This window comes from Euleptes europaea, chromosome 2, assembly GCF_029931775.1.
Source record: "Euleptes europaea isolate rEulEur1 chromosome 2, rEulEur1.hap1, whole genome shotgun sequence".
NCBI classification, from domain to species: Eukaryota; Metazoa; Chordata; class Lepidosauria; order Squamata; family Sphaerodactylidae; genus Euleptes; species Euleptes europaea.
Genome location: NC_079313.1, coordinates 53,010,768 through 53,299,125, shown reverse-complemented (window position 1 = coordinate 53,299,125; position 288,358 = coordinate 53,010,768). Strand labels below are relative to the sequence as shown.

At 42.8% G+C, this 288,358-nt stretch overlaps 4 protein-coding genes across 8 annotated transcripts; 3 read left to right on the top strand and 1 right to left on the bottom strand.

Moving 5' to 3' along the window:
- Positions 1-23,731: 23,731 nt before the first annotated feature.
- Positions 23,732-79,465, bottom strand: TTLL7 (tubulin tyrosine ligase like 7). Of its 3 annotated transcripts, none has more exons than XM_056844565.1 (20): positions 79,366-79,465; positions 78,742-78,873; positions 76,287-76,469; positions 74,762-74,829; positions 68,920-69,078; positions 65,757-65,973; positions 62,812-62,976; positions 61,975-62,133; positions 58,185-58,279; positions 57,035-57,182; positions 56,864-56,937; positions 55,362-55,497; positions 54,365-54,451; positions 51,144-51,324; positions 47,753-48,024; positions 42,039-42,173; positions 36,456-36,536; positions 34,077-34,237; positions 30,765-30,938; positions 23,732-23,878 (listed from the first exon to the last, which is right to left on the bottom strand). In XM_056844565.1, the coding sequence occupies exons 2-20, from the start codon at positions 78,784-78,786 to the stop codon at positions 23,764-23,766; spliced, it is 2,655 nt and encodes an 884-aa protein (XP_056700543.1). In that variant the 5' UTR covers positions 78,787-78,873; positions 79,366-79,465; the 3' UTR covers positions 23,732-23,763. The 3 variants fall into 3 exon arrangements, with proteins under 3 accessions (XP_056700543.1, XP_056700541.1, XP_056700544.1); XM_056844563.1 differs by having other exon boundaries at positions 76,287-76,408; XM_056844566.1 differs by having other exon boundaries at positions 47,840-48,024; positions 76,287-76,408.
- Positions 79,466-118,655: 39,190 nt separating this feature from the next.
- Positions 118,656-213,935, top strand: PRKACB (protein kinase cAMP-activated catalytic subunit beta). 3 transcript variants are annotated; one of them, XM_056867433.1, is made up of 10 exons: positions 118,656-118,760; positions 181,379-181,440; positions 187,977-188,105; positions 192,675-192,773; positions 195,260-195,342; positions 195,752-195,878; positions 196,618-196,713; positions 197,388-197,510; positions 207,495-207,659; positions 212,864-213,935. In XM_056867433.1, the coding sequence occupies exons 1-10, from the start codon at positions 118,715-118,717 to the stop codon at positions 212,987-212,989; spliced, it is 1,056 nt and encodes a 351-aa protein (XP_056723411.1). In that variant the 5' UTR covers positions 118,656-118,714; the 3' UTR covers positions 212,990-213,935. The 3 variants fall into 3 exon arrangements, with proteins under 3 accessions (XP_056723411.1, XP_056723410.1, XP_056723412.1); XM_056867432.1 differs by lacking the exon at positions 118,656-118,760 and adding an exon at positions 144,888-145,074; XM_056867434.1 differs by lacking the exon at positions 118,656-118,760 and adding an exon at positions 164,752-165,070.
- A 13,093-nt stretch (positions 213,936-227,028) lies between these two features.
- On the top strand, positions 227,029-282,554 carry SAMD13 (sterile alpha motif domain containing 13). The gene is made up of 4 exons (XM_056845118.1): positions 227,029-227,086; positions 241,760-241,844; positions 267,778-267,889; positions 282,396-282,554. Exons 1-4 carry the CDS (start codon positions 227,062-227,064, stop codon positions 282,537-282,539), a joined length of 366 nt encoding a protein of 121 aa, XP_056701096.1. The 5' UTR covers positions 227,029-227,061; the 3' UTR covers positions 282,540-282,554.
- Positions 276,372-277,067, top strand: LOC130473566 (dnaJ homolog subfamily B member 6-like). The gene has a single exon (XM_056845117.1). It carries the CDS (start codon positions 276,372-276,374, stop codon positions 277,065-277,067), a length of 696 nt encoding a protein of 231 aa, XP_056701095.1.
- Positions 282,555-288,358: the final 5,804 nt, after the last annotated feature.

Sequence of the window (288,358 nt, the reverse complement as noted above, 5' to 3'; positions counted from 1 at the left end):
CTCAACCCAAATGTTAATCGCAAAATATGCAGTTTTTATACGTGTCTAATAAACTGCCTGCTGCTTGTTTCGTACAATTAAAAATGGTTTATACAGGCCTTTCAAGGCCGCTCATTTTTGTGATGAGAAATGCCAGGCTGCAACCCAAGGAATGAGTAAACACCTTGAAAAGAACCACAACTGTTTCTCCCCATTTCCTTCCCTCTGCCTGACCTCCTGATCCACCTACAGTAGCATTTGTTCCACTGCAGGGGCAGACTGGAAAAGAAATGGGCAGGATCCCATTCAGATACTTCATCTCTCCCATGGCTGCTGTGTTTACAGTTAAATGTTCTTTCTCCAGGCTACCAACTGGCAGCCTTAATGTGTTCCACTTGTGTTCATCCCTATCATGCTATGGGAACAGAACAGAAGAACCGTTAAAAATGTCTGGGTCCTTCATAAAAAGCTATTTAGAAAATCCAAGACAAAGCCTGGAATGGCACAATTAAGTAACAAAATGCCTTATTTGTAGCATGTCTTTAGGGCTAATTCACTCCCAAGCCCCTCAGATGATAATATTAACTGGCTATTACCTGCAAGCAATACATATATTGCTTAATCACCATACTGCAAAACTACTATAAAACTGTTTGAAATGCTTAGGGCGGACACAAAGAATTCTGCCATAAAACACATTGCTGGGGGTGGGGGGAAATGCAATCTCTTATAATGTGGAGCATCTCTTACAATCAGTTCCTCCCCTACCTTGTTTAATATTGCAGTCTATCCTTTATAAGGAACAGAGAATCTTGTTGCCATTTCCATAAGCCATTACACAAGCAATATGCATAAGATTCACAAATATTTCCAATATGGCTTAATTTGAAAGTTTACATTTAATTTCTTACACACACACATCTCAGTGTTAAGTTAAATTACATTAACATTTGCTCATATATCTATCTTTATTTTTAGAGGGGTTGCCACGTTTGTTGCAGAAACGCATGAGAGAGTCACACGGCACCATGAAGACTAACAGATTTATAGTGGAATAACCTTTTGTGTGGTCAAGTACTGTCCGGGGGTGACTCCTCCAGCCCCATACTTACCCCAGGGGACTGTAAACCCCACCAAAAACATGCTGAGCCAGCAAGCCCCACAGCTAGGGAAGGTACATGTCAGGTTTCAGCAAGGCCTGGCCTTGACAGAGCCTACTCAGGAGTTGGACGGCTTGAAGGAGGCCAGCCACCTCTCAGCAGCAGGCTCAGCTGCACTGACCTTCCTAGAGGAGGCTGAGCAGGGCAGCCAGCAGAGCAGCAAGAGGCTGATCAAGCCAGGCCTCACAGGAGCCGGCAGAGCACAGATTCAGCCCCTAGCTGGGGGAATAGTGGGGGAGTAGGGTTGCCAGGTCCCTCTTCGCCACTGGTGGGAGGTGTTTGGGGCGGAGCCTGAGTGGCCAGGGTTTGGGGAGGGGAGGAACTTCAATGCCATAGAGTCCAATTGCCATGGCAGCCATTTTCTCCAGGTGAACAGATCTCTATTGGTTGGAGATCAGTTGTAATAGCAGGAGACTTCCAGCTAGTACCTGGAGGTTGGCAACCCTAGGGGGGAGAGACCTGCAAAGCCGGAGTTAACTGATCGGGGTCAGCTGGAGGCAGCCCAGCCCAGGCTTGGCAGGAGAGGGAGTGAGGATGGGAAAACCTATGGGGAAACTGGTTAGAGCCCTACCAAGGGGAAAGGAAGGTGAGACAAGGGCAGGAAGAAGGAAATAAAAGGGAACCCAAAATGGGCCGATGAGGAGGACTGCTTCCAGACATGGGGCTGCAAAGTCTGGTGAAGCACAGGGAACCAAGTAATAAGGTGGTGCAGCCCCCTTTGCCTGCCAATCAGAGGTCTTCAGGGACAACACTGTTACCGTACCTCCCGGACTGGTTATGGCAACCCCAAATGCACATGTGCCGCCGCAACCTCCGATGTGCGCCCAGCTCCAAAACACTACGGGGAAGGCTCACACGCCTGCCAGTGAAACTGACATGACGGATCCTATGCATCCCGCGAGACAGGCAGACGAGGAACCGAGGCCAGGTCAACCCCTCCAGTGAACTAAAGGGACTCCATTTCCTGAATGCATCGTTCCAGCAGACGCCATCTCGTAGAAAGCGGCCACGCACGTAGCATCCACCAACACCCCCCTCCCCACTTCATCAACATGATTAAGATCCCATCAGAAGAAGTCGAGATAGCACCAGAGAACCGCTTCCCTTCAGCCATGCAAAGTGACTCGCCCTGGAGACAGATATGCGTGTCATTACAAAGGATCGTTAATCCAATCTTCGAGAGATTCCTGGCCATCTCAGAGTTGCACAATTCCATGGAAATAGTATAGTATTACGAAATTGCCCATCGCCTCACCCCGGTAGTCGACCATTAGTCTTTTTGTCACCTTTTGTCACACGGGAACCACGAAGGGGTAATCCAATCACCCCTCCCCCAGAGAACAGTATATCTGGGGTCCCCACAGTCCATAATGTTACCTTAGGTCTTCCCTTGGCACACTAGCCATCACTCTGTTGGTTTGGGTTTTGCACAGCCTGACCACACTCCCCTCCCGCCTCGCTGGCCGAGCCCCCGGGAACCCCTCCTCCTTGCCCCTCTCTCCCAGTACCTTAGCCTACAGACTCAGGACATCTCCTCTACAGGAAAGGTGCAGTATTACCCCTCGTCTGTACGTGCCACATGGGCAGACGTCTCTCTTCTCCTCCCTTTTGATTCCTAGATTCTCTGTGTATGTTTGTGTTGCCACATTGAATGCTTGAACTACATAAACTCTCTTAATTGGAAACCCCTTGCCTCTGTCATTATTCTAAACGTCACTGATACGGACTTTGGTATACATTGGCTGCAACCACCTATATAAATATTATAAGTTGCCACCTGCGCGCTAATTCCCCTTACTAAGAGCATTTCGGCTAACAGCACAGTGCTGGTCCCCACGGCAGGCACTCACCCAGATAAGGGAACAATGGCAGGGCTTCACCAGTCCACTATATCAGACCCACAACCAGATTTCATGTATCTGATGAAGTGGACTGTAGGCCCTGAATGCCGTAACAAAATCTGTACGTTTTTAAGTGTCTCTTAATCACATTTTCACATTTCTATGCTATGCATACCACAAGATCTCTCTCAGTAGTCTGTAGCGTTAAGAACTAGATAGATTCCAATCCCACTACCCTTTCAGCATGCAAGAAATCTACACCTTATTCTAAACCATGATGTCAACTGAGTTTATTGTGTACTGGAAACTTTCAGACAACCACAAAAAGGATCACAGAATGGAAAATACAGAGAAAACAATGGAAAACCATCTTTCACATCCCACAGCTGGCTAATCAAAGATGCCTAGAGAAATAAAAAAAGTGTGGGAAAACAGTCTGCTCCATTTGGAACGCAGATCTAGGAACCCTAGACTTTTCATGAGAATTACAACGTCAACATCACATTACTGTCTGCACCTATCTGGGCCGAAGCTTGATTCCCTTCTGAATTATTTTCTTTGTAAAATTACTGGTGCTCCTAACTGTATTGCTGGGGTAGCACTGTGTGCTGAACTGGGCCTTAGCTCCCTTGAAACTCGGATTTGGGCTGCGATCTTTAGATTCTGGGTTAAGATTTATTCTTCTACTGAGCTGAGTGGATATTTACATCTCCTTCAAGCTGATTCCTATCAAACACCTGGAGTAACCTGGTTGAATGTCGCATCCAGTCTTTAGGAATCTCTCTTTCTGACCTAAAAGAGCACGGGTCATTGGCAGCTCTTTCTTCCATCTTGAGCTGCTTGCAAAAACTGGATTCTGGAAGTACTACAATAAGAGCACGTAGGGTGTGCTCACCTCTATACCTAGGTCTAAACTTGCCGCAATCCCTCCCAATGTACTTTGATTTTCTGATAATCCCGCGATACAGACAATTATTTATGTTGGCTAGACTGAATGCCATCCCATCAGGGGAGTTAATCGGTCGTTTAAATAGTGTACCATACTGTAAGAGAGTATGTCAATGTGGTTCTGGCCAAATAGACACTCTTCAGCATTTCTTGTTTAGCTGTGAGTTGCCCAATGAGGCTAGAGACAGATGGATGAAGCCTTTTATTCAGGAATCTGTCTCTGAACTGGATAATCTGAGGGTTCTTTTAGCAGGAGTGGGTTTTAATACTACATTGGCAGTCGGCAAATTTATTTCCCAGTCAATTAAGATTAAAAAATACTAATTTCCTTATGGGTTATTTAGATAGTTCCTTTTTTTTCCTTTTTATTTTGGTCTCAGTGGGACCTTGTTCAGGGCCAAATTGGCCATATGAACAGTATCATTAAAGTACAAGTACATTACTGTCTGATATCATCTGTCAACCTGCTTCTGTTAGAAGTCCGATAGCTTTGGAAGCCGCTTACTCTTCCAAGATGTATAGACCTGGTCCTGAAGTATGTTACACTTTTCAACATTTCCATCTTTATGCCCCATTTTACACAATATCAAATCCATCATTTAGCATAACTTTTGCACTCCCTTCCCTCAGGATCAGATCTGGGGAGCAAAGAAGGGGGTACCTGCCCTGGGCAGCATGTAGAGGGGAGCAGTAGCAGCAGCATTGTGTAAAGAAAAAATATTTATATCATATATAGGGGCGTATTTTTGCCCCCCTTCCAAAAAATGTAAATCCGTTCCTGCCTTCCCTGGTATAGTGGACACTTTTACACCCCCTATTAATAAACACTACTGTAAGTTTCCCAGAGCCACTTTTGGTTTTGCATTCTGTGTTAGTCTTTTTACAAGTCAGAAACTGCACACTCCAGGAGCCAGTTGCATGCAAAGATTAGGGGAAAGGCCTTTGACATCTGCTAAGTGCTTTTGTTCATTTTTCAGGTCACCTGTTTCAATAGCCTGTCATCCTTGGGCAGCAGTCATAAGGAGGTGAGGGGATGGGCACTCGCCCTTGCTTTTTAAAAAATGCCCTGTTAAAGCAGCAGATGGGATCACTATTCCTCTGCTCGGAGCTTGACTTTGCTCCCAATGTCAAGAAGGGCACTGTTAGCATTTCCACGGCTACCAAAGTGCATACAAAATGCATTTTCTTTCCGCCTTTGACCCTTTTAAAGCCACTTTATCCTAGTGTTACCAACTGTTCAGGCTTAGCATTATTGCAGCTCAGCAGAGCCTGACTAGACTTGATTCAAGGCATATGTTTCTCCGGCATCCATCATGACAGCTTTCATCACAACCTGCTTGCCTCAGACTGAAGCCTTAAACCCATTCACACCTTCTGCTGAAATTGGGTCTTTTTCAACAGCTTAGCTACCTATATTTTTCACAGCCTCACCAAAGCCATTCAGAGTGACATCACACAGTGACAGCTTTAGAAGGGATTGTATTGCTTTGAGCTAGAGGAGGTAGATTGACACTCATCCCATAAAGGTGTGCTTCAGTAGGAGATACCTCTTCAGGAAATGGCAAGTTCTACAACAGCAACCACCGAAGATTTACCTACAAAGCTGTTAGGTCTTCCCAAACTTGTCTTGTTGTATCCTGATATTTTTTCCTAACAGACATTTCTTGAGACTATATTGTTCATGGTGAGTGGCTCCAATAAAACTGGTAAATAATTAAATTTTCTTTGGCTGGACAACATGTACCCATAAGATCACCTTTCTACTGTTCAGCAAATTGCATCAGTATGGATGGGGGGGGGTGTTCCTACACCCTCCCAGAATAATCCCAGTGACAGTTACTGAACAACATACATTTTCAGGACCACAATAATCATTTCTCCCCAGTCTATTGACAAAAGCAGCCTAGGCTATTACCTGGCTCCTAGGAAAGGAGATGCAGGGCACTCATCTCAGCATATCAATGTGACTAAATGCTGCTATCAGTCAAATGTGGAAACAACACCTCTGCTTAGCTATAGCAGGTACTGACTTCATTCTAGAAGACTGCACCCTTCCTCTTTGCCAGAGAGTTGAGATGCTGCCAGACTAGGAAGGTCCAGGATGCTGAAGTTCACAGGTAAGATGCTTGAAGTAAATACCTCAAAACACATGGAACCATTGTCTGAAATGTTTCAAATGTCCATAGCTCAGATAACATAATTCCACTGAAATGGGAATTAGAGTACAAGCAGCAGAATAGAATACATTCAAGCACATTAGTGGTGCTATGAAATTCTCTATCAAAGAACTAAAACAAGTAGTTACAAAAAGCTCAAAGATTCTTGCATATCACATTCTTGTTTTCCTCCAGTAGTTGGAGGCCAGACTACCAACCAACTCATTGCTGGTTGGAAAGAGACATTGCAACAGGATGCTGCCAAAGTACTTTCCATATCTCATTCTCCCCTGGAACTTCTACTCAACATGTCAAGTGAGGTAATTGTACCCTAAGTTTCCACAGCTATTTCAGTGATAGCATCAGCTACAAAACCTGGCAGTGAGATGATGGTGCCAGGACACACATTAAATATCTCTAGCAACTACAGGGGACATAGATGTTGAGCTGCTGGTTTGGGTAGCAGCTCCATATTTGCCATGATGTCTCATTCAAGGCTTACTTCAAGGAAATCTGGGTTTTTCTCATGGGTCAGCTAGAAGAGACATCCTTGGATGAGAAAGAGTTAGAGGAAGAAAGAGGGATGGGAATGGAGGAGCAAGCAGAAGGACAGCCGCAAGCAGAAGGACAGCCGCAAGCAGAAGAACAGCCGCAAGAACAGCTTCCTGGCTCAGGGGACTCAGCTGCGCCCAAGGCCCAGGCACAGCCAGCACCACCACTGGACAGATCAAACGGGTTACCAAAGCCTCTGGAGCAAAAGCAGCAAAGATTTAGACTGGCTATGCAAGACTGGAAACTAAGCAAGAGGTTAATGAGCCAGTGTAGAACACTAGCCATCAGTGATAACAAAGATTGATGTGCTCCACTGGGCTTGCTTAATGAGCAACAGCTGGCCTGCTACCTGAACAGAATTTAAGCTGGCAATGGAAGGAACTCTGTGCGGGAGCAACTTGTTTGCTACCACACCTTGTATCGAATGCTTCATTGACCCCCTGAACCTTGCTGGACTGCCATTACCCTGACCTCAGAACTGGACGTGACCCTGAGTTTGAATTGCCCCTCTGATACCGATGCATTGAAAAAACTTGGTGTCTGACTGGTTCTTGTAGGTTATCCGGGCTGTGTAACCGTGGTCTTGGTATTTTCTTTCCTGACGTTTCGCCCGCAGCTGTGGCAGGCATCTTCAGAGGAATAACACTAAAGGACAGAGGAGTAACACTGAAGGATGAAGGATCTTCAGAGGAGTAACTGAAGGATCTTCAGAGGAGTAACACTGATGGATGGTGTCTGACCTTGGACTGGCTTTCTGATTACACTATCTGCCTCTGGCCCTTGTAGGAGCCGGCACCCCGGACAGGTTTTTTTTTTTTTTGTAAAACATGTATTGAATGTTTTAATGCACATGTAGATTTCAAATCTTTGACAAGTGGGTTGATCCAGTGCATATCAGAGTCCAGACTTTTCACAAGACCATCTCAGTGTAAGCACATCCTTCAGCACACTCCGGTTGACTTTAACCTGAAAGTGTTCACGCTACTCTTCTTCTCTAACCAACCCCTAAGCTGTAGCCTGGGTAGTTTATATACTATCAGATGAGGCGCATATTGTATGTACCTCAGGTATTTTTATGCCAATAGAAAAGTAAATTACTTTAACTCTTGGACAAAAGGCCTGTGTTATCAACATAAATTAAACGACTGGGTGCTGACAGAACGCAAAATGAGAAATATACCATTGGCCATTTAAAACAGGCTATATTGTAGTCAACACAAAAATATCTACCCAATTTTGTGGAGTTGAACAACGTTCATAACTAACCCCACCACGCTGTCTCAGGGTCTCGCAGGCTGTGAAATATCTTACATCTGCCTAGATGTTTAATTAGCAGGCAAGCGTTTTCACTACTAAGAGCAACACAATGGTTTGTAAAACACAAGGCGGCTGTGGTACATTATTTTTCTCTAACTGTATTTTATTATTTCATGCATATCTGAATAATTGAAATAAGCTCTCTTTATAAATCTGTCACATGCAAGAGCCTGTCAGAAACTGTGTTAATTACATATGAGGCTGACATTTCAAGCATACTCATAACAACAACATTTGCATTCTAATAGGAAGCAGGAAGCCCATGCAAATAGGAAATAAATTGGCATTAACTGTATCCTCAGTCTCTGACTCCACAATAGACCACTTCTTGGGAGGTATAAATAGTTGTTCCATAGACTGGTTTACTTCAGAGGCCTTGTAACATTTGCTTTCCAAGAAGAAAATTACATCCAGTAAGGGCCTCTGCTGATACGACTTCAATGTGGGAGCCATTGGATTACAGGTTGGATCTGAAGGTTTTGTTCCACTAACAATGGAGCCTTCCACTGGTGCAAGGAGTATTCTACTATTGCAAGTAGACTTCCACTAATGGAACACACCATTTCCACAACGGCAAGGCTCCTTGCTCCCTGCTCCAGCAGAAGTCTCTTTGCACTGGAGGAAGGCCCCATATTAGTGAAACAGAAAACATGGTTACACTAACCTGTAACTACTGTTCATCTAATGGTCACCTGTGCGGTCCCATATGGGTTCTGCAAATGCACAGGCCAGCTGCAACAGTTTTAGAAAGCCCCTAGAGAACAGAGGGGACCCCTCTGCCCCTCCCTCACACACCTGTTTCCCACCTTTTTGACATGAAAGGAGGAGGAAGGAGCGCCCTTCCCTCAGTCCTCAAGGCTACCACTAGAGAGAGTTTGCCAGAATGTATAAGAATAAAAAAGTTCACAGCAGGGCTGAGGTAGGGAAGTGTGACTATGCTTGAAGGGCTGTCATATAGAGGAGGGTGCCGAGTTGTTTTCTGTTGCCCCAGAAGGTCGGACCAGAACCAACGGGCTGAAATTAAATCAAAAGAGTTTCCGTCTAGACATTAGGAAGAATTTTCTAACAGTTACAGCAGTTCCTCAGTGGAACAGGCTTCCTTGGGAGGTGGAAAGCTCTCCTTCCCTGGAGGTTTTTAAGCAGAGGCTAGATGGCCATCTGCCCGCAATGTTGATTCTATGACCTTAGGCAGATCATGAGAGGGAGGGCATCTTGGCCATCTTCCTGGCATGGGGTAGGGGTCAATGGGGTGTGTGGGGTGTGGGGGAGGTAGTTGTGAATTTCCTACATTGAGCAGGGGGTTGGACTAGATGACCCTGGTGGTCCCTTCCATCTCTATGATTCTATGCAGGTGATCACTTGATGAACAAGAGTTACAAGTAAGTGCAACCATGTTTTCATCACTGTGGTACCTGTGCAGTCCCACATGGGAAAATAGTAAACTGGCTTACCAGATAAAGGAAGGTGGATGTGAGCTCGAGTTGAATAAAGATTGGAGCACCGCTGTTCCAATGGCAGCATCTTGCAAAGCATCAAGATCCACTGAATGTTTCGCAAAAGTGCAAGATGATGTTGCAGCTTTACAGACCACATCAATAGAGAGCCCACAGCAGAAGGCAATAGAGGCTGCATGAATTGGGTTTGAGCACCAGCTGACAGTCAACTCCCGCCAGTTGGTAGCAGAGATGAATGCAGGAGATAATCCATCTGGAAATAGACTGGGAGGAAAGTTCTTGGTCTGTTTGTTTAGGACATAAAAAGGTTAGGATCTTTCGTCAGAGATTTGATCCTGTGCGGGTAGAACAGCATGGACCTGTATACATAAAGGATATGGATGACACATTCTTTTTCACCCTGTGGATGGGGAAAAATACTGGCAATGCAGTGTCCTGATTGACATGTACAGGAGATACAATCTTAGTAAAAAAAAATAAAGCATCCAAGAACCAGCCTAGAGACAAAAATTTTAAAAAGTCTAGGAAAGATGGGTCATGACAGAAAGCTTGTAACTCACTGACTTGATGAGCAGAAGTTATTGCCACTAAGAAAATTGTTCTCATGGTGAGCAAATTGAAAGGACAGGGGGCTAAAGCTTCAAAGGTTTACCCATCAATTTGGCCAATACTATAGAGAGGCTCCATTGGGGACCCAGGGGGCATATGGGAGGCAACTGGTTAAGGAGACCTTTCAGAAAACATTTGGGTTCTCTTTGGGCAAAAACTGTCTTGCCTCTGATGTGTATGCGAAAAGAGACTATGCTTGCTAAGTGGGCCCTAATAGAGGAGGAGAGACTTCAGTGTACTGACTATAATAGGTAATAGGGTTGTACATATCGATATACACAATCCAAAAATAAACCCGAAATTAGCTGTTTCAGGTCAGGTTTCGGGTCGACCGAATACCAAAATCTGGGAATCTGTCTGAAGCTTAATAGGCAATTCCCGAAAAAGCCGAATAGGTATTTAGCTTTTTTGGGTTTCAGCTATTTGCCTTTGCTCAAGTGCACAGCTCTGTGCTTTCTCCAATTTGTATATCTTTGACTGGTTTTGTTGGGGCCCTTTTGAGGTAGGGGTCGTGTAACCAGAGCCAGCTTGGACAGACCAAACTAGTCTGGAAGGGACATTTTAAAAGACAGCCCTCCAACTAAAAAACACCAGCTTCTTATTGGGCTTTTGAAGAAGACTCCTCACCAGCACAGATGAGCAATATCCTTCACAAGAGGTGCCTTGGTAATTACTTCAGCTGGCTCTGATATCACTACCACTGAAAACCTGCTCTCAAACTGAAGGTCGCTTTCAGTAGAGGCTTTGTTTCCCCACACCTTGACCATCTCTTGCAATCAGATTTTTGATGACTATAATAAAGTACTGTTCACAGGATGTCATTTGCCACCAAAAGAAATGTTTTCCATGCCTTATTTTTCTTGCATTTAAGCTGTTTTCTTCACTTTGGAAGCTAATTTGCATGGACATCATGCTATCCACCTCAGATACGAAGAAAGCCCCCAGAATTTGAGGTGCCAGCCTGCCAATCGGGTCTTTCCACCAGTCGTCGGCAATGCTGAACTACTGAAACTGAATACCGATGGGCAGCTCGGTTTGCAAATGCCTGGAGGATAGGGGTGACCCCTTTGCAGGTCCATAAAATTAGACCCCTGTTCCAACATTCACCAAACTTCATTGTCCATCTAAGGAGAGTCCCTTGCAGCTATGCTGCAAATTTGGTGACTCTACCTCCAAAACTGCCCCCACAGGAGCTTTAAAATCCCCATAGACTATAATGGACTATTATTTCAGTAAACCCGGAAATAAAGCCAAAATACCCTTTTACTGCTATGAGTATTCAGCTTATTCCAGGTTTACTGAAAAAAATGTGCCCAATAAACCCAAACCTGAAATGTTCTGAATATTTTTTTTTGCACAACCCTAACAGATAATCAAAAATATATCTAAACAGACCAGATACAGAATGAATATTACTCTGTGTAGCCCAAGCTAAACTGACCTTTTCCACTTGAAAGGAATAGGAATGCCAGGGTACATCCCTCCCCCCCCCCCGCAGCAGTTTTGGCACTTGAAAAGGTGATGGGGGGACAAAAGCACCTGGTCCCACTTCACTATAGTCCCAATCAGGATTGGGTCCTTGCAGCATTTGTTAAAGGGCTTGTGTTCAGCTCTCAAATGGTGGTGATGTCCCCATATTGTTCCCAGGGACACTGTAACTTCTACTCGTGCCCTCAGATTTCTAGCATTAACTGGAGTGGGGATTGAGATGACACATTAGTGAGGTACCTTTGGAAAGGGTCCTAACAGGATTTAATTTTCCTTTTGGCAAACAATTACTGGAACTATAGGTACAAATGGACACTTCATGGGCATCTATGTGACAATCTTGCCTAACTGTATGGAGAGTTGGTTGGCCATAGGATGCAGCCTTCTGGGGATCTCAGCATTATCTTTCATTTCCATTTGATTATTGGAAGGTGGAAAACACTCACCTCATCACATACCTGAAGCCTACAAACTGGACCCCTAATACAGCTGAATCCACTACAACAGCTGTTTTAAAATAGCAATCGCACTGTGAAAAGATGCAGTTATATGGTGTACCCAAACCAGCAGTATAAAACAATACATTTGATTAAAACACTATACAAAATATTACTCTCTTTAAAAACTGGTCAACAATATAAATTTAAACTATCAGTCCCCTCTACAACTTTTCATTTCTATTTAGATTTCCTGTAGTTAAATACTATTCTACAAAACTTAGCCACTAACTTTGTTATCTGAGAAAATTAATCCTTCAGAAGGATGTTAACTGTAACAGATTCAGGATAACCAGTGCTCTTTCTTAAAAGAGGGCCAAGAATCTTCTCCCTGTCCTCCTTACAGTACCTACCCCTGAGAAGGACATGTTCCAGTGTTTCTGGTTCACCACTGTTGCAGGGACAGAGCCTTTGTGAGAGGGGAATCTTTTTAAATTTTCCTTCTAATACTGCAGAGGGCAGAGCCAAACATCGAGCTATAGTAAATGCTCTCCTAATAGTATTTCCTTCTAATATTGAAAGGTATGTCGCCGGGCAAGGGGTGTACTTGGTTTTGACAGATGCCCTTAAAAAGGCGCTCTAGCTAGATCAAATCAGTTTGAGTTAAGAACAGTTGCAGAGCCTGAAGGGTACCCCTACTGGAACCCTAATTTCATGCTGCTCAGATAGACAACTTCTGCTTGAAACTAGGGGGAAAACCCTGCTGGTTGCCGCCATCCATTGTCAAGGGTCTAGCCATACTCAAAGATTGAAGATGCTTTATTGTTTGGCCACAGGCACAGTAGCAATGTGAAGCTGTACACTTGTAATCTTGGGTTGGGTCCTGAAGAACCATCTCACTGAGGGTGGCACTTTCCTCTGGACAAAGTCCCACCACTTGTGGAACAGCCTTTTTCCTTCCCCTGTACGGGAATACTTTTGTTTACAGTGAAATTCTATTTCTGCATAGAGGGCCAAGACGAAAGTGCAGCAACCGAACCCAAAATGTGCTTGAGGGCAATGTGAAGCTCTTTCAGAGACTTAGGGGAATGTTTTCCAAAGGTATCAACCTATGCATTTTGTACATTACCTTAGCACCTCGGTACTGGCATGAGTGTAGTTCCTAATAAAACAAAGACATGTCACTCAAAAATCTAAGTTGTGAAATAACAATTCAAGCAGAAATAACATCTAAGCAGCAAGATAAAGGCCAATATTTTTCTTGACAAGTGACAAATTGGTACTGCTTGTTCAAAGTGTGAAAATAAACATGAAGGGCAGATAAGAACCAAACAGACCCTTTAATAAAGCAACTGCCGAGGGACACTGGCAGTTTAGTATCTAAACTAAAAGACTTAAAGCTATTGTGAAAGACCATTTGGGATAGACATAAGAAACATATTTAAACCTACTAACAAAGAAGATGCAGTGACCTGGATGGCCCAGGCTAGCCTGATTTCTTCAGATCTCAGAAGCTAAACAGAGTTGGCCCTGATTCATACTTGGATGGGAGACCACCAAGGACATCCAGGGTTGCCACACAGAGGCAATGGCAGACCACCTCTGTTCATCTGTTTCCTTGAAAGCCCTACAGGTGTAACGGTCTCTGACATAATTATGGTATTTTGTGTACATGTGCAGAATTAATTCCATGTAGAGCTTGAACACAACATACAAACTGAACCACAAACTGCAGAGGTTTGTGTAATGAAAAGCCTGGCAACCGCTTGCAAAATGAAAATGTCCTTAGAACAGGCTGACTGAATTCTCTCAAGGTCTGAATTCTTTCAAGAGCTAACTAACTTACCCTGGTCTTGTCCTTGAAGGGAGAAGAACAGAGTCATTCTTCACTATCTGCCAGAAAGGTGTATCTGAAATTACCCTTCCTGATTCAGCTGCCAGCTGTCAGCTGCTCATATCTCAAGAGCAGAAAAGTCCTGCTATCCTCAAACCTTGAGAAGGTCTACTCAAAGACCTCAAGTATATAAGTGCAGTAAGCTTCTTGCTTTCTATAACCTTGCTGAAGGCTATGTTTCCTACTGACCAGATGGTTACATGTTACAATGTGAGCAATAATTGTGTTTTATGATTTAGATAGTTATATATTGTATTGTAGATTTCTAAATAGTCTCATTTAATGTGTATTGTACTGAAGATGAGAATGGTATGAAAATTGAGTATATGGAGTGATCATGGAGCTCAGAAATGATTGTTTATACTTTAAGCAAAATAGACTGAAAGGAAAGGAAGCCCATATTTGGTCATGGGGAGAAGCTAATAACCTGAACAGCTGCAACTGTACATTATTGCACTGCTCATGTTATCTGAAAGTAGGGAGGAAGATATCCCTCCTGATGGTAAAATCAACACTCTTAATGAGTCTGAAACAGTATAAATACAGCCACAGTAAGCCCTGAGAATCATAACCTTCCAAAGGCTCTCAAGAAAAGGCTGACTGGTATGTATAGCTTAAATACATTACTCTAGACTTTATGAATTAGATACTTTGAACTGAATCAGAATAATTTGACTGTTATATTTTAGAAGTTGGATTTTGAAACTGAATGGTATGTAAGACTTGCTTGCTTTTACTTCATACATTGTAAATACATAAATTGTACTTTGACAAGAGTTTTTATAGAAGTGTTAAAGACTTGATAATCTGCATTTACACATATTTTACTAGAAGTATATCAATAAAAAGACTTGCTTTTTAAAAGTAGGTAAAGTTGTTGAGTCCTGCTTACTCGATGACTGGCTGAATAAGATAACTTCACTTCTCAGTAAGTGATACATTCTAAGAGCCTGTCATCTGAACAGCATGACCCGCTTCACAGGTTTGTCATAAATCGGCTGAACTTGAGGCACTTTCTACCAAGAACAACAAAGATGTGCACATGTTCATCCCATGTTAAGTGAAGCGTCATGTGATTATCTGTGTGACTGACTCATCACCAACTGATCATTGTGAACAAAGCTTTCACATCACAGAGTGTCATTTCAAACATGAGTGAAGAAACAAATAATGATGGTGCATATACTGCTCAACTCTCATATTTATCTTCGAAGTTTCCAAATTGTTTTAAAGTACCAGAACTCTGGTACTCTGACCACTTAAGAAAGAAGGCAAAGAGAAATTCTTGTCCTAGTTAAGAAATGTGAACTCCTTACTCAATAATTAGTTATGGTAATTAGATAGAATTGAAGCAAGAGATGATGCTATGTGTTTAATAAAAAGTGGAAGCTAAACAGAGAGAAACAGCTGGCTAAAACTGAATAAAATATTTGGAAATTTTGAGCAGGACCCAAATCATTGCAGTTTTAAGGCTGCCCTATGCCTTTTCTACTCCCCAGACTAGAGAAAGCTCACTTCAGACAGCAACATCCAACTCAAAAGTGAGAGAAGGAGAAGAAACCTTTATGTAATATCCCGCCTTCAAGAAGAGGGATTGTACAAGAGGAGGCCACTTCAGCCTGAATGATCTCTCTATGCAATCCTTCTCAATTGATGGAGATCTCAGAACAGGAGATGGACGGGCTTCCCATGTTACACATATATCTAGCAAAGATCTAGGTCAACTTTCCACTTCGAGAGAATTTGCAAGAAAAAAAAATGAAAAAGTGTACAATTCACATAAAACTATCTAGTCTCAGAGGAAACAAGCCTCTTTCCCAATTTTAATCCAATTAAACAGACTTCTGGACAAGAAAGGTTGTTAATTTACAGGGTGCCTTAAGGAATGCTGCTAATCCTATCTCCAAGAAGAGTTCAGTCATTTGGGCAGAATCTTAGAGCTTGGGAAAGTAGATATGGATATTGGCAGCCACTTCAGATGCCCTAGACCTACACAAGGTGGGGCTTTACAGGTCAGCACCGAAACCTTGGAATTAAACAACTTGACAGGCTGATGCCAGTGCAATTAAGACAGCACTGGTTTTATATGGTCATTGTGGTGCCTCCCTATAAAGACACTTGCAGCTGCATTATGCACCAATTGAAGTTTCTGGACCATCTTCAGGGGCAGTCCCATATAGAACATGTTACAGTAATACAGTCTGGATGTTACCAAGGTATGTGGAGCCATGGCCAGATTTCTCCATAACAGCCACAGCTGGCAAATTTACCTTAGCCAGTAAAAAGTACTCCAGGCAATTTCGGATGCCAGTATGGCTAACGGCAGTGTGGAGCCTCAAAGCAGCCCAAGTGGCAAACCTAGCTTTTCAGGGAGAGTTGTAATCCCTATTCACCTATTCCCAGTCCTAATCCCTAATCTGGTTCTTTATTTCCTCCAGACCAGTTAACCACTCATACCACTTTCCTGGGTTTAGATGGAAGGGGGAGAGAGAGTGCTGTGTATCATCAGTATATTGGCGGCACATTGTCTCATCTCTGTGTGTGATCAAAGAGGCTTCATGCTGATGTTAACAGCAGGACCCAGATCATTGCAGTTTTAAGGCTGCCCCACAGGGAAATAACAAAGCGGCTGAACAGAAGTCCCCTAGCACCACCTTCTGGTTCCTGCCTTCAAGGAAGCAGTGAAGCCAACTCAACACTATTGCTCTTCCTGGGCCTATCTTGGCCAAGCAGTCACAAAAGACACCATGGCTGATAACACAAAAGGCCATAGAAGTCCAGGAAAATCAGCAGCAGGCATACATTCCCCATCAGTCAATTAACACAATTCATTTAATAGGGTAATCTAGGCAACTTCCACATTTTGACCAGAGCAATTTTATCCTTTGCTTTCAGCAAAATGGTTATAAGGAGCTGTTAAGAATTCAGGGGTTTTTTGCTCCTGGAAGCCAAGGTATGACAGGCTTCATAAGACCCTAAAGCAGTACCACTGGACCACTCTGTGGAGACGTAATAATGGCAGAGAAGTAAAGCTTTAACCCATGTTCAGCTGGAGTCAGCCAATTCCCCCCCCCATCTCTGTAATAGCCATCCCTGGGTTTTTAATTCTCCCAGTTCAAACAAGAACCAGAAGGCAAAATAAGGCCCAGTGTAATGGAGAAAGCACTCTTGGGGGCAATTGTGTCAATAGATTCCAAAGGTCCACCAATTCTTTGGCATGGCTGCCAGCCGTGTCAGTCAGAAAATCCCCCAGAGGACTCAGCACACCCTTTAGGTCCATCATTCTCCCATATCTCAAAAACAGATACTGCTCTTGAAATTCCAGCAGTAGATTCTCCTAATCTGAAAAAGGAGTATGGTCAAACATTCCACAATATTAACACTAGGGTTGCTATGTCCCCCCAGTGAGTGTTGGGGGGGGGGGGATTGCCAGCTCCCGGTTGGGAAGATCCTGGAGATTTGGGTATGGAGCCTGGGGAGGACATGGACCTCCATGGGTTACAATGCCATAGAGGCCACCCTCCAAAGCAGCCATTTTCTCCAGGGGAACGGATCTCTGTAGTCTGGAGATGAGCTGTATTTCCAGAGGATCCCCAGGTCCCACCTGAAGGCTGGCATCCCTAAAATAGCGACAAACATCGCCCAGCTCCTTCCCGTGCAGTATTCCTTTTGGGTCAAAAGCCAGCCATGGTACATGGGTCTTCATTGCAACAAGAATTTCTTTCCAATGGGCCCATAAAAATGTGGCAAAGTACAAGAGGCTTTAAAAGGCAATGACATGTTTTTTGTTTCTCTCTTTGTATTTGAAGAGGCAAGCTGCTTGCTAACTATTGTGGAAGGAGTTTTGTACTGTCCTGTAGCTCTGAGTATCCTGGAATTCTTTTTCTCAGTCCAGAGTTCTTATGTAGCACATACAGCCTTATAATAGAAATGCCAGGAGCTTTTCCATGGAGGAAAGTGTCCCCCGCTTTGCTCAGACCACTCAAGGAAATTCTGATCAGCTCAGAGTGCAGCTTTAGCATCTGCTAAAGTAAGAGCAGGAGCGAGTAGGTTAGTTTCCAGTGATCTTTTGTGGAGGTTGAATAGCCATTTGCCACAACAAACCAAGTGTGAAACCAGGTTTTAATCGTGATGCTGATAAATCTTGGCATGGAAAATTCATTTTTGGCCTTCTAGCATATTATTGTCATCAGGCCATCTGATGATCCAGCATAAAGGGCCACAGATGTTGTTCCTATTGTGTGCAGATGATTCAGTAAAAAATAAGGCATGATAATTCATAAGGCTGGAAACTGAATGGCTTTACCTGCCAGAAAGGAATTAACCCCTCTCTCTTTTTAAGAGTATTAGGGAACTGAAAACAAAAAGTTAAGATAAACATACCTTGAAAATGGTACAGAAAAATCACTGGGTCTTTAGACTCATCTTGTGCTATATTTATGTTCTGTTTTCTAGCTGGATCAGTCCACACATGTATGACAGAAGGGGAGAACTGAACAGTCAGGAAGGGTGAAGACTCCTTTTTCCCTTGCAAAAAATGGTATGGGAGTCAGACTAACCCCCCTCCCTTCCCAGATCCAGTGGGCCCACAAGCAACTGGACTATTACACTGGCACAAGAATCAAGCCATGCTGCAAACCCTGGTGCAGTTTCGTACACACACCCCCATAGTCATCCCAGCAACCATTGCTGACATTACCGCACATATGGAAGAAACAAGAATGTCTAAACATAGAATACAAATTGAGCATTAAAAGGGCACCAGAGTGAAATGAGTGTTGAACATTTCATATTTCCAGGACATTGTTGCTGAACTCAAGGTCTTTACATTCAAGCATTAAAAAAACAACCAAGCAGACAGAAAAAGAACCAGGTGAACTGAAGTGAATTAATAGTTTTGACACAATTTCTGTTGGCCTCTAGCTCTCTCATGGTGTCATCCAAACTTAGTTTTATTCCTTAATGTCTGGGTCAGCCCCAGGTCTTGAGTACATCGGTTAGTTTTGCAGCCCCTTGTGATTCAATCTTGTGTGTACCAATTGGTTAGCGAGGTGAAATAAAAAAATGAACATACCAAAAGCAGAAATAAAATACAGAAGTCAAACCAAATAGAATGTGCGCGCACAGAGAAACTCTGTTCACATTACCACGAATGCAAGAACAACTTGCATCTGTTTGTAAGAAAGAGCCAAAGTGTGTCTACTTATGAAACCGGGTATTAGTACCTGGTTAAATGCAGTGTTTGAAAAGTGCACGTTTAGCAGTACATGTTGATTGTAACATGAAAAATAAACTCATTTATAGAGAAAAATCAAGCGTATAGTGTACACGAATGTATGTGCATTTGCTGTAACTTGGGAACAGGGCTTCAGTGAACACATGCATATATAAAGCTGCAGTTGGTGCAGCATGCTACAGCCAGAGTGTTGACTGGAGCAGGTCGTAGACACCATAACACTCCAGTCTTATTCTGTCTGCACTGGCTTCTGGTGTGGTGTAGTGGTTAAGTGTTGGTCTAATATCTGGGAGACCCAGGTTCGATTCCCCATTCATGCAATGGAAGCTCGCTGGGTGACCTTGGGCCAGTCACACACACTCAGCCTAACCTACCTCACAGGATTATTGTGAGAATAAAATGTAGGAGAGCAGAATGATGTAGGCCACTTTGGGGGCACCATTGGGGGGAAAGGCGGGATCTAATGAATTAAATAAATAACATTTGCTTCCGGGCTCAATTCAAGGGGCTGGTATTGACTTTTAAAGCCCTGTATAGCCCGGGACCACCATACCTTAACAACCACCTTCTCCCATATGAACTTACCTGCTCACTCCGGTCATCCTTGGAGGCCTTGCTTCAGTTGCCCCCTCCATCTGAGGTTCCACCTTCTAGGATGACGATCTGAGAAAGGGCTTTCTCAGTCATGGTACCAAAATTCTGGAACTTCTCCCCCAGGGAGATTCGTCTTTTTCCTTCCATCTGTGTCTTTTGCCAGCAGGTGCAGACTTTTTGTTTCGTTTGGCATACCCCCAATAACAATCCTCTCTGGCTCTGGTATTGTTTTTAATGTATTTTTATTGAATTGTTTTATAATTTGAATTTTGTTTTTAATTGTTGTAATGTTTTATGTGCACTGCCCTGGGGACCTGATTGGGTGGGAAAGCGCATAAAAATGTTTTAACTAAAATAAATATCTAATTGTTGTCCTCTTAATGCGCCTGATGATATTGTCTATAAATGTTCATGAGGACACAATACAATGTTGCTTTAGAAATTATTGATTTTGCTACAATACACTAGTTCCTGATTTATACAAGAAGCATAGACATACTGTTGAGGTAGCTACCATTTATGAATGCTCTCTTGTGTACAATTCCCCATGAAACTTAAAAAATTAATTGATAAGAGAAAGAAAGCCTGTGTCTTGCAATGCTACTTTTTACATTTATAGTTGTTGTTGTTTTAAAATAGAGGGCATTAAAAGTTGCACCAGCAGTCTGTGGTCTACTGTTGCATATTTTAATACTTTTTCACTTCCTCCCATTCCAAAGGCTTCCTCCCACATCCCATTCTTTTTCTAAACGTGACACTTTCTAAGCGCGCGCACACACACAATAACAGCCCCTTAGGGGTAGATTAAACACCAGCGAAACCTTCTCTTTGTCTCAAGTCTTACCTTTCCTCAATGTTCTTGCACAGTACTATCTCCATATATCTTCTACATGTCACAAGTCTAATATTCTTTAGTCATTTAGTTTTATAGTCTGAATAAAAGTTTGATTCTTCCATAATCCATGCTATCAGCAGACCAATGGTAACTTCCTGTGTACATGCAATGCATGCTTGGGAGGGCCCTCCCATCTATGCTTCTGAATTTCACCAGCTTGACAATCCATGTGAAATGTTTCTTTGAACACTTAATGTTTGCAACCCACCATTTGGGAAACCGTGTATTCAGTCACCAAACTAATTTGATGTTGAACAAACACAGTAGGGGGCTTAACGCACGGCCAATTTGTCTCGCTTTTGTGCCTTAATAGTAGCGAATCTCTGTGGTCCACACGCACGACCGTCCAAGTGCTGCGCATCGGACCCACCTTAGTCGCGAATTAAGGCAAAAAAAACCGGGTTAAGCAATCCCTGTTTTCTAGCGATCTTTTCAGTGCTAAACCGCTACTTTTTAAAATTTCGCTACATTACTGGAACGCCGGCGTGCGTGTAATCACATGACTAGCCCGCTACTAACCTCCTTTCGTTCAAGGACACGCCCCTTACTGGTCTCCCTCACATAGGCGTAAACTTGGGGGGGGCTCAAGCCCTCGAGCCCCCCCGAACTTGCGAGGGGGGACTGAGCCCCCACCCAAGGCAAATGGCAGCTGAAGCACAGTCCTGTCCTACCTTCCTTTTGTATAGGCTGACCCGTTTTTTGTCACATTTCCTGGCCGTCCCGTCTTTTTAATTAAAATGCCCATTTTGTCCTGTTTTGAATAAGCCCAGCCAGTTTTGTTGCCTCGCCCTCACAACACAGCTTTATTTACACTCGGAAGGAAAAGGCACAACTTTCCAGCTTTGGGTGGAAGCAAAACGTGGTCCGTCAATCTGATCAACGCGTTCCCATCCGCTGTGCTGTTGCGAGCCTCTGAAGTGGCACGCTGAAAAATGTACAAGGCTTTCCTTCCCCTCTCCTCTGGGCTGGCCACGAAGCAAAGAGGTGAAGTCGGGATGCACTAAAATGAATGACAGGCTAGCCGATTAGAAACAATGGGAGAGGATGCATAGCCTATTGAAGGAGCCTGGATTGCCAATTGCCTTGCATGAGCTCCATTGAAATACATTACAGCACAAACAGAGTTGCAAAGAAAATGTGGAATGGATTTTCCAGTAAGATCTCTAAACCCAGAGCTCTGGGACTGGAATGACAGCCCATGGGACTAGCACAATCCATCTTGTCATCCACACCAGCTTCTACTAGTGAGTTCGTTTGCAATGCCTGTAAACTTCTGAGGTATGCTAGCTTCACCAGATTGCCAGTTTTCTAACATCTCAGCAAAAAAATACCCACATCTTTTTTTCAGTAGCACCAACGCACCTCCCTCACTCTAGTATGCATTCCACTGCCCCACTCCAAAAAGCCATTTTATGCCTGAGAAGATCAATGCTTAACAGGTTGAGACAATGGTATACCGGAACGCTGGTGTTCCAAGAAAAAAAGGGGGAGAATCGCCCTTTGATTGGATAACCCCTCAGCCAATCCTTGGGCGATGTCACTCCCCTGCTATCCCGCACTGCGAACTATCCCACATTATATGGTTGGTTCAAACGCACGGGGAGCCTCCAGCAGCTACTTGTTTCAGACTTAATGTGGGATAGGCTGGCGTCATGAGTTTGATTATCCAGACTTAAATATTGTGGGATTAAAATATTGTGGGATAACAGAGGAGCGAACCAGGAACATTCTGCCCATGCGTTAATGCCCTAGGAGAGCCAATACTGCAGTATCATTGGCCCCACACTAGAAACTCATTGCTTTAGCCACAAGAAAGCTCCTGAAAGGTTCTCCAACCACACACCTTGCTGCAACATTGGAAAAGGTTTGCTGTGACATTGTGACTCTTTGCACACCAGTTTCATGTTCGGCTTGGTTCTGGTTCCAGAGATTCTCTGAATGATGGCCATCTCTGCACAGTAAGCTATTCTAAATATGCACAGAAGACGACTGAGTACAGTGATCCCATTTTAGTAACACTGCCACAGACAACGTAATATGTGCCCTGATTCTGTTATAAATAAGGCTGTTTTAAATAATTAGAACTAACATTTGACTTTGCTGACAAAGGCAAAAAATGGGAGAGGTTTGATAGAACTACCACTGATGATATCCATGCTACTTCCTTTGTGCTTTCACAGACATCTAATAGCTATGTCACATTCTTGCCAGATTCCTGGTCTGGAAAACCAATTCTTCCCAACAAAAAAAAGCCACTAGATAATTACATTTCTGAACCCATTTTTCATAGTTCCTGAAAGAAAATGCTACATATCAGAGGATTCCCCTTGCAATACAATGAAGCTTACCTTATTGCACAAATACTATTTCATAAGATCTGGAGAGGATATCATAGCATCACAGTACTTCAGAAAGAGGCCTGCTTTGTCCATTAAATAGCAGAAAACATGCACAGCTCCTACAAAGTTATAAATAAGTGTGTAGTCCCAGAAGGAACCCAAAGTCTCAAGACACAAGAAGGACAGAGGAAGAACCAATGTTAACCATTGCCGTCTGTTTTATTACAAGGCTCCAACTAGAAACTGTATCTGATAGTTTTGAATAATTTACCCAGTGGATTGTCTTCACTTAAACTTCAGCATGCCCTTACTGAAAAATAAAAATTACACATTTCTCATAATTTTCTTAATATCAAAAAAAGATGCCAGAAGGTACTTAGAATTTGGTTTTTACAGGTTGCTCTTTAGATGTGCTATAGAAATCATCTCATCATACTTAGTAGTTAATTATTACTTTATTCAGTCTTTATCATCTATTCTGATGACACATCAGTACCTATGACAGGATAACAGTAGGCTTTGCATAAATATTTCAAGTCCAAAGGTATTGTGCCTATAAAATAAGTTAGCACTGTAATAGAATCCCCAAGATTAATTCTATTTTAGTGATTCTGCAGCAAAAATAATATTTTTAGTAGGAAGGAATTACTTAAAAACCTAGCAAGATCGGGACATTCACATATCTCTGTAAACATTTTAATAGGATTTATTACATTTCCAGGAAGGTTAGGAAGTTTACAGCAGGTTTTTGAGCTACATTTTACATACTGTAATAAATATATGACAGCGTCTATGTTCAGTTCCATCGTACATTGAGGGGAAAATAAAAGAAATTGACCATTATAGATAATATTCCCATTTGCTTCAAGAATGGTCATATCTAGGTGTAAACAAAATAGAACGAGGCATTCCAGACGAGCTACACCCAAAACCGATGGAAGGTTTCATGATGAACTGCAAAGGTCCTGGCAGTGAATGTCTAAAAATTTTGTAGGAAGGGGAGAAAAGGAAGGCACAATTTTAAACATAAGGCAAATATTCATTAAAACTAAAATTAGTATGTTGCCATCTTTGGACACAATAACTCAACAGGGGGAGGCGGGAGACCAGGTAGCCCTGTTGGTCCAATAGAACAAACATCTACTTTACTGGCTGGTCCTCCTCATAAAGGTATTATTTTATTGCATTTTTTAATCCAGAGAAAGTTAGGTGTGTCTCAGCAGTGAACTGCAGCTTCCAAATGCAAGTAAAATAGATATTTAAATGATCATTACATATATATGGCCACCCTTTGGGTTGCAGAGATATACATTTTTGAGACTGAATTGGTTTTTCTCGTCTTCATGGAGATCCCTTCTTCATAGGATCTATGATACTTGTACCTCATTCTCCACTGTGGCATCACGTTCCACTCACATTCTCTATCTGTACTAGCACATTAAATGTTGAGCAGAATGCTTCTCCCATCCCAATTAAAAATGGAACTTTGAATATCTACAAGATATCACTTGCTGTTCTTGTCTTACCTTTCATTGTTCACGTGGAAGAGGGCTTTTTCTCTCTGAATTATCACAGGATGCATATGCTTTCATTATTTTTTTTACCAATTTAAAGCAATAATCTAAAGTACCAACAAATCAATGAAAATACCTAACAAATCTCCCCCAACACAAACCACCAAAAGGAGGTTGATAACTACATATATGCATACATGCATGGTTGCTCATACAAAGTAACATAAATTATACAGTGATATCTAAAGGCTATCTAATTCTCTGGACCATTTCTTGTATGTGCATAACCTTTTGCATGGGAGGCTGGCAAAGGAATATGTGCCAGGGGCCATTCACTACTGCCCTGGGATTAATGGATCATGATTAGATGGAATGTTTTTGATACTGGCCACCTTCTTGCTCCTACATCACATCACAGATGTATAATAATAAGCAGCAAGCTCCAGAATCTTGGCTTGTTTCCACATGACCACACAATGACCACTAAAAGCTCACACAAATGCTGAAAACAAAATGTTTGAAACTGGTGCCTCATAACCCAAGGGAGCAAAGGAACAAAACATGGAGGACATGGAGTTGGGGAATGGACCTTGGAGAAGATGCCTAAGTCGACTGGTAATAAGGAAGAAGGGATGGAAACTGCAGCTTGTGACATTCCCCAGGTAGACGAAGAATCTCATAGCCTATTGTGAAACCACAGTTGACTCAGGTTCAGGAAAAACAGCCTGAAAAAACAGCTACTATAAATGAGTGAGCTAATGTAAAAGTGGCAGTCTTAGCCACGGAGCATCCAAGGCAACAGCCCCGTCACCCCAAAGAGGGGAAAAGAAGATGAAGACCCTATGGCTATGCAGCCTCCTTGCCCCTTCTAGGATTGGGACAGAGGCCGGTTGGTTCATCAGTCACCTCATACACACACATACACACACACACCACCTCTGGGGCTTATGCAGCAGCCGGCTTGGTGGCTGGCACCCTTTTCTTAAGCCTGGGGTGGCCATTCACACCATAACCACTGCATGTAGAATAGTAGATTTATGTGCTCCCTTTCTCCCACTACAAATATGTCAACAGGATTTAAGGGCACAGTTGAATGCTTACATTCCATTGATTGCAATAGACCTCTGATATGTCTAACTTTCTCTGGAATGCCTCCAGCTCTGCATCTGATGTCCCTTCTTCACACTTCTGAGGAAATCATTGAGGAGATGAGCAGAGCCAAGTAATCTTAGCAAAATTGCAGATGTAAGGAATTTAACACATTTCACGTTTATTGAAGATTGGTTTAAGTTCACTCAGTCGGCATTTGAAAGCCACAGAAGAGTTTGCCATTTGGATTCCTTTTATTATTTGCAACTGCAAGGCTACTTATATTGTCTGTGTAAACTGCACTTGGGTTACATTTGAGCTGCACTGTTGTATCAATATCGGCCAATGTGTCTAACCTAGCCTTCTTGCTGCCATGCTAATTTTCTCCATACAGACTATTTTCAGCAAGACAGAACTCTCCAACAGACAAACCAGCCATCGGAAACCATACACTCCCCAAAGTGTTATACCACAAGTGGTGCGATCCCATTACTTCCGGTTTACTTCCGGAAGTGCCTCAGCACAACAGGATGATTTACCACTCAAACCCCCATTTAGAGTGGTAAATCATCCCATCGTTTCCAGAAGTAAACCGGAGGTGACGGGATAGCGCTGCTTGTGGCCACGCATGTGATCCTTGCTATCAGCCAGCTGATGGATTGGCGGGCATTTGCACGCCATTCCAAGCCACCTGGCAACCCTACTGCTTAGGTTATCTACCTAAGGCCTCAGACTTCCTTTGGAGGAGGAGGGAGGGAAGATGAGATATAGCCAGGATGGAATATGAGGAGAATTTTTCTTTAAAGATGTGTTAAACATATTTGGTGAATAAATACAGCATTCGCCTAGTTCCATCACTTGACTGTCATTTTGCCAACTGTTATTTATTTACTTCATTTATACACCACTTGTCTCCCCAACTGGGACCTAAAGGTTTACAGCTTTCTCCTTTCTTCCATTCGATGTTCACAATAAACTGGTGAGGCAGGTCAGACTGAGAGTGCCATGGAAGCTTGCTGGAGCTGGCCACACAGAATGGGGATTTGAACTTGGGTCTCCCAGATCCTAGTCTGATACCTAATCACTACACCACAATGGCTATTTGTAAGTGCTGGCTGAGTACATGCAAGAAGAAAATACATCTGTAGCCATTCCACTTTAGGTCAGGCCATACCTGTTTAGTTTTTGGGAAGAGTCAGTGTCAACAAGCACACAAAGATGAATTCCTTCAGATATGTAACTATTCAGGCTTATACAGTAAAACTTGCCTATCTGAAATGGTTTTACCTAAACCCTTCCTTATTCTAGAAATGCTTGTAAAATGCTTCATTTTTTTTTTCATTTTCAAAACTAAAGGCTGGTAATGACTAGGGTTGCCAGGTCTCTCTTTGCCACCCGTGGGAGGTTTTTGGGGTGGAGCCTGAGGAGGGCGGGGTTTGGGGAGCGGAGGGACTTTGAGTCCAATTGCCAAAGCAGCCATTTTCCCCAGGCGAACTGATCTCTATCGGCTAGAGATCAGTTGTAATAGCAGAGGAATAATGACGCCTTTGGGAATTCACCACATACTACTGACATTTTTATTGTTGGTGTTGCAGTGAATACAGCAGCATTTTCTCCAGGTGACCCCAATGCTGTAGGGAAATCATCTTCTCCCCAGCACTCAAACAACAAACCGTGGGTTTGTTAAAGAAAATACCCATTTTCTCCTTCCTGACAAGTATACTCAATGCTATTGTGACTGAGGGGCACATTGTGGCAATGAAACTTCCACAATGTTTAGACCATCATTATAAGCAACACACCTGCCGCCATTCCCACTTCATCCCTGCATCATTAGGCTGCTGCTTCTCAAAGGTGAGCATCTTTTTAAAAAAATCTATGCAGTGACCCCATTAAGAAGAAAAGGGAAAGAGACACACTTTTCAAGCCACAATAGCCTTGTAATTAAAAAGCCCACCCCCTCCCCAATACCAATGTGCACATCCCTCTTGTTCTTTTTAAAGGGCAAACAGGCTACCAGCCCCTTACTTCTGCATGGCGAGCTCCTACCGCTACAGAATCAGGCCCAATGGGAAGGTGCAGCTCTAAAGTTCCCACTGATTAAAAAAACTGCCTGAACACAAGCTAAGACATTAACAAAATATTGGTAGTTAAGACTACACTAGACTGTTGTTTAATGAAGCTGTGACATCACCACCACTTCATTATCATGGTTTTAGCAAACTGCTCATTCACCATTTATCAATGACACTCTGATTTATTTGCTTAAAAAGCAGGCAATGAGCAGAAGCAGAACTTGAATGAAATCCCACAAACAATAATTTATCATGAATCATCTAATAATCACCCTTTAATCTCTCCCCCATTACTGATGCAGTATAATTACTTGCTGTTATTAGATAAATGCTCTAAAAAGTACATAGAAACACCACCTACACTAAATGGAAATGATGAAACAAGCAATGCATAATGCTGGAATTGATTATAGTTACTGAACATAATAGAGTGCCCTGTTTAAAAAGCATTACATCATTGTATGGAACTACATTGATTAATGAAGATAGAACACACCCTGAAAAAGCCATTATGATTAGTCCTACAAAATTACTAGGCAATGCCTTGACAGCATGGCAGTGCCAATGCCTAAGGGTGAATTTAAATGTCATGAAATAACAAAACAGTCAATGGAAAGATCCTATTAATTTCAGCATCGCTGGTAACAGGTGAAAATCTGAGTTGTACCAAAAGGAAAAGATCCCTCCAATATTATTTTTTAAGTGTTTTAAGAAATCTATTGCATTTGTTGTCATAAGGAGCCATTTTATAGGGTTTAACTGGGCAGAAATTAACAGACCTGTTTGGGGTGGGAGAAAAAGACTGGAACACACAGAGTTTCATTTTCTACTCGAGACTATTTTTCACATGGAAAATTAGAAATTTTTCCAAAAATTGGGAAAAGATCCCCACCTCTCATGAAATATTTCTCTTGGGATGATGAGTGAAATTCTTTTTATGTCAAGATTTCATGTATTTTCAGCTTCCCTTTACATCTTCAAAAGCCTTTCCGTTAACCTGTAACTATGTAAGGGAAAGCTGTGACATTACGCAATTACAATTCCTATATACTGTAAACATATATAGCTCAGATGCTCTTGCCTTCTTAGGACCCTGCAACCCATGGAAAAAACTAGGCTATGTGCAGATATAGACACACCAGGAGAAAAGGGCCAACATGTGAAAGAGGAGATAGCAAGAACATCCTGTCAATTTAATCTTAGTTAATAATCAGAAAAGATCATCTTTCCACTTTCATATATTAATAGTTCACAAGGCTCTTTTGCAGTGCAGTTACCTTGGCTCCACCAATTAACTTGGTTTTTCTACCAGCTGGTGTTAATTTGCATAGTGAAATCCATTTGTAAACCCTTTATATACAAGGGACTGGTCCACCACCAATTATGTACAAATTCTAAAATATTTGGTCTAGTTGAACGTTTTTGGACTCCTGTTTGCATTCCTGTTGAGCCAATAGATGTAATCTGTCAAAACGGAAGGAATGGCAATGGTTACCTAGGGGAATTGAAACTGCAGTCTGTTGGGGCCTTTGGGTCAAACAGCCAGGGCAGGAGAAAGGCAAAATAAGATTTAATTCTCCATTCCAGCACATACCATGGTTCCTCTGCCCTTTCAGATGCCATAGGCTGTGCTGCCCTTTATATCAGTAGCACTTCTGTGACTTTATTTTACTCCCTTCCACAGCCGCAACTTCAGATGTAATAGCTGAAAAGTGCTGCTGAAGCTCAAACCAGCTGTTGACTGGGTGGGAATACTTTTTTTTGGGGGGGGGGGAAGAGAGAAACTCTGCATATACTAAAAAAAAAAGTTGCCATTTTATTCCATTCGTCCACCGTTCTTTAACAAAAGAACTTCAGGGGAAAGCCCCTGCACGAGACTTGCAGCATTAGACTTTACCAGTGTTTGAGTCTGTCTAGCCTCAGTCAAGAAAATGGGTTCTTCTCAAAGCTACTGGTTTTAAACCACCATAGTGAGACTAAGAAGACTCTTGTTGGATTCAGCAGAGTTGTCAGTGGAAGGAGCATCAGTTTTCTTCTCCCCCTTCTTCACTGAATCCCCTCCAACCTAGATGGCTGTGGGTACATGTGGGTCCCATGACCCCAGCAATCAGTCAGGAAGGGGAATACAACAAAACTCCACATCTGCCAGCTGATCACTGGATCCCACTGTGCAAAAATCACCAATCACTGCTGTTATGTATATGTTAAGCACTATATGGAAATGTCACAGACTGTGCCTCTTGCTTTTCATGGCCCCTTGGCCTCATTGCTTACAGGGTTTTTTCTTGTGTGCATATACATTTCAATCACACATGTATACAAACTTCCCCTTGAATGTACACTGTTGACAACCCAGGATTGCATCTGTTTAGTGTGTAAATGGCCCTTAGATAAACTGGAGGTTTTGCAGGGAGGGAGCTTTCTAGAAAGCAAGCACTCATGGAGAGGGGACCTCAAGAATCAGTTCCAGAACATATTAAATTTTTCATTAGACCTGGAAGCAAGAATATTCATATGCTCCATAAATGGCACTAAGTTAAGAAGTGGCTTAAAGGAAAACAAATGGAAATGCATTATGAAACTATGGATAATAAGTTAGAAGACACTAGCAAAGTTTTGTCTACTCAGTAGGGTGGAGCAGTTGTCTGAATTTTAGTTTGACTTAGTCATAATACTAGTGAACCTAAGTGAATGCTTTTACAAAATGACTCTGACTCTACCTTAAGTGAAGGGGTAAGGGGATGCCTCCCATTTACACTCTCGTAAGTTCTCAAAATGGCAACCGTTATAGCTATAAAGATTTTGTCCTGCTTGTCATGCAGCCTATGAAAATATCCACTTTCAGAGATTAATGTTAAGTGTTTAGATGCACATACTGGTGGTTGTGTGCGTGGACTTCGCCCTTTGTTTACATGGGCCTGATCTACATGTGCAGTTTTGCGTGGATGCAGATGGGGTGCTCTCACTAACGTGAGTGGCAAGCTTATAGAAGCAGCGTGCTTGTAAAAAACTGTGGGATTGGGACAAAATATCTCTTGCTTTTTAATGTTAAAAACATTTTGGTGTGTTTTGCAACTTGAGCCCCCAAAAACAAAACACCCACATACAGTGGTACAACCAAATCCTTGCAATTCTGCATTTCTCTTAATGATAGAATAAGGGAAGTTGGAATGGACGCAATATATACCTGGTATCATCCCAGTCAGGGTTAATTCCAGTGAGGGATCCTCTAGAATCTGTGGAGTATTTGTAAACCACTAGCAGGCACTGTTTACAAAGCTCTACTATTCGTTGGCAGCACTGGAGTTGATCAGCAGTCACTGCTTCTGTGCTTTTACTGAATATTGTCTCCCAGGAGCTCCTGTTGGCATGGAAACAGACATGACCTCATGTTTTCTGTCACAAATGGCAATCTGAAAGCTTTACTGCTCTACATGAGAGACTTTGCCATGGAGAAATAAGAGAAATAAGGCACAACCTTGCCCATTTACAGAAAAATGCCTACCCTATTTCACCAGCTGCTGGTGAGAAATATAAAGACACAAATTAAGACGTTTAATCTTCATATTTGAAGAGGCCTGTAAACAGTTATTCAGAGTACCTAAGTGTCTCTATGGCACAATTGTTTAGGTTTAGCCCTCCCCCAAAAGGCCGTACGGACATCATTTCAAAGGGAGTATAATACAAAATAGGCAGACACTGACCTAGGCTCAAGCAACTCACAGAAACTGTAGTGTCAAAAAAAACCAACTAAATGAAGGCATTCCCAGAATATAGGTTTTCATATTGAATAACTTACGTCAATCATGAACAAAATAAAATAAAATGTGTTATCAGAACATAAAAGCCCCAAAGTCATGTGTGTGGCAGATAACTGCTGTAAGTTCAGTTCCCAATAATTAGTATCCAACAAATTATATCTATAGATAAATATTTCTCACTAGAAACACTTCAGAAAGCAAAAGAAAATGCTAAATAATAATAAGACGACTGTGGTGAACTCATCTGTTTTTTGCTATTTTTTTAAGCTTGAATTCTGCTTTATCAACAGAATTCCAGTGTGCTGATCTAGTAAATGGTGTAACTGTGTCTGCTTTGTTTCTTCCATAGAAAATGCAATGCCCTCTTTCCCCGTATTTCAAATAGGCCATGTTGTACAATGTAGTAAAACAACACTTTCTAAACTCAGTGGGAGGGCTGCTGGGTGGCCATGAAACTGTGTTGGAGAGGCTCCATGGATGAGTTTTAGTCATGCTCATGATTTGGCTGATCATCATATCTGGAGCCAAAAATAGAATTTCTTCCCAGGACATATTTCAAGGTTTCCTATCTTCTCTTATAGTGTGCATATTCTCAAGGGACTTGCTTGCTTTGTTCGGATCTGTACATTGCGGTATGTTACAATGGACTTGGAAGGGGCAGGAGATTGACCTGGAAAGGATGGGGGAAATTATAACTAAACTGGTTTGTTCTGTCATGCTGATTTCAATTTTGTTTCATTTAACTCGCTACAATGAAGCCAAAAATCTACCAGCATCAAAAACAAAAGCATGAGATACACCAGACGATATCACACCAGACAATATCAAACAAAAACTTGAACACTGAGGGAGGTGTTCAACATATCAAACTACAGAGGAAAAAGCCAAAGTATCGTTTCAAGGTTCTTGTTTCCCTAAGGTTTTTTTAGAGGTAGAATCATCACAGCACCAAAAATCTTTTTTGTCTTTGCCAAAGGATTGACGAAGAGCTCTGTTGCTATGATGGGAGCCATCTCCTTCAAGCAGTGTTTATTAGTGAGTGGATGAGCCAAGAGGCAGAGCCAATCCACCTGTCTAAATGGATCTAAAGACGTTGTCACCAATGACTCTAAAAACAGCGTTTGCATTCCCTGCATCTGTAAATTAGACCAAAAGTGATAACGATCAGAACAGGAATTCAATCGGGAGGTAGGGGTGAGAGAATGGCTCTTTTCTTCTCTGCCAAAACACACTAAAAACATTCAGAAGTGAAAAGGATGAAGGAATTCTTAGCACCACTTGCGAAAGTGTCCTAGGGCTCAAAGTTCCACGTTACATGGCTTGCCTGGATCAGGTGGCCACTTGCTATGCCAGTATCAAGTCCATGTCATAGTACATGTCATTCCACAATGATTTTCACATTTTTCCATCTTTCACAGAATGCAGCTTCTGAAGCTGCAACTTAAAGAGAGGTGGGAGAGGATCTTTTTAACCCTTTCCCCTTGAGCTCATTTCCCAGTGGGAAAAAGTCTGCCTCCCTCCAGCTGTTTTTACCCACACTGGGGAAAGCTTACAAGTACTCTGTGTCTTTTCCCAGATAGGGGCTTGTGGGGAGAGATCTTCAGCACTAAACTAACACAAGTGTTAAAATTTCCTCTTCCCCCAACATTGTTCTACCCTCTTGAAACTGGGGTCTCAGCAGTTGTCTTCTGTAAAAGCAAACAAAAAGGGGGGGAGTGAAGAACAAAATCTTGTGAAAACAAATGGTAGAACTACACACAAGGAGGCACAAAGTGTTGAAGGAGGTACAGGGCTGGTGCATGAGCTACCCATATGCTCTAGCTAATTGTCATGATATGGAACTTGTTCACATAACCGAGATAATGTGGAAATCAATAACTGGAGAGCAGCCATGCCACAAAGGTAATGAATAGATTAGGCCTTGCCATCACAGAAACATAGAAGGCTTACAAAAATTTACAGTTCTCCAAAAATTAAAAAGAAGCATCACAATCACATGTTTATCCCAACTGTCCTCCAAAGAGGTCAGGGTAGCATATATGGGGTTACTGCACTGTGTCCTAACAACTACCTTAGGAGGTGGGGTAAAGTAAGTTGTAATGGATTTGCCAATGTCATCCAGTGAACTTCATGGTAGAGAAGGGTTTTGAACCTGGGTTTCTGTGTGTCAAACCGAATGCTACTATCCACTACTAGTAAAACCACGGCCATGTGTTGTCAGTGGTATAGACAGAACAGTAGAAGTTAAAGTATCTTTGACTAAAATATCAGAAAGCTTTCAAAACATACAGGGCATTGCACAGAAAAGTTGCAGAAGTAAGACAGCAGAGTGGCAGGGAACGCCAGTTCTTCTAACCTTGCTTTCAAAACTTTGACAGCACAAAAGGACGATGCTGACAGATTTCAGTAAAATAGCCTGAAAGACACTGAATCTACCACTACCCCAGCTAGATTTGAGTCCAGTAGTACCTTAGAGACCAACTAGTCTCTGACTTCTAGGTCTCTAAGGTGCTAGTGGACACCAATCTAGCTGTTCTATTGCAGACCAACACGGCTACCCTCTGAAACCATCGTTATCCCAGCACTGAGAATATGGAGGGAAATAGTCTGAGAAACCACTGATTTTAAGTGGAGTTACCAGTACTAAGTATGCAGGAAAAATAACTCCACAGCATGACAAAAACATGTGTTTTCAGTCAAGGTAAAACCACATGAGTTATTATATATGTAAGTCTTACCCTGAATTACAGAAACAATTCCACAGGCCCTGTCCATGGCTCCACAGAAGGCGATTAAACACACGGTTAAAAAGTCTGTATAAATGTAAACATTCAACATCTGAAACTCTCCAGATTCGCTGCAGAACGGAACGAATGCTTGCCTTCACAATTTCTAAAACCTAGGAAAGTATTTTATCAGGTGAAAAGGGAGAAAATGAGGGAAACACTGACAAAGTCATCAAGGAAAACAATGCATAATTTTATTAAGAAGCTTAGGAAGCAATACTTAAAGCAGGTTTTTGAATTTGGCACATTGCTGCATGTTACATATAGTATGTCTTTGATAGAAGGTTTCTTTTATAGAACAATGAGGACAAAATTTTTATTCTGAATATGGGATTTTCTCTGGAAGCTTCTCAGTTTTCAGTTTTTCCCCTTAGGGAGCTCTGAGATGTACATAATTTGATAAGCCCCCTGCAGAAGACCACTTTCTAAACCAAAACACATAATTTCCTCTAAGGATCAATCCCTAAGGAAGCCCTGCCCTTGTCTGCAGCCCAAACCAGTTGAGTGCAGTACTGATTGGACAACGCCCTGTGAAGTAGCACAAGCCTACTTTGCCTCCCACCCTCCCTACAGCAGTTTTTCAACTACCAATAAAAAAGTATTGTTGTGGTGGTAGTGGTGATTTTTTTAATAAAGGGAAAAAGGAATTGAATTAGTGCAAATGTTGAACTAAAAAAAAAGGCAGGCAGGCATGAAACATGAGAGACAACAGTGGAATGCATCAGTGTTTGATTTACTGGTCGATATGTCTGTCATTGACATTTCAGTCACAAGTGGAAGTCAGACTCTCGCTGTTGATATAGATATATACTCCCATACCCCATCCATATGCACATTTACTCAGAAGTATTTAATGAGGCTTACTCCCATGTAATCGTGGATAGTTTTGCTGATTTAATTACCTGTTACAGAGCCGCTGCCTACTTATTTTCAGATCTCCTGAACTGCCTTGCCGTCTAAAACAGTGCCCACAGTAGATTAACAGATCAGAACTATTGACTAATGTTGACAAATATTGACTGCCCACAGCTCGCACTGACTTCCCAACCCCCTTACAAATGCAGCATCTCTGATCTTTGAGAGAGACTTCTTCAGTTTGATTACACAGGAAGGAAAGTAGGACGAACAGTTGTCCAATCCTTATACTTTTTAATGCCTCCACTGGGCTTCTACTGTATTTGCAACTGCACTGGTCAGGTGAAAGGTGAGAGAAGAACAGTGCATAAAAGTCACCACAATAGGTCTTAATGAAGACCCCCATTTGATTTCCCAAGTGGTGCTTTTAACAGAATTTTGTAACTTGCTCAAACAAAAATGTACCTTGCAAAATGTTTTATGGGAGGCATTTGCAATGCAATATAACGTCTGTGGTTTCTATAATCAAGTGGCCAATTTAAAGAACCAGGTGGTGATTTGGTCATAGAACTCAGTTGTGGATACCTATAAGAAAATTAAACTTCTACAAACATGAAATCCATTCTATCTGCTTTAGGACAGTAGCTGCTTTATTTCAATTCATTTCAGTGTTGACTACAAGTCACTGGTGCAATTTCTTGCTGCAATTAACTTATCAATTCCAATCTTGTATAAGAGGTTCATAGGCTAAATGGTGGACCAAGAGCTTCCAGTCGACATAAAAATGTGAAACTGTACGCATAAGATGATTGCTGAGACCATTTCGTGGCTTCAAGGCTAATTGTATACAAATTAAGCTATGGACTGATTTCCAGAGGAACTTATTTAGGAAGACATACAGCAACATGGGGCATTATACAATTTTCTTATATACACCAGTGCAAAAGGATGCAAGATACCTGGATGCACACCATACTAGACACCATAATGCATAAGATTTATACCCATGAGGGCAAAAGACATTTTATGACTTTTACAATAATGTTTTCAATTGCGATCCCTGTATTCTCTCATAGACTACACAATAAAAATTGCCCCCCAAAGTGGAAGATCAACCAAAACAGTATGAAGGAGTGCAATGCAGAAACATTGCTGAGCCTAAGCAGGTCTGGCCATACCCAGTAATCACATGGCAGATCACTTGAGAAACCCATGGACATTATGCCTTGAGTTCCAAGGAACAAAGGTGGGATATCTGTGGGATATCTGTGTCATAAATAAAATAAGCAACATGCATATGTACTTCATCAGTCTAATCTGTTGGGGACCATTTAAAAAAAAAAACACTGAAGATCTACTGAAAGGCTCAAAATAGGAAGATGTTAATGACTGCTACACTGAAGAGTTCAGTGAAAAATATTGTTTCCAATGGCTAAAACACAGTAAAAAAAAACCAAAAAACAAAAAACCACTCACCTTTCGCTGTTTTACAGAATCTAGTTTTATCAACCAGTATGAGGCCACTTTTGATTTGTGGTACTTCCAATTATCCATCATCTATATAGAAACACAAAAACATGAAATAAGGATGATGGAACTGAGAAAATTATATTACTGACAAATGACCCAAAACAATGGTTGCAGAGGTTAAAAGCAAACTTGTTTGTTTGTAAAAAGAATGAGCCTGATTTTTAATTGGGTTTACGTGCCACTCCCTCCCCTCTTGTATATTGCAACAATTGAAAACTTCTTCCTCTGGGGAAAAAACAGTTTGTTGAGACAACTGGATTAGGATACTTCAACAAATTGTGGGTTTTTCCTTGCCCATAAACCAAAATTATAAAGAGTTTGTAGCCAAGAACTGCAATTTGTTAAAGCATTCCAACATGGATGCAACAACAAATAGCAGTTCCTAAACCATGGACATTTTCAATGTTGGCTCTGAATGGAAGGTGATGTGGGAGGGACTGTACAAGTATGAAAATTAAATTATGTTTGTTCTCATCACAAATGAAGAGTTTATGATGTGTGAACATACTCAGTTGGGCCTGTTTCTATGAGTCAATCTCCTATAATGAGAATGAAACCAACCCCTTTTCAGGAGCAATGAACCCTTGACTCCAGTACGATGCTTAGGTATCCATCACAGTAGGCTGTAGATTTCATTGCCAGCTCCTCACCCCAATCCTACAGTAGCAATGTAAGAAGTTTCCCTTAGCTAAAAATCCTGAGATAATACCTCCATAAGGAAGGAATTCTGAGGGGTTTAGCCTCAACACTAATTTGACTACCATGGGTAAATCATGGATCAATGTGGAATTCAAAGCTCTACTCCGAGAAACCAGTCCTGCTGCTGTCTAGTGTCTACTTTATCTCATGATGAAACAAGTTGCTCTCATCATCACTTTCAACTCAATACAGTCCTGGGATTTCCTAGATGGCATAAACAGGCCCAAAGCTCAACCACGTAACCACAATTAACGTGGCCAAATCTGTGGATACTTAAACCTGGAGACATGGACAGACAAGACAGATCTTTCTTCAAGCCTGAGGAGGCCTCAGAAAAACCTGAAAAAATACATGGGGGAGGGTGGTGGGAAAAAAACCCCAAATGATAAAAGGAATGCCTGAAGCTTTAAGAAACAAACGCCCTCGGTGGTGACAGGAAAGGGCCCCTTCCAGGGCTATTTTGACCTTTGAGGGAGGACTCACTGGCGCAAGGACCGGTGGCAGACATCAGGCAACTTACTACCATGTGATTTGCATGACTTCCCCAGGCCTGGCTACTTGCTACTGTTCAGCAGCAGCTGCCCCACAAAAGCCAATGTAGTGGTTAGAATTTCAGACTAAGATCTGAGAGACCCAGGTTCCACTTTGCTGTGGAAGCTCACTTTGGGACAGTTACAAACTCTAAGCCTAACAAACATCACAGGGCTGTCATGAGGATAAAAGGGAGTCGAGGAGAATTATATAAGCTGCTTTGGGTCCCTGTTGTGAAGAAAAGCAGAATATAAATGAAGTACATGAATAATAAATATAGCTGAAGACAGGGGACAGAGAAAAGTAGGTTGGTGGGTGGGTGGAAAGGGCAGAAGGAAGCACGGAAAAGTGAGGAAATTAGGTTTTCCAGGAGGAAAAGAAAGAGGAAATAATGTGGGGAAGGGACACAAAGGAAAGTGAGGTGACCACAGCATGCAGAGAAGTCCAAGCTATTTAGAGTTTTTTGGGGTCAAACCACCAACTTCTTAATCATGCCCAAATTCTATTAGGGACATACTATGTGTTTTACTATGCTAGATCATTTGTTTACCCAACTAATTTGGCTTTGATGGTCAGCAATTTTTGAGGCCCCACACAGAAGACTCTTTCAGTACTGCTACCTGTGATCCTTTAAAGGGAAATGCTGGGACTGAACCTGAGGACTTGCTCTTTACCACTTGTCAGGCAGACACTGTGGAGTCCTCCAGGCAAAACATTCTCATCAGATGTTTACTTCCTGTTGCTTTCCATTTTTAAATGACTATGTCTGCTAGTGCACAATTTTGTTCATTCTAGGGTTTTAGTTTACATAGAACATAATTTGGCAGCAGAAAAGCGCAATAAAAATTGGCAATTGTACTAGATGCTCTTTCCTGCTGAGCCACCAGATGGCGCAGGAAATGGTAAAGCAGCATGAAGTCTAGCTAGGTGAGTGATGGAAAGAGAAATGGTCTTTTTTAAATCTTCCAGTTCCCAGTTAAAGTACAGAGGGTTTCATATTACTTCCCTCTCATAAGGATCGTCACATTCTAAACAACTCGGACAAGACTCAGATAGTTGACATGCAACACCAAAATACCTTTGCAAACAATAAGGGAACATAAAATGTAAAATTGCTTCAGGATTAAATAATTCAACACTGACATGCTTGTCTGTCAATGCTACCCCTTGGCAACAACAACAAAAATTAATAGCCACTGTGTTAGACTGAGAATAAGCCGGTAAGGAGAGGTTCAAATCCCTAATAACATCTGAAAAATGACCCCAAAGCACAACAGCATTAGTGCACCGGAGGAACTGGAGCACTTGAAAGACTAGCAAATGTTACCACAGCTGAAGAATTTTGCAGTCTGGAGTTTGTTTTGTTATCTGGAAATTGCATACACTTAACCTTGGGATATTGTTTTGTACTTCAGGGTTTACACATGTTTACACAGGGTTTACACATTTATCCAACATGTGAAGAGCCACAAGCCTCTGTGGACATGTGCACACACCCACAATATTGTGGGGAAGGTGGCAAAAAAGAGGTCATGCGTGATCACAGCAGAGGAAAAGAAGCATTCAGGAAACAGTTGGGAGCATGGAAAAACCATTGCCAAGCGAATCAGTCAGTTGCTACAAACAGGTTCATCATGTGATCCTGGGCATCCACCAGACCAGGGAAGAATACAGGTGCTGTTGCTGTGTGGTGGAAACTGACCGCATGACCCGACCCTTAGATCTTCTGTGCATAGTTAACTGTATACACACGTTGCAATATTATATCACACCACTAGGTAGAACAATTATTAAAAAGATAAAAGTATATTCTTAATAAGGGGAATTCCAAATATTGAGGCAAGCTCTTCCAAATTCAATTCAGAAAGGGTCCAGTAATTTATAAAGAACTGCTGAGAACTCTTGGGGAGGAAGAGCCTTTTTTCAGACATTTCACCAACAGTTCACAATTCTAAGCCCTCACCACAAGTTCCCCCAACTGCCTCCCAGACCACCACACTAGCCTCCTCCCCAACTTCCCCCTATCCTTCTGGCAGCCATCAGCCAGAAGGAAGATCCCTTCCCCCTTCCTGCCTGCCTCTACTTCCTTCTCTCACTCCCATCCCTGGAGCTCAGATGCCAACTGGGCTTTGTCCACTGCATCAAGGCGGGCTCTGGCAAATGCAGTCCCCTAGGGTGCCATGGCTGCAGTATGCATAAGGTAGCTAAGGCTGGGAGGTAGAGAAGGGAAGAAGAATTAGTTTTTATATGCTGACTTTCTCTACCACTTAAGGCAGAATCAAACGCCTTACAATCACTTGCCCTTCCCCTCCCCACAACAGACACGCGATGAGATAGGTGGGGTTGAGAGAGCTCTAAGAGAGCTGTGACTAGCCCAAGGTCACCTAGCTGGCTTCATGTGTAGGAGTGGGGAAACCAACCCAGTTCACCAGATTAGCGTCCGCTGCTCATGTGGAGGAGTGGGGAACTTGGTTCTCCAGATTAGAGACCACCGCTCTTAACCACTACACCACACTGGGATATACAATACAAGCTGGAGAGGATCGCAAGGCAGTAATGGTTGCCTTATTATTGACGGAAAGAAGTTTGAGCTGCTGCTACTGTAATTCACAGCCCAGGAAATACAAGCTTCTACATCATCCCTAAGCAGAGGAAAACTCCAATAGGGTACTATGAATCATTTGCTCTGGGGAAAGCATGCGTGTAGTGGTCCAACATGATTATCATTACTATTCCTCAAAGCAAACTGCTCACAGTACAAAACTATGGGCACAAGCTAAGTTGCTTCAGCTTTCCTCTGCACTCAAACACAGTCATGGGTTCACCATAATTCAAACAGACGAGAATTACCTTTAGAACGCTTTGCGTGTGGGAAACTAATCCTCAGAGCACAACGGTGAGTTACAAAACCGTGTGAAGAGAACACGGGGGTGATGTCACTGTGTTTTAAGCTTCTCTGTTCCCAGATCACTTGTTTGGCAGGGGCAATGCAGTGAGGCGAGGCCTCGTTTTGCCGCAGTTCCCACAGGGGAAGGAAGGACAGAGATGCCCGGCTGCCACATTTGGCAGCAGCCATGGATTAATCATTAAGGGTTATCCTGAGACATTATTACTGAGCACTGAACATTAAAATTCTATTCATACTCAATCTCATGACAGAGTGACTAGACAGGGTGGAGTATGAGGCAGACAGGCCTGCAAAAGGGCCTGGGCAGCTTTCCTCCTGCTCATCTACAGAATGACTGTTCAACCAATACCGAGTTTCCACAAAGCACCAAAAAAAAAAAACCAATCAATGTTAACATGAGTCTCTTTTCCTACAGTCATTTTTAAATTTCAAAATGGCAGTAAGCTCTCATACGTGATAATATAAATAGGGTGTTTGAGCCTCTCACTGTCTCATGACTTGTCAATACTACTAATGCAGGTTAAAATGCAAGAAAAACCATTGGATGTGCAGGGCAACCACTGTAGGTTTTATAGTCACACAATGAAAAGTACAAACTAAGTTTAACCATGTACAGGGAAGTGGCTCTTAACACACCCATACACTCAGAAATTCCTCTCAATGGGAAGAACATATTTCTAAGCATGAACATTTATGCAGTATACGTATGAGCAGCCAAATTAAATGCCTCAGTGAAGGGAATCTCTCTCTGCCAAAGAGTATTAATCTTGAGGAAATTAAATGTATTTCAGTTTTAACGTTATGTTCTAAAATCGGATTTTGCATGCTCAAAGGTTGAACAACATCCTTTCTATGTTTAGCAGAAAGAAAGTTGTCCTTCTCCAATACACTTCAGTACTTTCTTTAGTTAAAAAAGACACTGGGTGGGGCTATGGTAAACACTTATGAAAGTATGAATAGTGTATAGAAAAGGTCAAGAGAGGTGGTTTCCTATCACTAGAACTTCAGGCTACCCAATGAAACTGATTGATAGCAACTTCAGAAAATAAAAGTATAAAATAAAATACAACTTGTATGGAATTTGCTGCTACAAAAAATGCAGTGATGGCTACTAATTTAGATAGCTTTAAAGGGGTTTTCAAGACATTAGGGGAAGGGGGGTAGGTCCAGCAATGGCTGTTGGCTGTGAAGACTAAAATAGAAGCCCACGATCAAAGGTGGTGTGTCAGTGGACACCATTTGCCCAGGGGCAAGAGCAGGAGTGGGCTATTGCCTTCTTGCCCAACTTGTGGGAGAAGGAGAGAACAGAGAATGTGGTTGACCACCACTGGAGACAGGATACTGGGTTTAGCTGGACCCAGTAGGGCTCTTCTTGTGGCCTTAATACTTACATCTTCAAGTATTAATTCAGCTTCTTCATTTGTTTTCCCTGGGAACCTGATCTTCATGTCATTTAAAATGGCCAGGGTCTCCCTGGTTAGTGCTTCCTCTTGCTCTTTTGTCTTCTGGTACAGCAGAGTTTCACCCTGGAGGTCACAAAATGGAACAAGATCCATCTTAGTGAGCAGAGGCCCATTACAAGATTTCAGAGGCCTGACACTCAGAGGCAAAAGTTGTGTAAGTTCCTTACAAACACTTTTATTAATACAAACAAAGGGGAGCAGTAGGTTTATTCAAGTACAACACACATGGCCAAACCCTGACATTAGGAGCTTGGTATTGAATTCAAAAGATCTAGAATTTTAGTGTGTGCCCATGATCCAGGGCAGGGGACTGTATGCCTGGTTGTTCAGTTCGTGGCTAGAGCTGTGGAAAGAGCACCACTGAGGATGGCATTTAAAAATTATCTTAACTAGAATTAACACAGGCATTCTGTGAGAACAAGCAAGCTTAAAACAAAGGCAAATGCGTACAGATCAAAGACTTCTCCCATATTAGCACATTAATAATAAAATCAATAACATAAAGACATCCTTATGCAGTTAAAGGGGGCTTTTCATGCCATCAATGAAAATGGCTAAGAAAGCAAGAACTGAAAGTTTAGGGTGCATGTTTAAAATGAGTAATGCAGAAACATGCTGAAACAAGGAGCTGTTATGAAGTAATATGTCACCTTGGACTTAATTAACATATTTGTGACACCACGTGTTAATTTTGCTTTGCAATTATATGAATTTATTACAGACAACTGTATCTGCTTTGCTTATGTTGCTCTGTCTCTAACTTAACAGCTCTGGAGAGCTGATTACGCCATCTATATTTACACCACTGTCCTAACTCCTTTTTTGCTGAGAGGTAAATCCAGTTGGTCCCACCAAAACTTACTTCTGAGCAAGCATGCTTACAATCACAGCCTCCGTTTCTGCTGATTTGTGGAACTAATTCTTAATCCAACAATGACTCACTAACTCTATTCTCTCACAACTCAATAACACAAGCACCTCATCTTTCCCCAAATAATTACTTTTTCAGCATACTAAGGAATTATTGATTTCCTTTTTTTTTACAGTTGGCCAGATGTAGTGCATTATTTGTGGTTACATAAGCAATAATGCAATGCTGCGCACATGAAACATACTCCATACACTTGCCATTAGTTTCTAGCCCTTCTCTGCAGATAATTTTACGTACATTATTTAAAGAAACAGAACTCCAATTCTAACAAAAACACATGGTCTAAAGCATGATCTCTCTTGCAAAACATGAAGCATTCCCCACAGAAAAGTCATGTTGTGTGCCAAACATTCTTTATGTGGGACACTCCATTTCCAAAAATATTTCAACAGTCACAGACGGAGTTTACATATATAACAGATACTTTTAAAGCCTTGTTCTAGCGTCACCGAGAAATCCTAAGTGTGCTGTATTTCCTATGTCAGTAGGCTTGAGAACAATGGTGGATGACTTCACATTTAAATTGGACTGTGATATTATTTTATCTTTGCTTTTAGTCATTTGCAGTTTTATGAGGCTGGGTCCTGATGTTTTTATCCTGATTTGTAAACCACTCATGGCTTGACAGGGTCATTTTGGTAAGATTAAAATCTCAAGACATGAATCAATATACACACACCTAGCTCATGAACCCTGCCAAGCAACTGCATCCAACCCAGTTAAGTAATGATTTGAAGTGTTTGTCAAGACTGGTGGAACATTAACATCACTGCTAACCAGTTAATATACTTCAGTCATGACACAGGAACAATTTCCCTATGGCCCCTTCTATAATATGTGACTGAAGGAAGTGCTTGGGCAGGGCCAATGACAGAACTCCAAAGAGAGGATACAAGTGTGGGCCCACCTGGAGGCCTACAACATTTATGTGGGAAGAAGCCATGCCCATACATTATTTTTAAGCAGCATGGGAAGACGTTACAGCCACCTGACTCCCTTGCTGCAAAAATAAGGTAAATAGAGCCTTGGCTACTTACCGTGAAGGCTTCTGCTCAGAGGGATGAAGGGCATCTTCAAGATGGGTGTTTCCTTTTCCTCTTAGCTCGGGAGGCAGGATTAAATATTTAAATTTTTCCTTGGCTTCTGAGGATAAACGCCCCCTATAGCCAGTTTAAAACTTTCCAAGCCTTATAAGATTAGTGGAAAAAATTGTTAACAAACAGAATATATGTCATTGTACTTTCACCAGTATCCCTCTGGTCTTTTTAAGTAGTAAGAAGTAGAAGAAAAAAACTATTCTTTTAATGAACTGCAAGTCTTAAGTAGATAACCTTGAACTGTACTCAAACTGTTAAACTAGATACAACTTGTGATGGACGTCTGGGAGGGCAGGATGCCCTTCGTCCCTCTGAGCAGAAGAAGCCTTCACGGTAAGTAGCCAAGGCTCTATCTCGGCTCAGAGGGACAAAGGGCATCTTCAAGATGGGACATACTAGAGCAGTCCCCGCCCAGGGAGGGTTAGATGTCCTTTAATATGCTTTGCAGTACTCGTCTGCCGAATGCGGCATCTGCGGATGAGTAAAGGTTTAATTTGTAGTGTCTTACAAAGGTAGACACGGACGATCATGTGGCCGCCTTGCAAATCTCCTCTAAAGGGGCCTGTCTATCAAAGGCTGTGGAGGTGGCCATGCTTCTAACTGAATGGGCAGTTATGCCTCCAGGTACTGGTAGTTTGTTTTCCTTATAAGCCGTCTTTATACATAAGGAAATGGTGCGGCTGATGGACGCCTTTGACATGGGTTTTCCCTGTTTTGGTTGAGAAATATTAATAAATAGTGACTCAGATGTTCTGATACTTTCTGTTCTAGACATGTATACATGAAGTGCTCTACGTAGATCTAGTGAGTGCCATGTCCTCTCCATAGGTGTCTTTGGATTGAGGCAGAATGATGGTAGGACGATGTCCTGTTCTCTATGAAATTTTGTGTTGCACTTTGGTATGAAGGAATGGTCATGTCTGAGAACCACCTTGTCCATGTGGAATATGATGAAACCTGGGCGAGTTGATAGTGCCCCTATCTCTGAAACTCTGCATGCTGATGTTATAGCTGTTAGAAAGAGGACTTTCATTCTCAACCATTTTAAGCCAACCTTCGTAAGTGGTTCGAGCTGCCTATGGACGAAGCTTCATGAGGCAAGAGTGAGCCGCCAGCCTCCTGTTTTTGTTCCCGGAGTATCTGCGCGGAAGGAGCGGCCGGTGCCGCTGCAATCTCCGCGCCTCTAGCCGGAGCGTCATGGGCTAATGGCGAGCCACCAGCCTCCTTGTTCTGCCCCTGAAAACGCTTCACGGAGGGAGCGACTAGCGCAGCTGAATTCCCCGAGCTGCCTGCCGCTGCGTACTTTCGTCCGCTTCGCTGCGGCGTGGCTGTAGATCAGGCAGCGTCAACAAGGCATTTTGCGCATTTATTACCGGCCGAGATGGCCCTTTTGCGCTTGCCTCCGCTGACGTGCCTTTCCTTTTAGTTTTGACCCTCGAGTCAACTTGGTGACTGGTAGAGGGCTCGATTGCCTCGGATGGATGAGGCATAGCCATTAGCAGGCTCGGGTCCAAATCAGCTGAGGTAATATAATTGTCCTCCTGCCGATCCACCATTTTGTTTTGGTGGGGAGGATCCCCTCTTTTATTAAAACTATCTCCCCATCTTCAATAGGACAGAATAGAAGAAAAAACAGTAGTAGATAAGAATAGGTAAGAAAGATAAGTAAGTTAGATAAGAATAGTAAGTAAGGCTAGAGATTTCTATTCCTTGTAGCTGAGAGCTGCGAAAGGCTGCTCTCCGGATCAAGGCAGGAAATAGAACTGGCTATAGGGGGTGTTTACCCTCAGAAGCCAAGGAAAAATTTAAATATTTAATCCTGCCTCCCAAGCTAAGAGGAAAAGGAAACACCCATCTTGAAGATGCCCTTTGTCCCTCTGAGCCGAGAATAACCTAACCATACCACCACAACATTTCTCATGCTTCAGTCTATACAGTGGCAATGGAAAACCAAGGCCAGCAGTAGCTAGTGTAACAGAACAAAAACGGGCAACTACCAAACCAATTTAAACATATTCCGTAACACATCATTCTCACAAACCCTAGATCAAGTTAAGAAGTGGGTCAAATTTCTCCACCTGGAATGTGTGTGTAAGTCAAGACTTTCCTTTTGTTAGAAGCTTGTTCGCAGTCTTAAGAATTGGAAATTTTCCTTTGTCTATTACTTGGCAAAACTTGCCAATGCCTTTCTCTGATATACAAATAGCACATAAGTGTTAAGGTTTGCTGTGGGAATCTTCCCTTTCTGAAAATCTCTTCTTGTTCAAAGATTTTGCTAATTGTGCTTTCAGTCCATCCATGGGTAATACCATCTTGATCAGACATTTTCATTAGGTTCCAGAACTCAATCAGAATTCCGCGGGATATTGGCTGTCTTAACACCTTAGTTCCCTTAGTTGATATTATATACACCCCACACAAAAACATCTGCATTTAAAAAATCATCATTTTTAAGCCAGTAATACGTATATGTTCATTCACCTTTTGTAATTAATCTTCTTTAAAACTTAGTGTTATAAATATCCTAAGCACAGTTTTATAAGCCAAAGTTACCACTGTTAATATTCAAGTCATGAGACAAGGTTGCTATACTGTTAATAGTGGGGCTTCTTTTGCTCCTTATCTAGTAAAATAAAGTGGTGACTGGTCCCCTGAGGAATCATATTAGGGGTGTACACATTAAAAAAATGAATTTCATTTTAGTATTTCAGAAGCTTGTTTGCAGTGCCAACATCCCAAAATTTTGGAAGTACTGATACCATTTTGTGAATCCATTCTGGTGATTTTTTCATGTTTAGGAATATGGGATATTGATATTCAATGGGCAATAAACATGGCACCCAGACTCCACAGGGCAGATCTACCCATTAAAAACAGTGACTAGGTCCACCATCATTATTCCAGTGGAAGGAGAAATAACCTCGGGGGGGCGTCCTGAATTATTGGGATATAAATAACGGTAATCCCAGTATTTTGGCAGTGAGTTTTGCCATTTCAAATATGCCCAAGCCAAAATGAAACAGCAAATTTCGTGTATAATTTTGGCTTGGAAATATATGAATGCACACCTCTAAACCATATAAAATTAAAATTTCAGATGATGGAAGTACCAAAATAAGGTGTTTTTTTAAATAAGGTTTGTATCCTTGATTGCCTTTTTGGAATGACAAGAAGGTTGCAGGAATTCTCTGTTAAAAACTTCTACCCAACCCAAGAGGCGCCTTCCCCATAATCACAACCTAGTTTACTTGAATAAATATTTTACTTGAGGGGAAATATTCAAGTGTAATAAAAGCCTACGCCCATTAACTAAACCTAGGCTAGCTGTTATTTTGGATTAAACATACCTTCTGTACCTCTTCTGTTTTTTGAAAATATATAATGCTATACTTGAACATCTTAGATTGTATAAAGCTTAAACCTATAAACTGTATTTCAATAGATTTAGTTACCTTTGAATTACTGTTTAGATTCAGTAGTTGCAGAACTGGAAATTTAAGGCTTGGATAATTAGGGAATAACATAGTGGAGCCCAAGTATTCATCTCAATTTTTTTTTTCATTCAGAACATATTGTTTAAAAAATTGACACCATCATGTTATTTACTAACTTACCACAGAAGAATGTATAGTACCCAGGTTGGCAGTGTGTGACATTTTGACTGCAGATGAACCTCTGTTTAAAGAGTGTGACCTACTCACAGAAGAAGGACGAGAGGTCTGTACCATCGGCTTGGCAGAGAATGGACGGTTTTCAGCAGCTTGCATTTGCATAGACAAGGCTGAAATGGATCGAGGGCAGCTTACAGAACGTCTTATAGGTGCTGATGATGCAGTAGACATGCAAGAAGGAGTTTTTTTTAAGGGCCGTTTCCAGTGCATTCTGCCTGCAAACAAATACAGAATGGTTAACTATCAATTCCCATACTTTCATAGCACTTTCCTCAGAAATTCCCCAGATTTTTTTCCCTCCATATATATAATTCTCTTAAAAGATAATTCTCCAAACTTCCATGCTCTTTCACTTGCACCCATCTTGCTTATAAATAGGGTTGGCAGGTCCCCCCCTCTCCATTGGTGGGAGGTTTGGGGGGATGGAGCTGGGGTGAGCGCACTCACAACGCGATTATGTCACTTCTGGGTTTATCTCCAGACGTGCCGCATTGCTGTAGCGGTGCTAAAGGGGCTGGAGTGATGCAGTGCTCCAGGGGTAAACCTGGAAGTGACGTCATCATATTGCACGCAGCTGCATGCGCAATCACTGCTCCAGAGCAGCCGGGTGGATTGGCGGGCAATCGCTCACCGAAACCACCCACTAGGCAACCCTACTTATAAAGTAGGCCTGTTCATGGAGAATTCTAGCTATTTTGTACGCTGTCGCGTAGTGGTTAGTATCAGACTGGGATCTAGGGTTGTCATCTTCCAGGTGGTGGCTGGAGATCTCCTGGGATTACAACTAATCTCCAGGAATCAGAGGTCGGTTCACCTGGAGAAAATGGCCGCTTTGGAAAGTGGACTGTATGGCATTATTCCTTAATGATGTCCCTCCCCAAACCCTGCCCTCTTCAGGCTCCACTCCCAAAATCGCCAGCTTTTCCCCACCCAGAGCTGGCAACCCTACTAGGATCTAGGAGACCGAAGTTTGAATCTGCACTCTGGCCCAAGGTCACCCAACAAGATTCCACAGCAGTCACACACACTCAGCCTAACCTACCTCACAGGGTTGTTGTGAAGATAAAACAGAGAGGAGAATTATGTCAACTGCATTGGGTCCATTGGAGAGAAAGATGGGGTATAAATGAAGTAAGTAAATAAAATAAATAGTTGTGGGAAGAATTCTTGCTCATGTAGCAGAACATTAACCCCCAACTTCTTTTTAAAACTTAAAATCCCACATCGATATCCCAGTAGCAATTAGTTCTTCAAAAACTGGGGTAAAATCATTAAAGAATTTATGGCAGTAATAGCCACACCAACTACTTAATAAATCAAAGCAACATTTCTATGCTAAATATCCTATTGACAAGGCTGTGTTATGCTGATCCCATACACATACACACAAAATAAGCTTAATGGCAATACCTGGAGATTTCTCAGAATCTGAAAGAGTTGCTGAATAAGGTTTCTAGTAATTAAGTGCTGGGCTTTCAATGCTCTGGATACTTCCTTACTCAGAGATATGAGGCAGAACATTTTCTGGTGCTTTATTTTTCATTATTTCAGGAAATCACAACAATAAATGGATGTCATTGCCAGCACAAGTATTCAGCGTGCCTGGCAATTTCAGAGTTATAATTACAAGTTTTGGGGGGTTATTATCCCTAGAATTTGTACAGAAGTATACTGGCAAAATTTAATCAAATTTAATTTGCTGAACTAATACTGGTTGCAGAACTCCACATTCAACAAAGTTACTGTTTTGTTGGTTCTTGTGGGTTATCCAGGCTGTGTAACCGTGGTCTTGGTATTTTCTTTCCTGACGTTTCGCCAGCAGCTGAGGCAGGCATCTTCAGAGGAGTAACACTGAAGGACAGTGTCTCTCAGTGTCAAGAGTGTAGGAAGAGTAATATATAGTCAGAAAGGGGTTGGGTTGAGCTGAATCATTGTCCTGCAAAAAGTATCAAAGGTAATGTGCTAATCATTGTCCTGTAAGTATCCAGATAATGTGCTAATGAGGGTGTGGTATGTTAATATGGAACCATTGTATCCTGAAGTGATCTGTTAATGTGTGAACATTAACAGATCACTTCAGGATACAATTTAAATTTTTTGGGGGGGGCCCAAGAGAGTGGGGCCCTAAGCTATAGCTTGTTTAGCTTATACGTAAATCCGGCACTGACTCTAGCTCCTCCTTCTACCTACATAACGATTCGATTCAGATCTCCAGTCTTCCAACACTGCTTTGCCAGCTCAAATGCCTTCAGCAACATTCAAGACGGCAAAATTGATGACAAAGAGCCAGTCAGTTCAAGAATTATTCCCTTATATCTGTCTCCACTTACTGTCAGGCTGCTTCTAATACTAACCTGACAAGCTTCTAAGACTGTGTCTAAGACAACTGTGTCCAAGACACAGTCAGCAAACTTCTTGAGGGAGAGGGGGGGAAACCAAGAAACTGAGGTCTACAGCTGGTTTATTTTAAGCCAAATAGTTTTTAGAACTTGGTTTCAAACTGACTAAATTTTTCAGAGTAGCTGCAACTCACTCTTCACTCTTACAATAAATAGTAAAGTGCAACACTGGAGGACAAAAAAGATAGAAGCAAAATTATCCATCTTCTTCACACGGGATGCCTTAGCCTGTAGACTGAGGAGGTCATACAACGAAATGGATATCTTAATACAGAGAACAAACACGGTGTACCCTTCACCTAGCAGGGATGCTGTAATGGACAGAATGATTCCCCACCAGCAATTTCCCATCTCTACAATGGGCATTTTACTAGTTCTAAATAAAGAGCAGAAATATACTCCTCAGTGAGCTGCCTAATTCAAATATTTAGGGAAGACACAAGGGACCCTACCACCTAAGAATGTATGTGAGAGATTGTTGGGACTTGTTTCCCAGGTATAATTTCCCTACATGTTCAAATGAGAACATCATGGGGTGTTAGGCTCTTCCACATCAAGGTGATGTGGGACAGAGAAAAAGGGAGGAGGAGGAAAGAATAGCAGGTGCATTTCATGAGGAAAAAGTGTAAGTGCTGAACTCTTTGTGGTGCCCCATCCCTTCATCTACCATATTACCATGGATTATATGTAAAGAATATCCTGTGGATACTTTGATATTTATTACATGATTGGCGTATATTTCAGTTACAGGAGAACTGGGAAAGCATCCAGAAAAATGGAGGGCAAATGAGAACACCTTTTCGTACACCTCAGTTCCACTTCTGAATAGAAAACAATCCACAGTTAAGAGCAGCTTTTTGGAATTCAGCAGTCAGAGGCACAGTGGTAAAACATTTTTATTTACATTTCATTAACATGGTATTTATTCAACTTACTGGATCGCTCTATTAATTTCCTCTCTTCGAGATCGTATGTGACTTTTTTCTCTCTCTTCTCATTCTGATCTTTTTCACCTTCTTCTTCCCATTCGGAAACATCACTACTGCTTTCACAGCTACCGCCACTGCTGTCATCCTTCTTTAAAAACTGTGCACTCTCCGGCATCGAATAGAGGGGCTAGGGCAAAAAAAAAGTATTATTCTAAGTATTAAGTATCTTGTTTCCCTTTCATCTTAATCTATTTCATTCTGATGATTTCATTCTGATGATTCTAGCACAGAATGTTTTGCTGATGTCTGCGTGATAAGTTGATTGTTAGTGCAAGTGGTTTTTAGGTGCATCTCGCTACCATCTTTATTAATGTTATTGGGTTAGATCCCATGTTTCAGTCCTGCCAGTGGTAAGGCCTGTCTCCAACACAAGGAGTGTTCTGCTGGTGAAAGCTGTCAGGGTATGGTTCTTTGTGCCAGCAGAACAATCCTTGTGCTGACAGAACACTCCACTTACTGCAGAACTGAAGTGTTGGATCCAGCGCAGTTCGGTATATGTGAATATAGCCAATACTGATGACGCTGCTTGCATCAACCATCTTGAATTCTGGAGAGCTAAATTGTACACGCTGAGTAGTAACTACAGAGAATTGGCAGGAACCAAAACATGTGGTCACTAGGGACATGGACTTGGATGAAAGCATATGAGGGTCAAGTTACTCATTCCTTCTCTCTCTCCCACCTCTAAAATATGAGTGGACATACTCATGGTGGGGGGAAAATAGTGAATGTCCTTCCCAACTATCTTGAAATAAACTTATTGCTTACATATGTATATTTCTTTTTTATTTATATAAATAAATTATATATTTATATATATTTATATTTTCTCTCTGATTGGGGGCTCAAAGCAGCTTTTCACATAGTCCCCCCCTCCTCCACAATGCTCACAACAACAACCTTGTGAGGGTAGTTTATGCTGAGAGATTGTGGCTGTCCCAAGGTCACCTGGCAGGCTTCCACAATTGAGCGATGGATTCAAACCAGGTCCTAATCCAACACTCTAACCACTATACAAGACTATGCACTTTAAAAAATCACCACACATCTTTTAATGGTTTCATCCATATTCTGCTCATTAAAATTATATTCTGAAATAGGCATAGCACAAAATATTACAATGCCGCTTTAGAAAGATCTAAAACATACAGACATAGGGATTAAGCCCTACGCAACAGAAACAGGACTTGGCCTGCTCTGTTTTATTCTAATCCCATAGGTATGTGGGACATTATACAGAGTAGCGGTCATTTATCTTTCATAATACAAGGGAAGGAAAAATAAGAGACTGAGACAAAAAACAGCCACAGGAACAATAGACAAGGTCAGATAACTGTCCTTCCTCTCTCCATAAAGCAGACACAAAGCAGAACATCAGTGTGAACAATTCTCTTGAAACATACCATTTATTGAAAGACTATAGCCACCCCTGCCCTCCCCTGGCAAGACTGTTAATCTTTTTACCAATGATTCCTAAGTGGAAAGTACGTTGCTCAACATATAGTGGCTGGTTTGTCTCCCTAACGCTGAGGATATAATGCAGCAATGAACAGGACCAGAACACTTCATGAATTGCTGGTGAAACATGTGCTCCAAGTGGTACAGGGCAAGTGCTCGGGAAGCGTAAAAGAGTTAATTGATGCCTGAATAAATTATGACTTTCACAAAGCGCCCAGGATGACTCAGGAGTTCTTCATACTAGGCAAGCAAGAGATCACAGAGGCCCCTAAATTTCAGTCCCTGTGGTTTCAATTTAGATTGAGGCCTAGCAGGAAAAGGAAGTTTAATCCCGCACCAGCCGGTTCACTAATCAATACTGCTCTCTCCAGCTTCACACTACTAGACCCTTTATAGGAAAGAAGATGGGCACCTCTCTCTTTAAAAAGCTAATAACAGTGCAAGGGGGAGCATTCCAATCTCTTGACATCTACCTGAGCCACCTAACACCTGTGCAGTATTGACAGCTGCTTTTGCATTAATGCAAGAGCATCAGCCATGTCCCTGTTCCTGTCCTGGTCCCCTCATTGCCCAATCATTTGAACTTTGCTTTACAGTCACACACAGAATTGAAGAAGACTAAAGTATCCAGAAGAAAAAAGACAAACCTGCCCTTTCAGAACTTGTCCAAATGTTATTTCTCACCTTGTCCCATGTTTTTACATATTCATCATGAACAAGAAATATGTTCTTCGTTGCTTGACGTAATTATTTGCTTTTCCAACCCCAGAAATATTTCCACATTATTGTCTTTAAAAAATCACCACTTGGGCAGGGTATGTATGTGTATACACACACACAAATGTGCACCTATGCACTTTATTTTCTATGAACATTCAGTACCTAGAAGCACAATATAGTGAGTATAGTTTAACTATGTTAAGTGCAACATGCCACCTAGAGGTCATAACTGGTCAGTTCAGAACTTCCAAAAAATCCAAACTATAATAGGCAGCTAGCAGTCTTTAGGTTTAGTCTCCAGGAATCTCCAATGCAAAAAGAGCACCTGTATGCAAATGAGCATTTAGGTGGAACTTGATAATAATTTCTGGCATATCTTCAAAGCAGCCATTAAATAATAAACTACAGATAGAGTAACAGTCTTACCTTTACCAGACAAAAGATAGATTAAATGGTAGTCATGAGAACATGCAGGAAAGTGTGAAATCAATGGAGTAATAAAATAAGATCTTAAAGAAGAATATAAAACACAACTGAATAAAAAAATGGGTAAGTGTTTCTGTCTTTGTCTTTCCAGACGGGCAGACTCTGTATGGGGCATTTAAGAATTTGCCAAATAATTTATTGAGGGGTAAGGCATTATGTCTGACCAAAAAGCAAAGAATTTGAAAGGTTGGAATGGTTAAGAATTCAAGATCATCTCGAAGCACTGGAAAAGATGGGGTGCTCTGTCCCCAAAGGGAGGGTGTGCATTTCCTTGTGGCATCACCATGTAGTTCAAGATGGTCCCTTCGTTTAGGTTTAGTGGAAGACAGATGAAATAACACTGTTTCATTAACCAGGGCACTGCATTCTCCTCCTGGTCCTATCAAAAGCCACACCTTGTCACCTTCAGCTCTACACAGCAGTCCTGTTGTACTCAAATTCTACTTGTACCCAGTTTAAACCGTTTTTAGAGAAAAGAGGAACCAAATCAGTCTGTGAAATACCTTTGGTCCACGTGTTCTAGGAGATTTTCCCATTAGCTTTTCATCATCCATTTCACACTGTTCCAGAAGATCCAAGATGTCTTCTTCCTGAAAAGATAAGTCAGACGCATCAGCATGAAGGCAGAATCATGGGAAAACTATAGTAATATAAACACAGCATTTTGCTTCTCAGCAGGTACTAAGCATCTGTGCTAATCTTCAAGAGCCTAATTAGAGTAAACCTAAACCTTACTGGAAGTAAATGCTTTCTCCTCTATGTGAGACATTCCCTACCAACCACCCTTAATCCTAAACTTTGATTAGCCTAACGTTGCCTGCAAGGTACCATTACTACATCGGACTTCTGTGCAAATGAGAGAGAAGAGAAAAACATTTAATAAGCTTTTCTGTAAAAGTCCTATTTACAAAAATGCTACTTTTAAAATGTTTTTCTCATCACCTGGTAGCTTAGTCTACTGGAACTCGAGTCTGTATCTTAACACAGAGACACAGGAGCCATTTGCAAACTTGGTAGTGATGCAACAAGATGAGATGCAAGAAGATAGCCTCTGCCCTTATGCCATCATCACGGCCAACTTATGGTGACCCCATAGGCTTTTCAAGGCAAGAGAGGTTCAGAGGTGGTTCCCCATTTCCTTCCACTATGGAACAACCCCAGTCTTCCTTAGTGGCCTCCCTTCCAAGTACTAACCAGGGCTGGCCCTGCTTAGCTTCTGACAAAATCAGGCTAGCCTGGGTTATCCAGATCAGGGCGAGATAGCCCCTAACCAATAGAATTCCCAGTTTAGGTACATAAGGGTCAAACCGGAGCAAAGGCAGACTGAATGCAAACAAACTTGAATGCACCTTCGCTCACACCATAGCCTTTTAACACTGCAAGGTGAATCATGAAAAATTCCACAATGATCTTATTAGATGATGTTTATTACAAGACTCCATAATGTCACAGAACCAAGGAAACAACAAATTTAATATCAATACTTTGCTCTGCTAGTACCTTCATCTTTTTCAGAGGGTTGTTCATTTCCCGCTGAAGCGAGGCTGCTCTTCCAGCAAGGAATGTCTGAAAGGCAGTGGCTAACAAACCTTCATATTTTTCAAGTAGCATCTTGTCATCAGGAGGATAAATTCGTCTACAATTTTTTTTAAAAAAAGGCAGAAGAAAGCCATGAAATATAAGCATGGGTTACAAATCCAACCAAGGGCATCACCTGAGCACATTATGACGCTGAAATGAACTGGAGTCATACAGGAGCAGAGCTGACCACCATTACTGCTTCTCTTCATTTGAATGGGACGCTCACATAAGATTTTCCCTGAAGTCTATGTTCATTATCAAGTGCAACTCTGTGTTAACTTGCCAAGTCAGGAACACATCAGGGAAAAAAACCCAAGCAGGTAGCAGAAATTTTTCATCCATCATGTGTGTAACGTATACTACAAACATACTCATTCTAGTTTAAAGAAATATGTGTTTGTGTGCGTGAACATGTGTGCTTTTTAATTGGGGCAAGTGTGGAAGAGTGCCGACTATAAAAACAAAATAGGGACTCTACTACTCCTTCTATGGAAATAAGATTTAGTCTTTGAATACTCACTGAAATGCCAACTTCAGGTGTGCGTGAGGCATGAAACATTAACAAAATACTATATTCATAATGCAGAAGTATAGAATTGGTTTTAAGCAATGGGGAACATAAATCCCCTAGCTGCCCCACTACTTTCTTCTTAAAGCAGCTGTCAGTCCAGAACATTTTCTAAGCCCAACTGAGCTGAAGCAAATTGTGATAGATCACCTGCACTCATGTCAATTTGTTTTTTGCGGTCTCCAGTCCAAATGACTGGAACAGTCTGTGTACTGCTGGAGAAGCCAGAGCAATAGATTTCAAACTCTAGAGTGGGGATCAGCCTTTCTGTTGTTTACAAAACTTAGTATGTATAATGATGATTATAAATAAGAAAATAAATAACTATTAATACTCATCTGCTAAGGAACTCCTGTGGATCTATCACAGAAACCTGGTACTGCAAAGGTTTCTGAACATGTTTGAGGGTACACTGCCAACTCACACAGAGTGATGACTTTGCTAGCTGGGAATTTCAGTATCCTAGCTGAACTGACAAGGTACCTCAGAAAGATCCAACACTCCACTGTAGTGATGCATCACAGGGTATGATCAACAGTGGCAGGCAGGATATCTTTTAAGAAAGTCTGCCTGCCATTACTTAACATCTGACTGAGGAATTTCCAAGCAACTGTGGAGCAAAACCAAGGTTCCCTGAAAAAAAGTCTGAAACCAGGTCAGAAAAAGCTGCCTCATAACATTCAGGCTAAAACCTGTGCAAACTGATTCCTAAATCAGCTGGAACCACTTCTATGTTATACTAATCAATGTCGTCATCCATCACCAGTCTTTAAGTACAGTCAATGTCATTATTGCTTGCAGTGAAGGGGCATCTGTGGCCTATTTTGGGCAGAAAAGGCAGAATCATAGTTACCTGTAATTTCCCATGTGTTTATTTTCATGTTGTTCTTTGGAGATCTGCCTGCGCACTTGTGCAAGTCTCTCTTTCTAAAAATCAAGAACATTTAAGAAGCAATAGACACATTTCTTGTGCAAGGACAGACATTGAGTTTTCCCTATTTTTTTGTTTATTTGTTTTAATTACCAGTTCCTCTTTCCTCCTTTCCAGTGAGCGGCGCTGTTTCTCCCAGTCAGATGACACTGGTGACAGCCTTTTCACGGAGCCTTGACCATACAGTCTCTTCTGAGCTTCTGCTTTTTGCCGGGCTAAATTTTTTCTTTTGTCACTTGTCCTAAAGTGCATATTATAGGCAAGTAGACATGATTAAAGTACAGAAGACAGTAATGCATCCATACGTCACATAATCACTTATATCATGTCAATGCACTGTTCAATAATCCCATGATAACGTTTCTAGAGATGCTAAACTGAGAAAGTGGCAATCACTTATGGGCCCTCCAACCAAATAATATATATTATCTTCAAGTATTGCCATAAAGGCTACGTTTGGTTCGCCCTACTCTTCCCCTTCCATTTTGATGTGGCAGAGGCCTCTTTATGCTAGCCCTAGACAGGCCAAGTAAAAAAAAGGTTTCTGGACATTATCCCACAAAATGATCAAGAGCTAGCAGAAGGAGTAGGAGCACACCTAATATTACATTAAGAATTCACACACTACAAAGTACCCAAGTTGGGTATGGGGTCCCCACCCTTTTTGAAGTCAGATGTGAGTTGTGGGTCCCCCTCAAGTGACACATGTGTGGTACCCACAGCAAGCATGGAGAAGGAAAGGGCTTCCTCCCATTCCATCTTCCTGATTTAAAACTGTCCTGAAGGGTGCTATCTGACCCACTGGAGAAACCTACATCTTCCCTGGAATACATGGAGGTTTCCCTAACAGGGAAAAAGAAAAAGAAAGTCTTGTAAAACAATCAGAAAATGAAACTGTAATGTATAGTTCTACCGTAAGAATCAAGAGATTAGCAGCAAGACTGACAAGACTGGAACATGCCGCTTGATGAGACTGTTCTAGAGTAAGGCTGGCCTTGGGCTGTCTAGAGCTCCAAGGATTTAACCAAATCTGGACTTATCCTGCTCTCTAATGTGTTCTCTGACAAGGTAATGACATTAGGTTCAGCTCAAATCTTTACACTACAAAGCTGTTAAACAATCAAAAGAGTTTAGCGCAAATGTTGTTTTCCGCAAAGCATTTTCCATTACTTTGGAATATTAAAACATAGTTTTTTTCCCTATTCATAACTAAAGAAATAAAAAATCAGTCATATAAATTTACCTTATATTGAGCAGCTTTAATGCATTCAGCAGAACACCTTTTTTCACATCATAGTCAATTTTTTGGTCTGTACCAAAGCTTGGGGCTCGATTAATCTGAAGAAATCCAGAAGACAGGGAAAAAAGCAGGGAAACAATCTGTCTCTATCTCACACATACACACAATATTTGGGCCAGATTTCAGAAACAAAAGTGGCAACCGTATCCCCCCATATGTGCACATACTGCCATGTGCTAATTCTAACCATTTGTGCTTTGCCGACTGATCATATGTAAAATCCCCCCCAAAAGTGGCATTATCAAATAAATTCACATTACATCTGTTTTCTTCTATAATTAGAACATTAATATAGTATCTCAGCAAGAGAACTTGTGGGGTAATCCAGTGAGAGTGGATTCTCCTATCTAAATGCACATTACAACAATCCAAAACATGATTACACTCTGAACGTACTGAAGCATGAACCAAACAAGAACATTCAAGTAAAATACTATTATGCTACTGTGCTTCTGATGTACGTAAAAAAAATTGTTTTGCTAACCGCCAGAAAAAAAGTCACTGTAACTGAACATTTTGTTTTAAGGGGTCTTTTCTTCCTCCACAGAGTAAAATTTGTTGTATTACAAAACAGAACTAAAAGGAAGACCCATGTGCTATCCATGCACTCTGTGAAAGCCACCCTTTATACTTCCCAGCATCCTCATTTAATAGCTACAGTTTATAAAAACCAACCACAAATAAAACTTTGCATTAGGCGCAAAGTGAGTATTCAACAACTTCTGTGGAGTTCATGCTGGAGCCTAGATTAAGCTAATTGAACCCATGGAGTCTGATTCAGATCCACAGAAAGATTCAAACACCAGTGAGGATAACCACTATTCATGGGCCATAAAATTGTGAGACACTTATATAGCCAACGGAGCTGGTTTCCACTGGATCCCAGCACAGGCTTGAAATATCAGTTTTTTTTTATTAGTGCCAGTGGCATATCATTCAGCAACACTAAGAAATATATGTTGTGTGTGTGAGAAGTGCCGTCAAATCGCAGCCGACGTATGGCGATCCCTTTTGGGTTGTTCATGGCAAGAGACTAACAGAGGTGGTTTGCCAGTGCCATCCTCTGCACAGCAACCCTGGACTTCCTTGGTGGTCTCCCATCCAAATACTAACCAGGGCTGACCCTGCTTAGCTTCTGAGATCTGACGAGATCAGGCTAACCTGAACCATCCAGGTCAGGGCAAGAAATATATGTTAAGAGGTACACAAAAAAAAGATCTATAGTTTCTGATGTTGCTTCAGTAACAGAATCCTATTCTCTTAGGATGTCTAGGTTCATAGAATCATAGAGTTGAAAGGTACCACCAGGGTCATCTAGTCCAACCCCCTGCACAATGCAGGAAACTCACAACTGTTATCCCAGTTCCCTGAGCCCTAGTTCAAACCAGAAAGGAATCAAGAGATCCATGATTGGATCCCCCACACTTTTCAAAAATGGATGACAGTGGTCTTGCGGCACATGATACAGCGACTGTGCTGAGGCTAAGCGGGTGTGGGTCTGGGTGGTACCCGGATGGAAGATCACCCAGGAATGCTATGGACACTGCCTTGAGTTCCATGACAGAAGAAAGGCAGGGTATAATAAATCATTATGGGAAGGAAGAGAAGTTGGATCGATGCCATGGCATTGGAGAAGGGAAGAGTTTAGCACTTTCTGCTGCCCCAGTACAAAGGGTGCAAGGGGGGAAAAAACCCTGTCCATCAAGCACTGCAATCAGATTTCCTGATATTCACAGTTGTTAAAAAACAGAGGAAACTGAAAGAATCTGTGATCCAATTAAACATAGTTTGGCCCTCTGTCAGAAAGCAATAGATCACTTTTGTACACTCCATTCTGCCGTCTAACCTACAGGGACCAGAGTGTGAACTCAGAGTACCCAGCCTTCCGGGCAGTTTCTTTTTCCTGGGAACTATACTGCTACAAGGGCTAAGCCACTCCACTTAGGCAACTGGCTAAGATTCATTGACTTCCGAGTCTCTTGCTGCCTTTTCAGGACAAGGTGCACTGCTCCTTAAATTACTGGTGTTTCCTCAGCCCAAGATGGGACACTGACTGTGCTAAATTGCCCTTGTTCTTCTCACATTTCCAGTCTGTTGTTTCTATCTTTCATTCAGCTTCCTCTGTGGTTTCTTTCCCTTTTTCCTTCTCCGGCCTGCCTCTCCAGGACATCCCATGGACTCCCCCTCCCTACTGACAACCTCCTGTCCAGACTCATCATTAGTTCTCGCTTCCTCCAGTTTTTCACCCGCACTTGGATTCTGAACCAACTCATTCTCCAGCCCAGTCCCACACTGACCATTCTTGACTTGCTTTATTGCTTGCTTTACCGCTTCTCTCATGAATTTATACTTCATGAAGCTACTTCTACCATCTTGACATAAAATTCAGTATCATCAAAGTCCCTTTAAAACTGCTTGGAATTTGGCAGCAACTGGTAGTAGCTGCCTGTCTGGAAAAGGCACTGAGTGCCATGCAGATATGCGTTCAAGATCTATTCAACAGATACCCACAGAAACTGTACATCTCTGGGTACCAATTTACCTATTAACATACTCAATAGAAAGTGATGATTTTATCATCTGAAAACTACGCAGGAGAAACATGTTTGACCAGAACTGATTTCTCAGTTTGAAATGGGAATTTTCAACTTCCTCCCACTAGATGGTGCAAGATAGGCAGGTATTGAACTTTAAAACAGCCCATTAGAAATTTGAGGGCTCTTTGTGCTTGTAGCTTCAGAACCAAACTATCATACAAGTACCAATCAGGAGAAGAGGGTGCCATTTCTGCTTTACGTTATGCAACACTAAAATGGCAGAGAACTATTATTTTGCACCATGGAACATTTTTCACACCCTGTAAGAGAGAGAGACAACTATTTGCTATTTCCCTGCAAGCAAGCACAGGATTGCACTCACAGAGAACTACAGTCCCCCCCACACCTAATTCCAAGCCACTTTAGAAATGACCCTGAGCTCCAGACTAATCTGGCAGCATCACCCCATTAATGCCCAGAAGTTATGGTCCAAAACCTGGAGATGGGTTTAAATCCCTAATATATCAGGTGCCTTTGAGGAAGCCACTACCTCTTAATCTGTCCTGCCTCAAAGGACAGCCTACTCTGATCTCTTCTGAGAGAGAAGATACCACCAATGACATAAATAAAATAGAAATATGCCAAGTTAGGACAATGCTTGGAATTGTGGGAAAGCCTCTGAGAATGACACAATTCAAAATCCCCTTTTGCTTTGACATAGGCTAATAATCAAGCATCATAGAGAACACCACCACTCACTGGTGGATGACATGGTCCTTTCACATTTTGATCTATCAAATGTTGTCATTTAAGTTTGGCTGTTTATGAGCATTATAGAAGCTGAACATGGAGCTCCTGGTTCAAATCATCAACTCACAAGATAAACCCATGGCAAGCCCATCTTTCAGGGTGGAACTGTGTGCTACCTTGGCAAATATGTGCTGCTGAGGGGCTGCAAATGCAGACTGATTTTGTTTTGGGGAGGGGGGAAACCCCAACAAGGCAAAAGTGCAACAGGACCCCCCCCCACAGCTGCCAGGGCACAGAGAGACTTCAGAAGTACACTGCCTCTGAAAATGGAGGTCCTATCTAGCATCCTCTCAGCTTTTGTATAACACATGAACTGTAGTCGGGACCCAAATATTATCAAGTTCTGTACAAGTTGACTTTTACCCTTCATTTTTAAAATGACTTACCTCTAAGAGCCATGGCTTGAGTTTCCTATCCAACAGAATATCAAACCCCAGAACCTCAAAGCAAACACTGTCACTTCCTGGAGACTGTCCTGGTCTACACATTCGGTAGGCATGAAGGACATGTGGCTCTGCTACTATGAGTGTCTTCACCACTAATTCCTGGGGGGGGGGGCAGAACAGCAAGGATAACAGAATTAACTTTCGGTGATCTAAAAAAAAGTGTAACATTCAAATATAGAAACCAGATTGATCCAACTGAATTTAGAAAATCTAACCAACAGCTGATTCCACTCTAAATCACACCTTTGTGGAAAAATTAATGTAGGCATTTAATAGGAACTGCCAATGTGTTATTTTTCTCAGTCCAATGCTTGGTCCATTTTCCACCTTCAAGGCATGAAATAATTATTTCCCTCAAAGCAGGATAGAACTTTCTGTGTTCATGACAAAATACCAATGTGGTGTAGTAGTTTCAGATTAGGATCTGGGAGACCCAGGTTTGAATCCCCATTCTGCCATGGAAGCTTGTTGGGTGACCTTGGGCCAGTCACACACACACAGCCTAAGCGACCTCACAGGTTGTCATGAGGAAGGGAAGGTGTAAGCTGCTTTGGCTCCCCATTGGGGGGAAAGGTGGGGTATAAATGAAGTATATAAATAAATGAAAATATAAAGCAACATGAGGTTTGCCCTCTATAAAGTCTGGCAAATTTAAAAGCTCACATGCTTATGCATCAAAAACTGGATTAGATTCCAGACCAAGTTGAGAGGGCAAGGATACTTTTAATATGCTAACATACAAATAAACACAGCTATTGCATATTCGTTGTCTCTTACAGAAATATCATTCCAGAATTTGGAAACATCAAGGCGATTTGTTTGTAGAAACTCAGCAAACCACTTTATAGAGCGCTTACTGCCTTTGTCTTCGGTTTCATCCCGATCAAAACGTTCATTATGCTTATTTACAGAATAATTGGTCAAGTGCATATACAGCTGGCTCTAAATGCAAGAAACAGAAAAGAGGCCCTGATCAATGGAAAATGGAAAGTTTGTAGGTGACATTCTAAAATTGGAGGTGGGTGTATGTTTGAGCACCACCAAGAAACTGGACTAGAGCTCTACAGTTCATCATTTATACTCAATGGCTACTAAACAGTGATTTATTTAACAGTCCATTATCAAGGATATCTAAAGTAAGAAACCTATGGGTAGCATGAACATCATATTCCAAAATGTCAGAGTTACTTGATGAGAAGAGAATTACACATGCAGCATTCTTACCTAATCCAGCAAAAGATTAATATACTGGAAGACAAATGCACATCACATCACAAATTCACATCACATCACAAATTCACAGGTGAGCCCAACTGTCTATTTAAAGTAAAATAAATATCTTGCTGGATTAGGTTATATATGCCTCATTGTAGCACAGACTGCAGAAAAGATGTGTGCACACAGCAAACAAAACAGAGTTGTTATATTCCATGATTACAGACGTTTTTATGCCCATACTCTGTCTCTTTCTTCTTTTACCCCCAAAATAAAAATCTGGGAAATTCTAACAACTTGTATCTGTTGCTAATTTGCAGCTATCAAAATCTCATCTCCATAGTGCATGGGAAAGCCACTACTTAACTGCCTAAATTCTTTATTTTAAAAAAACAACCAGGGATTATAATAATCTATATGCTTGTTTTGCAGGTGCATGAGCTGGGCATTATAATTACAACTATGCAAATTATAATTGTTAGAATTAAGAAAACATGCCATTTTTGTATTCTACAACTATCAAAACTGCCTGTCCTGGCTCTACCTAGTCCAGCACTCATTCTGTCCAACAACATCTTATCCAGATGGCCTCAAATCAGAGCAAGATACATACAGCTGTCCCTTGTAGATTACCAGATGTTGGCATCAAACAAGAAGTATGTGTTTTATTCATGCTAGTCTCTGGCCAAAACAGTCAGGATTATTCTCCTCATATCTACTATTCTAGTTTATTTTGTGATCTCTAAGGGAGGGGGGAATTATAATTAGAGATTATAACAAATAGAGAATTAATGACTAAGAATCAATTCACAGACTATAAAATTCACATGACCCCCATGAGGACTTTTGATAGGTATGTTCTGGGAGTTACCCACAGCGAACTTAATTCCCAGGCATGCCCAAGCCTGATTCAGATCAGGAGCACAGAGTGTGAGGAGAAGGGGCTTAAACTTAACTTCCCCAATCTGGAACAATCTCAGGGAGCTCCTATTGGCCAGGAGGAGAAACATACATATATACTTAAGGCTATATGTACAGTTTTTCAACAGGGCAAGTAGCAGCTCCTTGAGGTGATTTCAGGTCAAGAAAATGGTGTAGAGCACTGGTTCCCAACCAGGGGTCCGTGGACCCCCAGGGGTCCGCGAGAACTAAATTAAGGTCCGCAAAACAAAGTTATAAACCCATAATAAAATAATATTTTCAATTAAAAGTTCTCTATTATAAAAATATATATTCAAATATTATTCTAAGTTTAATGTTTAACTAACAGTTATGATTAAAGTTTACTTTCAAATTCTCTGAATTTTTATTTTGAACCTTGGGGTCCCGGCACCGAACAAAAAAGTCCTAGTGGTCCCTGGTCAAAAAAAGGTTGGGAACCACTGGTGTAGAGGGAGATGCTTAAGCCCTTTCTACTCACACACCATGGTCCTTATCACAACTGGGTTTCTGTGGTGCTTGGGGGAAAAGTTCCCAGCATGAGCCTTCCAGCATATGCCTCATCAGAAGTCTACATAGCAGCAACAAGGACTTTAAGGTGTCAATCAGTCCTAAATTATGAAAAACATTTTTGGAATTAAATATCTGACATGGAGAAGTTCCATCGCACAAGTTTCATATCCTTCATTAAAATATTTGTGGTTGGAACAACTTAGTTTCATTCATTTATTCATCTGTCATGGTTCCATGTATTAAGCTTACAAAATAGAAATAGATCTATGTACCATTTACTCTGTTTGGTGGGATGCTGGGAAGCAGCTAGGCTTACCAGGTCCTTCTTCGGCGGGAGGTTTTTGGACTGGAGGTGGGGGGGGGTCACACGCTCCCGGAAGTGCTGCATTGCTAAGGGCCGGTTTCCACTCAAACTCCCAGTTTGAGTGGTAAAGGCCTGTTGTGATGCGGTACTTTTGGGTGTAAAACGCACCACAAGGGGCCGTTTTCCACTCACATGGACTAGAGCCACATCGCAACAGGCCTTTACCACTGGAAACCAGCCCTTTGCAATGCAGCACTTCTGTATGTGAACAGGAAGTGACCTGTCCCTGCTTGCACAGATTGCCCGCCGACCCTCAGCTGGTCAGCGGGCGGCCAGGTGGATTGGCGGGGGTTTGCCCGCCACCACCTGGCACTTGGCAACCCTAGAAGCAGCTGACTTGCACATGTAGGCCATCTTTAAGAATGAGCTTTTTAAAAATTACTAATCTGAACCACATCAAGAGATGGCTATAGTTGCTGACATGCATCAAAAGTTCCAATACAAGGCCAAGGAAAAAATAGAATAAAACTAGACCTGGAGAAAACGAGAACTACAATTGCTTACAATTATTTTTACACAAAGTTTCATACCTTACCCCTGTGCAATAGTAATCAAAGGTAGATGGTAGCAAAGCAATTTACCTTGTGAGAGAGGCTCACTTTACTTTCCTACCAACAGAAAGACTCACTAGTCACTAAGAAGTTCAATGCTATGCCATGAGGCATTTTGTTTGAACCTAACATTCACTTACCAGATTTGAGTCACTGGGAGTATGATACTTCTCTGTACCCATTCTCACTAGTCCATCATGATATAAAAATATTTTTAATGGATCACAGGAAGTTACCAGAGTGTACACTCTTAAATCAAACTTGTAACCTTCAATAAGAAAGGGCTTCTCAAGGTACTCCTGGACTATCAGGTGTTCTTGAGAATGCAGCTTTTCTCCATTTCTTATGAGAGAGATCCTGGTTTGAAAGGGGAGGGGGAAAAAGACACACCACCACAAAAAGTAAATTAAAACTGAAAGTTGAGCTAACCCTTTGGAAATATATTTTCAGTTACAGCTAGCCATTTCACCAGGATCATGACCTTCTCAATAAAGGTATTTACATTTGCAATTTGTTTCAAGACCAAACTATGTATTACTTCCTGCATGAGTTCTCTATGGGGACTTGCAGCCATATTACTTTACTTTACTAACAAAGCTCCTTTGACCACAGATCCTGAGCTGTACAATAAGATTAAAATTAATTAATTATAAAATACACAGTCATAGTACAGCTGCAAGTTCCTGGAAGCAGCTCCACTAAGAAGCAGCATAGGGAGCTGTTTTGGATAGGGAGTATGGTACGAGGCGAGGGTTTCCTCCTCCCCGCACACTGTTTTTGCAAATAGACCTGGAGACTGTTACTTGCCCTGTTGGGGGTTTGCCTACAGGACTGCATGTAATATATTAACGATGTGTTAATATATTACCAAATGCTTTACCAAATACCCCTGTTTTTGTTAGCTCAACCCACAACAATTTGGTGTAAAATCACTTCTACTACATTGAAAACCAAAGGCCTTTCATGAACCCTGCGCTTTACAGTTGAACTACACTTTAGGGTTGCCAGCTCCAGGCTGGGAAATACCTGGCAATTTTGGGGGTGGATCCTGAGGAGGGCAGGGTTTGGGGAGGGGAGGGACTTCAATGGAGTATAATGCCATATAATCCATCTTCCAAAACAGCCGTTTTCTCCAGGGGAACTGATCTGTCACCTGGAGAGCAGCTGTAATCCCAGGAGATCTGACACCACCTGGAAGTTGGCAACTGTAACTTTCCCCAAGGTGAACCCTTGAAAACCCTTTTTAGCTTACACAGTTTTCTCTAATATATCCAGCTGCTCTTTTGCAAAACCCATTAATTATGTTTTCATATTACGCAAAACAATACTGACTATGCACACTATTAAAACTTTCCTCAATGAATACGGACAATGACTTCATCTACCATTCCATTTCAGAAAAAATTAACATTTTATTGTTGATAATTTTTTTGTAAATTATATTAATGATGTTATATGCTCAAATAAGATAGGGCCAGCATTCTACAGCCCAAGTGCGATGTAATAGGGAGGGTCATTTAACTGCTCCTTTTCCCATTGTCTGGGGGGTTAGACAGGGATGCCTTTTAGCGCCATCCCTTTTTAATTTGTACCTGTCTGATTTGCCAGTCCTTTTTATTGACCCTTCTTTCCATGTGCTTAAATTACTGGATACTTTAGTCCCTCTTTTACTTTATGCTGACGACTCAGTTTTATTCTCGTGAACTCGGATTGGTCTTTTTCAGGCTCTGAAAAGGTTCCATAGTTATTGTTTGCATGAGGAATTATCTATAAATTTTTACTAAAACTAAAATTATTAAGTTTGCTTCTCACTCTTCCACCAAAAGAGAAAATGGGCAGAAGATTTCCCAGGTTTCCTCGTTTAGGTATTTGGGTGTCCTATTTCATTCCACCTTGTACTGGAGATGTCATAAACAACTGGCCGCTCAGAAGTCCACGGCTACTGTGAAGGCAATTTTGTGATTTTTTTTCTCTAATGGGGCACATTATAGCCCAGCCGCTATTAGAGTCTTTAACTCAATAGTGATGTCACAACTTTTGTACAGTGCCCCTATATGGATTTCTGCTGTAGATAGAGTGCAGTCCTCATTCCTTCAAGCAATTGGAGGGCTCCCCGGGTGCATTTCATCATCAGCCCTTAGTTATGACTTTGGTCTTAGTTCAATAGAAGCTTTTGCCTGGGTGCGCGCCTTTAATTATTGGTTTCATCTATTTTTTGAGGCTCTGGAGGATAGCCTGGTAAGCTTAACCCTCAAGGACTCTTATAAGGCTCCCTGGTAGAAGACCTTTATTCTTCTGTAGATCAATGTAAAAAACCTATGGCCAAATTGATCTATGCTAGAGATAAGAGTTACACTCAGTTTGATGTTCGGAGGACATGTTCTCCACTTGCCCTGGGCCTGTTATCTAAGGGTAATCTTCCTTCCTATATGGATTCTCTGGTTAGTCCAAAGTTATGCAGAATCTTTATGCATTCAAGAATTGCCCCTTTTCAATGGTTTTGCTGGGTCGTATGCTAAAGATTTTTTTTTTTTCAGCCCAGCTGTGTCCCTGCCCTCTTCAGTCAGTGGACTCCTTGGTACATATCCATTTGCATTTTCCTTACATATACCAATTCAGGCTAAAATGGATTATACCATGTTTTAACAAATGGTCCACAACTTCTCGAGCAACCTTGAAGCAAAAGGTTCAGTTCCTCTTAGAGGACTCTGACCTTCAGCGTACTTATTTTGTTGCTCATTTTTTGAAGGCTGAAGAGAAGAGCCGAAGGGAGGTGTTTTTACAGATGGGTCTTATTTAAGTTTTATTGTTCAAGGAAAGGAAGATAGGGCCAGTGTGGTGTAGTGGTAAAGAGTGTCAGACTAGGATGTGGGAAACCTAGGTTCAAATCCCACTCTGCCATAGAAGCCTGCTGGGTGACCTTGGCCAGCCACATACTCTTGGTCTAACCTAAGGCATAGGGTTGTTGTGAGGATAAAGTGTAGAAGGGGAGAATGTTCTGAGCTACTTTGGGTCCCTACTGGGGAGAAAAGTGAGGTGTAAATGAAGTAAATAAGATAAAACTTTAATAAACGAACAGGATCCAAGATACAATGTTATTAAGCTGGAGAGTAAACCAAACCAGCCCATTATTTGGAAGTGAACTTTTGCTAAGCATTTTACCATAACAGCATATGGTACTGTGTTGGTTGCCTTACAACAGAAAAATACTGTACTCATGGTGACAGTTAAAAAAAAGAAAATAAAAACGTAAACTCGACATTAATTAACACATAAGGAATCATTATTCAATATTGCACATACCCATGTCCCATGGCACCATTTGCTGGTTTGACTATAAAGGTTTTCTGTCTGCGCTTTCTCTTGAGTTCTTTTACATAGTTTTGGAATTGCGTATATTCTGCTGGGAAGATCCATGTCCGGGGAATAAAGCTATATTCCTGAGGCTGAGATTTGATCATTCTGAAAAACAAGAGAAGCATTAGTATAATACTTTTCATTCTTTGAGATTAAATCCTGCTCTGTTTCAATGTTGGACAGTATCAGACTGATCCTCTTAATGCTCCATTGGAGCCAGTGGAATTACCTTGAACAGGGTGTACACCAAAGTCATTAGAAGGTACACCTTTATTGTACCTTTAATCACAAACAGTTAATGGACACAAACAGAACATGTCTCAAACAATAACAGAAGTACCACAAAGCAAGAGGAAAACTTGGATAAATGTTTTGTATTAATGCCTGCATGCACAGACACACCCAAATCTTCAATACAATGTGTTTAATTTAAATACTTCCTTCGCATGTAGGATTGCCAACCTCTAGGTGGCATCTGGAGATCTCCCACTATTACAGTTGATCTCCAGATGACCAATATCAGTTCTTCTGGAGAAAATGGCTGCTTTGAAGGGTGGGCATTATGGCATTATACCCTGAGGTCCTTCCCCTTCCCTTCTGAAACTCCACTCTCCCCAATCTCTATCTCCAAAATCTCCAGGTTGTTCCTATACCAGAGATGTCAACCCTATTTGTACAAGAACCTAAAGGAACAGAATTTTACTCACGTCCTCAGTTTTTTTTTTATCCTTTCATGGTGGGAGGGGGACAGATCCTACACATATGTTTATTATTCATTCCATTAATTGAAACTGTCAGATGTAATCTAGCTTCCTAATTTGCTCAGTGTTTGGCATTAAAAGAATTCCTCACATAGAGAAACGTTATTAACTACAGTGATATGTAGACCTCCTACTGCTTCTGAATGTTCATTTTGGTTACAGAAGTTGCATCTGTGAAGGCAGGATTGGTGCCAAGAACATCATGATCTTAGTACAATAGATAGCCTGTTACAAAACTCACTTACTATTTAACAAAACCTTCAGAAAGTACAATAGTCTTTGTAGTTTATTAATATGCTCAAGATTCCTGTAGCCCAAAAATATCTACACGGCATTCAGTATATTGGAATTAAGGCACTACACATACACAGTTTATACACACGCAAAACTCATAACATGAACCATCCTGGGACACTCTTAGGCTCATGTACCTAAGTCATCAACATGCTTACAAGGTCAAAGACTCAACTTTGTAAGCTCCAAAGTACGCAAAGAGATTATACCATACTCACGCTTGTTTCACATTTCAGAGAAGCTGACTCTCACCGACAATTGTTAAGAGAGTGCTTTTATAAAGAGAATTGTGTTGTAGTTTTGTCTGTATATATACTATATTTATTTCATTGTTCTTTATCGTGTAATCTAGTTTCATCATATTGTTTATTGTAGCCAATACTGCATACAGTACACCAGCATGGTCTAGTGGTTAAAGCGTTGGACTAGGATCTGGGAGACCCAGGTTCGAATGTCCGCTCTACCAAGGAAGCTTGCTGGGCAACCTTGAATCAGTCATACACTCTCAGACTAACCTCCCTCACAGGATTATTGTGAGTCTCAAATAAAAAGGGGGAGAACAAGAGGAGTATAAATGAAGTACAAAAGCAGAATTTGGCTGGGGAAAATGTGCATCTAGAAAGTGGAAAATCCAAAGCAAAACTTCCCGTGCATAAATAGCCAACGAGAAACAATGGGAGGTTTTGCCTTGGATTTGCCACTCTCTAGATGCACATTAAGGATTGCCTGCTCCCATTCAGGGATGGATGCGGGGACCCCTTCCAGACCCCATAACTCGGGACCCCCTGACCCAATCTTCACCAAACTTGGGGGGTTCTTGCAAGTCGGGTCCCTCCAAGCTACCCTGAAAGTTTGGGACCTCTACCTCCAAAAATGCCTTCCCCAGAGCCGCAGAAAGGCACAAATGTGTTTTTAATGGCTTTAAATGGCCGAATTTATTCATGAATGCCGAATTTCAAGCCGAATTCCCTGAATCCGAATAGGGGAAGTTCGGAATTCGGCACTTCCCGAATAAAAATGGGCCGAATTCAGCCGAATCCCTGCCTACTTCTTTTAAGTTTCCTTATCATATGTTTCCAAATGAGATGCCCTAACTCTCACCTAAGACATGACTTTATGCTACTAAAGATTCCTAGGATGCTTAAACAGCACCCAGGTGCAACATATGGATAAAGGAGCTGCTAAATCTTCATTATGGTCTATTAAAAAATTTTTAAGTATAGGGTTATACAGTGGGTATTTGTAAAAGAAGGGGTAATCATAGTTGCACAGTTAGTACAATTTATATTGATATTATTCCAAATTATGAAATCTGTCCAAAACCTTTTCGGCTTCTCTTTGGAGCCAAGCTAGATGAGATAGCAGCAACTCATCTTTTAAATGGTGATCTACCTCAATCATGTAAATATCTGGGATAGAAGTTCCAACTTTATTTTATTTATAACATTTGTACATCATCTTTCCACCCAACTGAGGGTCCCCAAAGTAGCAAACAATCACAACATAAAAACAAACTTTAAAATAAATAGAATATATATTTTTAAAAACTTTAAGGACAGAAGGTCAGGGCAGAAGAGTCAAGTGAAGGGTGCGGAACCATCCTGCCCGCACCAGCAACTAACCTTCCTGCACTGTCTCCCACTACAATCACTTTCTCTCTCAGCATAAAGGCTTACCTGTAGCAGGGGCCCTCACCAGCAACATAATGATGTCACTGGCTCAATGTTGAAGTTACTTCCTGTGTGCCTGAAAGTGATGTCAGTACATCACCAGGAGACCATAGAGTTTTGTTCAAATGCAAAGCATCCCTGCCGTCCCCTAGTGATGAACTGACATCCCCACTGGCCACCTGAGCAGTGGTGGGGAAGCACACACTGGTGGCAGGGAGACCCCCGCTCCCAGCAAAGGAATGGCACCCCTATCTCTCTCACACATTCACTGAGTGAGACCACTAGTATATCTAGATCAGTACTGTCAAGCCTGGGAGCAGCTCTCGAAGGTCTCAGTCAGAGGTCTTTCACATCACCAGTTGTGGATGCTTTTTACCTGGAGATGCCAGAAATTGAATTTGGGACCTTCTGCATACTGAGCCACTGAAATACAGCCCCTTCTTCTCAGCTTCCAACATAGGAAGCAAAGACAGCTTGGAGGATCAGACTCCTATCTGACAGTTTGGCTCTCACCAATTGCATATTTTCTCCAGTACCTTTAATCTCAACAGGATGCAAGAGATACATTTCCCAAAATGAATTCACAAGTTAGGCATAGTTCACACATACAAAAGAATGAGATGAGAATGGACTCTACCATTTCACAGTGCAGGTGGTGACACTTCAGATTGTTTCTTTGCATTAAAAAGCTCCATGCAAATGTTTTTTTAAAAAACTACAGCAGGAAAAAATGTCCTACCCCCCTCCATTTGCTTGCTGCACTGGTTTTGTTTTTGTAGGGTTGTTTTAAAAAAAGGGAAAACATATGGAAAAATGACATTCCATGGCATGCAGTATGAAGCGGTACAGTATTCTATCACCACAATCCTCTGTATGTACAAACTAGGCCTTAAAGAGCTGTAGAACAAGGGAATGAAAACAAGTGAAGAAATAACCCATTTAGTGATCTAGGTCATTGATGAAACAAACAACCATTGTGTGAAGCAAGAACACAAAATAAAGACACTTTATTCTGTGGAGGTGTAGAAAGGGAAACAAGAAACTAAATACAGTTAAAACTCAGGATGAATTAATTTTGTATATACACATATTAGAAAGGAAAAAATCAGAAAGATACAAAGTCATATTTTGGTTTGCAGGCCAGCTTTAGCCATAATGCCACAAAATATTTAGGGACATTCTATTTGTCAACCAATTTTTCCATGACAATTTATACTGTTTGTACCCAAAGCAACTTCAGTCGGACTGAGAAAAACCTCTCATGGGCCTTGGGCACAACCGAAGCTGGGTGTGATGGCTGAGGAGGATAGCAACAGCTGGACACTGACTAGGAAGGGGATTAAAAGCTTGGAAGTGAACAAGGATGTAGTGAAGCTAAAGTATCAGGATCCCAAAAGCAGGGTAGGGTAGGCTTAGGGTTGCCAGCTCTGGGTGGGGAAATACCTGAAGATCTTAGGGGTGGAGCCTGAGGAGGGCAAAGTTTGGGGAGGGGAGGAACCTCAGTAGGGTATAATGCTACAGAGTCTACCCTCCAAAGCAGCCATTTTCTCCAGGGGAACTGATCTTGGTCATCTGGAGATCAATTGTAATAGCAGGAGATCTCCAGGCAGCAGCTGCAGGTTGGCAACCCTAAATAGGCATCAAACTGAGAATTGGCAGCCAGACGAACATATGGGTAGAGCAGGAGAATAGCAGAAAAGACAGAAGATGAAGAAAGGGGAACAATAAGAAACGAACAGTTAAAAACCTCACACAAAGCCTAGGGACTAGAGCCGTGTTGGCGAACCTATGGCACGGGTGCCACTTCCGGCACGCGTAGCCCTTTCTGCCGGCACGCACTGTTCCTCCAAGCCGCTGGCCTTTCCGGCTCTGCCCCACCCCGGATGGGGGAGGCTGTAGCCCAGGGGTGGGGAACCTCCGACATCATTGGCTGTGGCCCCCGGACTCTCCCACAGAAGCTGCCGCCATTGCCGCCGCTGGAGCGTGCGCGGCCAGCCAGGCGGGTGGGAGAGCGGGGAACAGAAGCCGAGCGCTCACACTCGGCATGGCCGGCGGCTTCTCCGGCGCCCTCTGGGCCTGTGCGGGCGGAGGGGCATGGCTGGTCGGTGGGTGCGAAGGAGGCGCCCTCTGCCCCACCCTGCTCGCCTCTCACAAGCCTGCCGCCGAGCCCTACCGAGTGGCAAATCCAAGGCAAAACCTCCCATGCATAAATGGCCTCTTTCTTTTTCTGTCTCCCTCTGTCCTTTTCTTTCTCTCCCTTGCTCCATTTCTTTCTCCCTTTCTCTCTCTTTTTCTTTCTTTCTCTCCCTCCCTTCCTTCCCTTTCCCCCTCCCTTCCCTTCCTTCCTTCCTTCCTTCCTTCTTTCCCTCCAGCGGCTTCTCCAGCACCCTCTGGGTCTGTGCGGGCGGAGGGGCGTGTAGTCCTATTCCACCTTTGAAGTGCCCACAAGCTATCCTCCAAACACCTTTCCATTTGTCTTGATATGTAGAGAGAAAACACTAAGGAACTAGTTACCAATCTCCAGGTACTAGCTGGAGATCTGCTGTTACAGGTGATCTCCAACCAATAGAGATCAGTTCCCCTGGAAAAAATTGCCACTTTGGCAATTGGACTCTATGGCACTGAAGTCCTTCCCCAAACCCCGCCCTCCTCAGGCGCCACCCCAAAAACCTCCCACTCATGGCGAAGAGGAACTTGGCAACCCTAGCCTCTCCCTCTGGGCCCCCTCTGGGGGTGGTATTCAGGTTAAATTGCCGCATTGGCACTCGGCGATAAATAAGTGGGTTTTTGGTTGCAGTTTGGGCACTCGGTCTCTAAAAGGTTCGCCATCACTGGACTAGAGTCTAGCGGTTGTTGGTAGGGGACACGATGCAGACAGACATGCAGAAGAGAAATATGAAATGGAAAATCTAGGTAGCAAAACACAGGGGAACTGAAGAGGCAGCGAGCTTGAAAACAGGCTGAGTTGAAGACTTGATGGAAAGAGGGGCAGAAGACACATGGCGCTGAAAGAATAATACAAAATATGAAGATGGGGCTAGGGACATGGAAGAAATTAATTACTTGGTCATGTTTCTTGCTAAAAAATCCTTCCTACAGATCTCTCCCATTCCTGGAAAATGGTTGATTCTCTGGAGGGAAAAAAAGAATACATATGTAAGGCAGGAGGTCATATTTATGGCACAAAATATACAAACATTTTAAAGATGCAAGAAACCACAAGTTAAAAGTGCAAAAGCATGCCATGATTAAATGTTCTATATTTCATTTTAGTATTGTTTTAATCTCATACAAGCCACCTTGGAGACCACTGGTATGGGTATGAAATCTATTGTGAAAATAAATCAAATTACCCTAGGAAGATTCCCCATACATGTGGGCCTGGTTTAGCCTTCATTCTATTACAGTAATTGATAGACTTTCCCATTTTAAAACAAAAGATCTCACAATGAAAGTGGTTCTTTTGCAGAGAACCACCTGAGACTGTGAGGAGGTCGTGGGGTTATTCCACATGCTAGACTTACTCCTGATTTTCTTGGCAGTTGATCTGCAAGCATTTAAATCAGCTTGGGGAAATTGTTCCATGCTCATGCTCTTTCCTCTGAATCCCTTTTGCTGTGGAGTTGGTGTATTCCTTCCACACATGGCCAAAGAAACAGGAATATCGAGCAAGGGTGCTGGGCATCACTGATAGCATCACCGGTGGTGTCACAGCAACACCAACCCCCTTTTTTTTGCACATGGAGTCCAGCGCTACTGCGCAGAAATGCTAGAGACATTTTCTCCCATAGCAAAATTGTTGTCACTGGCAATTCTGTTTACTAATTGTACAATCGGCGCACTTGTGGAAGGGTCGGAGGACACTCAACAAAATGGCTCCCTGCATTAACTGGAGCCATTTTAAATAACATATGAGGCAAAATTCTTGCAACAAGTAGTACGGTAGCAATTAACAGAAGCAGTCCCTACAGACTGCAAGCAGCTCCCACCCACTATTTTTTTAAGTACAAGTTTAGCAGTAGAACATTGAGGGAAGGCAAATGCATATGTGGAAGAGTCAGGGAACAAAATGCTAAAGAAAATGGCTCCTGAGCCAGCGTTGACTGGTGCCATTTTTAATAGTATGTGAAGGATCACAGTCTCCTTCCTTCCCCACCCTGAAGACGAGTGATTTTTTTCTCCTTTAAAAAAATAGTAATAAAATATTGCTAGATCATTAAAGCATTAGTCTTAGTAGGGTCTCTGAATTCCCAGCTTTCATTTTTTTTAAAGTCTCTAGCCCCTCACAGAGATATGCCTTTTTCCTTATTTCTCCACAAGGGAAAGAACTAGAGACTCACTTTTTTTTTTTTAATGAAAGCTGAGAATTCAGAGAACTTGCTAAGATCAAACCAAATGTAAACCCTGCTTGTAGGAGCACAATCTAAATTATTCATCAATGGTGGACAGAAGACCCAAGAACAGAACATATTTCTCAAGCAATGCATACAAAGAAGCTACATTTTAATACACAAGGTACCAGAGAATCCTCATCTCATTTATCCCTCTGAAGAATTAGGGTAGGCTAAAATCAGCCTATGTTTCTTACCTGATAATTTCGGAGTTCTGCAATCTTTTCCTGCTGCACAGCAGAATCACTCCAGATGAGGTTTGCAGACTCATCGTCGTCACGAGTTTTCACATACCCCATCTCTTCTATTACTACACGAACTAGAAATATACATATATATATGTATGTAGATATCACAAGAACTATAGAGTTCAGGACTCTCTAAAGAAAACATAATTTTAATGTTTTGTCATATAGCAATACTCACATAAAGAGTATTAAGCATTATTAACTTAACACAGTGAATCACTAAAACTTGCATATCTAAAACTCCCTATTGCATAGCTGTAATTATCATATCAATTAAGCTGGAAGCGAAATGGAACTTGCTATGGAAATTAAAAAGAGATTGTCATTTGATTAAAAATGCTTCCAAAACAATATGTTTTAGATCTAAACTGGATCTCTGAAACAAGTCAACTACAGAAATCTATCAGGAATGACAAGGTTTACTACAAGCGAGAAGTGTTTCCTTGGGTGTTTCAGGGATCACACCTTCTCCACCCCACAGACACAGAAAAATAGTCATCTCTGGGTTTCCAATAAACCATACTTCAGTGTTATGTCTGAACTGATAAATTATGGTTGGCATTAGCCTTGTAAATCAGGTTTCCAAGTAGTGAGCGTTACCAGTGTGAAATTTTAGTTTGCAGGGCTGGCACAAACTAACTTGCCAGTTTCCCAGGGGGGAAACCAACCGATTGGACTCAGCAGTGGGGTGGGAGAAAGCAGGCATTTTTGAAGGGTTTGGGAGAGAGTAGGGAACTGGGTGACCAAACAGGTTGTGGATGGAGGAAAACAAGCCTTCTGGAGGGTTTGAAAGGGAGGAAGAAACTGTACAATTGGCTGGGGAGGGAAGGGAGATGAGGCAGAGCAAGAGAACAGGAAGTGGAGGCTATCAGAGGGAATGGGAGTGCCACTCTCCTCCTGTGGATTCCCTGCTTGTACCCTTTAATAGTCAAGAGCTTTGTATCTGTGCCAATTGGGAAAGCAGCACAAAGAGGTCAGCCACAAAAGGAAGAAAAGGGAAGCTGTTAAGTGTGCAGGAAAATGCCAAGAAACGCTCTGGACACTTCAGAGAGGGAAGCACTAGCAAGCTGTTGGCTTCCTTTTGGGTTCACAGCCACCAGGCACAGTCTGGTGTTGCACAAGTGCTGGGCCTTCCTTTTTCCAGGGTTTTGTGGCAGTGTGAAGGCAGCTCACCTGCAGAGTCCTGCTCTCCCTCTTTCTGCAAGAGTGGAGTGTGTTCTCTCCTTTAGAAAGAACTGAGGGGAAAATGTATTTCTGCCCAAGGACAAGCACTGAGCAATCCCCCTCACAGCACCGAGCCTCAAAGGGCTCCCTTCTCTTTCACTCTCTGTAAAGTCTTCACTCCCCACCCCCCAACAAAATTACTATGGGAAAATTGACACATGACACTGTCAAAGTCAGGACTGGGCAGTTGGAGGCTCCAAGTCCCAACTGAAAAGTCTGAAAAGCTTACAAAAATTCCCATAAGCAAGATGCTGACCTCCCAAACACTCCCCACTCCCAACAAAAGAGCCAAGTTTCAGCACCAACAAGCAAACGCTCCTTAATACTACTGAGGTTCATATGGGGCTTTGTCAGGCATTCTGGGAATTTAAGAACATTTTGATGGAAGTCCCACTTGTGATGAAATTAAGTGAAGCTGGAAGTCCCTGTGTCAGTTCACTTCATGTTAAGAACCTAGTGATTATGGGAAGAATATTCTAATGGCAACATAGGCTGTAGCTCCCTTATAATATGCCCCTGAATGTCAGAACACATTTCCTGCAACTACCGGTAACTCTAAAGGCAAAATGACTTTCTCCTGCTTGGCAAGACTTACAGTGCATTCCTAAGGAGAGTTACTCCCGTCTAAGCCCATTCATTTCATTAGGCTTAGACAGGAGTATCTCTCCTTGGGAATGAACTGTTAGGCTCATTGCTTTTTTGTAAGTCATGTTTCAAACCAAGGTGAAATGAATGGATTTTAAAAATACACTGAGCTTTGTGCACTGTGAGTAGTCTTGTTAAACGTTAGACGCTATAACGATTTAACAGAGGCCACTTAAAAACACACATTTCAACAAATGTGTAAGCTTTTGCAACAAGGGCTGGAAAAGATTTTCAGTGGCTAGTGTCTCTCTTGTGACTTTTAATCCCAGTCTAAGAGTTCAGGGTCCTAAGAACTGGCTTCTAAGCCTGAATACATTAAACACTCAAATCACATGGAAGCACTACAGCAATTCTGAACAAAAGGGGACATGGACTATGTGGCTGTTCCAAACATTTAAAAAGGTGCAAGTATTAATGTCTTGTTGTATAATAGTTTGACCTGATGGCTTTTGCAGCTAAATAATTTTACTTTCTTTGTTCTCATGACAAAATATTAACATAAGTAGAATATTAAGTAGAATATGCAGCTTGCTACCGATCTCGTATTTTGTGCCAGCGACATTTGCAGTGATGACTCCATGTTTTTTCTTCTCTCTGACTTTTCTCTTTATTGTGCTTTCAAAAGACAGTTCTGAGTTTAGAGTCAGAGAAGAGGTCCCTTGATTATCTGTAAAAGAAATACGTAAGTGCTTATACTAAACCACCACTACAACGTACTCACAAGTAAAGTGTACACAGTACCCCAGACTAAAAACAAACAATTCCAGTCTTCCTATAAAGACTGATCACACAACTTTGATAGTCTGTTTGGTTTAGGATGAGAAGCACGGTACTAACAACAAACCCACAGTTTCAGTCTTGGTAGCACATCGCCAACAACGGGGCACATACTACTCTGCCATTGTACATACCAAAAAAATGATCTTATAGTATGTGTATCAGCATGCAAGTAAGCTCTGTTCTTCCCCTTCCCTTACCCCTCTTCGCCTCCTTTTTGAGGTGCTAGCATTGCAGGAATAGGAGGATTGCCTCAATTTGCATGAGGTGCCTGCGTGAGCACGCCTACTGCCTTGTCCAGTGCCTGGCACTGCCAGGGTTTGAAGCAAAATCATTACTGAATCAAAAGACAGACACAAGCTTCTGTAATAAGGCAGCCTACCTCCCTCATTGGGCAAGGATGGCATTATCACTGGAAAGATGCAATAGCTGAGTCCAAATGCTGTTGTGTACACTCTGGAAACTTAAGAGGCCTTCCAAGCCAATCCTCTGACAGCTCTTGTCATAACATGTCAGCTCAAGACTGTAGTGATACTCAGTTACAAAAAACTAAAAGGTACCTATATTTAAAGAGAAATATGTACGAATTACAAAGAATTACTAGCAGCGTAAAAAACAAACAAACAGTGGGCCAGGAAAGGTTATTATACTTGCTCTTTTGAACGGGAACAAAACAATATGACATTAAAAGAAGATATGTCAATTTCAAACTGGAAATAAGTTGCACATTACTAAAGCGTCAATTGGTGCTTAAAATTGTATTACATTTTTACTAGTTAGGTTTGGTTTTTTAAAGACATTCTGAATAATTATTTGGTTATAGATTCTCCAGTTATATTAGCCCTGCACTCCAGGTTCCCATCCCAAAGTAATTTAAGAGGGCAAATACATTACTGTTGTGCTTCCAGGTCTCACAGAGTGACCACCTATGCCTTCACTAACTGTCAGCTAAAAGCCCACAAAGGCCATAGAAAAACAAATCATGAATATTAAATTGCAGTTCTCCAGTGAGCTCCTGAACTTTCCACTAAAAGGAGATAGGCAACAAATGTATGCCTTTCGACTGAGAAATTTCTGCATAGTACAATCATGTTTCCCTCCCTAGGGTGATAAAAGCAGCATCCTGAGCATGTTCATGCACCCCCCCCCCCCAATTGACTCATAACTGCTCTCAATAGTCTAAAGATAATGTATGCTTATTTCTCAATAGGATATTTGGAAGGGTGTCTTTTAAAAAATAAAAATAAAATTCTACTTTTTCTACATGTTTGGGAGCTTTCTCCCTCCCTCAGTATGTTGAAACATCTACCTTATCTATTGATGGCCCCAAATAACGGCCTTACTTACAGGCAGCTGATCATCAAGTTTGCTCAGTTGCTAATAGACAAGAGGTGAGGAGGTAATCAACCATTTTGAAACGTCCATATGCACAAATCTCACCCTCAAGAATTCTGTAGGTTCTCATGGCCTTAAGCAGGCCAAGTTCCCACTCCGCCCACTCCCACTTTAACGGACTCTCAACTGCTCTGAGAATGCCATGCAACAATCTCCTGAAGCATGTTCAATTCTTATCTAGGTTTTTTGAGGAGCAGGAAGAAGAGGTCCTCTTGGTTAATTTGTAGTCATAATTTTGTGCATAACTGAGGCGTCCCCCAGAATACAGAGAAACCCATATCTTGCCTTTAGGTGGTCTTGTTTGGCTCTTTTATGACTGGCAAATCCTGTTTAATGATAATAATAATAATAACAATAATAATGCTCTATTTTAGGAATGTGCTTTATTTTATGTGCGTACAGTGTCAATGAGGGCATCTTGGCAATCTTGTACCACCATCCCAGAGGGCAAGAGACATAATGCATTGCAAATGGTGTTCTTGCACAATAAAAGGAAGAGACCTACCTCGACAGCAGAGCAATTTTTATTATTTTATTTACTTCATTTCTAGCCTGCCTTTCTCACTGAGACTCAAGGTGACGCTTGTTTTGGCACTTGAAAAGGTGTGGGGGAGGGGGACAAAAGCTTCTGGCCCCACCGCACTCTCATAGCATGGTTTAATTGGCTTGAGCTCAGCTCTAAAATGGTGGTGGTGTCCTCAAGTCAAACCCATGGACACCATAACATCTAGCTTGTCCCTCAAACTAGACAATACTGAGCTAGATGGCTCTGATCCCATCAGGAGTAGTCTCTGTCTATCCCATCTCTTCTCCATCCTGTTACTTGTTTCTTGGTGACTGAAGTCTCTGACTCTATGGGACATGACTGCCAAAGGCTAAAGCTACAAAGTACTTAGTGACCCAGACCTTGGTAGGCAGTCCTGCCTCTTGCTCTCAGCCTGAGTAGTCTGCTAAGGGAAGACTGGTAAGAGAAGCTTAGGTTACTGTGCTGTTGGTTGGTTCATTGGTATTTAACCCAGCACTATTACAGAAGTGGGGGAAGACTGAGAATGCATGCTGCTCTTGAGGAACAGGTTGATGTTGTGGCAGAGCACCGGCTGCCAGGGCTATCTGGCAACTGCACTTGTGTGTATAAAAACTCTAAATCTTGCTACGTATCATTCATGGAAGCACGCTTATGCTCATTTTCTTTACCACATACTTATCTCCAGCGTTGTACAAAATGAAACTGCAATATAAAGATTAGTATTGTTCACATTCAAACAACCATTTAATCTCAAGTAAGAGACTTTCATAGCCATCAGAAAACAAAGACACTTTCACCAATAGATTACATTATTCAACAGTGCTCCTGACTAATGCATAATATATGAAAATTTTAACAGTGAGGAGGGCAAAATCCATCTCTTCAGAAGTACAATTAAAGCAATAGGCACTGAGATAAATGACTCCCTATTTCCATTTCACAGGTTCAGTGCATTACCATATCTGGTACAGCACTCTTGTGACAACTCATGGACCGGAGAAGCATGCACACTTGTAGGCCTACCACTTCCCAGCAGTTTCCCAGGAAATAAACTAAGACATTTGAGGATGACAAAGAAAAGCTCCTTGAGGAAACACCCCAAAACAGATTTAAATTACTGACAACAAAAAGCTAGCCTCCTGTTTATCACAATGGCAAAGAATCTGAGTAATTTATTACATTCTATTACAGCAACAACTAAAAAATAACAACTGGTAGGAAAATAGATTCAATCCCCCCCACCCAATAGGCTAGAGACAAGACTATAGTTTTTTCAGAGTTGATAGCGATCTGAAACCAGGGTTACTCTGATGAATTTACTCGTCCACTTTCACCTGTGGCAAAGAAGTTCTGCAGATTTTGTATTCTTTCAAAAGCATGAAAAACCTGAAATACAAGCATGTGTACAAACCACTTTCAGCTCTTAAAATCTATTGTCCCTCTATCCTTAATGGCTTTTCCCATCATTCTCTCTGCAGAAGAATGGGAAGCAACAACATCAAATGTCAACAGAAATTTCCACTGTCAGAATGTTTATTCATTCAAAAGGTTTCCACCCCATCTTTCAATTAAAATTACCAAGGTAGAAATCACAAAAGCTAACATAAAAAGCAATAAAACAACAACATTAACACCAGAAGCAGTCTTAAAACACATGGAAGTCTGAACGGAAGGCAAACCACAGTTGGCCTCTATGGAACCAAGATCTGAAAAACCTTGGTCTCATGTACTCATCCCCACTTACACTCCTTCCTCCCCTTGTGTGTGACTTAGGACTAATTGCCCCCAGCCCTGATCTGTGGCTTAAAACCAATTGCCTCTACATTAACAAATTTTGCATTACAAACTCCCTTTTTTGCTCCCTTGTAATCCAGAATTTCAAACCAGGATTCACAAATTGTGATTTCAATGGAATGACAACTGTGGTTTGTTACATATGCAAAAGTAATAAATTTATAAGCAATATGTGAGGGAAGTAGGGAGAAAGGAGCCTGGGAGCCCAAGGATTTCCAAGGGGCATACCCATAACAGTGTTTAAGCATTTCAAGCAATCTCACAAATTCAGGAGAAAAGTTGAGAAAAGACAACATTGAGCTCTAAAGAAATTCACAGATACAAGTGGGGTAAACTTCCTTTATCTCGATTCCCACAGTGAAAATGATTTATATTTATTTAAAGTATGTCATACAGTCACTGCACTTCACATGCGTTGTCCTGGCAATCTTTAAGTGGCTCTTCCAGCAAAGAAAGGCTCCTTAGGCTGGAGAAAGGCTCGTTCAGTGAATTGGCAGGGTACACTCCATCATATTCAAATGCTGCAATCTTAATGCAAGCTACAAAACATTGCTTTTATTAGCAGCCTGGTTAAGTAACACAAATGAAGAACCTGTGTATTCCGACGTTAGCTAGAATCCACCCAACAAAGATGAAGTATGCCCTGTTAGCTGAGCTTAGCTATGGGAACCCACCAACAATTAAATGAAATGCATCCGAGTGCCACATTCTAGGCCTTCAGGGAATGCACATAAGAAAGGCACAGGCAGAGTGCAACTATTCAAACATTCAGTATTTTCCTGAAAGCAGAGGCTCAGAATGAATGTGCCTTCTCAACCATAACTCAGTCACCACAAGCGAAGTCCTGCAATATCCAGTTCAATTTGCAGTCTAACTATATGCTGCCTCCAAGCTACAGGCCTGACGACACTGCCAAGGTTCACTGGCTCTCTAATTGCAAGCAACTGCTAACGGTGACCTCAGCCTGCCCATTCTTCTTGCCCTGAAATCCCAGTGCCAGAGCTCAGCCCCACTAAGAGCTAACAAAGAGATTTGTCCTTTCCCTGTTTACTAAAAATCAACTTTGTGACATCTGCAATACAAAGACAGACTTACTAAAATACGTTTACTCAATTTCCAGTGAATTTTACAAGTCAGACACAGCACATATTGTGTGATAATTTGCACAGCATGTCAGCCTCGGACCCTACCCACATTCATAATACAGCAACACTAATACCTGCATCTTACACGATTGTAAAAAGGATTTGCTGGTTTTTTTGTTTTTTTGTTGCAATCAAGCTACAGACTTGTGGCTACCCCATAAGGTTTTCATGACAAGACAAATTCAGAGGTAGTTTGCAATTGCCTGCCTCTGTGTTGTGCAGTAACCCTAGACTTCCTTGGTGGTCTCCCATCCAAGTGCTAACCAGGGCTGCCCCTGCTTAGCTTCCAGGATCTGATATCAGGCGAGCCTGGGCTACCCTGGTCAGGGCTTTGAGGACAACTCTACAACAGAGGGGAGGGACTTCAATGCCATAGAGTCCAATGGCCAAAGTGGCCATTTTCTCCAGGTGAACTGATCTCTATCGGCTGGAGATCAGTTGTAATAGCAGGAGATCTCCAGCTATTACCTGGAGGTTGGCAACCCTAACCACATGAGGTATACCTGAGCTTAAACAGAAGCAAAGGTTATTAGCAAAGATTTATAACCAGAGGAAGTACTGTGTGTGTGTGTGTTAAGTGCCGTCAAGTCGCTTCCGACTCATGGCGACCCTATGAATGAAAGTCCTCCAAAATGTCCTATCTTTGACAGCCTTGCTCATATCTTGCAAATTGAAGGCTGTGGCTTCCTTTATTGAGTCAATCCATCTCTTGTTGGGTCTTCCTCTTTTCCTGCTGCCCTCAACTTTTCCTATCATGACGGTCTTTTCCAGTGACTCTTGTTGTCTCATGACGTGACCAAAATACGACAGCCTCAGTTTAGTCATTTTAGCTTCTAGGGTCAGTTCAGGCTTGATTTGATCTATAACCCACTGATCTGTTTTTTTGGCAGTCCACAGAATCCGCAACACTTTCCTCCAACACCACATTTCAAAGGAATCTATTTTCTTCCTATCAGCTTTCTTCATTGTCCAGCTTTCACACCCATACATAGTAATAGGGAATATGATGGCATGAATTAATCTAGTCTTGGTGGCCAGAGTCACATCCTTACACTTCAAAATCTTTTCTAGCTCCTTCATGGCTGCCCTTCCCAGTCTCAATCTCCTTCTAATTTCTTGGCTGCAGTCTCCCTTTTGGTTGATGGTGGAGCCAAGGAATAGAAAGTCTTGAACAATTTCAATTTCCTCACTGTCAACCTTAAAGTTGTGTAATTCTCCTGTAGTCATTACTTTTGTTTTCTTGATGTTCAGCTGCAGTCCTGCTTTGGCACTTTCTCTTTTAACTTTCAGCAGTAGTTGTTTCAAATCTTCACTATTTTCTGCCAATAATGTAGTGTCATCAGCATATCTCAAATTATTAATGTTCCTCCCTCCAATTTTCACTCCACCTTCATCTAAATCTAATCCTGCATTCCTAATTAGAGGAAGTACTAACTGACATTAAATGGCTTCCAATGTTGCCCCAGATATTCTGTTCTTTGAATACTACTAGCGGACTGGTTCAGAGTACAATTGGCAAGAACTGCACATATTTTAATTTAAAATTATGTTAAAGAGATAAAAGCATATAGTCTCTCCCTTCCTATGACTGCCTCATACCCATCCACACACAAGAGCTTCTTCATGAATCCCACATACAGACTGTCACAAGTAACAATTCTGCTTTATATATCATTCATTATATGCACACCATAAAGGGTCTGGGACCATAGTATCTACGAGACCGCTTCTCATCTAGTGAGACCCAGGCCCTGGGGATTTGGCACAGTTCCTCAAGGCTTGTTAAACTGAGATGTTCTGCCAGGCCTATGGTTGAGGGCAGCAACGGTTTCTATCACAGCTGGACTCCCTTAACCTACCCTACATGGTATCACGTATTAAACTGGGTGTTCCTGACTACCTCTCCTCCAAGCAGGCTGCTAGCCCTTGTGCCAATGTATGGGTGCCTTGGAGCTGAAGTTAGTTTTAGAATTTTTTAATTGCATTTAGAATTTTTTAATTGCATTTAGAATTTTTTAATTGCATTTAATTGCATTTTAGTGAACTATATTGTAACAAGATTTTATGATGTAAGCTGCTCTGAGACTGGGTCCAGCTGTGACAGAGTGGAATATATGGCCAATAAATAAATAAGCTATCATGGGAACCAGTTTTAATTTTGAACAAAGAGTAAGATACTAGAACTGTGCTGGCATAATATAAGGCCAATCTCATCCTTCCCTTTCCTCAATCATTCTTTCTTTCTAGTATGAAATGTGAGTTCTTTTGGGACAAGGATCCATTTGTATATGAACAATTTCCCATCCCATTCTCAGCCCTTCAGACAAATGGAGCATATACATATTAACCTATTTACTTGCTTCCCTCACCAAGAGGGAAAAGAAACATTAAACAGGAAATACCACATTTATTCAAACAGAAGATCTCTTTGAGTGACAGGATCCCTCAAATCAGTTGCAGGGCTGGAGCAGAGGAGGGGATTTGTGCACTGGGGCCCATTCCTGATCTTACCCTAAATTTGTACCTCATGGAAAAGCAATGGAGCAAAGTGGAATCCAAGAGTTCCTTTTGATGAACCAGAATGAGATATGATTTCTTCCCAACAACCTTAAGCCTTCAAAAAACAACTAAGGATAGATAGTCTTGAGAGACAAATGACAAGAATTGGTCATTACAGCAACCCAAGGAGAAATCCTAGAAAATTCTAAACATTCAAACTCAGGGAACATAGTGAGACTTACTTCCATGCACAGGATTGTGCTGAAAGTCCTTAAGTGCTTCTAAGACAAATCCAAGAATTGCAGATGGTGACTTCAAACATGGTGAAAAGAGATTGTGTCAATAGGCACTATTTCTGTAGTCATTTAATGTCTGTATGACAATTGCAGAAGATTGTGTGAGCCCAAGATTAGCTCTCATTCTACTATGTGCACAACCCAGAGATGTGTCTACACAAGCCCTTGAGCTTGGGCAATAAGACAATACAGACCAAATAAAAAGGATGGGCGGAAACATGCAGAGGCTGTGGCTCAGTGGACAAGCCTCTGCTTTGCATACAGAAGGTCCCAGCTTCAGTCCTTGGCATTGCCACATAGAAGGACTGGGCACAAGGTGATAAAAGACATCCACCTGAAACCCTGGAGAGCTGCTGCCCATTGGAGTAGACAATGCTGAACTTGATCAACTGACAGTCTGATTCAGCATAAGGCAGCTTCAAGCGTGCACACATGTGTACAATGTCACTTTAAAAAGCTCCCAGGAAATCAGCCAGTTTGGGAAAAACCAGGGGGAAAGCAAGGCAACCCAACAACATTTCAAAGCCAGTCAAACAGCTGCCAAAACAGCACTGGTTAGAAAGAGAAGGATGAATGAACAGTAGAGCCACAAAGAAACAAAGCATTGAGAAGTTACAAAGAAAATGTCACATCTACTTAGAACTGGAGTAATCCCTTAGGGAGGCTTATTTCACATACTGGAAGCCAGACAAGTTACACAGCTACACTCCTTGCTGAAACTAAGCAAGCATACGGCTGAAGATGTACTACTAGTGGGTCACTGTGGAGAACTAGGTAATGTCATACTGTTGTTAGGATGGCACAAAAATATTGGGGAAGGAAGAGAGAAATAACAGAATAGGTGGGTCAGGAATGCAGAAAGGCAATTTGCTTGTTTGCTCCTGTGTCAACAATGGTACTCTGCGAGTAACAAAAGACAAATATTCAGAGGAGCTGCTTAGCCAGCCTTGCTCCTAGTAACAGCGAGAACTACAAAGAGGAAGGATGGCCGTATAACTCAATGTTGTAGCATTCTCCCAAGCACTTCTGTACAGAATATTCATAGAGGTATAGAAAAGCAGCTAAATGTGTGCTTCCCCAGGAGAACAGCCAATGTGCACTTGAAATATTATTTTAGTATTTGGCTCTAAGATACAGCCATCAAATCAGTATATTTTTTAACTTTACAAAGGCGTGACACAAATTTTCATTGTAGCATGCACAATAATGAGATTTGCATAAAAACGTCTTGTTATATGGGCCCCAAAAATCCAGAACAAGACCAACAAAAGATAAGGGGGTAAAAACCCTCCTGATTTGCATTCTGCTTTTCTGCAGCTTATCCAAAAATGCATGCTGGGATACCAGATAAGTATGAAAACAATAATTTGGCTTTTATTATTGATGTTGTTTATTGAGCAGGTAGTTTCCCCTCTCCTTGTGCAAGGTATGCATATCATTTATTTTCATCGTAATCCTAACCAGTTGTACCGTATAAATCCACTGAAGAAGAAGAGTTGGTTTTTATACCTCGCTTCAAAGGCCTTAAAAGGGTGCAATTCATATGATGGCACCATAAGTCAGCAGAGTCACTTGTGACTTTTAGAACATTAACCTTCACTTGATGGGTTGTGGTAGAAGTGAAGAAATGATAAGTGCTTAAAATAAACAGATCACATTACGCGGAAATAAAGAGAAGCCCTAACCCAAATTCAGAATTCAGTGGGATTTATTTGCAAGTAAACATGCACACCCTGACCTGGACAACCCAGGCTAGCCCGATCTCATCAGATCTTGGAAGCTAAGCATGTGGCCCTGGTTAGTACATGGATGGGAGACCACCAACGAAGTCCAGGGTCTTCATACAGAAGCAGGAAATGGCAAACCACCTCTGAATGTCTCTTGCCTTGAAAACCCTATGGGGTCGCCATAAGTTGGCTGCAACTTGACGGCACTTTCCACCAGCCAACATTCATAGGATCAAGCTGTATCTGAAGCTACAGCACTGCAGAAGATTTCAGGCCAATACTTAACATGTCACACAGAAGGGTTTTAAACTTCCATTTCTTTCCTGCAAAAGCATTTACTATTTATAGGAAGAAACTAGAAAGTTGCACTGCTGGCTGCAAGCATCACATGCAAAGCAGCTGACTTTACTGCTTTCACAGTTCTAGGTGTTTATTGAAAAGTGAAAATTCCCGTTCTCAGTTAAGAAAATGAGTGCAAAGCAAAAAAAAAAAAACCTTTAAATGACAATTATAGTATGTTTCAAATACAAAATATGACATTGTGCTTCATTTATTATTAAGTCTATGAAGATTAGGTATGGATGACAATGTATGGGACATGGGCTGTTATGTGTGCTGAGATCACTGACCCAGAAAAGCTACCTTCTTTCCCACACCCACACCATCAAAAGATGCTTCCAGATAATTCAATGGGGAATGGATGAACGATGTGGGGGCAAACATAAGTGTATAGTCAGATGGCCATCTGTGCAAGCAATGTGCATTGACTCGTTCCTCAAATAAATGTCCCTTGTGAGATCAGGGCAAATTAAAACAAATTAAAAATGCAAGTAAAAAGTGTTGATGACGTTTTTTTTACTGCCCAGTCCTTAAAACTGAACAAAAATCCAGATGTCCAATGAGCAACATAATCTGTGACAAAGCTGCTCACTGGACATCTGGATTCAAAAATGAAAACAAAATCTAGAAGTGAAAAATTTTTTACAGGCCCATCTGATTAATGTTTTTGCTAAAGCCCTACAATACATTGTGGCTCTTAGTGCAAATACCCTAGTACTGGATCAAGTGTGCATTGCACTAGTGTATATCATTATCCTTATTTTTCCCCACACCTGTATCTGATGCACAACTCGTGTCTTTTGCACTCTAGACTTCACACACGTACAGAATTCAGTAGTTTTTTTAAGAACAAGAAACAAGCATGTGACTGGCACATTCTAATGATAATTTGTGCCCAAAAAAGTGTGACAAGTCAGCCATGACACAGCCAAAACTAGTTTAAAGACAAATGTAGGACATATGCTGACTGCCCTGAAACCTGTTTCCATAGCCCCAGGCAAATTACAGAACTATTACAGCTGTGCTGCTGAAATCTGGAAAGAATTTACAGAGGCAAGCAAAGAAAGAACGAATCCCTAACAAAGTTAAACTACAGCTATTAAAAAAAACATGATGCAGATCTAGAGGCCTTAACCCCATGTCCAGGAAGATGTTCTCCCTTGGAATTCCGCCACTAAGAATGTGCATTCAGATATATCGAAGCTGAAAAAATACCTTACTAGTATTTTCGGGAAATTTTCAACAGAATACCCATTCGAGAATCTCCAATGCTAGAGGGTTATCCTGATTTCCTCCCCCCCCCAAAAAAAAATTGGCTTATTCGGGAATGCCAAATAGCAATAGTTAAAGGGCTCCAAAGCTGCCCTATGCCCTTTTCCCACTTTTGGACTGGTTTCCAGGGCACCAAGAGGGAGGGGAATAAGGCATTTCTCACAAGCAAATAGGAGAGCACATTAGGGGGAGATGTACTGTTTGCCCAATCACAGTAGTTGTTTTGCAGGGTTGTTTGGATTCAAATGCAGAGGCCAACAACCTTGTTTCTCCTCCTCCCCTATTATGGGGTTTCCCACGGAACAGGAACAAAGGGTGAAGGAGGCAGTAACAGGATTGCACATTAGGGGGAAGAGTGTTCCTTGCCCAGTCACAGGAGGTGTTTCATAAACTGGTTTTCTTTCAAATTCTTCCGTGCATGGATAAAGAGCATAAAAGCAGGCCCTGGCTGCAGCTAAACTCCATTACAGAGGTTTCTGGAGTGTGCACTGCTGAGCTTCAGCTGCTGCTCTGAGCGTCTGGGGGTCTGCTGCAGCTCTCGGAGTCTACAGTTGGAGCTGCATTGGAAGCTGCCTGTCTGGAGAAGATAATCGATCACTGACTGGTTTAAACAAATGGGCTTATTTTTAAATTATTTAACGTTTTCTCTTTATGTTTGTTCTTTGGGCCTGGTGGTTGATTATTGGGGGGAGGGGAGACCAAAGGGCCTAATAGCCTTTTGTTTCCTTCTGTTTGGTTTGTGCATGGGGGGAGCTCTGCTTGAGTTTTTCAAAAGCTATTTTACTTTGTTTTTGCTTTTTTCTTACCATTCCTATCCTTTGCTGGGTTTACTTCCTTTTCTTTTTTGGGTCTGGTGAGTGAGGCTTTGTTGCTTAGCTTACACTTCTAGCTTCAGTTTCTGCTGGTCTTATTTGTTGAAAGACTTCTGCTTTTGAGTTGTGTAGGGGAATTGGGGTCGTTGCTCCCCCCCCTCCCAATTTCTGGAAGGTTAATTTGGGGGGAGTTGTTCTTTTCCTCTTGGAAGTTTAGTGTTGCTGTGTTCTTCAGGGTTGGTGGAGTTGCTATGTTGTTGTGTTGTGCTTCTGTTGGTTTGAATTGGGCCACTTAATTGTTGAGATTGTGGTAATATTTTTGAAAGATTACTTTTAATAAGGGTGTGCTGTGTGTATAAAGTGCCATCAAGTCACAGCTGACTTAACGGTGCCCACAGCAAGTGGCTTTCAAGGCAAGGGAGAAGCAGAGGTGGTTTGCCATTGCCTTCCTCCTCCACAGAGTCTTCCTTGGTGGTCTCCCAAGTTATCAACCATGCTTAGCTTCTGAGATCTGACAAGATTGGGCTATACCAGTGGTTCCCAACTTTTTTGGTATGTTGATCCACAAGTCCAAATGTACTTTGCACCATGACCCATCCAGGGTTGGCTCAACGTTTTTTGGTGCCCTAGACAAAATACGACTTTGGCATGCATCTATTCCAGAATCTCATTTTCTAAAGTGTCCAACCAAATGTTTTTGAGAAACCCACAAACATCATACATAGGGTGCATTTACCCCCACTGTGAACCCTAAGCATGGGGGGGAGTTCATTTCCTCATCCTCCTCTGCCAGCTGGACCAGAGCCAGAGTTTGAGGAGGTGCGCTTGGGGGAGGGGGCACTGGAGATATGCACAGACGGCAGATGGCAGTGAGACGGTTGGCAGCAAGGGGCTCAGTGCAATACATCTCTCCCAGGAGAGAACAGTGGAGAAGTGCAGGGGGCAGGGCAAGAGGTTGGGCTGCTGAAGGAGCAGCATCAAGACAGCCCATGCCTCTTTCTGCCCTCCTCTGGGGTTTCTATGGCATGATGAACAGCTCCCACCTCCTCTCTGACCTTCCCCCCTTTCTTTCAGCAACTACCCTGAAATTACTAGTTGTCGGACAGCTTTTCCCCCTCATTCTTGTAACAAAGCCGGAGGGGGAGATGAGAAGTTGGCAAGGAGAAAAGAAAGAGAAGGATGAAAAGGGTGGGAGTGGCCATTAGGAAAGGCTGGCCTGCAACCCACTTTCAGAGGCTTCGTAACCCACTTTTGGGTCCCAACACACAGGCGGGGAAACACTGGGCTATACTATGCCACCTTCCCTCCCCACCTCTCCTTTAATATCCAACATTATTAAGAGTTCTGGAGAACCAGAATGCTTCCACAATATGTTGCATTGCATAGATTGGTCTTGATAAAAAGTATTACATGGCTTTTGGTTTTCAAAGCTGCTGTGGATATTCTCTGTAGTTATCCAGTAGCATACCCCCAGGTTCTCCATTTAAATGTCATAAACTATACCTGTTAGATTTTATGGCATTTTAACCCCATTGATCACTATTTTTTCCCATAGATACCTGCAGATTTAGGATTACTTCATGAAGAAGAAGGAAGAGGGGGAAGAAGGAGGAGGAAGATAAGTTGGTTCTTATACCCCTCTTTTCTCTACCTCTAAGGAGTCTCAAAGTGGTTTACAATCACCTTCCCTACCCCAAAACAGACACCTTGTGAAGTAGGTGGGGCTGAGAGAGTTCAGAGAGAACTGTGACTAGCCCAAGGTCATCCAGCAGGCTTCATGTGGAGGAGTGGCGAATCAAACCCAATTCTCCAGATTAGAGTCCGATACTCTTTAACCACTACACCACGAAGCAGAAAGTAGTTCACAAAAGCTTATGCCACAGTTAATCTATTACCCTTTGAAGTTCCACAAAATGACTTATCGTTTTTTGGCAGCATACTAATCTAGCTACCTCTCTGGAACCATAAGGACAATATAGTAGCAACAATCTGGCCATTCAGTAATCAATTATCAATCATGCTAAATTCCAGAATTTAGGGATCTTTCAACAGATAAGAACCATGTGCTTGTGCTGCCAAAAAAAGAAAATTACATTATCGAATAGATAGAAATCATGCATCTAGGATTACTGTACAGAGAGCAGCTGCCTCTTCCACAGATATTAAAATATATTTGTGTTTGGACATCCAACCACAATGAAGAAATCAACTAGTAACTGAGAAAGTAGGAAAACAGCCGTGTATTTATTTTCTAATCGAAGGCTCCTATCCTAGGAAACCAGTGAACCAGCAGAAGGCTGCAGCAGCTATCACTGAATGTATGGAGTTCAATCACAAAATGTCATCACAACCACTGAGGAGAATGAGTGGAGACCAGAACAGCTTGGAGAAAGCATCTTATTCTCAGTCACAGTAACTGATCAGACTAGGCTGAAGACAATTCTCCTTCCACTAGCTACTTCTATACAGAAACCGGTTTTTGAGAGTTTGGTAACCCTAAAATGGAAACATGGAAACTGGAGAATAATTTTCCTCAACTGCAGGTGAAGCACAGGAGGGAAGAGTATGAGCCCATGCAACACAAGCACCACAGCTCATAACAGAGATAATAAAACGACCAATTAAAATCACTTTCCACACGTATTTGCACTAAAGCACACAAAGCACTGTAATGTACGAAGCCCTATGGGATACAATGTAAAGGAGTCTTTTATAAGAAAAGGGTTATGAGCAAGCCAAAAAGTAGAGTCAATAGAGTCAACGGGAAAGTTATCCATGTACTTGGAAAACCTGGCTTCAGGTTCTACCTGTACTGTGGGTTCAACATCATTAACAGTGCCACTCTAAACAGACTTAAACCCTTCTCAGTTAATTGAAGTCAATGGGCTTAGAAGGGTATAACTTTTGTTAGGGCTGAACCGGAAATCTACATGTTATTTCTTTGGCTGTTTAAATGGGCCTAATGGCAACCTATTTGACACAGATGTTATGAGAGTTGAATGCTATAAAAACGCTTTGCAAATTAACATGCCATATATAAAACAATAATAATGGACTGTATTGTAATTGTACAAATCAAGTATGGGGGTATTCCCAGGGCCAGTGCTACCATTAGGTGAACTAGGTGGTCGCTTAGGGCGCAGATCTCAGAGGGGTGCAGTTCTAAACAGATCCACTTCTTGAAAAAATGCAAGTGACAATTTATATTTTTTATTTTAAGATAAGTACCACAACAGTGCTATGGAATATAATTACTTATAATGTCATAAAAAGTTTTGTAGGAATGCATCAGGCTTTTGTTTTTTCTACAAGATATCTGTTTTTGAAAATTGGTTAGCTATGGGGGGGCACAGCCCTGGCCTGGATGGCCCAGGCTAGCCTGATCTTGTCAGATCTCAGAAGCTAAGCAGGGTCAGCCCTGGTTAGTATTTGGATGGGAGACCGCCAAGGAATACCAGGGTTGCTGTGCAGAGGAAGGCACTGGCAAACCACCTCTCTTAGTCTCTTGCCATGAAAACCCCCAAAAGGGGTCCCCATAAGTCGGCTGCGACTTGAAGGCACTTTACACACACACACATGGGGGGGTACAAGTAGTTAGCCTTGCCTAGGGTGCAAAAAAGTCTGGCACCAGCCCTGGATATTCCCTCCCCTCATTTTACAGCCAAGTAGTTCTTCTCATGTCATCAGACCACATCAGCACTTGAGCTCAGCATTTTACCAAACTGAATATAAGAAACCAATACCCACACCCCTTTCTTGCCTACAAGGCTGAACGCTCGCGCCAAAGCTCTGCTCAGAGCCCCTTTCAAATAGGAACCACAGCTCCTCAGCAAATGTTACAAATGCATCCCTTCTTTTAAAAACCCATTTCCCCCTGCCTGAAACCGCCCTGCCAAGCATCCTGGATAAAATGCTATTTCTCTAACATTCTGAAACATCGCATCAGTGCCCTGAAATTTCCACCTCTTAAAATAATCCCATCACACACTGCTGTGTAACCAGCGTGACAGGATGCTTGTTCACGAAACAGAAGTCATTTGCTGAGTAACAAACTCGTTTGTCCTCTGAAGGGTGATTTGACTTCGGCACACTAAACAGGGACACAGAGATGGATGCCATTTTAACCCCTTTTTCCCTGCGCCACAATATTTCTAGTAACAGTACTCCATCCATATGTTTTAGAAATCTCAAAATACCCAAGAACCCTCACCTTGGCCCTCTTTAATGCTTTACCATCAGCTGTTTCGGAAGGGAGATGTGCAAGTATCCCTTACTCTCAACATGTTTGCCCCTATCAAACAGACACAGCCGAAACAGCTGACCATCTGTTATTGTACTGCCCTCTGTATAGGGACATTCGGTCTCTATACATAACTCCAATCATACCAAATTTTCCAGGCGGACCTAAGGAATTTTATATTTCCCTCCTCCTCTCAGATTATTCTAACGAGACCACCTTTAAGGAGGCCAAATTTTGCCCCCCAGCATATTTAAAAAGGAAGCGGCTGGTTACATCTTTTTATTAATTATATATCCACTACTGAAATTAGCCCATTACATGGCTCTGAAAATTTATTGTATGTACATGTGCTGATGACTCTGTGTGTGTGTGTGTGTGTGTCAGTGTTGGCTGATCTATGATTGCAACAAATAAAGTATAATATTTCTAATAGCCTTTATATACTCTGTTTTGCCATGCATAGCCTTTTCTGTAGAATGTTTCTGTTTATCACTGGAGCCACAGTACAAACATATATATTCCCCACCTTAGCAGATATGCATGTGCTTCTCAACCAGAAGAGGAAAGTGAAGACAGAAAGAAAGAAACTGGCCCGCCATCAATTCATTGTTCTTCCAAGGATTTCATTTGGGGTTACAGCTAATAAGTGTCTTTTTGTTGCCTAGCCCATTTTTATATGCAGGCATACATCAAGCACTGGGTACCCAAGGTTGGGTGAAAAGAAAATATATATAAGTCTATGTATAAATACTGAAAGTATAATTTATTAGAAGTGCTATGTAAAGGTTAAAATTATTTAAAAGCATCAAAATAGCACAATGGCATTTCCTGAGGTTGATAACTGTAACCACATACCAAATGCGTTTCGGCCTATGGGGCCTTCATCAGTGGTTAATTAAAACCCTTTGTTAAGCCTGCACACATTTACAGAAATACATTAATGAATACAAATACAAACAGTTCAAACCCAACCAGGCATGTGTATATGTTGTAAATTCTATTCCCAATTACTCAAACATCTGGCATAATAGGTTCTTGTTGTATTACCTGTTAGTATAAGTCTCTCATATACTATGTGTGCAGGTATCAACCTAGTAAAAGAGTGTCAAGCACTCCAGATTTAGCTTCTATCAACAGGCGCTTCGCAGAAGTAGCAAGTCAGCATTGTTAAGCTAGATATTTAATTTTTCATGCAAACATTTCCCTGAAGTTAAACACCAGCATCCATTATCGTTCACGTGCCTTCTGACTTTTAAAAAAGAACACAAATCCTGTAAGAGCGCACACACACACACAGAGTCATCAGCACATGTACATACAATAAATTTTCAGAGCCATGTAATCAAACGCATTTCTTAAAGACAGCACTTCCCAGTCCAGGCCTAATGCCATTGTTTTAAGTGTCCTGGTTTTTCTCTCCCAGCTTCTACAGTCCTTTATTATGGAACTGAAGACACTGCCATTTCTGAAGCAAGGCAGTGCTGCAAGATCGTGCCCTTTTATCTTCAGCACTGCCACCGAAGCCAGCTGTGCCACAAAGCCCCTGAGGATGCTGAACAATGCCATCCCGGGAGTTCAACACTTGCAGCCAACAGAGACCAAAGGGGGGAGGAGGATGACAGGATACCAGGGTTTATATGACAAAACAAGGTTAATAGTACAGGGCTTGAAATGTAAGGAAATTATCACCTTCAGGAAGGCGAGAAAAGGAGATCGCCCCTGAAACACAGCAACTCCCCCCTCCCCGTTCCCTTTCTGATCTCTCCCCCCCCCCTTTCCTCTTTGCCCTCCTGCTTGCAGGGAATGATGCTGAATCATTATCGGTACCAGCCTCGGCTCTTCAACCGGTCTCTCCCTTCGGATGTCACCCGTCTCTAGTAACGCAGCATCCTAATGCAGCCCGCAGCCCTTTTGCAGGGCACAGGCAAAAAAGAGAGAGGGCTGGGCGAGGAAGGTTATCGATTGCATTTGAACACCCACGTTGGAAGGGCAAGCTCCGAGGGGGGCGGGAAGGAAGAGGGCGGCGGCTGGCTCCCCTTTACCTGCAAGTCCAAGGCGGCGGCGCGTCCCCCGGGGCGGCGAGTTCGCCTCGCCCGTCGCGCCAACCCCCCAGCGGCGGCAGCATCTGCTTCGGAGCTCGCCAAGATTGAACCCCCTGGCTAGAGGGAGCGTTGCAGCAGAGAAGGGAGGCCGGAACGAACTACTGCTAAACAGGGGGGGGGGAGAGAGACCGGCTGCGACGCGGGGTGAGATTCGGGCTGACGCTCGCTGTCTCGGGCGCTGTGAAATAGGGGGACAAGGAGGCGAAGAACAGCATTTGGCAGCAGGCTGATAGGAACGAGGAAGGAGAAGATCCTCTAGCGGCGTGGCTCATGGCCCCCCCCTTTCTCCCGGCGAAATGGGCAGCCCCGCCTCCAAAAGCCTCTGCCGTAGAAGGCAAAGCGCTCGGACCGAACCACGGCTCGAGGGTGGCAGGCCGCTGTCCGCTCGCTGCGTCGTCCTGCGCGATGCTCCCGAGTCAGAGAGCTCCGTTCAAATCCTGCGGATGGCTCAGCGCGCGCATTCATTCGTGGCGCGTCATCCTCAGTGGGTTTCAAAAAAAAACAAAAAAACACCCTGGCCACTTGTGCACGGGAGGTTTTGCCTTGGATTTGCTGCTCTCGGGATGCACGTTTTCCCCGCCTGGGTTCTCAAAACTCTGCCTGGGGGCTTATGGCTGAGTTTTGAGAATTCGGATGGGGGAAATGTGCAGAACTGGCCTGAGGGGCGCCGTTTTAAACAGATCGATCTCTTGAAAAAATGCAACTGACCACTTATTTATTTTAAGATAAGTACCACAACAGTGCTATGGAATATAATAAATTATAACGTCTTATAAACAAAAATTGTGCTTTTATTTTTTTCTACAAGACTGTTTTTGAAAATTGGTTAGCAATGTGGGGGGGGGGCACAAATAGTTAGCCTTGCGTAGGGCGCAAAAAATGACTGGCACCGGCCCTGTTAGAGAGTGGCAAATCCAAGGCAAAACCTCCCATGCATAAATGGTCCCTGATTGCCTCCCAAAGTTAGCGCTCCTTAAGGTTGCAGCTCACCTTTTTGTGTGCACTCATTCTCTCGATTACTCACATACGTATAAATGCTTCTACATTTTATTAGCTATCCTCCAGCTAACATCTGTTTCCTTCCTCCCTCTTGCAGCTCCCCTCATCAGACATGACCTCGTCTACCCATATCACCCTCCTCCTAATGGGTCTCACCCAAATCAACACTCCTCCTAATACCGCCACAGGCATGTGCTCAGAATGAGTAAAGGGTCCTGCCCTCCATCCCCTACAGTTTCAGATTACCTAAGGCGCTATGACAGAACTGCCAATCATTAGCCCGCTGCACTAAAATGACACAAAGGTCTCAGGAGAGACACAATCATATGCCTTCTACTGCTCTCTTTGGCTGATTCTCGGTTTTAAACAAGGGATGGTGCAAGCATGAAATTGAAAACCAGACAATTTAACATAAATATAAAATTTAACCTGATGACAAGGTCACTTTGCCCTTACCATGTTTAATCGGTACTTCCAGAATAGATCATCTAACTTTCTGTCTTTAGGTTATGGGTGAGGAGGGGGAACTACCTTGCTGGACTTCTTGTTCTTTTGTTGCTAGAAGCTGACCTGGTAGAGAAAATGAGAGCAGAGGGGAGTTCCTGGGAAAATCACCAAGGTGCACAAGGAAAAGCTGTCCCAGCATGTTGAAAGATCAACATGGAAATACATTAACTGGACAAAATTAAGAAAACATGGGAACAATACACTGAAGAACTATACAAAAGAGATGAAAGGATGACAAATGCCTTCCAAGAAGAATCTTTTGAAGAACCTGCAGTTTCAGGAAGTGAAAGCTGCACTAAGAGCAATTGAAAGAAACTACCACTCTTTTACCCACCTTTCCTCTGGTTCCTTCATTTCTCTATCAGCAGTATACTATTCACCTTTCCATAGGCTATCATGAACTATGAAAACACGGGTAAAGAGAATATGTTTGGGATTTGTGTGTATCTGTCTGCATTTGATTTCCATTAGTCTCCTCCCAAGTGGTCAAGAAATAGATACCATTTCCTCTTAAAAGAATCCAGTGCATCCCTTTTTTATATATACCACTTGCTTGTTGACTTCCAGTGCTTAACATATTAAATGATCAAGTGCTCATCAAAATATTAAATATTAGTAGATGTAGAAGTTGTTACTTCAGTACATTTTTGGCCCTGGATTGGCCCAGTTAAAGTCTCCATCTTCGAACAAAATGGATTTTAAACCCTGACTCTATGTAGTTTGCCATCAGAAATTGTGGCTTTTGCTGAGACTGCAGTGGTACAGCACTGGGTGATTGTCTTACATTCCATGAGGAACATCTAAATGCAAGTAGCTGGAAACCTGGAAAGCACCTCATAATATTGAGATAAAACGTCTGTTCATGGGAAGAGCAGCTTGTCCAAATGGATTTTTACTACAGAAGAACCCTCCCACCAGATGACCCCAGCTGTGTTTGGCCTACATGATATTATGGACAAGGAGAAACATGGATTCCTGGAGAGATGGTCTTATTTGGAGTGATCCTTTCAATGGCTTCAGGAGATTCCAGAGAATGAGTCCAGCAATTGGCATGTTGCTGGAATATGGAGCGTGAACTGTAGCAACTGAGTTGAAATAAGCAGCTGCTGAGATGCCATGAGAAGGCTGTCAGAGAAAGCAACCAGATTGCACAAGACCAGGTTCCATACATAACTGTCTGCATGCACAGTCATACTATATGCTGGTATCTTTCCTTGACCCTGAAACTCTTCATTAGAAGTCTTCAGAGCACTCTGCTAATTGCTGAAAAAGCACAAAGTCCCCAAGACTTTGCACATCTGCAAATCTGACAAACAAGATCAGTCTCACTACTGGTAAGAAGAGCTCTGTTTTGATTTACTGGTAGATGTTATGGGGAAGGGACAGTTTTGTCCCCTAGGTGCCAATGTAAACAATCAGTGAGGGGAAAACTAAGTCTACACCTCTGTCTCCAACTCTTACTTAATTTTATTATGATCATAGATCAGCAACAACATAAGGAACAGTCAGCAATACATAAAAGGAAATATGCACATACAGTAAAAAAAAAACATAATCTCATTATGATTCCATATTATATGCACAGTTAACAAAAAGATTTAACCAATTTCTTCCTTATTAAACAAATCAAAGCACAAAATTTGGCTGCCTTAGAGGTAGTGTCCTTACAATAATCTGAAAGAAGAGCCATATAAAACTCGTTGGATCTACCTGGAAAATTGTGAAGAATTGGGATGATGTATTGTCCCTTATTCATTTGTTCCTTATACAACAGCACATGTTTGACTGTTTCAGCCACATTTGATTGGCAAAGACAAACATGTTGAGAATTGGGGGGGGTGAATATCTCCGACAGAAGAGTTGAAGGTAAGGCATTAAAACAGGCCAAGGTGAAGGTTTTTCAATATTTAGTTAATGTTGAGGCATAAAGATATTCTGCTGGGACAAAATTTTTGCTGTGGTTTCCTGCTGCCAGATAAGTTTGAGCCTGTGCTCTGTCCACTTGGAGAACTGTATCCAAATTTGTTAGTTTTTCTTCCAAAACCCCAAGATGCTGTAGGGCTGTGAAAGTCAATCCATAAAACTGTAACTTCTCAACAGCTCTTATCCATCCAGAATGGAAATTGTCTGTAAGAACTAGTGAAGTTAATGCAAGCGGGTTGAAATTTAGGTTAAGCCAAAAGCTTATCACTTGGAAGCAGCTGCGTTCTTCAAGCGGCACCACTCGACACTGAGAAGGGCATTGGGAATGCAAAGTGGAACACCAAATATGGATCTAAGAAATTTAGATTGTATGGCTTCCAAGGAACAAAAATCTTTATAGAGACATATCTGTGAGCCATACTTGAGTTGAGGCATCTCCTTGCCCTGGAAGACTTTAATCACGGATGGTATATGGAAGCCCCCTTTCAAAAAAAAAAAAAAAGAATCTCAAGGTAGCTGATATAACTGTTTGGGTTTCTCAGACCATTTAAGCATGGTCGCTTTAACCTCCTTTATTCCCTGTTTCAGACCGGATCAAATTTTTTGGTATGTACATTACCTCATTCCTTGTCGGCTCAACCCTGTTTCAACGGAAAATGAACCTGGCTTTCCCCATTCCTCTTCTGGCCCAAATTAAATCATTTATCCTGGCTCATTCCGGAATCACTGAGCAAGCATACAACTTTCTCGGGTTGAGCTTCACCCCACCCTTTTCCAAACCCCTCTTCAAGGCAGCATGCAGATAGCCAAACAGGGAAAGCACAGAAGATTGGCTTCTCTCACAGCCAAGCACGAAGCAGTGTGTAAAGAGGCAGGGATTCAAGTGCTTCCTGCTACCTCTGAGCTCTTTCTGAGCAAAAGAAAGGCTTTTTAAAACAAGGCTTGGATTTCTCCCCCCCCCCCCCGCCCCTTCTTTCAGATTGCTCCATTTTTTGTTCTTAAAATGCATTTTTATGCAGCAGTTGGGTTTGGGGGGAAGGAAATCTTCTCTCACGAGGTAAACCAATTGCAGAGCAGCATTTAAAGGGGTGGGACTTCATTTGAACTTGGGAGACTGCTTTTCTGTATTCACGCCTCCATTAGGGCTGTCGATTCGGTTCATCCCAAACAAAAAAACAGCCAAATTTACCCCGATTCGGCGGTTTTCAGTTCGGATGGAACCGAATTCAAAAAAAGGCGGGAAAACAATGAACTGAATTCGGCAAGTTTGGGGCGATCGCCAAATAAATTCAGCAAATTCGGGGGCTCCGAATCAGCAGCATAACCGTCAGTTAGTAAGCAGCATTCTCCCGCGGCCAATCGGTGGCCAAGCTGGGTCTTCTTCTGGCCAATCAGTCGCGGTTGAAAGTGTGAGCCCAGCTGCTGCGCAGCCCGGGGCGAGAAAGAGAGTGTCTGTTTGTGTGAGAGAGATACCCATGGGGGGGTGCACATTCGCGGCTTTCCACTGCTCCAGGGGGCATTTTTGAAGGTAGAGGTCCCAAAATTTCAGTGTACCTTCAGGGGACCCTTCTTGCAAGAACCCCCAAGTTTTGTGAAGATTGGGTCAGGGGGTCCCAAGTTATGCGGTCCCCTCATCCAACCACTGCGATCCTGTGCATCAAGAGAGCGGCAAATCTAAGGCAAAACCTCCTGTGCATAAATGGAATCGTATTGGATTACTCCTGAGAAGACATCCACAGTAAGACCCATTTTGGGGCTTTTTTCTATAATTTTTTTCCTGTGTGTGTGTGGGGGGGGGAGCAGAGTCTGTGTGTGTGGGGGGGAGCAGTTTCTGTGGGTGGGGGGGAAGACAAAGGGGGCTTTTGCCCATTCTGTCGAGGGGTGTGTGCCTAAAGATTTACTTTTCCTCTGGGCTCCTGCTGGAAGACATCCACACAGTTTGATTTTGGTTTTTTTTTTCTCTATACCTTTTCTCCTGTGTGTGTGTGTGTGGGGAAGCAGAGTCCGTGTGTGTGGGGGGGAGCAGTTTCTGTGGGTGGGGGGGAGCCAAAGGGGGCTTTCGCCCATTCTGCTGAGGGGTGTGTGCCCGCTCGCCTCTGCGGGAGTGTGTGTTCTGCTTTTAAAGTTTTTAAGTGTAAAGTTAAGTCTGTGCGGCGGCTAGAGAGTCTCTGCTCGCCACCCGGGCCGCGCCGCATCCTCCTTGGTTTTTTTCCCATTTGGGGCCGAGCCATACTGCTTTGAGAGGGAGGTTTTCTCACCTGTTCTGCCTTGGGTTTGTGTGTGCCCACTCCGTCTCTCTCTCTCTCTCTCTCTGGTTTGAGGGGGGGGCTTCAGTTGTGTCCCCTCAGGTTTTCCCTCATTCTTAAGATCGGTTAGGTCTATTTTGATGCTCGCTCAAAACTGGTGTTCAAATTGTGACTTAAACAATGCATTTGCCCGGTCCAGACTCCCGAGTCCGATGCAAAAGGGGAAATTCCACCCCCACCTGCTCCTTATGCATAGCTAGCATGCCTCTGTCCCTTTCCATGGTTTGCAAACTCCCAAGGTTGTGTCACGTGTTGCTTTGCATGGTTTTGCAAACTCCGAGTCCAAACGGTCTATTTATTTCTATTCGTTCCAATGGGCTGATCATGGAGGGGACCCCTTCCGGGCCCCATAACTCGGGACCCCCTGCCCCAATCGTCACAAAACTTAGGGGTTCTTGCAAGAAGGGTCCCCTCAAGCTACACTGAAATTTTGGGACCTCTATCTCCAAAAATGCTCCCCCGGAGCCGCAGAAAGGCATGAATGTGTTTTTAATGGCTTTATTCGCCCGAATTTTTTCCCAAACTCCAAACTTAGTGCCGAATTCCACGGATCCAAATTGGGGGAGTTCGGACTTCAGCATTTCCCGAATCAAAACGGGCCAAATTTTGCCAAATCCGAATTTTACCGAATTTTTTTTTCAACAGCCCTAGCCTCCATTAGTACACAGTTTCATCCCTGATCATTCCAGCCAATGCATACAGTTTTCCCCAACCCGGGTTACTTTGATCCTGGCTGAAACGGGGAATAAAGGAGGTTAAAGCGACCATGCATAAACGACCTCAGTGACATGGGCCATCTGAGGTCACCATTAGCAGAATGACTGAAAAACGTCCCCTAAATATTTAAAAACTTTCAGCTGGGTCAATATCACAGCTATTGATCTACCATCTGCACTTAACAAATCTTTTTGTCAAGAATGTTTTGTTTTTAAAGTTTATTGCTAGCTGGTCCACCTTGCAATATGCAGTGGGAGCTCAAAACGGCTCTCCTAAGGCCATTTAAGAGTGGGATAAAATAACCATGTCATCCACATAAAGTAATGTAGGAATTGGTCTATTTGCTAGTTTAGACAGGTGAAAGTCCAGATTAGACAGGGGTTGTACCACTGAATTGATATAAAAATTGAACAACAGAGAAACCAAGATACATCCCTGTTTTATAATCCTACGGACTGAGGTGCTGCTATGGTAATGCCCCTGGCCAAGGGAAATGTAGAGTGGGGGAGTGACATCCTTTTCTGTTTAAGAGCAGTTGCAGCCTCTTCTTTTTAGGTCCACTGGCTTTGAGGATGCTATATTGTTGTGGCTCGAGGCCTCCAAGGATCTCACCTTGCCTTCCCTTCCTCCTAGGTATTGCCAGTCTGTGAGGTTCCAGGTTCTTCAACCTTTCTGGGTCCTTGGATAGGTAGCTAAAAAATTGCATCAGCTTGCTTGCTAGGGAACTGAGCTATTACTAGAAGTGCAGGAGGGTGGCAGAATGGCAAGTAGTGTTTTAATATGCAGAGTGGTTAACATGCGTTAAGTTTGCTCTGGTGTATATAACCTTTTCTTTTAAGTGGATTTACAATGCATAATGATTTATGGCTCCGCTCTCCATTATCTGGTGTGTCTACTGGGGACTGGTTTAGGACTATACTATCGACTCATATCTCCTTTTATGCACAGCCTGTTTATGCATCCTATATTATTTTCTGTCGCTATATACATATTTCTGATGGTTTTACATCTATGTCCTTCTGTCTATATACACATATCATGGGCCTGATTCCGTTTGCTTTTGTAGTGTATTGTGTAATAGTGCCTTCCAATAAACCTTTAATTGGTATCAGCAACACTTCAGAGTCTGTGTCTTTCTACTGACAGTTGCAAGGGTGAACAAAGGTCTCCTGCTTAAGGGGACCAAATTAATAGAAGTATCCTGCAAGAAGAAATGAAGACAAACTGCTTCTGACAAATACCTAAGGCTTAAAAATGTTCCAACCTTTGAACATCAGAATAAACAAATCTAGGAGATTTTTGTAATGCACTTGTTGCAAAAGTGAAGGTTCTAAACTTCATTGGAAATAGAACTTTCTACTCCTCTGCGATTACATTTCTCTGTGGATTGTTTTCTCCTTCTGTATAAACAGACCTCCAGCTAATGACACGTAAGGAGGAACAGATAGTATCTTATTGTAAATATACCACATTTTAAATCCTGAACTAATGATTTTTTTTCAATGGCCATAGTTACATGACTCATGTTAAGAATGCCCTCTAAAAGTATCACTGGAAAAACAGTTAAATATTTCAGTAACTCATAAAGATTTCCTGATGAACTGAACACAGAACCAGCCAGCCATTTTCCATTTTCCTTTATTGTATAATAAAGAATGATGGGGAACCTGAAGTTTATCCATAGGAAGCGGTCATATTTGAAAACTCCATCAGCATCCAATGAAGTCTAATATATTATAAGTGATTTGGATTAAGTGACACATGGGTGAATGATTTTTGTGAACTGCCACTACGGAACATGCAAGAATATGTGAAGAGTCTCTTAAACCACTCATTGCAGTTACTTCTCAGAAGCTTACATACTTACAATGGACTATGGAGCAATCATTTCCTACAGCCAGAGATTTCTAGTGTTTTTCATTGTGCCCTCTGAGTAATATATAATTTTCAGTATGCCAAATTATACTTAGCAGTTGAAATAATACTGAAACAAATCTGGCATATTTTAAAAAGCAGTGTGCATTCCCCTTCATACACTGAAAGAAAACGCCAAAAGCAGGAAGCAAATAACATCTAAAGAAACCATGTATAGTAAGTGAGTACTCACAGTCTGATTCAAACCACTCTGAAATGACCTAACCTTTCCCATCAAGTTAAGTTCCCAACTTTTTCAGAGGCCACATGTAAGTTCACTGATGTTTACAGAAGTTGTCCTAGGCAACCAAACAGAACATGAAGATTTAAAGGGACCATTTCCAAACTAGATATTATCTTCTTCAAATATTCTTTAGAAAAGTGTTACAGGAAATAGATGCTATGAAAACAAACCAACAAACCACAAATTATTTTCTTTCACCTTCTGACATAAAAAGCAAACCAAGTTCCGTGCATAGGTCGAATGTCTTAGTATGACATTACTTTTAAAAAATAACTAGATTTGAACCATACTAGCCATTTAGTCTAGAACTGCCACAATTCATTTTATCAGTTTTTAAAAAATATTCTTTCTCCTTCCAGCTTAATTAATGACTTCCTGCTCTCCTCCACAGTTGTGGATTCTCTAAGGGCATTCATAAAGTATTCCTCTTATGATCATTATTTTGTAATGGTGCTGTTAGAATTACAAACAATAAAATAAAATTATGAGCACAAACTTTGGCTTGCTACAAAGTAAAAAGCAGTATGTCACATGCTCACAGCCACCAAGAACTGATCATTAACTATTTATCCCTGAACCCCAAGGAACAAATGGGTAGCCTTTAGAGAACAGGAAGTATTTAATTAGGCTGGAAGTAAAGGAATAAAAATAGGAGGATCAGAGATGGGGGGGGGGCTTGCCTTTGAAGAGACCTCAAAATCTTGCCTGTGGGAATAGATTTTAATCAGGGGAAATTAAGTGCTATCTCAGATGCTTCAATTCCACTTGCAGCTGAATGCGGAAAAGGGATCCCTCAGCAGCACAAAAGAGTTAGTATGAAATTACTCTTAGATTGTCAAACTCTTTGCTACTTCATAATACATTTCACTGTTGGTATGTATTTAGAAAGCCAGATCAGCTCCCTCTAGTGACAAATATTTCATGTGATAATACACACACAAAGGTCACATTGAGGATAAAGGCATTGTTTAGTACTACCTGTTGCGGTTTATATCATACATGTGAACAGACTACAACACCTGCTTTGAATCCAGTAAAATCAACAAAGAAGGGGCAATAAGAGTCCAAAAGCAAAAGCACTGTGACTCCTAGTAGATATAATTGTCATAGGAACAATGTTTTAAATTCTGACCATATTTGTTTCAAGGGAGAGTTGAAATTTTACTAATTTGCCCACTAAATGAAGATTCTTGCAGGTAACCAGTTTCAGGGTTAGAGAAATCAAGAATAATAAGTTTATCGGCTAAGTGTATAAGCTGGAGGATTGTTTTACAGATAGCATTTGAGGCTACTGAATGTTGTTGTGCTGTTTTTATACCTTGTTCGTATGGCTTGCTTCAATATTGATAATGCTTATGTTATTTGTAGGATTGCCAGCAGGCCTGAAGAAAAATGCCTTGTTCCTTTAACAAAGGCTCAATGTGTAGAAATGGGCAACTGAAGCTTTTCATGGCACAGAGATAAATAACATTCATTTATACAAAAAAAATTTTTGCTGCTTCTCTAGAAAACTGCCTGAGGCAGCTTATAAAATAAAAATAATAAAAACAAAACATGAAAAGGTATGAATTAAAACCTAGCATTAAAATATCAGTCTAGCATAAAACACAGACCACAGAAACAGACCACTGACAGCTTAAATTAACAGTTTCCAGACTAAAATTGTGTTAAAAGATCAACCCCTTAATTAAAAGCTTGGGTGAACAGAAATGCTTTGCCTGTCACCTAAAAACAACAATGTAGGTGGCCAGGTGAACCTCAAGGAGAAGGGCACTCCATAAGCAAGATGCTGCAACTAAAAAAGCCCTATCTCTGGTTGCTACCCTCCTCACCTCTGAATGCAGCAGCACAGAGAGAAGGGCTTGGGAGGTAGATCTTAACTGGAGGGCTGAACAGTATCACCTGCTAAACAACATCCTATTAAGCCTATATGAAAGAGACACATCAATACATATGAATGTATGAAACTGCCTTATTCTGAATCACACCCTTGGTCCATCAAAGTCAGTACTGAAACACACACGAAGGTGCCTTATACTGAATCAGACCCTTGGCCAATCAAAGTCAGTATTATCTACTCAGACCAGCAGTGGATCTCCAGGGTCTCAGGCAGAGGTCTTTCACATCACCTACTTGCCTAGACCCTTTAACTGGAAATGCCGGGGATTGAATCTGGGACCTTCTACATGCCAAGCAGATGCTCTACCACTGAGCCACAGCCCTTCCAAGAGACAGGACATTTGGCAACCTTCATTATTAGTTTTTGTGATTTTTGTGGTGACTTTGTGAGTCACCCAAACTTGGTCTCTAGAGGGGTATCATATAAATTTTCCAGATAAACAAACTGCAGATCTTGATTAAAAATTGAAGTTGTCTAAACCGCACCCCCTGGATCCATCAGACTCGGCTCTTTCCCCATTGAGGCTCTGCCCCTGGCATGGTTCCACCCAAGAATCCTTTTTTTTTTTAGTCAAAAGTTAACCAATGTACTCTACATTCATTATGAATCAGTAGGAAAGCAATGTTTGTAGCTGAGTACCAAAACTGAAACCTGCATAGAGCAAAGGAGGCACACAACTAGCTCGCCTCTGGCTGGGAAACCACATGGCCACATTTTCACAGCAGCTTTGATGTACCCAGATGGTAATCTGCATGGGCCAGCAGTAGTTTTCTATGGCAGGAGTTTTTGTAGGCAGCAGCCTACATCAGATATACACTATAAAAGACAGTTGCCTAGAAAAACTTGTATGATAGTGATTGGCATCCAGAAATGGTCTGCTACAAGTCAGTTCTAAAGGACAAAACAGCTGAACACCACTGGTTATCACCAATGGCTCACAACTCAAACCAGCCTGTAGTGGATAATGATATTTCTCTTTCACAGGCCTTGGGTGGCAGACCTATCCTTGTTTGCAGAAAGCCCCCCCCCACACACACACACACACACTTAAACAGTTTCTCACCAATACCCAAGGTTCACCTAACAGACACAAACCCAGGAACCAAACCCTGCAACAAACCCAGATGCCAACTTTGTCATAAGAACATAAGATAAGCCGTGCTGGATCAGACCAAGGTCCATCAATTCCAGCAATCTGTTCACACAGTGGCCAACCAGGAGCCTCTAGGAAGCCCACAAACGAGCCGACTGCAGCAACATTCTCCTGCCTGTGTTCCAAAGCATAATATATTAGGCATGCTCCTCTGATCCTGGAGAGAATAGGTATGCATCATGACTAGTATCCATTTTAACTAGAAGCCATGAATAGCCCTCTCCTCCATGAACATGTCCACTCCCCTCTTAAAGCCTTCCAAGTTGGCAGCCATCACCACATTCTGGGGCAGGGAGTTCCACAATTTAACTATGCATTGTATGAAGAAATACTTCCTTTTATGTTTTGAATCTCTCACCCTCCAGCAGATGACCCCGCGTTCTGGTATTATGAGAGAGGCCTATCCCTCCATATACCCAGGCTATATTATTATAGGATCTAAGAAGACCAGCTATACTATCTTGGGTTCACTAACTGCTTACCCTCCAAAGTAATACATCCCACTGTATCAACATAACATAAAAAAACAAATGGACACAAAGCTGACATTAAATATATCTCCTATGAATGCACATTCCATGCTCCTTATGAAGTGACCTCTGACTCACAAAATCTGATGCTGAAATAAATTTTGTTAGTGTTTAAGGTGTCACTGGACTTCTGACTGTTAGTATCCCATCTCTTTTAGTTGTGCTGCTAGCAGCAAAGTAAGGCCTGGCTACACAGTACTGACAGTGACATGGCTGTTCCCATTCATCTCTTAGAAATGTAAGTAATTTTGGCTCCTTCTGGCGTGAGTATTGCTAGCAAAGTGCATAAGATTACCTATCAGCTGTACAGATAAGATTTACATATGCTAAGAGTAGAATGGGAGCAGAAGTGGGATAGATCGCAGTTATGCCACTGTAAGAAGGTGACTAACATGGCTCCTCTTCCAGAATTCAGATCCATCTGGTCACTGCAAGTCAATTCACACAGTACTTACATTGCCTGCATTCAGGCTAGATTAAAACATGTTTTTGGTGGACTTGGTCACAGACTTTAAAAAAAATTACTTATCTTAGCTTGTGCTCTTTTCTGCCTTTTGATCCAACAGGATCCTCGAGGCAGCTTAAAACAATCACTGTAAGCCCAGACAATGTTTTTGCATGTCATCATTCAAGCAAGTTTCTGGGGTGTCTGTTCTCGTGACAATTATTCATATGACTTCCCCCCCCCCCCCCACTTCCAGCTAGTTGGAATCCAGACTGGAAACAAAGAGGCTTTCCCCAAGCACAACAGTTGTATAATGTGGCCCTCTAGGAGTCCCTGGGGACCAGAAGAACTGGGTAAGCTGCTCTATGTTATGAGCACAGGCGAACCTCTCATACCCCAGCGTAAATAATTTACTCTATTCCATTTTCTTATCATTTGTGAAGCAGCCTACTGATTCTTCTTCTCTATCTCTCTCTGGAAAGCACCATCTATCTATATAAGAAAGATGAAAAGGGGTGATATATGTTCCTCATCAGTGGTTAGAGAAGATAATTTCTGAATATCTCAAACAAACCAAGCCTTTCTTGCAGTAGGAAAATATAGAAATCTTATCAGATGATTATCCTTTTTGGATTCTTAGTGCGGCTTTTTGTTTGTTTACTTGCTTATATTTGGGGAGGTGTACATTTATTCACTTCCTAGATCTGCAGGGCAGCTGTTTTGTTTAAAAGTATGAAGGGTATTGCCTAAAATTGTCGTATACTATTATTACCTTGTAAAACAGCCATTATCCCACAGCACTTCACTTCTAAGACCATAAGGAGAAATACGCTCTGATGTGAGCCCTGTTAAATGCAGTTTGTTCATGCCATGCATTAAAGTAAAAATGGGCATTTGTTTTCCTAGCAAATGAGACTAAGTGGCAGGAAATATTAATAATTTACATGTTTAGTCCATCAGTTCTAGCTGTCTCTAGTTAGTTGCCCATTCCTGCTTGTCATGAAGAATTTATTATGCCCCTTATCTACAGGCATGTATGCAGTTTATCTCCAGTTTATCTTTTCTTGGAAAGGAAAATCAATTGGGCTTTATAATCATCCAGGGTAATGTATGTGGGGAACACAACAATGCCATTCAACCCCATTCTTTCTTTGTAGGGCACAGTTGTACTTTAAACAAAACAGGATGTACTCAAGGGGGGGAAATCAGCACATTTGATTTTCAATGAGAGGCTCTTATTAGCTGGCAAGCTTGTTTACACTTGTTTAACTTCTTGCAAAGCACACATATTTTTGGTCCTAAATAAATAAATAATTCAATTTATACATTTGAAAAATTTCTGTTCTGTTCTCTCTGGGATACCATGCTTGAGGAGTTTTAATGTTCAGTTAAAACAATAAAACAACTTAAAAACATTCAGAAGTCCTACAGAATATGACATTATTCCTGCTTTTCTTAGTCATCGAGCCACTAGCATCAGAATCACAGTAGACATGGGAGTTCCACAAGTCTTCCCTCCCTCCACATTCTCCCAGTGGATACATTGGTCTATATTAGCCACTGGCAGGTAGGGTTGCCAGGTCCCTCTTCGTCACCTGTGGGAGGTTTTTGGGGCAGAGCCTAAGGAGGGCGGGGTTTGGGGAGGGAAGGGAGTTCAATGCCATAGAGTCCAATTGCCGAAATGGCCATTTTCTCCAGGTGAACTGATCTCTATCGGCTGGAGATCAGTTGCAATAGCAGGAGATCTCCAGCTAGTACCTGGAGGTCGGCAACCCTACTGGCAGGTGAGGGGAGTAGGGTTGTCTGATCCAGGTTAGGAAACTCCTGGAGATTTGGGGATGGAGCCTGGGACCTCAGTGGGATAGAATGCCACAGAGTCCATTCTACAAAGCATCCATTTTCTCCAGGGGAACTGATCTCTGTTGTCTGGAGATGGGCTATAATTCCGGGGATCCCCAGATCCAATCTGGAGGCTGGCATCCCTAGTCTATTTGCTTACAGATTTGACTTTTAAAACATCAGGATTTTTGAGTAAGTGTGCTGTCATCATTGGCGGCATCACAGTACCAATCCCCTTTTCTGTTGTTGCCCATGTTCTAGGCATGTGCGAGAATAGCCATATTGTTAGAAAAATACCCTCCACTCAAACATTAATACAAATATTCGGACATTTTTGACTCCAAACTTTTTTTTTTTTTTTTTAGTTTTCCTGCTCACAAACAGCAGGCAAGCAAAGACGGGCCAATTGCTCACTTATCTAATCAAATGGACAGTACTTAATGTTTAGTCATGTAAATATCTCTAGCATTTTGCCTCTAGCAAAACTACCAAAAGCAGTGTCAAGAAGATGGTTTAACTTTCTCCACATTGCAAGCAACAATTCAAGGCCTTAGGAGAAATAGTTGCCATTAAAATATAGATGATAACCTACCTGAACAAATGCATAGTACCCCTGTACTTTGCAGTTAGATAGGAAATTCAGCCCCAAAAAGTAAACCCACAAGTAACATACAGCAGAAGTGTTTTCACATAGCAAATACTTACCAAGGTATATCTTATATCATGTTGTGAGGACAAAATGGGGGAAGGGAGAATTGTGTTGTGAGCCACAGGGAGAAAAGTGGGGTATAAATAAGTAAAATAAATATAAATAAATAGGTGCAATGACTTCTATATCTCCTAGTCATACTAAAACTCTGTTGGGTATAGACCCTGTGGCACACACAACCTGGAAATCTGGATGCAGCTCTGGATGTTTCCATGGTGTTTCCCTTGTTGGATTCATACACTGGCCTCTTCTCACAACAGGAGAGAAAGAAGGAGTGTTTAGTCAGAGGTAGAAGAAGTAAGAACAACAACCAGGACCATAAATTGACCTCCTGGTCTTTATATGCGTCCAGCCTGTCTATCTGACCCAGGATAGGATGTCTTCGGCAATCTGGAATGACTTGCAGTATAGCAAAATGGATAACTGGAAACATCCTAGCTCCGTGTTGGTGAACCTATGGCACGCGTGCCAAGTCTGGCACGCCGAGCCCTCTCTGTGGGCACGCACGGGGGCGGCGGGAGCTTTGAAGGGAGCGCGGAGCCATTCAAAGCCCCCCTTCCCTGGACTCCCCGCCGCCCGGCTTTGAAGGGCTCTGCACTGCCTGCAGGAAGCGCGAGCCCTTCAAAGCTGCCGCCCCCTTCCCTGGACTCCCCGCGCAACGTGGAGCCCTTCAAAGCCGCCCCCCCCTCCCTGGACTCTGGGTGGCGGGGGCTTTCGCAGAGCCCTTCAAAGCTGCCTCCCCTTCCCTGGACTCCGTGGGGGCTTTGAAGGGCTGTTGTTTGCTTCCTCAAGGTATGTTAAAGAACAAATAAATAATTTTGATATTTCTTCACACACACAAGATCATATCCATCTTTCCCATATTAATTATACTGGAAAATAAATGTCCCCAGAGCTATGCAGTATTCACAATCATGAACACAGAATGGAATTCTTACTGCATCCATACACATGCACTCAAAGGATCCTCCCTGTTTTAAGCCTTCAGTTACAGTACCTTTCAGAGAAATTACTTGGATTTGCTATCTTAAACATAAAGCAGCAAATCCCAATTAACTAATTTGTTTTTGAGTAAACATATTTAGAGTCCCACTATGTAATGTTGAATGAAACAATTTTGCAAATAAAAACGGAGGCAAAAAGCTATGGTCATTCGGCAGCTAGAAAAATGTTCTTTTCACTTGCTTAGAGCCATTTGCTCTTTGATGACACCATCAATACTATACCTTCACATGTGTGTGCTTTTCAAATCAGGTTTTGGGTCAAGGCCTAGTTCAAACCTAGCCCTGATATTGCGGCAGGAACTTAAATCTGCTTCATCGGACTTTGTATATTTATTTAAAAGTAAGTCCCACTGAGTGCAGTGGGACTTACTCCCAAGTAGGGATGCAACCATAAGCATACTTCAGAATGAGAACCAGTGTGGTGTTTAGTGTTGGAGCAGGATACAGAATCAATCTTGAATCCCCACTCTGCCATTAAGCTCACTGTGAGATATTGGGTCAGTCTCTCTTTCTCTTAACCTGACTTACAAGGTAGTTGTAAGGATAAAATAAAGGAGAGGAGAACTATGTAGTCACCGTGAACTTCTTGGGAAAAGGGCAGGAAAAAGTGATAGGTGGAAAGGCATACATGCCACTGAAGTCAGTAAGACTTGCACTCAAATATATCCTCAGGTTGTGTGTACTGGATTGAAGCCACACAGCGAGGGTTGCCAGGTCCCTCTTGGAAACTGGTGGGAGGAGGTTTTAGGGGAGGAGCCTGAGGAGGGAGGGGTTTGGGGGGGGACTTCAATGCCATAGAGTCCAATTGCCAAAGCGGCCATTTTATCCAGGTGAATTGATCTCTATCGGCTGGAGATCTCCAGCTAGTACCTGGAGGTTTAAATAAAACAGTAGTAGGCTGAAAAGACTAGAATAATGAGGAAATAGACAATGAGATACTAGCAGCAAAAACAGCAAAAGCTGTAACTATATTACAAGTGACAACCAGTACAACGAGGTACACCAAAGCTAAGCAACCAGGGTTACAACCAGCGTTTTCGCTACAAAAGTAGCTTCATCAGCCAAAAAAGCCAAATAGGTATCGAATAACGTTAGATAGGATAAGAACATGTTAATTAAAATAGTAGGGATTCGTTTTGCTAGCAAAAGTTTACATAATTTATTTTCAGACGGGAGAGGGAGACGGGGAAGTCAAGTTATTGTTAATTTAGTAATGTTATTATTTTTTGTAGTATTATTATCTTTTAACATTGGATATTGTTTTATATGTTGATATATTAAATCAGGAAAATAAAAATTTTTTAAAAAAAGGATTAGTTCAGCAGGAAAGGGCATATGTTGTGTCGTTGGGGGGGGGTCTTCCCCTCTTTCTCCAGAGGCCGTCCTCCGCGTCAAAAGACCTAAGTTAGTCCACTTAACCTGAAGTCAAGGAAAACATCATTTGCTCTCCTGTGGAGGTTAAAAACAAAAAAACCCAGGCCGGGAGTAGATGGAAGACCTATTTAGAGTGGATATCAATGGAAGGAAGAAAATACATTCAGTGGAAGATCCAGACTTTGTGCCCGTGGCTGGGGTTAAGAGACTAAAAAACAAGAGGAGGGAAAGAAGTTGGCCTTGACACATGAACAAAAAAGACTGGATCCTAAAAATAACAGAAGTGTTGGAAAAACCAAGGCTTATAACAAGAATAAAGTTAAAAGGAAGCATGCAGTTCATGGGTGATAGAGAGATACGGAGGGTTAAATAAGAAATTAAATGATAACTAGTGAATTTTGTTACTATTGATCTAATCCTTTTGCTTACGGAATATTTTTTGGGGAAAAAACTTTTTCTACTATATATTAAATTAACAATTAATATGTAACAACTGTAATGATTTAGACAATTCAGAATTAATTTAATTATTAAGTTTGATGTACATTTTTGGATTCGAATTTCAATACAAAAGAGTACATAAATTTATAGCAAGGTGGAGGAAGCTGAGGGGGAAGTCTTTTATTTCAATACATTTTATTAATAAATGAAATGCTTTCCAACGACGCGGTTAAATTTTTCTTTATTTTATATTCGAAATGAACGTGTTGCTGAAAAGTTACCCATCAGTACAAAATTGTGAAAATAATAAAAAAAATTATATATATATATAAAAAAGAGACTAAAAATTATAAGGAGTGGGGTTAGGGAGGGGGATGGGTGGGACGGAAGGGAATGAGAAAAGAATACGTTATACAAACAATGTATGTAAGAAAAGAAATATATATTTGAAACTTGTATAGAATTTCAATACAAAGCAGTAGGAGCCTTATCAAACTGATCAGCTCAAACTAAAACAACGAGCTTGAATGATTGACTTAAGATCTGCCAATCCGACGCGTCCTTAAAGGAAGGGGAGGGAGAAACCTTTGAGAATTTGTCCGGTGTAAAAAAGGTCCTCCAGCCACGTTTTACAACAAAGGGGATATCTTGGACCGGAAGACTCTGTGCTTCATTCAATATCCCTCTCTATTGTTCTGCAAGCAAATCAACAGGAAGCAGGTCGTAGGACCGGAAATTCGTCTTACTCGTGTTACACTAAAACCATTCCTGAAGGTAACAACCATAGAGAAGAGACGATAGAAGGTCCGCGATGAGGTAATTCCTGGAATACTTCCTGGTTCTGCCGATCTAGAGCGTCTGGTAAAACTCGTTGGTACTTTCAACTTTAAAAAGTTATTTTAAGCCTAAATACTTATTTCTTCAACCCGAAAAAAATATTAAGCTGGTCAATGAAATATTCTTTATTAACTACATGCAATGGACTCCTGCTAGACGACCATCAATTTCTTAACTAAGTTACTTATGTAAATGTCTGGAACCTCTCCCTGATCTGGCTTAATTCATAGCCCTGCCTTTACAAAATTAAAGGAAACTTTACAGAATTTAACCATGGAAAAAAAAGTGCAGGACATGCTTGCTAAACATTCTGAGGCGACAATTAAACAATTAAAACAGATATCAACACAGATGGCTCAACTGATTTCAATGATGACGACTCTTGACCAATCATCACAGATATGTAATCAGAAGTTGGATCTGGTTACAGAAGACATAAAAGATATGAAGGTTCAAATGATGGCTACCAATACAGACATGCAAGTAATGGATTCTTCTGTCAAAAAAGTTATGGAAGAATACAAGGATACAAAGAAGAAGACAGAAGTCCAAGAAGGTAACCAGCTTGTGACAATGAGAACAGACATGCAAAAAATGGACTTTTCATCTAAAAAAGATATGGAAGGACGTGTGAATATAAGGAAGAAGAGAGAAGGTCAAGGAAAACAGATTGAAGCCATGACGGAGATGAAGGCCAGAAAGAATTATTTTTGGTTACGCAACCTGCCTGAGGAAATGAGAGAGAATAAAGAGATCCTGTTCCCATACCTGACTGACTTATTTCAGTTGCAGAAGGAAGTATTAGACCATGATTAAAGGACTGATTTAAATATGATTGCTGGATTGGAAGGCTTTGACAGTGTGGATGGGTGGCATGGCTATTTACGGTGTAGTGGAATTAAGATTTAGACATCATTTTGGGATTATGTAAACAAGTCCTCCTTATATAGACTACCGATGTGATATAAATGTATATTGGAATTATCAATATTAATGTGATTATCATTTCAAGGAAAATGTTGGAATGTAGTAAGGATATTGGTTTTTTCTTTTCCTTTTTTATAAGGGGTGGACTTGTGATATGGATTTGGGATATGATTTACAATGAAATAAGATTGATTAAACAGAAAAATATCCCTAAAATATTGGAGATGATGTTACTTAGCATGATTAAATTTATGTTATAATGGCTGCAAGATCATCTTATGCAGCCAAATGGAAAGGGACAAATGTTTCAGAATAAAGGGATTAAATCATTTAAATGTTAGAACTGATGGAGTTGGAGAAATTAGGGAAAATGGGAGGCTTGGATGAATCATTGTGACAATGTATAAGATCTGGGGAAAATGGAAGGTTACTTTTTACTCTGATCCAGAATGTAAAATGTTATATAACATGAAACTTTAGAATGAGATTAATATTAGGATCAGAATATGTTAACGAAGGATAGTAACACTTTATTAAGAGGTAGATGGAGGTGATGGGGAAGTCGATTTATTTTTTATGTTTATTGGAAATTAAGACAACAATTGATGTAATTGTGATTTTGACATTATTTTTACATTGTTGTTAAAATTATGAAGAATTTATAGTTTTAAAAAACCAATAAAATTTATTTTAAAAAAAGAAGAGAAAAGAATACGTTATACAATGTATGTAGGAAAAGAAATATATATTTGAAACTTGTATAGAATTTCAATACAAAAGAGTACATAAATTTATAGCAAGGTGGAGGAAGCTGAGGGGGAAGTTTTTTATTTCAATATCATTTTATTAATGGATGAAATGCTTTCCAATGACGCGGTTAAATTTTTCTTTATTTTATATTCGAAATGAACGTGTTGCTGAAAAGTTACCCATCAGTGCAAAATTGTGAAAATAATAAAAAAATATTTTAAAAAAAAGAGAGACTAAAAATTATAAGGAGTGGGGTTAGGGAGGGGGATGGGTGGGACGGAAGGGAATGAGAAAATAATACGTTATACAAACAATGTATGTAGGAAAAGAAATATATTTGAAACTTGTATAGAATTTCAATACGAAAGAGTACATAAGTTTATAGCAAGGTGGAGGAAGCTGAGGGGGAAGTTTTTATTTCAACATCATTTTATTAATGGATGAAATGCTTTCCAACGACGCGGTTAAATTTTTCTTTATTTTATATTCGAAATGAAGGTGTTGCTGAAAAGTTACCCATCAGTGCAAAATTGTGGGGGAAAAAAATTTAAAAAAAAGAGAGAGAGAGAGAGACAAAAAATTATAAGGAGTGGGGTTAGGGAGGGGGATGGGCGGGACGGAAGGGAATGAGAAAAGAATACGTTATACAAACAATGTATGTAGGAAAAGAAATATATATTTGAAACTTGTATAAAAAGAAATAATTTAAAAAACAAACTAAAAAAAACAACCACCACCCCAGGCCGGGAGTTTGTGACTGAAGTACCGGCAAAAAGACGCCTGGGAAGGAGGCGCCTCAGCCACCGTCATTTCCGCCGTGTGTGAAGCGGGGAAGGAGGGAGGGGTGGGTGAGAGGGGGGGGGAACGGGCCGGCTTGCGAGAGCTCCTCTCCTCTCCTCCGCCGCTGAGGCCGCCCGGAGACCTGCAGCGGGGCGAGCGGGCGCGAGAGCCGCGAGCGGGGAGGGGAGGCGCCGGGCCCCCGCCGGACGCGCGCTCGCCATTCCCGCCCTTCCCCGCCGGACGGACGGAGCGACCCCACCTCCCCCCGCTTGCCCCGGCCTGGCCATGGGGAACGCCGCCACCGCCAAGAAGGGCAACGAGATCGAGAGCGGTGAGTGAGGGAACGAGAGGGAGGGAGGGAGGCCTGCCCGCCCGCCCGCCCGCCCGCCCCGGCGGGACTTGGGAGAGGCCGGCCGATGCCCTCCGGCTCCCCCCTCTCGCGGGGTGGCCAGTGGCAGGCCCTGCGGCCTAGCCGAGCGGGCTGCGGGCACTGCGAAGGGGGGCTTTCCTCCCTCTCTTGGGCCGGCTGACCGGCGCAGGCCTGGCGGCTGGGGCCGGCCGGGCGCCGTTGTCCCCTCTGGCAGCTTTGCGGGCCTGCGGAGCGCGGGGGAGCTGCTGCATTCCCCCTCCCCCCCCCCCCGCTGGGCTTTAGAAGTAAGCGGGTTAAGCGGTCAGGCTCTGGGCAGCTGCAGAAGCGACGGCGGAGCCGCGGTGCTCCGTGGTTGGCCCTGACAACACTTCGGACCCGACCTCTAGTGTCTCTCTCTCTCTCTCTCTCCGTCCCCCCCCCCCGACCCGGTTAGTCTGCCCCACTGCATTGAAGCGGGCGGGCAGCGTTCCCCTTCCGTTTCTTTTCTGGCTCTTTTTATCTTTTGACCAACTCGCTGGCTTTTCAAAGGAGTTGTGTTCACGAACCTTGGTGCCAAGGCAAAAGGAGCGGCATAACGATGCCAACGGCGCTCCGTGATTTGCACGGGACACGTGTGCGCCCTCCTCTTTTTCCTCCTCCTCCTCCCATTGGTGCTACAAAACAATTCGATCACCCAGGCTGTACATTTCGCTTGGTTTGTGGGGACTGTTATTCCTAGCGTTTGTTTTTATTTTTAAAAAGTTTTCTGCCAGCATGGCTGTGTTGTAAAGTGCGGATAAAGCATTTTAGATCCCTGGGCGAAGAAAGTGTTAAGAGTTAACTCTTATCTCATGGCAGATAGTGTAATACTAGCATATTAGTCATACACAGTTTTTGTGCGGATAAAGTATTTTAGATCCCTGTGCGAAGAAAGTGTTAAGAGTTAACTCTTATCTTGTGGCAGATAGTGTAATACTAGCATATTAGTCATACACGGTTTTTGTGTGGGCACTCGAAAGATAAGTGATAGTTGATATAATTTTTGACAAGTTTGTCTTTATTTCACTATACCAGTATACTTAAAGGGAGATGTATTTGTATAGGTGTTGAAAATAAATTTTGAAAGCGAAAACATGTTTTTCTCCAGCTTTAGTCTCTTTCAGGTTTGCCTATTATTTTTAAAAAGAATTCTTCCAGCATGGCTGTGTTGTAAAGTGCATATAAAGTATTTTAGATCCCTGTGCATATAAAGTATTTTAGATCCCTGTGTTGAATGGCTTTTTTGTAGGTGAGGCTAGGAACATTGCAGTAATCCCCGAAATATGTCCATTTTGTACCCACAGCCAACTCCAGTGCCTATACTTTGACCAGGTTTATATATGCAAGAGAATGAGGCTGTAGAATGACCTGCAAATGGTGGATTCCAGTTTTAAATGTTCCTTTGTGTTAAAAATGCCATGCATATAGACAACTAGAATAGCAGGTAAATCTGGTTTTCTGTTTGCAGGGACTTCTTAGTATAGGGGAACATGCATTTTGAAATGTGATCTTTCATCTGTAGTTCAATGTAGTCCTTATTCTCCATTTTTTCACATGTATAAATCAGATCTTAGACTTCACAGGAATAAGAGTAGACTAGGATTTGGGTCTGTGTTTCACTTCCTATTTTTTATTTCTTGTAACACTAGCAATGAATTTTAATGTTTGGATTCAACACCAGTTTTGGCACTGGTAATTTAATACTTTTGTTAGTATTTACTTTCATTGCTTAAACAAACTAACTGTAAAGATTGTTATGCATGCAGAAAAAGTATAGGCTTTGTTGTTAGGAGGTAACTGTATTTATTATCTGGTTAAATAAATCCTTTGGTTTATCACAGTAATGAAGGTTTGCAGTAATTCCCAAGAAATTGAATCCATAGAAGATGGCATGTATGTAAATTCTAATTTAGAGTAGCCTTACCTTACAGGGACATAAATCCTTCACTGTGCTTGATTTCAATGTATTGAGGTTGTATTGATGAAGATAGCATCCAAAGTGTGTGATGGTGAGGTGAGGTGAAAAGTACCTGTGGAGATGGGCACCAAAAAAACAGGGACAGAACACTATAGTATCTGACTAGAAACTGTCCTATCGTTATGATCCTGTTTGAACCAACAGTTTATGGCCATTAGCACAGTTTTCATGTCTCTTACATGTCTTACAGAATCCATGTGTGCCTGAGCTTGAAAAACCTTCTGGTAGCAGTTCTCCACACTGAACAGATTGGCTCCCCGTAGGGCTCTATTATAATCTCTCTTCCCTGTCATGCCACCTTCTCACCAACAACCCAGAACCTTTGTTAGGTATTTGTTACAAACACGAAACAATCTAAAGTCACATTCTCACATGGTGCATCAGTCATCCTAGTGTGTTGCTGAGCTGTGGGCCAGTCTCTTGAAGCACATGAACACGCATGAAGCTGCCTTCTACTGAATCAGACCCTTGGTCCATCAAAGTCAGTATTGTCTACTCAGACCGCCAGCGGCTCTCCAGGGTCTCAGGAAGAGGTCTTTCACATCACCTACCAGTACTTGCCTAGTCCCTTTAACTGGAGATGCCGGGGATTGAACCTGGGACCTTCTGCATGCCACGAAGAGGCTCTACCACTGAGCCACAGCCCCTCCCCGGGTCAAGGGATGTGTGTCCTAATAGCCACATTGGTAGGGCAGCTGTAGTGGAAAGAGGGAAGGGAATAAGATGGCCCTTTTTGCCTCTCATACAAGCAGAGTTCCGCTCATGGAAGAAAAAGGAGCAATTTGGCCCTTTCCCTCTCCCCACTGCAGCCGCCCGGCCAGTGTAGCTGTTAGGACGGGCAAGACCCTGGAGATCCGAAGTAAACCCTCCCTGGATCAGAACTGGCTCCAGAGCAAGGACCCTCCTTAACTTATCTTAGAGTATTGAGCAACACTCCCTTTTGTTAAGCCCCTCAAGCAAAGCTCCATTCCAGCTACTCATGAAAATAGCCTATATGCTTAGGGCCTGGAAAATGGGCTGGCTACTGGGTACTCAAGGTATTGAAGCTCCTTCGCTTCAGATGAATGGCCTGTTACATCACAATTTGTCCAGGACAGCACTAGGAACACACATGAAATCTGGAGTTATGGAGCAAGCTTTTAAACTTCCTTTTAATTATGTTGATTGCTGTGTACCCTGTTACCAGTGAACACAGATAATAGGATTGTGATCTCTCCAAAAATGTTCCTTACACATGCCTAGTTATTTCTTTGTGTTACAGCCAATATGCTTCCTTACATTATCTCCCCCTCCACTTTAACTCACAATTACACGTGATTTACAATGTTCAGTGCACAAGGTCTGTAAAAACGTAAAGGTAGCCCCCAGTGCAAGCATCAGGTCATTACTGGCCTATGGGGTGACATCACATCACGACATTTACTAGGCAGATTTTGTTTACGGGGTGGTTTGCTATTGCCTTCCCCAGTTGTGTATACTTTACCCCCAAGCAAGTTGGGTACTCATTTTACCAACCTCAGAAGGATGGAAGGCTGAGTCAACCTTGAAACGGCTACCTGAAACCAGCTTCCATCAGGATCGACCTCGGGTCATGAGCAAAGCTTTGTCTACAGTACTGCAGCTTACCACTCTCCGGCATGGGGCTCATAAGCAGATCTGTAACTTTTCAGAATATGTAATTTCAGACTCTAACTGCTCTGTGCTGGTAGTTAAGGTGTCTAATGTTAAGTTGTTAGCTGGGTCCTAGGTATGGCTCTCTTGGCAGTAATGTGGCTCAGAAGCCCTGTGCGACTCGTGTGGTTCAGCAGCAGCACAGCTCCTAGGTACTACCTATGTGGTATCTCTTCTCTCATAAGGGGCTGGGGATGCAAAAAGGCAGTGGTAGCGGTACTATGTGCGGTATGTCTAGGAAGAGGGTTCTTGGGAACCATCCTTGGTAAGTCAGGAATAGGGAGGGGGAATGGCAGAGTTGGAGCTCTTTGGAAAGAGATTGGAAAACTTCATCATAGTTTGAAGGCTTCTGTGTATGATTTGCAGGCTTTGGAACATAAGCTGCTCCTGTTATATGATACAGTGACTGTTGATTTCAGATTGCATGGAGTGCTGTAGAATCACTTAGTTTAAAGGAGCTCAGTGAAGAGAGAACTTCATAAGGGCTTCTATTGTAAGCTTACACCATATATGTTAGGCATAAGGGTTGTAGACTGTGACAACAGGAAAAGCAAGTGATTAATTTCCTTTAAAGTTATGTTGATTATTGTACCCTTGATGTATTAATGCAGCTTCTATTGAAAGCAGTGATTGCGTATGCCAGGGGCATGCTGCAATACACTGAAAGACAATTAAGGGTAACCTGACTTACATGGCTTATATTTTGTAGATTTGTGTAATGTATTGGGACACTTACAGTAACAGTGATCAGTAAATTATAAGCAATATAATTGTTGTGCTTAGCAGTTTTTAAAACTTCAGTTCATCTATATGTAGCTTGTGTTGCTGAGCTTTTAGTCTGTTACTCTAGTTACCAGCGGTTCATTTAGTATAGCTACAGATCAAGCAGTAATGATATTAGCTGTAGATGAATAACATGCAAATCTTTTTATGTACTACCGTACCAGAAGTATATACTTTGCTGTTTAAGGAATGTCCATCACGTTTTCAACTTAGACTGATTTAGCAAGGAAGTGCATCCTATGTTGTTGGCACCCTGCTTCTGCACATGCTTAATGTCCAGTTTTTATGGTGGAACTTAACATCCTTAACATTTGTGAGAAAGTCAGTATAGGTTTGCTTCTGTAAGTGCAGTATTTACTTCATTGCAGGTCCACAGTAGCTTGGGTCAAAGAAAGTGGCGTTACCTACAAGCACTGAATAACGGCTGAATGTAGTATGCTTAGGTGTTTTAGAAAACAGGTGTACTTAACAGGAATTGGAAATGTCATCAGTTACTCAGCACATGTAAGTTACATGACACATGAGGAAGATTTTTTTTGGTAAGGGAATTAGAGCAGATCACTGTTTGGAGACAAGGAGCTATGCATGCTATTCAAGGCCAACTATATACTTCAGGAAAGCCCACTAACTGTGCATGAAGCCCTCCCTTGCTGTTGCCCTCCAAGCACTTGATGTTCAGGGGTGTTGACAGTCCTATGAATTTCCCTAGTTCCCTAAAGCCATCTATGCTAGTAGTCATCACTGGAACTTGTGGCAGTGAATTCCATGAGTTAATCATGTGTCGGGTGAAGAGGTTCTTAGTTCACTGTCATTGTCATTGGATGATCTGAGGTCTAGTATTATAGAAGATGGAGAAAAAAAGTTTTCCACTTCTTCCATGCATGCATGATCTTACACACTTTTGTACATTTCCACACCTCACCTTGTATTTTTGCCTATACTAAAATACTCTGAATGATTTTGCCTTTCCGTGTGGGGACAATGGGTGAGTAGCCTGCCTATAGTATTGTTGAAAACAGCTACTCCAGGAAGCACTGTCTTGAACTCCTTTTTCTTGTTGGCTTAAAAGGAGGTATCCAAACAGATGCCTTACAGGGAGGGCAAGTTAAAAGAGATGGCATTAGTGCTACATGATGGTTGATACTATGTATAGGCGTGGTTGATAGTATGTGTCAGAAGAGCCTTCTGGCTACCTACTGGTCTGTAGGGAGAGGGAAAATGGTTATACACATACAGCTATGTAGGTAGAGACAAACGGCTTGCCTTTGCAAACTTTACCCCAGTGTATAAGGCTGTTGGAATGGGGAGGGTTGTAAATAAGACTGACTTAACAAAAATTGTGGACGGATAATTCTATATTTCAGAACAGAAACATTACCTGGACTTCGCCGAGTTTATACTTGCTACAGCCTTATTTGTCCTGTCCAGCGTGGTGTAGTGGTTAAGAGCAGTGGTTTGGAGCGGTGGGTTCTGATCTGAAGAACCCGGTTTGATTCCCCACTCCTCCACATGAGCTGTGGAGACTAATCTGGTGAACTAGGTTTGTTCCCCCCCCCCACACACACACACACACAAAGCCAGCTGGGTGACCTTGGGCCAGTCACACTCTCTCAGCCCCACCCACCTCACAAGGTGTCTGTTGTGGGGAGGGGTAGGAAAGGTGATTGTAAGCCAGTTTGAGTCTCCCTTAAGTGGTAGAGAAAGTCGGCATATAAAAACCAACTCTTCTTCTTCTTCTTCCTTGATCCATTTGGAAAATAAAGTATATACGAGAAAGCAGCTTATCAGGGAGGACTTATTCTTAAAGAGAAAAGTGGGAACAGGAAGTTTGATATATTGACGGAGAGACTTCTCATCTCCTTCTGTATCCACTATAAACTTCGTGTGCTTGCCTTCAAAGTTCTCCATGGTCTTGTTCCATCAGTTTCTGTCCTTATTTCCGATCATTTGCTGTCCATGAGTTTGCTCCTCTGGCTTACTCTCCTCGTTCTGCTATGCTGGGATGCCTTCCAAGAACAGCTGAGCAGTGCTACTTATTAAGTTGGTTCTCTTGTAATGCTAAAGCAGGGGTGGGGAACGTCAGGCCCGGGGGCCGTATAGGGCCCACAAAATCATTTGGTCTGGCCCTTTGTGGGTCCTGGCAGATCTCTAGCTCAGATCTACCTCTTGCAGAAGAGTCATTAGCTATGGAGCTGCTAGGACCACCCAAGAAACTTTGTTAACCCTTTCCCACCTGGGCCGTGGAGAAACGTATTCCCTCTGTACTACAAGAGGGCTGGGGGCGGAAGTGGAGACAATGCAGGGGTTAAAGGGGGCAGGGCCAGATTGCGCAAGGCGAGTTCTTAGCCAGTATGTCCTCATTTCATCCCTGCAGGCAGAGGTAGCAGGAGCCGGCTGTAGAATCCGGCCCCAACCATGCGGAGCAGGAGCAACTCCGGCATGCAGCTGGATGGCTACGCCCAGCTGGTGCAACAGACCATCCTGAGCCACCAGGTGGGCGAGTGTGCCACCAGCTGGATGCCTGCCTGCTTGCCCGCTCGGGGGGGTCATCTGGGCATCTGCCTGCTTGGGTCTTGGTTGGTACCCCCTCTCCCTTCTGGTTCTTTCCCCTCTAAGTCCTGCAAAATAAGCATAGGGTGGGAAAGTGCCAGATCGGGGCGTTACTGGACTGGACTCCTTCGCCTACGAGCCCTGAGCGGCTTGTTGCTCACTCCATCTTGTGCTTGCTGCCCTGCCTCAATCTCTTGGCCCAGCTGGGGATGGCAGAGCTCAAAAGCGAGTCGCTCTATGTGGCAGACACTTGGAGCCATCTCGGGTCGTGCCTCTTGGCTAAATGTTTGACCAAATATAGCAGGCTAATTTTTAAGTTGGTAATTTTGTATGGCCCGCGAATAATGATATAAATATCCAAATGGCCCTTGGCAGAAAAAAAGGTTCCCCACCCCTGTGCTAAAGCATTGCATGACAGCCCGCATGGTGTAGCGGGTAGAGTGCTGGAAAACCCAGATTTGAATCTCTACGCTCCTTTGGAAACTTATTGGGTGATTTTATGTCAGTTACACCCTCTCAGCTTATCATACCTCACAGGATGGTTGTGAGGATAAAATAGAGAAGAGGAGACTATTGTAAGCCACTTAGTTCTCATTGGGGAGAAAAGTGGGGTATGAGTGAAATAAATTATAGAAAACAAGCCTATGCTTTTCCCCGCCATGTGTTGTCAGTTTAGTTACTTTGATTTTGGAGCAAACCAAAGTGTGCCATAGCTGTGGTATGTAGTTTCCTGTCCTACAGGATTGCAAGCCATGGTTTGAAGCTTATTCATAAGCCTGGCTTGGTGAGGAAGTACAAACTCTTTCTTGATGGTTTATTAGAATGGCAAACTATGTCTAACTGTAAAATGGAAATAATTTAAATCACAGTGCAAGGAGTGAAAGAGGACACGATTTGTTATGTATGTCAGGGCTTGACAAATGGTGAATGCCTGGTTGCTGTGATGACTTGAAATGCCATTATGGTGGCTGCTATTGTCTGTGAGCCCTGACCTGGATGGCCCAGGCTACCCTGATCTCGTCAGATCTCAGAAGCTAAGCAGGGTCAGCCCTGGTTAGTATTTGGATGGGAGACCGCCAAGGAAGTCCAGGGTTGCTGTGCAGAGGAAGGCACTGGCAAACTACCTCTGTTAGTCTCTTGCCATGAAAACCCCAAAAAGGGGTCGCCATAAGTCGGCTGCGACTTGACGGCACTTTACACACACACACACACACACACACACACACACACACACACACACACACTGTCCGTGAACACAAACCCTGAACCTGTTATTGTCTCTTAGCTGGGCTGGTGCTTCTCTTGACAGCTCCGAGGGACTTGCCTAGATTCAGAAAGCTCTGCTTCACCCCAACAGAGAGGTTGGGGCAGAGTTTAGCGAAGCTAGCACAGTCCCCCTCTCATTATTGGAGGCAAGGGAGAGTGGACAGGAGCTGGTGAGAAGAGTGGCAAGCAGCCTAACAGGGGAAAAAATAGGTGCAGATCTTTCATCTCGGAGCCTGGCTACTTTGGCTTCTGATGACTCTTGTCCAGTCCCCTTCCCCAGCCATCAGAGGTGTACTCTGCTAGTGTCAGAAGGCTTTGCCCTATCTGACAGGTGGGTCAGATATTCATGGCATAAAAAGGCATAATATAACATTAATATTGCATTAGTGCACTGGAAGCTGGAGCTGTATATCTTGAGAATGCCTTCAGTGAAATCCTAATAGCCTCTTAGACATATTTGTAAGTTAACCCCCGAGTCTTACTGGATAGGTTACTTTTTTCAACAGTTCTTCAGCATTTCGTAACTGGGTATCTTACATCTGTGTTAGACGTTAGCTTTTTTTTTTGTGGTGATTGCACTAACTCATAGTATTAATACATTTTTGAGAAACCCTGTGAAGAGGCTAGGAATGCATTTTATAGCGGCAATAATTGTAAAAATGTCATAAAAATAGAAGTCCTGAAGGCTGAAAAAAGTCTACCAATTCTTATCCCCAATTACAATAAAGTTGGTGTAACTGTATTTATTTATATTCCACTCCTCTTTACGCTTGGTGCTCCCTTCCATCTGTAATCATTTAGGCCAGGGGTGTCAAACATACAGCCCGTGGGCCGGATCAGGCCCCTTGAGAGCCCTTATCTGGCCTGCGAGCCAGCCAAGGCAGTCCCCCCCCCATTTTTGATCTGGGCTCACCCACAGTGGGCTCACCAGTTGAGGCAGCCCCTCCCCACTCGCAATCTGGGCTAGCAAGGCATGGACCAGCCCAACTGTGACATATCATATGTGGCCCAAATGAGGTCGACACCCCTGATTTAGGTTATTTATTTAGATACCCATTGAGGAGAAAAGTGGGACTTAAGTATCTAAAACTGCTTACATCATCTTACTCGGCTCAGTTTTATCCTCACAGTAACAATCTTGTGAGGTAAAGTCAACTGCGAGAGAGAGTGACTGACCCAGGATCACCCAGTGAGCTTCCATGGCAGAATGGGAATTTGAATCTGAATCTCCTAGATCTTAATCTGACACTCCAACCACTACATCATGCCGGTTATAATTTCCTGAGGACAGGAGCGTGTATATATTGTTTAGCTTCTGCTTGTAAATAAGCCCTGAACTGCTGTTATAGGTAATATATATTTTTTTTAATTTGAGGCTTGTAAATAGCAGTTTGCCTAGTAGACTGGCAAGAAAATTCAAGCTACCAGGCAGGAAAACATCTTGTTGTAAAACTGATATGCTTGTTTTTCTGCAAGGTTACTGAAGTTCCACAAATGACAAAAGTGTTATTACACAGGCTAGTAAAAACTTTTGTGGGCTAATATGGTGACTTGTGAACACATTGGCAAATATGTATTATATATCCAAAATATGTATTATATATCCAAAAATAATAGTATGTTTACAACTAGTAAGAAGAAATCTTCAAAATAACTGCTAGAACTATGAATTCTAGTCAGTAGACAATTTTTGAGTTTATCAGATTGTAATTAATCTGAAACACTTTTACATACAAGCCATACTGATGTAACTTATGAATTCCATGATGAATTGACAATTCATAATGGAAGCAGATTTTCACAGAAATTCATTGGTGTAAGATAAAGGTCATTATATTAATTACTGAAACTGTATCTGTTCATATAATCTGCTAGGTTGAGGTATTAGTGAGTGGGTTGCTGAATGCAGGTTCTACTTTTGACCTTCTTGGAATTTTTCAGTGAAACTGAACTTTCAAACAAGGCAGCAGCCAAGTATGTCAGTGACTAAGTGCTTTAACATAACATCTTCACAGAGTTGGTGGGGATTTACCTGAGTATATAGTCTTCCATGCTTTAAATCCATTCAACTGAAATTATTTGGTGCCCATTAGAGTAACTTTGAGATTATTTTAGGCTATATTCAGATGTCACAATGATCCATAATTTGTTAAATAGAGATGTGGAGCAGAGATGTGGGGCAGAAAAACTTCCAGTGCTTTATTTTTCCAAAGATTCATTGTTCTATAAAACTTAGTAACAACCACTTGATTTATTACTATTTTTCTAATCGTATTGCAGTTCAGGTATTTATTGCTCTTGGGACATAAAATAACCATAGGGTACATAAAATAACCATGGGGTACATTGAAAATACTAAATAAGTCAAAATACATGTGGTAAATCAGTTTGAGAACTGAATAGTTCTCTGGAAAAATTTCCAGTTCAGAATCTCATGGAAAACCCACATCACTGTTGTTAAACTATTCTTGTGGATCAAAGGACTTTTATGCATGGTTGTTTCCCTCACCATCAGCCCTTCGACAAACTTGAATGTTTGTGTTAATTATACATACTGTTTCCGACCATCAGAGGTCGCCTCACTCTCCCCGCGTTTTCCCTGTGTTTTCAGAGACCTGTTTTATCTTGAATTTGAAAATGCTAGTAAAACGCGGGGAAATGCATGGGGATAGTGAGGCAACCTCTGACAGTCAGAAATAGCATGCATAATCAACACAAAGACCCGAAGTCATTGGAGGGCGAGGGAATCAGCCATGCATAAAAGATCAAACTCTACTACTTACAAATCCTGGCTTATACATTAAGAAGAAGAGTTGGTTTTTATATGCCAACTTTCTCTACCACTTAAGGGAGACTCAAGCTGGCTTACAATCGCCTTCCCTTCCCCACAACAGACACCCTGTTGAGAGAGCTCTAACAGAGCTGTAACTTGCCCAAGGTCACCTAGCTGGCTTTGTGTGTAGGAATGGGGAAACAAATCCAGTTCACCAGATTAGCCTCCGCTGCTCATGTGGAGGAATGGGGAATCAAATCCAGTTCTCCAGATCAGACTCCACCACTCCAAACCACGCTCTTAACCACTGCACCACACTGGCTCTCAACCCTAATTAACCCTAATTTGTTTCTTTCTTTCCTCCTCTCTGCCTCCAAGCAGCAGAAAAGACATCCTGCTCATACTGCCATCTTTGTAACCAGGAGGCTGCAAGGCTTGCAGCTAAATGTTGCTCAATAAACTGTGGTTTGTGAATCCAGGTATGTCAACAGACCACAGGATTGAATCATAGAAAATCTGTAACAGAAGAGATTTCCAGCAGTACAGAGATACTTCCTTGCTTTCTGGTTTGGTCCCAAATGCCAAGGAACCACTAGGAATAAGATGAGGGGACAGTTGGAAGTTTGCAGCCTGGAGGGGGGGGGCTGGTAAAAATCACCCCTCTCTCCATCAGCAGACTGCTTGACTTTCACCCACAGTTAGTACAAACTAGGAAACCTTGTTTATCATCATCATCAAGTCTTTATTGCATTAGCAAAAAAAAGCCATAGCAATAATACAGAATAAGGTGGAAATGCCGCCAAAATAAAACCAATCACATTAAAAATAGTAACATAATTTAACATAAGTTAAAGAATTAAACATTTCCCATAAAAAAATTAAAATGCAAATTCATCATTAAAATATGTATCTAATAATAGGAAGGAAAGATCATAGAATCCAGAGACAAATAAAAGATGACAAGTGACCCAGAGTACAGCAATTAAGGGTCAGAGATATTATGGTCAGCATGCCCCATCTTTTTATACTTCATGATGGCAGCAACAAATTTTACCATTTGGAAAGTAATGAATTTGTCTCTGACTTTCAATAATATGACTAATTTCTCCTGATCTGACTTTCCAGGGAAGTGGGATAATATGGATTGCAAAAATTGGTTACGCTCATCATATCGTGGACATTGGAATGTGATGTAGGATAGATCTTCAGTAGACGGGAGTATACTCTTTTACTATATGGGATCCCATTGAAACAGCCTTCCCAGACTGTGAGCGGTAAAATGTCTAAGTGTGCCCTGGTGAAGGCCTTTCTATGCTTGCAGTTCCTTAAACCGGTGAAGTACTCTGGAAGAGTCAGGGAAGAGAGAGATAGCTGACTATAAAGTTTTGATGATCTCAAATTGCCTACAAGACCTATATCAGTTTGAGCACTCTGATCTAACAATCTTTGTTTTATGAGTAGTTTGGCTGCATAGAATCCAAGGGTCCTCAAATATTCTACTGAGAAGCCAAGATTAGCCACCAATCTCAACACAGAGCTACATCATGAGTTATTCTTCATCACTTCATATGCCAGGATCAAAAGGCCTGGGGATGTACAGAAGATTATCGTCAGCCAGTAATTAATGGTTGTTTTATTAACTAGGGTTGTTATTGAGGTTAGAGTTAATTCTACTCTAGCCATAGCTAAAGGTGTTGATGTTGGAACCACTAACAACCAGCGTGCATATTTGGTTTGAGAAGTTTCTAAATATTGGAGATTTCCAAGGCCCCAAACTGGTGCTCCATATAGATGTTGTGGCAGTAATTTCATTTTTTAAATTTCTATAGTTGGAGGCATCAGACCGCCTACTCTTCTGCTATAAGATCTAAGAAGACCAAGGACAGCTTTTTCAAGGTTATACTTAGTGCAGTCAATATGAGCTGTCCAAGAGTCTGACTGATAAACATCACCCCTAAATATTTAAAGCTAGACACCTGTTCTAAGAGTTTATGTATTTATACCCTGCTTTTTTCCCAATGGGTAAACAAATCTACTTACAACGTTCTCCCCTCATCCATCTTTTCCTCGCAACAACAGCCCTGTGATTTAGGTTGGGCTGAGAAAGTATGATTGATCCAAGATCGCCCAGGAAGCTTTCATGGCAGAATGGGGTTCCCACTCTTAGGAGACGGCATCTTGAAAAGCTCGGGTGATTCTTCTCTGTTGCTCGGGGAGGCAGGAACTAAATATTTCTACTTCCTGTCTCCTGATGTGAATCTCCTGTAGCTTCCAGTTTTCCTCTTGCCTTGCCGGAGAAGGCACCTCATAGCCTAGCTGCTACAAGCCTAGTTAGTTTAAAAGGCTAGCTTAGTCTGTTCTTCTCTACTCTAAACTGACTAAACTTATTCTACTACGATTATTCAATCTATGTCTACTACTTACTACCTATTTCCTTCTAATTCTGCCCTTTCTTCTCAAGTCTGCCCTTTTCTTCCTCGGCAGAAGGAGACCTTCCAAATGGCTCACAGTGCCCGGTAAAAAAGGCGCTAAAAGAAAACGGCCCTCATAAACATCGGCCGCTGCGGTCCCTGACGGCTCCCGCGCCATCCAGCAGACCCTGGGAGAGCGCTTCTCTGCAGTTCAATGCAGGATCACTTTAAGGCCATTCAAGCCCTGCAATACCCTATGCTGCCTCCAGGATGTTCCACCTATATGTCTAATTCCCCTTTACATTCCCAAGCCTTTATGTATACAGTATCAGAGGAACCTTGCTGCAGCCATTCGGCTCAAGGGAGACCATGGCTCACAAAGGCAGCAATGAAACCCATTTCATCCAGCCCTGGATGATCAGAGCAGGGATGACTGCTTTTCTCTAGATTAGGAGTCTGGGGAGGAAGAGGGGGAATTTGTTTCTGACAAAGAGATTCCTATGGTAGAGGAAGAGAACCAAGGCTTTTCTCTCCAGATGATTTTCAGTCCTTGCTGGCTACGGCACTTTTCGCCCTAGATTTGTCAGATGAACCCGACGCACCTAGTGATCCAAAACCAAAATTGGGGCACAAAGGGAAGAGTTTTTCCTCCAATATGACTCCCAGAACAGAAAGGTTCCCCTCCTAGAACACTTTGAGAGGGTTATTAGAGTGGGATAACCCCACATCTAACAGACAGTTTTCAGCAAGCACCAGGAAACTGTACCTATCCCAGAGGGCATCACCACTCATTCGATGAGACGTGCGGCCACAACAGCTACCTTCAATAAGCAAGCCTCTGTCGAAGAGATCTGTAAGGCCGCCACCTGGTCATCTGTTTCTACATTTGTCAAGCATTATCGCATAAACACCTACGCATCAGCATATACGGCCTTCGGAAGACGAGTACTGCAACAAGTGGTGGGGGATGATGAGAATCAATTCCCACCCAAGGGTCTGGCTCTTGGACATCCTGAGCTTTTCAAGATGCCCTCTCCTCAGAGTGGGAACAGAACCATGAACATTTACCAAGAAGGTTCCTTCTGCTCTGAGGTAGATAGGCATCTTGCCCACCCGAAGAGGAATAAAACATCATCCTCAATTACAACCCAAGTTTATCCTAATATGTGCAACCAGAACTTTTGATTAAGTCATCCAGAAAGGAGATGGTAGCTAAGGCCTCCATCTTCTTCATGTATATGTTGCCTGTGTAACCACACACTGTTTTATATGTTATTTCACAGTTACGACACCCACGTGTCAAGTTTTCTAGTTATAAAGTTAAGCAAAGTTAATTAGGGTTATATTGTTATCCTGACTATCGTTAGCTTGACTATAGTAAAACTGGAAGCTACAGGAGATTCACGCCAGGAGACAGGAAGTGGAAACATTTAGTTCCTGCCTCCCTGAGCAACAGATGTGAATCACCCAAGCTTTTAAAGATGCCCATCTACCTCAGAGCAGAAGGAACCTTCTCAGTAAGTGTTCAAGGTTCCGTTTTGAGCCTGGCTCATCCAGATCCTTGTTCTAAGTTCTGACAACTACACTGGCTTTCTAAGAGCAACTGCAAACCCTAGTCTGAAATGTTGACTTGTTGCCAATCAACAATATCTAGTTGTCTGAATGCAAACAGTCCAGCAATCAAAGCTTTGTAGGGTTTAATTAAACCATAGTTTAAAAATCACAGTTCATCATGATGTTCAAATGCAGCCTAAGACTCTGGTCCTCCAAATCGGAATGAACTTCCTATTTACTTTATTCAGACAGTCTAGTTCAGGGATGTCAGACAGGCGGCCCGCGGGCCGGATCCGGCCCCCAAAGGGCTGTTCTTCAGCCCGAGCCGAGGCCCATGCCCCCCGCCCTGCTGCCCTTTGCTGGGTGCAGCCAGGCCCCCGCAGGCCTCATCCTTTCTTGGGAGCAGCCGCCCTCTCCACCGCCCTCGTCCCTTCCTGGGTGCAGCCGCCCTCGCTGCCGCCCTCCCCTTGCCGCTGCCCTCCCCGCTGCCCTCGTCCCTTCCCAGGTGCAGCTGCCCTCTCCGCCGCCCACCCCGCTGCCCTCGTCCCTTCCCTGGTGCAGCCACCCTCGCCGCCGCCTTCCCCTCACTACTGCCCTCGTCTCTTCCTGGGCGCACCCGCCCTCGCCGCTGCCCTTTCCTCACCGCTGCCGTCCCCTCGCCGCCGCCCTCGTCTCTTCCTAGGTAGTGACCCAAAAAGGAGCACTTTTCACCTAGCACCGAATGACAGTAGTATTTTTATTTCCAACCTCTTCATGGAGCACTAGGAGATGTCTCGCAGAGCACCAAGTGCTCAGTAACCTCTGGTATAGAAGGTTAGTAATAATAATCAAGTGCCAGCAACTCATAACCATAGGTTTTCAAGGCAAGAGATGAGCAGAGGTAGTTTGCCATTGCTTCGTCTGCATAGCAGCCCTGGTCTTCCTTGGTGGTGTCTCATTCAAATACTAACCATGGTTGAACCTGCTTAGCTGACAAGTTCAGCTAGTCTGGGCTCTTCGGGCTGCTAGAGGGTTAGTAGGTAAAGTAAACATTGGGAGGAAATAGGAGAAAAGTAAATGAATTAGGTCCTAAGAATCCAGAGCAGTTCTTCACTCCAGAACAAGTTTTGTTTCCTTTCCCCTGATGCTTCCATTGAAAACTCAGAAATAAAAAGTTGGGGCACCTTTAGGAATGGCTCCAGCTGGAGGAAGGCAATAATGAGCAACATGCCTCTCCCCTCCCCCAGCAAAAGTGCTTTCTGCTAGTGGAAGCAGTACTTTGGCTCCAACCTAACCACTTCATAAATGTTTAATGTTTAAAAGTATGTTCCCTGCGATAGAAATGTATGTTATGCAGTGTTGTACTTCTAAAGTTATAGGCATGAACACTTAAGAATTCCTGATGACTACTTGGAGTTGATTTTTTAGAGATCTTCAGGGTATCCATGTATCTTTAACTGCTTTTCCCTGGAGGATTTTCCTCTGTTAGAGGAGAACAGCATTTCTTTGAATTCCCTCAATATTTACAATGCCTCTCAATTGATTTGCTTCTATTTCTTGTGTACAGTTATATAGTAGAAGGCTTTTAAGTCTTAGCCTCACCATTCACTTGGATTTCTGTGGGTGGGCACTTGAACACTACTTCAGGAATTTCCATGTTAGTGTAGCAATCCAGCCACAGATGTCACATTTGAGTATAATGTTTACATACAGTAGACACTGTGTGTACCATAATCTGGCATGCTGTTTAAATGTTCAAGTCTGTCATAATAATTCCTTTTAGATATGAGTGTGTTCTAAGCGCCTTAGAAACATGTGCCATAACACAGTCTCCTAGAGCAATGAACAGAACTCAAGTAGAATTTAAGTAACTGCTGGCTCAGGAAGCTTGAGTGTGTAAAAGACTGTGGTGGTGGTTTATACCACAGCTGCATCTGAAGCAGCGTCCTACGGCCCAATCCTAGCCATGATTATTCAGAAGCAAGCCCCACTGACAAAATAGCAAATAGGACTGTATCACACCCCTGCACTTACCAATAGAAAACTACAATAGAAAATGGTTATAAGAGTTAATGACGCTTTCCATTTGTAGAAGGCACAGCTTCATGCTATGGTGAATCATTGTGCAAATTTTTGCTTAGTTTGTCTTTAATCCTGTAACTTTTTCAGAGTCTGACTTTCCAAACACATAGTTGTCCTAGAAAGCCAAGTTGTTAAATGTGGAATCGTTTGAGTGGTGGAAACCTTTACATCAGTTGCTTCCATGATCTGCCTGTGTACGCTGGTATTCATTGGTTCTTATTTCAATAAAAGGTTTAATTGGTACCCATCACACACTTTTTCTTAGAAATGTATGTAATAAAGTATCTGGAAAGGTAATTGCCAGAAATAGCTTATTTGATATTGCTTTCTGGCTTTGCTACTATAGTGGAAGAAATAAGGAAAGGATTTCATATAGAAGATGGACTTTACAGTGGAGCTGTTAGTAAAGATATGTTTTAAAATTCTAAAAAATTGATAGAAAGCTTGCACAGCAGCAAGTTGGTGAGTGTGCCAGTAGTCTTGGGCTGGTTAAAAGAGTTCATCTATTTATATCTCGAGAGACAGTAACCTAAACAGAAAGAAGAGTGTATAGTGCACTTCAGTATCACCTGCAGATAAGATGTACAATTTATTCACTTGTTTATGAATAGCTCTTAGTTGTAGTACATTGATAACATGAAAGGGGGGGGGAAGGAACTTACTGAAATCTTCTTTCCTTGTCCTCTGGAAACAGTGACCGGCCATATGCAGTAGCTACTTACAAACTTGCATGTTTCATCTTTTCACTTTTTTGTCTTCACTGTTTACTGGTATTTCACCTGTGGTTAAATTCTACTGCATTACTACCATATTTGATTGAGATTTATCTTAACACCACCCCAAAAAACATCTGTTGTGGTTAATGCATCCAGGGAGAAAGGACAATGGAAACAGTAGAGGACTGCGAAGCAGGGGAAACCCATGTTAGAGAGGCTAGATGGGTGACCAAAAAGGGAACAGGGAAATACCCTCCTGGATATCATGGAAAATGTTCCCTGAATTACTGACATGTCTCAATGAATAGCTTTTTTGTGTGTGTATTTTGGGGCAGAGGGCCTCCCAAAAGGTAATTAATTAGCTAGTGATCTGGAATACAAATCTTGATCCAGTTTCTGTGCAGAGGTAAGACCCTGAACTTAGAGTTTAATTTAAATTGATTTGTATTATAAGATAGCAATTTAAATTGCTACTGCTTGGAAAGCAAAAAGCCCAGTCTCTCATGCATCTTGAATGGAAATTTTAATAGGCTCATACTTAGAGTAAGTACATTGGATATAAATATTGGAGAGAACAGCTTTTTTATTCTAAATTTTACAAGGGCAGTCAACTATTTTTAGTTGATTAAGCAGCTGCCTCTTCACTAATTAATTGCCTAATCAACTACATATTTAAAAGTTCAGTTTTTATTTGTAAAGGGTAACTTGTTTATATATAAACCTTGCTAAAATGATTGTATAAAGTATTTAGAGCAGCTAACAGTATATTATAAAAAGTTAATGTACATAAACTACAAAAATTAACATTACATATAAATTATAGTATCTTCCAACTGCAAACTGTTTTACCTGAGTTTTGGTTGGCTAGGATCTGTGGGAAGGCTTTTCAAATTGCCTGGTTCAGATTATGGAATTCCCTCCCCAGGAAGTACATAAGAACGTAAGAAAGGCCCTGCTGGATCAGACCAAGGCCCATCAAGTCCAGCAGTCTGTTCACACAGTGGCCAACCAGGTGCCTCTAGGAAGCCACAAACAAGGCGACTGCAGCAGCACCATCCTGCCTGTGTTCCACCGCACCCAATATAATAGGCATGCTTCTATGATACTAGAGAGAATAGGTATGCAGCATGACTAGTATCCATTTTAACTAATAGCCATGAATATCCCTTTTTTCCATGAATATGTCCACTCCCCTCTTAAAGCCTTCCAAGTTGGCAGCCATCACCACATTTTGGGGAGGGAGTTCCACAATTTAACTGTGTTGTGTGAAAAAATACTTCCTTTTATCTGTTTATCTTATAGCATATATTAGATCCATTTCAGATTGAGGCAGATCCTGTACAGAACTGCTTGAGATGATTTTTCACCGAAGAATGTCTGTAGCAAGTCTATTGAGAGCTTACCATACCGCATCCTCATTGCTTATTATGCTTGTGATCTGTGATGGTGATCTTTTCCCAGAAAAATCTGGTAAGGGAGAATTTGTATGGAATCCCCTCCCCCACACAGATGAAAATTCAGCTGAATGTTCATTACGCATCTTATTTTAAAGAAAATATACATTCATTGTTGAAAAAGTTATTCAACTGCTCAGGGGGGCAGGGAGCCTTGTAACATCATAGGGAATCAATCAGCAGTATACCCAGCTAGCTTCAGTTACAACCAAGAATGGGTGTCCTCTGAGGATTATTTTTCTGCCATTTTCACTTAGCTCACCTTTGATAAGTAGAGATATTCTTGAAGGCACTACATTTGTTTTCTACTGGTCTGTAGAAAAACTAGGTTTTTTTATTATATGCACTGTATAGAATGCTTCAGCTTTTAGAAATCATCACTGCTATTTGTTTTCTGTCAGACTGCCTTGGTAAGTTTCTCAAATATACTGTACAATGTTCTGAACATGTTTCCGCTTAACATGTACAGAGAAATTTACTATAAATTATTTCTACATTTAAATATCTTATATAAAAATATAATTATTCGGGGGAGGAAATTTTATACTCCTGTGTTTATTAGGTTGTTATAGCTGAATATACAGGGCTGTTTTGAGTGAGATGCAGCCTGTGACCTGAATTGGTGGCCCATATTTGTGACCCAGTATTTTACTTTACTGTGTCATACATAACAGAAGAATTAAGGCAAGCAATTAAAAGGAACATAAGAAGCACTGTTTGGTCATCTGAGAAATTTGGACCATGTGTAGAACACTAGCCATCAAAGTTAAACTGTCCTAGAATCTTTGTTTCAGCACATCTTAGAAGTCTTGTGCATTACTCTTCAGGATTTCTGGGCATTTATACCTGAAGAATTACCAAAGATATTAAAGCCAGCAGCCCTTTTGAGATATGAGGTCCAGTTAGGTCATTTCTTTATGCTTATTGTCTGTCTGTGTGACTCTTCCACGTTTCCTCAGACTGCAGCTGGTGGCATGAATCAAGTCCAGTAACAAGATTTTGGGGGTATAAGCTCTCGAGAATTGATTCTTCTTTGTCAGATACCTTTGAGGGCTTATTCAATAGCGTGTCAAATATAAAATTTAAGCTGTCAGAAATATGGACAGTCTGAGACTACCAATAACTGACACATTAAATCCATAGCAGCCATAAATTAATACTGTACTTTCAAAGGTTTCGGTATGTAATTTCCTGATGTGTACAAATGCAGTTATCTTTTGTGTTCTGGAAGTGCTCTTTCTAGGCTACTATACTGCTGTTAAACCTGCAGTCATTGGAAATAATAAAATAAAGGGCATGTGCTCTTATAATTTGATAATATAGAATATTCCCCATTATAGCAACACATCAAAATTACCTGTTAAATCAAGCGAGTACATGCGTAGCAAAAATGTACTATAATCCATGTTCAAATCCAAATGTATTTGAAAGATTTAGCAGCAAAAGTACTTTAACTGTAACATTTTATGGAGTTTTTTATAATCACCCTAAAAATTTAAAGGTTCAGATATAGGAGTCAACAGGTGCAGGAATGCCCTAATCAACTGAGCTGGACACTAACTAGCTGATGCAATGATAGCATAGAAGTATGATTTCTTTGCTTCTATAACTGCATTAAAATGGGCTTTGTAGATTTATAGAAATTGGCTCTGTCAGATGTACCTTGATGGAGTTTTTGCCAATGATGTTCCAGGCATCTAGTAACCTGTTTCACCCAGCTCCATAGTATAGATTTATCTGTAAACTTTAAAGAAAAGGAGCAGAGGGTACTTGCCCACTGACAGTTTAAGCATTGTGAGAAGTCATGACAATTGAAATAGGTTTTAGCAGAAATGTATGTTGCTGGGTAAGGAAAACCATAGCCAGCAAAAGGTGAGGGGATCTGTTCTATAGGAAACCGAAGCAGCAGACTGAAGAGAGCATGAAAATTATCTGTGTTCACTTCTTTTTTTGTGATGACCTAGATCTGCCTGGTGGAAGACCACTTTTTCAGGAAGAGCTGACTTCTAATTGTAAAACCTCATTGTTGACTGCTTGCCTTTCTGGCAGTTTGTTTTCAGAAAGCCGAGACATTTCTATTACTAGAAGGTTAAAGAGGTTCTGAGCATTAAAATTTCCATGAATTGAACTTGCATGATAAGTTACTGTTAGTCTGACTTGGTCCAGGGATAGGCAACCTTTTTGGCCTGAGTACCAAAAAAAAAAAAAAACAACCTTGCAACATCTACCTATGAAGATGGTGGTGGTCTGGCAAACAAAGTACGGAAAGACAGACAATGGATGTACTTGGTCAGGCACATATACTAAATTCAGTGAGCCCCAGCAGTGCTGCCTTGGGGGTTCACCTGAGTCCTTTTGCCAGAAAACTGGCCCTTTCTCTTAAGCAAAATGGCCTGGTATGCTGCTGTCCAGAACACATGCAGAAGGGCCCCCACACCTGGCTTAATGGTTTGCTGATGATATCCAGGCTATTTTTTAAGTGTCAGGAATTTAGATACATAGATATATCTTAAATTTGTAGAAATAGGAGGAACCATTAACCAAGGCCTTGTAGAATGCAGTTCAGGACACACAACTCAACACAGTTGTTTAGAAGGAGAATTATGACAGGTACAGCTGCTTCTACCATGATGGAAGATGAAACCCTTGTTAAAAAACCCGCTATCAACAGTTTAAAAAACCCTGGAATTCATTTGCTTGTTAAATCTGGCAAGCCACCTTCTGCTGGCACTGCTCTTTGCAATTCTCCTCCTTGTTTGGGTTTTGATTCTTTGCAATGTAACCTATTTTGTATTTCCTGCAGTCAAGTATTTAGTGCACTGGCTTTGGTAGAATTTCACTTATTTGCATGAATGAATTTTCTAGGCAACTTTCATGTCCCTTTGTAAGTGTAGTTTTAGATTTTGGACAGTAGATGCCAGTATATATCTTCAGATTTAAAATAGAAATGTGGCCAGTGCTGCCATAGCAACAACTTCCTCTTGGCGCTGCTATTTATAGAAATGCTGCTGTCTCATCTTTACATTGCCCTTCTGCTAAAGAGACTCTTTAAAAACAGTTTTAAAAGCTCTGTTTGGCTGTTGTGGGGGTAATAGCCCTGGACTGACTCTTAAACTCTTGTACATTAATAATTGTTGTTAGTACTGCTGTGTATGTTAATATTGCCCCAAAGAGCTTCTTTAGGGAGGCTTATGAGAGATTTCTCAGAGACTAGGGAGATTATAATTTTGTTATCTTTTTGAATGAGCCCACTATAAATTGTGCTTGGAAGTTTCCTTGGCTTTTAAAAGCTGTTTGTTATATTCTGTGGGCGGCTTGAGTTTGAGAAATATGAGACAAAGTAACCTATCTGTGTGGAGGTAGTTGTTGAGGTCTTGGAAACCAGTCATTGATCTTGATGTCATAAATCTTGGTCATATTCAACACAGATTAACGCTAAATACACGTGTAAAAAAACCCATTGAACTACAGAACTGAAAATAGTATTTCTGCTTAGAATACCTTTCCCCGCCCAGTTTGGAACTGTAACAGAACTACAAAACGTGTATTATTGGTAGTTATGAATGTTCATTTTACATTTTAAGGTCAGTCAGTCCATGCTCATCCATGTCTCGATCCCTCCTTATAAAAAGAATAGTTTTCCAGCCTGCTTTGATTCTCTCATATGAAGTTACTGTGCATGAAATAGGCCTTTGCTTAAATTTTGACCTGTAATTACTTGGGGTGGGGTGACGATGCGGGTAAATCTGAAACACATTAGCAATAAATTCATACTGAATACACCACATTTAAGGTTTTTTCTGCCTGGCAAGTATGCATTTCGTTCTCTCTCCCGACATAAAACAGCAGGCTTAACACAATCCACAGAATATTCTTTTCCCCTGTTTACGCTTGCACAGGCTATAAGGGCAATACTATATTTTTAAAAACTATTTTGAATTTTTAAAAAGTTACTATAAATTTTAAAATTCTTTGGCACCCTCTACTTGTTACATTTGCATATTTCTTAGTAACAATAGCTGCAGCAAATTTTAGTGTATTCTGGTATTTCAGTTCTACCACCATTTTAGAAAAAGACTTACTACAGTAATACTGTGAAGGGCTGTGTGTGTTCATAACTAAGGCAAGATTATAAAGGACTTCTGTAGAATTTTAGAAATATGTGGTAGAGTGTTCTTTAAGAAAACTTTGTATGTTTAAACAGTCCTTGACAAACTTTCATTGGCTCATTAGTGAATAGTAACTTCACTAAGAATTGGCATTAGACACTCCCAGCTATTATTAGATAGGCAAAATACAAAACTGAATGCAGGATGAATTCAGTTTTGAATTACAGAGGATGAATTGCAGATACAGTAAAATGTTATAGAGGTGTATAGCTACAGTAATTAACATCTGCAAGGAATGGAATACCGTATATACCCGTGTATAAGCCGACCCGCGTATAAGCCGAGGTGCCTAATTTCTCCCCAAAAATGGGGAAAAATTAGGCACCCGCGTATAAGCCGAGGGTCGGCTCATAACTCCTCCCCCCCCCCGCAGGCTTACCTGACCGGCTCCTGGCGGCGAAAAGCGGCGCGGGCCCGGTGGGGGCGGCTTTCCTGCAGCCGCAGGAGGCCGCCCCCAGGCCGCTCCGGGCAGCAGAAAACGGCACGGGCCCGGCAGCCTCCCAGGCAGGCCCCGCTGGCCGCTCCCAGGCGAGCGGGGCGGGGGCGGCGGCGAGGCCTGCCTGCTCCCAGGCAGGCCCCGCAGGCCGCTCCCAGGCAAGCGGGGCGGCGGCGGCGGCGAGGCCTGCCTGCTCCCAGGCAAGCCCCGCTGGTCGCTCCCAGGCCATGGGAAGGCGAGCGGGCCGGCAGCGAAGGATGGCTGCAGTGGTAAGTTTCCCTCTTCCCTCCTCCCCCCTACCCTACCCTACCGTATTGACCCGCGTATAAGCCGAGTTGGCTTTTTTCAGCCCTTTTTTTGGGCTGAAAAACTCGGCTTATACGTGAGTATATACGGTATGCAGGATATTAACACCAATAGTGAGTTAGGCATCCCAGGTAAAGGCCTATGGGGTACATAGTCTTGAATTTACATTCAATTCTCCCTTTAACGTTCTTTGTAAGAAAACTTGAACTTTTACCTCAGGAACAGAATGCCCTGGCATTTCAAAATATTTCTCTGCTTGTTTCTTAATATTGTGATTTTTAATATCATGTTCATGTTAATTTATTGTATTGTTTATGGACTGATCTGTTTGTCCAGTGTAGAGCATAGAAGAGCAATGCTGACGTGTTATGGCATATATAGCACAGAACAGGCCTTTTTAGCAATTGCTTCCAGTCTCTGGAGCTCCCTCCCTTGGTGGTTGTCTTATAACTCCTTGCCTTTCAAAACAGAGTGAAGACTCCTTGGAGAACTATATATCAAGGCTCTATTTGTTGTTGTTGTTGTCCAGTATTTGCCATCTAGCTTTCTATTGTTTTAATTAAATGCTTAAAGAGCCAAAGTGGAGCTCCCACCATTTTAACCATTACTTGACAGATATGCAGGGGTTGGACTCTGGTGACGACCTGATAAGACCTCAAAGGTTTCTAAGCCTCATCAGGTTGTCCAGTGAGGTCCCCTGGAAATAAATACTTAAATCTTATTAAACAACTGTAAATCCAGTGTATACAGCACTCTGTCCCTCATTCAAGGACTGTTGCCAAGATGAGGCTCTTAATCGTCACTCTCCTTATTAAAATAAAAAGGGAAGATTTCTCTATTTCTCCACCCCAGCCAGTACTTCATAGGCTTACCACTGAAGAATATTCTGATTGGCCTGGTAACTTCCTGTTGACTGCCTCAAGATTCACAGTCTTCCCTCTGGTCCTGCCAAGGCACTCCTCCATCTATTCAGACTGACTCAGCCACAGGTCATCTTTCCATTTCCTAGTCTTATCTGTGCTGTTTATCCTGCCTTCTCTTCTGTGGTGAAATCTCTTCACTTTCAGTCTCTTACCTCAGTTCTTGGAAGGCCTCAACTGGCCCTTACAACATGCATCTTAAAATTATTACAAGCAGTATTTGGTTTTTTTTCTTGGTGGAGAACTCTTCACAAGGCTAAGATGGGCCTTCTCACAGAGCTACTGTTGGTGCCACTTCCCCAACAACCTATACTGGGATGAGCGGGGGGCGGGGGGATGGGACACATGTGCCTGTTACATAAAGGAGAAAAAAATGCTATCAGTTCCCTTTATAAAACCATTTTGAGTATACTAATGTTAACAAGGAAGGATAGAAAAGTATAAATATGACTGGCTCATTATAGAGAACTTAACAGGTACATCCAATATACAGGAATTGCCTTCAAGTTTCCTTAATGTGAATGGTTTTGAAGATACCCTGATCACTTTTCATCCACAATAATGGAGCTAAGTGGTCAGCAAAGTATACAAAAGTTAGACAGTTGATTATTGTTAATTATAAAGTGTGTGTGTGTGTGTATAGTATATATATGTGTGTGTGTGTGTGTGTGTACATACATGCACATTTGTTCACATGATCTGGTTTCTAATTACCCTTTGGCATTTAACAAGCGCTTTCTTGTTCTCGTCATCATTGACTTTGTTTGGGAAGAGAGGGAACAGTTAACATGCAAACAAGATAGGGTTTTTTACTAGTCACCACCCTGAGCTGATATCAAGAGGCCTTTGCTGAGAATAGCTCCTTGAAGTTTGGTTTTATATTAACAGGAAGCAGAACAGCAGTTGCGGTTTTAACACACTGCATACAGGAAGTCTGACACATGCATCGTACTTAGCTTCTGTACAGAAGTTCAGAATTTTTTTTTTTGCTTTTGTTTAATATACACCTTAAATGCACATACATGGCAGCTCACCGAGAGCTATCGAGCAGCCAGAGCACAGGGACAACTAGTGCTTTGCAGAGACTGGAAGGGTTTGCCAACAGACTTTTTCACAGGCACTCCAAGAGTTCTGCAAACGAACTGAAAGTACCTTTGGAAAATGAGTCTCCTCAGCTCTCTGAACTTACTGCACTGTGGGATAGATCAAGTAAGTGTGGGGGTTACTTAATTTGTAATGGCAAACCATAGAATGCTTCAAGCTAAATATAGGGAAAAAAACATTGACAGCTAAACTGCTGAATTAAATGGTTCAGCAGGTCGTTGAGGTCTGTAGTTTTTTAAAATCTTAAAACGCAGGCAGGTCACAGGGTGTGTATTGCTCATTGCTTCCTTTTTTTCAATCTATTAGCATTTTGCATTCTTCCCTGTTCAGTTAATGCTTGTGTTATCACAGTATACAGCAGTATCCAGAGTGATTAAACAAAAAACAATGTTAGACATCAGTAACAGTAAAAAGTGGTAGTTTTTTTCCTTGAAAGAGATGTGAGCTATACAGTCTCCCTAGGCTATTTTCTGCATTGTAACTCTTTGTAACATACAAAATGTCTTACATTAAGGAAACTTTTGTTTTCTGTTCCCATGTGAACTTAATTTACTGAAAACACTTTGAACAAATTATGGATGTAAAGCAAGAGAAAGTTCTTGGAAACAACATTTGGTTCAGAGTGTGGCAGCAAGAGTCCTGAGACTGTCAGGAGTGATAATATAATATTTATTATTGCCAGCTACAGTGACCTTGATCTGTAAAGGCCCCAAATAGCTAGGGTCCACAATACACGAAGGGCCGCCTCCAGCTACATCAACCTACCCGATTTCTGAAGGCAATGTATGCTAACTTCCTGCGGAAACTAGGTGTGTCAAAACGCAACATTGGTCAAAACCCACGAGAGGGCCTTTTTTGCTGCTATGGCCAGACTTTAGAACGTCTTCCCGTGGAGCTGAGAGTGGTGAGAAGACCTTATAGGTCTTCAGGAGCAAACTGATGATATTTTTATTCCAGATTACTATTGGACTAAATTGAGAGAAGTGGTGCTGGCCAAACTGGACTTATGCGTACTTGTCTGTTAATCGCTGTAGTTTTTAAAATATGTTTGTTGTAAAATTGTTTTTAAATGCTTTGTCAGCTCCTTCAAGGGTCCATGGAGGCTGATAAGCAGGTTATAAATACTCTGTAATAAAATAAATTCTGAAACAAGGTGCTGTCCCTTTTTATGATGAAGCCATCTGATTTTATGATTTTTTTTTTTATTGGAAGCCAGCCTCTTTTGACCAAAAAATACATACACTTAATCCAGGGTGGGTAGGCGTAGAAGTTTTTCTGCATTGATCAGGAAGTATCACATTTTTCCTGTAAGAATAAAGACTGTTAACCTTGCCAAAGGACCTGGAAGGGCATTGGAAGGGCTTTCCGAAGTCTTAGAGCCCTAAAAGAAGCTGCCTTTTAACACTAGATAATATTGAAGAGGTTGTCCTCTTCAGTGTGTTTGTGCAAAGTATATTTTCTATTTTTGGATGGAACACTGAAGTACAGAAAAGGTGCCAGCTCTTCATAACTGGCTTTCTTCCCTATTCCCATGGAGACTCTATTGATCAATAATAATATGGTTGCTTCCATTTAATTTCAGCCTGTGTAGCATTGTAGAACTCAGTTCTTTGGTCAAGTAACTGCTGAGAATTAGTACCTTATGTGTAAAATCTATTTCCTTAATCTTTAGCTGATTGCATCCAGTTCTTAAATACTTTTGTTTGGGTACAGAGTTTACCGTATATACTTGCGTATAAGCCGAGGTGCCTAATTTCACCCCAAAAATGGGGGAAAATTAGGCACCCATGTGTAAGCCGAGGGTCGGCTTATACAACCCCCGGGTCGCCCTCCTGCCCGGCCTCCCGGGCCCTCCAGGCCCACCCCGACCCCAGCGCCACCCTGGGGGGGAGGGGGAAGAGCCCCTGAACCCCCTACTTACCGGGAGAGGCGGTGATCAGCTGGCAGTGGCGGCAGTGGGCCCCCCGGCACGCAGGAGGCTGCGCCGGCCGCTCCTGGCCTGGGGGAAGGCGCGCTGGAGGCGGCCGCGGCAGCGGTAAGTTCCCCCCCTCCCTCCACCTACCGTATTGACCCGCGTATAGGCCGAGTTGGGATTTTTCAGCCCTTTTTTTGGGCTGAAAAACTCGGCCTATACGCGAGTATATACGGTAATAGGTCAACTGTTTCCACAGACTTGAGTCCTGACTTTTGCTCTGGAAACTAATAACTAGACAGTTGTAACTGTTGCACTAGTGGTATTAAGTGCAGTGGGGTAATTTGGTCAGGCCTATGAGGTTAACTGGGCAAATGCTAGCATAAATGAAATTTACGAATGAGTCCAATTCCACCCACTTTGGTTCTCAAGTCTACCATATAGCAAATGTAAATAGCATCTGCTCAAGGAGGTAGAGGTTTACTGTAGTGTTGTAACTTTTTATTAGTGAAGAGATTAACTGGGCAAATGCTGGCATAAATGAAATTTATGAGTTCCACCCACTTTGGTCCACAAATCTACCATACAGCAAATGTAAATAGCATCTGCTCAAGGGGGTAGCAGTTTGCTGTAGTGTAGGTACATATGTAACTTTCTATTAGTGAAGAGACTATATGTACCTACACCTATGCTAAATCTCCATTTGCCCGTTACAATGCTTAAACAAGAAATTAAATATGGTTAAAATTCCCCAAATGAAATTGAAAAATACACAGCAGGAAATGGAGGCTGGATTACAATCTCTGTTAATGATTGGTGCTTACAGGTCTCTTACTTCTGCTCCATACCTCAAAGGAATGTGTTTTAAACTCAGTTTATTGAGGACTGTTGTCCTTACTAGTTCATTTTGTAAGCATGTGTGAGAGATCCCCCTCTCTGAGTTTGCTTCTCCAAATCAGTTGCTCAGACGTTGATACAGAAACAATCAATTTATTGAAGCCTTCAGGAGATGAGACAGGCACAGGTAGAAAGTTGCAAGTGAGGGGCTATACGGGTTTACAGAATATATTGACTCCAGGGCACTGGGGCACTGGGGTTCACACTTATTGTTATGGGAAGTTACAAGCTTGGCATAATACAAAACATCAGACGGATCCCAGGAAGTCTGGTGCGGCTATCACACTTCCAAGGCCGCATCGGCCTGAGGGAGTACTGGCAGGAAGAACAGCGGGGGGGGGGAAGATACATGGGCCATCAGGCCTGGCGCCTGAGACCAGAAGGTGTGAACTGCTTTTACGAGTACACTGATAACACAGCAGGTGATGGAAAGCAGAGACACAAAGACAGAGACCCTCACAGCATGTGTACTAGTTCATTTTGTAAGCACATGTTCAGGGATGTGATAGGAGGGATTTTTGCCACCAATTCTAATTTTTCAAGGATAATTAAGGTTTATAGTGATATTCGCTTTGGGGCATGTCCTGAAGTGTTTGAATTAAAATTGAGAAATATTTTGTTGATATTGTCAAACTGTGCCCCAGTTTATGCATAAACCTTTTCCTCTGTATTAAGGCACACTTCCTTGCATGACCTGTTTGACAAGAAAATGTTCGCTGCTTAAACATAGTGAACAAGATAGTATGTCAGAATACATTATAAAATAACTATTATGCATGAAGATTGCATGTAGCATTGCTACCAACATGTGAGAATCATTGGTAAATTTTAAATGAAATTTAAACAGCGCACAGCCTCATGGCAGCAGTTCACATATTTATCTTGTGGATAACATTGTGGAAGAAATGTTCATTTTATCTTACACGGAAATTTTATTTGGTTTATTTGAAAACTTGTATCCCATCTTATCCTGTATTCTGGATGGTTTACCCAAGGCAACTTCCATAATATGCACAAGCAGGGGACCTGCAAAGACTTGTGGGAGGCATCTCATTATCTTCTCCCCCACTTTCCCTTTTTCTGAAAACCCCAATAGCCTCCCCCCTCTTCCTGCTTCCTTCTCTCCTTCTCACTTACCTTTATCTGCCCCTTGTCTACTTCTCCTTCTCTCCCTGGGCAAAATTTGGCCCAGCTGCATAGTACTATCCAGGATGGGCCAAGTTGTACTGTGGGGAACCTGCAAGGAGGCACCCGCAGAAAGCCCTGTTCAGATGAGCAAAGCTGATGTGGTGGAGCAGAGGGGGAGAGATGATCTCGCAGATATGACAGTCCAAGGCCATGAAGGGCTTTGCATGTGATAGCCAATACTTTAAATTGGGCCCAGTAACAGATGGGCAGCCAGTGGAATAACTGCAGAATGGGAGTTATTCCACTGTAATATGTACAGTAAGGGAAAAAAGTATTTGTTCACCTGCTGAATTTGCCTGTTTGCCCTCTGACGAAGAAAGGACCAGTCCATAATTTTAATGGTAGGTCTATTGTAGCTGTAGCTGTGAGAGACAGAATAACAACAGGAAAACCCCCAGAAACCCAGAAGACAAAAGTCAGAGATTGATGTGCATTATAATGAGTGAAATAAGTATTTGATCCCTTTGCAAAAGATGACTTAGTACTTGGTGGCAAAACCCTTGTTGGCAATTACAGAGGTCAGAGGTTTCTTGTAGGTGGCCACCAGGTTTGCACACATCTCAGGAGGTATTTTGTCCCACTCCTCTTTGCAGATCCTCTCCAAGTCAGTAAGATTTCTAGGCTGATGTGTAGCTACTCGAACCTTCAGCTCCCTCCACAGATTTTCAATGGGATTAAGGTCTGGAGACTGGCTAGGCCACTCCAGGAACTTAATGTGCTTCTTCTTGAGCCACTCCTTTGTTGCCTTGGCCGTGTGTTTTGGGTCATTGTCGTGCTGGAATACCCATCTTCAACCCATTTTCAATGCCCTGGCTGAGGGAAGGAGGTGCTCACCCAAGATTTGACGATACATGGTCCCGTCCATCGTCCCTTCGATGCAGTGAAGGTGTCCTGTCCCCTTAGCAGAAAAACACCCCCAAAGCATAATATGTCCCCCTCCATGTTTGACGGTGTTCTTGGGGTCGTTTGATGGTGTTCTTGGGGTCGTAGGCAGCATTCCTCCGCCTCCGAACACGGCGAGTTGAGTTGATGCCAAATAGCTCGATTTTGGTCTCATGTGACCACGACACTTTCACCCAGTTTTCCTCTGGGTCATTCAGATGTGCATTGGCAAACTGCAGACGGGCCTGTACATGTGCTGTCTTGAGCAAGGGGACCTTGCGGGCTCTGCAAGATCTCAATCCTTCACGACGTAGTGTGTTACCAACTGTTTTCATGGTGACTATGGTCCCAGCTGCCCTGAGATCATTGACAAGTTCCCCCCGTGTAGTTCTGGGCTGCTTCATCACCGTTCTCATGATCATTGCAACTCCACGAGATGAGATCTTGCATGGAGCCCCAGACCGAGGGGGGTTGACAGTTATTTTGTGTTTCTTCCATTTGCGAATTATTGCACCAACTGTTGTCACCTTCTCACCAAGCTGCTTGGCAATAGTCTTGTAGCCCAGTCCAGCCTTGTGCAGGTCTACAATCTTGTCCCTGACATCCTTGGACAGCTCTTTGATCTTGGTCATGGTGGCTAGTTTGGAATCTGATGGATTGATTGCTTCTGTTGACAGGTGTCTTTTGTACAGGTACTGTAACGAGCTGGGATTACAGGTAAGACCTCTCCTTTACAGCAGGTGCTTCTAATCTCAGCTTGTTACATACAGTGAAGGTACCAGGTAGCCTGACTTCTGGCTGGTTGATAGGGGATCGAATCTGGCTGGTTGATAGGGGATCAAATCTGGCTGGTTGATAGGGGATCAAATACTTATTTCACTCATTATAATGCACCTCAATCTCTGACTTTTGTCTTCTGGGTTTCTGGGGGTTTTTCTTGTTGTTATTCTGTCTCTCACAGCTACAATAGACCTACCATTAAAATTATGGACTGGTCATTTCTTCGTCAGAGGGCAAACGGGCAAATTTAGCAGGGGATCAAATACTTTTTTCCCTCACTGTATGTGCCGCCTAGCTTCTGATAATAGCCAAGCCACAGCATTCTGTACCAACTGGAATTTCCAAATTGATTTTGAAGGAAGACCAATGTACAGTGCATTATAGTAGTCAATGTCACCATGGTATGGATCCAGGGGCCAGATCAGCCGTATCAAGGTAAGGGGCCTTTTTTCATGCTAGGCCGAGTTGAAATAAAGCCTTTTTTGCAACTGCATTAACTTGCTTCTCCAGCAATAATGTTGAGTCCAGTATAACTCTGAGGCTCTTTACTGAGTTGGCAAGTGCCTCAACAAGATGGTATGATCTACTGTTTCAAAGGCAGCAGATAAATCCAGTAGGAGGAGCAAGAAGGCCTGATCTTTAAATATAGACGGAGGTCTTCAACTAAAGCCAGCAGAGCCGTCTCTGTCCCATAGCCTGGTTTAAAACCAGACTGTAAAGCAGGGGTGGGAAACCATTTTTTCCGCCAAGGGCCATTTGGATATTTATAACATCATTCGCGGGCCATACAAAATTATCAACTTAAAAATTAGCTGACCAAGCCCCAAACAGACAGCGGCCCCAGATGACCCCCCCCCGGTGCGGGCCCGGGTGAGAAAGGGTTAACACAGTTTCTTGGGCGGTCCTAGCAGCTCCATAGCTAACAACTCTTCTGCAGAGGGGGGGGGGGGAAGAAAGGTTCCTTTTCGGCAATTACTTTGCCCAGGAATGACAGATTAGATTAGAGTCAGGGAGATAATTAGCTACATCATTTTTTCTGTAGGGATGGTTTTTTTAAAGTAATGGATGGATGCCTTTGAGTGGTCCTTTGAGGGAAGGTACTCTGAGTGAGTGATTTATAATAGATACTAAGGAGTCGATGTGGTCTTTGCATTATTTTAGAAGGCCTTCATAGATCCCAGGAGCTTGTCAACATCCATCATGGAAACTGGGTCAAAGTGATCCATAAATAGAGCAGGCGGTGTATTAGGCATTAGGTTCTTCTAGTGGACCTATGTTACAGTCAACACATGTTCTTGATACTTTTGCAAAGGTTTTTGCTGATAAAATATCACAACTAATTGTCTGGTCTGGGTACAATGAAGGCTCAGTTTTAGGAGTCAGTGGATGCCATGTTACCTCAAACAATTGGGATGGTCGTGAAGTAGCTAATACAATAGTAGCAGAGTGGTAACATTTCTTAGCTGCCATCACCACCACTTCATAGGTCTTACATTGACCTCTATAATGTGATCTGTCAGATTCAGTACAAGTTATTAGAACCTTGGATGAGTCTGTGAGAAGCAAGTAAGGCTGAGGGAATTCTAATAGATTCCTTTTAATATACATCTGGGTGGCAGTTTTATCCTGCATAGACTTTTTCTTCCAGTATGTGGAGACTGTTGAAACACAGCTGAGACACTTTCTGTGGGAAGTGTGAGGAGGGACCGCTGTTTCGTTTGCAGTGGTGATTATAGGAGATAAAATATTTCACATGATTTTGTTATGGAAGTAATTTATCAGATAATTTTGTTTTATTAATCATTCTAATGAAGTATAAATGTGCATATTGTTAAAAGAAACTCCTGATTACTGTACTTCCATACCTGTCTGAATCCACTGCATGTTTAACATGTCTAAGATCATTTAAAAACATTGCACTTCATTGACAGTGTGAGTTAAAAGGGTTCTCCCCAAGGAGGATTAGGGCTAAAAGCTTTTGTTGAATTGTTTGTTCTATTAGTGATTTAAAACCATTGTAAGGCAGAAATACTGAACCAGCTGTTACAGGACATTTTCAGGCACTGCACTTTATCAAATATTTAATCAAGTACGGATTTGCATATAGAGGGTTTGTTGCTGAAGGATATTGCTGATTATCGTACCTTATTGACTGTTATATTAAACTGTATGTAGAGAATTTGTAATTCTTAAAGGATATTAGATGCTCATGACTTCGCTGCTACTAGAAAGATAATTAGTCAATTGTATTTTAATCATTGGAGTTAATTGAAAATTGATATTAGTTTTAAAAAATTCTGAAGAACCAATTAACAATAATAAGGAAAGCGCATCAAATAAATTTAAGATTCAATTCATTGGAATTTCACTAGTAGGATTTAAAATCTGGTTGTCCATTATAGGAAGAAGGATGATTTGCTAAAGTGGATATGTTAAATATAGAAAGATGTAAATGCAGATTGATGTTCAGTCTAATTCAGGACACAAGAGAACAGCTTGCCTTGTTCTTTTATGTGTTTTAAATGCCGTCCAGTAATTTTTGACTTATGGCAACCCAGTGAATGAATGAGTCTTATTGTTAACAGCCTTGCTCAAGTCTTGCAAACTGAGGGTCGTGGCTTCCTTGATTGAGTCAATCCATTTTATGTTGGGTCGTCCTCATTTCTTGCTGCCTTCAACTTTTCTTGGTTTTTTTCAGTGCAAAGTGAACTTTCACTCGTGTTAAAGGGCAATACAGTGCTGTGCTGAACAGTTACACCCTTCTAAGGCCATTGACTTCAGTGGACTGTAATTCTTTTGGGGGTTGCATTGTTAGTGTTGGAAAAGCTCAATTATTGGGGATTATTTAAGGATTACTTGTTCTCCAAAACAACAGTTAGAGTTACATTAAATGATTTTGCCTCAGAAATCTTTGTATTGTGAAAGGAATTCAGCAAGGATGGCCACTGTCATTGCTCTTATTTCTATTATTTATTGAACCCTTTGGAGTGGTATCTGTTGTGTCTTATTCCACCCTTCTAGCAGAAGCTAAAGGTGGTGCACATAGTTTTCTCCTCCTACAACTGGGCTTGCTGGTACATCTGAGCCAGTTCTTTGTCTTTACATTTCCAAGCCATAACAACAGTTTGTTTCTATGTAAGCAAACAAAACACTGGCAGGTTTGATTTCTTTTGCTACAGATTTAATCAGGGAGGCCACTTCTAGGGTTTTATTTATTTTTTTAAATGCTCTGTCACTCAGCTCTATGCATGAGTGCTTTGAAGTATCCCCGAGTTCTGAGGGACTTGCTTCCTTGAAAAGCAGTTTAGAACGGCAGCTTTTAAGTGAGTTATTCATGCCAGAGTTATTCGTATTTGGTAAGGCTAGCAAACTGTCTATCTTTAAACTGTTTTAAAAGCTTTAAAATGTTCTTGTGTGTTCAAGAGTTGAAAAGTTTAATTCCATATCAACGGTTACTGAAATGGCAACGGGGCTGGTGGGGAGACAAAATGCCATTCTATTTTGCTGTACCAACTTAAAAGTCTAACAGCCCATTCCTAAAAATTGGGCCGAAAGTCTTCCGAAGGCCGCGGGACCGCACCTCCCCCCTCCACTGGCGCGGCCTCTCCGTTGCACAGGCCACAGCATAGAGAGGCCACGCCAGCACAGGGGGGCGTTCCAGGGGGAGGAGCCACCGGGTAGGCAACTTCCTATCCCGTTTCCTATCCCGCTTTTAGCAGGCGCAGCCTCGCTGTTCCCTATGGGGCAAAAGGCCCCAGTAAAACAAAACAAAAAAGCTGCGAAACGGCTTTTTTGTTTGTTTTACGGCGTGCGCAATTCGGCTTAGGAAGAGGTGCCACTGCGCCTCTTCCCCGCCGACTCCGCAGACCGCAATTTCAGGAATGGGCTGTAAGAAGCTTGGCGAGCCTGAAACTGAGTACTAGCAGGCTGTTTCCCACCAGAAGAGACAGGAAATGAAGTTTAGTCCTGCCTCCCCAGAGAGCAATTGAAAACACCCGCAGCTTCCAAGATCCCCTTCGCCTCAGATTAGGAGCCCTCACAGTAAGTAGACAAGGCTGAATTCTGTGATGTTTTAGGTTTTGTCATGATTTAAGTTGTAATTGCCTCAGGACAGTTTCCAGGAGAGGTGGCGTAGAAAATTTCAGAATAAATAAGCTATTTTCTTTACAGTGCACTATAATACATCACACTGTATTATGTTTTTAATCTGTTAGCAGCCTTGGTGGCCCTGATGAGGGCAGAAAGGTTGGGTATAAATTTTGTTAATAAATAAATTTTACTATGATGTACGGTCCTAGATTATTATGACAGACTCTAATCTGGTGAACTGGGTTGGTTTCCCCACTCCTACACATGAAGCCAGCTGGGTGACCTTGGGCTAGTCATAGTTCTCTTAGAGCTCTCTCAGCCTCACCTACCTCGCCAGGTGTCTGTTGTGGGGAGAGGAAGGGAAGGCGATGGTAAGCTGGTTTGATTCTCCTTAAAAGGTAGAGAAATCGGCATATAGAAACCAACTCTTCTTCTGTTTATCTGAACATGGAATACACAGAAGCTTATGTCCATCAGTTTTAGAGAAGTAGGGTCCCCATGCAGCATTCCTCAGTTCACAAAGCCTAGTAATATGCTTGCTGGATTGATGCCTAATTTAAGCTCTTTCCCACAGGCATCAAATTTAGGTTGTCTAGTTAGAACATAAGAACGGCCCTGCTGGATCATACCAAGGCGCATCAAGTCCAGCAGTCTGTTCACACAGTGGCCAACCAGGTGCCTCTAGGAAGCCACAAACAAGGCGACTGCAGCAGCTCCATCCTGCCTGTGTTCCACCGCACCCAAAATAATAGGCATGCTCCTCTGATACTAGAGAGAATAGGTATGCAGCATGACTAGTATCCATTCTAACTAATAGCCATGAATACCCCTTTCCTCCATGAATATGTCCACTCCCCTCTAAAAGCCCTCCAAGCTGGCAGCCATCACCACATCCTGGGGCAGGGAGTTCCCCAATTTAACTATGCGTTGTGTGAAAAAATACTTCCTTTTATCTGTTTTGAATCTCTCACCCTCCAGCTTTAGCAGATGACCCCGTGTTCTAGTATTATGGCAGAGGGAGAAAAACCTCTCCCTGTCCACGCTCTCCAAACCATGCATAATTTTATAGACCTCTATCATGTCTCCCCTCAGCCGCCTTCTTTCCAAGCTAAACAGCCCTAAGCATCTTAACCGCTCCTCATAGGACAGTTGCTCTAGTCCCCTAATCATTTTGGTTGCTCTTTTCTGCACCTTCTGAAGCTCTGTAATATCCTTTTTTAGGTGTGGTGACCAGAACTGTACACAGTATTCCAAGTGTAGTCTCACGATAGATTTGTACAAGGGCAGTATGATATCAGCAGTTTTATTCTTTATTCCTCGTCTAATTATGGCCAGCATGGAATTTGCATTTGTTACAGCAGCCGCACACTGGGTTGACAACTTCATTGAGCTATCCACTACCACCCCAAGATCCCTTTGTTGGTCTGTCGCTGCCAGCACAGATCCTATCAAGTGTATATGTGAAGTTGGGATTTTTTGCCCCAATATGCATCACTTTACACTTACATTGAATTTCATTTGCCATTTTAATGCCCATTCTTCCAGTATGTGCAGATCCTTTTGGAGCTCTTCACAGTCCAATTTTGTTTTAACCACCCTAAATAATTTGGTGTCATCTGCAAACTTGGCTACTTCACTGTTTAACCCCAACTCCAGGTCATTGATGAACAGGTTGAAAAGCACCGGTCCCAACACAGATCCCTGAGGCACCCCACTGCTCACATCCCACCATTGGGAGAACTGACCATTGATTCCTACTCTCTGCTTCCTTTTTTCAGCCAGCTCTCAATCCATAAGAGGACTTGTCCTCTTATCCCATGACTATGAAGTTTGCTTAGCAGTCTTTGGTGGGGGACTTTGTCAAAAGCTTTTTGGAAATCCAAATACACAATGTCCACAGGCTCATTCCTGTCCACATGCTTATTGACGCTTTCAAAAAACTCTAATAGGTTAGTGAGACAGGACCTATCCTTACAGAAGCCATGTTGGGTTTTGCCCAGCAGCCCTTGCCCTTCTATATGCTTGACAATTCTATCTTTAATAATGCTTTCCACCAGTTTACCCTGAACAGACGTTAAGCTAACTGGCCTGTAATTTCCTGGGGGGGGGGGGGCGGAACCTTTTTTATAAATGGGTGTTACATTGACCATTCTCCAGTCCTCTGGTACAGAGGCTGATCGATGGGACATATTACATATCTTTGTTAGAAGTTCAGCAATTTCCTATTTGAGTTCTTGAAGAACTCTAGGATGAATACCGTCTGGTCCCTGTGACTTGTTAGTTTGCAGTTTGTCTAGACGTTCTAGGACTTCCTGCCTTGTTACCACTATTTGCCTTAGTTCCTCATTTTCCCCTCTCCAAAATCTCTGTTCAGGAGAAGGAATCTTCCCTGTATCGTCAACAGCGAAGACAGATGAGAAGAATTCATTTAGTTTTTCAGTAATCACTTTATCCTCCCTTAGAGTTCCTTTACTCCCATTGTCATCCAATGGTCCAACCGCTTCCCTAGCTGGTTTCCTACTCCTAATATACTTAAATAATTTCTTATTATTTGTTTTGATGTGTTTAGCAATATGCCCCTCAAAATCTTTTTTTGCATCTCTAATTATTTGCTTGCATTTCCTTTGTGCAAGCTTGTGTTTGCTTCTGTTCGCCTTTGGTGCCAACATGCACCACAACCACTAGCTCCTCCCCAGCGCTATCTATCAGACTACTTATGTGACGGGTAATGTCCGCAACCTTCGCACCAGGCAGGCAAGTCACCATGCGGTCCATACACCCACCAGAAACCCAGCTATCTACATTTCAAGGATTGAATCCTCCACTACAAGAAGCCCCCCTCCCCTCTGAGGCATATCCTCAGTACTAGAGGATATCTGTTCATCCACCAAGGAAGAGGTCCCTTCTAAGGTACCACATCCCCCTACCTCAGTGAGATGGCCTCCTTCCCCAAGGGCTCCATCAGCCATGACTGGCAGGTTGCCGTCACTTTGGGACTGGGATGTGACTATTCTCAGCTCAGAGGGACAAAGGGCATCTTCAGAATGGGTGTTTCCTTTTTCCTCTTAGCTTGGGAGGCAGGAGTTAATATTTAAATTTTTTGTCCTTGACTACCGAGGGTAAACGCCCCCTGAAGCCAGTTCTACTTCCTGCCTTATCGGGAGAGCAGCCCTTAAGCAGCTCTCAGCTAATAGGAAATTAGAAAAAATTTCACTTCTACTGTCCTTCTGTACTAACTATTTCTATCCTCTACACTTCATCTCTAACCTCACTACTATACCCTTCTATTTCCTTTATAACTTTAGAAGGCTAATTGGCTGGAAATACTTCTTCCCGCCAAAACAAGATGGCGGATCGGCAAGAAGACGATTACATCGCCTCAGCCGATTTGGACCCTAGTCTCTTAAGAGCCATCCCGGGTCCTAATGAACCTGTTGACTCGGGGGTTATAAATAAAAAGAAATCCAGCACAGGCGGCGGAGGCGGCGGCAAGCGTAAAAAGGTCAGCTCGACCGGGGGCAAGCGCGCAAAACGCCTCTTAGACGCCGCCCGTTTCTCAGGTGCGCCAAAAGCAAGCGGACGAGTCCCTGCAACAGCTAGTGCCACGGAGAACACAGCGGCATTTGCCGCTCCTCCGGTACGTCAATCTCAGATGGAAACACAGCAGGCTGGCGGCTCGCCTTTGCCTTACAACGCTCCGTCCTCAGGCGGCTCGCCTTTAGTTCAAGGACGTGAAGCGGCAGCGGAGACATCGGCTACCGGTAGGATCCCCCCCCCCATTTCAAGATGGCGGGCTAGCGTTCCTAAAAGCGGAACTTTCTACTCTCATTAAAGACGCCTTCATTGATGGCCTGAGAGCAGCCCAACCCCCTCCTTCACCAATTCATACCCAGTCCTCCTCAGGAAGGGAAAATCAGACCGTGCAAGACTATACGTCCTTAGGCGCCCGCCCAAAACAAACAGGTGCTGGCAATACTCACCTTGGTGGCGGCAAGTGGCCCACTAAAGCGGCCCTAAAAGACACCTCGGGCCAACAGGCGATGCAGGGGGAGGAGGGAGATGAATCTATGTCCTCTAGCAATGAGAAATCTGAAAAAGAGGAAGGCGAATTCAGTTCAGATGGCGAAGACATAATAGAACAACCAAAACAAGCCAGAGTCTTTAATGCTGAGGAATTCCCTCTACTATTATCTAAGACCCTGGCAGCCCTAGACCTTTCAGAGGATACTGACACAGCAAACACTCAAAGAAAAAAGGGAATGAAGGAATTCTTTCATATGCATGACATCCCAGACAAAGTAATTCCTGTACCTGAATATTTCATATCCCTCATTAAAACGGAATGGGAAAAGCCAATGACCTCTAAGCAGTTCCCAATAACATCAAAAAAGTTCTATAACTTAGACCAGGCTACTTCTGAATTGCTCAAGGTGCCCCCAGTGGAGGCTCCTGTTACTACATTGCATACCTGTGACATAGTCACTGAGGAGGGACAGACATTAATCAGAGATCCCGCTGATCGAAAGGCTGAATTGGCATGCAAAAAATCTCATGAGGCCTCTGTTTTAGCAATTAAGTCTTCGGTTACATCTGCCCTTGTTTCAAGGGCAGCAATAATATGGGCCAGAAAATTGTTTCAGATTATTCCTCAAGAGGAAAAACAGGCCTGTGAAGGTGTCTCTAGGATCCTAAGAGCTGTATCCTTCCTGGCTGACTCCACTTTAGACACCATGACCTATGCTGCTAGAGCCCTTGCTACTTCAGCAGCGGCTAGAAGAGCCCTGTGGCTGCGGCCTTGGACGGTGGAGCACAGATCAAAATCAGTTTTGATGGGTTTCCCTTATCAGGGAAAGCGTCTATTTGGGGACAAATTAGATACTATTCTAGTTGAAACTAAAGACAAAAAGCAAGCCTTACCCAAGTCTCTTCACAAAGATTTTAAAAGTTCCACCAGTTCTAATTCCTTTCAATCATACCATACTCTTCAAAGATTCAGGCATGACCAACGCAGAGGCCAATGGGGACAAAATAACCAGTGGAGACAAAATCGTAATTCCTTTCGGAGGGGAGGTAGATTCAATAGAAGTTCCAAATTCCCCTCCTTTCAAAGTGACAAGGGAAATAAACCCGGCCAACAATCTAAACAGTGACGCCAAAATACAGCCTGTAGGGGGCAGGCTCAACCTTTTCAAACCGCAGTGGTTGACCCCCAATGTAGACCTGTGGGTACAAAACATAATCACCCTGGGGTATCAAATAGAGTTTTCTCACATACCCGCAGACAAGTTTCAGATATCCCCGACATCCAGGAACAAAGAAAAAATCCTCAGAACTTCAGAAGCAATACAACATCTACTAGATATCAAAGCGAGAGAGACAGTACCACCATCGGAACGCTCATTGGGAATCTATTCAATATTCTTTACCGTTCCCAAAAGGGATGGGGGATGGCGCGCCATCCTAGACCTGAAGTTCTTGAACAGATTCATTCCACTGAAGCGTTTCAGAATGGAGACACTGAGATCAGTCTCAGAGGCACTGAGGCCAATGGACTTCCTAACGTCCATAGATCTCACAGAGGCGTACCTTCATATCCTCATCTATCCACAACACCGTCGTTTTCTAAGGTTTTTCTACCAAGGAATGCATTTCCAGTTCAGGGCCCTCCCCTTCGGGTTAACATCCGCCCCAAGGGTATTCACCAAAGTACTGGTTACTTTGGTGGCAGATCTGCGCAAGGAGGGCATACGCATTCATCCCTACCTAGACGACATACTAATATGCGCAGATTCAATGCAACAAAGTCTGCACCACACGGATCAGGTACTGAAAAAATTGACAAGGCACGGCTTTTTAGTCAATTACAAAAAGAGCAAGCTCACCCCTACTCAACGACTACAACACCTAGGAGTAGTCGTAGATACACAGCAGAACAAACTGTTCTTGACGGAGGAGAAGATCACCCTCATATCCTCGCTGGCCAAAGCAGTTCACAACTCCCGGTCATACAAACTCATGTCCCTTGCAAAACTACAAGGGCACATGGTAGCTTGCATCCCAACCATACAATGGGCTCGCCTACATTCACGACCACTTCAGTGGCTGCTCAGACCATATCAAAGAGACATTCAAAAGAAAAGAGTCACAAACATTCTGCTTCACAAAGCAGTCAAACACAGTCTTCTTTGGTGGTCACAAAGAAACAACCTCTCAAAGGGTCTTCGATTCATTTACCCAGTACCAGAGCAAATTTACACGGACGCGTGCACAACCGGGTGGGGAGCAACCTTTCACGAACATGTAGTCCAAGGCAATTGGAGCCCCCAAGAACAAAAATTACACATAAACGCGTTAGAAATCAGAGCTATTTTCAGAGCCCTTCAAAGCTTCACAACCTTGATCAGAGGAAAGGACATATTAATAAGAACGGACAATGTGGCCGCAAAGGCACATTTAAACAAGCAAGGGGGGTCACGTTCATCAAACCTTCACAGGGAAGCACTAAAGATACTAAATTGGGCAGAGTCAAACCTGGCATCACTCCAGGCAGAACACATTCAGGGAGCCAAGAATGTTCAAGCAGATTGGCTCAGCAGGCAATCCATCAACGAGGCGGAATGGTCTCTTCACCCAGAAGTATTTCTGAACCTCACACAACGCTTCGGGACCCCACAGATAGACCTATTTGCCTCCAAGTCCAACCACCAACTGCCCCGATACTACACCAGATTCAAACAGCACGGGGCGGAACAGACGGATGCACTAACTGCTCCATGGCCCACGGGAATGCTATATGCGTTCCCTCCACTACCTCTCATACCAAGAGTCCTGAGGAGAATAAAAGCATCAAACGCACACGTCTTGTTCATAGCCCCTTATTGGCCCAGGAGGCCGTGGTTCCCGACCTTAATTCAAATGTCCAACAACCACTTCTGGAGACTTCCAGACAGGCAGGACCTCCTGATACAGGGCCCAATTTGCCATCCAAATCCAGGATGGTACAAAATGACCGTATGGGTATTGAACGGAGGAGACTGTTCAACTTAGGTTATACGGAAGAGATAGTCAACATTATTCAGGCAGCACGCAAACCCTCAACTCAAAGACTCTATAATTCTACATGGAAGGCCTTCACTAGGTGGTGCAGACGTAAAGGCATTAACCCACTCAAACCTAAGATACTCGGCATTCTGTCCTTCTTACAAGAAGGTCAAAGGATAGGACTAGCCACTTCCACACTTCACCGGCAGTTAGCTTCCATAGCCACTATCGTTCCAAGAGTAGCAGGCCACAAAATTTCTGAACATCCTCACATCAAACTATTCTTTAGAGGTTTAAGCATAATTAACCCTCCGGTAAAGCACAGATTTCCCACCTGGAGCCTACACACAGTCTTAACTGCCCTTACCAAACCTCCTTTTGAGCCACTTATGAAGGTGGGACTCAAATGGCTCAGGATGAAAGTACTATTTCTAACAGCAATAACATCTGCACGTAGAGTCTCAGAATTGGGAGTGTTATCGATTCGCCCTGGCCTCATAATATTTCATAAAGACAAGGTAGTACTCAGACATGATCACTCCTTGTTACCTAAATGTAATACAAAATTCCACAGAGAACAGGACATAGTCCTACCATCGTTTTGTCCCAATCCAAAGACACCAAAAGAAAAGACCTGGCATTCATTAGATGTTAGGAGGGCCATTTACATTTATTTATCCAGAACAGAAGAGATCAGGTCATCTGATGCCTTATTTATTAACATCACTCAACCAAAGAAGGGTAAGCCCATGTCAAGAGCTTCCATTAGTCGCACCATCTCATTATGCATTAAAACAGCTTACAAGGAAAGTAAATTGCCTTTACCAGGGGGCATAACCGCTCATTCAGTCAGAAGTTCTGCCACCTCAACCGCCTTTGATAGGCAAATTCCCATAGATGAAATTTGCAAGGCGGCCATGTGGTCGTCGGTGTCCACCTTTGTGCGGCACTACAAACTGAACCTTTACTCGTCATCTGATGCAGCGTTCGGCAGGCGAGTGCTGCAAAGCATTTTACAGGACGTCTAACCCACCCAGGGCGGGGACTGCTCTTGTATGTTCCATTCTGAAGATGCCCTTTGTCCCTCTGAGCTGAGAAAGAGCCTTGGCTACTTACCGTGAAGGCTTCTTCTGCTCAGAGGGACGAAGGGCATCTTGCCCTTCCAGACGTCATCTTTTCTTAGTTTATAGTTACCAGTTATTACTACAATTATTCATATTCTCAACGTTTCTTCTTACTAAATATTCATGTTAATAGAGGATTGTTCTCAATGTTTTCTTCTACTAAATATTCATGTAATAGATGATTGTTCTGTTGCAAGTTCTTTCTTCTCAGCTACCTATATAAGGCTTGGAAAGATTTTAACTGGCTTCAGGGGGCGTTTACCCTCGGTAGTCAAGGACAAAAAATTTAAATATTAACTCCTGCCTCCCGAGCTAAGAGGAAAAAGGAAACACCCATTCTGAAGATGCCCTTCGTCCCTCTGAGCAGAAGAAGCCTTCACGGTAAGTAGCCAAGGCTCTTTTCAACCCCGGAGTCCTTAGTCTCCTCTCTCTCTGCCTGCCTCAGCTCATCTAGTTGAGCTACCTTGGCCTCAAGGAAGTGAACTCTCTTCCTGAGAGCCAGGAGCTCCCTGCATCGAGCACACACCCACAACTTCTGTCCAGCAGGCAGATAATCATACATGTGACACTCCATGCAGCACACTGGATAGCCCTCCGACCCCTGCTGGCTTTCTACCTTCACAACTGGTATTTTATTTATTAATTAATTATTATATTATTCTTTGGTGTTGTAACCCTGCCCTTTACTCTCTTGCACTCTTCCTGTACCAAATAGGAACTGAGTGCCGAAGTTCCTTGCCCTGCAGCTATCTGCTGCTAATTCACATAGATATTCAAGTTGCTCAGTACTCCAACTGGATGGAGAGAATTACTCTGCCAAGATAACAAGATTTTATACTCATCCTACAGATCCCCAGTACAATCCACAGGCTAAGAGCCACAGGGCACCTGCCTTGCTAGTGTGTGGAAACAGGATGCTAGTCTAGATAGGTCTCTCTATCTGATCTGTCAGAGTCAATCTTGGATTCTTGCATAGTAGCTCTTTGAAGAAATAGTTCCAGAAAACAAAACAATGTTTAAATTCTGTCATTAATATTACTGACTGTCTAAACTATGGTTGAAGGTGGGCCACAAAGAATGATGTAAAAGTAGGTTTGCAGTCCATGAGGTACACTTACCATGTTTAAGCATTATGTCTGCAATGACTGGGCCATGATTAAAACAGTTTTTACACATCTGTAACCCACTTCAAAAGTGACAAGTAGTTGTTGCAAGGCAAAGTTCAGTAGCTTAAAAATGCTTTTCTGTTTGGGATCCTAACCAGCACAAAAAACCCTGTGGTTAGCATTAATTGGTCAAGTGTGTTTGTATTTGGCCAGTGTTTGACTTGATTATTGACATGTTTGTTTCGGTTTCAGATCAGCCATGGTTTTGTGGATGGCACTGGGGAAATCACTTTCTGTTTTCAATTTATAAAATGAGAATGGAGCTATATTTTACAATGTTACTAAAGTGAAAAGCACAAAACATAGTGCATCATGTGCCTTAAGTTATCATTTTACTTTGCTGTTTCTTTCCCAGAGTCCTACAAAATAGGTAGTAATGTATCATCAAATGTACTAAAGCATGTTTGGTTGACACTGTTTGTAATGACACAATTATAACAGACAAAAGTTGTGCTCTAGAATTAGTTTCTAAACATTTGATAAATTACAGAGCTTCTGCTAGAATATTCCAAGCTGTGTGCATGGCAAGAAATATTGAATCAGGAAAAAAGCATTTATAAAATGTGTGGAGAGATGTTGTGTACATGGATCAATTTTAAAGCTTTAGGAAAAACTGCTGGTTGGGTGCGAGTCAACCGATAATTCTCCTCTAAGGTTGCTATGGAAACAAGCAGTGCTTGATATAATTGAGAACATCTTAAAACATCCTGGCGTGCGTGTGTGTTTCTCTGCCATTTTGAGTTTCTTTAAATCTGTATAGATAATGAAAGCTCAAAAACAAGTAATTAGTGAGCATCACTATTCAGGTCCTGAATATTGATCTTCTATTCACCGCTGGCATTTTTATTTGATAGTTTTTGTATCTCAAGCTGCCTAAATGAAGCTCCTGGATTTGCTTGTCTTCTTGTTCTGATGGCTGTGTTTATAGAGACAATACTTATACTCTAGAGATTAAATCATTCCTTTATTGGACAAATATTACTAGCAACATGTTTCCAAAAACTATCTTTTCAACATGAATGGTAAGTTATTTTCATTATTGTTAATGTTACAGGTTTTTAATCAGGAGTTCGGCTGCCTATCAGGAGTAATGATAATCTACAAAATTATAGTCATACCATAAATTGACAATGAGGGTTTTTTTAATACAGCTATTATGGAGTTCCCTTTTAAGTTATAGTAAATGACGATTTTAAATTGTAGTAAATAACGATTTATATTTTTAAGTATTAGCAGTGTTTCCCATCATGGCAGTTTTAAATAGAACATAAATTTATAATATAGCTAATGCTTTCTTAGCATATTCTGTTTTGTGTTATTAAAGTCAAGTGCAAATTAAAATTGTAAAAATATTCTGAATTTTGTTTTAGTTAGCTTCTTGGTTTCTCTCATGAGCCATATTTTATTACTTTCTGCAAATGGTGTTGAATCAGACATTTGCTTCACGGTGTATGAATGGTGAATCTTAGTTTTCTGATTATAGAAGATATGCCAGAAATACTACCCCCCCCCCCCCATTTATGGTGAAGGAAAGCATCTTATTTGGTCTGGGTGCTCATCCTTACATTAAGTTGCTGGCATTAAAAACTAATCTGGTGAGGTAATAGGGCAGATGCTGTGATCAGCTTGGGAAACTGAATTTTGTTGTTGTTCCAGCTTGCAAAATAAATTTATCTCAAAATCAAGTTTACCTTACAGGAAAGCTAAGTTCTTCAGTAGTGTTAAAATGTAATCTAAAGATCAAAGCTCCTTCTAGAATTCAAGTAATTTGCATGGCATTTGATAGCTATCCCACAAAAGGCAAGATGAGAACAAAAGACAATAGAACGTAAATGTCTTTGCAGGGCTGTCATTTTTAATAATTGTTGCTAAAATAACCTCTTGCTAATATTCCAGTCCTATTGTCATGGAAGAAATGTGAGGTGTGATCAACACATTTATGATGACCTTGAAACTTGGTTGTTGCAATGCTTCCTGTCTTGAGTCTTAGAAGATATGGTAGGATAGAAATATTTTATATAAGTACCGGTAAATAAATCTTAGTGTTTTGGCAGGGCAGAGCCCATGCAGGAAAGGAATCTGATTTGGGCAGCTGTCTATTTTACTCATGGTAATTGCATATGCATCTACCAGCGTAGAGTGTAATAATCTTACCCATAAGGAATGTAAGTTGGTAGGTTTATCCTGACTATTTTCTTCCTGACTTCTTCAAAAGACTAGGTAAGAAGAAATTTAGTGTGCTTTTGGGTTTCCCCCCCAGTTCATGAAATATATTGTGTTATGTTTTCATCATCATATTGAGCAGAGTTTGGTGTTGCTAGAGCGGTTAATCAACATGCAGAAGCAGGTTTTGACCTGATCAAGCATATATTTTCATGTAAAAGAGGATGCTATACTGGATTTCTAAAACTGCATTCAGCTTCTGGGGCTGCATGCAAATGAACTTAAAAGTGGATAGTGTTGTTTGGTTCCATTGAAAACCATCACCTTTTTTGAGAGGAACAGTATGAAGCAAATAGTACCTTGGTCTGCTGTCTACCCTGACTATCGGAATGAGTAGTGATGTCCTGTTCTGTGGACTGGGCCTCAGTGAATATTCAGCATCTGACTATCATCCATAGTCCCTTATTTCGTAGTCCTTGTGTGCTTAGTGTATAAGAAGTCTTAAACCAATTTTCTGGAGAAAATTCCTCTGTTCTTCAGGTGCATATCTGGTATCACCCTGCAGAAAAGAAGCAGCATGAGCAGAGAATATGAAGGTGGCTCAAAGTGCAATCCTAAACAGACTTACACCCTTCTAAGACCATTGGCTTCAATGGATTTAGAAGAGTGTAACTCAATTTAGGATTGTAATGCCACTGATGAGGTTAATTGAAAACATTCACCATCTCCTAATGTTGTTGTTCCATGATGTTTCACAGAGAATGTGTGATCATCCAGCCCCAATTCCCCCCCAGCCGTGATGTAGGATCCACATTTCCCTTACATTACTTAAGGCTGTTGAAGTATTGTAGATGCCTGCATGATAATTTTGTGTTGTGGTGATTTTCACATTAACTCATCACGGATATTAATGTCATTGGCTCTCTTGGGCTTTGGTGCTGGTGTGACTATTCCAGATTTTGTTACAAAATTAAAAGAATGAAGCTCTCTATAATATTAGTCAAAGGGAAATGATAGGGAATGAAGGTGTCAGAGTTCATATGCAGGTGTGTAATAATAATCAACTAAGACTGGAGACAGAAATGAATTGTTTGACTCTGCACACTTATAAAACATGTATGAAAAACCTAACAATGCACGGGGAAGGGTGCGGTGGGGGGGGGGGAGGGTTTAAAGCTAATCCAGGCCAAAAAAAAAAAGCTTGGAAATTAGCAAGAAAAATTCTTCCCCTGCAAAACCAAACCTATAAACTTTTCTTTCATTCCTGCAAACAGAAATTTTCCCAAATTGATTTAGTTGAAACTTTATAAGCAATAATTTGAGATTTCTGAACCTTTGACTCTTGGCAACCAAATTAATGCCATGTTTATAAGCACACATTCAATTTCTGCCATCAGGATTATATTGACAGCCACATCTGCATGGTGAGGGGGTGTTTAAATCTAACTGTGTTACTGATATGCGTGGTCACTTATCTAGTAGCTGTGGAAAGTCTTTCCGTCAAAATTTACTTTCATATTTACTTATTTCTGCTGGGCTTCATGTTTGGAGCAGATATACGCCCTTTTCTGCACATACACCCTCCCCAGTTTGCCTCTGTTCCCGGGTAATAAAGCTTGCACATAGTGACCATAGTCCTGTGTTTCAAAATGTCTAAATGCTTTTGTCTAAAATAGTATACATGTAAAACTTTCTAAGCTCGTCACATAAGAGCATTTGTTCATGGCCTGAACTATATTATCAGGTAATATGGCCTCTAAATTTGTTGTTGTGGTTAGCTTGGCTGTTCTGTTCAAGAATCCATTCTTACATGGATGTGCATATTTTGTGTGTCTTGCTAATTTTTAGTTGTGAAATACCTTGGTTGTCATGTGTAGGAAGGTGAGGGCCAAAGGTTAATCCTTACCATTGAAAGATGTACAGTCCTGGTTAGAAGCAAGCAAATAACAAAAGTGTCATGAAAATATAACTACAGGTGTGGATGCCACCATGCCTTTAAGCAAAAGCTGATGGCTGCCTAGTATTTGTATATAAACAAACTAGACACACTTGTTCTTTTCTGATTAGGAATGACCCCTGTTGAGGTAGAATTGATTCCAGTTTTGTGCAGTCTCATTTCTGTGACTTTCTTGATTATTAAAGCTTTTTATCCCCATAGTTACTATAGAAACACATGGGAAATTAGCATATTTATGGTAACATATTTAGGTCTTGTAAAAGTTGATGGATGGATGTTTGACAAATGCCATTGTTCTTTCGCTACAATGTATTAAGTCATGGATCCCGTAATCAAATTCTTCCTTGCTACTGAAAAGCTTGCCCGAACCTAACCAGGCCAATTATTGTTTGCATTTGGTTTTTTCTCTCCTTCAGCAATTTGTCTCCTTTAGAACTTTGTATCCATAGCCCGTTATCACTGGAATACTTGGCTTAGTACATTTCCCTGAATTAAATTTTTTTTTAGACTTAAATAGAAAACTGTGGGTGGGTAGAAGCATATGCTGATTACTTTCTGAGACACTTCACATGTTACTGGTTCTACTGCTACACTTAACATACAATTGTGTATCAGACAACTTATGTTCTGGAGTCGCAACTGGCTGAAGCACCTGGGTGCATGTTTAATATGTGTCTACATATTGTGAAGCATACTTCATTTCTTGGAGGTAGGAAAGGTTCCAGGTATTTGCCTGGGTGGCAAGCTCTTGGAGGCAATTCCAAGGAAAGAACTCTTCCAGGTTCCTCTGGGGAACCCTAGGATCCCGGTTTACTTAAGAAGAAGGGATGGATTTGCCACCATATTGTTTTCCCAAATGATGCTGAATAGGGTCTTAGTAGCCGTAAAACCACTTGAATCCTTGCCCCACTTCTAAGCCTTGGGATAAAGTAAAGGTGCTGCCTTTAACATTGTTAACTCTACATTGTGAGGTAGTGACTTTCTAAAACCTCTGAATGATGTTATTTATTCTTTGTGGGAAAAGCCATCTCTTGGTAGAGACCAGTTGAATTTATAGACCAGTCAAATTTTCCATTTCTGTCCAAAGCAATTAAATGAATGCAGGCAAAGCAACTTCAGGGTTACCTGGATGACTCCTCTGCCTTTGACCCTTTTTGATCAGGATTCGACAAGCTGGAACGTGTCCAGAGGAGGGTAACAAAGATGGTGAGGGGTCTGGAGACCAAGTCCTATGAGGAAAGGCTGAAGGAGCTCAGTATGTTTAGTCTGGAGAGGAGACGAATGAGAGGTGATATGATAACCATCTTCAAGTATTTGACGGGCTGTCATATAGAGGATGGTGCGAGTTGTTTTCTGTTGCCCCAAAAGGTTGGACCAGAACCAATGGGTTGAAATTAAATCAAGAGTTTGTGGTTAAAAAATTAGGAAGAACTTCCTGACAGAGCAGTTGCTCAGTAGAATAGGCTCCCTTGGGAGTTGGTGGATGCTCCTTTGGAGACTTTTAAGCAGAGTTGAGATGACCCTGGAGGTCCCTTCCAACTTTGAATCGATGGTTCTGTTTTGACCGAGTGGACCATTCTGTTGTTGTTGAGATGAGATCACAGAGGGCTTAAAAGATAGTATGTTAAACTGATTTGTCACCTTTTTGGTCTGAGTGAACTCAGGAAGTCATAAGCAAATCTGAATCTGTGGGATGGGACCTGTCCTGTGATGTTTCGTAGCAGAAACAGCAGTCTCTCTGTCTTGGGCTGCTGCCAGCCGTGGTCAGATGGCTGAAGTATAACAATCTAAAACTGAATTCAGGTAAGATGTAAGTTCTGAAGTTCACTTCAGGTGGTGTAATGCTTAACTTTACTAACTCTACAAAGAGTTTAGAAAGATTATTAGACACTGCCTTGTTTGAAAATCAGATGAATATGGTTGTGAGGAATGCATTTTTCTATCTTCATCTTGCTACCTCTCAGCTACTGAGCACTGCTGATCTGGCCACATTGAGACATGTGTTTGTAATTTCAGACTGGACTAATCCAGTGTGCTCTATACAGCGCTGCTCTTGAAGACTTGGGAGTTTCAGTTGATACAATTAGTTGGTATCATTATCTAAATATCTATTTCTCAAGTGTGGCCCCCATCTGCAGATATATTACTCTGGATTGGGGCCACATCGACTGTAAACAGATGTTTCTGCAAACTCCCCCCCCCCAGGTTTGCAGAGAGATCTAAAATCTTAAAAAAAAACATTTGGGGGAGTTAAATTCCCCCCAAAATAAAATAATGTTGTCTACACGTGTGCAGACAATGTACATACCACTTCCTCCATATGTTGTCATGGGGGTGGCTGGGAGCCATGATAGCCTGCAGGGTGGCAGCAGTGATGGGAGTGAATAGCCTTGTATCTTTCCATTCATAATTAAGGGGATGCTGACATTAAAAAAAAGGTAGGAAGCCCTAGTACAATTTATTCTTTAAGTTAAAATTCTAAGACAGTTCACCACTAGATAAATGAGATTTATTTAATTTACCAAAAAAATTTTATATGGGTCCCAGTTCCTCTGCAACCTTGATTTCCCCACCATTCAGTTTAATTGCTAATTTGGGCACAGTTCTTGTCCCCGGGGAGATCGTGTCTGTTTCTCTGGGGAATAACTTTGGCCACTGTACCTCAATTAATAATTTGGTCTGCAGAATAAATCCAATTCCCATCTTATGTTTGTTAGCCAATACACCCACCAGGATGAACACTTTGGAACCCTGGTTTTTACCTTTCTGTCCCATGTTGCCCTAATTAACTGTAGCGCTTAATGTTCCCTCTCTCCCTCAAGGGACCCCTCCCAACTTTGCACTCACCACATTAGACTCAAACAAGATGTAGACAGGTATGGGGACTTACAACTCTAGGGGCACCCAAAAACCATACTTAACTCTTTCCATCGGGTGATCCCAAGCCAAGAATTCCATGCATCCACCCCGGTAATCCTTTCATCACAAAAGATTTGTTTGGCCATTGGGTGGCTCCGAGGCTTCAGCAGTGAATCAACTCCGCCTCTGGAATCAGGGGAGCGCCCTGGAGAAAGAGACTCCCAGAGCCCAACGGATCACACCAAGGCCTCAAGTCCCATCTGGGTTGCCCAGAAAATGTTAGCAGATCACAGGATCTGACCCTGATGCTGTCTGAGCCAAAAACCACACCAAGGGGGTGAAAGGAAAAGATTTTATTTGTGATCACAAGTGGGTGCCCAAGCATCCAAAAGCCAAGCACACTTTCATTCTAAGGTGCTCACAATATAAAGCATCACATTTCCTGCTTCTATTATACATATTTGGAAATTTACTACTTCTAGGCTCCTAACTGGCACACTTAATCACAAGTCCTTGAGCATGCATAAAGCTTGCTTGGTTATATAACTAAACTCTCACTATGTTTGCATTATTACCCCTGGAGGTGGGTAGCTTCCTTCAAGGAGGTGTGTTGTAATGGTTTACAAGTCACCAGGTAACTATAGTTCACATCTTCAGAAGGTCAACTGGACCATGTTGTGATTTTCAGCAGTTTCTGTGCAACCCTAGATGTTCCCCTTATCATCCCCCCGCCCGAGCTGTGAATGCTAGACACAGCTTCCTACAGCTAAGCAATTTGCAGCTATGCTCAGGCTTTCAACTCTTCTGCTTATTTTGGACCGGGGTCTCTCAGGCCCTGGTCTTATTTCCCCTCTTTGGACATTGGTCCAATCTTGGGTCAATGTCCATCCAAAACCCACTTATCTCCTATACATGTATTGTGAGTATGCAAAACCATAAGTAATAGCTTTATTTGCATTTAGCCATAGGCCATTACAAACATGTCCAGGATACCACAGATATGTAATAAAAGGAAATACGAGGTTAATAAAATGCTGCCCAGTGACACCAGTGGAGATTGTGGGGGAGAAGCTGCAGTGGGTCCGGCACCAAAGCTGGGAATCTTTCCTGACCCGGCTGCATTGGTGGCGAGGGAGGGGGCCCAGAAGCCACACCGACCTCAGTGACAATACCAGAGATTGTGGGAGAGTGGCCCAACTGCATTGTCAGCGAAGATGAAAGGGTCGCCAGGCAGCATCACCATTGGTGGTGTTGGGGTGGCCAGGAGCCACGGCATTCCCGGCAGTGTTGCAGTTTGTGTGGGTGGTTGGGAACCATGGTGAGACTGGCAGTGTTGCTTGGTGGTGCGGGAGTACAGTGGTCCCAGCAGGGTTGCCTTTGTTAGGGGCAAGAAAGCTAAGAGAGGAGAGAGATCACCCCACAAGTATGCATAGACAACGCTCTTTCAAAATGGCAATGCCTGCCGTCAAGAGCCAGGATCGGCCATCAGGGCAGGCAGTAGACATTGGGAGCAGCTCCCTGTCTGCGCTGTAGCCATGGTAGAAGCATTGGGCTACTCCGGGGGCGGACAGCCTGGCTCTCTGCAGCAGACGCCATCCCTGCTTCAGAAAGCTGGGTCCGGCCAGGAGATTTCCCCCTTGCAAGGGGAAGGTGGGGGTTCCTCCTACTTTTTCTCAGTCTTTTCTTGCGAGGGAAGCAGTGCTCAGCATGGCATAAACAGAACAGATGTTGAGGGAAGGGAGTTGCAGCCTAGGATTGGCATTGGGGTAGTGCACAAATACCTAGTTTCTTTAAATGAAACAAAGTTCTCAGGGCCAGATGAATTGCATCCAAGGGTACTCAAAGAACTTGCAGATGTAATTTCTGAGCCTCTGTCCATTATTTTTTAGAAGTCTTGGAGAACAGGTGACATACCAGAAGACTGGAGGCGGGCAAATGTTGTCCCCATCTTCAAGCAGGGGGAAAAGGAGGATCCGGGTAACTACTGACCTATCAGCTTGACTTCTATACCGGAAAAAGTTTTCGAACAAATCATCAAACAGTCCTTGAGCATTTAGAAAGGATGGATCTGATCACTAAGAGCCAGCACGGGTTTCTCAATAAGTCATGTCAGACTAATCTTGTCTCCTTTTTTGAGAAAGTTACTACCTTGCTGGATAAGGGGAATGCTGTAGACACAGTTTATCTTTATTTCAGTAAGGCTTTTGATAAGGTTCCACATAGTATTCTTGTTGACAAATTGGTAAAATGTCATTTTGATCCTATTACTGGTAGGTGGATCTGTAACTGGTTGACAGATCGCACCCAAAGAGTGCTTGTTAATGGTTCCTCATCCACTTGGAGAAAAGTGACTAGTGGAGTGCCTCAGGGATTTGTCCTTGGCTCTGTGTTGTTCAACATCTTTATACATGATTTGGATGAAGGAATAGAGGGGATGCTTATTAAATTTGCAGATGATACTAAATTGGGAGGGGTAGCACATATGGTAGAAGACAGAGCCAGGATACAGGATGATCTTGACAGGCTGGAGAATTGGGCTAAAACTAATAAAATGCATTTCAACAGAGATAAATGCAAAGTTCTGCATTTAAGTAGGAAAAATCAAATGCATAATTATAGGACGGGGGAGACTTGTCTTAGCAGTACTGTGTGGGAAAAGGATCTTGGGGTCTTAGTAGACCAAAACTGAACATGAGTCAGCAGTGTGATACAGTAGCTAAAAAGGCAAATGCAATCTTGGGCTGTATCAACAGTGCTATAGTGTCCAGATCACACGAAGTGATGGTATCGCGTTACTCTGCTCTGGTTAGTAATCAGTTTTGGGCTCCACAATTTAAGAAAGATGTAGACAAGCTGGAACGTGTCCAGAGGAGGGCAACAAAGATGGTGAGGAGTCTGGAGACCAAGTCCTATGAGGAAAGGTTGAAGGAATTGGGTATGTTTAGCCTGAAGAGGAGAAGACTGAGAGGTGATATGGTAAGCATCTTCAAGTGCTTGAAGGGCTGTTATATAGAGGATGGTGCTGAGTTGTTTTCTGTTGCCTCAGAAGATCGGACCAGAACCAATGGGTTGAAATTAAATCAAAAGAGTTTCCTTGTAGACATTAGGAAGAATCTTCTAACACTTAGAGCGGTTCCTCAGTGGAACAGGCTTCCTCAGGAAGTGGTAAGTGCTCCTTCCTTGGAGGTTTTTAAGAAGAGGTTAGATGCCCATCTGTCAGCAATGCTGATTTTATGACCTTAAGCAGATAATGAGAGGGAGGGCATCTTGGCCATCTTTTGGGCATGGAGTAGGGGTCACTGGGGGTGGGGGGGTAGTTGTGAATTTCCTGCATTGTGCAGGGGGTTGGACTAGATGACCCAGGTGGTCCCTTCCAACTTTATGATTCTATAAAAAATCCTATTTAAACTTTAAAAAACTATTTAATTTTTTTTAATCATTCATTTTTATCCACCCTGGTGGGAAGTAGAGAAGGAAACAAGGAAAGGGGAGCATCTATGAGGGCTTTCAGGAAAGGGAAAGAGGAACTAGTAGGGGAGGGGGAAATGAGATGCATCCCACAAATTTTTACATGTTCCCATTTGTATTTACATTATTTCTCACTGAGACTCAAGGCAGATTACATAGTATAAGTCAGATACACTCAACAGGATGGGACATCCAGTAAACAGTGCAATAGCGCTTGGTTTGCAGAAATCTGACACCTAGCTAGATCAAAGCATAAGCACGTTAAATGATGCAGAAATTACATATTAGGAGCAGCTTACAACATCTGACAGAACACAGTAGTCTAGACTACAGTCCCTATCTCTTTTCCAAAGCATCTTTGTGAACCATTTCATTACAGTACAGCCTTCAACCAGTGTGAAAAAGCCCCTCTGAATAATGCAGTTTTGCATAATTTGAGGAAAGCCAGAAGAGTGGGAGCCTTCCTGACCTCATCAGGCAGGCCTTTCCATAAGGTGGGGAAAGCAGGTATACCGGCTTCTGGAACCCATTCAAGGATTTTCGTTCTTGCTTTTATAGTCCTGCTCCACTTGGGATACACACTTTTGAAGAAATGTCTCTCCTGCTATGAATCCGTAGACCAGTCTTTTAATTAATAGCAAAGATAGTATTTCAGATAACATAGGGTCCTTGTTACACCATGAGAGAAGCTGCAGACAAGAACTTCATCAAGTTCACAGTGTAGATTCCCCCCCCCCAAAAAAAAACATGAAGATGTACAAAGGATTTTGTAAAAAAGAGTTGAAACTAGTAAGAATATGATACAGTTAGTAGCTTTTATATTTTGGTTTCTGGATGATAAACCACAGAAGGCCAGGAAATCAGTAAAACTGATACCTTAAAGGAGGTACATCCTCTGTTATTAAGATCAGTCCAGCTCTGCAGTGGGCTGTGATGTAGCTGAGTGAAGACAGAGGTGCTTGCTGGGTGGGAGTACGGGGGACTTTTTTAAAAACGAAAAAGTAGCACATTGGTGCAGATAGTGTACATTCTTACAGAAAATTCCAATTTTATTCTGTGTCAGGATGCTTTGATTTCATGATCTTGTGATTTATATTACAGTTCTCAAATGGAAATGAAACTATGGTCTGATAAAGGGCATTCTAAATAACAAGTAGAAAGTGGCATTTACCAGAGCAGATGGGGATTTTAGACTCATCAGTTTACTCTCTGCTTTTTTTCCTAAACCACGAGTTATGTGCAGGGAGGGCTTTATTCAGTGCTGGCATGCTGACACTGTCCTTAAGAGGAATCTTCCTAGAACTCAGAATGTGCACACATGGGAAACAAAAGGAGAAAGAGCTGAGTAATGCATAGATCATAATCAAGGCCCGTGCAAATAAGGAGTGGAGGCTTTTCCCCCCTCATGGATTCTTTGCTTCATTATGAGTTCATGGGGGCTGATTCTTTAATGGGAAATTATTTTGGCATAACAAGAAATTATGAGTTAAGTTACCATAGTTAGCGAGTATATGGTTTCCACATTTAAAAGATTAAGGTGTTCACATACTCAGACTATCTAAAATAATGTATAATTTTTTGTAAGTGTTCACAAAAGTAATCAAATTACTCAGTTTAAGATGGACTGACTTTCATTGCTCTACAATAATTAACATAGATATGGGGTGAACAAATGTGTAATTTGTGAGGAAGTATAAAAGACCTCTTTCCAGAAGCTTTTAATATTAAGGCATAATGCTGTGTGTGCATTAAATCTTCTTTACTGGTTCACTTCTCCAATAGTTGCCAGCTATGCTTATAAGTGCTGATGTACAAAAAATATCATTTACACAGCGTTTAAAAAATCAGATTTTTGTAGATGAGTTATTTAGGGACTTATTTACAAATATGTTTCCATTATACTTCTGACTCTTGTATAGTACCATCTGCCTCCTTTCTTCTTAGAGCCAGCATGGTGTAGTGGTTAAGAGCGTTGGACTCTAATCTGGAGAACCGGGTTTGATTCCCCACTCTTCCACATGAGTGGCAGACTCTAATCTGGTGAGCTGGGTTTGTTTCCTCACTCCTACACATGAAGTCTGATGAGTGACACTGGGCTAGTCACAGTTCTCTCTGAACTCTCTCTGCCCCACCTACCTCACAAGGAGTCTCTTGTGGGGAGAGGAAGGGAATGTGATTGTAAGCCGGTTTGAGGCTCCTTAAAGGTAGAGAAAATCGGGGTATAAAAACCAGCTCTTCTTTTCTTCTTGCTCTTTGGGTCTGCTAAAATTGGCTCATTCTGTTAATTGTCTCATAATCTTGTGTCCTAGAGCTACCAAATCTTGAAGTATTACTGAGCTTTTAACAACTTTACGACACAGCATGTGTATTACAAACATGGCTGATGGGTTGAACTTTTATGTTTAGTCAGAGTTTGTTCTTTTAAAACAAGTGGAAAGTGTGTGGTTCATAAGAGACAGTGGAGATATACACCCATATTATTCTAGCATGGAGTTTTACTGACTTTACAAAACAACTTATGCTTTTAGTTGAGCAGCATAGTGAAACATATCGCATCTTTTCCCCCTGCCCCGTAATCACTTGATCTTCCTTGTATTTGGAATTAGTGATAGAGGCGTTTACATGAAATATATTTATTAATAGTTGAATGTGTTGCATTATATTCAGTGCAGTTAGCAAAAGAAGCAGTCCTCTGAAATTGCCACTTTAACTATACAATAAGCTATCTGGATCTTGACTAGTGGTTTTAATTACTTTATATAATACTTTATAAGGTATTTCACATTTTCTGGTAGAGCTTAAATTTATTTCTATGGTAGGCTACATATATTCTGAGTTGAGATATGGTAACAAAGTTCAGGGCCATGGTGCAAGAAACCTGTAGCTATGTACAGGGCAGGGTTCCCCAACCTTTTGGAGCCTCTGGGCACCTTTGAAATTCTGAAATGGCGTGGTGGGTACAGCCACAAAGTGTTTGACACAAATTGGCTGCTGCAGGAGGCGGTGCCAGCCAAAAAAGGGCTGCTGCAGCTTACCTTTAGTCACTCAGTAAAGAATGTTGCGCAGCCAATCTGAAACCTTGTTGGGCAGAAGCCTCGTTTGTCCTCACCCACTTTCTAAAAGCACTTGGTGGGCATCAGGAAAGGTGTCAGTGGGTGCCATGGTGCCCACGGGCACCAGGGTGGTGATCCCTGGAGTAGGGGATATCTGCCCAATTAGCTAAAAATTCTTATAGCTTCCATTCTAGTCACTTGCACTTCTGAATCTGCAAACCACTTTTCAGTTCAAAGTATGGCTTATCTGATCAATAATGTAAGTGGTTGCTGCAGATAAGCTGTCTTGGGTAGCACATGCAACTACTACCCCAACCATTCATGTATAATATAGCTTTATTGGATTTCAGCTTTCAAAATGTCATCCAGCATACTTTACTAAATGTGCAGTTTATAGGGCATGTATTAGATCTAGTAAATGATTGTAACCACCATGGCTCCTGGTTTTTCTGAGGTTTTCTGCATAGTTTATTTCTGTATTGGTATGCGTTTTTATCTGTTGATTTATTTTTTAGTGAAATTCTTCTTTCATAGTGACTTCTGTATCTGTTTTTAGAATAAAGTACTTTACAATTCTTGTCTGTTCCTTCTAATTATAGAAATTTGAGTTTTGTCTCCATTTATCTGTGCTTTTCTGGAGCATTGTGTAAATGTGGGGAGGATATGTTATATCCATCCTAGGGGTGAGAAGGGAGTTTGGTTGAATTTGATTTCTTTGTGCCTCCTGTGGAAAATGTGTAAAACTTTTCTCTCTCTTCTCTTTTCTTCATCACATCTGTGTGGGTGAATGTTCCTGCAAATCCTTGGTGAAACCTTTAGAAACCTTTGGTATGCTCATTCTTTCATTAGAGCCCAAAGTCACTGACTATACTATAAAATGATGAAAGGAAATAAACTAAAATTACAAAACTGAGGCATGAGTAAAATGTGCACTGGGTAATTAAAGTGCAGTTATGGGGTTTCAATGCATTAAAGCAGTCTTCAGACATTACAGAGTCCTCTTTCTGCCAAAAAGAAGACATATTAAGGGCTTGGTGTGTTTCTGGTAACCAGTAGCCATTGCCAGTTAGTAATATAGCAATCCTTAACTCTTGCTATGTTCTGAATAAAAGTGCATTTTAATTTGACTCTAGAGTCAGATACCAAGTAAGCAATAGTTTAAAGACAATGAAACATTTGATGAGAACTCTAATTTGTTTTAATGTATTACGCATTTAAGTTACCATTTCGTTCAAGTTGATGATCGTGACAACATATAATCAGTTAAACTTATTCAAAAACTAGTACAATAATGCAATAAAATTATTCAGAAGCATTGAAAGCAATTATAAGACAACCAACAAATATCAAAGTGTATCTTTTGAAATGGGCTTTAACTCACAGTGGGTAGAAATTGTCAAACAAGAGCACCAGACAGATCTTTTGAAGCAGACCATTCCACAGTATGGTTGCTACACCAGACAAGTCTCTGCTCAGCATCCTCATAGACCTAATCCCAAGAAAGATAAGAACATAGAACAAGTTGCCCTCTGTAAGGTGGGAGGGACACATGTAACTAAGCATTCCCTAAAGCGTTCATATGTAGACAGCAGGGCATTATTATTGTTGCCTTGGGCTGATTCCAAAAGTAACTTGAAAACTCTTAAAATGGGATTAATGTATCCTCTCAGTTATGATCTGAAGATAAGCTGCTGAGGCTCCTTCAAGGGTAGCCTCCTAAAATAGGTAACTTACATAGAATATTTATTTACAAAAGGGTCTGTAACTACTCCAATGCTAAAAAAGCAGAAACACTTAATTCCTTATTGGAATATTCTAATCTTAAATGCTGCATCAGTATAAAACAGCTGTTAAAGTAGAATATTTTTGCCACATTTGGGGTCATGTAGGCCTTTAATTCTCTGGATGTGCTATGTTTAACTTTTTTCCATTCACTTTAATTGGGATTCTTTCAGCAAAATTTTTAAAGAAGCAGTGACAAAACATTGTAAAGAACTTGATCTCATTATTGCAGAAAATGTCATAGGACCGCCAGAACCATACAACACATTGACCTTTTCCATGTGGGTTTGTTCCAGTTTAAATGCTGTGGGAAAGTGGTTTTTGTTTTTCCTGCTCCCCCATGGCATTGTGGTGCTTCCACGCACCAGGTGTTCTCTGCCTTTTCTTTCCCACTATGTGGGAAAGTTCAGAGTTTCCTGATCCCGCCCACATGGCAGCCATTTTCCCTGCCCCTTTAGCAATCATTTCCCCCCTTGTCACCAGGGAGCCTTTTTGTTTTTTACTCATCAATCAGATATCATTGTAACAGCCTGTGTAATAGGTTCCCTGAATTCCCAGCTTTGGGGGGTCTTTTTCTTTTTTTAAAGCAAGTCTCTAGTCTCCTCCATTGTAGAAATGTGCATTTTTGCTTATATCTGTCCAGAGAAAGGGTCTGGAGACTTACTTTTTTTAACAAGTGACACTGGGGAAGTGACACATGGACCCCTTGTTGCCACTATTCTATATTAGTAGTTGCAGCTGCAACGGAGAAACCATACACACCAGTCTCCATGTGGGGGAAAACATTCTCTGTGCCAGTGTGTTAAAAGAGGGTATGGACTTGTTTCCTGAGCAGCTGCCTGTTCTGGGCTCCCCTTGCTTCCATGTGTTAAATTACATTTGAAACAATTGTTAACAGTTGTAAACAGGTGTAAATAGTTGGATACACCATGTTGTCATGGTGTTCATGGGTGAGGGGAGGCAGGACAAGCCATGGAGGTAAGGTGAAGGTGCAAGCACCTGGTCATTACTGACCCTTGGGGCGGCATCACACAGGGAATGTAAAACTGTGCACTTGACCACAAAAAATTATTCTCACTTTCTGTGTACATGTAAATCTGCCTCTGAATGGTCTTTAAAAATGGAGGATACCCAACAGGAAAAATATGGCCCATGTTATACCTCAGCTGTTCATTGATGGAAAAGGGAAATGGATAGAAGTTAGTAACATTATTGAACTGCTCTTGAGCAAGCACCGGTGAGATGGGGAGGGGCAAGAACATTATCCAGTCCTTCTGGAGGGATTCTCTCCCCCCTCCCCCCACCACACTGTGGCTGCTGCAGACAGCCCCAGTTAGACAAAACGTCTTATGAAAGTTGAAACAATATTACCTATCCTGGTGACTCCAGACCAGAAACTCCCAACTGTTCAGAAACTCCCAACTGTTACAGTTTGTTTTTTCTAGAAATGGAGAATTTTACAGAAAAATATACTCTGGCAGTTAGTGATCTTACAAGGTTAAAATGCAAAATTAATCTTCAATGACTTAATTTTAGTGCACATTTTACACAGCCACACAGAATATTACTAGAAGTCCAAATTAGTAGTTCAAAATAGTCTTTGACTGTGGGCATCTCTAATGCACAATTTTGTAACCCTGCGTTTTGCCTCTGCTTGCAATAATGCTGTGCACCCAATTCTTCAGCTTGCAAACAGCCTTTAAGCAGAAGTGATGCACTGGAGCAAGAACCATGTTTGCTCTCCAAATATCACCGGGAAATATTGTGAAAAATCTGTCTCCAGTCCATCTGAGTTACCTGCTTCACCTTAAAGCTGCTTGCGTGTACAGTAATGTGGCCGATTAGATTTAAACTTTTAATAGTATTGTGCTGAGATATATTGTAATTCATAAGCTTTAGAGAGCTGTTAGAGCTACAGTAGAGATTTTGCTTTTTTAGTATGTGAAGAGTTACAAGTTTATTGGCACTCCTTTATACCAGCCTTACAGTAATTTCAAACCGTTATTACTGTAGTGAAGTGTATAAAACATCATATTTTGTGCTTTCAGTGAAAGAGTTCCTAGCCAAAGCCAAAGAAGACTTCTTAAGAAAATGGGAAAGCCCTCCTCAGGTAACTAAACTCCTTAAACTTCTGTTGACATATAATTCAATCCTGCATGTTCTGGAAATAAAGAAAAACACAGGCATATGTTCACCCCCATAAAGCACTCAAGTACTACAAAAGATGAGAAGCATAGGGAAACAGGGAAGTGCAAAAGACTCTTAATGATGATTCCACCCCATAAATCTGTTTTGTAGGAAGATATCTATTGATCTATAGTTTGGGTTTATATGTTGTGACCGATAAAGATTCTACCTTGTACAATAAAATCTGTGAGCATCTTTTTGGTACCTCCAAAGTCCAATACATTTGATTCATGCTAATAGTTTAAACTATGTACAAAATGTGATTTTGGCAAGGAGTGGGTGCTGGAGTTGTACGTAAATCTAGCCATCCCAGATATTGGTGACTAAACAGGGCTGGCTTTCCCTCTAACTCAGCAGTCTCCAGATTGCAGCCCTGTAAATATCTCTCCAATGAAATCAGTGATTGTCACTCACTTCTGCATAACAAAGACCAGTTTAGAGAGAGCTGTGAGAAGTCTTGCCCAGAACAGGAAAGATAGTGGAACCAAATTATCTTTGTATGATCCATCCCTTCTCCTCCGAGGCAAGGGCATCTTATGATTGGGTGTTTTCCCGCTGCTTCCAGGAGGCAGGACCAAAGGAAACTTCCTGTCTCCTTGGCGGGAAGACCGCCCACTATCCTCCTGCCTTGTTCCGGAGAGCAGCGACCTCATTTAGCTCTAGCTTATTTCCTAAAAAAAAAAAAAAATTCCCTTCGTGCCTGTTCTTCTGTTTTTGTCTCCCCGTCTTTTGGTCTCCCTTCCTCCCCCCCCTCGTTTTCGTCTCCCCTCCTGTCCACTAGTGCGGGTTAGTGAGGGACTGAGGAAGCCGGCCACACATCCAACATGGCCGACGCTACAACGGAGAGGGAGGACGATCTCCTCTCCGTTGAAGATTTTCAAGCTGGAGGGCTGGTCCACTCCACCCAAGCCCCCTCCAATGACCGCACCGGCGGATCATTGGAAAGGGAGGGAGCCGCGGCAGCTCTTTCGGGAGAGGAAGGGGAGCCCGCGCCTTCAAAGAAAAAGGCGCGAAAAACCGCGCCGAAGAAGGCGCCGCTCCCTGGCGCTCAGAGAAGGAAGAGGCGCTCCAACAAGCCGAAGGTCGGCTCCCCCAGGCTCGCTCCTGCGTCTGCCAGCAGAACGGCTCCAGTTCAGCCTGCAACCTTGATGCAGCCTTTGAACATCGTCGGATTACCGGTAGGAGGGCTCCAGGCGGGAGGTGGCAACCCCCCCCCCCTTTGAGCGCTGGGGGTGAGGGGCGGACTTTTTCCAGTGAGGAGGCTAGTGACCTGGTCAACCTAGCCTTACAGAGGCAATGGCAAGCCTTCCAAGCCTTTCAAATGAGGCTTCCCCCCTCCTTCCCCTGGGTAGTCCAGCAGGCTTCCCCACACTCTTCTTCCTCCTACCCTGCTAGCACAGATAGAGAGGATATGGGACCTGTCCCCTCTACCTCTGCAAAGTGGCCCACTAAGGCTGCCAAGAAGGCCACAGTTCAGACCACAGTGCTTCAAGATGAGCACCCTTCCTCGGAGGAGGATCAGTCCTCGGATCCAGGGGAGCGCGAAGAAGGTGAATACGACTCAGACGAAGACATCCTCCCCCCAGATGAGCAACAGCCAAGGCTGTTTTCTGGGGAGGACTTTCAGAGTCTATTAGCTAAGGCGCTTCTGGCACTGGACCTCATTGAGGATCAGGAAGCCTTAGAGGATCCATCCCCAAAACGCAAGCGGGGAGTGCAGGAGTGCTTTCCTAGGAAAAGGCCCCAGACTAACACTGTACCATTTCCAGAATTTTTTCTGCAAGCGGTTACTGATGAATGGGATAACCCCACATCAGGGAAACAAATTCCCAGTACTGTTAAAAAGAATTACAACCTAGCACCTCATGCAATGAGCCTTCTCAAGGTCCCCCTGGTGGAGGCTCCCGTTATTGACCTTCAAAACCCCGGCCTGGTTCCTGAGGATGGGGCTGGTTCCATCAAAGACCAGCTAGACAGGAAAGCAGAATCTTTGACCAGGAAGGCCCATGAGGCTGCAGCAATGGCAATCCAAGCAAATGCAACTACTTCCATCTTTGCCAGAGCTTCTTACCTCTGGATAAAGAAACTTATCCAGCTGGTTCCTCAGGAGAACCAACGTGTGGTTGCTGGCCTGGATAGGGTCCTTAAGGCAACTTCCTTAATGGCTGAGGCTTCTCTGGATGCTATCTCCTTCTCAGCAAAATCCATGGCTTCGGTCACCTCAGTCAGGAGAGCACTGTGGCTCAGAGCCTGGCCCGCCGATTTTAAGGCCAAGTCTACCTTAATGGCCTATCCGATCCAAGAGGGGAGGTTATTTGGCGAGAAGCTAGACAAAATCCTAGTAGAAACTAGGGATAAAAGACACGTGATGCCTAAGCAATTGAGAAAGGACAATCGCCCATCCGGTTATCAGTCCTTTCGTGCCCCCAGAGCTCCCTTCAGATACAGGTCAGAGTCCCAGAAAGGGTCCTGGAGCAACAATAGCTCCAACTCCCGAGCCTTTCGTAAGGGCGGCAGATTCCTTAGGCAAGGCCAGCAAACCCGGTCGGATAAGTCCGACAAGTTTGCCAAACCTAACACCCAATGACTCCAGCTCCCTTCCCATCGGAGGAAGGCTGCAAGCGTTCGCAACAAGGTGGCAACAATCAAACCCCGACAACTGGACTATGCCAATTGTTTCCAGGGGCTACCTCCTGGAATTTTCTACCCCACCTCCGGATCGCTTCATCCCTTCTCCTCTACCATCGAAAAGGAAGAAACATCAAAGAACTCTTCAGGCCATTCTCCATCTCCAACAGCTGGCAGCCATAGAGATGGTCCCTACCCAAGAAAGGTTTCAGGGAGTGTATTCCATCTTTTTTACAGTTCCCAAGGAAAATGGGGACTGGAGGGCAATTTTGGATTTGAAGTTTGTCAACCGCAGGATCCTGAAGAAGCGTTTTCGGATGGAAACAATGCGTTCCATTGTGGAATCCCTCCTACCAGGAACTTACATGACGGCGCTGGACCTGAAAGAAGCATACCTGCATATCCTCATCCATCCCATTCACAGACGATTCCTCCGCTTTACCTACGCCCAGGAACACTATCAGTTCAGGGCACTTCCCTTTGGTCTTTCCTCAGCGCCCCGAGTCTTCTCCAAGATCCTTATCACCATCATGGCAACCCTCAGGCAGGAATCTATCCAAGTTCACCCTTACTTGGACGATATCCTGATATGCGCACAATCTCGCCACCAGTCCCTGGTGGATACCGCGAGAGTGGCACAAATCCTTCAGGAGCATGGATACGTCCTCAACTTGGAGAAGAGCTCACTGGAACCCTCCCAGAACATCATCCACCTTGGAGTCCAGATAAACTCAACCACGAACAGCCTTTCCCTGCCACCGAAAAGAATCCACAAGATAATCACCTTAGCCAGAGCCACTATACTGAACAAAAGATCCAGTCTAAAGGTGCTAGCAAAACTCATGGGTCACATGGTCTCATGCATAAACATCGTTCCATGGGCAAGGTTCCACCTCCGTCCACTCCAGTGGCTGCTCCGGCCTTTTCAAAGCCACATCACCCGCAAGACACACAAACTAATCCAACTGCCATTCTCTGTGAAACACAGCCTCCAGTGGTGGGCCAACCCATCCAATCTGGGCAAGGCTCTGAAATACCTCCACGACGATCCGCTTCAAGTGTTCACGGACACCAGTCTAGAAGGTTGGGGAGTGACCCTCAACTCCAAGGTAGCGCAAGGTCGTTGGTCACCACAGGAGAAGAAGCTCCACATCAACCTTCTGGAGCTACGGGCGGTTCGGCTAGCCTTGCGGGCGTTCTCAAGGGACATTCAACACCATCACGTCCTCGTGCGCTCGGACAACATGACCACGAAGGCGTATATCAACAAGCAGGGAGGGACCAGGTCCTCAGCCCTTCACCAGGAGACGTCCTTGATTTTCAAGTGGGCACAGGCCAATGTGCAATCCTTAAAGGCGGAGCACATCAGCGGAGTCCTGAACACACAAGCGGAATGGCTAAGTCGACAGACAGTGGAAGAGGGAGAGTGGTCCTTAGACCAGATGACCTTCCAGGCCATCACAGACAGGTTCGGCCAACCCGTAATAGATCTCTTCGCATCCGCTTACAACCACAAGACCCCTCGGTTCTTTTCCAGGTACTTCCACCCAAGGGCAGAGGGAACAGATGCCCTTCTCCTTCCCTGGCCTCAAGGACTGCTGTTCGCCTTCCCACCGATCCCAATTCTTCCCAGAGTCCTGCGCAAGATTCGACAGGAGAAGGCCACGGTCCTTCTAGTGGCCCCCTTTTGGCCACGCAGACCCTGGTTCGCGACACTCCGCAGTCTCTCCATCCAGGAGCCCTGGAGGATTCCAACCTCTCCAACCATGCTTCAGCAGGGCCCCCTGACCCATCCAAAGCCCCAGTGGTTCTGTTTGACCGCTTGGCTCTTGAGCGCTCAAGACTCCTAGCACGCGGATACTCACAAGAGGTGGTGGGTACCATCCTAGAAGCTCGCAAGCCTTTGACACGGCGAATATATACTGCATCCTGGAAGGCCTTCGTCAGATGGGGACAGAGAAAGAAAGTTAATCCCTTAAATCCAGGAGTTAGCAAGATACTGGAATTCCTACAGGAGGGTGTAAGAATGAAGTTATCAGCCTCAACCCTCAAGCGTCAAATCGCAGCCATCTCCACAGTCGTCCCTTCTGTAGAGGGCGTTCCAACCTCTCAACACAGGGACATATCTGCCTTCCTGAAAGGTGTCACACACATGCGTCCTCCGACCATCCACCGCTTCCCCACTTGGAAGCTGAACCTGGTCTTAAAGGCTCTCACCTCAACTCCATTCGAGCCTCTGCGGAAGATACCCCTCCAGTTCCTTCGGATGAAGGTTCTATTTTTAACGGCTATCACCTCGGCCCGCAGAGTCTCGGAACTCAGAGCTCTCTCGATCCACAAGGGACTTTGTACATTCCATAAAGATAAGGTCGTTCTGCGGTTGGACCCAGCCTTCCTTCCAAAAGTAAATTCCTCCTTCCACAGAGCCCAAGACATCTCCCTGCCCGAAACCTTCTTGTCAGGCTAAAAAATCATGGCACACACTGGATCCTCGCAGAGCTATCCGCATCTACATCGATAGGACAGAAGAGTTCCGGAAGTCTGACTCGATGTTCATCAATCTCTCCAGCCCCAACAAAGGGTTAAGAATGTCGTCTGCCTCCATAAGCTACACTCTGCGTAGGTGCATCATAGAAGCCTACAAAGCTGCTAAGGTCACTCCTCCAGAAGGGATCACCGCTCACTCCCTTCGCAGTTCGGCAACCTCAGCGGCGTTCAACCGACAGGCTCCAGTCGACGAAATTTGCCAAGCGGCCACCTGGTCTACTATTAATACATTCATCAAGCACTATAGAATTAACACCTGGTCATCTGCTCAGGCGGCTTTTGGACGCAGGGTCCTTCAACACGTGCTGGAAGAGAACTAATCCACCCTCTCTGGGAGCTCTAGAAGGTCCCAATCATAAGATGCCCTTGCCTCGGAGGAGAAGGATGCCTTGGTACTTACCGTGAAGGCTCTTTCTCTTCTGAGGCGAAGGGCATCTGGCCCACCCGGATGGAATATCTACTCGCAGACCAGGTAGCTCCTTGTTCCATTGATCAATAGACCAAGGAATACATGACGCTCACTCAGCTAACACCTGCCTTGTTAGCACTCAATCAGTGCATATGGACCTATAGTTCTCAAGTTTTTTCCGCCCGTTTGGCGGCACAGTTACCATTTAACCCTCCGGGGTCATTTAGGTTCACTGTTCAATGTTTTAAACACTCCTGTTTCCTCCCTTACATGTGTTCTGTTCTCAGTTTTTGTTTAGCACTTCTCTAGGAGCTAGGCAAGCCAGTAACTGAGGATAGTGGGCGGTCTTCCCGCCAAGGAGACAGGAAGTTTCCTTTGGTCCTGCCTCCTGGAAGCAGCAGGAAAACACCCAATCATAAGATGCCCTTCGCCTCGGAAGAGAAAGAGCCTTCACGGTAAGTACCAAGGCATCCCTCTCAGTGAAGTTTCAGTATATGACTGTCCCCTAAAGGAGAGCAACATATATTCCACCAGGAGCTTAGTGGTGACCAAGCGATAGAGGCTGAATTGGCATGTGTGAAATATACAATATATAACTCTGTGCAGCCAATTTCTGACCTTTCCTAGTGAGGCTGATCTTATCACTATTTATCCAATTCCAAAATAATATATAATTTTTTCCAGTACTGATTATTTTCACCAATACCTTCTGTGAATGTGAAATCTAAATAGTAGTTATTTCTGGTTTCTGTTCAGATTTGCAATACGATACAATATGATGCTGATCAATAAACAAAATGTATGGTATACTATATTTTTATGGATTTGTTGTAAAATATATCTTATATTTTATTGTTTGTCTTATGCTTATTTAGAATACTGCTGGTTTAGATGACTTCGAGAGGCTAAAAACACTTGGAACCGGGTCGTTTGGCAGAGTCATGCTGGTGAAACATAAAACCACAGAACAGTATTATGCCATGAAGATACTGGATAAACAAAAAGTTTGTATAGTTTGGTAATAATAATTTGGTGTGTTTGGTGATTGCTGTTTTCTAAATTCAGTTCACTGCAAATCTGAGCTGATATTGTACTGTTTCTTCTTATATGCCTTTGCATAGACCATTCTGCGCTTGTTCAACAAGGGGAAATGAAACCATTCCCCATCTAAGGTGGAAAAATGGTGCACCAGTTTTCTCTCTGTTAAAACTGTGTTATGTACAGTTACCACAGTTGGGTATTTTGCTTAAATGTGGTTCAAGGTTTTTGTTTTTTCAAATTTTTCCCAGGTAGAAGGGGTCTGCTATAAATTAGTATAGGTTAGATTTATGAAGGGTTAATAAATGGATATGGGGGATAATATATATTCTAAATTGAATTAAAAGACCGCACATGAAGCTGTGGAAGTTAGAACAGAAAAATCCATTTTACTGCTTATGTTATTTTCTCCTAGATGAATATTTTTAGCTTTTGGGGGGTTGCTAGGAACAAAACAATATGAAAGTTTTTATTAATACATCTTAACATTTGAAATGTCTAAGTTCAGAATTTTGTTACTCATACTGGATATTAAAATGTCAAGGTTCTATATTGATTAAATCAAGATTTGAAAAATAGTCTAACACTGTCAGCTAAATCTTTGTTTGGCTGTGCATGTCACTGCATTGTTCAGATAATGTAGGCAATATATTTCATTGCAACGATTATACATTTTTAAAAACATATATAAAATAACTAACTCAAGGAAAAGAAATTGTGTGGATATTCATTGAAATAAAGTAATTTTGGAGGCAGAGTGTTATGGCAAATGGTTCGTGTCTCTGCATAGATATGGCATGCCATTTTTTTGCAGTGGCACAGTTTAAATTACTCCAGCTGTGTATAGAGTTGCATTATGCAACTAGCTTGTTGTGTATCTCCTCAAGCTTGAGTTTCAAGCAGCAGCTTCATGTCTTTTGTGCACATAAGAATTATCTTATTGGTGTAGGAATTCCTAATTTACAGGGTTTGCAGTGTTTGCTATAATATGCAGTGAAATAGTGTTGGAGAACATATAAGCTGAGACAAGGGCTACCTCCTATGATCAGCCACCATAACTACCTTTGAGATGTTCCTTTAGTTGCATGAGCCACTTGCCCTTAAGAACAATCAGGTGTCTGGAACATATTTAAATGACCCAAATGACATTGGTCCTTCACACAGAATAAGCACGAGGGGTGGTGGTGGAATGCACTGTCTCCGTGAAAGTAGTCCAAATGATGCAGTTCCATCTGTTTGGCTAAGTTATCTAAACTTTTTCCCAAACCCGTGGGAGCTACTTGTGTTGAAGTAGCCCCTATGTCACAGGAGATCTGTCTAAAGAGCATCATAGTTGTCCGACCTTCTTAGGCAGTTGCATACTCTTGTATATGGATGGTTATGATACTTGTACAAGTATGTAAAACTGAGGTGCGTACTATCTACCTTGTTCCTCATTGGAAAATTTTGTATTTTTGATCATTCCTGGTTCTCTGCAGTTGAGAACCTCGTGTTATTCAGGGCATCCATCTGCCCCTTCCCTTTTTCTCTAGCTCTGTGCATTCAAGGTAATGAAATTAGCAAACTGTGATAGTCTGTTTAAGAACAGATGGAACATTGGATAGTATCAGGCATCTGACAGGCTGTACTGAGCACAGCCGAACAGGCGTTTTTCAGAGGCTTGTGAATTTGCCTGAGTTACCATGAGATCTATTTTCTCCCTTTGCCTCCTGCTTGGCTATGGTTTTAAACAGTGTTCCCAAAAGAAGGCAGTCATGCACAGTAAACAAAGAAAAAGGAAGAAACCTAGGAGAAGACCTTTAAGTAACAAGCTTTAATGTAATGGCAAAAATGGGACTGAAATAGTCTTGCCCCAAACAGCACACTTTGAATGCCAAAGAGGCAGCAGTTCCAGGCTTGGAATATATAGTTTAAGTATGAATCTTTCATTGGGTGGAGGGTGTAGATATACTTGGTGTTTAGTGGAATTTTTAAAGTTTAGGCAGACTGGAATGGTAGGTCTTGGGGAAAGAAGAAGAGGTGCAGAGTGTGAGGCGCAGGGTATTGGGCAAGGAAAGGCATGCTACACTCATAATTGTCGATGAAACAGAATTCTGCTGTTAGGATTGACCACCTCCTGCTCCTTACAGAATGAACATAAGGCATGGGTTTGGACAAGAGCAAGCAACTTTTCAGCCATCCAGTGGGTGGATGCAGCCATTCTGCTCAGCAAAGTTTGTTGCCTTCCTCCAACTTAAATGGCTGTTCCATTGAAGGGTGGGATGCTTAAGTTGATGGAATGCCCCTTAGACTAGCTAAAAGAAGGCTTCAAACATTGTTTAGTCGAATGACTGGTTATAAGAGATCTGTATCAAGTATGCCTCCCCAGATCAAAAAATCCACATTGGGACCACACAGAGCTAAGAGAGATTTCTGCAAAACTGGTGATATTACTAGATGTGTAGGAAAATGTTATTTGAAAAACAAACAATTTGCAGCTACACCCACCAAAAACTGTATGAGCAACATCTACATGTATGCAGATGATACAGAGGAATAATGCCCATTATTAAACAAATGGGAGGTAGTGTGATCATTCCACCGGGCCGGCACCAGGGCCGAAAAGGACAGCCGCACACTCTTAGGGCCAGGGATCACCAGTAAGTTGTTATCAGATGACCGTAACGAGGTATACCAGGAGAGGTGGTCCCGAAGATACGAAGGGCACAGGCCGTGTAAGGCTTTAAAGGTTAAAACCAGCACCTTGAACCTGATCCGATACTCCAGCTGGAGCCCCTGCAGTTGACGGAGAACTGGCTTTATATGCTTTCAGGGCGAGACCCCTGTAAGGAGTCTCGTCGCCGCGTTCTGTACCAGCTGGAGCCGCCGAATCAGTCTTGAGGGCAGCCCTGTGTAGAGTGGTCTAGCCTAGAGTTGACCGCCGCATGGATCACCATGGCTAAATCAGGGCGTGAGAGATAGGGCACCAGCTGCCGGGCCTGGCGTAGATGGAAAAAAGCAACCTTGCCCACAGCTGTGACCTGGGCCTCCGTAGACAGGGAGGCATCCAGAATCACACCCAGACTCCTGACGGTGGATGCAGATGTCAGTTGCACACTGCCAGGAGCCGGCACCCTGACCCCAAACCACCCCACCCTAGCCACAGGACCTCAGTCTTTGCTGGATTCAGCTTCAGCTGGCTTTTTCTCATCCAACAAGTCACAGTGTCGAAACACCCAGGTAGTGTGTCTGGGGCGGAGTCCGGATGGCCATTAACAGATAAAGCTGGGTGTCATCAGCATACTGATGACACCCCAGCCCGAAACTCCGAACTAGCTGGGCAAGGGGGCGCATGTAGATGTTAAACAACATAGGGGAGAGGATCACTCCTTGTGGCACCCCACACACCAAAGGGTGCCACTGCAACACCACCTCCCCCAGCGCCACCCTCTGTCCCTGATCTTGGAGAAAGGAGTGCAGCCATTGACGGGCTGTACCTTGAACCTCCATGTTGGTGAAGCGGTGGTCTAAAATATCATGGTTGACCATGTCAAAGGCTGCTGTTAAATCTAACAAAATCAGCAGTCCTGACCCGCCTCAATCCTGCTGTCTCTGGAGATCATCTGTCAGGGCGACCAGAGCCATCTCCGTCCCATGACCGGGTCGGAAGCCCGACTGGAAGGGATCTAGAGCTGATGTTTCATCCAGAAACTGCTGTAATTAATTTAAACCTAATCCTAGTTGTGGTTTTTAAATTAATAGGATGGATTGGAGTCTGGCCAAAATTAATTGGTACTAGTGGTTCTTGGTCTTTGTACTCATCACCAGTTCCTGTTGTAACATAAAGAACAACATATAAGATAAAATAATGCCACTGTTTTTTAAAAGTACTTTCCTTATGTACATGAGGAAAATGGAAAAGGACTACTTTAAGCCTCAGGAGTTGGTGATTCTCTTTTGCTGGATGCAGCTTTAACAAGAGCTTGCTGTGTATAGTAGTGCTTCTGTTTAATTAGTAGGTTTGCATGAAACAAACTGTATGCTAGATTCTTGTTTGCAGCGCTTGTAATATGCAAACCATCTTTGTTGGAATAGTTCATAATGTTTCTTTGACAGTCTCAGTGGAGAGCCAAAGATGAGATAGGCATGGAGACTGCATGATGCATCTACTGATGAAGCAAACTATAAAGCAGAAGAGGGAAAGTGTTAATGTGCAGCAGACGTAGTTGTACAGCAGTCTTTTCTGTACACAAGTGGCTACAGTGGCTTGTATCCAGTGGCATGCTTCTACTGTGGAGGTGGCCTTCTGGTGCTGGGCACTTGGGCTTACAAAAGACCATTTTTTGCAAAAGCACCTAGCACCACAGGAGTATGTGGTTCAGCAGAGGAAAGGCTGCAGAAGCAAAACATAAAATCTCAGCCAATGTACCCTACTTTTACAGGCTACGTTTGGCTTTAGCATTTTTGCCTTACATTGTTCTTTCCTTCATAAATAGTGCTTTGGCTTGTTTGGGGCTTTTTGTTTGTGCAAACTAATGAATTCTATTTTTTCATAGGTGGTCAAACTGAAACAAATAGAACACACACTGAATGAAAAAAGAATATTACAAGCAGTGAACTTTCCTTTCCTTGTAAGACTGGAGTATTCTTTTAAGGTAAATATTAGCAAGTATCACTGGTCATTCTGTCATAGTGTAGCTTTCTATCCATTATTCCATTAGATTTAAACAAGTGGGAACCCGCAAGGACTTGCGGTAGGCATCTCATTTCCCCCTCCCGCACTATTTCCTCTTTCCTGAAAGCCCCCATAGCTTTTTCCTTTTATTGCTTCTTTCTCTCCTTCTAGGTTGGCTGACCTCCAGGTGGGGCCTGGAGATCTCCTGGAATCACAACAGATCTCTCCACTACAGAGATTAGTTCCCCCTTAGGGTTGCCAGTTCCAGGTTGGGAAATTCCTAGAGATTTGGGGGTAGAGCCAGGGGATGGCAAGGGTTGGAGAGGGAAGCGACCTCAGCAGGTTATAATGTCCTAGAGTCCACCCTCCAAAGCAGTCATTTTTTCCAGGGGAATTGATCTCTCTCATCTGGTGATCAGTTGTAATTCTGGGTGATATCCAGCCCCCACCTGGAGGCTGGCAACCCTAGTTTCCCTGGAGGAAATGGCTGCTTTGGAGGGTGGAGTCTGTGGCATTATACCCTTCTGAGGTCCTCCTCCTCCTCAAACCTCAGCTTCCCCAGGCTCCACCCCCCAAAAGTCCAAGTATTTCCTAACCTGGAGTTGGCAACCCTGTCTTCTTTCCACCCAACAGTCCATCTACCTTTATCTGTTCTTCTGTCTTAAGCTTTCCCTCTCCCTCCCCCCTGCCGGCATCTTCCACAGCAAGATGGGTACTTGAACCTGGGTCTCGTAGACCCTGCTCTGAAGCTCTAACCACTACACCACACTGACTTTCATAGGGTAGCTGCTGTTGAACAGTAGCAAGCAGCAAGGCCTAGTTGAGTCATGCAAGTCAGGTAGTATCAAGTCACCCATTGGTTGCTTCAAGGCCTAGACCTGGAGATCTCCTAGAATTACAACTGAACTCCAGAAGATAGAGATCTGTACCCCTGGATAAAATGGCTGCTTTGAAGGGTGGACTCTATGGCATTATATTCAGCTGAGACCTCTCCCCTCCCCAAACCCTGCCCTCTTCAGACTCCTCCACAGAATCTCCATGAATTTCCCAACCTGGAGCTGGCAACCCAGCCAGGCCTGGCCCCAGTGAGTTCTCTCTCAAAGGCCAAAAATATGCCTGGAAAGGGCGCCCCCCCTGCCTTTTACACACACAAACTGAATACTGGGATGCTGTGGTTGCTTAGCAACAGCCAATGAAGGAGTCTGTTGTTTTAAGCTAAAGGTGCCCTTTTTATCGTTATTGGGTTTTAAAAAAACAACCCATGGTTTGGTTTGTTTTTTGTTTGTTTTTTAGTTTTCACATCTTTCTGCAAACCTGGGACCCTTTTTAGGTTTGTGGAAAGATCTGTCTTGCCCGGTCACAGCTCTAGTCACTGGATTTGAGTGTCCAAGGATTTGGCCAACTTTGCTATTAGAATTTAAGATAGTAAACTTACTTGACTAAAGGAAGAAATTGTTTTAGACTCCCCAATTAATAAACCTATAGGCTGTTCTACAGATCTTTGATGGATCAAAAAAGCTCCATGGCAACCTGATGAAGTGAGCTCTGACTCACAAAAGCTTATGCTGGAATAAATATTGTTAATCACTAAAGGCCTACTGGAATCTGGTTTTGTTGTTTCAGACTAAAAAAGTGACCCACCTGGAATTATGGCAACCTTTAGGGACTGAAACAGTGATCTTAGAGAATCAAAAAGCCAACATATCTGAACACCCTTCATTGTGCAGAGAATACACAAATGAATTCTAAGATGGGAGTAGTTGCAATGACCCCCTCCCCCATCTCAAACATTGGAAACAATGTATTAGGTCTGATCAGTTTATTAATGATGACTGAAGTATCCTCCACTTTGATTCAGGATGGAATCTCCATTAAGTCTTCTTGGAAACACTTGGGGGGAGAGCATACCTTGTTCTGCGATTTGTCTTCCGATTTGTTCTGTTGGCATATGCATGCTAATAGTGAGAAGTGCCTGGGCATTACTTTCTGGGAATCATGAAGAAAACCTTCATCTTCCAGATGCGTCCATATTTTAGTTGTATCTTCTAAAAATGTTGCTGCAATAGTGCAATTTTTTCTTCCTGTTTATATTTTTTTCACTCTTCTGCAAAAGAAAACAGTACCCAAGTTCAGCAAATCTGAAAATAATAATAGTCCTACCAGTCAAAGCCAAAAAAAAACTGTAAGGAGGAAATGAGGCTTACAACAAAGTACATCTGATAATAACAAAATAGGCAATTTTTTCAGACCAACCGATCAGAAATTTTGCCAACATTATTGGTTTGAGTTCATGGCCAGACCTGAATGCTTCCTATCTAGATCATCTCACATTTTGTTCCATGTTCAATACAATAATGTATGTAATTATTTTTTAAACAGTTTATTTTGTCAAAAGTAAAATATGATGTACTTGGATTTTCTACAAATTCCTAGATTCCCAACTGAACATTCTTCATTTTCCCTTAGGACAATTCTAATTTATATATGGTTATGGAATATGTTCCTGGGGGTGAAATGTTCTCACATCTAAGAAGAATTGGAAGGTTCAGGTAAGATGGGCTAAGGAAATTAGAATTTATGAAAATCTGTACTAAGCGAAACAGGGATAGGGAGGAGACTTGGTAGCAGTACTTAGCTTTTGAAGGATCAGGAAATACTTTCTAACAGTTCCTTGCGTATATAGTCACCAGTTTTCTCAAATGTCTTTGAACAACAAGTTCTCTAATACTTTCAGCAGTTTTCTGAAATGGTTTTTACATTATAGAACAGTCAAGTCTGTTCATCAATCTATTTTATAAACTTGATATGATAAATTACTTCAAGAAATACTTGTTTCTAGGAAAAGCACAGATCCTAGTGCAGTCCTCTTCAGAATACATACTGTAACATACAGAAGAGGCCCATTATGTTGATGTGAATGGCTGCTGTTAAAAGCCTAATATTTTTCATTCTTTGCAGTGAACCACATGCACGATTTTACGCAGCTCAGATAGTACTAACATTTGAGTACCTCCATTCACTAGACCTCATCTACAGAGATCTAAAACCTGAAAATCTTTTAATTGACCAACAAGGATATATCCAGGTATGATGCAAGGAAATGTTTACACATGAATCTTTGCTGCTTTTAATATGAATGTAGCATGCTTTAAATGTGTTCATTGTAAGGAAATTGACAATAAGAGAAATTAGCTTTTCAGTATTTAATAAGCCATTGATCAGAAGGAATTCAGACTTGATCCAAGTTGGTTTACAATTTCAATTCATTTCAATCAAAAAGTGAAGTGACGTATCCATATAAACAACTGCTTATTGTTACGTGTAGGATGCCTTTAGGAGTTATCTTTGGTTAATTCTCAGCATGTGTGTGGTTTTTAACAGAAGGTAGATTATCTGTCGCCCTGACCTGGATGGCCCAGGCTAGCCTGATCTCGTCAGATCTCAGAAGCTAAGCAGGGTCAGCCCTGGTTAGTATTTGGATGGGAGACCACTAAGGAATACCAGGGTTGCTGTGCAGAGGAAGGCACTGGCAAACCACCTCTGTTAGTCTCTTGCCATGAAAACCCCAAAAGGGGTCGCCATAAGTCGGCTGCGACTTGACCGCACTTTACACACACACACACACAGATTATCTGTCATGACTGTTTTCTTGCTTGAAATGATACATAAAATTCAAGATGAACTCCGTTTGAAATGGCTGTAAGACATGGAGTACTTCTGTGGTTGAACACTTTCTGAAAGATCGAGTTATTACTTTTTTTTTAGGCACCCTCCAAACCTTAATGTGGTGGTTCTTTTTTTTATATATGTATATATACTACTAGGTCACAGACTTTGGATTTGCAAAAAGAGTAAAAGGCAGAACTTGGACGTTATGTGGAACTCCAGAATATTTGGCACCTGAAATAATTCTCAGCAAGGTATTTCAAAATATTTCACCAGATTACAGTTTTAGAGAAGAGATCTGTAATCCCAAATTTACTAATTAGGAAGCAAATTTTATGAAATAACTGAACTTCCAAGCACAAGCAGTGAGGATTGGGGTGATAGAATTAGTTAGCACAGTTTTATTAATGGAATGTAGCTGCATCATCAGGCATAAGTGAACTTAGACAACACATTAAATTCTCAGCTGAGATAAGATCTTAGTCTCATCTATAAAATATTTAGCACTTATGTGCTTGCAAATTGTTTCAGAAAGAATTTAAATAGTGTTGCACAAATTGTTAAATGCAAATAAAATGCAATCTGTTAAGCATTTTTGAGGATGAAAAAAAATGTTGAATTGTACAAAAAATGTTCTGAAACAGTGGTTCTCTTTTTAGCTTAGCTGGTGGAACCACCATATCCTACCAAAAGAATTAAGCAGGTTATTAAGTGATGATGAACAGTATGTTTTACTTTAATTGGCAATATTCAGTCTTAGAACTGTTTCTCATGTAGAAGTAGCCTGAAATTACTTACGCAGAGTTGCCTAATTTTGTGAAAATAGAAGGTGGCTTACTGCACAATTGTATAACCAGGCTGTTTGTTCTTAACACTAAGGATTTATGAAAAACTACTACTAATGCTAATTGTGTTACTTCTTTACCAGGGCTACAACAAAGCAGTGGACTGGTGGGCCTTAGGAGTGTTAATTTATGAAATGGCAGCTGGATATCCTCCATTCTTTGCAGATCAACCAATCCAGATTTATGAAAAAATAGTTTCAGGAAAGGTAAGCAAGGACTTCTGTGATCTCAAAAAAATTATATGGGAGAGGTTGTAGTCGTCTCTTTCTTTGTGCGTATGTGTTCTTCCTCTCTTTCCTTTCTTACTACCTTCACTAAGAAGAAGAAAAAAGTTAGATGAATTTGTTCATTAAAGGTTCACTTTGGGAAAATACTGTGACAAAGGGAAACTGTTACATAGTGACAGATTTATCATTTTAAGGGTGTGTTTGTATGTTTTCTTGACCAGAGAAGATGATAGAATAAAAGCCCATTCCTGAAGAGGGGCAAAGCTTCTTAGAAGCCGGCGTGACCCCTACACCGGCGCAGAGGCAAACATGCCGGTGTCCAGCACCACCGGTGCCAGTACAGCCACACCGGTAGGACTTTCCCAGAAGGGAAAGTCCGTGCTGGCTTTGGGGGGGGGGGATGTTCCCAGGGGTGGAGCTACCTTGAGGCAGCTTCCATGGCCCTTTTGCCCTGAGAACACCCCCTTGAGTGGCAGTTCGCTATGGGGCATTTCCCCCCTTTTAACAATTTTAAACTTTTATAAAGGGCTTTTTTTCTACACTGCATCCAGGAAGCCTCGGAGGAGGAGGCTCAGTTGCGCTGCTCCCAGCCACCACAGATCCACCCCCACCCTTCAGGAATAGGCTACATTTTTTGATTGGGTATCTTACCTAGTATCCCTGCTGTTTTACATAAAGGGGTATTCCCTGGACGAAAACACAACTTTAGATGGTACAAGTCAGAAATTCAAACTGAAAAGCAAAAGCAAAATTCTGTCATCAAAGTTACTACTGTTACTGTATTCTAATTTGAGTCTTATTTTTGAAAAAAGTATAGCTAAAACTTGTTACTCCCCATACTAATAATCTGATATCACTTTGGGGAGGGGCTGTGGCTCAGTGGTAGAGCCTCTGCTTGGCATGCAGAAGGTCCCAGGTTCCATCCCCGGCACCTCCAGTTAAAGGGACTAGGCAGGTAGGTGATGTAAAAGATCCCTGCCTGAGACCCTGAAGAGCCGCTGCTGGTCTGAGCAGACATTACTGACTTTGATGGACCAAGGGTCTGATTCAGTATAAGGCAACTTTGTGTGTTCACTTTGCCTACTTTGTGTTTCATTTGCTAGTCAATATGTCAAAAATTCCCAAGCTATTGTATCTGTTCACTACAACATTATTACATTTGTAAAGAAAAGTGGTTAATATATATATGTACTATTTTTAATACAAAGAGATAAACTATCGTTAACTGTGTGTATAAAATCCCATGAAATTGCTGAGAAGTTTGTCAATACCTTTCATAAACTATGGATTGTTTACCATATGCAGTTCTCTTGCTGTATAGTAAAGTATCATTTGCAATTTATAGAATGAACTGAGACGTACTGTGTATAGTATGAGTTGGATCCAAAGTACCACAAGTATAGTGAAGCTCTCAGAACAGAGCTTCCTGCTGTAGCCCACTGAGCCCCCTCCAAAGAAATTCTGCTCTTGGTTGTCAGCGGACCTTCACAAACAGCATGGAGCACATTCTTCCACCAACAGAAGCACCATAATGCAGGCAGAATTTCATGTTAATTCTGGGTAATAAACTGAAATTGGAAAAAAAAAGTCCATCTCGGTCCCATTAAGGTTGTTCCTCCTGTACTTGTAAATTAAGATTTACAATGTAAAGTCAGAAAGAAATGTAGATACCATAAACACGGAATATGTACACTGTTATCGTCACCATATAGGGAAATATCTATATAATTAACAATTCTGTATAGGAAGAAGAAGCTTATACTTTCTTATACTTCCTTCTGATAACAAGAAGGAAACTGAAGTATAACTTTGCTTATATTCACCAATTTTATTTCACATCTTTTATATACTAAAGAAGTGTGGTTAATATAGCACAAATATTTTGCTCTGTGTCTGCAGTTAATAGCAACACTTGACCAGATTGCCTTGAGAAAACAAGGGACTGGATCCAGTTACTTTCTTCACTCAGTCTCTACCAATTCCCCTCCTTGTTAGAGCCTCTGTTCCACTTGATTTTTGTCCATGCACATCCCATACACGTCTTTTTTGGGCATCGGGCGACCCCCCCCCCCGGTCGCCTTTTTCACCAGCAGAAAATGTGATGGGATTTAACCTCAATATTAGGAATCTGTTAAATACTGGCTTAGGCTAGTAAAAGTGGGATGTTTTATATTATTTGCAGAAAATATTATTAATTCACCAAAAGACATAGGCTTGGATCCTATGAATCAGTTCCGTGAGCTCTAAATACTGTGCTGTAGAGTGCACTTCCTCTTCTGCTAAAACGTCTGGTTGCACAAGAGCACATTGATCTTGTGCAAACAGAATGGTGAGCAGAGAAGGATGTGCACTCCATGGCAGACTATTCAGCATTCATGAGGTTCATAAGATCCAAGCCTTAAAAGTCATCAGTTTTTCAAAACACTGTTGCTGAGGAAAAGAGTAAGAGTAGCACCTTAGAGACTATCAAAATTTCTGGCAGGTACGAGCTTTCATGAGCCACAGCTCACTTCTTCAGATTTGAATGTCTAATTACTTCTCTTTGAAAAGCAAACCCCAATGAAAACCCCACGTTAAAGCTTCGTTAACAATGGGAGGTTTGATGCCACTGTTGATGCCACTGAAAACAGCAATCTCACCTCAATATCGTCATGGTGAAATTTTATACTTCAATGGTGTGACAGTACATTGGGCATTTCATATTGCTAAATATTCATCTTCATGGCTTCTGTGCAGTCCCGCATGGGATCTGCGCTTGCACAGGCCAGCCACGGAGAACTGATTAGAAAGCTTTGAGGAGCGTCAGAGCACCTGGTGCGCTCCCCCTCCCCTCTGTCCCAGGCCAAGAGCCAGCCAGCTTCCCGCCCAACGGTCACGTGACAGAGGGGGGAGGAGCAGTCCTCCCTCAGTTCTCTCTTTGCCACCGTGGTGAGAGGACTAGCTTTGTTTCAGAGAGTCTTTTCTGTTACCTCAGAAAAGTTTTTTCATCGGGATTGTATTTCTTTTTTGCCAATATGGGTTTATTTAACTAATGTGCCAAATGTAGAAATACTGTGTCACAAAATAGTGCCTGTTGTTCTGTTTGAGAGATTTGTGCCTTTTCTTTACTTCAGAAAAGATTTCTCTGCAGGATTTTATTTCTTTTTTGCCAATATGGCTTTATGTAATAAATGTGCCAAATATAGAATGAGTATGGCACAAAATAATGATTGTTGTTCTGTTTAAGAGATTCATGCCTTTTCTTTTACTTTAGAAAAGTCCTCTCCAGGATTTGATTCCTTTTTTTTTTTTTTTGCCAATGTAGCTTTATTTAACAAATGTGCCTAATGTACAATGAGTATGGCACAAAATAATATTGGTTGTTCTGTTTCACAGATTGGTGTCTTTTCTTTTACCTCAGAAAAGTTTTCTCTTAGCATTTGATTTCTGTTTTGCTAGTATGGCTTTATTTAACAATTCTGCCAAATGCTGAATGAGTATGCAGCAAATTAATGGTCTGTTCTGTTTCAGTTGCTAGTTTCATCTTCTCATCCTCTTATTTTTACAACTCATTCAGGCTGTGTTGTGAGGAAAATCGCTAACAGCGGCCAGTGCTTCTTCATAAGGAGTTGGTGTTCACTTCGGACCCCCCGTCAAAAAGACGAACAGCCATTTAGCCTACACTGATGTAACGGCTCCATGGCTTTCGGTCTCCAGTTTGATTGCTATAAGAAAATTTGGCTTTATTAATGCACTAGGGGCTTAGAGTCCCCCATGATGTGCGGGGAAGACGTCTCAAAGCCAAAGGGCTGTGATAAAAACTGGATATGCTGCGGCTCTAGGGGCTCCGTCCCCCATAATGTGCGTTCATGAGACTTTGAAGTCGTCAGGCTGCAAGAAAGCCTTTCTACTGTTGCACTAGGGGCTCTGTCCCCCATGACAAGCTTAGATGGGACCTCGAAGTCGAAAGGCTGAATAAAAAGCCATTTTACTGTTACACTAGGGGCTCTGTCCCCCATGACGTGCATGGATGATGCCTTGAAGTTGACAGGCGCTGTGGAAAGCCTGCTAGTCTACGGCACTAGGGGTTCAGTCCCCCATTATGTGCAGAGAGGAGGTCTCGAGGTCAAACAATTCCAAGGAGGTGGGAACATCTATCCCTCCTCTAGGTGAAAAACCCCTCGCCATTGGTTCGCCTCTGACGCACCAACATGATCCTCGGTGCCGAGACAAGTATGTCGTCGATGTCATTCACCAGTGCCTCCTTGGTTCTGAGAAAAGTGGAGGCAGCATACATTCGGACTCGGCAAAGAGGCTTGGCGTTGCAGCCCCTCCCATCGACGTCAGGCATCACTGTCGATGGCGGGGTAAGCAGGTGTCAGGCTTGGACTGAAACATTGTTCATCATGTGGGGAAGGCTTCTCAGCCAGGTTCCGTTCTTTCCCACCCACATGTCAGCAGAGCCATCTTTGCCACCTTTTTGGGTTGCTCCCTCTGGAATCCAGACACCTCCATGGGTGCATAGACACTCATCCCCTCTGTGATAAGTGTCTCCCCACCGACCCCGAAGTCAGCTGACATGTCTACCTCAACATCAAGGAGGGTGGGCTCATGGGCCACTTCATCTCATGTGCAGCCCAATCTGATAGATTCCATCAGAAATCCTGCCTGTCTCACCGACGGGGTCGTTCAGCTCTATTCAGAGCAATTAATACAGAGGCATATGCTTGGAAGAATTGATACTGTCCCTCAGATTCGAAGTCGGATCTGATGAAGAGTATGTTATGTGAAATTGATATGGTATACATTTGGCTTACTACTTCTTATAGCCAAGCTTTCACTTACAAGGTGGAAAATCTGTATAAAGCTAAGGAGGATGCTGGATTCCTCTAACAGTATCTTTCACCTAGTTGCTGGTTGCTGGGATACTTCTATCTCAATATGGCTGCGGTTCCCAATGGTTTCTTGGTTCTGAAACTGGGGAGAATACCCCTCTGGGTCTATTGTGGATCATTGGTCTAAGACAGTGATGGCGAACCTTTTAGAGACCGAGTGCCCAAACTGCAACCCAAAACCCACTTATTTATCACCGAGTGCCAATGCGGCAATTTAACCTGAATACCACCAGAGGGGGCCCAGAGGGAGAGGCTAGGGTTGCCAAGTTCCTCTTTGCCATGAGTGGGAGGTTTTTGGGGTGGCGCCTGAGGAGGGCGGGGTTTGGGGAAGGACTTCAGTGCCATAGAGTCCAATTGCCAAAGTGGCAATTTTTTCCAGGGGAACTGATCTCTATTGGTTGGAGATCACTTGTAATAGCAGGAGATCTCCAGCTAGTACCTGGAGATTGGCAACCTGTTCCTTAGTGTTTTCTCTCTACATATCAAGACAAATGGAAAGATGTTTGGAGGATGGCTTGTGGGCCCTTCAAAGGTGGAACAGGACTGCATGCCCCTCCACCCGCACAGACCCAGAGGGCGCCGGAGAAGCCGCTGGAGGAAAAGAAGGAAGGAAGGAATGAAGGGAAGAGAGGGAGAAAGGGAAAGGAGGGAGAGAAAGAAAGAAAGAAAAAGAGAAAGGGAGAAAGAAATGGAGCGAGGAAGAGAAAGAAAAGTAGGGAAAGAAAAGGACGGAGGGAGAGAGAGAAAAAAAGAGGCCATTTATGCATGGGAGGTTTTGCCTTGGATTTGCCACTCTCCAGATGCACATTTTCCCCATCCGGATTCTCAAAACTCTGCATGGGGACTTACTGATGAGTTTTGAGAATTTGGATGGGGAAAATGTGCATCTACAGAGCAGCAAATCCAAGGCAAAACCTCCCATGCTTGAGTGGCCAGAGACAGAAAAGCCTTCCTGCTTTCTCTCTCTCTCTCTCTCATACACACACACACACACGGCCCCCACCTCCTCCCTCAGCAGAGAAGTGGGGGGCGCGTACGCAGAACAGCCCGCAGCGCAAGGGGGGCAGGCGGGAGACCCTTCCCTTCCCGTGAAGGCTCGGTGTCCTGCCCCGCTCCTACACACCCATGGAGGGCTGGGGCAGGTCCTGGGTGAGGGAGAAGGAGCTGGGAGAGGAAGGGTGAAGGGGCAGGAGAGGCAGAGCAGCCCAAGGAAGGCCAACAATGCGGTGGTGTGGCTCAGGCCCACCAGCCAGCTGGGCGGCAAGCAGGAAGGCATGCAAGGGGAGAAGGGGGGAAAGGGGGGAATGGACAAGGGCCCAGAAGCCTTCCCCAATCAGGCACCAGCTGTGAAGGGGGACAAGAAGGGGAAAAGAAAAAAAATCCTGCCCCGCTGACAGCTGCCCCCACCCAGCGGGGCCGGCCGCCAGCGAGGGAGGGAGGGGAGGGAGGCACCCCAGAGCCTCCGCCTGACTTGCCGCCCTGTGGCTCACCAGCCCTGCTGCTGCGCCCTTTGCCTATGGACGGGGCTGGGTTCCGCCGCCTCCCACGTGCCTGGGGTGAGCAGGAGCAGGAGGAGGATCCCCCGCCCGGCTGGGCCTCACCGCCACCGCCGCCACCCACCCATTTCAGAGTGGAGCTCCGGCGGAAAAGAGGCCCGTCTGGCGCGGAGGGAGGGAAGGAGGGAGGGAGCCCAGCCTAGCTCAGCGCCCCTCTCTGCCTGCCTGGCTTGCCCAGGTCCCTAAGCCCCCCGCCCGGAGGGGATCTCCCATTCGGCCGGCCGGCCTGCCCCGAGGGGGGGATGCAGCGGTGGGGCGCGGCGGCGGCAGGCTTGTGAGAGGCGAGCAGGGTGGGGCAGAGGGCGCCTCCTTCGCACCCACCGGCCAGCCACGCCCCTCCACCCGCTCAGGCCCAGAGGGCGCCGGAGAAGCTGCCGGCCATGCCGAGTGCGGGAGCTTGCCTTTTGTTCCCTGTTCTCCCACCCTCCTGGCTGGCCACGCACGCTCCAGCGGCGGCTTCTGTGGGAGAGTCCGGGGGCCACCGCCAATGATGTCAGAGGTTCCCCACCCCTGGACTACAGCCTCCCCCATCCGGGGCGGGGCAGCGGCTTGGAGGAACCGCGCGTGCCGGCAGAGAGGGCTACGCGTGCCGGAAGTGGCACGCGTGCCATAGGTTCGCCAACACAGGTCTAAGACGTCTAGACCTCTGGTTGCCAAATTTATAAAACGAGTTTCAAGAGGACATTAAAAAAACATACAACAAACAATTGTGTTTCCAGTTTTGTCCCTAGGTTCTCACTGCACTTGTTAAAAGTGTCTACCTAATTACTTCCCCTCATGAGATCACGTTCCTCTTCTGGAAGTCAGGACGATCCGGTGCCATTTCATACCTTTTTTCAGACACTGCTATGAATGCATACAGTACGACAACATAAATATCTCTAGAATGTGGTGGTGGTGGGGGGTGTTCCCTGTTCTGCTGAGCCAGGTTCTTTCTGTTGTGGCAAAGGACCACATAACGCAACATTTCCTTCCTGGCCGTCCAGGGGGTGAGAGAAGTCTACTCTGTTACAGACTTCCCAAGCAGAATGGTTTTGTCAACCCACAGGTAGTTCCTCACACTTTCTGCTCTGCTTTCCCTTTTTAGGGAATAGGGATCTTTTCCTTGGTGGAGTCCTATTGTCATAAGCGCCAAGGCAAAATTTCCCTTTCTTACTCCGAGACACTGGCTGCCATGAGGCCCTTGAGGAACATTTCCAGTTGTGCTGGTCACGTTTCTATTGATGCTGCCTTTTTGTTTCCCTGGCTCCACAATAGCAGGGCACCAGTGTTGCTCACAGGTCCCTACTGGCCAGAATGTTTTTTCCCCATTCTGTGGATTAATTCTGATGGAGATTTGGTGTACTTCCTCAGGAAGACGATCTGATCCTGGCATGGCCCCTACTCTGCCACGATGTCCCTTCACTACATCGGGCGGTGTGGATCTCCCAACCATCAGATGGGATCTAACTAGAGTTGTTTTTAGCATTACGCGTACCGCCCACTTGACTGTCTTATGCTGCCAAGTGAACTTGGTTTTTTTTTTCACATACCTTTATTGGCATAATTACAATACTTCAGCCAATGATGGAAGCAGGATATAAGTACTGCACCCTTTAAATTAGGGATTAGTAATAGTCTCTATAAATTATGGTTTACAAAATATACTAGTTAAAAACAGTTTTAATCTTCAGCACTTCAGCAAGAAATTGGGCTACCATCGCCGTTATTTCAGGGATCAAGTCATTCAAGAGAAATTGACATTTCAATTTGTTTTTCAAAGATCTTTTGGTAGCTAATAAAGCAGACAATAGTTTTCTGCGCTTACATTCATAAAAGGGACAATCTAAAATTATGTGATCAATAGTATCGATTGAATTAAGATTACACGATTCATGCCTTGGGATTTGGGAATATCTGCCGGAAAGCATCTTAGATGGGAAATCGTTTAGCTAATAAAAAAGCTCTACGTTGTGTGGGAAGTGAACTTGTTTTTTGTGTGATCGGGTTCAGACAGCCCGCAACTTCACCATGATGTGGGGTGCATCATTACTCATACTCATTAAATGATACTCGTCTGTCTGTTACTTCCGTCAAGCACATCTGGCAGTCATCTCAGTCCTCCATGTCCTTATTAATTCTTACTCCGTATTTGCAGCACCAGTGTGCTAATGGCTTTGAGGGGCTTGGCTAGTCTATTTTTCATACGCTAATGCCCCATATTCTTCCTTGGAGTTTATATAGTACCAACTAGGCATAAAACCTTCGGTCCAAAGGCAACGTCTAACTTGGTTTTCTTTCATCTTGTAAGGTGGCGTTTCTGGTCGCTATCAATTTGACCAAAATGATGGGGGGCTTATTGGTCTGTTACCGCTTTCCATCTGGTTAAGGTAGTATTACCTAGCTTGGAATTCAACCTAGGGTAGTGTCTAATTTCCATGTTCAGGACATTGCCTAACCTCTTTTCTTCTGTATCCCCAGTCGCTAATTGACCAATCTCTTCATGCACTCAATGCCAGAAGATTTCAGGTTCAGTACAGCTGGTTTACAGTGCATAGAAGGCTGAAGCAGCAGCTTCTTCAGATACTGCTTCGGGGTGGGTGGATGCGGCAAGACTGTGTTTATAGGAATGCTGAACTAAACTGTCCATTCCATGTGGAGGTCCTTTACAATAGGGCTCATGCCTCTTTTGCTGCTTTCCTTGCCACTACAGATGTCTAATACTTCTGTAAGCAGCAACCTGGTCCTCCTGTCCACATTCTTCTGGCATTGCCCCATAGATGTGGACTTCATGGGGGAAACATCTGTTTGAGAGAGTTGTCTTTTAATTTGGTGACAAGCCCACACGCACCTCCATGGTAGGTGACCTTGCTTTCTCCCATGCGGGTTTGCACAGAAGCCACAAAGATGAAAAACAACGTTGCACTTAGCTGTAACTATTGTTCATTGAGTGGGCTTCTGTGCAGGCACGCATCTCTCCCTCCTTTTCCCACTGTGGGCTACTGCTTAGTGGCTATGGTGGTCTTCCACAGCGGTGAAGGGAGAACTGAGGGAGGAGCCCTCCTCCCCCCTCTGTCACGTGACCGTTGGGCAGGAAGCCAGCTGGCTCTCAGCCTGGGATGGAGGGGAGGGGGAGCGCTCCAGGCGCTCTGAAGTTCCTCAAAGCTTTCTAGTTCTCCGTGGCTGGCCTGTGCAAGCGCAGATCCCATGTGTGCCTGCACAGAAGACCACTCGATGAACAACAGTTACAGGTAAGTGTACAGGTAAGTGTTGTTTTTACTAGGGGGGAGTTACAGTTACAGGTAAGTGTAACTGTACAGGTAACACTTACAGGTAAGTGTTGCTTTTACTGGGGGAGAGAAGAGAAGGAGATGTGAGACTGCTGTTTTGTATTGCCTAATCCTAACCTAACTCTGTTCTGAGTTGTATTAATAGGCTGTCTTTCCCAGTTCCTTTACATTACAGTTTTACTTCTAAAGCATAAACCATATCATTTCCCTTTTATTTTGAAAGTTGCTTGTGTTGTGGTAGTAAAAATGTGGTATGTTTTGTAGGTACGATTCCCATCTCACTTCAGTTCAGACCTTAAGGATCTACTAAGAAATTTACTCCAGGTAGACTTGACCAAACGTTATGGAAATCTCAAGAATGGTGTAAATGACATAAAAAACCACAAATGGTTTGCCACTACAGATTGGATTGCTATTTATCAGAGGAAGGTAAGATTCTTTCAGATAAAATTAGTGTGAAAAGAAATTGGAAGGAAAAGTTCTGTGTCCTTCTTCAATTAAGATTAGCACATAGTGTTTTAAAAATCTAAGAATGGGCTTTCTGCCTTGATCTTGAAGTAGTAAAATATTCATTTAGTGCAATTCTTCATGTTTCCTTTAAACCAGAAGGGAGGCGATCCTGGACTTAATACTCTGTGGTGCTGCCAGTGACTTAGTGCAGGATGTAGATGTAGTTGAGCCAGATGGCAATAGTGACCACAATGGCATCAAATTTAATTTATATGTATATGAGAAAGTGCCTGGGAAATCTCACACAATTACCTTTGACTTTAAAAGAGGGGACTTCTCTAAAGTGAGAAACCTGGTAAAGAGGAAGTTGAAAAGAACAGTTAGGAGGGTTAAATGTCTGGAAAAGGCTTGGGGTTTACTCAAGTCCACATTACTAGAGGCTCAGCTAGATTGTATACCACAGGTCAGAAAAGGTGGTAATAAGTCTAAGAGCTCACCATAGGTAAGGTGAAGGAAGCTATTAGAGAAAAAATCTTCCTTCAGAAACTGGATGGATTGCCCAAATGAGGGAAACAAAAGCAAACACAAACTTGCACAAAGGAAATGCAAGCAAACAATTAGAGATGCAAAAAAAAAAGATCTTTGAGGGACATATCGCTAAAAACATCAAGACCAACAATAAGAAATTTTTTAACTATATGAGGATTAGGAAACCAGCTAGGGAAGCGGTTGGACCATTGGATGACAATGGGAGTAAAGGAACACTAAGGGTGGATAAAGCGATTGCTGAGAAACTAAATGAATTCTTCTCAGTGTCTTCACTGTTGAAGATACAGGGCAGATACCTTCTCCTGAACAGAGGTTTTGGGGAGGGGAGAATTAGGAACTGGGACAAATAGTGGTACCAAGGCAGAAAGTCCTAGAACGTCTAGACAAACTGCAAACTAACAAGTCACAGGGACCAGACGGCATTCATCCTATTCTTCAAGAACTCAAATGGGAAATTGCTAAACTCCTAACAATGATCTGTAACATGTCTCTTAGATCAGCCTCTGTACCAGAGGACTGGAGAATGGCCAATGTAACACCCATTTATAAAAACGGTTCCGGAGGAACCTAAGAAATTACAGGCCAGTTAACTTAACGTCTGTTCCAGGTAAATTAATGGAAAGCATTATTAAAGATAGAATTATCAAGCATAGCGAAGGACAAGCCCTGCTGAACAAAACCCAACATGGCTTCTGTAGAGGTAGGTTCTGTCTCACTAACCTTTTAGAGTTAAGTGTCAGTAAGCATGTGGACGGGAATGAGCCTGTGGACATTGTGTATTTGGATTTCCAAAATGTATTTGACAGAGTGCCCCAACAAATACACCTAAGCAAATTTCATAGCCATGGGATAAGACTATGAAGTCCTCTTATGGATTGAAAGCTGTCTGAAAAATAGGAAGCAGAGAGTAGGAATCAGTGATGAGTTCTCACAGTGATGGGATGTGAGAGCAGTGGGGTCCCTCAGGGATCTGTGTTGGAACCAGTGCTTTTCAACCTGTTCATCAGTGACCTGCAGTTGGGGGTGAACAGCGAGGTGGCCAAGTTTGCAGAGGACACCAAATTATTTAGAATGGTTAAAACAAAAACAGACTGTGAAGAGTTCCAAAAGGATCTCTACAAACTGAACAAATGGGCATTAAAATGGCAAATGAGATTCAGTGTGAGCAAGTGTAAAGTGATGCATGTTGGGGCAAAAAATCCCGACTTCATATATACACTGATGGGATCTGTACTGGCAGTGACAGACCAAGAAAGGGATCTTGGGGTGGTAGTGGATTGCTCGATGAAGATGTCAACCCAATGTGAAGTTCCTGTGAAAAAGGCAAATTCAATGCTGGCCATAATTAGACAAGAAATAGAGAATAAAACTGCTGTTATCAGACTGCCCTTGTACAAATCTATGGTGAGACCACACTTCGAATACTGTTATAACAACCCCACTTCTTATTATTATCTCCCAGTAATCAGTATTTGGTGCTGAGGGAGAGAGGGATCGTCTTCTAGTTATTTTGCCAGAGGATGTTATGTGGAGATTCTTTTTCTCCTTCTCCAGTTCCCGCCAGACTTTACCTCAGAGAGAAATAGGACACAAGAGGCTTCTTAAAGTTAATAAAGTAAACAGGATTTTTTTTTAGGGATTTTGAGGCAAGGCTGAATTGGAGGGAAAGCACAAAACCATATATATATTCACTTCAGAGGAAGAGAGCTTAGTTTAGATTTAGCTTAGTTGTTACACAAGATGTCTTTAGCTTAGATGTTTCTCAAGTTAAGTTTCTTCAGTTCTTAGGTTACGAGCTTAGTTCTGTTCCTCAGAACTCATACAGATTCAGTTCCACAGACTCTGTCCCCAGTCTAGCTATCAGGAATGGAGAGAATTTCAATCTCTATTCCCAGAGAACATACAGAAGTATGGGGATTTACCAAAATCCCTCTTCCAGTTCTCACTGAAGTCCCCCACACCAGTGGCAGTAATCCTCTACACCACCCTGCAACCGGAATAACTCTGTCCCAGAGACTAATTCCTCTTTGTGACCTGAGAAAGGGCCCTTTCCCACCCAGTCTCAATCTTGCCACTTCACAGGTGGTGTGTTCCAATAGCTTTGGGTACACTGAACCCTTAGGTTCACAGAGTTGTTCACAGCTTCCTGTCACACAGGTTCACAAGCTTAGAATCACTCAAGCTTCTTCTCAGTCTAGTTACCAAGCTCAGAATTCTCTCAGAACTCAGAGTGCCAGTTTTTTGGCTCTGCCCATTCTTGGTATCTTAGCTTCTGCTGAAGATTAACCCCTTGTTCATCACAACTGTGTACAGTTGTGATCATCACACTTAAAAAAAGATATTGCAGAGCTTGAGAAGGTGCAGGAAAGAGCAACCAAAATGATCAGGGGACTAGAGCAACTGCCCTGTGAGGAGCAGTGAAAATGCTTAGGGCTGTTTAGCTTGGAAAGAAGGCAGTTAAGGGGAGTCATGATAGAGGTCTATAAAATTATGTGTGGTATAGAGAGTGGACAGGGAGAAGCTTTTCTCCCTCTCATAATACTAGAACACAGGGTCATCTGCTGAAGCAGGAGGGTGAGAGATTCAAAACAGATAAAAGGAAGTATTTCTTCACACAATGCATAGTTAAATTGTGGAACTCCCTGCCCCAAAATGTGGTGATGGCTGCCAATTTGGAAGGCTTTAAGAGGGGAGTGGACATGTTCATGGAGGAAAGGGGTATTCATTGCTACTACTAAAAATTTATACTAGTCATGATGCATATCTATTCTCTCCAGGATCAGAGGAGCATGCCTGTTATATTAGGTACTGTGGAACACAGGCAAGATAATGCTGCTGCAGTCATCTTGTTTGCGGGTTTCCTAGAGGCACCTTGTGGGCCACTGTGTGAACAGTCTGCTGGACTTGATGGACCTTGGTCTGATCCTGCATGGCCTTTCTTATGTTCTTAATTTTTTATGTTTTAGAGACACAATAGCCTGCTTCTGTGCAAAAACACTTTAAAAAGCTGAATCTCAAATCCAACAATAGTTTATAAAAAGAAACTGGTGTTTTAGCTACGCAACATGACAGTACAGTAGTAGTTATAATCAGTAATGCATTAATTATAACAAGACAGGCTACAATTAACACCTCAATGTATTCTTTTTAAGGAAGACCTCTTAAGCAAATGTTCACTGCGAAATGGGTGATTTTATCCTCTACATTTTAAAATTTCCATTTATTCCATAATTTGTGTTGTGAAATTTCCTTTTTGCCTTAAGCAATTGGTTCCTATTTCATCAAAATTCATTATTTATGAAAATGTCAGTATTCCAATGCTGCAGGCACTTAAACAATTCTTGGAATGATAAGCCATAATTTTCACCAAGTTTCATTGGGATATGTGTTAGTACATGTGGAGGTCCCCGAAGGACTTGCAGGGGCATCTCATTTTCTCCTCCACTATTATTTCCTCTTTCCCTTCCCTGACAGCCCCCATAGCCTCTCCCCTTTTCTTGTTTCCTTCTCTCCTTTCCACCCACCAGCCAACCTTCTTTTATCTGTTCCCGTATCTTCAGCTTTCCCTCTTTCCATTCCCTGGCAGCCTTTACCCAGGAAAACTATGACCTGTTATATGATTCCAGTTGTTGGGCATGGTGGGGAGCCTGCAAGGACTTGCAGTGGGCACCTCGCTTTCCCCTGTATCCCACTTCCCACACTATTTCCTCTTTCCCACCATCTGGCAACCCTCATCCTTACCTTTCCCTGCTTCTGTCCTTCCCAACCCACCAACAAACCTACAGTTAATCTGCCATCAAAGTTCAGCTGTATTTATTAGTAATTTACTTCGTTTGTACCCCCACCTGTCTCCACAATGAGGATCCAAAGCAGTTTATATTATTCTCCTGTCTACCATTTTTATCAGGTTAAGCTGAGAATGTGTAAATGGCTTCTGTTATTGGTGGGGACGGGACCCCCCATGTTTGTTAGGTTTTGTTGCTGTTAAGATGTCAGATTTTTCTGAAATCCTATTTTTTCAGGTTTATAGAAAGAACGGTCTTGTGTGTTCCTGCATTGAGTCTCTGGATTTAAGTATCCACTGACGTGCCCTAGCTCACAATTAGGTATATTGATAAGAGTGGTAGAAGACTGCATCTGACACCCCACCAGCCCACACATCTCTTGGGCTTCTCCACTTAACCTAGTTTTTCTATCTGGAAATAGTTGGAGCAAATCTGAATAGCAACATTAAATAGATTTAGCCTTTTTTCTATAATATGGCCAAAGTATGTTTGTAAAATTGGCTTTTTTGAAATTGTATAGTCCCGTTTTGTGCAGATCTGAATTTGTCTTTCTGAAAGCTGAATAAGAAAACTCACCACCAGTGATATTCTAAAAGGTTTTCTGTGTTTATGGTTCTTTTAAAAAATTCTGCATCCAAAAAGGATGCGATATCCAAAAAAAAAAAAAAAAAAACCGTCTTTGTCCATGAACTATCAGTTCTGTAATTAATCTATTTTACTTGATTCAGGTGGTCTCAAACTTTTTGTTATAGTAGCTTCCCTGTCAGAAACCTTTTGTTAAAAGTTTGTATTCTGGCTAATTGTTTTGGTTTGGCACTTAAAATTTTCATGTTTATGTTTCACATGTAGGTGGAAGCTCCATTCATACCAAAGTGTAGAGGCCCTGGAGATACCAGCAACTTTGATGACTATGAGGAAGAAGATATTCGTGTGTCTCTAACAGAGAAGTGTGCAAAGGAATTTGCTGACTTTTAGTACTTGCTGGAGGATAACAGGACATCAGGGCTCATATTGGGATCTTTGTACTCTGTTAACTCATGAGGTGGAGCTGAGACCATCATATGTCAAAACAATTACCTAGTTACTTCATTCCACAAAGCTGACTGAGGTCTTTATTGCCATCTTCCATGTGTGCAGTTTGCACCAACCCTTATAACTAGGCACAATTAAGCAAGCACGTTTTGTGCTATAACACAGATTATAGACCACTTTTCCTACTTACCCTTTTGGTTTCTGTAATTTCCTTTTGGTTTCTGTGTATTGTTGATTTCTCTCTCCTGTCCTCTTTTAAAATGAAGTAGCTTTTTACCCAAGAATGCTCCATTTTATTTTGAACAGTGTATTTGTGCAAATGATACTGAAGGTATTCTGGATAGCGTGACTTAGACCGAAGTAAAAGATAAGTGTCGCTTCTAGTCTGTGCCAGCTAATCCTTCTGTGTCTGTCAAATGTCTGAGGCTACAGTTCATAAGTTTGTATTTTTTTTTAGTAGCTTGGACTAAATCTAGCCGATCATTAGCGGTTTTGAAGGTAGCATTTATTGCCATATGAGTGTATGCTAAATGACTTAAACACATCTTCCTGGAGACTGACCAAACTTAGTTAGTATCGAAATTGGACAGCTTGTGTAAGGTACATAGATAGATCCCGTGCCTTGGTTTTCTACATGCTGGCAGTCCTTCTCCCTGCCTCATACTGCTTTTTCCCTCCCTGGGCAGTAGGTAGATATGCCACAAGCATACTGTGCCATGGGAAGCACCATCTCAATAAGCAGGAGCAATCCCATCCAGCCTGGGCTTTGGACCATATTTAATCATGCTTAATTTACCGTCATTTCAATAAGTAGCTATCTAAATGGCTTTTTATCACCCTAGAACCTGAAACACAAGGTTTGGTCAGTATTGTCAAACTAGGACTGTTTTTTTTTTTTTTTTTTTTTAAGTTCAATGTTGGGGCTCCTGAAATATTTCACATTTCAACCCTTTTTTATTGAGGGGGGAAAACATATTTTCTTTTTTTAAACCTCTTTAGCTATGAGAATAAATGGTGTAGCAAATGGAAAATTTAGTATTAAAATATCAATGTGTTGCTAGATAAACCTGGTATTTCTGTTAACTATGAAGAGTAAAAGAAGTAAATGCCAAGTTTTTATTCTGGTATACTATATTAGTAAATTGAGGATGGAGTGCTGCTCCAATCATGGTTCCTAATTGCAGCACTTCGTTTGCATGGAAGGGGAGAGACAAAGTTCAAAGCTGCCACCATCGGTGATGTGGTGTCTTCATTTCTTTCTTTCAGTGAAATGGAATGTACGGTCACGCAGAGACTCATTTGGGTTGAGTTAAGCTTTGTTATGATCTCACCAACTGACTTAAAAGGGTATTGCTGCCATGTGCTAGCATCCAGCACTTTTACACACACTTATTTCAGTGTTTGTTAACAATCAATGGCTCAGTACACAATCTTGTGCTTTTAAAACTTTTTAGTTGAGCACTCAGTTTCTGGTAACTCAGTGGCCAGACTTAGGATGGCACATTAGTATGGCTTAAAACGAACTAGGCTTATGTTTTATGATCAATTTACCTGTATACAAGAATGACGTCTTTTTATTAAAACTGATCTAGACTGGTATGTAGTCATGGGTGTTCTGTAGAAGGCTGATGCAGATAAGACTACTGGCATTGCTTCCTTTTATTCTCTATGACACTCCTTTAAAAGAACCTCTGTAGACATTTTACAGCCTGAAATGAGATGTACCAGAGAACATTCTTGTGTGTCTTTTTAAGTTGTCAGGCAGTTTTGCACAACACCCTCCTTAGAAGTCTGTTTGCCATTTTTGCCCACCCTGGTCTACGTAATGTGCAAAACAAGCATTCGATACTTTGCAGTAGCAAATTTTATGTAATAAATATACTGTCACATTAATAAAATTAAAGAAATTATTTGTATGAAAAATGTTAAATCTTTTGTATTTCATTTAGACTGAGGACATGCTGTTGTATGCTAGCTGTATACGATAAATTCTACATAGCTTTGTTTATGGACTTGAAAAGATTTTAATAAATGCTGGAGATCATTGTTTTGATTCTATTATGACTTTCAGCCATTACTTTGATCTGATAACATACAAGATGTTTTATCTTGTGTGTGCGTGTGTATTTAAAACAAAAAGGTTGTGAGACTTCATTCTGGATATCCATTAAGAGATGCAAGGAACGAATTCCAGCATGTCTGAGATTTCAACTCTGGATGGACATTTTTGAAATACCCTCTTAATTCTTTATAATGCTGTACTTAACTATTAAAATGTGTTAAATGGAAGGTGAAAATCAAGGTAATCTTAAAATGGAGTACTAGACTGGAAATAAAAGGAGTTTGGCAATAGACAAGGAGGTGTCATTCACATCACATTGGAGTACAATTTTGGCAGTGTGTTAAATGGCCCTACCGTAAATATATAAAAGCCACAAGAATATCATGATGCCTGTATTTAAATTTAAAATTCCTTTCCACCATATGAAATACTGTATATTTGACAGTAGAGACTTCTTGATTTTACACAATTGAGGAATTAAGTGTTGGACTGTGTGGTATCTTTTAACTGTACTCTAGTTGTATGTAACTCTCATTTTCAACATAAAGAATTGTATCTCATTAAGTAAATTGCTTCTTTTATTTTCTTGTCAGCTTCATTAAAACCCTTGTTTTTAAACCCTTTTAAGTATTTTTCTGATTTCTTTATAGATAATTAGTTTGCTTACAATAGTATTCAATACAGTAAAAGTTTATATACAAAAGTGCAAATTAAATAATATTCAACACTGCATAAAGGCTGTGCTGCTTCTTTATAAGCTATGATATCTCATGCGTTCTGCCCAGAGTACATGCTGAAGGTGGGATTGAGAAATTCCTGCTGCAAGTGGAAAGGCAGCTGCATTCACCAGGGGTGGTAGTGTGTGTATGTATGTGTCTGCTTTGTCAATTCCTTCCATTGTTTCAGACTCCCATATCCCACATTCTTCCTGAGAGTCTCCCAACCTGCAAGAGCAGTATTTCAGGAAGCTCAAGGCGGAGGGTGGGTGGGGGGAGGGAGGGGATATGTCTTCAAGTAGAGTTCCAGTTACATATCTTTGGAGTCCAACTCTCAATGCTGTATGCTATTGTTGGAAGGTTTTGAAGAGTAAGTTTCACATAGCCTATAACAGTTTTATTTAGGCCTGACTCCCAGTTTCACCAGCAGTGTGAAAGTTGCTTTATAGTAATACTGTGGGTTTGGATTCCATGTGAAAAAACGTTGAAGTATTAATTTTTATTTTATTTCTACCCCGTCCTTTCCTGGCCAAGGCCAGACTCAGGGCGACTAACAACGATATAATTTACATTTGTTAAAACATCAACGATAGATAGATTTTGTGTGTGTGTGTGTAAAGGGCCATCAAGTCGCAGCCGACTTATGGTGACCCCTTTTTGGGGGTTTTCATGGCAAGAGACTAACAGAGGTGGTTTGCCAGTGCCTTCCTCTGCACAGCAACCCTGGTATTCTTTGGTGGTCTCCCATCCAAGTACTAACCAGGGCTGACCCTGCTTAGCTTCTGAGATCTGACGAGATCAGGCTAGCCTGGGCCATCCAGGGATGGATGGATGGATAGATGAAATTTGGTTGATATCAACAATAATTACGCTTAAAAACTGAGGTTAAAAATGCCGCCCTATAAGTGGTTCCTCATTTTGATTTAAGCAGGTTAAGTGAGGGAAACATTCTTAATCAGGGAGAGAGACTGGTCCTGGAGGGGATAACAGGAAGCGTGAGGTCTAATTTGGGTCCATCAAAAGAACTAGAGAAGAACCATAAAGGAGGGGAAAAGGTGGGAAACAAGGAAGAGGAGAGGGAGGGAAGAAAGATGAAGGAAAAAAGGGAAGGAGAGGAAAGAATGGAGACCAGCTGATGTAAATCGTCACTGTCCTCAACTATAGGCCGGGTGGAATATCTCTGTCTTACAGGCCCTGCAGAACTGAGCTAGGTCCCTCAGGGCCCAGGTCTCACTCAACAGAGTTCCACCAGGACAGGCAGATATTTCTTGGGCCAAGGACCACTAGGAGGTTATTTTCAGATGAGCACAATTCTCTTAGAGGGGTGTAGGTTCCCCATTCCATTCAGTTAGAGCAGCCACCACCCTTTAAAAAAAATATTGTGATGGAGTGTATAAAAAATAGTTTTAACTGCTTAGGAAGTTGACTGAAGTGTGGAAGTATGCATATAAAATTGTTTTGTTTTATAAATGGCAACTTCACCACTAGCTTAACAGTCAAATTGGGAGTTGGGGTTCAACGTATTTTCACAGAGAGGGCATTGTCAATTGTTGTGATTCTGCTGGAGAAACAAGGTAATGCATCTCCAAAAACACTTTCTTCCATTTTCATTTAGCCCAGAAGATGGCTCCCTACCTTGACTCGGCCGATCTGGCCTCTGTGACCTCAAGACTAGACTATTGTAACACACTGTACCCTTGAAGTCAACTCAGAAATTCCAGCATGCCACTGCTTGGTTACTATCAGGAGCTAGGTAGAGTATGCCTATTACACCCATTCTGCAATCACTTCATCTTACCTACAGGATGACTCCCCAGCTAAGCTCCATCAAAAATGCTTAGGTTTTATGGACTCTGGAGCGGTGGACTCTGATCTGGAGAACTGAGTTTGATTCCGACTCCTCCACATGAGCAGTGGATGCTAATCTGGTGAACCAGGTTGGTTTCTCCACTCCTACACATGCAGACAGCTGGGTGACCTTGGGCTAGTCACACTCAGCTCCACCTACCTCACAGGGTGTCTGTTGTGGGGAGGCGGAGGGATTGTAAGCCAGTTTGATTCTTCCTTAGAGAAAGTCGGCATATGACTTCTGATATGACTTCTTTTTGCATTGTTTCTCATTTTTATAATCTTAGTTCTGTCACATTGCTTCTGAGATCTCTCGTGCTATTTGGTTACATTGTTTTACACTATGGAAACCGCCTTGAGTCTGAGAGAAAGGAAGTCAATAAAGTAAATAAAAAATGCTTCAACTTTTGCTAAAATTGCTTGCTAGTGTGCATTACAGAAAGCATATCTTGCTCATATTAGGAGACCTCCAATAGTGACTAATTTGCTTTCCAACACAATGCAATGGCTTGGACCACAGAAGATCAAGGACTGCCTATTCCTGTACCATCCTGGCTGTCAGCTAAGAGTAGACACAAATGAAGCAGTTTACTTTTTTTGTCTGCTCTGTAACATGAATTATGTTGTTTTACATGCTTTTTGCCTGAATGTTGGAAGGAAAATCTACCACCTGTTTTCATAGCTTGTGCTTACTAGTTTTCCTTGATGCATTCTTTTCTGTGTTCATGTATAGTTCCTACTGCTAGCTCTTGTTCTGCCTTCTCCTTCCATTGTACCTGACAATCCTCTGAAAGACCATTATAACCCCTCAACATCCTTTTAAAGTTATGGACGTTTTCTTGGGATGCAATTGTCTTGTTGGTGTTATTTCCATATTACTACTCCATATTTCACCTTCACATACTGGTGCTGTGATTGTACCCATGAATGAAGAGATGGGCTTTATGTAGCGCATATCAGAATTCAGCCTTTTCTACAATACTGTCAGACAGGTTAAATCTGTACTGTTAGCATAAATTGTTTTGAGTACAGCATTTAAGTTTATTGGCATGATATTTTTGCTCCTAATTCCAGAGTTCTGCTTTTACGTTAACAAAGGCAAATAAATACTTCTGCAGGAATTATTCAGGTGCCATCCTGCTGCAATGCATATTTTATACAGGACTGCTTCCCCTTAAAGAACACAAGCTCTATGATGGATAACCCATACTTGTGCTTTCTGAAATGTCACTAGTTCTCGAGAGAGAGAGAGAAACACAAAAATGAATGCTGGGACAGAGAAAAGCCGTTAGTGGTTATGTAACTAAGTAGTGCAGAGACTGGTCTGTGCTTAGTTTAGTGGATTGGATTTGGATGTGAGAAACCCAAATTCAGACCTAATCTAGATTAAGCCCTTCTGTTTGTACACTGCCAACAATGTAACACTTCATGCAGCTGAAAGGGTGGGCTATAGCTCATGAAGTCTCATGCTGCAATAAATGTATTAGTCTTCAAGATACCACAAGATTGGGGGGGGGGGTTTACATTGCAGTTAGAAGGCTTTAATGGATTTAATACCCTTTCAATTGTAACTCCTGAGCCTGTTAAGTGTACATGTACCATGTATCAGAGACTTACACTAGCTTACTTTCTGAATCTCTTCTACTTCCAACATAGAGAGATTGCACCCCCTCCCAGAGAGGTATATTGTGTGTTTGTGGGGGGGGGGTGCCCTGAAGTCAGAGACTGCTGTTCCAGAAGCACCTGGCTGCATTCGATGAGTACAAATCTCTCGAGACCAGATCGTATGTATCCGAGAGTGTTCAAATAACTTTCTAGAGAGCTTGCAGAGCCTTTATCCATTGTCTTCAAGACTCCTTGGAGGACGGGAGATGTGCCACAAGACAGGAGGAGGGCGAATGTTATCCCAATCTTTAAAAAAAAAAAAGGAGGAGGAGGAGGAATGGCCCATGAAACTATAGGCCAGTCAGACTGACCTCTGTCCCAGGGAAGATACTGGAGCAGATTTAAAAGGGGTTAATCTGTGAGCATCTGAAGGACAACTTGGTGATCCAGAAAAGTAAGCACAAATTTGTCCCCAACAGGTCCTGCCAGACCAACCTAGTTTCCTTCTTTGATTGAGCAACAGGCTTACTGGATTGTGGGGACACCACTGACGTTTTTGACAAGGTTCCCTGTGATGTTCTGATGGGTAAACTGGAGAACTGCATACAGGACTCCAGAATAGTAAGGTGGATAGGGAACTGGTTGGAGAACCACACCCAAAGAGTTGCATTTCATCTGATTGGAGGGAGGTGTCCAGTGGGGTGCCACAGGGCTTGGTTATAGGCCCTGTACTTTTCAATATTTTTATAAATGATCTGCATGAGGAGGTGGAGGGACTACTAATTAAATTTGCAGATGACTCCAAATTGGGATGAGTAGCGAACACACGGCAGATATAGAATTCAACAAGATCTGAACACACTGGAAAAGTGGGCAGATGTGAACAAGATGCAATTCAACAAGGATAAATGCAGAGTTCTACATCTGGGTAACAAAAATGAGAAACACGCATACTGGATAAACGTCTGGGTAGCAGGGTGTGTGAACAAGTTCTTGGGATACAGGTGGACTGTAAGCTGAATATGAACAGTCAGTGTGATGCAATGGCAAAAAAAGGCTAACACGGTCTTTGGGTGAATCAACAGAGGCATAACATTCACAATGCAAGATATCATAGTCCTGCTGTACACTGCATGGGTCAGACCACACCTGGAGTACTGTGTGCAGTTCTGGAGTACGATGTGCAGTTCACTTCAAAAAGGATGTGTCAAAATGGAGCGGTTGCAGAGGAGAGCGACGGAGCCTGGAGACCAAGCTCTACAAGGAAAGACTGAGGGACTTCAGAATGTTCAGTCTGGAGGAGGTTGAAGGGAGACATGATTGCTCTCTTTAAGTATTTGAAGGACAGTCACTTAGACGAAGCCAGGGAGCTGTTCCTGTTGGCCGCAGAGGACAGGACTCACAATTATATTTACATTATGGGCGGAGAGGTACTGGCTGGATATTAGGGGGAAAATTTTACGGTAAGAGTGGTTCATCACTGGAATAGGCTGCCTAGGGAGATGGTGAGCTCCCCCTCACTGACAGTCTCCAAGCAGGGCTAGATGAACACTTGCCAGGGATGCTTTAGGCTGATCCTGCATGGAGCAGAGGATTGGACCAGATGGCCTGTATGGCCCCTTCCAACTCTATGATTGTATTATTCTATCTAGATGTGGCTAAGGGTGGGACAGAATGCACTAGTCATCTTCCCTATTCTGATTACAGTGAGGGTCAAAACTAGAGGCAAAGGTGTCTTTGTGCCTATGACGAGGGCACTGTCACAAGTTTAAAGTGATTTCAAAATGCCCTGAGGGCCCAATCCTGATCGGGGTGCTTATCTCCCCACCACCACCACATGCCTTATTAAGTGCCAAAATGCCTTCACTGCCCCCAAATACCTTCATTGTTCCCAGTTCCAGCGCTTAAAAAGGTTGGGGAGAACAACAGTGCCATGTTGTGGGCCCAATCCAGGCTGTTGTGGCATTTAAAAGTCACTTTAAAATGGTGACGGCATCTTGTGGTACCCATGAAGATGCTGTCACATCAAGTTTGTCTCTGACTCCCTCAGCAACTAGGGGAGTGAGGAGGGATCTGCAGTGGAAGAGGGAACTGACAAATGACACAGATGACCATAGGGGTTTGAGCACTTGAACACGAAGAGCCATGCTGGATCAGACAAAAGGCTCATCAAGTACAGCATTCTGTTCATACCGTGGCCAACCAACTTCCTCTAGGAAGCCCACAAACAGGATGATTGCACCAGGATCCTCCCACCCATGTTCCCCAGCAATTGATATAAAGAAGCACACTGCCTCCGGTACTGGAGGGCATAGATATCCACCATGATTAGTAGCTACTTTTAGCCCTGTCCTCCATGAATTTGTCCACTCCTCTTTAAAAGCCTTCCAAGTCGATGGCTATCACCACATGCTGTGGCAGCAAATCCCACAAATTAACTACATGTTGTGTGAAGTACTTCCTTTTGTCTTCCCGAATCCCCCTCACTTCAGCTTCAGCATGCCTTTTTTGGTGTCCTCACTTTGTTCCTATGATGGACTGGACCATCTATATCATGCCAGGCTACAAGGAGGCAACTCAGCGTAAAACACAGACATCAAGGTTTCACACATGAGTTCTGATATTAGAAAAACAATCTATATAAGAAGAAAGGGTAGCACTACATTTGTTCTCACCTGGATGTCCCAGTCTAGCCTGATCTTGTTAGAGCTCATGCAACTAAGTAGGGTTGGCCCTGGCTAGGAGTTGGAAGGGAGACCTCAAAGGAAGTCCAGGGTTGCGACGCGGAGACAGGTTATGGCAAGCCACCTCTGAATGTTTCTTACCTTGAAAACCCTATGGGGTTGAAATAAGTGGGCTGTGATATGACACACTTTCTACCACCACATGCTTTTCCTCATGGGCAATATTTTCAACCTGTTTAATTACAATTTGGGATCTGTATCAAAGCATTGTGATCATATTGCTTCACAGGTTACATGCAGTTTATGCTGCCAGTTGAATATCCTTGCCATAAAATCTGAACTCAGCCATTGTCCCAGATTCTGCTATCCTGTACCCATTTGCCTAGATGTACATCTAATTTAAATACTACTGAAATCAACATTTTAAAGTTCCTTCCCTTTTACCTTCAGCCTTTGCATCAGAGGCTAGACTCTTCCGGAATGTGTGCATAAGACTGTGGCCTTGATTGGAAAATCTAGTCCAAAATATTATTCTATTGACATTTGTCACATTCAGCATAGAATTCTCAGTAATTCTGCTTTAGACTGGAGCCTGGCCTTGAAACTCTTTGTTACACTTAGCATCTTTTCCAGGATTTGTACTTAAACTCTGCCATGTCTTGTTGTGCTTAATAGTCATACTCTGAAATTTGATAAATGAAATGAGCCCAGGCCTGCAGTTCCATCTTGTGGCTGTTAGGAAACATTGGTGTTTTGATGCAAGGCCTGTCTCCCTGTGGATTTTCTGTGCCTCATATGTTGTTCTTTACTCTTTTCCAGAGTGATGTCAGATAGGTCCACTTCTGGCAAAGGTGCCAGGCAGGAGGTCCAGTGGCCCCTGTGTTTCTGATTGCAGGTAATGATTTGATGGGAGTGCTATAACTTCAACAGTTATGAAGTATTTACAAAAGAAAGGCTAACACTGTGACCTGGATAGCCCAAGCTAGCCTGATCTCATCAGATGTCGACAGCTAAACAGGATTGGCTGTGGTCAGAATTTGAATGGGAGACCACCAAGGAATCCCAACGTGGCTATGCAAAGGGCAGGTAACAGCAAACCACCTCTGAATGTCTCTTGCCTTGAAAACCCTATGAGGTGGCCATAAATTGGCTGTGACTTGACAGCACAAAAGCCCCACCCTTTCAATTCACTGCTTTTTTTTTTTTTTTTTTTTTTACAGTCCTATGTGAGAAATTGCTCCAGAAGTTCCACTGATTTTCTGAATCAGCTTGTCATGGCAAGGGCTTGAGGGGTTGCAGTTGTATGGGGGGCACTGGGCAGAGAGCACAGAAGCCTTACGAAGAGCATACAAGTTCCATGCATAAAGCAGCTCTTTAGATCCAGAGGCCTCACACTGAACACCAAATAACTATGATAATCCTCTGATCCATATTTCATTACCACCCACTTTTTTTCTAGCTTGATATTTTTGTTGTCGGAGGGAAAATGTGGGTAGAATACACATGCAAATTAGCAATGTGCTCTACCACTGAGAAATAATAGTTGCGTACACTACAGGTTTTAGTGATGGTTGATAACTTCGGGGTTGTTGTTTGCTGATGAAAAGCTCAGACAAATTAGTGAAGGATAGGTCTATCAATGTCTATTAGCCATGGTAGTTAATTCAGCCAGGATCAGGGTGATAACACCCCAGGCCTGTTGCATTTTTGCCTTTCTATGCTCAGCCACTAAGGAAAAAGGAAAGTGTGTGTGTGTGAATATGTGGTTTCTTCTCAGTCTGATCCCACTAAGATCCTTGATTGCTGATTTGTTTCAGTTTTTCTGTGTTTGGTTTGGGTATCATTTATGTAGCTTTTAACTACTGTTTTCTTGTTAGGAGCTCTATTGGGGCAGAGAATAGGGCAGAAATGTGTTAAACAAATAAATAGGACTCCTGTTGGCTGCTTTAGGAAAAGCAATTTTGAACTGGACTATAGCTGTACAGAAGCCTGCCTGAATAGAGTGGTGGCAGTAATTCACAGGCATATTGGCGAGCAGCAGAAGTCTGAAATCTGTGGAAGAAGGTAAACAACAAATTCCTTCAATAATTAAGAGACAGGGGGGATTTGTGAAGAAAATGTGAGCAGATTGGAGGGATTTTTGTCACTGCTTCCGTTCTGAGGCATGGAAGGGGATAGTTAGCTTTGCCAATCTCCAGATAGTACTGGAGATCTCCTGGGACTACAGTTTATCTCCAGGAGATAGAGATCAGTTCAGCTGGAGAAAATGGCCACTTTGGAAGGTGGATTCTTTGGCATTATACCCTATTGAAGTCCCTCCCTAAACCCCACCCTCCTCAGGCTCCGCCCTGAAAATCTCCAGGTATTTTCCAACCCAGAGCTGGCAACCCTAGGGATAGTCGAATGGTTTGTCTTCCTTTAACCCATGGTTTAGCAGCTCCACTGTTTTTAGGGTTCCCAGCCTCCAGGTGGTGACTGGAGATCTCCCGCTATCACAAATTATCTCCAGGTGACTGAGATCAGTTCACCTGGAGAAAATGGCCACTTTGGAAGGTGGATTCTATGGCATTATACTCCATTGAAATCCCCTCCCCAAAGCCCACCTTCCTCAGTCTCCATCCCTAAAATCTCCAGATATTCCCAAACCCAGAGCTGGCAACCTTGACTGTTCTACATTAGTGGTATTCCGTGGCTCATCACAGAGAACCACATTTGCAATTCCCATCAACCAAAAGAGCCATGCGGGTATTGTATGCTCTGTTAGCAGCCCAAAATGCACGCACAATAATATAGCTATTAATATTAAACATAACATTCAAAGCATTTTAATTACCAGAGTGCCTGTGAACTTGAGGGGTTGTCTCTTTCCACCCCTGATTAATCTTAGCCAACCTTGATGTATCTGGCGCGAAGGGAAAGGTTTCTTTCTATGCCTTTTTGCTTTCTTCTCAGTATGAGGCACAGCAGGTCAGACAAGAGAGTCGGTCTGCCAAGGCTCTCTAAGGAGAGGCAGCTGATCATGGAGAAAGGGGAATAAAACCACCTCTACCTCACTGTGGCCTCTTTTCTCTTTTCCCAGGTGGCTGCCATGGTGGTAGTAATGGTTTTGACTCTGTCTTCTTTATGGCTAACTTGGTCTCCTCCTGGCAGCTGCCTGGGTGCTGGGATGAGAGCACAGAGGCTGCAGAGAAGGGTGGGGCTACTTAGAGAGGATGGGACCTTTATTCCATGTTCCATCCCTGGCATGGGACCCACACCTCAAGGAAACTCGCAGCTTACCTGTCCTGCTGTCCCTCCAAGCATTGGCTGTTTCAAGGTAGAAATTACCCCAAAACCACAAGTCCCATCTGGCAACAGCCTTGTCCAGTTTCCTGGAACATTGTGCAGGTGCCATACTGGGCTTCAGTGCTCAGGATAAAGATGTAAAATTTCTGGAAATTTTAAAGCTACCGGGGGGGGGGGGAAATTCCTCAAAGTTTTTTTTTGGGGGGGCGGAGGGAGGGCACTGAAACTTTTGGGGAAATTGAAATATATGTAATATATAGTATCCTATCAAACCTAAACTAATTTTACTGCTTAAACAACATAAAATGCATCATTTATAACTCACTTAGCATAAAACATGGGAATATTTGACATATGTATTGAATTTAAAAGTTAGAAATGCCTTAGTTTTGTACGGGCAAAATTCCAAATATACCCTGTACTTCAGAGGTGCACCCTATGCTGTCTTAGCACATGTACCTTAATTTTTGTTATCTGGTTAAAAAGAGCTATGTTTTCAATTAAACATTCAGTTTTCCTCCCAGGCTTTGGTGCAGTTTCTGACCCATCTCATGCTAATCTTTTTTTATCCATCTTGCAAGATAGGCCAATAAGCTACTTTTTACCCAATTTGTGGGTATATATGTCACAGTGGTTTGAGGGACAGATGAAAAGAGCAACCACAAGTCAAATCAAATGTCAATACTTTTATTGGCATAACCACAAGTCATGTCAGAAGGAAAATAGAAGGTATGCAACAGCTGAAAAGCAATGAGAGCCCCGCATGCTCCCCTCATGAAGATTAGGTTTCCTTCTAGGTGTAGAAATACATCTTGAATTTAAGAGCTGTGTATGTACAGCATGCCCACCTTGTCTTTAAAAGCATTTAACTCATTCTAAGAGATAAAATATTTCATAGAAGTTTTTTTCAGTACTTTCCAAAATTCCCAATTTTTCCATTGGAAAAATTAAAAAAGGGGCCTCTGAAAAAATGGGGGGGGGGCATTGTGGTCGCCCCACCCCGCCGCCGCATTTTTCCTCCAGGTGTTCACATCTCTGGCTCAGAAGAACCACGAGTGACATGTCAATGAGCCACATGTGATTCCCAAACCACTCAATGAAGTATCATTGTTTTTTGTGTTTAGCCACATCCCCATTACCTTCTCATTCCACTCTACCAGTTAGCTCTAGTTCTACAGACAACATTAAGAATGTTTTTGCCTTCAGGTTGGATACAGATTGTTTTGTCTTTAGCATGGATTTTTTTGTAAATATATATATTTGCAAATATACATATTGGTGAAAAGCCACCCTCTCAGCCTTCAGCAGGTTTCCACTTTTTAGGGCAGAAAAAAAAAATTAATTTAAAGGGATTTGGGAGAAATGTTTTAAAATGATGACTCGAAGCCTGCACCCAGCGCAAAGTTTGTTTTCATTTCCCCCATTCCATCCTCGACCCTTTTTAACATCAACGTCAAACTTTTACAACTTTCTGCTCTTACTGTGTTGTTGAGCCACAAGCAAGTTCTGACTTTTTAACCCCCGATCCTAGACACGAGTCTTTAGGATTCACTGACATGGATCTGAACTGAGCTGATTCCCACAGGAGGGCGTTTAAGATTGCAGTTCAAAGCGTGCATCCAGCTAACCCAGGATCTCCGCGGGGGGTATCTCCATAAGATTCCCCCGCTGCCTGTTTTCGAGTTATGGACTACGATTCCCGGCATGCCTCCTTCCACGACAGCTTGTTTCTGATTGGCTACACTGTGTTCTAGTTGGAACTCTGCATGTGGCTGCTGCTGTGCTGGGAGGAAGGCAGTCTTTTGCTGGCTGTATATGTATATATATATGTATGAAAAAGGTAAGTGAGCTCTGCTACGCGCTCCATTTAGGATGGGTCCTCCCCCCCCCCGGCTCCTTTTAAATGTTTCCCTCAAATTCTTTGTTCTTGACCCAGTTAATGGTGAGCGCTTCCCTGAAGCAGCTCCTTTCCCAAAGGCATGCTTTACATTGGAGTGTGTTTAAGGAAATTTAGCCAATCCCAAACTGGGAAAGCGAGGTTTGGCGACGTGCTGGCGGTGATTCCCCCCAAACGGATAAAGAAATACGTTCAGAGACCACGATTGCACTCTCGAGGGCTGTGAAAGCACGCAGTGGTTTCTCTTCCCTTTATTTAAACGCCAACTGTTTCTGTTCTTTCATGGAGAACTTAGTCAAGCAGAAAAGTGCAGGTCTGCTGTGGGAGATTTTCCTTCGATTGTGCTCTTCAGTCGATGTGTCCCTTTGAGCAGGTCTGGTTCCCTCCCGAAGTCATGGCAGGAGGAGGAACGGTAGGGTTCTTCCACGTCTCTTCTGAATTCCCGTGGAAATGCTGCATTTTTGGTAAAAGTTTGCCTTGCGTGGGGTGTGGGAAGCCCCCCCCCTTCTCATCCTGACATGATTCTGACACTTGGAAGGACATTGAAAGCTCTGCAGTTTCTCAGTTAAAATCCGTTTGGGGCTTTAGGACAGCGCTCCAGGCTGCAGAGTAATTTCTACCCAGGTGCCTTTCAGTCTAAGAAATGGTGTGGCTTAATTTCGGTGCCAGTTTTCAAAACCTTTCCTAGGATGGATTAGAGAAGGGAAGCTTGTTGATCCACCGGGTTGAGCTGCCCTCAAAAAGATCAGATCTAACTCTTCCTCCTTCCCCCTTTCTCTCCTTTTCAAAGTTATAAATCAAATTGGCCGTGTTCAAGGGGGTAACGTTAAAACCCAGAAATTGGCGCTGAACTCTGAGTGCATTTATATTACCACTTTCAGGAGAAAATAAACTAAAGATAGGACAGCTACCATTTTATGGGAAATGCTTAAAGGGGGACGTGAGCAACATCAGGATGGAAAGAATGAGCGGGGTGTGTATAAAAAAAACACCTGAGTTAATCCCAAAATAGAGGCACTAAATGCAAGCCAATGCAGCAAACCTGGGAGGTCTTTATTTAAATTCTGGGCACCTGGGGGAGAACAAGCAAAAAATGTCTTGCATTTACTGACAATTATACCTGCACAGACATTGTCCCTTACAGGCCAGAGTAGTATGTTATGGGACCAGGATTTCCCTGAGAACTAGAATCCTGTTTTCAGTAGCAGGCCTCCACCTTAGAATATGATGAAGAGATGATGCTGATACCAGCTTGGGAAATTCCTGGGGGGGGGTTCCTGGGGTGGGCAGAGTTTGGGAAGGGGAGGGACCTCGGCAGGGGTGTAATGCCACACACTCTACCCCCCAAAGCTGCAATTTCTTCTAAGCGAACTGATCTCTGTAGTCTGGAGATCAGTGATAATTCTGGGAGAATTCATCTCCCCACCTTGAGATTGGCAAGCCTAAAACAACACAAGCACGTGTAGAATGCCTTTCCTGCCCTACGTGGACTCAGCTGCACCTCCAGAAATCTGCAGTAAGGGAAAGAGTTTCCAGAACACTTAGTGCTTCTGTCGAGCAGGTTCGAGACCTGGCAGGTCACATTCAATTAAAGCCAGTCTCAAATACATTTTGAGCAGATGTGATGCCATGGCAAAGAGTGAGCTGAGAGCAGGAATTCTCTGACTCAAATCTCAACTCATCTGTACTCTCGCTGAGTGACCTTAGTAAAGCTGCTTGTTTTACATTCTGACTCCCCATGTGCAATCCTGAATAGGGGGGCAGAGCCGCATAGGAGCTGATGTGACCCCTACACCAGCATCTGTGCCACTTTGCGCCATGGAAAGTGACACGCTGGCAAGGGGGCACTTCTGCTGGCGCCAAGGGAGCGACCCAACAGCGCAGGCATCGGGTGCTGGTGCTGCCATATTCCCAGAAGCAAGTGTCCTCGGAGGGGGCATTCCTGGGGTGTTTCCGGGGCGGAGCTACCTTTAGGCAACTTCCAAACTCCTTTCAGCCCGGGAATGCCCCTTTGCACTGCGGCAGAGCTATGCCAGCAAAATAGCTGGTGTAGTCCAGTGAAAATGCTTATAAAACATTTTTTTTCCAGCCAGGTAGCCTCTCAGGAGGTGGCATGGCTGTGCTGTTCCTGGCCATGACCTAACTACCCCCCTCCTCAGGAATGGACTGCCTGAGGCCTAGACTAATAATACTGACCTTTCATCCAGGGGGTTTGATCCAGCGAATCTGTTCCACTTGCAGAAGCACTGTCCTTAGAGTAAAGGAGCTTTCATCTGACAAGAGTCTACAAGTGAAATGGATCTGCAGAATCCAACCCAGGGTTGGATGTAAGAATTACTGATAGAATATAAGTGATGTAAAACAGTATGTAAATGTTAAATATGATTGCAATGATGCCATATAGCAAGATGATTTCCTGTACTTCGTGGCACTATGTGCAAACATTCTTTGTTTCATTTCACCTGGGAAGTCTTGTTGATTGTTAGGAGGGGATGTGGCTCTGTTGTGGAGCTTCTGTTTGACGTGCAGAAATGCCCAGGTTCCATCTCCCATATCTCCAGTTAAAGGATCAGGTAGGAGATGATGTGAAAGACCACCTCCTGAGACCCTGGAGAGCCACTGCCAGTCAGAGTAAAAAAGATTTTAGACCAGGGGTGGGGAACCTTTTTTCTGCCAAAGGCCATTTGGATATTTATAATATCATTCGCGGGCCATACAAGATTATCAACTAAAAAATTAGCCTGCTATATTCTTGGGCAGTCCTAGAAGCTCCATAGCTAACGACTCTTCTTCAAGGGGGGGAAAAGGTTTTTTTTCTCGGCAAAACAAACTCACATCCATCTTGAATAGAGGCTAATCCTGTCCGTGGGAGGGGGCGGATCACCAGTCTTAGTTCCTTCTGAGCTAGAGGACCCACGAAGGGCCAAACCAAATTATTTCGCGGGCCTTATACGGCCCCCGGGCCTGACGTTCCCCACCCCTGTTTTAGACCAATGGTCTGACTCACTGTATGGCAGCTTCAAGGATCATAACCTAAAACTAACAGTTACATGCTGCCTTGTTTATTTTCCTTTTTATGTGAGTCTTTTATTCACGTGTGCTTTGACATTGGCAAAAATAGGCTCAGACTAGTCTTTCGGGATGTGGTTGGAAGACACTTGATACAACTGGCCTGGATGGAAACTGCTTGGAAATCCTGTGCCCCCTTGAATTCTGTGAAGGGAGATAGGTGGGACATAAATGTAAGCTATAAATTTAAAAAACTGTATATGCCCACAGATGTTTGGGCTTACTGCTTATGGCCCTAGCAGTCCTGTTTCTGTAAACTTTTATCTTCCAAGATAGGAGAGTATTCTTGGCCCAGCTAGGGCTTGCTCATCATGGCAACCACTGTTGGGTCAGTGGGGAGGAATTCAAACAGATATAGCTGCCAACAGAGCTTCTTTGCATTTTAAATACCCTGGCATTTAAATAAGTAACTATGGCCTCCATCCTATGCATATTTTCCTGGGAATAATGAGGGTCTTGCTTCTGAGCTAGGGTTGCCAGCTCTGGGTTGAGAAGGTTGGCAGCCCTATTCTGAGCAGACATGCATAAGATTGCACTGTATACTCTTTTTGCATTCAGTTTCACATTTTGACTATCTAACAACAGCTGGAAGTGTCTCATTCCAGTGCTGAGTGAACCTGTTCCCCTTTGGATTGGGTCGTTGTGACTGGGGTCCAGAAAGGGACTGTGGAGCCTAGCATCAGCAGAGATGTTGCCCACAGGATGTTGCCCACTAGGTTGTGGTTGTGATTCCATCTTGCTCTCTCAAGAACAAGGCATACTCATGTCTTTTTGCAGCAAACTCTTTACTCAGTCCAGCAGATGGACACACCACACTGGAGAGGTATTCTTTCCTTCTCCTTCTGAAAGTTCCTCAGGCCCAGGATGGTTGCTTTCATCCCCCCAAGGAGTCCTCTTCAGACACGTCTTCCTCTTCTCCAGGTCTGGGATTCTGACCTTCCCTTCAGTCCAGCACCACCCAACTTCTGAACACCCATCCCTCCTTCCTTCCTTCCTTCCTTCCTTCCTTCCTTCCTTCCTCCCTCCCTCCCTCCCTCCCTCCCTCCCGGCTCAGGGCAGCTAACAACTTATGAAATACAATAAATATAAATAAATACAATAAATAAGATCCCCCCCTAATGACTGGGCCCAGCTCCTAGATCCGGTACCCCGCCCCATGGAGCCACAGCCCCAGTCCTAGCAGCACTCCCTCTCCACCCACTGCAGCTACATGGACCAGCTACCCTGAGCCGGCTGTCCGTATTCTCAGCCACACTCACCCTTCCAGTCATTCCACTTGGCGACCTCTCTTATAAACGCCCCCCCCCCAGCTTTCTCTTGTGAATATAAAATCATGGCTGATGGATTTGTGAGCTCTGACTCACAAAAGCTTATGCTGAAACAAATTTGGGTTGTTTTTAAGGTGCCACTGGCCTCCTGTTTTATATACAAATAAGTAATGATTTAACAAGTAATGGTTAAACAGGAGCCCCGTGGCGCAGAGTGGTAAACTGCAGTACTGCAGTCAAAGCTCTGCTCACTACCTGAGTTTGATCCCGACGGAGGTTGGTTTCAGGTAGCCGGCTCAAGGTTGACTCAGCCTTCCATCCTTCTGAGGTCGGTAAAATGAGTACCCAGCTTGCAGGGGGTAAAGGGAAGATGACTGGGGAAGGCACTGGCAAACCACCCCATAAACACAGTCTGCCTAGTAAACGTCGGGATGTGACGTCACCCCATGGGTCAGGAATGACCCGGTGCTTGCACAGGGGACCTTTACCTTTTTAAAACAAGTATAAGGAGTGCTAACCTGTATTATAAATAAATTTAAAAGGTTACTAGCCCACTAAACAGTCTAATAGCCTATTCTTCCCATAAGCCATTACTTAAATTGGAGCATTCCAGAGGAGAGCTGGACAGGTCCTCTGTTAATATGAGACCTTGTGTCCACTTGTTAATTCAACTCATCTGAGCCTATATGGTGTTCCACTGAGCCTCAAGCATTCTGCATCTCACAAATATTGAACACTCACCCTGACAAGCTGCAGTGCTGTGGGTTAGCTGTAAAGAATGCTTCATAAATATCCAAGGCAAACTTTATCACCCACCTGTGTGTGTGTAAAGTGCTGTCAAGTCACAGCCAACTTATGGCGACCCCTTATGGGATTTTCAAGGCAAGAGACTAAAAGAGGTGGTTTGCCAGTGCCTTCCTCTGCACAGCAACCCTGGACTTCCTTGGTGGTCTCCCATCCAAGTACTAACCAGGGCTGACCCTGCTTAGCTTCTGAGATCTGATGAGATCAGGCTAACCTGGGCCATCCAGGTCAGGGCTATCACCCACCTACTTGCCACCTAATCTATGTCTGTGGTTTATGATACTTGTGGCATAGTGGAAGGGTCAGCAAGGCTCATTTGGGTCACATTTTTTGGATAGTAGTGAATTAATAGGGGGGGAAATTGATGTTAAATCCAATAAGGAAACTGTGCAGACATAGCTGTTGGGATACCTGAATGTGGCTGGATTTTTTTTTAAATCCATTGGCAGAGAGGTAAATCTACATTAAGGAACAATTAGCTTGTTCCTTTCCCATCCATTACATAAAACATATATTAATGTTCTCTTTTAAATCTCTTCAAATTATGGCAAGATAGAGAAGAGTCATAATGGAATTTTGCACTGTGTTCATGAAGGGAAAGCAATTGGTTGGCTTCATTTAATCCACATAATAGCAAACCCATTTTATATATAGCTGAACATAAACCACATCAAAATGAACTAGTTTAAGATTTGGACTGATAAAGTCAGTCTTGACTTGCCTAAACACATGAAAACCCTAGATTTCTGAGGATTTGTGTCATCTTTGAAAATACTAAAGGAGAGCTAGCATTGCAGCCTAGAAAGAGAATATTGTTATTGACATGAGGCTTATAAACATTCGAGTTGCTGCCTTTTTTACTTACCAGCACCCGTGCCTATAACAGCAGCTGAGCACACAAAAATTTAGCAGGGGACGCTTTCCTACTTACTTTTCTCCATAACAGGTAAATCCTTACCTGCTAAATTAATGGGTGAAAGGGATAAGGAGGAGAAGAGCAAGGGTAACCTGTTGCCTTCTCTTCCAATTCAGCAATGAATGTATTTAATTGATTTATTGAGATATTTATACCCTGCTTTTCTCCCCAATGAGGACCCAAAGTGGCTTACAACTTTGTCCTTTCCTCTCCCATCTTATCCTTACAACAACATCCCTGTGAGGTAGTTTGGACTGAAAGAGAAGGACTGGCCCAAGGTCACCCAGTGAGCTTTCATGGCAGAGAGGGGATTTGAACCTGATCTCTAACACTCTAACCACTACACTACACTGTACATCATGTACTTTGACAAGACTAAGTTCTAATTGATTTCTACTGAATTTCCTTCAAAGTTAAATGAACCTGGGATTTTAGCCTGAGTTTTTCATTTATTCATTTATTTATTTAGCCAACCTCCCAGGCTGCATCCAGACACCACAAACAGTGCTCAGTGTATTTGAAACCAGGACTAACAGTTCATTCCTGTTGGGGGGGAATGGTCTTAGGAGGCAGCATGACCCCTACACCTTCATGTGGGCACGAACTATGCTCCCAGGCTGTGGGGCTGCGATTGGGAAAAGCAATTCTGACCATGGGATGGAGATGACAGTTTGTATGTGCACGGGGGTAGTAGCTTAAGGTACCACAATGCACACAAATATGGAATAGAAGCTATGGTTGCCTTTACTGTAAAAGAAAGATACTTTTGCCTAGTTGTAAAAATAATGCAGACTTTGTTTTTGCAACGGGTTCAATCTTCTGGAAATGAATGGGATAATTTCAAGTGTTCAGATATATTTTCGTGCACTTCCTTCCCCTTAATTTCAACAGTAAGGCTGTTGATTCAGTAAAAACTGAACCGGAAAAATACTGAATAAATGCAAATTTGGTAAATTTCTGTTTCAGGTTTACCGAGTCCACAAAATACGGGAGGTTGACAAAGCCGAATTTGCCATTCCCGAATATCCGGCTTTCCGCGGCTCCTGCGGAGGCATTTGTACAGGTAGAAATCCCAAATTTTCAGGGTAGCTAGAAGGGACTCTCCTTGCAAGAACTCCCAAGTTTGGTAAAGATTGGGTCAGGGGGTCTGGAGGTATGGGGTCTGGAAGGGGTCGCCCCATCCTCATTCAAATGCATTGGCAGACTCTCTATAATATGATCTTACCAATGTATCTAAATGGAGAAGCTGGGCTTTAAACGGTGGGTGGGAAAGTTTGCCCGGTGCCTTCATAGAGATACAGTGTGATACACTTTGTCTCTATGGAGGTGTGGGGTGAACTTACCCACCGTTTAAAGCCCAGCTTCTCCATTCAGGTACATTGCAAACATCACATTAAAGAGTCTGAACACAGCCACTTTTCCAATGTTCAGAATTTCCTAGTCAATTGCACCAATTATTAGATACCAATAATATTGTAACAGTTATAATAAATATTGCCATGGTTGTGTGACATAAATGGTGAACAACACAATCAAGACCTTTTTGCATTTACAACTGGAGGCTTTCACATGATAATATTATGAACCAGTGGCGTATAACTGGTATTGCTAGGGCTGAACTGCACTAGTGTGCTATATACTCACAGCACTGAAGATATTGCACAGGACATGGCAAGGGGCTAATTCGTGTGTGCATGTACATCAATTGATTACTCAGTGTAGATAATCCATAGATTTATTTGTGATTTGTTAAGAAATCAACTGACATGAGCTGATATGAAGGTTCTAGCAGTGTTGGGTTGTTCAGATATGTAAGATGGCCTGTAATGCTGCTGTTATCTTGTTATGAACTAGTGAGAGAAGGTGTCAGTTATACCATGCCATGCTATTTCTAGAATGTGTGACAGTAAAAACTCTACGGATTTGGATGCAAAAAATGCAGGCTCAGATTGCCATTCAGCAATGCTCCTCACTGTGCACATTACTGTCTCTCAGTATAACCTGTTCCTTAGGGCTGTTGTGATGATAAACTGAGGTTTGTTTTGATAATACAACCCATCCCTGAGCCTTGGGGGAGATTCGGTTCTCTCTCTCTCCCTATCTACCTAAAGATGGGTTAGTTCTTGCTTTAGGGGAAGGAAACTGTAGTTTGCGGACTTCTCATTTTAAAAAAAGAAGACACAGCTATTTGGTGGGGTGACAGGCAATTTAGTTGCTCAGCCCGTCACCAGGTGCATTTGCAGGGGACATAAACTTTTTCCATGCTGGTCATCAGTGCCTGAGCTCTTCTGCTCTCCAGCACAGGGCAAATGGCATTGATGGTCAGCACCTCTTGGCATGGTGTTGGTGTGCACGCAAGGATGAGCAAAGAGCATGTGGGGTTTGGAGCCAGAGTGAGACTTCCCATGTGCAGGTGAACCCATTGGCACCTGGTGGGGGACATAGGGGTGGTGTTTGGCAATGATGTGATGTCAATTCCGGTTGAACCTGGCAGTGACATTATCACATCACCATGATGCTCTCAGGTTCTTTGGTTTTGCCATAAAGTTTCCGGTGAATCCTAGCACATTGCCAGGACATGATAACATCACTGCCAAGTTCTCCCTGGAAATGACAGCACAGCATTGGCAAATGCTGATTTTCCACACAATTTTTGTCCCTGTTGCCCTAACAAGCAGTGATGGGGGTGGGGGGAGTCAGGGGCTGCTGGCACGAAGTCTCCTGCTAGTGGGTGACCTATCAACCCTGTTGGGTAGTCTCTAGGGTGCTCACATTAATTGGGAGTGCTAAAGGGTTTACCCATTACAGTACAGCTTTAAAAATTAATAAACATTAGTTTAACCCAAAACTGGTGTCTGTGTCTTTCATTTTTGGGGCAAACTAAAAATATTGTAAAAATTGTTCCTTTCAAGTTCATCCTCCTGAAAAAACCTCTGCAGGCCTACCCACATCATCAACATCAGGTAGTTTGGAACAAAACCATGATATGTAACGGAACACAAAGTTGCATGATCTGGAGCTTACTCCAGGTACACACAGGCTGCAGCGACCATTTCTTGCTGCTTCCAATTCTTGCCGCCCTTCTCACCACCCACCGCCATTTCTCACTACCCCACCTAAGAGCAACAGCATCTAATTTTCCTTTCCTCCTTCCTCACTCCTAGGTGTCTTCAAAGAGCCGTGTTTGCCTAGTGGAGAGGGGGGGTCCCAAAGCCTGCGTTGGAGGGTTAGCTGTTTCAGTTCAGGGATGGGGAGGCTACAACTGAGGCTGCCTACCACCTCACCTAGCATCATTGTAGAGCCAGCCAAAGATACATATAACTTATAAGTAGTTGCTTCAGTTCTAATATAATGTTTTGCAATTAAAGATTTGCATTTTTATGAAGGCACTCATTATCATTTATACAAAAACATGGTTTGTTACTCATGTAACCTGCTGAATCCATTATCTATTATTGCCCTCGCTGACAATTATCTATACCAAACCTAAGGTCCCATTAATAGATACACCCAGTAAGAGTTCCATAGACAGGCATTCTACAAGACTGAAAAATGAACCTATGATATCTAAATATCTCAAACTGGCCCTGTATGGGAGCAATGATAATGTGTAACTTGGAATGCCCTGTTGGGAACAGGAAAAGGTAATCTTTGGATATGTGTTTCTGAAGGGCTTATAAAATAAACTAATTGTATGCATTCCAGTTACCTTTGAACTTTACTCAGATCAGTGATTGTACAGATTGCATAGATTTTTCTTCTGCTGCACCTGATGAATGCATAAATGTAAATTTTATAAAATCTGTCTAATTCCCAAGAAGTGAATATAAGCACACAAAGATTACTTTGTTGAATCAGACCAAAGTAAATGTAATCTAGCCAGGGAATCTTTCATGGATTATTTATAAATGTGTGTCGTTTCTAATGATGATAGTAATTTGCATTGTGGGGCTAGCTTCGGGTTGCCAGCTCTGGGTTTGGAAATACCAGGAGATTTTGGAGATGGAGCCTGAAGAGGGTGGGGTTTGGAGAGGGGAGGGACTTCAATGGGGTATAATGCCATAGAGTCAACCTTCCAAAGCAGCCATTTTCTCTAGGTGAACTGGTCTCTATTGCCTGGAGATCAGTTGTAATTCCAGAAGATCTCCAGCTACCACCTGAAGGTTGGCAACCCTAGGTTAGCTGTTTGGCCAAGTCCTTTACTTGCAGACAGATTACTAAATCCAGGCCTGCAGCTTTTTTCTAACTGCAGATCTAATTAATATGCATGTGTGTCCAAAAACATTGTGTATGTGTTATTGAATATTTGAAACGTTCTTTCTTATTCTTTATCTCCCATCTCTTTCTCATTCTGGTCAGGCTGGTCAGACACACATTCATTAATTTTTAACCAATGGAATTTTTTTGAATGAACTGCTTTCTTGATTTTTAAAAAAAATCTTATGTTGGAGCCCAGAAGATTAAGCCAATGCTAAAATCTCATTTAATTAGCAAGATTGGCATTCACTGATGCGTGAGATTTCTAGTTTATAGCTTGAAATACTTTTTTACCAAAATAATTTTAACAGGAGAGACTGTGGTATCTTGAAAAAGTCAGCCATGAAACTTCAGACAGTTGCTGCAGCTTGTATGTGTTCTTCTAGCACCACTTGGATTGCTGGCTGGATCTTCTTTCACTGTGCCAAACTGCACCTCCTAATTGAATTTTTTTGCCAGATTACTTTATGAATGAAAACCATTTGGCTTGGTTTGATCATTTCTGCTTTAAAAAAAAAAGTAATTCTTTTCCAGTTGTTTTGTAGACAGATGTACTTTTAAAACTTTTTGCTGTCTTAAAAAAACCCCAAATATGATAGTGCAGAGGTTCCCAAACTTTTTGAGTCATGGAGCACTTTTCAGGAGAGAAATTCATCACAGAGCACTAATTTTCACCTAGCACCTATATACTAAACCGAATGACACTAGCATTTTTCTTTCCAATCTCTTCATGGAGCACTAGGAGATGTTTCGTGGAGCACCGAGTGCTCCACAGAGCACAGTTTGGGAACCTCTGTGATAGTGTATTCTGATGTTACTTGAATGATTTTTGATATGCATCTAAATTAGTGAATATGTGTAAAATAGTTTTGCATACTGGTTAGTCTTGGAGTAGGACCCAGGAGAACCAGGTTCAAATTCCCACCCTCCTATGGAGCCCCTGACCTGGATGGCCCAGGCTAGCCTGATCTTGTCAGATCTCAGAAGCTAAGCAGGGTCAGCCCTGGTTAGTATTTGGATGGGAGACCACCGAGGAAGTCCAGGGTTGCTGTGCAGAGGAAGGCACTGGCAAACCACCTCTGTTAGTCTCTTGCCATGAAAACCCCTAAAAAGGGGTCGCCATAAGTCGGCTGTGACTTGACGGCACTTTACACACAAACATGGAGCTCAAAAGATGACATTAGACCAGTCTCTCAGCCCAGCCTTGCAGAGTTGTTGTGAGGATATAATGGCAAAGGAAAGAACTTTGTAACTTTGTGAGAGCATTGGAAGCAGGTAGGGATAAAAAATGCATTAAATAGTTAGTTTTGTAATGAAATGTGTTTCTTTTAAGCCTGGAAGTTAAATACTACTCAGTAATATAGATTATTGAACGTTTCAATTTGTCTTTGTACAATAAACAATTAACAGTAATAATAATAATAAGCATCAGTATAATTTCACTTTTCAAAGTGCTTCACATATTTTAGCACTGTGCAGAAGAATATATTTGTGCAGAAATTTTGAAAAAAATCAAAGAGATTTATAAATTATTTTGATCTTAATTTGATCCATATTAAGATTTTTTCCCCAAATCTTCACAGCTAATTTCTTTCTAATTATCCCTTCTTTTAAAAGGCAGTGTTCTGAAGGGCTTATAAAATAAGTGAAAATTCATTTTTTGGGAGGTTGGAAAAGAATTACCTTTACTACAGAACAAAAGAAAAATGCCTTTTAGAATAATCTGTAATAACTGATAACAATAATTCCAATATTTTCATCCAATTAACTAATTAGCAAAAGTTTTCTTTTTCCTTGGCTATTAATAATTTTAATCATTTTATAACTAGAAATAGAATCATTCCGCCACCTTTACTCACAAGAATTCGGATATTCTATAGTAATCTATTAATGCCACACCAAGAACACCATCTGTTAATTTAAATTACATGTTTGTAAAATAGGAATTTGCTTTGTAAGGGAGAAAATAATTCATTTAGTCACTTATTACCGCACTATGTATTCCCAGCGATGTATTAAGAGTTTGAAAATGTTGTAAAAAACATCTCTTTAAAAGGGTGTTTGGATACCACGGCTTATAAATGGTTGGAAGACGTCTTCACAGCTAAAGGGGCCAAACAAAGTGCGAACAGTATTTTTTATAACGTTTTCAAACTCTTAATACATCGGTGGGAATACATAGAAAGTGCGAACAGTATTTTTATAACGTTTTCAAACTCTTAATACATCGCTGGGAATACAAGTGCAGTAACCCACTGTTCTCCCACAAATCATTCCACAAACTGAAAGAACCAAAGAAGCAGAATCTGTTCAGTGTACTCCTTTAATCTTGCTGATAAGACTTGAATTTATAACAATTCTTTGAACTCACAGAGATCAAGAATTCACTTCTGGAAAACATACTGTCAGCAATCTATGTGTAGCGACCAGTAGCATCAGATGGAGAGTCATAACAAGATGGGGATAGGGTTGCCATCCTCCAGGTGGGGCCTGGAGATCTCCCAGAATTTCAATTGATCTCTAGACTTCAGAGATCAATTCACCTGGAGGAAATGGCTGCTCTGGAGGGTGGACTGCATGGTATTATGCCCCACTGAGGTCTCTCCCCATCTCAAATACAGCCCTCCCCAGGCTCCTCCTCCCAAATCTCCAGGAACATCTCTACGCAAAGCTGGCAACCCTAGAGGGACAAATAATTGTGAGCCTAGAAAACCAGGCAAGGCTCCACTAGTGTGCAGCTGTAAATTCAGTGGCCTCTTTATTGAGGGAAAGAGAAGGGGGAAGTATGACAATGGGCCAAACACTCACAGCCTAACCTATCTCAAATGATAGTTGTGAAGATAAAGGGGGAGAGGATGCCACCTGTGCTCCCCTAATCTACTGCCGGGGGGGGGATTAATGTGAGAAATGGAATGGGGGGAAATGTGTGATGCACATGGAGAGAAGTAATTACTAGCTTATTCATGCTGACAGTGGGTCATTTATTGTTTGGGTTGGCTCTGGGTGGCATCAGTGAGACTCCAAAAGGAACCTTTGTGTGAATACCTGTGGCAGCTCCCTGCAACCCTGTCTCCATATGCATCTAAAGGCACATACCACCAGTTCAGTGGGACTCAGATGAACATTGAGATGCAGGTGGAAATTTCTATCTGCAGAGACATTTTCTCTTCACTCAGTTCTCTTGCTGGATTGGCACAACTGAAATTGGACTCACTATATTAACACCTCCCCAGCAGTTCTTAAAGGGGGAAGTTTTAGAGAGCTTCCTTTGTGATCTTAGGTCATCATCTTCTTTATGCTTTACCTGTAGGATGGGAATAGCAAAGCTTGCCTGTCAATACAAGAGGGTATTAATGCACTGGGGAGGGACACTCTGCTATTTATCTGATTGGAGACCCCCCAGTTCTGAGGGTTGGATCCAAAGGTTCTCTTCTGCTAACAGTGGAGCCTCCTAATGACATAACATATCCTTTTCCACTGTAGCAAGGTTCTTTGCACTAGTGGAAGATGCCACCGTTACTGGAATTGAAGTTTTGGATCCAACCCCATTCATATTTACCTTTCATAGACTCATAGAGTTGGAAGGGACCACCAGGGTCATCTAGTGCAACCCCCTGCACAATGCAGGAAATTCACAACTCCCTCCCACACCCCCAGTGACCCATACTCCATGCCCAGAAGATGGCCAAGATGCCCTCCCTCTCATGATCTGCCTTTCTTCTTCCTTCTTTTACTACTAGTACTTCTTCATAAAGGGGGAACTTGTTCTGAGATATAATGATTTGCCAAAGGATGCCAATACAGACATGGGCATGGTTAATAAAATAAAAGTATACATGCACTTTTCAATCTTAATTCACCATCCAGTGGAACATGGTACAAACCTAAACAGAGTGCTGCCCTGGTAAACCCATTGACTTCAATGGATTTAAAAGGGTGTAAATCTGTTTAGCATTACACTGCTTCATCGTAATCCAATGCACATTAGTTTGGGAGCCCCATAGAAATGTGAGACATTCCGAGCAAATAAGACAGGATTGAGCTCTAATTTCAGTTGAAAAGACAGCTGTGTTGTTTGGAGATGTTTCAAATGCTTCAGGATATTCAAAATTTGCTTTCAGAGTTGTGTTTTGTAGAGCCCTGTGTGGGAGTGGGATTTTTTTCTCCTCTCTATTTTCCAACTTCACACTTGACTGCCAAGGAAAAGGGTTAATATCTTCTATTGAACTACATTTGCTTTCATGTCGCTTCTTATAAGTTAACACAACTTTCTTCTTCTTCCTCTCCTTCTTACTGATCTAGTTGCTAATATAAAAGATACTTCAGACTTCCCTATGCTGTCTATTGATATGGAAAACAAAGAAAATGGATCTCTGGACACTGAAAAGTAAGTTGTCCCGTCATGTATCATAATTAGCCTTATTGGGAGAATGGAGCTCAGTTTTGTTCATCTCGAAGCCAAGGAAATAGGAATGAAACCAAATTTTGCAGCCCCACTATTTTTACTTGAAAATCTCCATTTTGTTTTCATTTTTTCCTTCTGCAAAACTGAACCCACCAGTCCTTACTTTCATGCCAGTTTGGTGTAGCAGTTAGTGTTACACTAGGATCTGAAGTCCTGCACTCTAATCCCCATACTTCCATGAAGCTTATTGGATGTCCTTAGTCTAGGGTTGCCAGGTCCCTCTTCGTCACCGGCAGGAGGTTTTTAGGGCAGAGCCTGAGGAGGGCGGGGTTTGGGGAGGGGAGAGACTTCAATTCCATAGGGTCCAATTGCCAAAGCAGCCTTTTTCTCCAGGTGAACTGATCTCTATTGGCTGGAGATCAGTTGTAATAGCAGGAGCTCTTCCACCACCTGGAGGCTGGCAACCCTACCTTAGTCCAGTAACTTTCTCTCAGCGTTGTTGTGAGGTTAAACAGAAGGGAGAACCATAAACACCACCCAGAGCCCCTTAAAGCAGGGGTGGGGAACCTTTTTCCTGCCAAGGGCCATTTGCTCATTTATAACATCATTTGGGGGCCATAACCAGGTATAGATCTCCCGGCACGGGGGGGGGGGGAGAGGCTAGGGTTGCCAGGTCTCCAGCCACCACCTGGCGGTTGGCAACCACAGGGGAGGCCATGCAGAGAAGTCCTGGAGCGCACCCCTGCTCTTCTCTCCCAGGCGGGAGGGCAGCCAGCAGTGGGCTCCAGCAAACGAGGCGCCAGGGGGGCGCAGCCCGTAGCCGATCCTCAGGGAAGAAAGGAAGGAAAACAGAGAAACGGAGGGGGAGAAAAGGACGGAAGGAGACAGACAAAGAGACGAGGCAGAGAGGGGGAGAAAGGAGAAAGTGACAGAAAAAGAGGAAGAGAGAAAAGCCTTCCCCCCCACACACACAAACCCGCACTCGCTGGCCCCACGCAACTGGGCCCCAGCCTCCATGCCTCCCCCAACACACACACACATGGCAGCACACGCAGCCCTGCCCGACCCGGCCTCAGCCTCCATGCCCTCCCACCCCGAGTCCACAAAAGGCCCTCTAAGCCCAATCAGCTCCCACGTGCATGTTCCACCGCCGGGAGCCACCGGCCTCTCCCCCCCCCCTCGCCGCTTGACAGGCGGTGTGAGGGGCTTACAGTGTGCTGTGGCGTTCCTGCATGCCGCGACTGTAGAGGGCAGCCTTGGGGGAAGCATCCCTCCCCCTTCCCCCTTCTCTCGCCAACCAACAGTCAACGAGAGAAGTTCCAAAGGGTGCCACGGCCCCAGGAACACCCTCGGAGAGGGCTGCGCTGTGCTGCGCCTCTGCGGCTGGGCCCTGGAGCTCCTCAGGGGCCGCATACAGCCCCCGGGCCGGACGTTCCCCATCCCTGCCTTAAAGGAAGGATAGAATACAATAGATTAGAAATGCAGTCTTTCCTGATATTTTAAAGCCACAGGAAAAACTGTTTTCCCAGAGAAATAAAATGCAGAATTTTTGGGAAAAGCTGAAATATATGCAATTGTTTCTTAGCAAGCAACATCAAATGCATCGTTTATCATGCAAGCATATGAAATTATATTTTTTGGTATGAAATTAAAAAGTATAAATGAAATTAAAAAGTATAAATGCCTTAATTTTTTACAAAGAAACTGCAAATACACCCAGACATAAAGAGAACCGTGAACTGCAGAAGGGAGCAAACCCTTAGCACATGTATCCTGAGAAGCAGGAAAAAAATAATGTTGAAAATAAAAAGCATACATTTTGCAGGAAACAAAAAGAAATTGCATTTGGACAGAAACAGTCTCAGACTGTCACGATATGACTAACATTGAAAATACTGAACTGTTCAATACTGTATTATCAAACATTACAGCGTATTAATTGTGGGGAGGAAATTACATTTAAACAATAGATGCACCCATGAAAATATATTAAATCTGGCTGCAATCTTACTGTTCTCAAATGCTGCAGATTGTCTTACATTAATTTTTTTTCATGTCATACATTTTGGGGTGAGTAAAACCTTTATTAAATCATTCATTCTTTCCGAAACAGAAAATATATCATAGGAATTTCCCCAAAATTTCTAATTTTTCCCATTCTAGTAAGGGGGGAGTTTAGAAAGAAAGTAGAAAAACCTTTTTCCCCAAAAAAACCTTTCTGAGTTTTTATTCTTGGCCTTCACATCTCTATACTAAATAGATAGTTAAGATTCCATTTTCTCTTTCCTCATACTGTTTTTCCCCATTATGTTTACACAACTTTAAATGCTATTTTTACATTAATGATTAAAAACAGCATAAAATGCTGTGGTAGCAACAAAAATGGATGAAATGAAAAGGCGTAGAATGACAAAACATAAAAACAAAGCGAAATTAAAAATGGCACATTCATATGTTTGTGCATATGGCAGTCATGAGGAACCTTTCTGTTCACTGAAGTCTCAAGGTTTTCTTTAACTCTAGGGGGCAGTGTGGCCCAGCAAACAGAGATTTGTACTTGAACCTGGACCTCAGAGGTACGAGTTCACATTCCTCTCTATGTGTCCTTGAGGATAACATCTCTTACCCTTAAGATTATTTGCTCTCTATGTTTCCAAAACGTATTGTAGCGGATACACATTTTTATGTGAATTAAAATTAGAAGCCTCAGTCACCTTATATCCCAAATAGTTCACTTTTGGAGCCTACCTTATTTTATATGAATCACTGTTCTGCATATACCTCCTGAATGCAAGGAGGCAAACCCAGAGCAGTCATTCATGCAGAATTGCAAGAGGTGGTCTCCCCTAGGAACAGCAATTCTGTTACATTGAATGCAGAGAGGTGCCCAGTTCTCTAAGAGCAAGAATACTTCATCACTAAATGACCCAATCACACCTGCTATAGAGATTCTGCAGAACTATCTACTCCCAGCAGAGGGACCAAACCAGGATAATGAATCATGCAGAGATGCATCAGGCATCCTCTTCTGTGATTGGATTCTTTGAACTCAGCACAAATTTCAATAATGGTATTTTTTGTGGCATACCATTTGGAAATTACTACACTGTAGAAATCATTGTGGTCTGCCTCACTGAGTTATTATGGTGGCCAATTAATACTCTGAGGAACTCTGTACACAAAAACTATATAGTTGATAAACAATATATATAATTAGACCTAAAATACACATTACATCTTTAAAAGAGAGCATTATGCAAAGGATCAGGATATAGGTAAATTCCACTGGATGTCACTTTCATGTTTTATGTAGACTAACGTGAACATAAAGCAGTGTCAGCTATTCATCCAGTCTTGCAAAGTGTGTAAGAACAATAGCTATGGAGAAAGAGCTTTGAGCAAAATTCTAATGCTGTTTTGCAATGCAACTCTGCATGTTCAGAGAAAAGCACATGGTATAGTCCTCCTCAGATTGTATCACTTCAGAATGCAGGGGAAGGGGAAGAATCATCTGCTTAAACTACCATCCCCACGTAGAAAAGGCCTTGCAATTAGTAAACTAGCACATCAGGGAGAAAGTTAAGCTTAGAACCCTTTCTCCCTAATATGCTAATTGTGTGCAGATGGGTGAGTTTTGAGGCAACAAAATATTAAAATCGGTGCCCGTATTCCAAAGTCGTACAGTTCCAGGAGTTAGATGTTTTATTTCAAATATATGCATGCCACCTTTCCAAAGTTGAATGTGTAGGTCAGTCCGTCAAGATCAGCCCTTTCTAGGATAGGAACCACTGTTGTAATTTATTTTGATGAAGAAACTGTTGGTGTGGCATACTGTTTCTGATAAAAGAACAGTCATATAGATTCAAGGAGAGCCAGTGTGGTGTAATGGTTGTGATTGAAGGAGACCCAGTGTGGTGTAATGGTTGTGAGCAGTGGACTCTAATCTGGAGAATGGGGTTTGATTCCCCACTCCTACACATGAGCAGCGGACTCCAATGTGGTGAACCAGGTTGGTTTCCCCACTCCTACACATGAAGCCAGCTGGGTGACCTTGGGCTAGTCATAGTTCTTTTCGAGCTCTCTCAGCCTCACCCATCTCACAAGGTACCTATTGTGGGAAGAGGAAGGCGATTGTAAGCCGGTTTGATTCTCCTTAAAAGGTAGAGAAAATCGGCATATAAAAACTCCTCCTCCTTCTTTCCTCAAGCATTTTATTTTTTCTTCAGAACAGGGGGTTGAGAGCCAGCATGGTGTAATAGTTAAAATGTCAGATATATGCCAATAAAGATTTGTGTTGTGTTAAAAGTGTCAGATTAGCATCTGGGAAACCCAGGTTCAAATCCCCACTCTGCTATAGAAACTTGCTGGGTGACCTCGGACCAGTCACACACTCTCAGCCTCGATCCTGGCAAGTATTTGGATGGGGGACCTCCAAGGAATATCAGGGGCATGACGCAGAGGCAGGCAATAGCAAACGTCTCTGAACGTCTCATGCCTTGAAAACCCAACAGGGTTGCCATAAGCTTGCTGCAACTTGACAGCACTTTCCACCACCACACAGGGGGTAGTTAATAGGCACAGAAAGCCCTGCGTTTATATCCTATCTTCACTTTTTAGCCCAAGGCCTCAAACATGGCCTCAAGCCAAGCAACATGATTAAAAGCTTTAATCCATGTTGGCACTTTCTGAACGGTCTTTGGTAATCCATTCCATAATGCAGTGTCAGGAAATGAAAAAGAAGAGAAATATACAGAGGCAGACTACACACCACCTGAGGAGGGGAGACGGAGAGGGGAACTGGTCACAAGGAGTACAGTTGGCACCAGGGTTGATAAAGGGAGAGGTGGTCTTGTACCACTCAAATCAGGACGCATCCAGGTAGCCCTTTAAATACAAAGAGAAGTGGTCAATCACCAGTCCTTTGCCCTCACAACAATGTTCCCCCATTGTGTTGACTTAAAAAAAGTAGGGAGGTAGGGTTGCCTCCTCCAAGTTGGGAAATACCTGGATATTTTAGGGGTGGAGCCTACAGAAATTGTGGTTTGGAAAGAGGAGGGATAGAATGCCATAAAGTCCACCTTCCACAGTAGCCATTTTGTCCAGATGAACTGATCTCTGTTGCCTGGCAATCAGTTGTAATCCCAGAAGATCTCCAGCTACCACCTAGAGGTTGGCAACCGTATAGGGTGGGTCTTTAAAGACTGTTCTGCTCTGTTTTCAGAATTCTGTGCAGGCACTTCTCATCTCTCTTGCTTCATTTTGTTGGTCAAAGTGTTGAGCACAATTTCTCCCTCACCACAATAGTGGTATTGTTTCCCCTTCCTTTGATCCTCATGACATAAGGACAAGGAACAGTCCTACAAGCTCTCTAAAATATATTGTGTGGCGTTAAAGCTCAATTTTTGGGTGGAGGGAGCTTCTTTAGCCCTGGAAAAGCCCTCAGGAGCAACTGGTACTCACACCGTTGTGAGTGCTAGCTAGTACCTATTAGCTTATAAAGATTAGGACAATTAGATACAACAGAGAAAAGAAAAGCTGGTCCTTTAGGAGCAGTAAGGAAGAGGGAAGACTATTATGTAAGAGCACTATTGATATAAGAAAGATTCCACCTGCTGAAATTCTTTCTTCACGGTTCTAATGAAGGTATTTTATTATTTTGAGGTTTTATATAGCACTTCAGAATGTTTCAAAATGGCTTTGTGTACGAGATCTCAGTAATACTTCCAACAGCTTTCTTTTTTTCTTATTCTTTCCAACAGGTTTTTATTTTTATGCGGGGGGGTGTGTGGTTTTTAAAACCTTTTCCTATAAAAAGATTATAAAAGCTTGCCTCTCAGAGAAGAGAAGGAAAATAAAAAGAAATGAAGGAAAGCCCAAGGGGGAGATTGAAGGAGAAAGAGAAGGGAGAATAAAAAGAAGCAAAGCCTGAAGGAGGGATGGAACCATATGCTAAGGAAAGCCCAGGTGCTTACCAGTCCTCCCGATCCTCCAGTGGTCTGCAGCCATGGGAAACCCTTTCATCTGAGTGAGGACAGCCAATACGAGGCACTGACTTACGGTGGTTCCACCCACTTTCTGAAAAGGTGGGTGGGTGCCATGGCATCTGCATAGGCTTACCATTTACCCAGTGGCAGCAGGCAATCGCTTGTCTCCATCTCAGACCCCAGCCCTCAATAATTTGAGGAATGGGAAATAAAATGGGGGGGGTTTTGGCATAGATAGTGACAATCTAGGAATTTCCCCCCCAGACTTTATGGTAAAGACCTTAAAGATTAGGGGGATTCCTAGAGGATCACCCAGGAATGTCATGTCCATCAACTCTCCACCCAGAAGTGACGTCACAGAAGTGCTGTTACTGTAGAGATTGGGGAAATTCCTAGAGCATCATCTGGAAGTGATGTCACATTCTCCCCATGATCCACCTTCCCCAGCATCATCCTAAAAATCAACCAGTATTTGCCAGTAAAGGGCTGGCAACCCTACCTCTGCAGACTCCATGTTGGAGCACTGTATATATAGCCACTATACTGCAGTAGGTCTCTGAACCCTAACAAAGGTGAGTGTTGATGAAAGCTGTGACAGGTAGAGCACAGAAATTACCGCAGAGGCCCGGCACGGCAGCCAATCAGAACAGTGCACTGAATCAGCCAAGAGGAGCTGTGCTCTGGAGAAGTTAAAATCTGACAAGGGGTGGCTGTTAATCAGAAGTCAAATGTTGAGGGTTAGTTTAACATGAGTGTGAATTGAAGTTCTAAGGAGATACCAGATCTTTGCTTAAGTTACCTTGTGGACAGAACTGAGCGCACAAATATGTTACAGAAAGTCAGCAGGGTTTTGTTGGGTCTTGCGTGTAACTAAATTGTACCATAATGTTCTGTTGATATGGTATAAACCCGCCTGATAGTGTTCTCCTGAGGCATGTACAGTGTAAAACCTAATATCCCATATCTTTACCTCAAGTTGTGGGTTTTTAAAATAACTGTTGCTCTTGTTCACTTTTAAAAGAAACCACTCGTGCCTGTCGGTTTTACCTCAGTTACATTTTTCTTCTTTTATTTGCATTCCCTAGCCACTGTTTCAAGTGGGATGGATATTCCCCAAACTCCATATATCCCCTTGGATTGTAAAATTGTTTAGGTAGAGGGGTTTCTTCACCTTTAGAACTGTTCAGGTTTTAATCTGTTGTGCTACAGGTGAAGTCATTTTTCCCACCCATAGTTAAGGTCTGTAGTGGTTGCAAAAGGCTGAGTTGGATTGGTCAGCCTATCTTTTTCTTGGGCAGTAGGATCTAGGAAATTTGGGCTATGTCCCATTTAGGGACCGAAAACTGGAATGGCTGTATGTTCATTGCTGAGTTGTCTCTTGGCCTACTGTTCCAGAGCGAGCTATAGGTTGGCTGCTGCTTCGTAAGTGCTTTATATTTCTTCTTAAGGTTTGGCCACTGGGGTCACCACCTCAAATGATTATGTGTGGTTATCTGGGAGTCCTGGGATTTAGCTGAACTAGTGATCTGATCCAGTACAAGGCATCTTCATAGTAATAAAACAGCATATTAATAACATATAGCCTCATGCCCAGATATGTTTTTGGAACTGGAATGCTGTCCCTCCCAATAATGGATAAGAATATGCAAGCCAGCTGCCAGGAAAGCACACCAAAGGCACAAAATGTGATATTATTCATGCTCAAAGGAAACCAGTATGAATACTTCCCTAAGGTCATAGCTAGAGGTTAAAAGGGAGCACTGAGCTGCCAGTATTCTCTGTATCTTTCCCCTGCTTCCTCATAACATCTAGGTAAATGATGTGATGTCATCATGATGCATGTTGCAATGTCTTACATCTCATTAATAGATTTTGCAATTCACAGCAGGGCGAAGTGCTGCATTTATCTAGACTTTAGGGGAAGCAGGGAGAAGTGGCTATTCCGCAGGTTCTGTGATGTCTATTTAAACCCTTAGCCATAATGTGTTTGGATTCTCCTTTGCTGTTTTGAGTACTTTGATTTCCTAGCTTCTCTCCAACAATTACAAAAATGCATCCAGTATTGCAGATTAACAGCAGCCCCTAGGTGCATGACAGGGAAGGGCATGGGATTTAGTTCTCCCTTTCCATCCCCATCCCCAACCCCACCCCACCCACTTGTTTTGAGGGAAACTCTAGGGTGATATCTGAATTAGGAAAACTTTTACATGCTTTTTAACAATGTGTTTGGAATTACCTGCCAGTAGGTGGCATTGTGGCAACAAGATCCGGCAAATGGAATTCCCATCTCCAGCTGCCTTAATGGAACAGTCAGAATACGCCATGCAATTCCAATTACTTTGTAGATAATGTATCAGGTTGCTACCTGTTGACAAGTGGAACAAATGGGAAAATGGAGGATTGAGCAAGAAATTACTTCTGCATCATGGACCTAGAACCAACAAGTTAATCCAGGAGAAAGATGAGTTTCTTATCTGAAAGGCTATTTAGGATCTAGGGAAATGTATTCTTGAATAGCTTCTGTAGTCTGCTGACATTTAGACTAGTATAGCTCAATTCTTCTTTTTTTCTTTTTGTCTTTCGCTTTTCCTTTCATTCTTAAAATCTGATTGCAGCAAAGGCTGCCTCCTAGGGTTTCCAGGTAACCAGAAAAAGAAAAAACTAGTGATCTGTATCCTACCACTCCACTAAGCAAAGTTTGAAGCCTTCCTCCAAACTAGGGGGGTTACCGCACTTTGTATTCCCAGCAATGTATTAAGAGTTTTAAAATGTTGTAAAAAACATCGCTTTAAAAGGGTTTTTGGATACCACGGCTTATAAATGGTTGGAAGACGTCTTCACAGCTAAAGGGGCCAAACAAAGTGCAAACAGTATTTTTTATAACGTTTTCAAACTCTTAATACATCGCTGGGAATACAAGTGCGGTAACAGCCTAGGTTTGCCTAGGAAAAAAATCTGTCCCTTTAATAGAGGCTTAATGGGATGTTCTTTTCCAGAAGATGTTATTTACCTCCATGCCATAAAAAGCTTCAGCTGCCCTTTTCTACATTTTAAACCTCTATTAAAAGGATGGGATTCTCCCCAGGCTTGCTGGCAACCCTACCTCCAACAGAAGAACCACTTACATTGGAGAAAGGCTCCTTAGACTGGAGGCATTTTATCTAGCCTTAGGTTAGATACTACCAGGAGTGCCCTGTTTTTTCTACTTTCAACAGCAGTTTGATTTGCCGAAATCAGCAAGTGAAGCTTTCCAAAGTATGGAAATAAAAATTATCCCCCCATGTCTACACATCGATTTGCCAATAAAGGCACAGCTACAGTGGTCACGAGCAAAAAAACAAAACAAAAAACTAGACAGATTTATTGTGGCACATTAAAGACTAACAAGTTGATCATATCATAAGCTTTTGTGGGCGAATGCTCACTTCATCAGATATTTGTAACCACAACATCTGCTACCTTGCTGAAACTTTTCTTCTGAAAGGCTGTATTCTGGTCAAATTTAAACTGATGGTAGTAAAGGTAATTGCAACTCAGCGGATGGATGAGCAACCTGTATGCTACTCACAGATGTACCTCTTTGTTTCTGTTAGTGATAATTAATTAATTAAAACATTCATATCATGCCTGTCTTCTTGGTTCAAGGTGGCTTACAATAATAATTAAAACATCTCCAGATAGAACCAAAGATAAAATAACAAGCTCCAACCCCCCCTTAAAAGATGCCTGCCATCAAACCCCCTCAAATGCCCTGGCAAACTGGCAGGCCTTGAAGCACCTCCTGAAGATCGCCAAGGAGGGGGCCCTCTCACCTAGGGTTGCCAGGTCCCTCTTCGCCACCGGCGGGAGGTTTTTGGGGTGGAGCCTGAGGAGGGCAGGGTTTGGGGAGGGACTTCAATGCCACAGAGTCCAATTGCCAAAGCAGCCATTTTCTTCAGGTGAACTGATCTCTGTCGGCTGGAGATCAGTTGTAATAGCCGGAGATCTCCAGCTAGTAACTGAAGGTTGGAAACCTACTCTCACCTCATCAGGTAGCCCATTCCACAAAGCCAGAGCTATGATGGAAAAAGCCTGGAGTCTGGTTAATGCCAGACAGGCCACCCTAAATTGTGGGATAGCCAATGGATGATGACCACAGTTGGCGCACAGGGAATTTTGAAAGGAAGCATACCTTCAAATATGTGGGCCTAGATTGTGAAGGGCTTTAAAGGTTATAACCAGCACCTTGAATTGAACTTGGAAACAGACTGGCAATCAATTAATAATTTCTCATTTAATCCCTGTCAATACAATGTACTAATATGCAATAAATATCCACATATTATCATTCAAGAGCTCTCTTTAAAAGCACCCTGGTTTACAAGGCTGGTAATCTAGTTTGCTGGAGGGGAGATGTAATCAAAACTGGGCCAGTTTGGATTTAGTACTTCACCCTGCAGCTCATGCGATAATGAGGTGGATTCTAATTGAAGGTGGTTTCTGTTGCAAGCTGCAGGGAAGTATAGTTAGCTTGTGCAGACACTTTGGGTTTTTGAATGAGCGTGTTTGGATTTCTGTTTATTTAGAAATTAATCAGTGGGCATGCTGGGGTAGTAGTTATAAATAGGTTTCCGTTTGTCTGGTGTGGTGTATTATTCCCATCTCTGTCTTTTGATGCTAATATTTCCCAGACTTTGTGATTTCTGCCACGCAATGACTATGAAGGCATGCCTACTGTGGTGGAGGTCAAAACAGCCTACAGCTTTATTCATAATTAGTTCCTCTGTTTCCTGGTGATGGACCAAAATAACAGCTGCCTTGTGTAATGTTTAAGGGGCGTTTGCCGGGTGGGGAGTCTGCTGTGAGTCTCACTGCCAGTTATAAACCTATTTTGTGGACCAGTAATAAGCCTCTTGAGGTGAAGTCAACAGTTTGGAGTTCCATTTTTCAATCCTGTGATTGTGGCCAAAGAAGTCAAGTGCTTTCTTCCATTGCAGAGGGTGGCTCCCAGCTTTGAACTGCTTAGGCAAGGTATTTAAACTAAAGTAAGTACAGGGAGGTGTGTGCTTGAAAGGGAAATTAGAAGAGAATGGCTTTTTTCTGTATTCCATTCCTTGTGGATTTTGCAAACTGTTGGCTCTCTGTGGGCTGATTCTCATTTCATATTTTGTACTCACACTGTTCCTATGCGTACAAAATAAATCAGCCTCTCTCAAGGGTGAAGAATGTGTAATTGGACTTCTGTGTATTTTAAAGGTGTATTACTCTTGCTCCTGTTTTGCCCCTTAGCTTGTGTATTTTGTATTTGGGAATCCATACCTGAGTCCTAAATGCAGAAGTGCAATTGTCCCTGTCATTTTGCCCAAGTAGAGGACTGACCTGTCGGGGGACTCATTGGTGATATAATGACATCACTTGTTGACACAATTGTTGGCCGACAACAGTTTAAAACCAACAGGATCGTTGCCTTGGTGTCCCAGCCCAATAAGCACACCAAGGAGGAGAAGGGTTAAAGATGTATTATTCAGCTGAATAACAGGCTCCAGTCCAAAGCAGAAGCAAGCACTTTTAGTTCAGCATAAGATTATATACTTGCCATAAGAACATAAGAAAAGCCATGCTGGATCAGACCAAGGCCCATCAAGTCCAGCAGTCTGTTCACACAGTGGCCAACCAGGTGCCTCTAGGAAGCCACAAGCAAGACGACTGCAGCAGCACCATCCTGCCTGTGTTTCACAGCACTTAATATATTTGGCATGCTCCTCTGATCATGAATAGAATAGGTATGCATCATGACTAGCATCCATTTTAACTAGTAGCCATGAATACCCCTCTCCTCCATGAACATTTTTTAGGTGTGGTGACCAGAACTGTACACAGTATTCCAAGTGTGGTCTCACCATAGATTTGTACATGGGCAGTATGATATCAGCAGTTTTATGCTCTATTCCTCGTCTAATTATGGCCAGCATGGAATTCGCCTTTTTTACAGCAGCCGCACAAGATGTCAGTCATTACAAACATCATGTTCTCCTCCTCTTTACATCATTCTCTCCCCACCTTAGACATACAAAGTCAAGTTAAGCCCACATCCCAGGCTTTCATGCAACCCATGATCAAAAAATGGCGACGATTCAGCCTTTAGGGTGGGCAGTTTACTATGCTAATGAAGTAACACTTCTATACTCTGGCCTAGGCCGAAGCAACCACCTCATCAGCAGACAAATGAAACAATTGATGCTCAGAGCAGGGCACAGGGGAGATTGTGGGGTTTAACGCATGGCCAATTTGTCTCGCCTTTGTGCCTTAAAAGTAGCAAATTCCCGTGGTCTAAACTCATGACCGTCCAAGGGCTGCGCATCGGACCCACCTTAGGTGTGAATTAAGCAAAAAAAAAAAAAAAAAAAAACCCGGTTAAACAATCCCTCGTTTCTAGCAATCTTTTCGGTGCTAAACCACTACTTTTCTTTATTTCGCTACATTACCGGAACGCCGGCGTGCGTGTAATCACATGACTAGCCTGCTACTAACCTCCTTTCGTTCAAGGACATGCCCCTTACTGGTCTCCCTCACATAGGCGTAAACTTTGGGGGGGCTCAAGCCCCCCCCCAACTTGCAGGGGGGGACTGAGCCCCCACCCCCAGGCAAATGGCAGCTGAAGCACAGTCCTGTCCTACCTTCCTGTTGTATAGGCTGACCCGTTTTTTTTCACATTTCCTGGCCGTCCCGTCTTTTTAATTAAAACGTCCATTTTGTCCTGTTTTGAATAAGCCCAGCCAGTTTTGTTGCCTCGCCCTCACCACGCAGCTTTATTTACACTCGGAAGGAAAAGGCACAACTTTCCAGCTTTGGGTGGAAGCAAAACGTGGTCTGTCAATCTGATCAACGCGTTCCCATCCGCTGTGCTGTTGCGAGCCTCTGAAGCGGCACGCTGAAAAATGTACAAGGCTTTCCTTCCCCTCTCCTCTAGGCTGGCCACCTCGGGATCATCGCAGCTAGTTTCCGGGCGTGGGTGGAAGCAAGGAGGTGAAGTCGGGATGCACTAAAACGAATGACAGGCTAGCCGATTAGAAACAATGGGAGGGGATGCACAGCCTATTGAAGATAATGAGAGCCTGGATTGCCATTGCCTTGCATGAGCTCCATTGAAATACATTACAGCACAAACAGAGTTGCAAAGAAAATGTGGAATGGATTTTACAGTAAGATCTCTAAATCCAGAACTCTGGGACTGGAATGACAGCCCATGGGACTAGCACAATCCATCCTGTCATCCACACCAGCTTCTACTAGTGAGTTCGTTTGCAATGCCTGTAAACTTCTGAGGTTTGCTAGCTTCACCAGATTGCCGGTTTTCTAACATCTCAGCGAAAAAATTCCCATCTCATCTTTTTTTTCAGTAGCACCAACGCACCTCCCTCACTCTAGTATGCATTCCACTGCCCCACTCCAAAAAGCCATCTTATGCCTGAGAAGATCAATGCTTGACAGGTTGAGACGATGGTATACTGGAAAACTGGTGTTCCAAGGGAAAAAAAGGGGAGAATCGGCCTTTGATTGGATAACCCCTCAGCCAATCCTTGGGCAATGACATGGTGGTCACTCCCCTACTATCCTACATTATATGGGTGGCTCAAACGCACAAGGAGCCTTCAGCAGCTACTTGCTTCGGACTTATAGTGGGATGGGCTAGTGTCATGCATTTGACTATCCAGTCTCGGATTAAAATATTGTGAGATAAGGGAGGAGCGAACCAAGAACATTCTGCCCATGCGTTAATCCCCTGTGGATACACTTGTTATCTCCTGTCTCCTACAACCGCGTCAGACGTCTGGGAATCCACAGCTCCTTTCATCTACTTCAGAAAGCTGCTCTCATTATTTTCATTAACCCTTAGCTCAGGCCCACACAATGACGTCACATCAGGTTGTGCCAGAATTGATGTTATCACATCAGGGCGTTGGCAGTCATCCTCCCCATTCCCCCACCCCCATTTTTATGCTGCCCCCCAACTGAGCGGCAGCAGGAAGGGCCAGCCAGGGGCAGGAGGTAACCTGGCAACCCTATAAAAAGATGACTTCAGAGTATGTTCAAAAGCTGAAATCCTGTATACAGTGTAATCCTAAATCTTAAAAATTAATCCGTTTAAGCACACTTCACGGTTTAGCATTGGGCTATGTCAGGAGCTGCAAGAGGGTTGCTAGCTCCGGTTTGGAGATTTTGGAGGTGGAGCCTGAGGAGGGCAGGATTTGGGGAGGGGAGAGACTTCAATGGGGTAGAATGCCATAGAGTCCACCTTCCAAAGCAGCCATTTTCTCCAGGTGAATTGATCTCTGTTGTCTGGAGATCAGTTGTAATTCCAGGACATCTCCAGCCACCACCTGGAGATTGGCAACCCTAAACTACAAGACTTCAAACTGGCAAGCCTGGGATTGGGAGTTCCAGTTCTATCACCATGTGGCAAGCCACTGAAGCTACAGGATGAACCTGTTTCAGGGACCATAGGAAGTTCTGAGCCTGAGAGATCTCCACCCACGAACACAACCCATGGGCTCTCTGACACCAGAAACTGCTATAAAAGCCCCAAGAAAAACTGGGGTTCCCTGTCTGATGCAAAGGCTTACTGCTGGTCCTAACCATTCCTTCTGCCTTTGGGAAGTGCTGATCTTGCTTTCCTTCTGACCTCAGCTCCCCAGCTGCTGCCCACAGTCCCTGCCCTGACAAGAGTTGCATGGTGACTCTGCATAAGTGTGAATGTTTGTGATGATCGTCACACTGATATCCAGCTTTAGCCACACAGACTGCACAAACTGGTTCTCTCTGTGTTAATTTGTATAACCAACCCCAAAAAATGCAGAGCACAGAATGTGACAAGCACTAATGTGATAGTTGGGCTAGCGCGCATGCAGGATTGGGGTTGTTTCCCATTCATCCTTTGACGCGGATGCGTAATAACGAAAGCTAACACCAGAGCTGGGATAATAAAAGGGCCAACTTTATTTTTATTGTTCAAGAGGGATCTGCAGCGCACACAACCAAAACATCCCCCATAACTGACTGCAGTGCGGGCCATTGCTGGGATGCAGAAGAGTCAGGCCTCCTCTTGTTTTTTGCATCCCCATTCTTAGGGCGAGACCCACCCTGGCTCTGAGCCATCACGTGTGGTACGGTTCTTGCTCTTCCTTGCCAAGCCTTTTTAGTGCTCAAGGGAGGTGTGCCACGTCCAAAACACCGTAGCCGCGAGGTGTATAGGTAAAGGATAGTGGCACCCCTCAAGGAGTTCCTGTCCCAGGTTCCTGCCAGGCACCGAGGCCCCAGTCCTGGCCTAAGGTTACTCCTTCATCTTCCCAATTGATGCCTCAGGGTGCTCACCAGAGTTGTACCATAATCATGAAACCCCATTTTCCTGCACTGCTCCCGCCACAGGGGGTGGATCAGCTTAATGCTTGGTCCGCCCCATGACCCCACTTGCCCTTAAAGGCCGCCATGAGGCCCCGCTGCAGATCCCCCAAGATGTCATAGCCGACATCTGAAACTACCCCATGCCATATTTTTCCATTCACTTTCGCCATTGCCCTTTCCAAAAGCCCCGGGTTCAAAGCACCCCTCCAGACCCTCTGCAGGAGCATGTCCAACCAAGCCAACCGTACCCCTGGTACCCGTGTGCTCAGGTGTTCCAAGTCCATCAGGGCTTGCCAAACAATGGACTTCCCAGCCCGTTTTTCTATGCCACTCTCGCCCAAGTGAATGACGATTACATGAGGTGGGGGAGACGCCGTCAGGTAGTCGTGGAGGGTTGGCAAACAGCTGCTCCCACCGCATGCCCCTTCTGCCCAGCCATGTAATCCGCATCGTCTCACTCACACCCAGCTGCGAGCCGAGGCCTCCCGTGGCTGCCCTGTGGTTTGCCCAAGCCAATGCTGTGGCCACAGATGAGAAACCTGCCTCCTCCAGTGGAGCCCACCTTAAAAACAACATGTCAGGGTGTTGCTGCAGAGGAACCCTGGCCCACCCCAGTCCTTGCAGCTGGGCACCGATACCACGGGCCTGTCGTAGGCCAACCTCAGCTGCCCTCCTCCTCTGAGGAAGAGTGGGAACCTGGGCCCGTTCCTCCAAGGATTGAACTGGAACAGCAGGAACAGGCATCAGAGCCACCAAGACCCATGGCAGGGGATGAGGGCTGCTCATTCTGGCAGCAAACAGAACAGCAAGAAGAGCAGGACTCCTCGCCTGCAAGTTCTCCCAAGCCGGCTGAGAAGCAGAGAATCAGGGCCCGGCTTCAATTAAGGGAACGAAGGCAAAAGGCCAGGTGGGCCTTGAGAGATAGAGCAAAGACAATCAAGCCTAATCAGGGAGGAGTGGAAAACGCTGGAACCGCAAGGCTGATAAAAGGCCAGACAGGTTGCCAGAGTTCTTGTGGGTTCAACACATGTTGAAGGCCACTGACTGAGAGAAGCAAACAGAAGCTCCAGCAACTGAAGCTATCCCAGTCAACCCCGGCGTGCAAGCTGACGCCTGATCTGAGAAACAAGGAGATTGGACTGGTAAGTGCCTCTACTCCTTTACCTGCTAATTACCTTGGTCTAGCCCGGTCCACAGGAAGAGAAAAGCCTGTGTCAGGCTCTGGTCAACGCAGTACTCCCATTGCTGCTGTTGAAACCAGAGGCCAAGCCTCGGGCCTGGTTACTGCCTGCACGCTACACTCCTGCCTGAGTACGACAGGGCCTGACGTAAGAACTAAAGGCAGAGGAACGCCACCTGTCAACCGTCTTTACCATCTCATCACTCTGTCCCAAGGCGGCTGCTGTGGTGGCTGCCCCAATACGAAATGAGTGTGTGCCAAAAAGGTGTGTGTGGGGGGGCTCCCAGACCAGGTAACATTTTCTACACCACTGCCCCGAACAGGTACTTGGTAAGCGGCCTGCCATCACGTGTTGGAATAAAAGGCCCACCCCCTGGCCCCGCAAAGCAACATAGCCCAGCAAGGCCTGCACGGGGCAAAGGACAACTGCTGTACATGGGTACAGGTGAAACACCTCCCCTCTCCCCCTCTGGTCCATCTTAGATGACCACCACCTGACAGCCAATCCCGTGGCCATGATGATAACAACGTGCATTTGCAGTGCTCTGCCCGCTTGATCCCATTTTGACCTCACCAGCCATTCGCCAATCCGCAAGGCCCCAAAGAAGGCCAACAGGACCGCTGCGCAGTACAGCTTGACCTCAAATGCAGAGGTACAGTGCGACTCTAAGGCCGGAGACAAACCCGAGAGCAATACGGGGGAGACCAGGGCCCTTACGCACAGCTGCCGTGGCTCCACTTTGACCCTCCCCTCCAGCATCCTCCTCCCCTAAAGTCCCCTCCCATGTCTGCCCCCCCCCCCGGTGGCTTTGCATAGAACGGCCAGGCAGACCAGCGGCCGGCGATAGTGGCCACCGTGTATCCCGCACTGTGCGGCAGGACACAATACTGCATGAGATGGTCTACTGGCATAGGCCAGGCTGGCTAGAGCTGTTCCTTCTCCCTAAATTCCTCAATTTTTCAGAAACTCCTGGCATAGTCCTACCGGTACTCGGGGCCAGAGAGTTGTGTATGGCTCCCCAGGCCTCACCCCTCCAAGACTCCACTGCGCCTCGGGCATCCCTGCTGATGCTTTCTGAGCTGGTGGGGCCAGGATCCTGAAGCACTCTATCTGGAAACAAGATAGTGCATTGGCACAATTATTTGTTATTCCTGGAACATAGCGAGCTGCGTGGCGAGCTGAAAAAAGGATGTTATATGTGAGGCACTGGAGTACAAAAACCTGCACTAATGACATGACCTTAGGAGATTTGGGGGACAATGTGCTAATGTTGTGCACCACGGCCCCATCGTCACACCAAAATGCGCTAAAGGATTGGCCAGAGCCTCGGGCCAGCTGTAAACTGCCACCACCATTGGGAAGTGTGGTCTCTCATAATGTCACGATGATTCCCCTCAGCGGGCCATCGCTTGGCACACCACCTGCCCCGAAAAAACACACGCCGAACCCATGGGCATCAGCTGCATCAGAGCTGCATCAGAGTGTATCTGCAGCACAGCCTCGAGCAAAAGGCCTCCCCTCCAGAAGGAAACCCCATTGTAACTTTCTAGCAAGCTGGCCCACGTGCGAAGGTCCTGCCTCCTGTTGCTAGTGCCTTTATCCAGCGGTGGGTGGCCCACACACCTGCCCTGGCCCTGCAGAGGCGACGCACAAAGGTGCGCCCCTGTGCAACCAGCGTGCAAGCAAAATTCAGATGGCCCATCCATGACTGGTGCTCCCGCAGCGTGACTTTCCTTGCCGTGATAGTACCTGGCACGCAGACTCACAGTGCAGCAAGCTTCTGGGGCGGCAGCCTAGAAAGCTTCCCCACCGTGTCCAATTCTATACCCAGATAGGTTAGCTCCTGGGGCGGCAGCCTAGCAAGCTGCCCCACCGTGTCCAATTCGATACCTATATAGGTTAGCTTGGTAGATGGGCCTTAGCTCGCTTTATGGGCCAGGGGCACTCCAGGGGCACTTCCAACTCCCCCCATAAGGTAAGAAACCGCTGCATAAGCGCTGCACACCGAGGTGACCCGGCGGGGCCTGCAAGAGGAAATCATCTATATATAACCTGTCACGCTGTGGTGGCCAGAAAGCACCTGCACTGCCCACTCCAGCATGGAACTGAATTTCTCGAAAGCTGAGCAGGATATGGAACACCCCATGGGCCATGCCTCGTCAAAATAGAATTAGCCTCCCACTGAGAAACCCAGGAGAGAGAAGTCAAGGGGGTGGTGGATGGGGAGTAGGCGAAAAGCCGACTTAATGTCACACTTCCCCCCACAGGGCGCCCTCACCACATGTACGGACCACCCGCACTGCATTGTCAAATGATGAATATTTGCCTGAACAGAGTTCCGGGGGAATGGCGTCATTCACCGACCCACCCTTTGGGTATGAAAGATGATGAATCAGACGAGACTCCCTCGTAGCCTTCTTTGGAATTATCCCTAGTGGTGAGATGCGTAGGTTTTATAGGGGCGGGGCTACTCGGCCCTCCTTGACTTCCATATCGATCATTTTCCGAACTATGCCCTCCGTCCCGTTCACTGACCTCAAATTCCTCCCCTTGCTCTGCACCCTAGGAACTTCACTGACCTCAAATTCCTGCCCACGCTCTGCACCCTAGGAACTAGAGTCTGGATCAGAAAACTAAATGTGAAAACCCCCAATCAAATACAGTGCATCCAATTCTAGGGGGTAGGTGGCCAAAATGCACCTGAGTTCATGAACTTTAATTGGACTGGGCGCCTTTTGGTGCAGTGTCTGCATTGGTTCCCCCCTCCTTTTTGTCTCCCAGCCCTGGTCTCTACGTCCGTGCCTACTGGGCCGCCCCTTGGGACAGGAAATGACAGGGTGGGGTTCACCACAGTTGGAGCAGTCATGCTTGTACCTGCATGGGCGGTGAGCACAGTAGCCGGTAGAACTGAACTCCCAGCAAAGCGAGCGGGGTTGAACCGCCTGGCCCCCTGGGGGGCAGAGGGTTGGGGAGCGATTGAATGAGGTGTCCCCCGCAGGACCTCTCTCCCTGCACTGCCCTTGCCGGCATCATGCACTGCATCCAATAACTCACCCTGCGGGACATTCCAGGCGAGGGCTGGGTTGTGAGCTGCTCGCACTCTAAAGTACCCGCCGTATTGCAGCCATGCTTGACCCGCCAACTCATTATAAGCAAACGCTTGAACACATGAAGCTGCCTCATATTGTGGTCACGCCGGACCCACAAACTCAGCAACCCTTGAATACATGAAGCTGCCTCATACTGAATCAGACCCTGGGTCCAACAAAGTCAGTATTGTCGACTCAGACTGGCAGCGGCTCTTCCGGTTCTAAGGCTGGGTCCTTCCCCTCACCTAATTGCCTGGTTCATTTAACTGGAGATGCTGGGGGTTGAACCTGAGACCTTCTGCTTGCCCAGCAGATGCTCTACTGCTGAGCCACAGCCCCTCCCCGAGAGGGCCGTGCAGCTTCCCTACCCGGGGCCCCTGGGTCTGTTGCCCACTGTCCCTGCCCTGGTTGATCACGGACATTTGCCCCTGGGCAGCTGCTGCAGGCTGTTGTGGAGCCTGTCGCCCCTGCCCAGATGGGGCTGCCCCCCGGGGCCAGCAGCAGCTGGCCTGAATGTGTGTGCAATAGAGACTCACCCGTACCTGAGGGCCCGGCTCCCGAGCCAGACTCATTGCTCTCCAAGGGCTCCTTCGCAGTCCCTCACTGCAGTGCATCCAGCAGCCCTGAAATCGCAGAAACAATCCGATAGATGGATTCGAGATCATGCACCCCTGAGGCGCCGCACCATCCCCGGCGACCTGTACCCCCGCCCGCTGTTGGAGCATTACTGTGTACCCTGCGGGTACCCCGCACCTTGTTTCGACCAAGGGCCCTGATGGCCCCAGTCCCAGCCACTGGCTGCGGATCAATATGCGCCCCGCCGGGGCCCTTCTGGGAGGCCGCATCGGCAGCTTGCTGCTGCCTAGCAGCGTGGCTGACTAACCGCCCTCAGCCCGCTTGCCCCTCCTGCACTTTTTGGGTGGGCCTTCTCATCCTACTGGGCCTCTTGGCCCGCACCGGTGGCCCCCTGTGTGCCCTTGTCTGGTCCCATAGCCGGCTGCCGTAAATGTACTAAAACCCCAAGCAGCTAAGCCAAACGTTCGGGCTGCCTGCAGCAGCAAAAACAGATAAAGAAAGTTAAATGCGTCAGGCAGTAGGACCCTGGACACACCGGGCTGCCGAAGCACAGTCCGGCCGTCGAATGCACGTGGAGAGGAACAAAGAAGGAGCCGAGAGCCAACCAGTTGGCATATCGCAGCTCAGAGCGAGTCTTCCCCCACAGAGGCAGAATATCCCAGGGGGAAAAAGGGGTATAGTGAGTACAGAAGCACCCCCAGTCAAACCCCCCCCCCCATACTTAGCCACGTGGCCCGAGCGGGATTCCTTGTTCCGTAGCTGCTGTCTCCTTCGTTCGCCTTCCAAAGAGGGAGGGTCTACGCGACCCAGTCCATAATATCTCTTCCCTTGGCTCCACCCTCATCGCACGTCAGACCTGACGATGCACAGTGCTCTGCTGTCTTCTCGCGACCGCAGCCAAAATCCACCCCGCCCTCACTTCTTCGAAGGCAGGCTGGGGTGGTCGTCTTCAGCTTCTTGCTGCATCAGGAAAAAAGCAAGGAAAAAAAGAACAAACACGATTCAAGCAAAGCATTAGATGACTGGGATCCAGTTATGGGAAGGCCTGTTAGTTTTACAGTATGCTAGCCCTGCTTGGAATGAACAAGATTGAGGTCGTTTATGCCTGGTTACTGTGGACCTGGTTCATCCCTCTCATGTCTCACACTTTTATATCCAGAGATTGGAAAACCTTATGTGTGGGTGTTGCCTTTTGTGAAGAAAGTCCTGGGAGTCTCAGGAGTGCTGCATAATCACAAGCACAAATCAGGAGGTGCCTGAGTCCCCGCCCCTTGAAACTCTGCATTGTCATTGGCAGTAGTGCTTACTCTGACAAAAACGTCACCCCTCCCCTCTCCTCCCAGTGTGTGGCCATTTCACAACCAATCTCGCAAAATGGAGTACTGAATTGTATCCACAAAAGTAAAGGTGGGGGGAGATTCTCCCTTTTACACACACTGCTGAAACTGACTAGAATAGACGTTATTGGTGGTGGTGGGGAGGTATGTATTTGTCCCTCAGTCTGTGAATTGCACAAAATAAAAGGTGTGTGTGTGGGGAGAGTCTCTGTTGTACACACACACTTGCTGAAACTCACAGAAAAAGACGCCTCCTTCTCTGGGCTCCCTCTGTGTCATCGTCCGTCCCCACCCCCGCTGCTCTGATGTAATATCTATGCATCATTAAATTATCCAGAATACTATTCAAAACTGCAGAGAGAGCCAGCAGAGTCTAGGATCGTGCACTTGCTCCTCCCCCCCCCCATGGATAACTCATCACCGAAATGTGTGGGGGGGGGGAGGAGAGAACATACGATCCTAGACTCCGCTGCCTCTCTCTGTGATTTTGAATAGTATTCTGGATGATTTGATGATATATAGATATTACAACAGAGCAGCAGAAAGAAAATCGTGGAGGGAGCCCAGAGGAGGAGGCGACCATGGCTGTCTCCAATATGGCTTCCTGGGGCATTATGGAGGGGATGGCTGAAGGCTGGCTAAAGGAGTTGGAGGAAGAGTTGAAGAATGGGGACTTGTTGGGACGTGGGAAGATCGACCCGCGGCTGAACTATGCACCTACTCACATCCGAGATGGGCTTGGAACTAAACGAAATACCCTGATAAAACAAGGATTGGAAAACCCAGGGAAATCGCAGAACAGAAGCAAGCTGAGCCCCGAGGGAGGGGAACATCATGCATAACCCCTGCAGAGAATTGAGACAATCGCGGGAGAATTGTGAGATAAACCAACCGTGCATAAACCACCTGAGAATACAGAGCAGCCCAGCCCTGTTCAAAACCATCGAAACCTATTACATTCCTGTCTTACTGCTTACATACTCACTCTTAAAGGACAAGAGTATTTTACAGGTGAACAATGGATGATTCAGCAGGATTGGGAAGTGACCTTGTAATATAGGTCATTCTGTTCCAGTTTCCATTGACTGTACCACACTTGAGCAGCCACAGCCTCCTTGGTGCTGTCGTACCTCCTGTTTTGCCATGGGCATTGCTCTGCAGCCCTAACGCTCTACTGAATTAGCCATAATTAACTGTAGAACAAATGTACTACCCTGAGGGTTGCCCGAGCCCTTCCTGTAAAAAGGAATTATTTGCATGTATAAGGGTCAGGCTAGCAAAGAGAAGGTTTAACTGCGTTTTCCCTGATGTGTTAGGTTTCCATGAGCAGGGAAATCATGGTGTGATGAAGTAAACCCCACAAGCTGCTGCCCGGATTCTGAAGTGAGAGGACTGTACCTAGGTTTTCCAACTCCAGGTCAAGAAAGTCTTGGAGATTGGAGGGTGGAGCCTGAGGAAGGCAGCATTTAGGTAGGGTAGGGACTTAAGTGGGGTGTGAGATCATAAAGTACACATTCTAGAGCAGGCATTTTCTCCACAGAAACTGATCTCTGTCATCTGGAGATCAGTTGTAATTCCGGGAGATCTCCAGGTCTCACCTGGAGGCTGTTAACCCTAACTGTACCACATGCTTTCTCAGAACATGTAGATTGGTCTTCAGAGTTTAGTCCTTTGTTGAACAACGCTCCAATATATTTTTAAAATATCTCAGTGGTGGGGAACAGCTCTTACGCACAGATCAATTTTCCATCTTTTGCTTCCCTCCCTTCCTTGCCGTCTGTCTGTAGTTTTGCAGAATCAGGATCCAGGTGAGGTCAGGAAGCCAAGAGGGATGGGCAAGCCACCTAACCGGAGTAAGAGGGACCGGACATGCCATGGGAGACAGGTATTAAAACTATTACAAAAAAACTCCAGCCCAGACAGAATTTGAGAGTCTGAGCCAAGTATTCATTAGTTCGAATGTCACTTTAGCTGTCAGTTCATTAGTTGTAGTTACATAGCCAGTATCTCTCAGTGGCCTCAGTCTACCAGTCTACAAAATAGTAATAATAATACTGCTGTACCTAACACAGTGGGGAAGTAATCTATAATTGAGCTGTGTGGATTACTGAGATGATGTATTTAAAGAGCTTTGAGCTCTCGAAAGGGCAATAGAAACATTAATATTGTCGCTTATTGCAATTCAGAGTGGTCCATGCATAGCCATGGCCTGGTGCCCACAACCTTAGTGCATGTGTAGAGCTGTCCTCAACACTAAAATAAGTAGTGAGGCCCATTGATATGGGTGCTCCGTGCATGCAGCACATGCAGCAGATCTGAGTCAGCATCATCATGTTCAGCTGTTGCTTTAAAATATTTGGTTTGCTCATAAGAGTGAAACAGACCAGAATATTTGTTGCAAGCACACCAGTCAAAGAAAAATGTTTGAAGTGCTGAGTAAAGCATATTTAGCATGGAATCCAAATTAAATATGTATGTGGGTAATCAAAATTGGTGCCAAACAAAAAATATCAGAATGTGTGTCATTTGAGGAACAAATGAAGAGTTTCACCTTTAAAAAAATGAAGTTAGCCTATGTTTTGATATGCATACTTGTTGTGTTTGTTGGTTAACATGCTATTGTCTGTGTACATTTTAAGTTCATTTTGCCTTTACAGAAGAGAGCTTACAATAGCAATGGTTCAACAGTGTGCTTCCATTAAGGGTATAAATTGTGGAGAAATTGTGTTACAATATATATTTCAGACTTGACCCTTTGTGATTTGAACAATGAAGATGTTCTCTTTTATTTATACTAATTAAAATGTTTATACTCTATCTTTGAGGAGCCTCATGGTACAGAATGATAAACTGCAGTACTGCAGTCAAAGCTCTGCTTACAACCTGAGTTGATCCCAATGGAAGTCGGGTTCAGGTAGACGGCTCAAGGTTGACTCAGCCTTCCTTCCTTCCGAGGTCAATAAAATGAGTACCCAGCTTGCTGGGGGTAAAGTGTAGACATCTGGGGAAGGCAATGGCAAACCACCCCATAAACACAGTCTGTCTAGTAAATGTCATGATATGACATCACCCCATGGGTCAGTAACAACCCGGTGCTTGCACAGGGGGCTACCTTTACCTTTATACCCTACCATTCCTTGTGGTTCAAGGCAGCTTTTAATGACTATTTGGCTTTACTGTGAGTTTTTCTAACGAAATTTCTGTTCAGAGGTTTTGAAAGGGTTCCTAAGGGCTTTGGGTGCCATTGAGGCCTAAGACTGTACGCAGTGCTGTGACTATATTATGATTCCTCAACAGCACAGAAGTTGTATAGAATGCGGTAAAGGTTTCAGAATTTGGCTTCCCCAGAAATACTGGCTTACATTAAAAAAATAAACCAATCAACTAAGTTTCTGACTGTCATGATTCCAAAAATACACTTAAAATGTTAGCATAATACCTGGTGTATCTCAGAGACCAAAGAAATGGCTGAATAAGATTCAAAGTGGGCAGAAGGCAGGGATTTCAGTGCTCCATATGGATCCCTGACAGAGCAGAATTACACAAAATAGTAAAAATTGTCAAATAATGCAAAATAAAAAATAGCACAAAGATAGTTTGAGTTGTGTAATGTATTCAGTCTGAAGAGTTCAGATTTGTTTGATGTATATAATATGGGTTACCTTGGCCCAGAACTTTGGCCTTTTTTTATTTCCAATGACACATTGGCTGTAAACTGGATCCTACTTATTCCAGAACTGCAAAATCCTGTATAGATCCCATTAAGACTGCTTAAAAATTCTTGGGAAAGACCCGTGATGGGATCATCTGCATTTAACACTGAAGAATGCAGGCGAAGTTCATTTTAGATTGGTGCTGAAAGAAATTTGACGGCCCTTCATATGATGTAAATTAATCCTTCATTTGGATAGTCCAGAGCTTTCTTATTACTTGTGAAAGCATCCTATGGAATATCTCTTATGACTTTAATTCAGGAGAATCTTGGAGGCAGAAAAGAAATATTGATTTGCTGGTAAGACAACAGCGATGAGCAAGGGGGAAATTAATAGATGTATAGAGCTATGCTTACAAATATTTAAGGTTCATGACTGAACCAGTCCATCTTGAGAACCAAACTGCCTTTGAAGAAAGTCTGTCAAACCCATAAATGAGCCTTCCTTCTCTGATGGTATTCTTCCATTTCTGATAGTGCAATCCTATGCCGGTTTATTCAGAAGTAGGTCTGGCTGCATCAATGAGGCTTATTCCCACATAACTGTGCATGGAAATTCACTGTAAGTGAATGGCAGGTAGGTTACACAACTTGAAGCAGCATCTGGTACTTCTGTACACAAATATTAACATCTGCCTGCATTTTCACTTTGTAGCTTGGTAGAGAATGGAAGACCTCCTGATCCTGCTGACTGGGCAGTTACAGATGTGGTGAATTATTTTAGAACAGTGGGCTTTGAAGAACAAGCTAACGCTTTCCAAGAGCAGGTAAATCTGTTTGGATGATCCATGTTAGCTTTTTGATATTCACTTTTGCCTTCTACGCAAGTGAGAAGATTCCTAAGGGGGAGACCATTACAGGCAAATATCATCTAGGATAGAATTTGTTGAATTATATGCATGTTGTCAAACACTTTAGTTCTGTCACAAATATTACTGGTAAATTTTATTTTTATTTACTTCATTTATAAGCTTTGTTGCTGACACTCAAGACAGATTACAAAATTTTAAAAACAATTTGATCGAACAGCAAGGAATCCAAAAAAACAAGGCAGTAGGTCTCAAACAACAACAAAAACCCAAAAACCTGTCTAAGGCATGGGTCCTCAACAAGGTGCCATGGGCACCATGGTGCCTGCTGACACCTTTCCTGGTGCCTGATAAGTGCTTTGAGAAAGTGGGTGGGGCCAGATGGGGCTTTAGTTGAGTAGGGCTTCTGATTGGCTGTGCGGACCAAAAGGCATCCTGTTAAACAGAGCTTCTGCCTGAAATATTGAAGAGGTACAACTGGAGTTATATATAACCTCACACCCTGACATTTTGTGATTGGCTCCTCCTCCTGCAGTAGTCAATTTTTTCCTGCAGCTGTCAATTTTTTATTGTGCCTACCGCCCAGTGTCAAAATCCCAAAGGTTTCCTCAAGGTCAAAAAGGTTGGAGACCTTGCCATTTAACCACAGCAGTAAGGCACCGGCTCGGGACCTCTATAGCAATACCAGGCAATTTGGATAAAGATTATAAAACTGAGTGTCATCAGCGTATTGATAACAGCCTATTCCAAACCATTAATTATTTTCTCAAGGGTTTTACATAGAGGACGAATAGCATGGGGGATAGGGCTGAGCCTTGTGGAACCCCAAAAGGCATGTCTCACACCGATGACAGCTGACCTCCAACAGCAACCTCCAAAGTCCTTCCTTATCTGGGAAGACCTGGAATTGTTTTGCTACCTCACTCTGTATGATCTTGCCAAGAAAAGGCAAGTTAGAGACCGGGTGAAATTAGCCACATCATTCTTCTCTAATGAAGGTATTATTTAGTAGCAGATAGACAACTGCCTGAGAACAGGGAAGGGTACCCTGAGTCAGTGGTTGATTTATAATTGACATTAGAGACTCACCGGTGTGATCCTTACACAATTTCAATAACCAAGATGGGCAAGAATCCAAAGGACAGGTGGTGGCCCTCCTAGATCCCAGGACCTTTCAGGATCCATCACGGTAACCAGATTAAAGTGATCCTTAAATGGACCCTGTGGTGTGCTAGAATGTCTAGTGTCTCACCTATATTACAGCCAGCGTCCAAAATCAGAACATCTTCAACAGATTTTAGCAGCAAACAAATTGCAAAAATTTGGGAGGAACTGTTAAGACTTCATTCCTATCCATTTTTACCATGGAGTAATTCCAGTTGCAATCTGTGGGACTGGATTCTGAGTAAACATGGATTTGATTGGGCTACTTGGCTTAGTTTAATGGAAAAATGAGAGAAACTTTTCTGCCTGGAGTTCATCTTTATTGTGCACTCATTAGATGTGCTATTAAAAGACTGCAGGTAATTGTTGGGATCAGAAAAGACTTGACTTCTCTGGATAGTTTATCTATCTCTTTGGAACACCACAGAACAGAAAATAGGATAAGAACGTGTGTAATGTAAATGCGTAATTTACAATATGTCTTTTGGGACAAACGTTTGGAGTTTACTGGCTAGAGAAAGAAGCACATTGCATTTGTAAGCCTCTAAGTTTCAGAAAGATGCCAAGTGCTCCAGAGCTTGAATCAAGGGTTTGTGCTCAGAAACTAAGCCCTAGATAGTGGGGACTTGTGTGCTCAAGGTGTGGGGTCCTCATTAGGGGCAGAAGGGATAGGAGTAGGATTCCCAGCTGGTCTAGAGAAAAGCCCTCTAATAAGGGCTAAATATATGGAAATGAGCAGTTGAAGCTTTTCATGCTTGGATGGGGTTGCCAGGTCCCTCCTTGCCATTGGTGGGAGATTGTGGAGGGGCGATTTGTGAGCACACAGTGCGTGCATGCAGTACTTTCCCTTCCAGGTAAACCCAGACGTGACAGGGATGCTCTAGCATATTCCTCCAAAAACTCTATGGTTGCCATAGAGTTTTTTTTTTTTTTAGGGATGTGCTAGAGCGTCCCCTGTTGTTTCCGGGTTTACCTCAGAAGAGACATTTTTGTGCCACCCTTTAGCTGGCCTGTTCCCCCCGCCAGCCAGCTGAGGGGCGGTGGGCAGGCCTGTTAATTGGTGGGCAATTGCTTGCAATTAACAGGCACCTGGCAACCCTATGCATGGAGGTATATAACACAACCCGGCAAAGAACATACCATTAATCCTCTGTTAAAGGGAGAGGATATTTTTCTCCAGGCCAGTTATCAGCCCTAGGTAGGGATGTGCATTCCCTGCAGTTGGCAGGCTGGATGATGTCTTTGGATTAGCTAGGCCTCCTATAAATATTAGGAGCTTGGCCTTCTGCATTTGCTTGGTGAATAGAGTAAAACTTACTGTACTTCAGAGGTGAATTTCCTACTTCTGCCAGCTTCTTTACTCTCTTCTGGCTTCGATGCTGGTAGAGTTGCCCATTAACCTCAGATGCATCATGGCAAGTTGTCTCCTTGATTAATTTAATTCCATCCTGAAAGCCATTTTAAAAGCGTTTATAATATGGTTCTTAAAACTCCATACCCAACCGGTTCTATCTATCCAGTTTATCCTATGCTTCATCCAAGGAACTCAGGTGTTTTCTACCTCCCATTTTATCTTCACAAAACCCTGTGAGGTAGGTTAGGATGAGATAAAGTGACTGGCCTAAGGTCACTTGGTGATCCTCATTGCAGAGTGCTGATTTGAACCCATGTCTCTCCAGTTTTAGTCTGACATACTTCACCAAATTGGTAGTCTGGTTCATAAATCCTCAGTTAAATTCTTCACAATGAAATTCTTCAAAAGCTTCATAGAATTAGTATTTCTTGTCTGGCTGTGAATGTGATAAGTGACATTATCTATCTCTGTGTTACATTTTTATCACACTTTTCCTCCAAAGAACCAGTCTGGTTCGTGGCACAGGTAGTACATGCAACTACTTGGCATTTCCACCTCGGTAGTCCTTTGGCGTTCTTGGCGTTCTTAGCCAACTTCCTTCCCTTTTTCCAGATATAATCAGAAGGCTGAGTATCCTCAGAAAGCAACTCTGCATCTTCACTGTAATGTCTCTAACCCTCTCCCAACCATTCTTGTCCCTCCTTCCTCTGCCTCTCATCCCAGTTGTAATCAGAAATACCTGTCTGTCTTCAGGAAACAGTGCCCTATCCTGACTGTTAGGAGTGGAGTGGTACTTCTCAAAGATCTCAAACTCCCTTCCATTGCAACTGAGCAGCAAGGAAGGAAGGAAGATTGTTGGCAGGGAAGGGAGGCCCATCCTGGACGCGCCCCCTCCACACCACTCTGAGCCAGGGTGGGTTCCATCAGTGCTGCCTATGGAACTCACCCTGGACCCCACAGGACAGCAGTAAGGATGATAAGAGGTTGCCCCATCTATGCTGCAATTGCCCTGAAGTTCACCAGGGCACTCAAATGACTTGAATCAGCCCTGCGAAGAGCTCAAGGTTGTGCGCATTGCTCCTCCTTTCTATACTATCCTCACAACAAGCCTGCTAAGTTCAGCTTGGAGACTTACTGTCCTGAGGTCACCCAGTGATCTATATGATTGATTGGGGTCTCCCAGGTCCTAGTCAGCCATCTAACCACTACACCAAATAGGCAACCTCCTGGTGGAGCCTAGAGATCTCTTGGAATTAAAACTGATTCTCAGACTGCTGTCAGGATTTTCTCTAAGTGCTCATCCAAAGACAGGCATTTCTTCCAACATAGCCACTCCTGACTTCCGTGTCTTAAATGGAAATGGGCGGCACCCAAAGCAGGGTTTGGTATTTTAGCACCACTCCTTGTTAGTCTCCTTGGCTCTTCTAGCAGATAACTTATGGATATTGATCAAGGAGTGTGCATTCATTTTCATCCTGATGATGATGAAATCCCCACTGGTTTAAAGAAAATACTGGATGTGATGAGTTGCTTATCCGTGAACTCTTCTTTATGTATGGGTGTGCTCTTGTTGACATTATGCTCCCTTATATATATATTCCTTGTGGTATTCAGCTTGTCCTTTTAGTCTGGCGGTCAGAAACAAATTACATTACCATGTAAGTTTGGTACTGTTTCTGTTCCGTCAAGCATTAACAATTGAAATGGTTCCGCCATCTGTGGACAAATGCTGTGGACAGTCAGCAGTACACAGCAACAGAAGGCAATATCTGGTGATAATGTCCAGGTGTCTAGACAAGGTTGATGTAGAATATGGCTCGCGGAATCTGGCTCGTGGAATCTGGCTCGCGGTCTGGAGTATTGTTTGAGGAAGATTCTTCTGCATATATATTTATTCATTATGCACACACTCAAAAATTTTAGAAAATAAAAAAGAAACTAGATCTACATAATTAGTACTTACTCTATGGTTAATGCTTTCCCCTCCAATGCTTCTCCCTACTTTGATACTATTTCAAGACAAAATGGTTGCCAGTGCTCCAGCACATTTTGTTCAAATTATTTTTTTTCTTTCCCACTGACGTATGAAATATGGTTGTTATTTTTCCTAAGAACACTATGCCCAGTTGGCATATTATACTTCTACTATTGGTAATTCTATATGTCTGCACTATTTTTACTAGTGGATCTATGTAAACAAATTGCGCACCTGACATTAATGCTGCATGCTTACAGAACTCATTAGGTCATATAATAATGCGAGTCTCAGTAGACTCCCATATTCAATCATACCCCAAATCCCTTTAACAACATTCTTTACCCATATCTAGATAGATGTGCAATACCACTAACTTGGTGCTATCTAGTTGATTACATCACCAACAAATAAGCTGAGATAAAGCCATCCTAGAAGCAGAGAGCAAATAAAGTAGTTTCCACAATCTACATGGGGATGGGCTTGTGTAGTTTCCTGTTGCTGGTGCAGCTGCAGATAAAGTGTAGTGGCAACAGGGGTTCCAGGTGGCAGGTTTCCCTGCAGTTTTCCTGCCCCGGTCCCCTAGTAGCAGCCACCACCACCCTCCCCTGGGCCACCAGGGCTTTGGCAGTTTGTTTGTGTGTTTGTTTTAAATCAGCACTAGAGTACTGTTATATCAACATACCATTGTACCAATAGGTGCAATGGGTTCTGTGAATTCCCGGCATTCACTTTAAAAAATTAAGTCTCTAGCCTCTTCTGTTGCAAAGATATGCCTTTCCTCTTATATCTACAGAAGGGAAGGGGCTAGAGCCATTCATTAAAACAAAAGTAAGCAGATTCAGAGAATCTTACACATATTGTTACAATGGTATGTTGATGTAACATGATGTAGTACCTATTTGTTTGGTGGCAGGGGAAGCCCCAACTCTGTGTAAAGCAATGTGGGCTGTTAGTTTTAATACTTATATCTGTTTATGAATTACACATTAATTGCTGTTTCTGTTTCAAACCACACCACTTTTTCTGATGCCACACTTTTTTTTAATGATTCTAACTTTGCAATATACCAGTATTCCAATATAATGATACGGTAATATATTGAAAATCTATACCAGTAAAAACAAACAAACCCAGGAACATAAAAAGGCAGTGCTTGCAGAAGCACCACAGAGATTTCAAGCAGTATACTGCAGTGAATCAGAACTGCACAGAACATTTAAAAACGGGAGAACAGGGATTTAAAAAATAGCTCAATCCTGCATTGCAAGTGGAACAGAAAGGGCTTTGTGTGAAATGGTTAAAAAATATCTGTTAGCAACTGGTAGTCCAAGAAGTATACACAGGCAGTGTGAAGGTGCCCATGATTTTGTTATCTTCCAAATATCCAGATTTACCCCATAATTTTTCTATATTGAGGATGACTTGGATTGTAGAGAGTATCAATTTGGCTTTATGGCTAGTGATCAAAGAAAAGTTTTCACTGCCTTTGCTCCCAGCTGATGTTAAGAATAGCTCTAATGAGATATGCTAAAGTTTGCCTGCAGCTTAACTGCTTTATCTATGAAGCACAGAGAACAGAAGATATTCCTCAACATTTATTAGTATGTTCCTTAAATAGGCTTATCCATCAATGTATGGCTGAGTATTCCAGAGGAAGGGAGTGGTGAAAGGAAAGGTCTGATTCCTTGTAGATGCCAAATGCCTGAGACTAGTAGAGATGACAGATAAAGAGGCTGATCTAACTGGTGTATGGTTAATACCAAGAGATGTAATTTTTTCGATAACTGAATCCTACATTACAAATGGCTTTCAAGTTAAGAACCAGCATATTGAATTGAATCTGGAAGCAAACAGGCAGCTAGTGCAACTATTTTGTCACTGGAGAGAGATGTTGATATTGTCTAGTATTTGTCAATAGGCGAGATGGTGTATTTTGCACTAGTTAAAGCTTCTGAAGGCTTCACGTGGTTTTTTCATTGGTTCTGCCCCATACTTTCAGTTTATCCCTTGATTTCTACACATAATTTTGTGCCTTCATTTTTTCCTTCATTTTGTTGTTTTGTTTTTCCCCCTGGGGTTTTAGCATTTCTTTTGAGACCACAGTTGACTCCACAACTGTGAAAATGCAGAGGGAGGGCAGAGTTGTGGAAGAGCCGTGCTGAAAACCGATTCCAATGCTTGTGGATCGACTGCCAAGAAAATCAGGAGTAAGTTGTGAGTGCAGAAAAAGCCCTGAGTAGTCTTCAAGGGCAGCCCTACATACAGTGCATTACAGAGGCCTTTTATCTGAATTGACAGTTTAACATGCTGTAGCTGCTGTGAAGGTGTTTAGAAATTGCTACAACATCTATATGACCTTTCTAGTGACTGGATGTTAGGGATCAAGAGGAACTAGGGACTTTTTCAAGAAGTGCAATACACAGTGGAATATGTAGCTATTACTTGTTAACCATCTAGATTGTTGTGTTTTTTCCATGGTCACTGGATGTAGATGTGTTGTGAACTGAAGCCCTTCAGAAGTATTTGTGCTATTTGATTGCAAACTCATGGTGGCTCTGAAAGTCAACACACGTTTGTGACTTGCCATATGTTGCGGATCCATCAATGCATTCTTACAAGATTCCTGATCACTTGAGGAGTCTTCAGTTTTCAAGGGTATGGCAACTGAACTTAATACTGCACATAGCTTCAAGAATGACAATGTTTTGGCTTTACTGTTTTACCATTGCATCAAAACTGGTCATATGGACTAACTATAGAACCCCTTTTACATATTCCTTTGTACGCATGGTTTCTCTTACTCTCCATACTATTAGTGGTGTGTACAAAATCGTCTCTCCTCTGTAGCCATGGCCATAAAAAATCACATGGGTGGAAGACTTTACACAGAGTCATAGAGGGGGTAGCTACTGAATTACTAGCAGTATTTCTGAAGAAGATCTTAAAGTGAGGGGAACAAAGGGGGAAACTTCTGGGTATTTTAAAAGAAATATGTTTTGAAACTATGCTGCAAATCAATATAATTGCTTATGTTACTCAGTGAATTTTCTGTTCATCATATTAAATCTCAAGATTACGCAAAGAACCTTATTTTACAAATCAGTGAAACCAACAAGCTAAGTCTGTGAAACCTGACTAAACTGAAGCAGAAGGCAATCAAATATAAATATATAAAGGCACAGGCGATTTCATACTTTGTCTCTAAACAATCTTTTCACGTAGCATCTGCACCACATGTATCTAAAGATGTTCTGTAAACATAAAAGGACATTATGAAAGTTTAAAACTACAGGGTTTTTTTGTTCATTACAATCATCCCACTAAGCTGCTGGAATGCAGTATATACAGATAATGGCTACAGCGTTGTTATTATGTCCATCTGTGATAAAGCATGTGTCTTGGCAATGCAGCTGGGATAAGTGCGAGTATGAATAAGTGCAGCTCTCATATCCTGTGCTTTATACATATTTAGAATATAGTTAAACACTCACTGCCAGTTGCCCAGAATCAAAATACTGCGCAGCTGTGCTCATCCCTGCACTGTTGTGGTTCTCTGATATAATCTAACTTTAAACAGTAAGCATTGCAAACTTATAACCAATGGGATTGCAATATGCAAATTAATGAGATCTAGCTGTTAGCTGATGTAATGGTGATGTCACAGCCTCTCCCTGGCAGTGGACAGTTGGCACTTTTTTGAAATCAGTTGGATGTTAAAACAGTCCCACCCACCCCCTCCCCTGTTGTGAATACCCAGGATATTTTAAAACAAAACCCCAAGCATGGAGATACACGCTCGGGTATGTGGAATTTATCAATATGGCAAGCTGATTTTCTTTCAAGTGTGAAACTGAGAGGGTGTCAAGAGGTATCAGGGTAGCATTCTGACATTCACCGAGAGCTGAGGAAGTGAATAGTTTTGCTAAGAACACGATTTTAAGAAAATGGTGAATTTTTACGACATTCTGGGAGTGCAAAGAAATTCACCCGCGGACGACATTAAAAAGGCATACCGAAAACTGGCCTTAAAGGTTCATCCTGATAAAAATCCAGGGGACAGGGAAGCAGCAGAGAAAAAATTCATAGAAATCTCAAAAGCATATGAAGTCTTATCGGATGCTAAAAAGAGGGATGCCTATGACAGATCCAGTCAACGGCACACAAATGAAAAAGAAAGACGAAGAGGAGAAAGAGGGGATAATGGAAGCAGATGTGATGGTGATGAATATAGAGAAAAAGGAAGGGTTGCTGACACTGAATTGGGTTTTCATGGTCCACGCCTGACTGTCCAAAAGGGAACAGACTCCTTTTCGCGAGGTATCTTTGATGATCTGCTTGATGACATTTCTGGAGTCCAACAAAGCCTCCCTGGAAAAAGAAGCAGAAGTGATGGTTGCTATTCTGTCTCCATCAAGGGGGTATCTCCAATTGCAGGAACTGGATTTACTTCATTTGGTTCTGAAATAACTGGGGGTGGTTCCTGTTCTTCAGTCACATCTCTGAACCACAGTGGGAAAGGCAGGTTCAAGTCCATCATAACTACCAGAAAAATCATGAATGGCAAAGAGATCATTACAAAGAGAATTGTGGTGGATGGCAAAGAAAGTACTGAAGTTGAGGAAAAGATGATTTCTCACTAATTATTGGTAAGGACCAGGTGTCTTATTTAATAGACGGCACAGCTGCTGTCTGGATTTTCTGAAGATGTTCTATATTTTGTGTATTTTCAGGGCTAAAGACAGGATAGACTCTCACTGGTAGTGATAGATCCACAAGGAAGCCACCAGCCAAATAGTGGCTCCTTAAAGTGCCACAGCGCACACCTATGTTCAAGGCACAGGCATTTCCAGCTGTCTCTGGAAATGGGAGGGGCTGGGAAGTGGGAGGCAACATTTCCCACCCAAGCCTCTCAGGAGGACATAGGCAAGTAGGCAAGCAGCCCTGACTGAGCCAGTGCACACTTGGGTCTCTGGCTGAGGATGCCCCGATGCCAGCTGCCTGGAAGGGGGCTTGAAGCAGGTGTGGCCGCGCTGCAGCAAGCCAGCTAGTGGATGAAGGTCAACCAGCCCGACAGAGAGTGGGGGGGGGGGCATGGCCATCTGGAGAAGACAGAAACCTGCCCCAGCTGGATGGGTTTGTGTACCCTGTGCACACAGCCCCCCAGCCCACAGGGTGTGAACCACTGGTCTATAGTAAATCTCAGAAATACAGACTCTCAGAGATGCAAATTGGCTAGTCAAGTTAATTCTGCTAACTAGGGATGCTGTGACTTTGCAAAAACTGCAATCAGCATTTAAACTTGTTTGTTTTTTGTCAAGTCAGTCATCTCTTTTGATTGCCTCAAAGGTTTGCATGGATAGAGTGGTAGCATTTGGCATTGGACAGCTGCTGATTACAGATACTTGATGGCTAGGGCCCCAGATCAGTCTGGGATATCTCTTTTCAAAGCACCTACACGAGGCTGGGTGTGCTGCTTTTGTGCAGATGCAGTTGGTGAAATTCAGTGGTCAGCAGTTCTTCATCTCCTCCTTTCCCCTTCCTCTCCACTGCCAGGAATTTTCCCTTTCATTCCCCTCCCCCCATTTGATTCTATATTACCTGAAGGCTTGGACTCAAATTTCATTTCATTCCTCATCTTGCAATTATTCTTTCCTCCAAATTCATACACTGAAAGGATTCATGGGGTTTACTGCAAATGAAATTCACCTTGGGTCAGTTTCATCTAGGAGGGAGTTTTCAGGAATCTCGATAGGGATGAGGATGGTGAAAGTGAGGTTTCAAAATTACATTTACAGCTAGTGGTAGGTTATCTGTTTTGCAGGCTTTCTCATCCTTCACTAGCCAGGTGGCAGCCTCTTATCTGCTTCTCAGCCAGGGGAGGGTTTTTGTCTTGCGAGGGGCATTCAGCGATGAGTCGTGCCCAAGAAGGCAATCAGCATTTGAGGTGTGTGTGAGAGATTGCATTTAACCCCTAGGAGTGTTCCACACACCCCTCAGTCCTTACCTGATCAACTACCATTTTTAATTAGAAGCATGAACTTCCTCACTCACACTTTTAATGCCTAGGGTTGCCAACCTCCAGGTAATAGCTGGAGATCTCCCGCTATTAGAACTGATCTCCAGCCAACAGAGATCAGTTCACCTGGAGAAAATGGCCACTTTGCCAATTGGACTCTATGGCATTGAAGTCCCTCCCCTCCCCAAACCCCGCCCTCCTCAGGCTTCGCACCAAAAACCTTCCGCCGGTTGCAAAGAGGGACCTGGCAACCCTATTAATGCCCTCCTCTCTTCTTGTACTTTCTGATCTTCTCTGAGAACTTGAAAGAACCAGTACACTAATCATTCCATATCTTTCTTTCTATAAGTCAATTAATAACAATGAATTATCTTGGGGAAGAAAAACAATGCAAATAATACTGGTGTGTTCCAGAAGGCATGCCTCTGTGGATTTCTGTTTTTCGTACTATGTCTTTATATCTGTTGAACTGTCCTGAACTTTCTCTTCTGAAGGAGGCACATTTAGATTGGGCCTTATCTAATGTGTCTTCCTTAGCTGAAGAAAAATATATTGATGATGAGCCCTTTGTCTTCTGAGTAACTGTGCTTTGTTTTCAGGCTTTGCTTTGGGTCCAACTCCTCTTTCTACCATTCTTTCCATTGACTGTCTGTGTTATCTAGCGCAGTTTTGCTCAAGAAACCAGCATATAGTTCCAAGTATCTTTTTATTACAGCTTATAGAATTCTCATCTTTACTATACATTTGGCTAATATGGGATCTAGATCCAGTTGAAACTCAATTGATAATTTCTTGTTTCTTAGGCCAACTCAACTACGCTGTCTCTTAGGAATTCACTTTTTAAAAATTCAGTAGTTACCATATTCATGCACTGTGGTGATGAACACTTCAGCAGATTTTTTTCTTGTTCTTGGCACCTGTATTATAATTTGATCTTCTCAAATCAAATCAAATCACACCTTTATTTGGCATTTAAAAAGTACATATTGAGGTTAAAAGGAGATTTATAAACTTTTAGCGAAGATCTTCCTTACAACATTAAAAGTTAAAACTTTAATATAAATCCCAGAAATCTAGCAACCCCTGCAGTAACCTGGGGATAAATATCACTTAAAAGAAATTGAACCAGCTCCTTATCAGTGCCACCAGGGCAATCTGTCAGTAGGGGTTCGATGACCTGTTCCTGTAAAAGTGAGCCATGCTTGCAATGTAGTAGTACACGGGCCACGGTTTCAGCCATTTGATCTTCTCTACATAGCCATTTCTCTCCCTGTAAAATTGGTCCTAGAAGCCACTTTCACTTCATGTAGCCCAAAGTCTCGCTGTGTTCAATAGAAATTACTTCTAGTGAGCATGTACAGGGCTGTGGCCTTATAATATTTCTTCTGCGGTGAGAGGTAGGCTGCATAAAATAACATTTGAACCCCACCCCAGTGCTCAGATGTGTTTTCTGCATTACATCAGAAGCTATCTTAAATCTCTTGATCCAGTTTGGCAAGTTGCTGGAAATTTGACTTCCATAACTGAGCTACCTGTGTGATGTGATCCATAACTTTACCAGACCACATCTTTCAATTCTTACTTGCATTTGCTGGCAATTTAGGGATAGCTTTCTTTTTATATTGCATTCTCTGGGAGCGCCTGTTAGTTTTATGCCGGCTGAGGACTTGGCTGCTATGTCTTTCTCTGTTTAGCATGTACTTTCCCTGTTTCCTGTTTTTAAATTGTCTTCATTCACATTCCACTCCTTTAGCCTGAGGTTCCTTAAGTTCAGTGTGTTCCTCTTTTAGGTGAAGAATTCGGCCAGTTCTGACACCACATGAGAAGGGGGAGGGGAAATGCCAGCAGCCATTTCAGAGTAGAAATGAGAACTTTCCCCTCATAGGAAGCCATTCTTTTGTTAACCTCTTCTCCTCACTTCTTTGATCTCTCTGAGAATCAGGATGAACCAAACTCTGATCATTCCACAGCATGAGCCCTCTATACATTTTGGCTCCATCCCTGCTAGGGTTAAATTGCCTCCTTTAATATCAGTTGATCTGCAACAAATACCTCCATGCCATAAAAACTTAAACTGCTCATTTACTAATCTTAAGCCTCTATTAAAGGAACATGGCGTCATTTTATAACCCTATCCCCTAGAGAGCCGGCGTGGTGTAGTGGTCAAGACCGGTGGTTTGGAGCAGTGGACTCTGATCTGGAGAACCGGGTTTGATTCCCCACTCCTCCACATGAGCGGCAGAGGCCAGTCTGGTGAACTGGATTTGTTTCCCCACTCCTACACACAAAGCCAGCTGGGTGACCTTGGGCTCGTCACACTCTCTCAGCCCCACCTCCCTCACAGGGTGTCTGTTGTGCGGAGGGGAAGGGAAGGTGATTGTAAGCCAGTTTGAATCTTCCTTAAGTGGCAGAGGAAGTCAGCATATAAAAAACAACTCTTCTTCTTCTACCTCTACCCCCGCACAATCACTGGCTCACGAACTCAGAACCTATGCACATAGGCTCTCCTCGGTGATCAGGAGCTAGGCATACCAACTTCAAGGTGAAGGATGGAGTTCTTCCGGGATTACAGCTCGTATCCAGGCTACAGAGAACAGTTTCCCTGGAGAAAATGACAGCTGGAGAGGAGAGGGCAGATTCTATGGCAAAACATTCTGCTAAGGTCCCTCCTCTCCCCAAACGCCACTCTTCCCAGGCACTGCCCACACATCTCCAGGAATTTCTTAAGCCAGAACTGACAACCATATAGGGGACACTGCGTCATTGTTTTGTGCGTATCTGTGTTTGTTTTTACCGTCACGTAGAGATAGTGTTGCCAGGACCCTCTTCGTCATTAGCGAGATGTTTTCGAGGCGGCGCCTGAGGAGGGCACTGTCTGGGGAGGGGAAGGACTTCAGTGCCATATACAATTGTCAAAGCGGCCATTTCCTCCAGGTGAGCTGATCTCTATCGGCTGGAAATCAGTTGTAATAGCAGGAGATCTCCAGTTAGTAACTGGAGGTTGGCAGCCGTATGTAGAGAGCTGTGGTTAAAGCCTGTCTGGGCAGAAAGTAGTACTATTTCGAACCAATAAACTTTAGTTCATGCTTATAGAGAGGTTGCATCATCCCACAGGAAGGCAAGCCAAGAGTGTCAATGTAATGTGCAGAGCCTGCTGAATGACTCAGACTGGATGTGTGTTCCTTGCAAAAATAGCTGAGTCATTCAGCAGGCTCTGCATATTAAGTTCAGTTCCATATTCCCCATAGCCAGTCATGAATCATCGGGCTGGCTGGCTTTTAATCCTCGGGCAAAGCAGCTCGGGTGGCTTGCCAGACTACCAGTAGAGACCTACTTACATTGTAGCCTGGCAAAAGCTCTGCTGGAAATAAAACCATGCAATGTTTACCTCATAACTTTAACCAATGTTATTCTTAACTCTTTCCCTTTCCATAAATAACCATGATTTAACCAGTAGAAAAGAGCAAGAGTCCAGTAGCACCTTAAAGACTAACAAGAATATTTTCTGGCAGGGTATGAGCTTTCATGAGCCACAGCGTGAGCTGTGGCTCACGAAAGCTCCTACCCTGCCGGAAAATATTCTTGTTAGTCTTTAAGGTGCTACTGGACTCTTGCTCTTTTCTACTACTGCAGACAGACTAACACGGCCACCCACTGTGCATTATTTAACCATTATTTATGCATTTCATATGTGTTTGGCAAATTCGACACAGAAAATCAAATTTGCTTTGCCATATGCTTCCAGCTAAGAAGAAAGGTGGGGCAGCATTTGCAACACATCTGAGGATCACACTGGTCCCCATAGCAGCACTATTGCCCTGGTCACCTGGTGAGGAGCCTGCAAGCTGACCCAATTTTTGAGTCCCTTCTCTTGAGATTTGTGCCCAGCGCCAAAAGTGGGTTACTATTTTGCTTTTCAATGTGGTTTACATAATTATTAATTTTCACTTAGGAAATTGATGGGAAATCTTTACTGTTGATGACGCGGAATGATGTGCTGACTGGACTGTCATTAAAACTGGGACCTGCACTGAAGATCTATGAATATCACGTCAAGCCTCTACAGACACAACATCTCAAGAACAGCTCCCTATAGCGGATTGCCAGATTGGGGCCTTAATTGTGTTGCCACTGGTTCTTGTAGGTTATCCGGGCTGTGTTGCCACTGTTCATTAAAAAAAAAGTAACTTAGTTTCATGCTAATGAAACGTTGTAAAAAGAATATATGTGTACATAAATAATTTAAACCAAACGGCACTGATATATAGATTTATATTTGTATATATCCTATTGGATAGCTTTAGCAATATGCCATATGGTTATTGTTGAACTAATGGAAGGAGTAGAATTTCTCGCTGTTGAGGTACATGGCCATCTGAATATTCTTTTTCGTCTACTCTTTTGAGATGAAAGAAATATCAAAAAGGAACTTTGATGAAAACTAGACAAAAAAAGACCTTTCGAGTACTGTGTAAAACATGAGGATGCTATCCACTGTGAAGTTCTCCTGCACAGCTTTCTTGGAAATAACCAAAAGTTGATCCTGGTTTTGGAGCTTTTACTTGAAGTCTCAGCTCTTTTGTAACATTAGCAAGAGTTTCTGAATTTGCCAAAATCACTCCTTTTTCGGAGGGCTCCTATTTTTGACCTTAAGGTTTGTTCACTGTATATTGCAATGTGCATACAGTTAACCTAAACCCTTTGACAGCAGGGAAGGCTGCTCAGAGGTGGAACTGGGTCATGTAAATTCCCACTGTTGTTTCTAGTTTGTGCTAATGTTCTTCAGATTTTAAAGGTAGAATTCTTAAAGGTTTGTGTTGCTTTGTAAGACAAAGTTTGTTTTGTTCATGTTCTAATTTATAACTTATTTAATAGCAGTTTTGCTGGGGAAATTGTAAAAAAATGCAAATCTCTGCATATTTTAACTAGTGTTTTGTGGTGCTGTAACAAACTTGTTTTGCTATGAGAAAGCTGTTTTATGAGCGTGGGTCTCTGTTTAAGGGTCCTCCAGTTAACTGGAGGCTTGTTATATCAACAAAACTGTTTCTTGTGTTTTGATTCAGTTTAGTTCTGAGTTTTCATTTCTTTTGAAAGTTTGATTCTTTGTGGCATAGTTGAACGTCTTTCTCTATTTAGTCCAATATTTAAGACATGAGAAACTTTGACAGGGTTTCCAGCTTTGTCCTAGCAAGGAAGGCTCCTGTCCCTTTAAGAACTGTATGAGTGGGAGGTGAAGATTTTTCTTTCACTGTGTCTGCAGGTTGAGAGAAACTTCCATGTTGGAGAAATGCCTTTTAGGATGTATGCTGTTCAGGCTGTTTTTAAAAGCCAGAGAGCCTTCACATAATAAAAGTGACAACCCTACCTTTTGATACATGCCACAGATTTCCCAACAACAGTTGACCAGTGGAATTTTTAGGCCATTCAAAGCATTAACATTCAAATTACCTGGAACAATGGACTGAAAAGGTCAATGGACAATCTTCAGATGGTAACTAATGGGTTTTGTTGTTGCTCGCTGGTGAGCAAGATTAAATACGGCTGGTGCCATTTCAGAACCAACTAACACAGCCATTTTTTATACACTGAAATAAAAACATTCACTTTATCCATGATTTATGGTGTGTGGTACAGGGTTTGTGAACTGGTATACAAAGTTTTGAAACGTGGGTTGAACAACTTTGCAAATATCAAACCATTTACAAAAGGGACTGTGTAAACTTTACTGGGGACGTGCAATACTTTAATACCCAGTACAGCAAGGAGAGTCCACTTGTGTTGTCCCTGTAGAGTCACACAGCTAGACGTGTGTATCAAGCAACATCAGCACCCTCTTGGCCTGTCCAGATGCATCATTTTTGGTGCACAGAGATGTCTTGCAGTTGAAGCCACTGGTGATTGTGTGCGATTGCTTAGCTGCATCAAGGCCAAAGTTAATCAAGCTTCTGGCTTTTAAATGAAATGACTTGGGGATGGCCATTGATTTCAGTAGGGCACTGTTACACCAGAACCTGATCTAGTTCAGTCAACATGTTTCTCACAATGAAACCCAGCCCTGGTGTGCCTTTTTTAATATTAAAAAGAGAATATGCTAACCAACTTTCATATTTAATCCTCTTTAAAAGTCTATATACAAGTGGGGGAGCCACAAGGACTTGCAGGGGGACATCTCATGTTCTCTTCCACCACTATTTCCTCTTTCCCTTCCCTGAAAGCCCCTAGTTTCTCTCTCCTTTTTTTTTGCCTCGTTCTCTCCTTCCCACCCACCTGCCAACCTACTTTGATCTGTACCCCTGTCTTCAGCTTTCCCTCCTTCCCTTCCCCTGTGCAGGCACAGACAACGCAAATGTATTGGGGGGAATTTAACCCCTCCATGTATTTTATTGTTAATTTTGGATTTTTCTGCAAACATGGTGGGGGGGTCCCCTCCAATATTGAAAAAATAATCAGTTTGGGGTAAGTGTGCCCCCTATCCTAAGATTTAGGTATCCACAGATAGGGGGCACACTTGGGAATTAGATCTATAAATACATATATGCAAGTAGGTAGGCAGACTAGCCCAATCTCATCAGATCTTGAAAGCTAAGCAGGATTGGCCCTGGTTAGTATTTGGATGGGAGACCACCAAGTAATACCAGGGCTGCTACGCAGAGACAGGCAACGGCAAACCACCTTTGAACATCTCTTGCCTTGAAAACCCTATGGGGTTGCCATAAGTTAACTGCGACTTGATGGCCAAAAAAAAAAAAAGAGGTAGACAGGGCTGCATAACAACAATAGGAATATCTTACTAGTATGCGAAGTTTCTGCCCCCTCCCCTTTCTTAACACAGGTGGCTTTACGAGCTCAGTAATCTCACATCAAAAATTTAATGGTATTACATGGAAGGAAAATTCTCTTGCAGGCCAGAGTTTTGAATAATCTAAGAAACAGTCTTAAATAAAGAATTAAGGGCTACTTAAGAGAAAACATTAAATCAAGCATATAAAATAAATATATGGGGAAACAATACAATAACTCTAGGTTGGGATGGAAAATTCTATATCAAGGAAAGACAATTGAGCCAGAGAAAATTGCAACTGCACTGGCACAAAAAATAGTGCCATTTTTTCCCCTGGCACATCCTTAAACATTTTCATAACAAGCAGAAATTCAGTAGGAATGAAGATATACTAATGGGGAGCATTATTTATGTATTTATTTATAAAATGTCACCGTCTGCTTTTCCACCTGTTGGGCAGCTTTGTACATCTTGGGGTTTGCTATTTTATTTTGGTATTAGCTGAAAATGTTTTTAATGGTTAAAGCTGCCTTGAACCACAAGGAAAGGTGGGATCGAAATGTTTTAATAAATAAATAAATAGTTAATATTGTTGGCGAGTCCTCTCCAGAGAGTTCACATTTTCTCTAACAATCTCCTGCAGTCCTTTGAAGAGCTCCTTCTGCCAGCTGGGTGTTTTTTGTTTCTTTGCCACTGGTGCTTCTTAGAATCCCAGTTCTTCCCCTGCCACACTTACCATGCTCTGCTTCCCCACTTCTTGCACATTCTCCACCCTCTCATGACCGCAAGCGTGGGGTAGTGCTGGCTACATATGAGGTGGCTACACCCAATATTCTTACCTCAGGAAGCAGTCCAGGAAGCTCAGCGCCAGCACAAGTATCTCTCATACTGTACCAACCTTTCAGGAATTCCAGCACGGTACACAAGAGAAGCCACCCACCACTTCCCTCCCTCCTCCATGCATCACAAAGAAGTTGTGAGTAGGATGTAGTCAATTCCTGGAAAGGGTGGAGCAAAGCAAGATACACACATGCTGCTTCTAACTTCCCTGGAAACACTACACAAAGATTTCATCGGGTGATAACTAGGGATAAGGCAGGGTGGCAACACAGAGAATCAGGTGTATGTAGTGAACAAAAGAAGTGACCACCGTGTGAGGGGGGGAAAGCAAACTTTTAGGAACAGAATGTGAAAATAGTCCCACTTTGTTCACATGGTTGTCCCCATGGTCCCTTAGTTGTTTAGGGGGGGGGAGTCCATTCAGGCATGAGAGCCCCTAAAGCTGACATTAGGATGTTCAGGGAGGGATTGGGCCCTATTTGCGTAGTAGCTTGGTATTTTTACCAGATGTTCAACATATAAATCCAAACCCTGTTATTTTCACATCTTCAAGATGAATAATGAAATACACTAGTCCATATTAATGTATAATAAAGTTTATATTTTGAAACCTACAGAGTTTCATATTTAGCTGAATAAACAGATCCAAGCTTTTAAACTTTGCTCTTTATTCACCCATAATAAGATACATAGAACCCTCACAACCGACCCCATTAAATTATAATGTTAAGAAACAGAAAATCTAGAACTCCCTCAAGTGTAACAAGTGTCTGGTTGGATGTAGGGATGAGTTAAAGAACTAAAAATGCCAAAGACAAAAGTCCGAGATCATCATCTGGCCAACACAAGAGTCTGTAATCCAGGTAAAGTCCACTCTTTGGTATAGTCTTTCCAAAGCAGGAAATACTGGAGTCCCTCTGAAATTCTTATTGTGTGAGCCATGGAGGCTCTGAAGTTTTATATGCAAGCAAGTCCTTGCATGTTGGAAAGATAATCTTAATTTTCCTATCCATAAAGTTTCTCAAATGCGTGCAAAATCAATAGCATCACTTCATGAGAATGAAGACAAATTCAGCCGCAATATACTTGCGAGGAACTTGCCATAGGAAAAGGTCTTGTTAAAAACAATGGGTGAAATGGACCTGATACTGTCAACAAGCAAAGGAAAATTATTTTTTTAAAAAATAGATAGGTTGGACAGTCTCTTGGATGGTATGTGAAATCTTTTTTCCAGCCAGTTCTGCTACTGAAGATGAAATAGATATAGAAATGCTTCTAGAAACATATTTGGCAAGCAGGCTATAAGACTTGTATTGCTGGTGCTACTTTGCCCTTTAAAAGCAAATGGTAGACTATTGCAAAGTTGAAGGTAAAAGTAAGATATCTAGTAAAGCCTTAATAATCTCCACTAACTTCACTTAGCTTGGCTTTGTAAAAAAATGTATTCGATTGCGTGCTCTGGAGAGTGATTCCCGAAGGGTATGTACAAGTTACCAAAGAATTTCCGATGGGTTGTCAATTTGAGGGTCAGGAGGTGGCATTAAAATTCAGGGTGCAACCAAATCCTAAATCATTCAAGATCCCACAACAGGTTTCTCTGGGTGATGGACACTTGACCCTTTTGGTTAGCGCAAGAGGTTTTTGTGTGGGTAAAAGTTGAAGAGAGATGTAACTTTTTTGCCATCTAAGAGCCCTACACAACCATGGTGGGAAGCAAATGGATACACTAGTAGAGACAACATAGGATGAGTGTATTCCATTCTGCTCTCCCCCACAGCTGAATCTAGAAGGGGGACAATGCTCATGGAGTTCTGGCATGGATGCACACAGCAAGGCATTCCTGAGATTCTTAGCTTTGCAATTTTAAAAAATTACCAATACAAATGTAGTTTGTTTTGATAGTAAAAACTACTTGCTTAGAAGTAGAACACTATGGTCGTTTATGCAGGGGAAATTTGTGTTTGGTTTGCTGCAGTTTTCTGCTCTGAATTCTCAAACATCATATGCATGAGAGCTCCCCACCCCCAAATTCCAGGAGTACCTTGTGATTAATTACCTCTGCACAAATAGCCTATTAGTACAGTGAAGGAACTGTTTGAAAAGTGGAAGGTTATTAAAGATCTAAATAATGCTTCAAAGGTGGTTTGTCTTATCAATTAGACAAATTAAACTAGTTGTTTGCCTCTCTGCATACACCCCAAGGTTTTTGCAGTAGAGGACCAAAATGCAGTAGTAGGGAACTTGTAAAAAGGTAAAGATAGTCCCCTGTGCAAACACCAGGTCATTACTGACCC

What these genes read in the sequence shown, in the direction of transcription:
- TTLL7 (XM_056844563.1), bottom strand. Translation starts at nt 79,390, where the DNA reads ATGCCATCCTTGCCCAATGAGGGAG. An exon ending in TGGCACAAAATACGAGATCG is followed by an intron (nt 76,409 to 78,741) that starts GTAGCAAGCTGC and finishes GTATATTTCTAG; the next exon opens with TTCGTGTAGTAATAGAAGAG. An exon ending in ACCCTCTGAAAAAGATGAAG is followed by an intron (nt 54,452 to 55,361) that starts GTACTAGCAGAG and finishes TTATCTTTTCAG; the next exon opens with GAAGAAGACATCTTGGATCT.
- PRKACB (XM_056867432.1), top strand. Translation starts at nt 144,888, where the DNA reads ATGGCAGCTCACCGAGAGCTATCGAGCAGCCAGAGCACAGGGACAACT. An exon ending in AGAAGAATTGGAAGGTTCAG is followed by an intron (nt 195,343 to 195,751) that starts GTAAGATGGGCT and finishes CATTCTTTGCAG; the next exon opens with TGAACCACATGCACGATTTT. An exon ending in ACCAACAAGGATATATCCAG is followed by an intron (nt 195,879 to 196,617) that starts GTATGATGCAAG and finishes ATATACTACTAG; the next exon opens with GTCACAGACTTTGGATTTGC.
- SAMD13 (XM_056845118.1), top strand. Translation starts at nt 227,062, where the DNA reads ATGTATATATATATGTATGAAAAAG. An exon ending in TATATATATGTATGAAAAAG is followed by an intron (nt 227,087 to 241,759) that starts GTAAGTGAGCTC and finishes TTACTGATCTAG; the next exon opens with TTGCTAATATAAAAGATACT. An exon ending in CTAACGCTTTCCAAGAGCAG is followed by an intron (nt 267,890 to 282,395) that starts GTAAATCTGTTT and finishes ATTTTCACTTAG; the next exon opens with GAAATTGATGGGAAATCTTT.
- LOC130473566 (XM_056845117.1), top strand. Translation starts at nt 276,372, where the DNA reads ATGGTGAATTTTTACGACATTCTGGGAGTGCAAAGAAATTCACCCGCG.